Source organism: Ovis aries, chromosome 7, assembly GCF_016772045.2.
Source record: "Ovis aries strain OAR_USU_Benz2616 breed Rambouillet chromosome 7, ARS-UI_Ramb_v3.0, whole genome shotgun sequence".
NCBI lineage: Eukaryota > Metazoa > Chordata > Mammalia > Artiodactyla > Bovidae > Ovis > Ovis aries.
Window position 1 is genome coordinate 22,694,876 of NC_056060.1, and position 288,358 is coordinate 22,983,233.

At 40.7% G+C, this 288,358-nt stretch overlaps 1 protein-coding gene, 2 pseudogenes and 21 gene segments (V, D, J or C); all 24 read right to left on the reverse strand.

Annotated features, from left to right (window-relative positions):
• Positions 1 to 4,249: 4,249 nt before the first annotated feature.
• Positions 4,250 to 238,680, reverse strand: LOC121820038 (uncharacterized). The gene is made up of 4 exons (XM_060418973.1): positions 238,600 to 238,680; positions 234,715 to 238,369; positions 119,724 to 120,071; positions 4,250 to 4,560 (listed from the first exon to the last, which is right to left on the reverse strand). The coding sequence occupies exon 2, from the start codon at positions 236,220 to 236,222 to the stop codon at positions 235,254 to 235,256; it is 969 nt and encodes a 322-aa protein (XP_060274956.1). The 5' UTR covers positions 236,223 to 238,369; positions 238,600 to 238,680; the 3' UTR covers positions 4,250 to 4,560; positions 119,724 to 120,071; positions 234,715 to 235,253.
• On the reverse strand, positions 12,290 to 13,044 carry LOC114115871 (T cell receptor delta variable 1-like). The segment is given in 2 exon segments: positions 12,290 to 12,716; positions 12,935 to 13,044. Coding segments are annotated over 2 exon segments (369 nt in total).
• On the reverse strand, positions 33,949 to 37,536 carry LOC114115874 (T cell receptor alpha variable 22-like). The segment is given in 2 exon segments: positions 33,949 to 37,272; positions 37,465 to 37,536. Coding segments are annotated over 2 exon segments (582 nt in total).
• On the reverse strand, positions 44,974 to 48,904 carry LOC114115580 (T cell receptor delta variable 1-like). The segment is given in 2 exon segments: positions 44,974 to 48,590; positions 48,798 to 48,904. Coding segments are annotated over 2 exon segments (363 nt in total).
• Positions 63,116 to 64,715, reverse strand: LOC114112556 (T cell receptor alpha variable 26-1-like). The segment is given in 2 exon segments: positions 63,116 to 63,802; positions 64,578 to 64,715. Coding segments are annotated over 2 exon segments (393 nt in total).
• Positions 76,596 to 77,361, reverse strand: LOC132660110 (T cell receptor delta variable 1-like). The segment is given in 2 exon segments: positions 76,596 to 77,038; positions 77,256 to 77,361. Coding segments are annotated over 2 exon segments (492 nt in total).
• On the reverse strand, positions 95,927 to 96,901 carry LOC114115777 (T cell receptor alpha variable 22-like). The segment is given in 2 exon segments: positions 95,927 to 96,629; positions 96,831 to 96,901. Coding segments are annotated over 2 exon segments (441 nt in total).
• On the reverse strand, positions 109,508 to 112,124 carry LOC114115769 (T cell receptor delta variable 1-like). The segment is given in 2 exon segments: positions 109,508 to 111,644; positions 111,863 to 112,124. Coding segments are annotated over 2 exon segments (648 nt in total).
• On the reverse strand, positions 122,678 to 123,615 carry LOC114115770 (T cell receptor alpha variable 25-like). The segment is given in 2 exon segments: positions 122,678 to 123,204; positions 123,470 to 123,615. Coding segments are annotated over 2 exon segments (471 nt in total).
• LOC114115785 (T cell receptor delta variable 1-like) lies at positions 137,235 to 137,956 on the reverse strand. The segment is given in 2 exon segments: positions 137,235 to 137,635; positions 137,850 to 137,956. Coding segments are annotated over 2 exon segments (396 nt in total).
• LOC132660111 (T cell receptor alpha variable 23/delta variable 6-like) lies at positions 143,721 to 144,348 on the reverse strand. The segment is given in 2 exon segments: positions 143,721 to 144,109; positions 144,253 to 144,348. Coding segments are annotated over 2 exon segments (441 nt in total).
• LOC114115782 (T cell receptor alpha variable 22-like) lies at positions 150,317 to 151,452 on the reverse strand. The segment is given in 2 exon segments: positions 150,317 to 151,198; positions 151,382 to 151,452. Coding segments are annotated over 2 exon segments (411 nt in total).
• LOC114115585 (T cell receptor alpha variable 21-like) lies at positions 157,856 to 159,273 on the reverse strand. The segment is given in 2 exon segments: positions 157,856 to 158,917; positions 159,117 to 159,273. Coding segments are annotated over 2 exon segments (447 nt in total).
• On the reverse strand, positions 165,805 to 166,736 carry LOC114115784 (T cell receptor alpha variable 20-like). The segment is given in 2 exon segments: positions 165,805 to 166,446; positions 166,613 to 166,736. Coding segments are annotated over 2 exon segments (393 nt in total).
• On the reverse strand, positions 166,718 to 175,011 carry LOC132660169 (T cell receptor alpha variable 19-like). The segment is given in 3 exon segments: positions 166,718 to 166,831; positions 174,413 to 174,607; positions 174,865 to 175,011. Coding segments are annotated over 3 exon segments (330 nt in total).
• Positions 176,229 to 177,061, reverse strand: LOC132660165 (T cell receptor alpha variable 18-like; annotated as a pseudogene).
• LOC132660164 (T cell receptor alpha variable 18-like) lies at positions 186,511 to 189,608 on the reverse strand. The segment is given in 2 exon segments: positions 186,511 to 189,289; positions 189,422 to 189,608. Coding segments are annotated over 2 exon segments (534 nt in total).
• Positions 213,893 to 216,505, reverse strand: LOC121820031 (T cell receptor alpha variable 17-like). The segment is given in 2 exon segments: positions 213,893 to 216,028; positions 216,434 to 216,505. Coding segments are annotated over 2 exon segments (555 nt in total).
• On the reverse strand, positions 221,853 to 225,848 carry LOC114115698 (T cell receptor alpha variable 12-2-like). The segment is given in 2 exon segments: positions 221,853 to 225,442; positions 225,653 to 225,848. Coding segments are annotated over 2 exon segments (492 nt in total).
• Positions 238,681 to 254,134: 15,454 nt separating the features above from the next.
• LOC132660112 (T cell receptor alpha variable 14/delta variable 4-like) lies at positions 254,135 to 254,706 on the reverse strand. The segment is given in 2 exon segments: positions 254,135 to 254,454; positions 254,586 to 254,706. Coding segments are annotated over 2 exon segments (369 nt in total).
• A 2,768-nt stretch (positions 254,707 to 257,474) lies between these two features.
• On the reverse strand, positions 257,475 to 258,575 carry LOC114115819 (T cell receptor alpha variable 13-1-like). The segment is given in 2 exon segments: positions 257,475 to 258,268; positions 258,434 to 258,575. Coding segments are annotated over 2 exon segments (474 nt in total).
• A 2,142-nt stretch (positions 258,576 to 260,717) lies between these two features.
• On the reverse strand, positions 260,718 to 262,637 carry LOC114115583 (T cell receptor alpha variable 22-like; annotated as a pseudogene).
• A 2,356-nt stretch (positions 262,638 to 264,993) lies between these two features.
• On the reverse strand, positions 264,994 to 266,835 carry LOC101119800 (T cell receptor alpha variable 9-2-like). The segment is given in 2 exon segments: positions 264,994 to 266,616; positions 266,740 to 266,835. Coding segments are annotated over 2 exon segments (381 nt in total).
• A 15,237-nt stretch (positions 266,836 to 282,072) lies between these two features.
• LOC114108690 (T cell receptor alpha variable 13-1-like) lies at positions 282,073 to 282,799 on the reverse strand. The segment is given in 2 exon segments: positions 282,073 to 282,521; positions 282,687 to 282,799. Coding segments are annotated over 2 exon segments (387 nt in total).
• Positions 282,800 to 288,358: the final 5,559 nt, after the last annotated feature.

A 288,358-nucleotide genomic window follows, 5' to 3' on the forward strand; every position in this document is an offset into this window, starting at 1 on the left:
TCCCCTTCTCCTGCTGCCCCCAATCCCTCCCACCATCAAAGTCTTTTCCAATGAGTCAACGCTTCGCATGAGGTGGCCAAAGTATTGGAGTTTCAGCTTTAGCATCATTCCTTCCAAAGATATCCCAGGGTTGATCTCCTTCAGAATGGACTGGATGGATCTCCTTGCAGTCCAAGGGACTCTCAAGAGTCTTCCCCAACACCACAGTTCAAAAGCATCAATTCTTCGGTGCTCAGCTTTCTTCACAGTCCAACTCTCACATCCATACATGACCACAGGAAAAACCATAGCCTTGACTATACGGACCTTAGTTGGCAAAGTAATGTCTCTGCTTTTGAATATGCTATCTAGTTGGTCATAACTTTTCTTCCAAGGAGTAAGCGTCTTTTAATTTCATGGCTGCAGTCACCATCTGCAGTGATTTGGGAGCCCCCAAAATAAAATCTGACACTATTTCCACTGATTCCCCATCTATTTCCCATGAAGTGATGGGACCGGATGCCATGATCTTCGTTTCCCAAATGTTGGGCTTTAAGCCAACTTTTTCACTCTCCTCTTTCACTTTCATCAAGAGGCTTTTTAGTTCCTCTTCACTTTCTGCCATAAGTGTGGTGTCATCTGCATATCTGAGGTTATTGATATTTCTCCCGGCAATCTTGATTCCAGCTTGTGCTTCTTCCAGTCCAGCGTTTCTCATGAAGTTAAATAAGCAGGGTGACAATATACAGCCTTGACGTACTCCTTTTCCTATTTGGAACCAGTCTGTTGTTCCATGTCCAGTTCTAACTGTTGCTTCCTGACCTGCATACAGATTTCTCAAGAGGCAGGTTAGATGGTCTGGTATTCCCATCTCTCTCAGAATTTTCTACAGTTTATTGTGATCCATACAGTGTTAGTATACTGTATTGGTGTTTTTGTTTCTGGCTTACTTCACTCTGTATAATTGGCTCCAGTTTCATCCATCTCATTAGAACGGATTCAAATGTATTCTTTTTAATGGCTGGGTAATACTCCATTGTGTATATGTACCACAGCTTTCTTATCCATTCGTCTGCTGATGGACATCTAGGTTGCTTTCCTGTCCTGGCTGTTATAAACAGTGATGCAATCAACATTGGGGTACACGTGTCTCTTTCAATTCTGGTTTCCTCGGTGTGTATGCCCAGCAGTGGGATTGCTGGCTCATAAGGCAGTTCTAGTTCCAGTTTTTTAAGGGATCTCCACACAGTTCTCCATAGTGGCTGTACTAGTTTGCATTCCCACCAACAGTGTAAGAGGGTTCCCTTTTCTCCACACCCTCTCCAGCATTTATTGCTTATAGACTTTTGTATTGCAGCCATTCTGACTGGTGTGAAATGGTACCTCATTGTGGCATTGATTTCAATTTCTCTGATAATGAGTGATGTTGAGCATTTTTCATGTGTTTGTTAGCCATCTGTATGTCTTCTTTGGAGAAATGTCTATTTAGTTCTTTGGCCCACTTTTTGATTTGGTCGTTTATTTTTCTGGAATTGAGCTGCAGAAGTTGCTTGTATATTTTTGAGATTAGCTGTTTGTCAGTTGCTTCATTTGCTATTATTGTCTCTCATTCTGAAGACTGTCTTTTCACCTTGCTTATAGTTTCCGTTGTTGTGCAGAAGCTTTTCATTTTAATTAGACCCCATTTGTTTATTTTTGCTTTTATTTCCAGTATTCTGGAAGGTGGGTCGTAGAGGATCCTGCTGTGATTTATGTCTGAGACTGTTTTGCCTATGTTCTCCTCTAGGAGTTTTATAGTTTCTGGTCTTATGTTTAGATCTTTAATCCATTTTGAGTTTATTTTTGTGTATGGTGTTAGAAAGTGTTTTAGTTTCATTCTTTTACAAGTGGTTGACCAGTTTTCCCAGCACCACTTGTAAAAGAGATTGTCTTTAATCCATTGTATATTCTTACCTCCTTTGTCGAAGATAAGGTGTCCATAGGTGTGTGGATTTATCTCTGGGCTTTCCATTTTGTTCCATTGATCTATATTTCTGTCTTTGTGCCAGTACCATACTGTCTTGATGACTGTGGCTTTGTAGTAGAGCCTGAAGTCAGGCAGGTTGATTCCTCCAGCTCCATTCTTCTTTCTCAAGATTCCTTTGGCTATTTGAGGTTTTTTGTATTTCCATACAAATTGTGAAATTATTTGTTCTAGCTCTGAAAAAATACCGCTGGTAGCTTGATAGGGATTGCATTGAATCTGTAGATTGCTTTGGGTAGTATACTCATTTTCACTATATTGATTCTTTCAATCCATGAACACGGTATATTTCTCCATCTATTATTGTCCTCTTTGATTTCTTTCATCAGTGTTTTATAGTTTTCTATACATAGGTCTTTAGTTTCTTTAGGCAGATATGTTCCTAAGTATTTTATTCTTTTGTTGCAATGGTAAATGGAATTGTTTCCTTAATTTCTTTTTCTGCTTTCTCATTATTAGTGTATAGGAATGCAAGGGATTTCTGTGTGTTGATTTTATATCCTGAAACTTTACTACATTCATTGATAAGCTCTAGTAGTTTTCTGATGGAGTCTTTAGGGTTTTCTATGTAGAGGATCATTTCATCTGCAAACAGTGACAGTTTTACTTCTTCTTTTCCAATTTGGATTCCTTTTATTTTTTTTTTTTTCTGCTCTGATTGCTGTGGCCAAAACTTTCAGAACTATGTTGAATGGTAGTGGTGACATTGGGTACCCTTGTCTTGTTCCTGACTTTAGGGGAAATGCTTTCAATTTTTCAACATTGAGAATCATGTTTGCTGAGAGTTTGTCCTACATAGCTTTTATTTGTTGAGGTAAGTTCCTTCTATTCCTGCTTTCTGGAGAGTTTTTATCATAAATGGATGTTGAATTTTGTCAAAGGCCTTCTCTGTATCTATTGACATAATCATATGGCTTTTATTTTTCAATTTGTTAATGTGGTGAATTACATTGATTGATTTGTGGATATTGAAGAATCCTTGCATCCCTGGGAGAAAGCCCACTTGGTCATGGTGTCTGATTTTTTTAATGTGTTGTTGGATTCTGATTGCTAGAATTTTGTTAAGGATTTTTGCAACTATGTTCATCAGTGATATTGGCCTGTAGTTTTCTTTTTTTGTGGCCTCTTTGTCAGGTTTTGGTATTAGGGTGATGGTGGCCTCATAGAATGAGTTTGGAAGTTTACCTTCCTCTGCAATTTTCTGGAAGAGTTTGAGTAGGATAGGTGTTAGCTTTTCTTGAAATTTTTGGTACGATTCAGCTGTGAAGCCATCTGGACCTGGGTTTTTGTTTGCTGAAAGATTTCTGATTACAGTTTCAATTTCTGTGCTTGTGATGGGTCTGTTAAGATTTTCTTTTTCTTCCTGGTTCAGTTTTGGAAATTGTACTTTCCTAAAAATTTGTCCATTTCTTCCACGTTGTCCATATTATTGGCATATAATTGCTGATAGTAGTCTCTTATGATCCTTTGTATCTCTGTGTTGTCTGTTGTGATCTCTCCATTTTCATTTCTAATATTACTGATTTGATTTTTCTCCCTTTGTTTCTTGATGAGTCTGGCTAATGTTTTGTCAATTTTATTTATCCTTCAAAGAACCCGCTTTCAGCTTTGTTGATTTTTTTCTATGGTCTCTTTTTGCTGGGGTGCAGCCCCCACAGGATCCAGCAGAACCCTCAGGAGAAACAGCATTGGCAAATGAATGAATGAATGAATAAATGAGAGAGGAAAGAATAGAAGCTGATATTCCTTTGTTTACACAGAAAGCCAATAAAGCCCCAAGACAAGGGACTTGTTCTGTTCATGTAGGCCGCAGGTGCCCTCCCAGTCTCCCAAGGGAGTGAAGACACAGAGCACCTTCCCATTCAGGTCTTAGAAGCCCAGGCAGATAAGTGAATGCAGAGAGCCTCTATGCTCCAAGGGATTAGCCTGAAGAACAGAGTAAAAGAGAGAAAGAAAGAAAGAAAAAGAAAGACACGAGGAGACCAAGCTTCTTCGGTGAGCAAAGCCTGTAACTTTATTTTCAAAAAGAACTTTTATATCTTGACTTGTACATAGAGGGAAATGAAAGATGCAAAGTCATACAGTGTCAGCCCAAACATTACATCTGTTTTGTCTTTATTAAAACCAGGATTTTTTTCTGCATACCTTTCCCATAAACAATGTTGTGTACATTATCTTCTGGCCTTGGAAGCCTGTGAACATTTTATGACCCTCTTTCAATAAAGGCTGCTCAACCAGAAAACTTATTTTCCCTTGAAATGTTTTTTCTTTATATTTCTAATCTGTGTCAGCCTCAGAAAGTATTAAACAGAGTTACATTTCTCACAGAGCAAAGGTGCAGTAAGTTACAACAAAGAAAGAACCAATTAGCTCAAAGGTCTGATATGGTTAATTTCAAGGCTGCTTCTTGTTTTTTTTTTTTTATTCCAACTATGTTAACTAATGCACTTCCAGGTGCACAATGGATAAGAGATATGGAAACTTGGCAGCAAGCATTGACTCAACAGTGAAATCCTACACCAGCACTACTCTAATAGTTTTTAACTCTTTGAAAGGCTCTATATTTTTAGGCTTCCCATGCCTCTCACAGTTGGGAAGCTGTGAATAATCATATTCATAGCTGCAAGAGTCTGGATAAACCTGTCAGACAAGCTAGAATGCTAACAGGGGGGTTTGAATTGAAATATTCCTTTCATGTCCAAGAGACTTATTAGCTAGAGCCCTAAGTTTGATTTTCTCCAGAGAAATGTGGTCAAGGATAGCCCCCTGTTAATGTCAGAAGAGTTGGTGAAAGGCACAAAATAGTAAGACAGACAGATTCTGGTTTTTGAGGTAGATGCTCGAGCAGGTCTAGGGAGTCTCTCGAATCCTGACCTGCCTTTGCCTGTCAGGTCTTCTCCGCATGACCTGTGTCATGGGTGGGCTCTCCCGTGGTGGCTCCCGGCATCTTTTGTTTCTTTTGCATTTATTTCTGCCCTAATTTTTAAGATTTCTTTCCTTCTACTAACCCTGGGGTTCTTCATTTCTTACTTTTCTAGTTGCTTTAGGTGTAGAGTTAGGTTATTTATTTGACTTTTTTCTTGTTTCTTAAGGTATGCCTGTATTGCTATGAACTTTCCCCTTAGCACTGCTTTTACAGTGTCCCACAGGTTTTGGGTTGCTGTGTTTTCATTTTCATTCATTTCTATGCATATTTTGATTTCTTTTTTGATTTCTTCTCTGATTTGTTGGTTATTCAGAAGCGTGTTGTTCAGCCTCCATATGTTAGAATTTTTAAGTTTTTCTCCTGTAATTGAGATCTAATCTTACTGCATTGTGGTCAGAAAAGATGCCTGGAATGATTTCATTTTTTTTGACTTTACCAAGGCTAGATTTATGGCCCAGAATGTGATCTATCCTGGAAAAGGTTCCATGAGCACTTGAGAAAAAGGTGAAATTCATTGTTTTGGGGTGAAATGTCCTATGGATATCAATTAGGTCTAACTGGTCTATTGTATCATTTAAAGTTTGTGTTTCTTTGTTAATTTTCTGTTTAGTTGATCTCTCCATAGTTGTGAGTGGGGTATTAAAGTCTTCCACTATTATTGTGTTATTGTTAATTTCCCCTAGCAGTGCTTTTTGATTAAAAAGACAATTTAAAAATATGCTTTCATGCTCATTAGAAGCTTCCTTGAAAGTTTTGTTTGTTTTCTTTAAAAACTTTACAAATGCTTTCCTTTTTTCATTGCTATTGCTTGTGATGAGAAGACAAGTATTGTTCTTAATGATGTTTCCCGGAATACAACATATCAATTTCCCCTGCCTATTAACACGATTTTTTTCCACTAAAATAGACCCTTGAATTTGTCTTCAACACCTTGCAAACTTCTGCCAAAACCACAGTGGTCAACTAACAGAATTCCTTATTCATCTTTATGACTTTCCGCACAGCATTGCTCCTGAAATAGAAGCTTGTTTTATAGGAAATCAAGTACAACAGTGAGTAGAGGTTCTTGCTATGTTAAGAGGTTATGGAATGGGTAATGGATGAGGTAGTTATAAATACCAGTTACAATCTTGTGGTCATTTGCAGTAACACAACCTAGAATATTTGTGAAATTATTTTCATTGTAGATGAATATATTTATATATACATTAGCCATTTTTAGCTTCCCTCTCCTCTTTGTCTGCCTCTGGTAACAGAAAATGTGCTGCTACAAGTTAATCTTATATCTCATTGTATCTCTGTAGTAAAGATACAGGGTCAATTGGAGAGTGTGATTCAGCTAGAAGAGGAAAGATTGTCACCCTTAAATAGATAAATGAACTTGGTATTCTCTTTGAAGGAGAGAGCTTGTTTGGGCTGAAAAAGGATAATTGCATCATATTAACAGGAAGCTTAGTTTTCCTGTAGTCCTTATTCAAAGTTGTGGTGTTCAAAGAGGTAATGATGAATGCTTAGTTAACAAGGAGGGAAGTTAACTAGTTAAGCTATTATGGTGGATTTGTACTGTCTCAACTTCATCTATTTCCCAGAATTTGCTTCCCTATATTGTTCTGGGTTATGGTTGGCCATGAAAGAGATTTATGTAAGATTTGGGAGGTACGTGTGAGGAAGTAGTCATGTTTCTAGGTTCTGCAGATTGATTCAGGGCTCCAGAGACTATGGCAACTCAAAATGTTGCTGCTGGTCTGCTAGTTCAACTTATTGTTGACTCACAACTCTTCAACCTCCCACCAGATCTCTTACTCATGTTCTCTTCGTCTTTGACCAAGTATGCATGTAACATGATGGCAAACTTCTGAAGTTCACCCATTACTGTGAGCCTGAAGGAGGCAAGAGAAAGACGAGTTTTAGTGTGTCTTGTGGGTTCCATTGTCCTCATGTACATGTCACAGTCTGTCCATGCTCTTTCCAGTTTGTCCACAGTTGGTCTACAGTTTGTCCAGTTGCCACATCCAACTTTCCTTCATAAGTGGTACTTTAGTTGACTTACAGTGATCTCAAGCTCAAATCAAATACAAATATAATAGCTTTTATAGACTCTTCCACCAGCTCTAGCCCCTGCCTGTGAATAATCCTTATAACTAATCTCTTTCTATACATCACTGGTGTTTCTCCTCTGAATGGGCCCTGAAACGATGTCTAAGAAGACTGTATGATAAGTCTCTTCAGTTGTGTCTGACTCTTTGCAACCCCATGGACTGTAGCCCACCAACTTCCTCTGTCCAAAGCATTCTCCAGGCAAGAATATTGTAGTGGGTGGCCGTGCCCTCCTCCAGGGGATCTTCCCAAACTAGGGATCAAATCTGTGTCTCTAATGCCTCCTGCATTAGCAAGTGAGTTCTTTGCCCCTAGTGTCCGGGAAGCCCTAAAAGGAAAGGACTAAGGAAATTATTTTCACGATGATTTCAGATTCTAGACCCAGATTTGTGATGTCAGGATCTTTAGGTGAAACTATCATTTTATATTATTGTGGCGCAAGTTTTCAAATTTAGAAAACTTTACACATATTTTGTGTGGTTGATTTAAAGTCCAAAATTCAAGAGAAGAATGTTATCAGTAGAGAGTTACTCTGGACACCTGCTTCCATATGTTATGGAAGGAAATTTTATTTAGATTTAAATCCTCTGATGCAGACCACAGATGAAGCAACCACAGGACTACCATTTCTTGTCTAGGATCTACAGGTGTGTATCTCAGCTGTGGTCCTACAGCAGAGGGGCTCTCTCTTATTAAGCTCTGGGGCTTTTGTTCAGCTTTTTCCATTACCTCGGGCACTGTGAATTCAAAGAGAGCAGAGGAGTACTTTGCAGAATCTTCCAGTTGTAAGGTTGAAATGGTGAGGCTGGAGGATTTACATGATCTCTGAAAGTTTATAGAGTAGTGGCCATCCCTTGTAAGGAAAATCATCTCTCCACTGGGGGGTTGCTTATACCAAAAAATGTTGTAACTGCTCCAACTTGTTTCACACAGACAGTTCATGGTGACTGCCTCTCCAATCTGAGTGAATATGTCTGGTTGATCTTGAATAACTTTCTGGGCTATACCAGATCCTGTGGGAAAAATCAGAAAACAGAGATGAAACAGTGAACAAAATAGTGTAGGAACTAGACTCATTTCAGATCACCCTCCTAAAAAACACACTGAAATCATAAGATGCTTGCTTTCCCCCAATCCTCCTTTCCTCAAGTCCTTGTGAAACACCACGTGCCTGTGTACAGTCCTTTCACCCTGAACACTGGCATCCATGTTTGGAAGCATCCCTGCCAGAGAAGGTGGAGGCCAGGAACACCCAGAGCAGATTGGAGAGCAGCATGAGGCATGAATTCCCCTACACAAATGTGCTCAGTTTTGCCTCAAGCTGAGAGTCCAGTGTTTTTGTGTGCCTGGCAGCATATATGCATAATACCTCAGTTCTTGTATGACTCCTTCAAACAGGAAGTGATGTTGGTCATATTCATACATCATGTGGTCTGTGTACAGATGAGAAAAACATCTGGCTCACCACAGACTTTTACTTTGTCTATTTTTCTTTCACTGGCAGTTAAGTTAGGCTGATCCTGAAAGGGGGGAGGGTGTTGAAAAAGCAGTTAGTAATAAAGGTTTGAGCTGAGGGAATTGAGGAAGAAACTAGGTGTCATTCACTGATACATATTCAGGACAATTATTTTGCCATCCCATTTAAAACACCATTTGCTTTCTGTTTTTAAACTTTTTATTAGAGTATAGGCAAAATGTTTGTCTAAGGAGGGCTTACAAATGGCTGAGAAAAGAAGAGAAGAGAAAGGCAAAGGAGAAAAGGAGCAATATATCCATTGGAATGCAAAGCTCCAAAGAAGAGCAAAGAGAGATAAGAAAGCCCTCCTCATTGATCAATGAAAAGAAATAGAGGAAAACAGTAGAATGAGAAAGACTAGATATCTCTTCAACAAAATTAGAGTTACTAAGGGAACATTTCATGCAAAGATGGGCACGATAAAGGACAGAAATGATATAGACCTAACAGAAGCAGAAGATATTAAGAAAAGGTAGCAAGAATACACAGAGGAATTATACAGAAAAGATCTTCATGAGGCAGAAAGCCATGATGATGTGATCACTCACCTAGAGCCAGACATCCTGGAATATGAAGTCAAGTGGGCCTTAGGAAGCATCGCTACTAACAAAGCCAGTGGAGGCAATGGAATTCCAGTTGAGCTATTTCAAATCTTAAAAGATAATGCTGGGAAAGTGCTGCACTCAATATGCCAGCAAATTTGGAAAACTCAGCAGTGGCCACAGCACTGGAAAAAGTCAGTTTTCATTCCAATCCCAAAGAAAGGCAATGCTGAAGAATGTCTGAACTATTGCACAATTGCACTCATCTCACATGCTAGCAAAGTAATGCTCAGAATTCTCCAAGCCAGGCTTCAACACTATGTGAACTATGAACTTTCAGATGTTCATGCTGGATTTAGAAAAGGCAGAGGAGCCAGATCAAATTGCCAACATCAGCTGAAATATAGAAAAAGCAAGAGAGTTCAAGAAAAACATCTGCTTTATCGACTATGCCAAAGCCTTTGACTGTGTGGATCACAACAAACCATGGGAAATTCTGAAAGAGATGGGAATGCCAGACCACATAACATTCCTCCTGAGAAATCTGTATGCAGGTCAAGAAGCAACAGTGAGTATTGGACATGGAACTGGACATGGACTGGTTCAAATCGGGAAAGGAGTACATCAAGGCTGTCTATTGTCACCCTGCTTATTTAACTTCTATGCAGAGTACAGCATGTGAAATGCTGGGCTGGATGAAGCCACAGGATCAGTAATGAGGCTGGCAAAGTGCTCCTCTCCATTTATTCTGATCAAGTATCCTCAACAGAGGAAAGTTCTGCAGCCTAGGTCTGTGGAACATTCTGCTTCAGGTATGGATCTTGTTGTCCAGCCAGAGATGAGACCACATACATGTGCTAGAAATACACCATTTCTGCCCTAGAATCAAATTCCTGTGATTCAAAATGAGGACTCAAACACTGCTTTCTTGAGACCAGCTTCACAAACATTGTGGATATCTCTTATGTGCTCACAATGCAAAGAAAGCTGACAACCTTTCAGAATTGGGTTGCCTTGGGATGGACTGCTGTTATTCAACTTGAGAGAGATTGGGACTGCAAATGAAGCAGGAAGCACACTTTGGTTAGGAATCTTTTACATAAAATTTCAATAAAATTTATAAACTTTCAAATCACCAATTTATAAATGTGCACAAATGCTGTGTGTTAAATTATCTTTCTGCACAGTATTCTAATAGAAATGATATGCAATAGAGATATTATTTCCAACTTACAAACAAGAAAACTAAAGCTGAAAGAGATCGAGCAACTAACTTGAGGTCACACATATGGTAGGTAGCATAGTAAGAACCGCAATATATATCTATTTGGCTAAGTAGTCTATTCCCTGGGATTCCCTGGTTGGCTCAGACGGTAAAGAGTCTCCTTGTAATGTGGGAGACCCCGCTTCTATCCCTGGGTCAGGAAGATCCCCTGGAGAAGGAAATGGCAACCCACTCCAGTATTCTTTCCTGAAAACTCCCATGGATGGAGGAGCCTGGAGGACTACAGTCCATAGGTCATAAAGAGTCGGACACGACTGAGCGACTGAACTAACTAAGAACTAATTAACCAATTTTAACTCCCCTCTCCTATTTTCCTGCATGTAGTAACATAAGAAAGGTATGTTAACATAACTCAATCTTATATCTTATTTTATCTCAGTAGTAAAGATACAGGATTCATCGGGAGAGTGTGACTAGCTAGAAGATAAAGTAACATCACCTACAAATGGATAAATGAACTTGCTCTAATCTTTGAAGGATATGGCTAGAAAATTTTGGAATGAATGAGGAATTACTGCATCATAATTGCAAGAAGTGTGGTGCTGGAGAAGACTTTTGAGAGTCCCTTGGACTGCAAGGAGATCAAAGTAGTCAATCCCGAAGGAAATCAACTCTGAATATTCATTATAAGGACTGATGCTGAAGCTGAAACTCCAATACTTTAGCCCACTCAGTGAGAAAAGCCAACTCATTGGAAAAGACCAAGCCTGATGCTGGGAAAGATTGAAGGCAAAAGAAGAGGGCAGCAGAGGATGAGACGATTGTATGGTACCACCAAATCAATGGACTTGAATTTGAGCAAACTCTGGGAGATAGTGGAAGACAGAGAAGCCTGGTGAACTGCAGTCCATGGAGTCACAGTCAGACACGGCTTAGTGACTGAACAGCTACAACAACATGAGCAAGAAGCATAGCTTTCCAATCGTCCTTATTCAAAAGTGGTTAAAAGTGTACAGATGGATGACAAGTTACCAAATAGCAGCTTTGATCTATCTTAACTAACTGAAACATCTTTCCCAGAATGTGCTTCCCATATTGTTCTGACTTAGGGTTGGCCACCAAAGGAACTTGCCTAACATTTGGAAGATAGTTGTGATGAAGCAGCCATAGTTTTTGTGTTTGGGGGTTTGGTGCAGGGCTCCAGGGACTATGGTTACTCACACGTGTTACTGCTGATCTGATAGCTCATTTTATTGTTGACTCAGAACTCCTTCGCTTCCAACCAAATCTCCTCCTCATCTTCTCTTTGTCTTGGTCCAAATATGTATGTAAGCATGATGCCAAATGACACCTACTTCTCCTAAGGTCACCCACTACTGTGAAATGGAGGGAGGTGAGACATAGACAAGTTTTAGTGTCTTTGTGAGCTCCATTATCTTCACGGTTCTAGTATGTCATTGTGAGTCACAGTTCGTCCATGCTTCAGTCTCTATTCAATGTTCTTCTACAAACGTTACTCCAACCAACTAACACTAAATTCAGTCTCAACACCAGATACTAAGATAACCGCTTTGTATACACTCTTCTACCAGACCTAGCAATTGCCTGAATTCTAATCTTTATAACTAATTTCTTATTCAACAGATACCACTAGTGGTTCTGCTTCTCTGACTGTACCTTAAGTGACACAAATCTAAGAAGAAAGGACTAAGGAAATGATTTTCTTGATGATTCATGATAACTATACCCAGATTTGTGATGAGTGTATTTTAGTGAAACTGTCACTTTAAATTATTATGGAGCAAGTTTACAGCTTTAGACGACTTTATACATCTTCTGTATGATTGACTTAAAGTCAAGAATTCAAGAGGAGAACATATTAGTCGACAGTCAATCTGGACACCTGCTTCCAAATGAAATCAAAGATGCTTTTATTTAGAATTAAATCTTCTGATCCAGACTACAGATGAAGCAACTGCAGGACTACCATTTCTTGTCTGGGGTCTGCAGGTGTGCATTTCAGCTGGGGTCCTGCAGCAGGGTGTCTCTCTTTTATTTAGTTCTGGGGTTTTTGTTCAGCCTTTCCTATTACTTCAAGCACTGTGATGCTCTGAGAACACAGAAGTACATTGCAGAATCTTCCAGCTCTAGGGCTGAAATGGTGAGGCTGATGGACTTATGAGCTTCCTGGAAGTTTACAGAGTAGCGGCCGTCCCTTGCATTCCCACCTTCTGAATACTGACGAATAAGATAAGTCATCTGTCCACTGGAAAGCTGCTTGTACCAAAATATCCAGTAGGTGTACATGTCCCAACTTGTTTCATACCGACAGTTCAGGGTGATTGTCTTCCCCACTTCACTGATTATGACTGGCTGGTCTTGAGTAACACTCTGGGCCACACCAGATCCTGTGGAAAAAAGAAGAAAACAGAGCTGAAGTAGTGGACAAAATAATGTAGAAATTAGACCTATTTTGGACCTAAATATTTACAAACCAAACTGAAATCCTACGACGCTTGCTTTTCCCCAGTGCTCCTTTCCTCCCCAAGTCCCTGTGAAGCTCCACGTGCCTGTGTGCAGCCCTTTCACCCTGAACACACACACCCATGTTTGGAAGCATCCCTACCAGAGAAGGTGAAGGCCAGGAGCACCCAGAGCAGGCTGGAGAGCGGCATGAGGCACGGATTCTGTACATAAATGTGTTTAATTCTGCCTCAAGCTAAGAATTCTTTAAGTGCCAGACAGCACATATACACGGCACCTGGCTCCTGTGTGGCTCCTCCCCCAGACAGGAAGTGGGGTTTGTCATGTTCATAGACCAGCTTGTCTGTGCCCAGATGGGAAAAAGTCTGGCTCACTACAAACCTTTACTTTGTCCACTTGTCTTTCCCTGGTCATTAAGTTTGGCAGATCTTGAAAAGGGGCATGAAGAAAGCAATTAATGTTAAAGGTTTAAACTGAGGGAAACTGAAGGTTAAACAAGTTGACATACATTGGTATTTATTCAGTAAAATAATTTTTTCCATCTTGTTTAAGATATAACTTAGTATAGCCTCTGAAACATTCTTGTAATTGACTGATTGGTCATTCATTTAGCCTATACTTACTTTCCTCCATCCAGAATCTAGTGACTATTTTAAAACTTTCACAGATCTTAGGCCTTCTGAGTGAAAAGCAATCTTAACCAAAGTAATTAATGTCTCATCTTTTATATATATATATACTGAATTCCAGGACTCTACTTAGATTTTTCAATAAATAAAGCTACTTCAACATGAAATGATTTAAAAATCATGATTAGTTCATCTGAATTTCAGAGTCTATTCGATGGTTTATATTTAAATGAAATTATAACAAATAAAATATTATTCTTTTGAAATCTGATATTGAGTCTTATGTATTAGACTTTGAGGGAAATCAGGCTATTCAATCCTGTTGCCTCTAACTGTAGAATTGTTCTTATTAGATCATGTGTACTAGAATCATCCAAATGTCACATTTTTTATCTCATTGGTCCAGAGTATTCAGTCTAACTTCTCAGTCACTCCTTATTATTTCTCTTTGTAAAATAAAGTTAAGATAAACATGCCAGATCTTTCTCTGATGTACTGCTATAATGCACTTCTACAAAACTCAGTATCTACAGACTGCAGGCACTTAGTACCTGTCAATACCACAGAAGTTGGTGACTGAAGCTCTGTGCGCTGTTTCATGTTCATGTGGAATGTAGCTGTCCATCTTCCATTTGGTTTCAATGTTGTAATGGATGAATTAATGTAAAAGAACCAAAGGCAAATAGACAAGTAGAAAAGAAACATACAGGCAAGGTCTAAAACAGTGCCAGTTCATGGAATTTAAGATCAAAATGACTCATGAATGAGTGAAGCAGGGAGATGAGTTTGTATTTATCTGGGACATCTACTCTTCTGTCCCATTTGACTTTTGAGTGCTGGCAGGTAGCTAATGCCTGGGCTTGAAATTATTTGTAACTAAGCAGAGGAGATCATGAATGACTGCATCAGCCTGTGCAGCAGCATGATGTTATAAAATATAGATATATATTAATATAATAATCACATATTTATTAGTAAATTGATATTGATGACATTTTTATCAAAATACAGACCATAATCTTATATATCAGTTTTTATATGTGCTCTTTGGTTCTGGTATGAAGCTCTATGAAGTTTTATCACATATATAGGTTCTTGTACCACCACTAAAATCATGACACATCTCTCTAAAAAAACCCTCTTTGCATACCCTCCCTATCCCTGCAACTCTTTATAATCCCAGTAACTACTAATATCCTTTTTAGCTCTATATTTTGTCCTTTTGAGAATATTGTGTAAGCAGAACCACACCATATATATAATCATAGTAATCCAATAAGTGTAGACATACATCATGTAGCCTCTGAGACTGATTTTTCTTTCATTCAGCATAACTTCCTGAGGTCCATCCTGGCTATTGTTGTTTAGTTGCTAAGTCATGTCGTACTCTTTTTAGACCCCGTGTACTGTAGCCTGCCAGGCCCCTCTGTCCTTGGAATTTTCCAGGGAAGAATACTGGAGGGGGTTGCCATTTCCTTCTCCAGGGGATCTTCCTGACCCAGGCATCAAACCTGGGTCTTCTGCACTGCAGGCAGATTCTTTACCACTGACCCATCTAGGAATCCCCATCTAGGCTATTGCAAGTATCAACATGTTTTAATCACTACAGACTCACCAACTTACGATGTTTTGACTTCAGATTTTTAAATTTACAGTGGTAAGAAAGTGATACACATTCAGTGGTAACCGTGCTTTGAATTTTTAAATTTGATCTTTTCCCATGCTAACAAGATGTGGTGTATATTCTCTGGTGATTCTGGGCAGCAGCAGTGAACTGAGCTTCTGGCCCACCCTGAGATCATGATGGTAAACAACCCGCCCACTTGCATTCATTCTGTGCTCATACAGTCACTCTGCTTTTCACTTTCAGTGTATCTGTGCTCAGTCACTGCAGTCATGTCTGACTCTTTGCAACCCTATGGACTGAAGCCCACCGGGTTCCTCTGTCCATGAAATTCTCCAGGCAAGATTATGGGAGTGGCCTGCCATGTCCTCCTCCAGGGCATCTTCCTGATCCAGGGGTTGAACCCAAGTCTGTTACGTTACCTGCATTGGCAGGCCAGATTCTTTACCATGAGTGCCACCTGGGAGCCCCACTTTCAGTTCAGTTCAGTTCAGTCACTCAGTAATATCTGACTCTTTGCAACCCCATGCAGCACGCCAATTTTTGTACAGCACTCAAGGAATTGCATATTTTCAACACTGTTGTATAAAATAGACTTTATGTTAGATGATTTCTTCCAACTGTACACTAATGTAAATGTTGAGCACCGTTAAGTTAGGCTGGGTTAGGAATACGGATCTTTGTCAAAATATGGTATAGGACAAAGGTCTGTCTAGTCAAAGCTATGGTTTTTCCACCAGTTATGTATTGATGTGAGAGTTGGACCATAAAGAAAGCTGAGTGCTGAAGAACTGGTGCTTTTGAACTGTGGTGTTGGAGAAGATTCTTGAGAGCCCCTTAGACATCAAGGAGATCAAAACAGTCAATCCTAAAAGAAATGAACCCTGAATATTTGTTGGAAGGACTGATGATGAAGCTGAAGTTACAGTACTTTGGCCACCTGATGCAAAGAACTGATTCATTGGAAAAGACCCTGATGCTGGGAAAGACTGAAGGCAGGAGGAGAAGGGGACAACAGAGGATGAGATGGTTGGATGGCATCATCAACTTAATGGACATGAGTTTGAGCAGGCTCAGGGAGTTGGTACTGGACAGGGAAAACTGGTGTGCTGCAGTCCATGGTTGCAAAGAGACAGACGTGACTGAGCAACTGAACTGAACTGAAGGTCCATTTTGAGACTGTGCTCAAAGTTTTGTATAAGATGTGATATTTAGGCCAAGTTTCGATTATTTCCCAACAATATTCAATTGTCCCAATGTCATTTGCTCATGAGACTATGTCACTTCTATTGAGTTGTCGTTGCACTTTTTCAAAATATAAGTTTTCCCAACCTGTGTAGATCTACCTCTATACACTTACAAAGTGACAAAAACTTAATGATATTTATTCATTTCCCTTAAAACATTATAGAACCTGCAGAATAGTTTTCTTTTTTATTATTAATATTTATAATTTGTGTTTTTTTATTTTTTCCGTAGATAATTCTACCTAGGAATATATCAATGTTATTAATCTTTTTAACAAAGTTGACTTTGTATTTCATGGTTATCTCCATAGTATTCTTTGTATTTCACCAATCCAACATTTTCTTATTGACCTCTTTCAGTTGGTGATGAGTTTAATTTGCTTTTCCATCATCTTTTGCTGCAAGTCTTAATAGTTTTCAACTTTTTTTTCTTTAGTCATACAAGTATTTAAAAAGATAAATTTCCTTCCATGTATTATTTTAGCTGCACCTCATACATGTTTATATCATGTGCTCTCACAATATTTACTTTCAAAATATTTTCTAAAGTCATTGTAATTGTTTCTTTAACCCATGGTTATTTTTAAGTTAGTGCATGTATTCCAAATGTTTGGGAGTTTTTAGAGACATCTTTTAACAACTGATTTTCTGTATCAATTCCATTTTGATGAAAGAATAAATTCTGTATAATTTCATTTTCTTAAATATATTAAGACTTTTTATGCACAAATTGTGTGTGTGCACGTTTCATATGCACAGCAGGGTGTGTCTGGAGCCTCGGCTGCAGGTTTGGGTACAGGCTGCAGGTGTCTGTGGAGCACTGTGCACTTGCTGCACAGAAGTAGGTGGCTGAGTCTCCAGGCTGGGAAGTTGCAATATGCAATGAGAGCTGTTTGGCACTTTTATTGAGGAAAACTGTGAGTCTTCCATCTTCCATTTCATTTACAACTGAACGTATGGCTATCAAGAATGCAGGGGCTTTACCAGGATATTGTCGGTACCACGGGAAGTAGTTAAACAAACTGCTCTCATAACTACAGTTCAGAATGGAAATCTCTCCTTCCTGGACTGTCAGAGATCGAGGGCTCTGTTTGACCTGCTGTTGGTCACTTTTTTCCTTCTGTTGTCCATTCACCCCTGCTAAAAGAGATAAAAGCCATTAATTCCATAAAATATATTCCTTTTTTAAAGTTTCTATCTGCATGAACTTGTTTGTAATCCAATTGTCTCAGTCCCCCTAATTAACAAAGTAGCCTAGGTTTTCTCCTCCACAACTTACAGACTAGCTGAAGCCACAGGATCAAAAATGATGTTCCCAGTATCTTGTCCATTGTTTCTGGCACCAGTGCTCAGCGGCAACTCAAGTTCCTGTTCTGCTCTTCTCAGCCAGCTAGAACTTTGACTTGAAGTTCACACCTGCTTTTCTTTCAGTGGGCCTCACCCTATCACAATTGCTTTCACTTAAACCTATCTCTCTCAAAAGTACTAGTTCTCATTTGGTGCTAATTTAGAATCACCAAAAATCAAATTAATTGGGAATCAGAAATGCACACCCCCAACTTAAATGGATAAAGAGCATGTTAGAATTTCTCCCACAGTATCCCCTTCTTCCTTTCCTACACCTCCTAGAAGTTTAAATATCACATATCAGGACAACTTGATGTATTAATAGGGAATAATGTTATATTACAATGGGGAAGAGAGGGACTCTCAAGAAGTCACAAGATTACTGTATAGGGGGCTCCTCTCTCTCTCTTTTTTTTGTTTGCAAACTGCTTAAAGTCTACTGAGAATACACAAGGGACAAAATATATCATAACTAGCTAAGCTTCCCTGGTGGCTAGGATGGTAAAGAATCTGCCCGCCAAGCAGGAGACCTGGGTTTGTTCCCTAGGTCAGGAAGATCCCCTGGAGAAAGAAATGGCAATCCACCCCAGTATTCTTGCCTGGAGACTGCCACGGACAGAGGGAGCCTGGCAGGGTCACAATGTCAGAAACTACTGAGTAACTAACACTTTCACTTTCACAAGCTAAGCTTATGCATTAGAACATAAAGAATATATAGTCTTTTTGCCCTGGTGTAACTTAAATTTCAACACCATCGTTCAGATGTTTCCACACTTTACATGACCTTAAGAAGTAGAAAAAAAAAGATAATTAAATCAATTTTAATTTATATTACTTCTAAAATATAAACCAGGCAAATAAAATATTTCCAAGAATAAGCATGGAGAAAACAAATTGAGAAGCACTGGAATATTCTATTCTGAAGGATCTTTGATTTCCAAAGGATAAAATTGACTAGAAAAATTCTGCAGAATTCAGAAGATATGGGACCATGATCATTCTGTAATGAAACATTTTTGGTAGTTCTCATCCTGAGTTACATCTTAACCTCACAGGTAAAATACAAAACTGTGAAGAATCAGTTTGGCTTTTGAGGTCAACACATCAGGTTATAGAGTCAGAAATTAAGGAGTGTCTCCTCCAGCACAGCGGGTGAGAAAGACCTGAAACGGGGGCGAGCGCCTAATGAAAAGACAGACACATATATTTTGGCAAATGGGGAGTCAGGGGGCCCTCCCGCTGTCCATGGCAGGAAGACAAAATGGCTCCTTTCAGCCCACACTTTTATTGGCAGAAGACACATGAGATCATTAGTGAATAGTTATACTGGAGACTTTGATTAGCACACCATAAAGAGGGAGTAAAGTTAAGGCTCTGCTGTTGATCAGGAACATCTTGTTTTGTTTCCATGGGGACGGAGGCAGGTGTAGGCAGCAAAGCGGATCAGAGAGAAAGTCTACCCAAGAATGTCCCTTCAGCATGCTTACTAGGACAATCACAAGGGCGCAGTTTGCCGCACCCTCCAGTCATGGGGTAGCTTCTGGTCTCTGCTCCGCCAGGCTGCAACAAAGGAGCTCATATTTTTGAAGCACAGAGAATAGTTTGTGGTCTCTGCATTGATGTGATCTCAGATACTCTCAAAGAAAAACATCTTCACGGTTCAACAGGAAACAATGATAACCATTCCCAGTCCTCAATCTAATCCCATCTAGTCCAGCTCTCTAAGGAGATTTTTTATTGTTAAATTTTGGTGTGTTTTCTTTTTTATTCTTTTTTTTGTTTGTTTGTTAACACATGTCTTCAGTATATATTTACTAGCGATACTAAGTGCCAACTAAATGCTCATACTTGGGTCTCATTTAAGAAAGAGACAGAAATAACACTCTTCAGTCAGCCCACTCCCAATACTCAAGTGCATTCAGATGTTTGGGAACGCATGTAAGAATTAAAGATTTTAAAATTTAAAAAATAAAAATTAAAAAAAAAGATAAAAGCTACTAAAGAGAAACGTGTTTCTATATGATGCACTCAAGAAAATGATAATGGGCTCGCTTCCAGGCTCAGTCAGAGAGTAGTTCTGATGGAGGAGCAGCTTGAACTGGAACTTACACCATCACTAGATTTCTTAGTAAAGAATGGGGTAAGGGAATTCTGGAACTGATTAACTAAGTGTGATTGCAGTTTGGGCTGTATCTGGGTGAAAACATTATAAATTTATATTAGAGAAACTAATGTGGTCTTAATCTTAAAGGACAATATATATTATTTACAGAGACATTAACTCTCAAATTCATACTTTTCAAATTGTTAGACAAATATACACAGATACTATTTAGGAAGGTAGATGGATACATACATACATGCAAGAATGATAGATGTAAATTGAACCAAAGTTGGAGATAAAAATTTGATAGATATTTAAAGAATCCTTTCTGGCTCCTTGAAGAATCTGTGTATGTGGGACAAAAGTTAATCTTCTCTGAAGCAGCGTTGCCCCTCTGTGGCCATACAGAGATATTACTCTGAATGACTTTATCCAGCTTCTTAAAATGGGGAAAAGACAGGTTTCTTCAGGAAGTTGTGTTGACCATACTGAACGCCTACAAGGATAAGACCAAAACTAGAATATTTTCTCACAACATATGTAAATATAAACTCAAAATGCATTAAAGACTGAAATGTAAGACCTGAAACCCTAAAACTCATAAAAGAAAATATAGACAGTATGTTCATTGATGTTCCTCTTTGTAATATTTTTTTCTGTCTCAAAGGCAAGGGCAACAAAAGCAAAAATAAATAAATGGGACCTAATCAAACTAAAATCTAATGCACAGCAAAGAAACCACCAGCAAAAATAAAAGGCAAACTACTGAATGGGAGTAGATATTTGCAATAAGGGGTTAGTGTCCAAAATACATAAAGACATCATATACCTCAATATCAAAAACACAGTCTGATTAGAAAAATGGGCCTAGGACCTGAGTAGCCATTTTTTCAAAGAGTTAGCCAACAGGTACATGAACAGATACCCAAAGTCTCTTAATATTCAGAAAAAGAGCAAATCTATGTCAAAATGAGGTGTCACCTCACATCTATCAGTATGGCTATCATCAAAAGAAAAAAAAATAACAAGCGTGGCGAGGATGCAGAAGAGAGGAAACCCTAGTGCACTGCTGCTGGTTTGGAAACTGCTGCAACTACTATGGAAAACATTATGGAGATTCCTCTCAAAACACTGAAAATATAACTTCCATATAATCCAGCAATTCCACTCCTGGGTATTTATCCAAAGGAAAAAAAACTCTTCAAAACTGTATCTGCACCCAAATGTTTATAGTAGCATTATTTACAATAACCAAGATCCAGAACCAAGCTAAGTGTTCATTCAGAGATGAATGGATAGAGAAAATACCGATCTTCCATCTAACTATCTATCTATACACACACACACACACACACACACACACACACACTACAGTGGAACATTAATCAAATATATAAAAAAAAAGAATGTAATCGTGCCAAATGGAACAACATGGATAGATACGGAGTGTATTATACTTAGCGAAATAAGTCAGATAAAGAAAGATAAATACTGTGTTTTTACTTATATGCGCTATATAAAAGCAAAGCAAAACAAAGGAACAAATAGAACAAAAACAGAATCACAGCAACAAACAGCAGACTGCCAGGTATTTCCCCATAAAAGGTGATTTTATTTGAGATCACCAAAGGACTGCAGTCTGGATCAGCAACCATGAGGAGCCACATTCAAGTCCCCACTGGACAAGGAAAGGAAATGCTTTTATAGAGAAGACAAGGAAATTAGGAGGGTTACAGTAAACAGAGTGCCCTTGACTTTCCATTGACCGCGTCCTGACCAGGGAAGAAGAGGCTTCTTTCATCTTCCCTTTGCCCTCTGTGATGTCCACAGGTCAGGAGAGCTCCCCCTCTTCTGCCAGCTCTATTTAATTGAGATTTCTGTGCATTCAATTTTTATACCTTATAGGACAGAGTCAGAAAGATATTTGATTCCAGGAGATGAGGGAGCCATGGTGATGGAAGTGAGATGTTGGAGTGAATCAAGAAGGAGGCTTGAGCCATGGAATCCAAGTGGCTTCCAAGCTACAAAATGAAAGGAAACAGATTCTTCCTCAGGGAATCTGGAAGTAATCAACCCTGCCAAGACCTTGATGTAGACAGCAAAATGGATTTTAGCTTTTTTTGCCCCCAGAACTATAAGAAATATTTTATAAGTGATCAAGTTCATACTAAACACTGAGCAAATATTTTCTGTTCACTTTGCTGCACTCATAGGATGGGATGCCAGTGCGTGCAGTTGCCTGTTGGGACACATCGTGGTGAGACAGACCTGAACATGAGGCACCCAACCAAGCCGGATAATATATTTACTGGAGAAATTTCTCTCTTCTTTTAGTTGCTTTCCATGTTTACTGTTTTGGAGCCTGGCTTACTGTGGGAAATATTTCTTTTAATTCTGGCATCTTATCAGCTATTCTTTTAGTTATAATTAGAGATTATAGTGCAGAAGGAGATACAGATTGAGAAGGGAAAAAACCAAATCCCAAATCTGTAGGGCTAAAAAGTGTTTGTGGTTATAACTATACCAATGTAGGTAAGAAATACTAAGTACTGCAAATGCCTTATGGTGACCTCATGGAGGCCTCATGGTGTGACTGTGGCTGGAGGAGGGGCTGAGCCCCATGAAGGGTTTGTGTATGGGCTCCCTGCTTATTTTGCAACTTCCCATTAGTTATCTATTTTACACAAACTACATTTTAACTGTTAACTATTATTTTTTCCCTGTGCTTTGTCTCTAGTAGGTTATTTTAAAAGAAAAATAAGGGTTTTTAAAACATATGCAAGGCAAGTCTTTGCTTTTTCTCAGACTGTATGAATAATAATGGTTCTGTGTATATGGATTTTGAGGTAAAAAGAATGGAAAATAAGGACCTGTTTATTTTCACTGAGGTAAAATTGAAGTGATCTGTAGGCACGGGGATCAGATGGACAGTTCAAGATTATTGCCAATGTTTACTAAAGGAACTGTGAGAAATAGTGTATAAAAATAAAGCTGATTAAGAATTAATAATTATTATTGTGCACACAGTGGGTATTAGAGAAGTTAAATAGAAGAGAGAAAAGAGGAAAGGAGCAACCTGAGTTGGTTTCTTGGAACGTTGCCAAAGCAATGTGTTTAACCTAGAATGCCTGTTATAGGCCCCTGCTAGATAAAGAAAGCTTTTTTTTTTTTACCTTCATACCCTAATGTGTAGACATACAAGAAGAGATAAGGAAGTTCACTACAGGTAGGTATAGTTGCACCTCCACTTCAGGGGGCTTCTTAGAGCCAGTGATGTGGCTGTCAGGCAGGTCACTAACTGACCTCCAGTTCTTCCTGCAGCAACAGTGCCGATTCAGTGAGACCAGAACAGACCTGCCTATAATGAGACAGTGTCTCTATTCAGATTTCAATCAGAACTCTGTTCTATAGACCTAGGAGCATGGAATATAATGTTACTGATTCCCTATGAAGAGCATTCCCAACATGAGAAGGGTAGTGGAAAACATGGCTATGCAGGAAGGAAGTTGAGATCCATTTTGTGGAAGATCTCCCCTCAGGAGCAGGAAGGAATATGCCAGAAGGTGCTGAGTCTTTATTACAGGGAAATCTGAGATTCAAAGGATCCCAAAGTAAGCAAGTTCTAGTGACTGTCAGGAAGAAATGCATCCTTGACAATTACTGCTGCTGGTGCTGAGCTTATTCAAATGTACACCTCAGTGAGCTGTGAGATACAGAAGCTCATAGGAGTGAAATGGAGCTTTTATTAAAGGTGACATTTAAAGTTTCTGCAACACCACCGGGAGGTCAACAACTGGAACAAATCCTTTCTTGGGTATTTCCTGCTCTGTTTCCTCCCTGTTCTTACCAGGGTTGAATTTCTTCCCATTGTAATCTGATAAAAGTGTTTTCAGGGTTTCCCATATTAAATTTTTGTTGTTGTTGTTGTTGTTGCTCAGTTGCTAAGTTGTGTTCAACTCTTTGAGACCTCATGGCTGCAGCATGCCAGGCTTCCCTGTCCTTCACTATTTCCCAGAATATGCTCAAACTCATGTCTCCCAGTAGCTCAATTGGTAAAGAATCTGCCTGCAATGCAGGAGACCCCATATGGATTCCTGGGTTGGGAAGATCCACTGGAGAAGGGATAGGTTACCCACTCCAGGATTCTTGGGCTTCCCTGGAGGCTCAGCTGGTAAAGAATCCACCTGCAATGTGGGAGACCTGGCTTCAATCCCTGGGTTGGGAAGATCCCCTGGAGAAGGGAAAGGCTACTCACTTCAGTATTCTGGCCTGGAGAATTCCATGGACTGTATAGTCCATGGGTTTGCAAAGATTTGGACACAGCTGAGTGACTTTCACTCACGTGTTCATTGAGTCGATGATGCCATCCAACTGTATCATCCTCTGTCACCATCTTCTCTTGCCCTTGATTTTTCCTGGTTCAAGATCTTGATTTTTCCCAGATCTGAGGTCATTTGCAGAAATAAGAACAATAATACTAATGAAAATTTGTTTTTTAAATTTGATATAATATATTTATGTATTACATTAACCAATTTTAACTCCCTTCTCCAATTTCCCTACATGTAGTAACATAAGACATGCTAATATAAGTCAATGTTATATGTTATTATATCTCAGTAGTGAAGATACAGGATTCAATGGGAGGGTATGTCTTAAGTAGAAAAGAAAATAACATCTCCCACAAAGGGATAAATGAACTTGCTATAATCTTTGCAAGATATGTTTAGAATATTTTGGGTTGAATGAGGAATTACTGCATCATATTAGCAAGAAGTGTGGTGCTAGAGAAGACTCTTGAGAGTCCCTTGGATTGCAAAGAGATCAAGCTAGTCAATCCTAAAGGAAATCAACCCTGACTATTCATTGGAAGGACTGATACAGAAGCTGAAACTTCAATACTTTGGCCACTTGGTGAGAAAAGCCAACTCATTGGCTCAAAAGACCCTGATGCTGGGAAAGATTGAAGGCAAAAGAAGAAGACAGCAGCAGAGGTTGAGGTGGTTGGATGGTATCACCAACTCAGTCGACATGAATTTGAGCAAACTCCAAAAGACAGTGGGAGATAGAGGATCCTGCAGTCCATGGGATCACAAACAGTCAGACACAACTTAGTGACTGAACAGCTACAACAACATTAGCAAGAAGCATAGTTTTGCTATGGTCTTTATTCAAAAGCTGTTAAAGAGTTAACTGGATGCCAAGTTAACAAAGAGGATACTGTAGCAGCTTTGTACTATCTCAACTAACTGGAAATATCTTTCTATCTATCTGATAAAGCACATCTTTATCAGAATGTGCTTCCCGTATTTTTCTGGGTTAGGGTTGGCCACAAAAGAAATTTGCGTGACATTTGGAAGGTCGTTGTGATGAAGCAGCCACAGTTTTTACGTTTTGGTGGTTGGTGCAGGGCTCCAGGGACTATGGTTACTCACTCATGTTGCTGCTGATCTGATAGCTGATCTTATCATTGATTCACAACCCTTCCACTTCCCGCCAAACCTCCTCCTCATCTTCTCTTTGTCTTGGACCAAGTAGGTATGTTAGCATGATGCCAAATGACACTCACTTCTACGTTCACTCACTACTGTGAAACTGAAGGAAGTGAGACATAGACAAGTTTTAGTGTGTATATGTGGGTTCCATTACCCTCCTGGTTCTAGTATGTCCTTATGAGTCACAGTTTGTCCATGCTTTGCTCTATATCCAACTTTGTTCTACAAATACTACTCTAGCTGATTAACAGTGAATTCAGTCTCAGCACCACATACAAAGACAGCAGCTTTGTATACACTCTTCCACCAGATCTAGCAATTGCCTGAGTTCTAATCTTTGCAACCAATTTTTTATTTGACACCACTGGTAATCTGCTTCTCTGATTGTATCTTAAGTGACACAAGTGTGAGAAGAAAGGACTAAGGAAATAATTTTCATGATTCTAGATAACTAGATCCAGGTTTGGGATGTGAGTGTAGTTTAGTGAAACTGTCACTTTACATTATTATAGAGAACGTTTACAACTTTAGACAAGGTTACACATGCTCTGCATGATTGACTTAAAGTCAAGAATTCAAGAGGAGAATATTAGTAGAAAGTCACTCAGGACACCTGCTTCCAAATTACATAGAAGAAGCTTTTATTTAGAATCAAATCTTTCGATCCAGATCACAGATTAAGGAACCACAGAACTACTATTTCTTGTCTGGGGTCTGCAGCTTTACATTTCAACCTGGGTCCCACAGCAGGGAGGCTCTCTCTTATTAAGCTCTGGGGTTTTTGTTCAGCTTTTCCTATTACTTCAAGCACTGTGCGTTCCCAGAGAGCACAGAAGTATTTTCCAGAATGCTCCAGCTTTAAGGATGAAACGGTGAGGCTGATGAACTTAGGTGCTTTCTGAAAGTTTACAGCGTAGTGGCCATCCCTTTCATTCCCATCTTCTGAATACTGATGAATGAGGTAAGTCATCTCTCCACTGAGAAGCTGCTTGTACCTAAATATCCAGTAGGTGTACACGTTCCAACTTGTTTCATACCGACAGTTCAGGATGACTATGTTCGGCACTTGACTTGTTACGTCTGGCTGATACTGAGTAACTTTCTGGGCCACACTAGATCCTGTGGGGTAAAAAAAACAAATAAAACAAACAAACAAACAAAAAAAACACAAGAAAATAGAGCTGAAATAGTGAACAAAATAATGTAGAAATTCAACCAATTTTTGACCCAAATATTTACAAACCATACTGCAATCATACGATGCTTGCTTTTCCCCAATCCTCCTTTCCTCCCCAAGTCCCTGTAAAGCTCCTTGTGCCTGTGTGCAGTCCTTTCACCCTGAACGTTCGCACCCATGTTTAAAAGCATCCCTACCAAAGAAGGTGAAGGCCAGGAACACCCAGAACAGACTGGAGACAGGCATGAGGCATGGATTCCCCTGCTCAAATGTGCTCAGTTCTGCCTCAAGCTAAGATTTCAGTGCCTTTGAGTGCCTGGCAGCACGTATACATAGTAACTGGTTCCTGTGTGACTCCTCCCAAACAGGAAGTGGAGTGTCATGTTCATCGACCACGTGGTCTGTGTACAGATAAAGACTGGCTCACCACACACCTTTACTTTGTCTACTTTTCTTTCCTTGGTTATTAAGTTTGGCAGATCCTGAAAAGGGGCATGAAGAAAGCAATTAATATTAAAGGTTTGAACTGAAGGAAACTGAAGATTAAACAAGTTGACATGCATTATTTATTTATTTATTTATTTTAAATGAAGGCTAATTACTTTATAATATTGTAGTGGTTTTTGCCATACACTGACATATATCAGTCATAGAGGTACATGTGTTCCCCATCCCGAATTTCCCTTCCACCTCCCTCCCCATCCTGTCCCCCAGTGTCATCCCAGTGCACCAGCTGTGAACACCCTGTCTCATGCATCAAACCTGGACTGGCAATCTCTTTCACATATGCTAATATACATGTTTCAATACTATTCTCTCAAATCATCCCACCCTCGCCTTCTCCCACACAGTCCAAAAGATTGTTCTATACATCTGTGTTTCTTTTTCTGTCCCGCATATAGGGTCATCATTATCATTTTTCTAAATTCCATAAATATGTGTTAGTATACTGTATTAGTGTTTTTCTTTCTGACTTACTTCACTCTGTATAATAGGCTCCAGTTTCATCCACCTCATTAAAACTGATTCAAATGCATTCTTTTTAATGGCTAAGTAATATTCCATTGTGTATACATACCACAGCTTTCTTATCTATTTGCCGATGGACATCTACGTTGCTTCCATGTCCTGGTTACTGTAAACAGTGCTGCAATGAACATTGGGGTATGTGTGCCTCTTTCAATTCTGGTTTCCTGGGTGTGTATGTGCAGCAGTGGGATTGCTGGGTCATATGGCAGTTCTCTTTCCAGGTTTTTAAGGAATCTCCACACTGTTCTTCATAGTGACTGTATTAGTTTACATTTCCATCAACAGTGTAAGAGGAGTCCCTTTTCTCCACACCCTCTCCAGCATTTATTGTTTGTAGGCTTTTGGATAGCAGCCATCCAACTGGCATGAGATGGTACCTCACTGTGGTTTTGATTTGCATATCTCTGATAATGAGTGATGTTAAGCATCTTTGCATGTGTTTGTTAGCCATATGTATGTCTTCTTTGGAGAAATGTCTGTTTAGTTCTTTGGTGCATTTTTGATTGGGTCATTTATTTTTCTGGAATTGAGCTGCAGGAGCTGCTTGTTTATTTTTGAGATTAGTTGTTTGTCAGTTGCTTCATTTGCTATTATTTTCTCCCCTTCTGAAGGCTGTCTTTTCACCTTGCTTATAGTTTCCTTCATTGTGCAAAAGCTTTTACGTTTAACTAGGTCCCATTTGTTTATTTTTGCCTGTATTTCCATTACTCTGGGAGGTGGGTCATAGAGGATCCTGCTGTGATTTATGTCAGAGAGTGTTTTGCTTATGTTCTCCTCTAGGAGTTTTATAGTTTCTGGTCTTACATTTAGATCTTTAATCCATTTTGAGTTTATTTTGGTGTATGGTGTTAGAAAGTGTTCTAGTTTCTTTCTTTTGCAAGTGGTTGACCAGTTTTCCCAGCACCATTTGTTGAAGAGATTGTCTTTCTCCATTGTGTATTCTTGCCTCCTTTGTAAAAGATAAGGTGTCCATAGGTAGATTTATCTCTGGGCTTTCTATTTTGTTCCATTAATCTATATTTCTCTCTTTGTGCCAGTACCATACTGTCTTGATGACTCTAGCTTTGTCGTAGAGCCTGAAGTCAGGCAAGTTGATTCCTCCAGTTCCATTCTTCTTTCTCAAGATTTCTTTGGCTATTTGAGGTTTTTTGTATTTCTATACAAATTGTGAAATTATTTGTTCTAGTTCTCTGAAAACTACCATTAATAGCTTGATGGGGATTGCACTGAATCTATAGATTGCTTGGGTAGTATACTCATTTTCACTATATTGATTCTTTTGATCCATGAACATGGTATATTTCTCCATCTATTTGATTCATCTTTGCTGCTGCTGCTGCTAAGTCACTTCAGTCATGTCCGACTCTGTGCGACCCCATAGATGGCAGCCCACCAGGCTCCCCTGTCCCTGAGATTCTCCAGACAAGATCACTGGAGTGGGTTGCCATTTCCTTCTCCAATACATGAAAGTGAAAAGTGAAAGTGAAGTCGCTCAGCTGTGTCCGACTCTTAGCAACCCCATGGACTGCAGCCTACCAGGCTCCTCCATGCATGGGATTTTCCAGGCAAGGGTACTGGAGTGGGGTGCCATTTCCTTCTCTCTTTGTTTCTTTACGTAGATTTATTCCTAAGTATTTTATTCTTTTCATTGCAATGGTGAATGGAATTTTTTCCTTAATTTCTCTTTCTGTTTCCTCATTGTTAGTGTATAGGAATGCAAAAGATTTTTGTGTGTTAATTTTATATCCTGCAACTTTATTCATTGATTAGCTCTAGTAATTTTCTGGTGGGGTCTTTAGGGTTTTCAATGTAGAGGATCATGTCATCTGCAAACACTGAGAGTTTTACTTCCTCTTTTCCAATCTGGATTCCTTTTATTTCTTTTTCTTCTCTGATTGCTGCAGCTAAAATTTCCAAAACTATGTTGAATAGTGGTGGTGAGAGTGGGCACCCTTGTCTTGTTCCTGACTTTAGGAGAAATCCTTTCAATTTTTCACCATTGAAGATAATGTTTGTTGTGTGTTTGTCATATATGGGTTTTATTATATTGAGATATGCTCCCTCTATTCCTGCTTTCTGGAGGGTTTTTTATCATAAATGGATGTTGAATTTTGTCAAAGGTTTTTCTTCATCTATTGAGATAATCATATGGTTTTTATCATTCAATTTCTTTCTGTGGTGTATTGCATTGATTGACTTGTGGATATTAAAGAATCCTTGCATCCCTGGGATAAAGCCCCCTTGGTCATGGTGTATGATCTTTTTAATATGTTGTTGGATTCTGTTCACTAGAATTTTGTTAAGGATTTTTGCATCTATGTTCATCAGTGATATAAGCCTGTGGTTTTCTTTTTTTGTGGCATCTTTGTCTGGTTTTGGTATTAGGGTTATGGTGGCCTTATAGAATGATTTTAGAAGTTTACCTTCCCCTGCAAATATCTGGAAGAGTTTGAGTAGGATAGACGTTAGCTATTCTCTAAATTTTTAGTAGAATTCAGCTGTGAAGTCAAAGTTGACAAACATTGATTCAGTAAAATAATTTTGTCATCCTCTTTAAGATACAATTTAGTATAGCCTAAGAAATATTCTTGTAATCTACTGATTTGTCATTCATTTAGCCTATACTTACTTTTCTCTATCCAGAATCTAGTGACTATTTTAAAACATTCACAGGTCTTAGGACTTCTGGGTGAATAGCAATCTTATACAAAACAATTAATGTACCTCTCTCTTTTTTTTTAATGTTTTCCAGGGCTCCACTTAGATTTTTCAATAAGTAAAATCACTTCAACATAAAATGACTTAAAAAATTCAGCCCACCTGAATTTCAGAGTCTATTCAGTGGTGTATATTTAAATGAAATTATAATTGGAATAAAATAATATATTTTTTAAATTTTATATTGAGTCTTGTGTATTCAACTTTGAGGGCAATCAGGCTATTCAATCCTGTTACCTCTAAATGTAGAATTGTACTTGTTAGATCATCTCTCCTAGAGTCATTCTCATGTCACATAATCTGTCTCATTGGCCCAGAGTGTTCAGTCTCACTTGTCAGTTGCTCATTATTATTTCTCTTTATACAATAAAGTTAAGATAAACATGCCAGATCTTTCTCTGGTGTAATGCTATAATGCACTCCTACAAAACTTAATATTTACAGGCTGTAGACATTTAGTACCTGTCAATACCAGAGAAGTTGGTGACTGAAGTTCTCTGCACTGTTTCATGTTCATGTGGAATGTAGCTGTCAATCTTCCATTTGGTTTCATTTCTATAATAGATGAATTAATATAAAAGAATCAAAGGCAAATAGATAAGTAGAAAAAAATACAGGCAAGGTCTAAAATAGTGGCAGTTCATAGAATTTAAGATCAAAATAACTCATGAATGACTGAAGCAGGGAAGTTTGTATTTATCTGAGACATCTACTCTTCTGTCCCATTTCACTTCTGAGTGCTGACAGGCAACGAATGCCCAGACTTGGAAGAAAAGTTATGACCAACCTAGATAGCATATTCAAAAGCAGAGACGTTACTTTGCCAACTAAGTTCCGCCTAGTCAAGGCTATGGTTTTTCCAGTGGTCATGTATGGATGTGAAAGTTGGACTGTGAAGAAGGCTGAGCAATGAAGGATTGATGCTTTTGAACTGTGGTGTTGGAGAATACTCTTGAGAGTCTCTTGGACTGCAAGGAGATCCAACCAGTCCATTCTGAAGATCAGCAATGGGATTTCTTTGGAAGGACTGATGCTAAAGCTGAATCTCCAGTACTTTGGTCACCTCATGCGAAGTGCTGACTCATTGGAAAAGACTCTGATGCTGGGAGGGATTGGGGGCAGGAGGAGAAGGGGACAACAGAGAATGAGATGGCTGGATGGCATCACTGACTCTATGGACGTGAGTCTGAGTGAACTCCGGAAGATGGTGATGGACAGGGAGGCCTGGCATGCTGTGATTCATGGGGTCGCAAAGAGTCAGACACGACTGAGCGACTGAACTGAACTGAACTGAAGCAGAGGAGATCATGAATGACTACAGAAGCTTGCAAAACAACATGATATTATAAAATATAGATATATACTAATATAAAAATTACATATATCAAGAAATTGATGTTGATAAAATTTTATCAAAATACCATAAACTTATCATCAGTTTTTATATGCATTCTTTGGTTTTGATGCATTAGTCCATGAAATTTTATCACATGTTTTGGTTCTTGTACCACCACTAAAATCATGACACAGAACTGTTTTGTCTCTTAAAGAAATCCCCTGTGCATACTCTCCCCATCCCTGCAGCTCTTTCTAACCCTGACTACTGATCTCTTTTTCATCTCTAATTTTGTTCTTTGAGAATGTTGTATAAGTAGAATCACTGTATGTATACAGTCATAATAATCCAATAAGTGTAATCACACACCATGTAGCCTCTGAGATTGACTATTTCTTCATTCACCATACATCCTGAGAGCCATCGAGGCTATTGTTTTTTAGTTGCTAAGTCATTTCCCACTCTTTTGCAACCTCACTAACTGTAGACTTCCAGGTTCCTCTGTCCTTGGAATTTTCCAGGGAAGAATACTGGAGTGGGTTGCCATTTCCTTCTCCAGGGGATCTTCCCTACCCAGGGATCAAACCCCTGTCTCCTGCATTGCAGGCAGATTCTTATTACTGAGCCACTTCGGAAGCCCCATCTAAGCTATTGCAGGTATCAATAGTCTGTTTCTTTTAATCACTATAGACTGTCACCAACTTATGATGTCTTGACTTTGGATTTTTGACTTTACAGTGCTAAGAAAGTGATGCACATTCAGTAGAAACCACACTTTGCATTTTTAAATTTGATCTTTTCCCATGCTAGCAACAGTTGCTATATATTCTTTGGTGATCTGGGCAGCAGCAGTAAGCTGAGCTCCCGGCCAGCCCTGAGATCATGAGGGTAAAAAACTGACACACTTACCTTCCTTCTGTAATCATACAACTATTCTATTTTCCACTTTCAGTACAGCACTCAATTAATTACATGAGATTTTCAACATTTTAGTATAAAATAGACATTGTGTTAGATGATTTCTCCCACCTAAAGAAAAAGTAAGTAGGCTAAAGTAAGTGTTGTGAAGTGAAGTCGCTCAGTCGTGTCTGACTCTTTGCGACCCCATGGACTGTAGCCTACCAAGCTCCTCTGTCCATGGGATTTTCCAGGCAATAGTATTGGAGTGGATTGCCATTTCCTTCTACAGGGAATCTTCCCAAACCATTGAATCCTGGTCTCCCGCATTGTAGACAGACACTTTACCGTCTGAGCCACCAGGGAATTAAAAAAGTAAGTGTTGAGCACGTTTAATGTAGGCTGGGTTAGGTATATTAAATGCATTTTTGTTATTTTCAATTGAAAATGGTTTATTGAGACACAACTATACTACAAGTTGAAAAAATCTATAAATAATATGTCATTGTACAGATGTATTACAGTGGATTTATTTATCTATTCACCCAAAGAAGAACACTTGACTGGTTTCCAGCTTTTGGTCATCACAAATATAGCTGCTATGAATATTCATGTACAGATTTTTGTGTAAATATAAGTTTCCCATTCCTCAAGCATAAATACTCAGGAGTCTGATTGCAGAGTTGTAAGGTGAGTGAATATTTAAGTTTATGTGGAACTGCTGAACTTTTTACCAGAATGACCATTCACCCACCAGCAATATATGAGTGCTCCAGTTTCTCTGCATCTTTGCCAGAACTCGATATTGTCAGTATTTTTAATTTTAGTTGTTATGGTAGATGTGAAGTAGTATCTCTTTTTGCCTTAATTTGCATTTTCCTAAAGACTAATAATGTTGACCATCTTTTTTCTCTTTATTTTTTAAATTATAAAAGTGTATATTAGACTTAGAAAACACAGCACAAAATACAGTTCCACTATATATTACAACTACTTTTTAAGTAAATAAATTAAATTTTTTGGTTGGAGTTTCAATAGCAAACTCTCAAAAATTAATAGAATGAATACACAGAAAAGTAGGAGGGTACAGTAGACCTGAAAAGCACTATGAATCAACATAATTAAGACTTATGCAATTTTCACACAGTAGTAGGATGCAAACTCTATTCTAGGTCCCAGAGACTATGAACTAGGAGACATGGGCACATATCCAGGGACATAAAACAAGGTGCAAATTGTCATGGTCTAAAGATATTAAAATCCTACAGTCTGTTTTCTAATCACTGTGGAATTATGTTAGAAATCAGTATCAAAAGATATTTGAAAATAACCCACATATTTTCCAGTGCAATGTGACATTTACTAAGAGAGATATTTGATTTAGACTGACCATCTTTTTTTTTTTTAATTTTTACTTTATTTTGCTTTATAATACTGTATTGGTTTTGCCATACATTGACATGAATCAGCCATGGATGTACATGAGTTCCCCATCCTGAACCCCCCTCCCACCTCCCACCCCATATCATCTCTCTGGATCATCCCCATGCACCAGCCCCAAGCATCCTGTATCCTGTATCGAACATAGACTGGCGATTCATTTCTTACATGATAGTATATATGTTTCAATGCCATTCTCCCAAATCATCCCACCCTCTCCCTCTCCCACAGAGTCCAAAAGTCCATTCTAAACATCTGTGTCTCTTTTGTTGTCTCGCATACATGGTTATCATTACCATCTTTCTAAATTCCATATATATGTGTTAGTATACTGTATTGGTGTTTTTCTTTCCGGCTTACTTTACTCTGTATAATAGGCTCCAGTTTCATCCACCTCATTAGAACTGATTCGAATGTATTCTTTTTAATGGCTGAGTAATACTCCATTGTGTATATGTATCACAGCTTTCTTGTCCATTCATCTGCTGATGGGCATCGCAGCACTGTTTATAATAGCCAGGACATAGTCTGACCATCTTTTTATTTCTACTTTTTAAAATATAAATTTATTTATTTTAATTGGAGGTTAATTACTTTACAATATTGTATTGCTTTTTCCATACATCAACATGAATCCATCACAGGTATACATGTGTTCCCCATCTTTTTTTTTTTCCCCTGGGAGAGTTGGCATCTTTTTATATGCTTATTTCCTTACCACATAGCTCTCTGGTGAAGTATCTGTGTAAATCTATCATCCAGTTTTCAACTGCGTTGTTTTCTTCCTGCTGTCTAGAGAGTTCATTGTATTCTGAACACAATCTTTTGATGAAAATATATTTCCTGTCATTTCTGCAGTTTATCATTTTCCTTCTCTTAACAGTGTCTTTCACAGGACAAACAGTGTCTTTCAAAGAGCAAATTTTTAATTTTGATGAAATCTAAGTTTGTTTATGGATCATGCTCTTGGTGTCATGTCAAAATTCTTTTGGTCTAACCCTAGGTCATGAAAATATTCTCTTATGTTTTTCCTAAAAGATTTGGTAATTTTACATCTTACACTTGGATGTATGGTTCATTTTGAGGCTGTACCCAAATTTTTGTATAAGGTGTGATATTTGGCCAAGTTTTAATTATTTCCCAAGAATATACAATTGTCCCAACATCATTTGCTCATAATACTATGTTACCCCCATTGAATTTTCTTTGCACTTTGTCAAAAAAATAAATCTTCCCTACTTGTGTAAATCTACTTCTATACACTTACTCAATGACATAAACTTGTTAATTATATTCTTTTATTACCCTTGTAACATTATAGAACTTGTAGAATAATTTTCTTTTTAGTTACTTATCTGTATAATCTGTTTTTTCTTTTTTCCTTTGATAAGTCTACCTAGAAATATTTCAATCTTATTGACCATTTTAGCAAAATTAACTTTGTATTTCATGGCTACCCCTATAGCTTTCTTTGTATTTCACCAATGCAACATTTTATTATTTACTTCTTTCAGTTTTATGTTGGGTTTAGTTTGCTTTTCTATCATCTTTCACTGAAAACCTAGATGATAATTTTGCAAGTTAAATAAGCATTTAAATAGATAAATTTCCTTTTATGTATAATTTTAGCTGCATCTCATACATATTTATATAATGTGCTCTCACAATATTTACTTTCAAAATATTTTCTAAAGTCATAGTAATTGTTTCTTTAACCTATGGTTATTTTAAAGTTAGTGCATATATTCCAAATATTTGAGAGTTTCTAAAGACATCTCTTTTTAGTAGATATTCTGCATCATTTCCATTTTGGTTGAAGAATAAATTCTATATAATTTCAGTTTTCTTAAATATATTAAGATTTTTATGACCAAACAGATTGTGTGTGTGCGTGTGCATGTGTATTGCATCTACACAGCAGGGTGTGGCTGCAGCTCAGCTGCAGGTGCCTGGGGAGCGCCCGGCACTTGCTGCACAGATGTAGGTGGCTGAGTCTCCAGGCTGGGAAGTTGTGATGTACAATGAGAGCTGTTTGGCACTCTTATTGAGGGAAACTGTGAAACTTCCATCTTCTATTTCATTCATAGTCGAACTACGGTTATCAAGAATGCTGGGCCTTTACCCGGACATTGCCAGTACCACAAGAAGTAGTCAAATGAGCTCTTCTCATAACTACAGTTCACAATGGAAATCTCTCCTTCCTGGACTGTCAAAGATTGAGGGCTGTTTCACCTGCTCTTGGTCACTTTTTTCCTTCTGTTGTCCACTCACCCCTACTTAAAGAGATAAAAAGTCATTAATTCCACAGACACCTATTTCCTTCTTAGAGTTTCTATCTGCATGAGCTTGTTTGTAATCCAGTTTTCTCGGTCCACTTAGTTGATGAGATATCCTAGATTTTCTCCTCCACTAGTCACAGCCTAGTTGAAGCCACAGAATCAAAAATGATGCTCCCAGTATCCTGTCCATTGTTTCTGGTGTCGGTGCTCAGTGGCAGCTCAAGTTCCTCTTCTGCTCTTCTCAGCCAGCTAGAGCTCTAAGTTCATATCTGCTTTAATTGTGTCAGTAGGCCCCACCTTCTCACACACTGGGTAGTATCTTTACTGGAGTGATTTCATTTAATTCCTTTCACTTTTTAACATTTTTGAGTTCAGCATGTGTACTTAGTCACTCAGTCAGTCCAACTCTTTGAGACCCCATGTACTGGAGCCCGCCAGGCTCCTCTGCCCATGAGATTCCCCAGTGTTCCCCAAGAATACTGGAGTGGGTTACCATTTCCTCCTCCAGAGGATCTTGCCAACCCAGGGATCAAACCTATGTCTTCTGCATCTCCTTCATTGGTTGGCAAATTCTTTACCACTGAGAAGCTGTGGTTAAATATTTATTTTAATTCTATCCTCTTATCAACTACTCTGCTAGTTCCCAGATAGAAGTTTCTAGTGTAGAAGGAGATACATGTTGAGAAGGAAAGATAAAGACCAAAGTCCATAATCTGTAGGGCCAGAAAGTGTCTGTGGTTAAAACTGTCCTGATAAAGGTGAGTAACATTAAGCACTGCAAATGCCCTGTGGTGGCCTCACGGTGTGACTGTGGCTGGAGGAGGGGCTGAGCCCCGCGGAGGGTTTGTGTGGAGGCTGCAGGAGCCTGGGGAGCACTGTGCTGCGCAGCACAGAAGTAAGTGCCCGAGTCTGTGGTCTGCGAAGAGGAAATGTGCAGTGAGCTGCGGCGCTCTGTAGGGATTGTCGTGGCATTTAATCTTCCATCTCGCTTTGTCCCTGAAGGAATGTAAAACAGGTGGATGATGCGGCCCCCAGAGTTCTGAAGATACCAGTTCACACTCTGTGAGGAAGTGGAAAAATTAGACTGAAGCGTGTAGCTGGCTCCCTCCTGGAGACTCAGACTTCGGGGACTCTGCTCCACATCCACCCCTTGCACACCTGTTGAGGAAAGAGAAACAGTCACTGGTGAGGGTCACTGTAACTCCTACTAAACCCTGAAAGTGCCCTCCCCATCCCCATAGATGATGAGAAGGATAAAAAGTCTGCAGGACTTGTCAGCTCCTCTCCATCCCTCAACAATAGAGCAGCGTCTCATTCCTTCAGATCCCCTGTGGGGCAGCCCCAACTCACAGCAAACCTGGGCAAACAAAAGCCCCAGCACAGTGCCTGCTAGCCTCTTCATGATGCTTCCTTTTCTTGCTGGGACATTTTCCTGCAAGACATTTAACAAAACCCTCAGGGAGGGAGTGTCCTAAGTTGTTCCTGCTCCTGCAGCCAATCAGCTCACCCAGCAAATCCTGCTCAGGTGACACTGACAGGACGCCCCACCCCCCACCGCAACCCACTCAGAACATGCTGGCCAGGGGGAGAAAAGGAAATAGAAAGATCATTATTTATGGTGTGAGGGACATTTTCTGAGAACATTTAGGAGAAGGCAGGCCCTGATTAGGAATTTGGGAGAATTTTAGGGAAAAAAAGCAAAAATTAATTACATAGCCCCATCTTGCTCTCACATGGCATGGATGCAGTAGGTTCTTCCCTAATGAAACACTTTTTCCCAGAAGAGCTGAGGATGCAGCTTTTGCTTCTCTTATGCACTTCCTTGTGGTTCTGAAGGGTGCTCATGAATCAGCATAATCAGAAGTTGTTTCTGTTGGCTGAAACACTTTGCTGTATTAAACAGTATTATTTTTTAAATTTATTTTTTTAAATTAATTTATTTCTAATTGGAGGATAATTGCTTTACATTATTGTGTTGGCTTCTGCCATACAATGATGTGAATCACCCAGAAGTATACATACGTCCCCTCCTTTTGAGTCTTCCCCCCACTCCTCTAGGTTGTCACAGAGCTCCGTATTGAGCTCCCTGCATCATACAGCAACTTCCCACTAGCTATCTATTTTACATACGGTAAAGCATATGTTTCAATGCTACTCTCTCAATTTTTTCCACTCTCTCCCTCCCCTACTGCGTCCAAAGTCTGTTCTCTATGTCTGTGTCTTGCCCCGCAAATAGGGTCCATCCCCAGATGAACAGATAAAGAAGTTGTCATACTTATATACAATGGAATATTTCTCAGCTGTAAAAAAACCCCACATTTGAGACAGTTCTAGTGAGGTGGATGAGCCTAGAGCCTGTTAAACAGAGTGATAAAAGTCAGAAAGAGAAAAAAATGTGTATATTAATGCATACATATTTATTCTATAAAAATGGTACTGATGATTTTAAAAGTTATATACATTTATTTTAGACTCAGCCTGCATTGAGAGCAATATTAGTTAACCACCAGCTGGACATTGAAAACTGAATTGTAACAGTTTTATTTTTATTAAAGTGAAAGTGAATAAATAATTTTTTAATTTCTATTGTAAATACATTTTTAAACTGTTGATTACTGGTTTTGTATTATGCTTTTTAATTTTAGTAGGATATTTTAGAGAAAAATAAGTGCTTTTGAAACCAGATGAAGATAATTTTAGTTTGTGCTCTTATCTCAGACTCTGTAAATAATATCGATTCTCTGTCAGTAGATTTTGGGGTAAAAGGGATGGAAGATGAAGACCTGAATATTTTCACTGCAGTGAAAGTGAAGTGATCTGCAGACACTAACGTTCAGATGGACAGTTCAAGGATGATTCAGTAATAGCAGCACATAGGCCTAGTTGCTCCAAGGCATGTGGGATCTTAGTTCTCCAACCAGGGACCAAACCTGGGTCCCTTGCATTGGCAGGCAGATTCTTTACCACTGAGCCACCAGGGTAAGCCCCACATGCTGCTTGCATGCTAAGTCGCTTCAGTCATGTCCGATTCTTTGCAACTCTAAAGACTGTAGTCTGCCAGCCTCCTCTGTCCATGGGGTTCTCCAGGGAAGAATACTGGAATGGATTGCCAGGCCCTCCTCCAAGGGATCTTCCTGAACCAAGGATTGAACCCGGGTCTCTTGCAGCTCCTGCACTGCAGGTGGATTCTTTACTGCCAAGCCATGGGGGAACCCCCATGTGCTGCTTCGGGATTATCAAATTGATGAAAACTCCTTATAGAGGCAGGGTTTCCAGACCTGCCTAGAAAGAGAAAAATTATTATTCACTTAATTTTTGTTTCTCTCAAAAAACTTCATGGGAAATATGAATGTTCTAGACTAGCAACAATAACATTTCAGATCTTTCTCAGAGAGAGTAATTTGTTTCTGGTAAGTGGAAAAGCTATAACACCTCAGAGTCTAGACTTGGCCTTGGACCCAAATGAAAGAAGCCTTTGGTACAAGGAGAATTATGTGTATGTTTCCCACTTCTTATGTGGGACTAGCACACTGAAACCAACATTTTATTGACATGAGAAAGAGTTATAAAAATTATTAACACGTCTTACTTTATTGCTATGTTAAAATTATGATTCTGACATTCCTCAAAGTTCTTCTCAGATTCTTCAGTAAACTGGGTGCTTATTCCTTGCCCTCTCTTTCTTCTGTTTTTAACCATCTTCTTCCCTTTCCTTTCCCTTCATTTTCCCCATCTCTTACTGTTCTCTGACTCTCCTTCTAGAAGACTCTAAATTTGCTCTCGTGACTGCTCTCCCCACTCTGTCCCCTCATCTTCCCACCAGAGATACTGCACAGGGGCAGCCCCATCTGTCCCAGTGTGCCTCTCTCAGGATGCAATAGTACACAGCAGCGTCTCTCAGGGTGACCTGGGGCAGGACCAAGGTGCTGGACTTTCTGTCTGAAGCTATGGTCAGAGAGGCCATGCTTCTGTTCACTGTGTCTCGTAAGCCATGAATGACATACTGTGGACTATGATTGGGATTTTGCCGATACCAATGTATATAGTCATTTGCACCGATGGTAGAGTGGTTACAAGGCAGGTTTACATCCTCTCCTTCAGCACAATCCATGGAGCTGGGTTGGGTGGTCTTAGCATTAATCACAGTCCCTAAAGGGTGAAGAAAGTAAAATTATCCCCTTACAATAAATCAGTGTAATTCTATGGATCAAGAGCACAACACTCCCCAAACTGTCTGGACCTACCCCCTACTCCAGTGTTTTTATCTATGTCCTGAGAAATATTATTGATGCTTATTATATAGGGACCAAAGACAGATGGCAAGAATCTGAGACCCTATAGGCTTTATCCCAGGGTCCTTGGCTCAATAACCCCAGAGAGTTCTTCCAACCTGCTTACTGCTGAGGTCTCTTCTGGATCATGGCTATGAATTAACCTGTTATATGGAAGTTTGTGCTCCCTAGCAAATGCATAGAGCTGTTCTCGATTCCATTGCTACAATGCTGAATAAAACACAGGGAGAGGAGCAGAGAGCAAATGACCCTTTATGGTTCCTTGGCTTCAAAGTCATCCCTTGTAGACAGAGAACACTTACCCAAGGTCAGAAAAACAGTTACTCCAATCACCAGCCTCATACTTCAAGGCCAACCAAGACTGTGGGCTCAGAGTTCAGACTTGTCTCTGCTCCTGGGCTTGTTTCCAGAGAACAGAAGCAACTGCTGCTGTTAGAGACTTACAACCAGTGCAGGTGTCCGTTGCAGTGTGTGTTGCCAGGATTTGTCAGCCAATGATCAAGCAGTTCCTTGTTTAGGTTTTCCTGCCCTGTTTTAGTCAGGTCCCCCAAAGAAGGAGAGACATCCCCAACTCACAGGGTGTGTGCTGCCATCCTCTATGAAGTTTAAAGTCTGACTCTGGAAAAGGAACACCAATCACAGTTGTGTGTCTATCCAGAACCATTGTTCTATCATTTCTTCTTCAAAGACATTTTCTGATGTTCCATGAAGCTTGTGGAAAACATTGTTTAATCCCAGAAAACTGTACTGAGCTGTGCATTGTAAAAAGATAAAAATTCCCATCCATGTTCTAGCAAATGTATGTGAGATTTCAAAGTAGACTGTGATTGCTTTGAGGGACAAGAAATATTAATAACATTGGGACAGAAAGCTTAATGTCTTGAGCTTGGACATTGGAGCTCAGCGTCCTGAAAAGGTCCTTGGAATCATGGATCTGTCTCCATCTAGGAAGACATTTCTCTATGCATCGGTTCTTCATATAGTAACTGATGACACGGATGGTATTCTCCTCATCCTCCTTGAACAATGGTCCTTAATCCTTATGCCCTCTGTGCCCATGTTTGTAGGTGCTCTGCACCAAAGATGCTGAGACAGAGAGACACCAAGGATGCTGAGACAGAGAAAAGACAGAAGGGGAAGCAAACTATCTGGGGAGGACAAGGGTGGAGGTGGGTGATCCTGGCCGAAAAAGAGGAGTGAAGAGAAAAGAGCGTAAGGAATCGGGAAGGGAAGAGTTAACAGGGGTGGGAAATGGGAAAGCAGTGTTTAGGGAGGTACATGGAAGAGGTTAAGGCTATAAGGCTATGATCCCCTGAATCCTTGACCACACGCACTCAATATAGGATTATAAACTCAAGTTGTCTAAAGATGATGAAAATCTTTTTTTTTTTTTTTACTTTTCTGTGGAACATAGATGGAAAGCATAAACTTCCTTTCCTTGATAGCCAGAAAAGACCGCTGTTTCCAAATGACGCAGCCCCCTCTAGTGACTGAATAAATGAACTGCAGAGCTAAACTCCCACCGGATGCCAACCTTTTGAAATGTTTCTCAGACTGAAAGGTGAATATCCCTGGTGTTTCAGTCGGTAATGAATCCATGTGTAGTGTAGGCAATGGAGGTTCGATCCCTGGATCAAGAATATCCTACCCACTCCAGTTTTTTCGATGAACCAGTGGATGTTGGCAATTTGATCTCTGGTTCCCCTGCCTTTTCTAAAACCAGCTTGAACATCTGGAAGTTCACAGTTCACGTATTGCTGAAACCTGGCTTGGGGAATTTTGAGCATTACTTTACTAGCATGTGAGATGAGTGCAATTGTGTGGTAGTTTGAGCATTCTTTGCATTGCTTTTCTTTGAGATCAGAATAAAAACTGACATTTTCCAGTCCTGCGGCCACTACAGAGTGGCCAAATTTGCTGGCTTATTGAGTGCAGCACTTTCACAGCATCATCTTTCAGGATTTGAAACAGCTCAACTGGAATTCCATCACCTCCACTAGCTTTGTTCGTAGTGATGCTTTCTAAGGCCCACTTGACTTCACATTCCAGGATGTCTGGCTCTAGGTGAGCATGAGCGATCACATCTTCGTGATTATCCGGGTCATGAAGATCTTTTTAATACAGTTCTTCTGTGTATTCTTACCACCTCTTCTTAATATCTTCTACTTCTGTTTGGTCCATACCATTTCTGTCCTTTATTGTGCCCATCTTTGCATGAAATATTCCCTTGGTATCTCTAATTTTCTTGAAGAGATCTCTAGTCTTTCCAATTTTATTGTTTTCCTCTATTTCTTTGCACTGATCACTGAGGAAGGCTTTCTTATCTCTCCTTGCTATTCTTTGGAACTCTGCATTCAGTTGAGTATATCTTTCCTTTTTTCCTGTGCCTCTCACGTCTGTTCTTTTCACAGCTATTTGTAAGGCCTCCTCAGACAACCATTTTGTTTTTTTGCATTTTTCTTGGGGATGGTCTTGATCCCTGTCTCCTGTACAACGTAACAAACCTCCGTCCATAGTTCATCAGGCACTCTGTCTATCAGATCTAGTCCCTTAAATCTATTTCTCACTTCCATTGTATAGTCTTAAGGGATTTGATTTAGGTCATCAAAAGCAAGAGAGTTCCAGAAAAACATCCATTTCTGCTTTATTGCCTATGCCAAAGCCTTTGACTGGGTGGATCACAATAAACTGTGGAAAATTCTGAAAGAGATGGGAATACAAGACCACCTGACTTGCCTCTTGAGAAACCTGTATGCAGCTCAGGAAGCAACAGTTAGAACTGGACATGGAACAACAGACTGGTTCCAAATAGGAAAAGGAGTACGTCAAGGCTGCATATTGTCACCTAGCTTATTTAACGTATATCCAGAATACATCATAAGAAATGCTGGGCTGGAAGAAGCACAAGCTGGAATCAAGATTGCCAGGAGAAATATCAATAACCTCACATATGCAGATGACACCACCCTTATGGCAGAAAGTAAAGAAGAACGAAAGAGCCTCTTGATGAAAGTGAAAAAGGGGAGTGACAAAGTTGGCTTAAAGTTCACCGTTCAGAAAACTAAGATCATGGCATCCGGTCCCATCACTTCATGGCAAATAGATGGGGAAACAGTCGAAACAGTGGCTGACTCTATTTTTCCAGGCTCCAAAATCAGATGGTGATTGCAGCCATGAAATTAAAGGACACTTACTCCTTAGAAGGAAAATTATGACCAACCTAGACAGCATATTAAAAAGCAGAAATATTACTTTGCCAACAAAGTCCATCTAGTCAAGGCTATGGTTTTTCCAGTGGTCATGTATGGATGTGAGAGTTGGACTATAAAGAAAGCTGAGTGCCAAAGAATTGATGCTTTTGAACTGTGGTATTGGAGAAGACTCTTGAGAGTCCCTTGGACTGCAAGGAGTTCCAACCAGTCCATCCTAAAGGAAATCAGTCCTGGTTGTTCTTTGGAAGGACTGATTTTGAAGCTGAAACTCTAATACTTTGGCCACCTAATGCAAAAAGCTGACTCATTTGAAAAGACCCTGATGCTGGGAAAGATTGAGGGCAGGAGGAGAAGGGGACAACAGAGGATGAGATGGCTGGATGGCATCACCAACTCGATGGACATGGGTTTGGGTGGACTCTGGTAGTTGGTGATGGACAGGGAGGCCTGGCGTGCTGCAGTTCATGGGGTTGCAAAGAGTCGGACACGACTGAGCAACTGAACTGAGCTGAACTGAACCCACTCCAGTATCCTGCCTGGGTAAATCCATGCACAGAAGAGTCTGGTGGGCGACAGTCCGTGGTGTCCCAAGAGTTGGACACGACTGAGACACACTCATCTTAGTTGCGTGACCTCTGTATTCATCTGCGTTTTCTTAGTTCTATACAACTCCACAAACTATTTTCATCATTTCTGGCTCCTTTCTTTGTCACACACCCTCAGTTGTTGGCTTCTTTGTAGTTTTCCTTTTGTCTTTTATCTTCCCATATTTAAAGTTTATTCAGTGTTTATAAAGAGAGGTTGGTACACATAAAGCACTCAAGAGTTCTCTGTTTTCTGAATGAGTAGATGAGTTGTTATTCATGAACTTAGTGAAAGAAGTTATACTGAACAACTCTTGAAATTATTCCGAAAGCAATCTTTCAATACTATGGCAGTCAAGTTAAAAAAAAGACTCCAGCAGAATAAATAGAGGGTTATATTTGTGGACAAAATTCAAGAACAGATAACAAACATCACAAGTCTAGGATGGAGGAAAATTAAACTGATGATATGGGAATAAATATTATTATATATTTATAATTAATAAATAATATTATTATATGGGAATAAATGTTATTCCCATATAAATATTTAACAAATATTCATAAATATTCTTTGGTAGTCTGTTGTGTGGTGGATCACACACACACAAGTCAACACCTACTACTACTGAAAATATAAGAACTAAAATAAACTAATTTAAGCTATATAGGAATATATTATTTTATTATATTAGAAAAAGGTAGAAAAAACAGTTTTGTTTCTTGGTTTCTTTGACTTTATTGTTTAGAAGACTGTGCAAAACATTTCAAAGTGACATTTTAAATAATAACGAAAACCGAAAAAAAAAGGAAACCAAAATATGGAGAATCTAAAAATAAGTTTTTTAGCCTATTGGCTTTTTTCAGAATTTTTAATTTTAGAAGATTATATTTTGACCATATGAGGTGAAGTGATCTTTCTTTGCTTGATGAGAACCAAAATAATGTACTTAATTTACTTTTAAAAAATCAAGAGACTTTGATGAAAGGCTAACGTCTCTGCATGATGAATACTCCGAACAATCCAAAAATAAAAGAGAAATTCCCAAATCTAATAAAGGGTATCAGTGAAAATATCAAAGTCAATATTACTCCCTGCAGGATCACAAACAAGACTACTTCTATTCACTGTCCTAATGAAGGACCTGGGATCAAACCGGGGAAGGAAATAAGATATGTTAAATTTGAAAAGGAGAAGCAGAACTATTTTAATTTACAGAGAGTACGTTTATACATGTAGAAAATACAAAGTACCTCTAAACAAGCTGTTTAAGAGCTAGAACCTATTAGTGCATTGAAACAGTCACCAAACACAAAAGTCAATTTTATTTCTAGATTCTAGCAAAAGCATTAGAAAATGCAATTAAAATGTCATTTATCGAATGCTTGGGAACTAATTTAAGGTATGCAAGACCTTTTCTTGATTCCTCTCCAGTAACTCTAAAATAGCTGTGATTTGAGAGATAAAAATCACATAGGAGATGAGAAATGTCCTCACTTCTGAGGTCTGGGGTAACTAACATAAATCATGGCCTGGTACTCAGTGGTGACCAGTCCTTGCCGCCTACAGACACTAATGTCATGAAAGACCATATCCTAAGGCTGCTCAATGAAATAATGTTTTCTAAACCCCCAACAAGAGATTGGTACCCCCTGTTTGGCTGTTGAACTAACTCTGTTCTCATATTGACAGGTATCCTAGCTCTTTTCTGGCTATTTCAGAACAGAAATAATTTCTGGCAGAATTAATTCCCTGTATCCACATTTTTCTTAACCCCATTAGTCATAGCTCTGGATTTGATGCTGAGCATTTAGGCCAATTAAGATAAAAAAGCTTTATGAAATAAAAGATAAAATTGTTATAAGTAGCCTTGCTTTCCAGGTGGCTCAGTGGTAGTAGAGTCTGCCTGCCAACCTGGTGGACTATTTTTATTTACACATCATACGTTTGTACCTGTAGAAAATCCCCCTGCATTGGGAAGATCCCCTAGAGAAGGGAGGGCCAACCCACTCCAGTATTCTTGCCTGGGAAATCCCATGGACAGGGGAGCCTGGCGGGCTACAGTCCATGGGGTCGCAAACTGCTGGACACGACAGAGACTAAACAATAGCAGCAATGCAAGCCTCTACAACAATCTCAACATTAACAAAGGAAATCAGAGAGGACCTAGATTACTAAAAAAAAAAAATCAGAGAGGACAAATAAAGAGGCTATGGATCCAAAGACTCCATATGTTAAGATGTCAATTGTCCTAAATGAATTCATAAATTCAACACAATCCCCATCAAATTACCTCAATCTCTTGTGGTAGAAGCTATTCTATACCTTACATGGACGTGCAAAGACCTAGAATAAGCCTTGAATAAGACAAAGAAGACAAGACTTGCATTTCCAGATTTCAAAATGTGTATGAAGCCCCAGTAATTAAGATAGAATGATCTGTTGGTATGAGGATAAAATAAAGAAGTCAATAAACAGAATCAAGTCCAAAAAGAGGTCATAATACATGTGCCATCAATTTTTTTTTCTCTAAAAGTGCCTATGCAGCTCCACTAGGGGAAAGCTGGTCTTTCTAGGATAATAGCTAGAATAATTGGCTATTTTTATTTTTTGGAAGTAGCAGTGTTTTGTAGCTTTTTGTGTATAAGTTCTGTACATGTTTTCTTAGATTTATGCCTAAGGATTTAGGGTCTTTCTTGAGCCATTGTAAATAGTATTATATTTTTAATTTAGGTATCCACATGTTTACTGATAGTATATAAAAATGCATTTTATTTTGTGGGTTCACCTTATATATCCTGAGACCTTCTGAACTCACTTACTAGTTGTAGGAGTTTTGGAGGGTATATTCTTTGGGATTTTCTACATAGATAGAAAATAGTGGAAATTTGACTGCCTTTCTGGCTTAAAAGATTGTTTATATATTTATTTGCTTTACTGCACTGGCTGCAGCGTCCAGCACTGTGCTGAAGGAGAGTGATTGAAGTGGATATTCTCCCTTTGTTCCCTTCCTTAGGAACAGACAATCTGCGGGCTCCAGTTGTCCTCATAGTTCAAGTATGACTTTGTTTGTCACGGTTTGTCCATGCTTTTGTCCCCATCAGACTTTCCTTTACAAATGTTACCCTCAGTTCAGTTTTGTTCAGTTCAGTTGCTCAGTTGTGTCCGACTCTTTGCGACCCCATGGACTACAGTATGCCAGGCTTCCCTGTCCATCACCAACTCCCGGAGCTTACTCAAACTCATGTCCATTGAGTCAGTGATGCCATCCAACCATCTCATCCTCTTTCATCCCCTTCTCCTTCCACCTTCAATCTTTCCCAATTTCAGGGTTTTTTCCAAAGAGTCAGTTCTTCACACCATGTGGCCAAAGTATTGGAATTTCAGCTTCAGCATCAGTCCTTCCAATGAATATTCAGGACTGATTTCCTTTAGGATGGACTGGTTGAAGCTCCTTGCAGTCCAAGGGACTCTCAAGAGTCTCATCCAACACCATAGTTCAAAAGCATCAATGTTACTCTAAGCTGACTTAAAGTGAATTCAGGCTCAACACCAGATATGAAGATAACAACTTTGTACAGACTCGTCCACCAGCTCTAGCCATTGCCTGAGTTCTAATCCCTAGAACTAATCTCTTATTCTACATCACTCATGGTTCTGCTTTTCTGATTGTGCCCTGACACAAAGTCTAAGAGGAAACGATTAAGGAAATAGTTTGATGGTGATTCCACACAACTAGACTCAGTTTTGTGATGAAGTAAAACTGCCAGTTTAAAATATTATGGGGCAAGTTTTCAAATTTAGACAACTTTACACATGTTCTTTACAGTTTATTTAAAGTCAAAAATTCAAGAGGAGAATATATTAGTAGAAAATTACTCTGGACACCTGTTTCCAAATAACGTAGAAGGTGCCTTTAACTGGAACTAAATCTTCTGATCCAGACCACAACTTAAATAACCACAGGACTATCATTTCTTGTCTGGGGTCTGCGGGTGTGCATTTCAGCTGGGGTCCTGCAGCAGGGGGGCTCTCTCTTACTAAGCTCCGGGGTTTTTGTACAGCTTTTCCTATCACTTCAAGCACTGTGAGACAGAGAGAGCACAGAAGTACTTTGCAGAGTCTTCTAGTTGTAAGGCTAAAATGGTGAGTTTGATGGATTTATCTGCTTTCTTAAAGTTTACAGAGTAGCGCTCTTTCCTTGCGTTTGTCGCTTCTGAACTCTGACGAATAACATAAGTCATCTCTCCACTGGGAAGTTGCTTGTACCAATAAAGGTAGTAAACGCTCCAGCTTGTTTCATACCGACAACTCAGGGTGACTGACTGCCCCACTTGGCTGGATACATCTGACTGGTCTTGAGTAACTTTCTGGGCCACACCAGATCCTGTGGGAAAAAATCAGAAAACAAAGATGAAGCAATGAATAAAATAGTGTAGGAGTTAAATAGGATCGAAAGACAAAAAATTGAAATCCTAAGACACTTGCTTTTCCCCAACCCTCCTTTCCTCCCCAAGTCCCTGCGAAGCACCACGCGCCTGTGTGCAGTCCTTTCACCCTGAACACGGGCACCCATGTTTGCAAGCATCCCTACCAGAGAAGGTGAAGGCCAGGAGCACCCAGGGCAGACTGGAGAGCGGCATGAGGCACGGATCCCCCTGCACGAATGTGCTCAGTTCTGCCTCAAGCTGAGAGTTCAGTGTCTTTGAGTGCCGGGCAGCACATATACACACTACCCGCCACCCGTGTGACTCCCCGGAACAGGAAGCAGGGGCTGTCATGTTCATAGACCACGTGGTCTGTGCACACACGGGAAAAAGTCTGGCTCACCACAAGCCTTTACTCTGTCTGCTTGTCTTTCCCTAGTCATTAAGTTAGGCAGATCCTGAAAGAAGGCATGAAAAAAAGCAATCAGTGTTAAATCTGAGCAGAGAACTGAATATTAAGCAAGTTGACATACACTGATAATTATTCAGCAAAATAGTTTTGCCATCCTGTTTAAGACATAATTTACTATAGCCTATGAAACTTTCTGTAATCTACTAACAGTCGTTCATTTAGCCTATTCTTACTTTTCTCCATCCAGAATGTAATGACTGTTTAAAAATTTGCAAAAAAATAAAAATAAAAATAAAAAATAAAAAAGTTGCAGATCTTAAGCTTCTTGGTGAATGGAACTTTTATTCAAAATCATTAATATATCTCTGTCTTTGTATTGAGTTTTGTGACTCTATTTAGGTTTCTCAATAAATAAAATTACTTCACCATAAAATGACCAAAAAAAAAAAAAATCAGTCCATCTGACTTTCAGAGTCTATTCAGTTTTAAATTTTAAATGAAATTATACAGGAATAAAATATTCTTTTGAAATTTGAAATTGAGTCTTATTTGTTAGACTTTGAGGAAGGTCAGGATATTCAGTCCTGTCCCCTCCACAAGTAGAATTGCATTTATTAGACCGTGTGTCCTGGAATTCTCCTGATGTCTCATTTTCTATGTCATTAGTCCAGTGTTCAGTCTCACTTGTTAGTAGCTCATTATTTTTCTCTTTGTAAAATAAATTCAAAATAAGTATGTCAGATCTTTCTGTGACATAATGCTGTAATGTTCTCCTACAAAACTTGGTATCTACAGGTTTTAGACACTTTTTTTGTTGTTGTTCACTCACTAAGTCATGTCCAAACTTTGTGACCCCATGGACTGCAGCACCCCAGGCTACACTGTTTCAATATCTCCCAAAGTTGCTCTAATTCATGTCCATTGAGTCAGTGATGCTGTCTGTCCACCTCATCCTCTGCTGCTCCTTTCTCCTTTGGCCTTCAATCTTTCCCAGCATCAGAGTTTTTCCAAAGAGCTGGCTCTTCACACCAGGTGGCCAAAGTATTGGAGCTTCAGCTTCAGCATCAGTCCTTCCAGTGAATATTCACGGTTGATTCTATTAGGACTGACTGGTTTGTCCTCCTTACAGCCCAAGGGACTCTCAAGAGCTTTCTCCAGCCTCACAATTCAAAAGCATCAATTCTTCAGCATTCAGCCTCATTTATGGTCAAGCTCTCACACCACACATGACAACTAGAAAAACCATACCTTTGATTATACAGACCTTTGTCGGCAAAGTGATGTGTCTGCTTTTTAATATGCCATCTTAAGCTTCGTGGGAGCACAAATGTTTAAGAACCCACCTGCAAATGCAGGAGACATAAGAGATGTGGGTTCGATCCCTGGGTCAGGAAGCTCTCCTGGGGGAGGGCATTGCAACCCACTCCAGTATTCTTGCCTGGGAAATCTCATGGACAGAGGAGCCTGGAGGGCTACGGTTCATAGGGATGCAGAGCCGGACACGACTGAAGCGACTTAGCCCGCCTCCAGGTTTGTCATATCTTTTCTTCCAAGGAGCAAGCATCTTTCAGTTTCATGGCTTCAGTCACCATCCTAGGGATTTTGGAGCCCAAGAAAGTAAAATCTGTCATTGCTTCTACTTTTCCCCTTCTATTTGCCATGAAGTGATGGGACCAGATGCCATGATCTCAGATTTCTGATTGTTGAGTTTCAAGTCAGTTTTTCACTCTCCTCTTTCACACTCATCAAGAGGCCCTTTAGTTCCTCTTCACTTTCTCCCATTAGAGTGGTATCACCTGCATATCCAAGGTTTTTGAGATTTTTCCCAGCAATCTTGATTCCAGCTTATGATTCATCCAGCCCAGCATTTTGCATGTTATAAGTTAAATAAGAGGACTGGCAATACAGCCTTGACGTACTGCTTTCCCAATTTGGAACCAGTCAGTTGTTCCATGTCCGGTTCTAACTGTTGCTTTTTGACCTGCATACAGGTTTCTCAGGAAACAAGTAAGGTGGGCTGGTATTTTCATCATTAAGAATTTTCCAGTTTGTTGTTATACACACAAAGTTTTTAGTGTAGTAAATGAAACAGAAGTAGATGCTTTTCTGGAATTCCTTTGCTTTCTCCATGATCCCATGAATGTTGGCAATTTGATCTCTGGTTCCTCTGCCTCTTTGAAACCCAGTTTGTATATCTGGAATTTCTTGGTTCACGTACTGCTGAAGGCTAGCTGAAGGATTTTAAGCATAATCTTTCTAGCATGTGAAATGAGAACAATTGCATAATAATCTGAACAATCTTTGGTATTGCCCTTCTTGGGACTGGAATGAATACTGACCTTTTCCAATTCTGTTCAAACACTTAGTATATGTCAATACCACAGAACTTAATGATTGAAGCTTTGTATACTATACATGATCATGAAGTGTGTATCTCTCAATCTTCCAGTTGGTTTCATCATTTTAATAGATGAATTCATTTAAAAGAACCAAAAGCAAACAAACAAGTAGATAAAGAAGTATAGAAGTACAGTCTCCATACAGTATTGTAAAGTAAAGTAAAGTAAAATTTAAAAAATAATAAATTTAAAGAAAGAAGTACAGTCTCCAAAACAGTGACAGTTCTTAGAATTTAAGTTAAAAAGAACTCATTAATGAGTGGTACAGGGAGAAGAGTTTATATGAGGTTGAACCATCTATTCTGTCCCATTTGAACTCTGCGTTCAAATGAAGCTGATATCCTGGTTTCTAATTATTTACAAGGAAGCAGGGGAGACCACAAATGCCCAGAGCAGTCTGGGGAACAGCAAGATAATACATGTATTATAGGTATCAGCATATTATATTTATCACGTTTTATATCCACCTTGTTATGCATAGTTGTGAAATTGATCACATTTGTAAATTCTTATTACCACCACTAAAATTAAGATACAGAACCATTCCAGCACCTTCAAGAACTTGCTTTGCCAACCATTCCCACCTATGCAACCCTTGAAAACTGCTGATGCCTTGGTTTCCAATTATTTGTAACTAGGCAGAAAAGACCACAAATGCCCACAACTTGATATTCTAAAATATATAGGTTAATATAATAATTACATGTACATACCAGGAAACTTATATTGCCAAAATTTTCCTAAAATGCAGATCGCGATCTGATACCTCAGTTTTATATGCACCCTGGTTTTGATGCATGGCTCTGTGAAGCTTTATCACATGTATAGGCCTTTGTTACCACCATTAAAATCATGACATAGAATTGTTCCATCTCTCTGAAGAAACCCTCTTTGCACACTCTCCTGAGGCCTGAAATTCTTTACAATCCAGGTCACTACTGATCTCCTTTCATCTCTGTATTTTGTCCTGTTGAGACTGTTGTATAAGTAGAATCACACTATGTATACAATCATAATAATCCAGTAAGTGTAATCATACACCATGTAGCCTCTGAGATAGATTTTTTTTTACTCAGCATAACATCCTGAGATCCATCTAGACTATTGCATATATCAATAATCTTTTCCTTTTAATCACTACAGACTGTCCCCAACTTAATTTAGGATAATTCAATTTAGGATGTTTGACTTTACAGTAGTGAGAAAGTGGTATGCATTCAGTAGAAACCATACTTGGAATATTGAAACTTTATCTTTTCCTGGGCTAGCAATATGCAGTATGATATTTCCTGGTGATTCTGGGCAGCAGCAGTGAGCTGAGCTCCTGGCCAGCCTCAAAATCATGAGTGTAAACAACCAACACATTTACAGCCATTTCATATCCATTTAACCATTCTGATTTTCACTTTCAGTACAGTACTCGACACATTCATAAGATTTTCATCATTTTAGTATAAAGTAGATTGTGTGAGACATTTTTTCCCCAACTGTATGCTAATGTAAGTATTGGCCATATTTAAGGGAAGCTACTGCTTCCCTGATAGCTGAGTTGGTAAAGAATTTGCTGCAAAGCAGGAGACCCTGGTTTGATTCCTGGGTTAGGAAATTCCTCTGGAGAAGGGACAGGCTACCCACTCCAGTAATCTTGGGCTTCCCTTGTGGCTCAGCTGGTTAAGAATCCACCTGCAATGCAGGAGACCTGTGTTCAATCCCTGGATTGGGAAGATGCCTTCGAGAAGGGAAAGGCTACCCACTCCATTAGTGGAGAATTCCATAGACAGTCCATAGGGTCGCAAAGAGTTGGACACGACTGAGCGACTTTCACTTTCAAGGGAAGCTTGGTTAAATATATTTGATGGGTTATCATTTAAAATTTTTAATATAAATTTATTTATTTTAATTGGAGGTTAATTACTTTACAATATTGTATTGGTTTTGCCATACATCAACATGAATCAACCACGGGTATACACGTGTTCTCCATCCTGAACCCCCCTCCCACCTCCCTCCTTCTTTTTTTTTTTTTTTTTGAAGTATAGTTTCTTTACAATGTTAGTTTCTGCAGTGCAGCAAAGAAAATCTGTTGTACATGTATACAATTATCTCCACTCTTTTTCAGATTTCCTTCCCATACTAAATGAACTTTGGACTTACTATTGTTTCAACTTAAAATGATTTATTGCAAAATAACCCTATTGAAGTTGAGGAAGATGTATAAATAGTATTTCATTGTGTAAATGTACTACAGGATATTCATCTGTTCATTCAGTGAAGATCACTGGTTAATTTCCAGTACTAATGTACATATTTTTGTGTGAACATAAAGTTTTCCTTTCTCAAGCATAAATACCCAGCAGTGTGATTGCTGGGTTGTTCAGTAAGTGAATACTTAAGTTTATGTGAAACTCTTGGATTGTTTTCTAGAATGACTGGGCCATTCACCCACCAGCAATGCATGAGTGATCCAATTTCTCTGCTTCCTTGCCAGAACTTGTTATTGTCAGTAATTTTCATTTTAGCCCTTATGATAGATGTGAAGTGGTTTCTGTTTGTAATTTTAATTTGGATTTCCCTAATATAATTTTAGGGGTATATTCTTTGGATTTTCTACATAGATAATCATGTTACCAGCAAATAGTGGAAGCTTTACTTTTTCTTCCAACTCTATTAGATTGTTACACCTACTTTCTTTATTGCACTGGCTCCAACATCTAGCACTGTACTGAAGGAGTGACGAGAATGGACACTCTGCTTTTTTTCTCTTTATTAGAGAAAATCATAGTCTTTTACTAGTAAGAATACCATTAGCTATTGAGGAGATTCCCCCACTCTTCTTGTGTTGCTCAGAGTTTTCACATTAACTGACTACTTAATTTTTGCAAATCCTTTTTTTCTGACTAGATTAATATGATGGTATGATTTTTCTTTGCTACCTTGTTAATATGGTGAATTCCATCCATTGATTTTCAATATTAAAGAGTCTTACACCCTTGAAAGAAATTACATTTGTGCTGAGTATATTATTCATTTTATATATCAGTGAATTTTACTTGCTAATATATTTTCAGAAATTTGTGTCTGTCTTCAAGATAAAAGATATTTCCCTGTAGTTTTTGGTTCTTTATGGTCTTTGTCTGATTTGGGTCTCAGGGTAATATTAGTCTCATAAAATGAGTGAAGAATTATTTTCTTCCTATTTTCTGCAAGAAATTGTGTATAATTCAATGTTTGACAGAATTCTTCAGTGACACTGAGTTTGGGGATTTTTTTAAAATTAAAACTTCAATTTTTTCATAGACATCATGACTTCACCTATCTCTGGCCCCTGCTCTGAGGAGAGATGAGGAGAGACCGCTGGAGCCCACAGTGAGGTTTGGGGACAGACAGCAGGTGCTTCTAGAGCACTGTGCCTCTGCACAGAAGTAGGTTCCTGCATCTGAGAGCTGGGCAGCAGTGAGGTGCAGGGAGCTGTGCTGTCTGGGCTCTCCAAACCGACCTGTCCATCTCTGCTGTGTCTTCACTTCTCCACTCTTAGTTAATATCATCAAGAAGACAGGACTGCCCCCAGGCCTCTGCTTATACCACTGTAAGCTGCTTAAAAGGCTTGAGGAATTGCAATATGTGGTGAAGTTCTCTCCTTCTTGCAGAAGTAAGAATTCAGGAAAATGCTTTATCTGTTGTCCATTCATTTCTGTTCAGAAAAGCAATGAGAAGTAACACAGAAAGCCTGATTAGATGTTTATTCTCTCAGCTGTAACGGTCTCTTTCATTCTTCTTGTGTATTTTCTCCTTCTTTCCGTGTCTCCTTCCCCAGCTCCCTCTATCTCCCACATTTTAGTTTTTATGTTTTTCTCAACATCCTGCTTTCAGTCAGAAAATCCCACTCCTACAGTTGCCTGCAGATAAGATTCCTCTGTGCTGAATTTTTGGGGAGCAATCAGGGAAACCCCAAACTCACATGATATTTGTATCCATAAGATCAACACTGGTGCTAACAGTAGCATCTCCCTTTTCTTCCTCTTCAGAAAGAGTTGCTGAATCTGCCTGCTCCTAAAAGGGTTTCCCTTGTATCAGCTTCTTCCAGACCCATAGAAATGTAGTCTATACTGCCTTTTGGAAAGAAAATAGAAAAGAGTGACTACAATTCGAGACAGCCAATCAGACTTACTACCTTGTATATACCCACCCGTCTCCCCCAGGGAGTGTCTATGTTTGCAGATGCTGCCCCTCTGTGACTGGATCAAAAATTGCTGATCCAGTAATACCTGGTAAATAGTGGTTACTCAAACATTTGTTGAATGATAAATAAATATGTATGTTTGCATATGTGAGAATTTGAACCCAAATCTCCCAAAGAGCAATTTAAAAGTGCCCTTCCATGAATGTAAAGAGTCAGGAGTTGCTTGTAGCTATCTAGAAATGTTACCTTTGGAAAACTGTGTGAGCCCCAGTAGCCCTATTTCTCCCATAACAAATCATCACGAATTCGATGGCTCCAAAAAACAAGAATCGGGTCCCCTCAACCTGGAGGGCAAAAGTCTGACAAGGTGTCAGCAGGAACATACTCCTTCCAAATGTTCCAGGAGAGACTCCTTCCTTGCCTCTTCTGGTTTCTGGTGGCTCTATGTGGTCCTTTGCTTGTGACTGCATACCTCCAGCCTCCTCCTCCATCGAGAAGACCTCACAAGGACTTCCTGGTGAGGAAGGAGATGCTTCTCACCTGTGTGTCTCTTAAAAGGACACTTGTCACTGGATTGAGGCCCCACTAAGACAATCCAGTATGATTGGACTTTGATATCCTTTGCTTAATTACATTTGAAAAGGTTCTTTGTTAAATTTAAGTTCACATTCACAGTTTCCGTGGGTCAGGATGTGAATGTATCTTTCGGGGCCCGCCCTCCAACACACTATAGGGTCCTTAATGTCTCTGAAGTGTTGCCATGTAATTATATAAACAGTAGAAATCTCAAAACTTCTTTAAAGTCAAAAGTAAATCTGAATCTGAATTACTTTACATATAGAAACAGAAAGAGAAGCAGGCTTAGGATGTAACAAAAACTGAAGCTCAAAGAGTTTGGGTGATTAACTCAAGGTGAAATATCAGGTGATTGGCATAGTAAAAATTAGAACACTTATCTATCTGGTATGGAGCCTATGGTGTTTGGAATCTGTCATGCCCCTATGTTTGTGATATTCTGTAAATATTTTAAATGTCAGAATAATATATTTAAAAAATAATACGAGTTTTCTTGCTGATTTTTGTTCTTTTTTAAAAAATTTTTCTTGATGTCAATCATTTTTAACATCTTTATTGAATTTATTATAATATTACTTCTGGTTTTTTTATGTTCTTGTTTTTTGGGGACAAGGGATATGAGGTCTTAGCTCCCTGAGCAAGTATCAAACCAGCACAGCACCCACTGCATTGGATAAGCACTTTAAAGACAATAAGATACTGTATTAAGATAGAGAGTTACTCTTGGGATGAGGAAAGGCCTGTGCTCTAAGTAAGGTATGGAGGGAGGGCTCCACGCTGACACTTACTCTGCAACACCAGGCAAGGTACTGAACCTCTCTCATGTTCAGTTTCCATTTCTGTGAATAGTCAGTATCCTGCTGGGCACTGGGCTCACATTGGCATTCATCGTCGCATTCACTCCTCCTAACAACCCTTCATGGTAGATTCTATCAATATCCACACTGAAGATATGAGGGAACTGAAGCATAAAATAATTAAGTGATACTCCCAAGATCACTCAACTAATGAGTGATAGATCTAGAAACATAATCCAAGTCTTCCATCTCAAGCGCTGTTACGTTGCCTCCCTAAAGTAGCGTGGACCCAACCTTGAAGGGTGAGGATAAGAAGTGAGTGAGAGCACACCTGAAAATCGCCTCGCGCAGCACTGTCCCTAGCATAGGCACTCAGTCACAGGCAATGCACAGAACGCTGAGGATTTGGGAGCCAAACTCTCAAACTGCAAAGGAGTCTATCCACAAGATAGAGCTTAATATTTTTTGAGGTATATTTGGCAGTTTAAATGGTAGAGTTCATGTATTTTCATAAGTTTCCATGGTCTATCATGTTCTTCCTGTTCAGGGAAAATCACTTCATTAGGGTGTTATATTGAGAGATTGAGATGTTGTTGTTGGAATGAATATACCAAAGCAGTGTTTGCTATGATTCTTTACTTTTTTCCCCATTTTTGAGTCTTGCTCCCATTCTCAGAATATTTCTATACTATATTACAAGAAACGACAGAGCAGTAGAAACAATTTCACCTACCAGAAGAAGAAGGAAAAAACAAAACCAAAACAACCTTTTGTGCAATAATTCTGATCTTCCTTTCCAAGGTAGCCTATTCCTTCCCAGTCAAAATCATCATATGCAAGATGTTACAAGAAAACATGAAGATACTTTTTGGCCAAAGCAAAAATAATACCCAGCTGTGGATGTGACTGGTGACAGAAGCAAGATCCGATGTTGTAAAGAGCAATATTGCATAGGAATCTGGAATGTCAGGTCCATGAATCAAGGCAAATTGGAAGTGGTCAAACAAGAGATGGCAAGTGTGAACGTCGACATTCTAGGAATCAGTGAACTAAAATCGACTGGAATGGGTGAATTTAACTCAGATGACCATTATATCTACTACTGCGGGCAGGAATCCCTCAGAAGAAATGGAATAGCCATCATGGTCAACAGAAGAGTCCGAAATGCTGTACTTGGATGCAATCTCAAAAACGACAGAATGATCTCTGTTCATCTCCAAGGCAAACCATTCAATACAACAATTATCCAAGTCTATGCCCCAACCAGTAACGCTGAAGAAACTGAAGCTGAACGGTTTTATGAAGACCTACAAGACCTTTTAGAACTAACACCCAAAAAAAGAAGTCCTTTTCATTCTAGGGGACTGGAATGCAAAAGTAGGAAGTCAAGAAACACCTGGAGTAACAGGCAAATTTGGCCTTGGAATGCAGAATGAAGCAGGGCAAAGACTAATAGAGTTTTGCCAAGAAAATGCACTGGTCATAGCAAACACCCTCTTCCAACAACACAAGAGAAGACTCTACACATGGACATCACCAGATGGTCAACACCGAAATCAGATTGATTATATTCTTTGCAGCCAAAGATGGAGAAGCTCTATCCAGTCAACAAAAATAAGAGCAGGAGCTGACTGTGGCTCAGATCATGAACTCCTTATTACCAAATTCAGACTCAAATTGAAGAAAGTAGGGGAAACCACTAGACCATTCAGGTATGACCTCAATCAAATCCCTTATGATTATACAGTGGAAGTGAGAAATAGATTCAAGGGCCTAGATCTGATAGATAGAGTACCTGATGAACTATGGATGGAGGTTCGTGACATTGTACAGGAGACAGGGATCAAGACCATCCCCATGGAAAAGAAATGCAAAAAACAAAATGGCTGTCTGGGGAGGCCTTACAAATAGCTGTGAAAAGAAGAGAGGTGAAAAGCAAAGGAGAAAAGGAAAGATATAAGCATCTGAATGCAGAGTTCCAGAGAATAGCAAGAAGAGATAAGAAAGCGGTTTTCAGCGATCAATGCAAAGTAATAGAGGAAAACAACAGAATGGGAAAGACTAGAGATCTCTTCAAGAAAATTAGAGATACCAAGGGAACATTTCATGCAAAGATGGGCTCGATAAAGGACAGAAATCATATGGACCTAACACAAGCAAAAGATCTTAAGAAGAGGTGGCAAGAATACACGGAAGAACTGTACAAAATAGATCTTCATGAACCAGATAGTCATGATGATGTGATCACTAATCTAGAGCCAGACATCTTGGAATGTGAATTCAAGTGGGCCTTCAAAAGCATCACTATGAACAAAGCTAGTCCGAGGTGATGGAATTCCAGTTGAGCTGTTTCAAATCCTGAAAGATGGTGTTGTGAAAGTGCTGCACTCAATATGCCAGCAAATTTGGAAAACTCAGCTGTTGCCACAGGACTGGAAAAGGTCAGTTTTCATTCTAATTGTAAAGAAAGGCAACACCAAATAATGCTCAAACTACTGCACAGTTGCACTCATCTCACATGCTAGTAAAGGAATGTTCAAAATTCTCCAAGCCAGGCTTCAGCAATACGTGAACCGTGAACTCCCTGATGTTCAAGCTGGTTTTAGAAAAGGCAGAGGAACCAGAGATCAAATTGCCAACATCCGCGGGATCATGGAAAAAGCAAGAGAGTTCCAGAAAAACATCTATTTCTGCTTTATTGACTATGCCAAAGCCTTTGACGGTGTGGATCACAAGAAACTGTGGAAAATTCTGAGAGAGATGGGAATACCAGACCACCTAACCTGCCTCTTGAGAAATCTGTACTCAGGTCAGGAAACAACAGTTAGAAGTGGACATGGAACAACAGACTGGTTCCAAATAGGAAAAGGAGTATGTCAAGGCTGTATATTGTCACCCTGCTTATTTAACTTCTATGCAGAGTACATCATGAGAAACACTGGACTGGAAGAAGCACAAGCTGGAATCAAGATTGCCGAGAGAAATATCAATAACCTCAGATATGCAGATGACACCATCCTTATGGCAGAAAGTGAAGAGGAGCTAAAAAGCCTCTTGATGAAAGTGAAAGTGGAGAGCGAAAAAGTTGGCTTAAAGCTCAACATTCAGAAAAGGAAGATCATGGCAGCTGGTCCCATCACTCCTTGGGAAATTGACTGGGAAACAGTAGAAACAGTGTCAGACTTTATTTTGGGGGGCTCCAAAATCACTGCAGATGGTGACTGCAGCCATGAAATTAAAAGACGCTTACTCCTTGGAAGAAAAGTTATGACCAACCTAGATAGTATATTCAATAGCAGAGACATTACTTTGCTGACTAAGGTCTGTCTAGTCAAGGCTATGGTTTTTCCTGTGGTCACGTATGGATAGGAAAGTTGAACTGTGAAGAAGGCTGAGCACTGAAGAACTGATGCTTTTGAACTGTGGTGTTGGATAAGACTCTTGAGGGTCCCTTGGACTGCAAGGAGATCCAACCAGTCCATTCTGAAGGAGATCAGCCCTGGGATTTCTTTGGAAGGAATGATGCTAAAGCTGAAACTCCGGTACTTTGGCCACCTCATGTGAAGAGTTGACTCATTGGAAAAGACTCTGATGCTGGGAGGGATTGGGGGCAGGAGGAGAAGGGGACAACCGAGGATGAGATGGCTGGATGGCATCACTGACTCGATGGACTTGAGTCTGAGTGAACTCCAGGAGTTGGTGATGGACAGGGAGGCCTGGCATGCTGCGATTCATGGGATCGCAAAGAGTCGGACACAACTGAGTGACTGAACTGAGCTGAACTGAAATTTTGTTATTTGAAGTCAATCATTGTCACATCTGGTAGGCAAAGATTAAATACCAGCCAGTTTCCCCGAATCTTCTCTCTCCTGTGATTTCTGCATTGAGATTTTTACTGACTTTGGTTCAACAATGACAGCTCCTATTGTGACTAGCATGCATGCTTACATGCTTAGTCGCTCAGTCTTTGAAACCCTTTGGACTGTAGCCAGCCAGGCTCCTCAGTCCGTGGGGTTTTCCAGGCGCATGATACACATGACTAGGCTTCCCCGCAGAGAAGGCAATGGCACCCCACTCCAGTATTCTTGCCTGGGAAATCCCATGGACGAAGGAGCCTGGTAGGCTACAGTCCATGGAGTCGCAAAGAGTCAGACACGACTGGGTGGCCAAGTGGGGCCCGACTGAGCAACTTCACTTACACTTTTGACTTTCATGCACTGGAGAAGGAAATGGCAACCCACTGCAGCATTCTTGTCTGGAGAATCCCAGGGACAGAGGAGCCTGGCGAGCTACAGCCCATACGGTTGCTTAGAGCCGGACATGACTGAAGTGGCTTAGCACAATCTTGTGGTAGAACTAACTACAGTTCTGTTAAAAAGTGCTCATTAATTCTGCAATTTATAAAGATGATTTCAGTAGAATGTTTTAAAAGCAAGACATATTTGGTACAAAGACAGCACATGCATTTTTTTAGTTGGTGGGGATTATTTCTGAATGGGGATGAGAAACAGGAATAAGAAAAGGCTTTCTGGCAAGCACTGCCCCTCCTATGGACACAGCATTGCTGCAATATCATATGGACCTTCAACACCTTTGTTGGCTTATGGTTATGGAAAATGGATTGATTGAGAGTGACAGTTGATATTTGAATGACTTTTTCTTATGCCTTTTTCTAAAATGAGGAAAATTCCTACCTCTTTGTAGGGGAATATAGTTAAATGCAATTCTAATTTTTCAAAATATCTGGTGTCAACTACCTTATGACAAACACAAAGTATTAAGAATTTTAATGGAAAAAGAATTTTATATAGAAATAAACTGAAGATTCATGGGAAGAGCTTAGCCAAATGCTTGGGGACATATGTCACTAATAATGATAGGGAAAAAAGAGTGAGGAGAGGAGGGAAGGAAAGGAGTGTGGGAAGAAGGAAAAGAAAGGGAACTAGAAGGAAAGGAGTAATGAGTTTATGAATAAATATTTTCAAATATATCCCTGTCTTCATTATGACATTTATGTGATGTTCTTTAATTTTCTCTACTGTTTTCATAGAAGATCCAACTCACCCTTTCAATATTTTATTGCATCCCTACCAATTACTAGTTACTAGCAATTGCTAGTAACATCAGTCATGAATATTTCTTTACTCAATAAATATTTATTGAACACCTACTATATGTTGGATACTGGGCTGATTACTGAGAATATTTCAATAAACAGAAGGAATGAAAAGATATGTTTCAGGAAAAGTGAAGTGAGGATAAAGGAAGTGAGCTCAAAGGCCATGAAGAGAAGGAAATGAGTGAAAAAGTGACTGGAGGATATGCCGGCCTTTGGAATGTGGTGCAGCACCTCTCATTGCACGTCCCAAGACTGAGTACAAGTATCTATTCCCCATCTCTAACTCATGAATCAAAGCAATTTCCAAAGCATGATAAACAAAGCAATTAACATTTAGGTACATGTCCTATGCAGCAGGATAGATTTCTCAGTCTGTTTGATGATCAAAGAACATTATGTTAGTGATGTCACTCAGATCAAGGACCAGAATGGCAAAGAGTCAGACACCACTGAGCATGCACAAACTGACTTTTTACTATAGGATGATTTCCAGCACACTATTAACTGAAAGTCAAAAGGGAAGTTGGAAAAAATTCAAATAAATCCAACTTGCCTGTCAATTTGTGTCCATACGCATCTGCATGTATGTATAAACATGTATGTAATTGCATACAATTATATGCAAATATATAGATAATTGAAATAAACAGACTGGCATGCTAGCTTTAATGATCAGATTCAGTTTTCTCAGAGGAAGGTGGGAACTAGGCTGGAATGAAGATGATACAGCTGTGGGCTTTTAGTTTTGTTCTGTCTGGGTCTTTTATGATGAGATGGTTCTGTGTGTTGTGTAGAGAATATAAAAAACCATGAAAACACCATATAGAGGTAAAACTTTCAGGCAAATTAAAACTAAATTAATATTCACTTACTTTTTGTTTCTAAAACAGCTTCTTCCTGACAAATATGCATGTTTGAGACTAGTAACAAAAAACATTTGGGGTTTTTCTTAGAAAAAGTAATTTATTTATGCTAAGTGGAACAATTATAAAATTTCAGAGTCTGGACTTGCTGTGAGTCCACATGAAAGAAACCTTTGGAACAAGAACTATTTGTGTTTTTCTCACTTGTAGGTTGAGACTAACACACTGGAACCAACATTTTATTGACACGAGAAAGAACCATGAAAAATTGCTAATGCTTCTCACTTTTTTTCTAGGATTCTTAGTAGCCCCATAATTCTTCTCAGCTACATCAACTAATGAGGCACTTCTTCCTTGTCCTTTTCTTTTCTTTATGCATCTTCTCCCCTTTTCCTTCCCTTCATTTTCCTCGTCTCTTACTGCTCTCTGACTCTCCTTCGACTCTAGATTTGCTCTCGTGACTGCTCCCCCTGCTATGTCCCCCCTTCTTCCCACAAGAGAGATACTGCACAGGTGCAGCCCCGTCTGTCCCAGTGTGCCTCTCTCAGGGCGCAGTAGTACACAGCAGCGTCTCTCAGGGTGACCTGGGGCAGGACTAGGGTGCTGGACTTTCTGTCTGAAGCTATGGTCAGAGAGGCCATGCTGCTGTTCACTGTGCCTCGTAAGCCATGAATGACATACTGTGGACTCTGATTGGGATTTTGCCGATACCAATGTATATAGTCTTCTCCACTGACGGTAGAGTGGTTACAAGGCAGGTTTACATCCTCTCCTTCAGCACAATCCATGGAGTTTGGCTGGGTGGTCTTAGCATCAATCACAGTCCCTATGGGTTAAGAAATTAAATTAGCTCCAGAGCACATTTCAGTGTAATTCTATGGATTAAAGGCAGAACCCTCCTATGACTGTCTGGCCCTGGTACCTGCTCCAGTGCTTCTATTTGTGTCCTGCAAAAATATTATTGGTGTTCATTATTGGATTGCAAGGAGATCAAACCAGTCAATCCTAAAGGAAATCAAATGTGAATGTCATTGGAAGGACTGGTGCTGAGACTGAAGCTCCAATACTTTGTCCACTTGCTGAGAAGAGCTGACTCGTTGGAAAATACCCTAATTCTGGGAAAGATTGAAGGCAAAAGGAGAAGGGGGCATCAGAGGATGAGATGGTTACACAGCATCACCGTCTCAATGGACATGAATTTGAGCATACTCCAGGAGATAGTAAAGAACAGAGGAGCCTGGCAGAATGACATCCATTTGGTCGTAAAAAGTTGGATACAACTTAGTAACTGGACAACAACAAAATTATAGAGACCAAAGATACATGGCAAGAATCAGATTCCATAGGCTTTGTTCCCTGGGTCCTTGGCTTAATCAGCCCAGAGAATTCGTACAACCTGCTTACTGCTAAGGACTCTTCTGGTATCGTGCCTATGATTTAAACTGTAATGTAGAAGAAGGGCCTCTTTAGCAAACACGCAGATCGTTTCTCAGTTCCATCACGATAATGTGGAGTACAGCACAGGGAGAGGAGCAGAGGGCAAGTGACTCTCTGTGGCCCTTTGGCCTCAAAGTCACCCCTTGTAGACACGGAACACTTACCCAAGGTCAAAAACACCATTACTCCAGTCACCAGCCTCATACTTCAAAGACAAGCTAGGACCACAGGCCCAGAGCTCAGGCTTGTGTCTGATCCTTGGCTTGAGGAGGTTCCAGAGAACAGAGGCAACAGCTGTCAGTAAAAACTTGCAACCAGCACAGATACTGCTGTGTTGTTGCCGGGACCTTCTCAGCCAATGATCAAGCAGTTCCTTATCTATGTCTTCCTCCCCGGTTTTAGTCATGTCCCCCAAAGATGGTGAAACATCCCCAGCTCACAGTGAAATCATCTATGAAGTTTAATGTCTGGCTCAGGAAAAGGAACACCGATCACAATGATGTGTCTATGCACAACCATTGCTCTTTCATTTGTTTCTTAAGAAACTGGCTAGATGCTCCATGAAACTTGTGGAATGCATGGTTTAATCCCAGAAAAATGTACTGAGCTCTGTGTTGTAAAATGATGAAAAGTTCCATCCACATTCCAGAAAATTAATGAGAGATTTAAAAGTAGGCAGTGGTGTGCTCTGGGAGACAAGAAAAATTAATAACTTCGAGACTAATAGCTGCACATCCTAGAACTTGCAGCAGCTCTTGTAAGGGTTCTTGGAATCACGCATGTATTGCCAACTAGGTAGACATTTTCCAGCATTTGATCTTAATAAATGAACTGATTGACATAGATGGTGTTCACCTTCTCCTTGAACAGTGGTCCTTAATCCTCATGTTCCCTATGCCGATGCTTGTGGATGTTGTGCAGCAAGGATGCTAAGGCAGAGGAATCAACAGAAATGAAGGCAACCAAAGTGGAGGTGGGGTGGAGGTGGGTGTGAGTCATAGAAAAAGTTGGAGGAGGGAAAAAAGGGTATCAGGAATAGAAAGGGGAAGGGATAATCAGAGCAGGGAAATGGGAGAACGTGTTAGGAAGGTACTTGGAAAGGGCTTAGGCTATTGGGCTAACCTGAATCCTTGACCACACACATTCAACAAGGGATAATAAGGCACAAGTTGTCTGAAGAAGATGAAACTATGTCATTTTCCCTTTTGGGAGGCACATCAATGGAAAATAAATTTCCGTTCCCTTCGCCCAGAAACACTGTTTTCGGATGAATCAGCCCCCTCTTGTGACTGAAGAGAAGAACTGCAGATCTAAATCCAGACCAAAAGTCAGCAAGGAACTTTCTGAAAAATCCCTCAAGTTTGCAGGTAAATGGGCTTCCCAGGTGGCGCGAGTGGTAAAGAACTCACCTGCCAATGCAGGAAACTTAAGAGACCCAGGTTCAATCCCTGGATCAGGAAGATCCCCTGGAGAAGAGTCCATGGCAACCCAATATTCTGCCTGGAATATTCATGGGAAAGAGGAGCCTGGTGGGCTACAGTCCATGACTCACAGAGTCAGACGAGCCTGAAGCATCTTAACACACAGCACACACATCTTACTCGTAATACTTCTGTACTCATCTGTATTTTCTTGATCCTAAACACTCCATCAGTTCAGTTTGGTTGCTCAGTCGTGTCCGACTGTTTGTAACCCCATGAATCACAGCACGCCAGGCTTCCCTGTCCAACACCAACTCCCAGAGTTCACTCAGACTCATGTCCATCGAGTCCGCGATGCCATCCAGCCATCTCATCCTGTCGTCCCCTTCTCCTCCTGCCCCCAATCTCTCCCAGCATCAGAGTCTTTTCCAATGAGTCAACTCTTTGCATGAGGTGGCCAAAGTACTGCAGTTTCAGCTTTAGCATCTTTCCTTCCAAAGAAATCCCAGGGCTGATCTCCTTCAGAATGGACTGGTTGGATCTCCTTGCAGTCCAAGGGACTCTCAAGAGTCTTCTCCAACACCACAGTTCAAAAGCATCAATTCTTCAGCGCTCAGCCTTCTTCACAGTCCAACTCTCACATCCATACATGACCACAGGAAAAACCGTAGCCTTGACTAGATGGACCTTAGTCGGCAAAGTAATGTCTCTGCTTTTGAATATGCTATCTAGGTTGGGCATAACTTTTCTTCCAAGGAGTAAGCGTCTTTTAATATCATGGCTGCAATCCATAGCAGTGTTTTAATTATCTTTGACTGTTTTACTGCAGTCATATGATTCTCATTGGTTGATCTCTTTCAGTTTTCATTTGTCTCTAACCTTCCTATATTTATTTATTTTTTTAATGTTTATTTTTACTTTATTTTACTTTACAATACTGTATTGATTTTGCCATACATTGACATGAATCCACCACGGGTGTACATGCGATCCCAAACATGAACCCCCCCACCTCCCTCCCCACAACATCCCTCTGGGTCATTCCCATGCACCAGCCCCAAGCATGCTGTATCCTGCATCGGACATAGACTGGCGATTTGATTCTTACATGATAGTATACATGTTTCGATACCATTCTCCCAAATCATCCCACCCGCTCCCTCTCCCTCTGAGTCCAGAAGTCCGCTATACACATCTGTGTCTTTTTTGCTGTCTTGCATACAGGGTCATCATTGCCATCTTTCTAAATTCCATATATATGTGTTAATATACTCTATTGGTGTTTTTCTTTCTGGCTTACTTCACTCTGTATAATCGGCTCCAGTTTTATCCATCTCATCAGAACTGATTTAAATGTATTCTTTTTAATGGCTGAGTAATACTCCATTGTGTATATGTACCACAGCTTTCTTATCCATTCATCTGCTGATGGACATCTAGGTTGTTTCCATGTCCTGGTTATTATAAACAGTGCTGTGAAGAACATTGGGGTACATGTGTCTCTTTCCATTCTGGTTTCCTCGGTGTGTATGCCCAGCAGTGGGATTGCTGGGTCATGAGGCAGTTCTATTTGCAATTTTTTAAAGGAGGCAAGAATATACAATGGAGTAAAGACAATCTCTTTAACAAGTGGTGCTGGGAAAATGGTCAACCACTTGTAAAAGAATGAAACTAGATCACTTTCTAACACTGCACACGAAAATAAACTCAAAATGGATTAAAGATCTAAATGTAATATCAGAAACTATCAAACTCCTAGAGGAGAACATAGGCAAAACACTCTCCAACATAAATCACAGCAGGATCCTCTATGATCCACCTTCCAGAATTCTGGAAATGAAAGCAAAAATAAACAAATGGGATCTAATTAAAATTAAAAGCTTCTGCACAACAAAGGAAAATATAAGGGAGGTTAAAAGACAGCCTTCTGAATGGGAGAAAATAATAGCAAATGAAACAACTGACAAACAACTAATCTCAAAAATATACAAGCAACTTATGCAACTCAATTCCAGAAAATAAACGACCCAATCAAAACATGGGCCAAAGAACTAAACAGACATTTCTCCAAAGAAAACATATGGATGGCTAACAAACACATGAAAAGATGCTCAACATCACTCATTATCAGAGAAATGCAAATCAAAACCACAATGAGGTACCACTTCACACCAGTCAGAATGTCTGCGATCCAAAAATCTGTAACCTTCCTATATTTAAATTTTACTTCAAAGGCCATGTAATTCAATGTTTATAAAAGAACTTGGTACACAGTAGACACTCAAGAATTACTTGTATTCCGAATGAGCCGATAAATCATCATTCATGATTTAATGAGATAATTATGTTGAACAATTGTTTAAATTATTCTCAAAACAATCTTCCAATTTTATGGAATGCATGCCAAACAAAAGGCTCCAATAGTATAGACAGAGGGTTACTATTGTGAACAAAATGAACAATAAATTGTGAACAAAATGGACAATAAAAAATAAATCCAAGTCTAGGATTGAGGAAAATTCTACTGAAGACATGGGAGTAAATGTTATGGTAATCATGCTTTGATCCTTTAACAAACATTCACAAATACTCAATGGAAGTCTTATCGTTGTTCAGTCACTCAGTCGTGTCCGACTCTATATCACCCCATGGACTGCAGCACACCAGACTTTCCTATCCTTCACTATCTCCAAGAATTGCTCAAACCCATGTCCATTGCATGGATGATGCCATCCAGTCATCTCATCCTCTGTCACCTCCCTCTCCTCCTGCCCTCAATCTTTCCCAGCATCAGGGTCTTTTCAGTGAGTCAGATCTTCACATCAGGGCGTCAAAGTTTTGGAGCTTCAGCTTCAGTATCAGTATTTTTGATGAATATTCAGGGTTGATTTCCTTTAGAATTGACTGGTTTGATATCCTTGTTGTCAAAGAAACTCTCAAAGGTCTTCTGCAGCACCACAATTAGAAAGCCTCAATTCTTCGGCACTCAGCCTTCTATAGTGTCCAACTCTCACATCCATACATGACTACTGACTCTACATAGCTTTGACTCTATGGACCTTGGTTGGCAAAGTGATATCTCTGCTTTTTAATATGCTGTCTAGGTTTGTTGTAGCTTTCCTTCCAAGAAGCAAGTGTCTTTTAATATCATGGCTGCAGTCATCTTCTGCAGTGATTTTGGAGCCCAAGAAGATAAAATCTGTCACTGCTTATACTTTTTCCCCATCTATTTGCCATGAAGTGATGGCATCAGATCTTAGTGTTTTGAATGTTGAGTTTTAAGTCAATTTGTCACTGTCCTCCTTCACCCTCATCAAGAGGCTCTTTAGTTACTTTTCTCTTTCTGCTATTAGACTGGTATCATTTGCATATTTGAAGTTGTTGGTATTTCTCCTGGCAATCTTGATTCCAGCTTGTGATTCATCCAACCCAGCATTTCCCATGATGCGTGATGTACTCTACACACAATGTAAATAAGCAGAGTGACAGTATACAGCCTTGACGTACTCCTTTCCCAATTTTGAACCAGTTTGTTGTTCCATGTCCAATTCTAACTGTTGCTTCCTGACCTGCGTGCAGCTTTCACATTTGGCAGGTAAGGTGTACTAGTATCCTATCTATTTAAGAATTTTCCGGTTGGTTGTGATCCACACATTCAAAGATTTTAGTGTAGTCAGTGAAGCAGAGGTAGATGCTTTTCTGGAATTCCCTTACTTTTTCTATGATCCAGTGAATGTTGGCAATTTGATTTCTGGTTCCTCTGCCTTTTCTAAATCCAGCTTATACATTTGGAATTTCTTGGTTCACATACTGCTTAAGCCTACTTGAAGGATTTTGCGCATTGCCTTGCTAATCTATGAAAAGAGCGCAATTGTACGATAGTTTGAACATTCATTGGTATTGCCTTTCTTTAGTATTGAAATGAAAACTGACCTTTTCTACCCCTGTGACCATTGCTGAGTTTGCAAAATCTGCTGGCAGAATGAGTACAGCACTTTAACAGTATCAGCATTTAGGATTTTAAAAGGCCAGCTGGAATTCCATCATCTGCACTAGCTTTGTTTGTAATAATGCTTCCTAAGGCCCACCAGACTTCACACTCCAGGATGCCTGGCTCTAGGTGAGTGACCATCGTGGTTATCAGGGTCATTGAGACCTTTTTTGTACCGTTTTTATGTGTATTCTTGCCACCTCTTCTTAATCTCTTCTACTTCTGTTAAATTCTTGCCATTTCTGTCCTTTATTGTGCCCATCTTTGCATGAAATGTTCCCTTGGTATCTCTAATTTTCTTGAAGAGGTCTATAGTCTTTCCCATTCTATTGTTCCCTGCTATTTCTTTGCATTGTTCACTTAAGAAAGATTTCTTGTCTCTCCTTGCTATTCTCTGGAATTCTGCATTCATTTGGATATATCTTTCCCCTTCTTCTTTGTCTCTTACTTCTTTTCTCAGCTATTTGTAATCCCTTCTTTGAGAAACATTTTGCCTTCTTTCATTTCTTTGGAATGGTTTTGGTCACTGCCTTCTGTACAATGTTATGAACCTCCAACCACAGTTCTTCAGGAACTCCGTCTATGAGATCTAATCCCTGAATCTATTTGTCACCTCCACTCTATAATCATAAAGTTCTTGATTTAGGTCATGCCTAAATGGTCTAGTGGTTTTCCCTACTTTCTTCAGCTTAAGGATGAATTTTGCAATAAGGAGCTTAGCCACAGTCGGCTCCAGATTTTCACTGTGTGACCATATAGGTTTCCTCCATCTTCAGCTACAAAGGATATAATCAATCTGATTTCTGTACTGACCTTCTGGTGATATCCATGTGTAGGGTGGGCTCTCGTGTTGTTGGAAGAGGGTTTTTGCTATGACCAGTATATTTTCTTGGTAAAACTCTGTTAGCCTTTGTCCTGCTTCATTTTGTACTCCAAGGCCAAACTTGCCTGTTACTCCAGGTATCTCTTGACTTCCTATGTTTGGATTCTAATCCCCTATGATGAAAAAGACGTCTTTTCTTGGGTGTAGTTCTAAAAAGTTTGTAGATCTTGATAGAACCATTCTTCATAGATCTCTTTAGATTCCGGTTTAAACTCATATTTTCACTGGCACTGAGACATACATTCCTCCTGTTCTGGGTCAAGTCTTCCTCATATCCAAATCTTCTCCAAGGAGCCTGTAAATGGTACAACCTGGATGACAATAAAGGTTTGAGACTCTTTTCACAGCTTTGAAAGTTGTGTCTCATTTCTCAAAGATAAAAATAATTGGAACAATAAAACCTGTCCCATAGGGTTTTGATATTTAAATTAGATAATGAATAGGAAATGCATCCTACAGTGCCTGACATATAGTAAGCTCAATAAATAGCAACTCTTTTATTCTACTGGGCTTCCCTGGTGGCTCAGAGGTTAAAGTACCTGCCTCCAATGTGGGAGACCCGGGTTTGATCCCTGGGTCAGGAAGATCCCCTGGAGAAGGAAATGGTAACCCACTCCAGTATTCTTGCCTGGAAAATCCCATGGATAGAGAAGCCTGGTAGGCTACAGTCCATGGGGTCGCAAAGAGTCAGACATGACTGAGCGACTTCACTTTCACTTTATTCTACTAAAACCTTCCTTTCCTTCAGTGGCCAGGCTTGTGACCTGCTTTTTCCCTCCACATCAGTTCAGTAATGGAAGCTTCTAGGACATTTACTTAATCACTTACTTTCCTAGAGATAGTCACTATTTAGCCAGCTAGTTACACCCTTTCAGGGTGCTGAAAGGACACAGATGGATCAGGTGAGGCTTGATTTGGGTTTCCCTACCACCTCATGGGAAGAGTTGACTCATTGGAAAAGACTCAGATGCTGGGAGGGATTGGGGGCAGGAGGAGAAGGGGACGACAGAGGATGAGATGGCTGGATGGCATCACGGACTCGATGAATGTGAGTCTGAGTGGACTCCGGGAGATGGTGATGGACAGGGAGGCCTGGCCTGCTGCGATTCATGGGGTCGCAGAGTCAGACACGACTGAGCGACCGAACTGAACTGAACTGAAAAATAGTAAAATCAAGGACATATTGCCTGTTTACTAGCTACTATTGGATATAATATTTCTGAATTGGATCTCCAAGACTGCCATTATTATTAACTATTTTCACTTAATATTGGTTTATGAGCTTTTCATATATTCTGCATTTGATTCCCGTTTCAGTAATGTAGATTGCATATATAACCTTCCAGTCACATTGACTTTCCACTCTCTTAGCAGTGATATTTAACAAAAAAGACAATCTAAAAATATACTTTCATGCTCATAAGAAGCTTCCTTGACAGTTTTGTTTTCTTTAAAACCTTTGAGAATGTTTTCCTTTTGTGACTGCCATTGCTTGTGATGAGAACTCAAGCATCATTTTTAATGGTGTTTCCCAGTACACAGCATATTGATTTCTCCTATTAGCAAGACTTCCTTCCACTAAATTAGACCCTTGGAATGTCTTCAATGCCTTGCAAACTTCTGCCAAAACCACAGTGGTGAACTTTCAGAATACTTTATTCACCTTTATGACTTTTCACATAGCATTGCTCCTGAATAAGGAGCTTGCTTTATAGGAAGTCAAGTACAACAGTGAGTGGGGGTTCTTGCTATGATGTAGAGGTTATGGAATGGGTAATAGAAGAGGTAGTTGTAAATATCCAATTACAATCATGTGGTCATTTGCAGTAACAAAAGCTATAATAGTTATAAAATTATCTTCATTTTACATGAATATGTTTATGTTTACATTAACCATTTTTTAGCTTCTCTCTCCTCTTTGCCTGCCTGTGGTAAAAAGAAACATGCCGCTATAACTTAATCTTACATCTCAGTGTATCTAAGTAGTTAAGATACAGAATTCAATGAGAGAGTGTGATTCAGCTAGATGAGGAAAGAACATCACCTGTAAATGGATAAATGAACTCGGTAGTTTCTGAAGGAGAGAGCTTATTTTGCGTGAATGAAGAATTATTGTATCATATTAACAGGGAGCATGTTCAGACTTAAATTGAAAAAAGTGGAGAAGACCACTAGACCATTCAGGTATAACCTAAATCAAATCCCTTATGATTATGCAGTGGAAGTGAGAGATAGATTTAAGGGACTAGATCTGATAGACAGAGTGCCTGATGAACTATAGACAGAGGATAGTGACTTTGTACAGGAGACAGGGATCAAGAACATCCCCAAGAAAAAGAAATGCAGAAAAGCAAAATGGCTGTCTGAGGAGGCCTTACAAACAGCCGTGAAAAGAAGAGACGTGAAAAGCAAAGGAGAAAAGGAAAAATATACCCATTTGAATGCAGAGTTCCAAAGAAGAGCAAGGAGAGATAAGAAAGCCTTCCTCAGTGATCAATGCAAAGAAATAGAGGAAAACAACAGAATGGGAAAGACTAGAGATCTCTTCAATAAAATTAGAGATACCAAGGGAATATTTCACACAAAGATGGGCTCAATAAAGTACAGAAATGGTATGGACCTAACAGAAGCAGAAGATATTAAGAAGAGGTGAAAAGAATACACAGAAGAACTGTACAAAAAAGATCTTCCCGACACAGATAATCATGATGGTGTGATCACTCTCTTAGAGCCAGATATCGTCGAATGTGAAGTCAAGTGGGCCTTAGAAAGCATCACTACAAACAAAGCTAGTGGAGGTGATGAAATTCCAGTTGAGCCATTTCAAATCCTAAAAGATGGTGCTGTGAATGTGTTGCACTCAATATGTCAGCAAATTTGGAAAACTCATCAGTGACCACAAGATGGGAAAAGGTCAGTTTTATTCCAATCCTAAAGAAAGGCAATGCCAAAGAATGCTCAAACTACTGCACAGTTGCACTCATCTCACACGCTAGTAGAGTAATGATTAAAATTCTCCAAGCCAGTCTTCAACAATACGTGAGCCATGAAATTCCAGATGTTCAAGCTGGATTTAGAAAAGGCAGAGGTAGCAGAGATCAAATTGCCGACATCCACTGGATCATCAAAAAAGCAAGAGAGTTCCAGAAAAACATCTATTTCTGCTTTATTGACTATCCCAAAGCCTTTCACTGTGTATCACAATAAACTGTAGAAAATTCTGAAAGAGATGGGAATACCAGGCCACCTGACCTGCCTCTTGAGAAATCTGTATGCAGGTCGAGAAGCAACAGTTAGAACTGGATGTGGAACAGACTGGTTCCAAATAGGAAAAGGAGTACGTCAAGGCTGTATATTCTTACCCTGCTTATTTAACTTATATGCAGAATACATCATGAGAAACACTGGGCTAGATGAAGCACAAGCTGGAATCAAGATTGCTGGGAGAAATATCAATAACCTCAGATATGCAGATGACACCACCCTTATGGCAGAGAGTGAAGAAGAACTAAAGAGCCTCTGATGAAAGTGAAAGAGAGTGAAAAAATTGGCTTAAAGCTCAACATTCAGAAAACGAAGATCATGGCATCTGGTCCCATCACTTCATGGGAAATAGATGGGGAAACAGTGGAAACAGTGGCTGAATTTATTTTGGGGGGGCTCCAAAATCACTGCAAATGGTGATTGCAGCCATGAAATTAAAAGACACTTACTCTTTGGAAGGAAAGTTATGACCAACCTAGACAGCATATTGAAAAGCAGAGATATTACTTTGCCAATAAGGGTCCGTCTAGTCAAGGCTATGGTTTTTCCTGTGGTCATGTATGGGTGTGAGAGTTGGACATGAAGAAAGCTGAGCACCAAAGAATTGATGCTTTTGAACTGTGTTGTTGGAGAAGACTCTTCAGAGTCCCTTGGACTGAGAGGAGATCCAACCAGTCCATCCTAAAGGTGATCGGTTCTGGGTGTTCATTGGAAGGACTGATGTTGAAGCTGAAACTCCAATAATTTGGCCACCTGATGCAAAGAGCTAACTCATTTGAAAAGACCCTGATGCTGGGAAAGATTGAGGGCAGGAGGAGAAGGGGATGACAGAGGATGAGATGGTTGGATGGCATCATTGACTCAATTGACATGAGTTTGGGTAAACTCTGGGAGTTGGTGATGGACAGGGAGGCCTGGGGTGCTGCCATTCATGGGGTCACAAAGGGTCGGACATCACTGAGCAACTAAACTGAATAGGAATCATAATTTTCCTGTTGTCCTTATCAGAAAGTTTTGTTCTTCAAAGAGGTAATCATGAATTCTTAGTTAACAAGGAATGGAATAAACTAGTTAAGCTATTACAGTGGCTTTGTACTGTCTCAACTTAACTACCTGGAAATCTGTTTCCCAGAATTTGCTTCCCTATCTTGTTCTTGTCTATGCTTGGCCATGACAGAGCTCTGCTTAAGATCTGGAAGGTCCCTGTGATGCAGCAGCCGTGTCTCTATGCTCCACAGGTTGGCGCAGGGCTCCAGGGACCATGGCAACTCATAATGTTGCTGCTGATCAGGTGTTCAATTAATTGTTGACTCACAACTCCTTGATCTTCTTCTGGATCTCTTACTCATGTTATCTTTGTCTTTGACCAAGTATGCTTGTAGCATGAGGGCAAATGACCTTTTCCTGAAGGTCACCCACTATTTTGAGCCTAAAGGAGGTAAGAGAAAAAGACATGTTTCAGTGTATCTTGTGGGTTCCGTTGTCCTCATGCTATTTCTGTACATGTCACAGTTTGTACATGCTTTTGTCCACATCCAACTTTCTTTCACAAATGTTACTCTGGTTGCCTTTCAGTGAATTCAGACACACCACCAAAGACAAATATAACATTGTTTTAATCTGTATTTAGTGTTGGAATACAAATGGAACAGACTCTTCCACCGGCTCTAGCCCCTGCCGGTGAATAATCCTTTAATGTTCAGTCGCTCAGTGGTGTCTGACTCTTTGTGACTCCACGGACTGCAGCACACCAGGCCTCCTTGTCCATCACCAACTCCCAGAGCTTGCTCATACTCATGTCCATCAATTCGGTGATACCATCCAACCACCTCATCCTCTGTCGTCCCCTTCTCCTGTCTTCAATCTTTCTCAGTACCAGGATGTTTACCAATGAGTCAGTTCTTCACATCAGGTGGCCAAAGTATTGGAGTTTCAGCTTCAGCATCAATCCTTCCAATGAACATTCAGGACTGATTTCCTTTTAGGATTGACTGGTTTGATCTCCTTTTAGTCCAAGGGACTCTCCCCAGGTCTCCTGCATTGCAGGCGGATTCTTTACCAGCTGAGCCACAGGAGAAGCAGAATAATCCTTATAACTAACCTCTTACTCTACATCACTGGTAGTTCTCCTTCTCTGATTATGCCCTGACACGATCTAAGAGGAAAGGGCTGTATAACAAGTCACTTCAGTTATGTCCTACTCTTTGCGACCCTACGGACTGTAGCCCACTAAGCTCCTCTGTCCCAGGGATTCTCCGGGAAAGAATACTGGAGTGGGTTGCCATGCCCTCCTCCAGGGGAACTTCCCAAACCAGGGATCAAATCTGTGCCTCTTAAGTCTCCTGCATTGGCAGGCAAGTTCTTTACCCCTAGTGCCTGGGAAGCCCTAAAAGGAAAGAACTAAGAAAATTATTTTCATGACAATTTCAGATACTATATCAAGATTTGTGATGTGAGGATATTTAGGTGAAAGTGTCATTTTATATTATTATGGGGCAAGTTTTCAAATTTAGACAACTTCACACATGTTCTGTATGGTTGATTTAAAGTCAAAAATTCAAGAGGAGAATGTACCAGTAGAAAGTTACTCAACACTTGCTTCCATATGACATGAAAGAAGCTTTTATTTAGAATTAAATCTTCTAATCCAGACCACAGATGAAGCAACCACAGGACTACCATTTATTGTCTGGGATCTGCAGGTGTGTATTTCAGCTAGGGTCCTACAGCAGAGAGGCTTTCTCTTATTAAGCTTGGGGTTTTTTTGTTCAGCTTTTCCTATTACTTCAAGCACTGTGAGTTCCCAGAGAGCACAGAAGTACTTTGCAGAATCTTCCAATTGTAAGGTTGAAATGGTGAGGCTGGAGGATTTATGTACTCTGTCAAAATGTATAGAGAAGCGGCCATCCTTTGTAAGGAAAATCATCTCTCCACTGGGAAGGTGCTTGTACCAAAAAATGTAACGGCTCTGGCTTGTTTCATACCGACAATTTAGGGTAACTGATTCCCCAGTTCGATTGGATATGTCTGGCGGGTCTTGAATAACTTTCTGGGCTACGCTGGATCCTGTAGGGAAAATCAGAAAACAGAGATGAAACAGTGAATAAAATAATGTAGGAATTAGACTCATTTAGGACCACCACCCCCCAAAACAAACTGAAATCATAAGACGCTTGATTTTCTCCAGTCTTCCTTTCCTCCCCAAGTCCCCGTGAAGCACCACACGCCTGTGTGCAGGCCTTTCACCCTGAACACATGCACCCATGCTTGGGAGCATCCCTACCAGAGAAGGTGAAGGCCAGGAGCACCCAGAGCAGGCTGGAGAGAGGCATGAGGCATGGATTCCCCTGCACAAATGTGCTCAGTTTTGCCTCAAAATGAGAGTGCCTTTGTGCTCCTGGCAGCACATGTACATATAACCTCAAGTCCTGTGTGACTCCTTCAAACAGGAAGTGGGGTTTGTCGTTTCCATACGTCATGTGGTCTGTGCACAGATGGGAAAAAAATTATGGCTCACCACAAACTTTTACTTTGTCAATTTTTCTTTCACTGGTAATTAAGTTAGGCTGATCCTGAAAGGGGGCTTCACAAAAGCAATTAGTAATAAAGGTTTGAGCTGAGGGGAATTGAGGAACAAACTAGGTGACATTCACTGATAATTATTCAACACAAGAATTTTGCCATCCCATTTAAAACAGCATTTGTTTTTTTTGTTGTTGTTTTTGAACTTTTTATTAGAGTGTAGTTGATTTAACTTCTGCTGTACAGCAAAATGAAATCTCCATCAACAGAGGAGTGGATAAAGATGTGGAACATATGTACAATGAAATTGTTGCCGTTGTTGTTTAGTTGCTAAGTCATGTCCCACTGTTGTTCAACCCCATGGACTGTAGCCTTCCAGACTGCTCTGTCCATGGAATTTCCCAGGCAAGAATACTGGAGGGGGGTACCATTTCCTTCTCCAGGGGTTCTTCCTGACCCAGGGGTCAAACCCGTGTCTCCTGCTTGGCAAATGCATTCTTTACTGCCAGGCCACCAGGGAACCCATGATGAAACCATTCAGCTATAAAAAAAGAATGAAATAATGCCATTTGCTGCAACATGAACAGATCTAAAATAAAATTTAGTATAAGCTATGAATCCTTCTTGTAATCTACTTACTAGTCATCTATTTAACCTACAGTTATATTGCTCCATCCAGAATCTAAGTACTTTATTTAAAAACTCACAGATGTTTGGTCTTCTTGGTGAAATATAGTCTTATCCAAAATTTTTAATTTATGTTTTTCTGGGTTTTAGGGCTCTACTTAGTTTTTCCAATATGTAAAATTACTTTGACATCAAATGATTTAAAAAAAATCAGTCCTTTTGACTTTAAGAGTCTATTCCATTGATTGTATAATATATGAATTTATGACAGGAATAAAATAATTATACTTTTGAGTCTTATTTATTAGATTTTGAGAAGGATCAGAATATTCAGTCTCATTGCCTCCACAAGTAGAATTGTACTTATTAGATCATGTGTCTTCAAATTGTCCTCATGTCACAGTTTCTATCCCACTGGCCCAAATTGTTCAGTCTCACTAGTTAGTTGCTTATTATTTTTTCTTCTTGCAAAATACACTTTAGATAACCATGCTGGATCTTTCTGTGCCATAGGATTATAATGCATTCCAACAAAACTTAGTATCTACAAGCTGTATCTACACCATAGATGGTGATGCATGAGGTTTTGTAAACTGTTACATGTTCATTGAAGGCAGGAGGAGACGGGGATGACAGAGGATGAGACGGTTGGATGACGTTACCAACTCAATGGACGTGAGTTTGCGTAAGCTCGGGGAGTTGGTGATGGACTGGGAAACCTGGCATGCTGCAGTCCATTGGGTCACAAAGAGTCAGAAACAACCGAGCGACTGAAGTGAACTGAACTGACATGTTCATTTAGAGTATAGTTGTCAATCTTCCATTTGGTTTCATCATTTTCATGGATGAATTAACAAACAGAATCAAAGTCATAGAGATAATAGAAAAGAAAGTACAGACAGGGTCTTTAAAACAGTGTCAGTTTCTTGGTTTTAAGTTCCTTGAGTGGTGCCGTTAATGACTGATACATGGAGGAGAGTGCATTTTTAGTTGAGACATCTTCTCCCCTGTGCCATTTCACCTCTGAGTGTTATCAGGCAGCTGATGCCTTGGTTTGCTTGTATCTTAAAAGAAGAGATCATGAATGCTCACAGCAGCCTGGGCAGCAGGATGATATTGTATGTGTAGCATATATATTTATATATAACAATTATATACATTATATATACCAGAAAATTAATATTGATAAAATATTTTTAAAATATAAATGACAATCTGATATATCAGTTTTATATGCACTTCTTTATGCATAGCTCTATGAAATTTTATCACAGGTGTAAGGCTTTTGCACCATTACAAAATCATGATACAGAATTGTTCCATCTCTAGAGAAAACAATTTTCATACTATCTCCACCCCTGCAACTCGTGATAACCCCTAGAAACTACTGATCTTTTAATGTCTATATTTTGTCCTTTTGAGAATGCTGTAAAAGTAAACTCATACATTGTGTATGCAACTGTAATAATATAGTGTGTAAGCATGTACCATGTAGTCTTCTCAGATACTTTTTTCACTCACCATTTAGATCTATCTAGGCTATTGCATGAATCAATAGCATATTTCTTTTAATCACTACAGACTGTCCCCAGCTTATGATGGACCAACTTAGGATTTTTGACTTTATGGTTATGAGAAAGGCATATATACATTCACTAGAAACCATACTTTGTATTTTCAATTTTCACCTTTCCCCATGCTGGTAACATGCTGTATGACAGTCTCTAATGATGCTGAACAGCAACAGCAAGCTGAGCTCTCAGTCAGCCCTGGGATCATGAGGGTAAACAACTGATCCACTACAACCATTCTGCACTCATACAATCATCCTGTTTTTCACTTTCAGTACAACACCTTAAGGTTAGGCTAGGCTAAACTCTGATTCACAATGTTTATTATATTCATGTTCTACTTATGATATTTTTAATTTAAATTGGTTTATTGAGACTTAACCCTATTTCAAGTGGAGATAGATCTATAAGTAATATTTTGTGGTATGGGTGTACCACAGCATATTTATCTATTCACACAATGAAGAACATTTGGCTGGTTTCCAGCTTTTGGCCACCACAAACACAGCTGCCATGAATGTTGATGTACAGATTTTTGTGTGAACATGGTTTTCATTTCTCAAGTATAAATGCTTGTAAAGAAATATGACTGCTGAGCTGTAAGGTGAGTGAATATTTTAGTTTATGTGGAACTGCTAAACTGTCTTCCAGAATGACTGTACCATTTTCCCACCAGCAGTGTCTGAGCAATCCAGTTTTTCTACATCATTGCCAGGACTTGTTATCATCAGTATTTTTCATTTTAGCCATTAAGCAAGATGTGGAATGGTATCTCATTGTGGCTTTAATTTGCATTTCCCTGATGGTTAATGATGTTGAACATCTGTTTACATGCTTATTTACATGCTTATTTCCCTAATACAAAGTTCTTGCATGAAGTGTCTGGGTGAACCTTTTGTTCGTTTTTCGGTTAGGTTGCTTGTTTTCTTCCTGCTGAGTTTAGAGAGTACGTTGCATTCTGAATACCATCCTTTCATGAAAATACATTGTGAAAATATTTCCTGCCATTCTGTGCTTTGTCTTTTTCATTCTCTTAATAGTATCTTTCACAGAGCAAGCATTTTTAATTTTGATGAAGTAGTTTATTTTTTATGGATTGCGATTTAAGTGTCATGACAAAAATCATTTTGTCTAACAACTGGTCCTGAAGATTTTCTTTTTTTTCAAAAAGGTTCATAGTTTTATATTTCACACATGGAGGTATGGTCCATTTTGAGATTCTCCTTAAATTTTTGTATAAGTTGTGAGATTTAGGCCCAGTTTCAGTTACTTGGCTATGAATATATCCAGTTGTCCCCAAATCATTTGCTTGTATCATTCCTCCATTGAATTGTCACTGCACCTTTGCCAAAGAGTCAGATTTCCCAACTTTCTCCACATCCCCACCTGTGATAACTCAGTAGTGTATACTTGTTAATGGATTTTATTATCCTTTTTGTATTTTTTATTATACTTTAATTTTGTATTGGAGTATAGCCAATTAATTTCACTTTCATGCACTGGAGAAGGAAATGGCAACCCACTCCAGTGTTCTTGCCTGGAGAATCCCAGGGATGGGGAGCCTGGTGGACTGCAGTCTATGGGGTCGCACAGAGTCGGACACGACTGAAGCGACTTAGCAGCAGCAGCAGCAGCAGCCAATTAATGCTGTAACAGTTTCAGGTGGACACCAGAGGGAGTCTATCTGATTAACACTGTAGCATCTGTATTATTGCTTATTTTTCATTCCTTGTAGTTATAATTTGTGTTTTCTCTTTTTTCACCATGATAATTTTACCTAGGAATATATATTTTATTAATGATTTTAGCAGAATTGACTTGGTATCTCATAGTTATTTCTATCATTTTCTATTTTACCAATTTGACATTTTTTATTATGTTCTTGTTTCAGTTTATATTAGTTATAATTTTGGTCTTTTTTTGTTGAAAGCTTGCATAATTGTTTTCTCAGCCTTTTCTTTAGCAGTATAAGCATTTAAAGGATAAATCTCTCCTATGTAAAATATTAACTGTCTCTCATAAATATTTGTATGTATGTGTTCTCACTATATTTTCTTTCAAAATATTTTCTTATAGCCCACTAATTACTTCTTTAGTGGTTTTTTTTCCAAGTAAGTTTAATGCCTAAATTCCAAATATTTGGGAGTTTCTAGAGATATATTTTTGCTATTGATTTTCTAAGTCAATTCTAATTTGATCAAAGAATAAATTCTATATAATTTCAGTCTTCTTACATGTATTATGACTTTTATGCATAACTAATGTGTCTGTGTGTATTTCATCTGCACTGCAGGGTGTGTGGAGCCTCGGCTGCAGGTCTGGGTACAGGCTGCAGGTGTCTGGGGAGCACCATGCACTTGCTGCACAGAAGTAGGTGGCTGAGTCTCCAGGCTGGGCAGCTGTGATGTGCAATGAGAGCTGTTTGGCGCTCGTACTGAGGAACATTGTGAGTCTCCCATCTTCCTTTTTATTCATAACTGAACCTATGGCTATCAAGAATACAAGGGCCTTAACCAGGGTGTTGACTGTACCATGAGAAGTAGTCAAATGCACTCCTCTCCTACAGTTCAGAATGGAAATCTCTCCTTCCAGGACTATCAAAGATTGAGGGCTCTGTTTCACCTGCTGTTGGTCACTTTTTTCCTTCTCTTGTCCACCCACCCTTGTTTACAGAGATAAAAAGTCATTAGGTTCACAAATTAATATTTCCTTCTTAAAGTTCCTGTCTGCATGAATTTGTCCATTCCCCAATTTTCTCATTCCCCCTAATTAATGAGATATCTTAGTTTTCATCCACCACAACCCACAGTCTAATTGAAACCACAGAAGTAAAAATGATGCTCCCAGAATCTTGTCCATTTCTTGGCACCAAAGGTCAGTGACAACTCCCGTTCCTCTTCTGGTCTTCTCAACCAGCTGGAACTCTGACTTGAAGTTCACATCTGCTTTAACGCTTTCAACAGACCCCATCCTCTTACAAGTGCTTTTACTTAAACCTATCTCTCTCAAAGAAAGTATTCCCCATATTGAGGCTAGAATTGCTGTAAATTAATTTCATTGGGAATCAGAAATACTCTGCTTACACATGGGTAAAGAGCAGGTTAGAATTTCTCTCCCACTCTCCACCTCTTCCTTTTCTTAACACCTCCTAGAAAAACTCATATATCAGGATAGCATGATATGTTAATGGAGATTACATTATTTTACAAGGGGAAAGAGAGAGACTCCCATGAAGTTACAAATTAGTGTGCAGAGGGATATTTCCTTTTTTATTATAAATACTAATTAAAGTCTATTGAAGATACGCAGAAACATAATATATATCATTACAAGATAAAGTCATGGATCCAAACAGAGAATATATAGCCCTTTTGCCATGACGGAACTTCAATTTTGCCACAATCTTTCAGATGTGTCCACATTTTACATGACCCTAAAAAATGATAGAAAACCAATCAAGTTCAATTTATAGTTTTCCTAAAATATAAATTAGGCAAATGGAATATTTCCAAGGTGATCATGGATCCTAAGCTGACAGTCGGGTTGCTCAGAATACTTTTGATAAGGGTTGAAGTATAAAAAGTGAGTTTTAAATTATGAATCTGTACAGGTTTAAGACATCCATATACTCTGTCTCTTCCTTCACACACATCGGTATCAGAGATGTCCCTCAGCTTCTGATGTCATTAAGATCACATGACCATTTCTGCTGATAGAGAATAAAACAATCTGCAGAGAGAATAAAACAATCCACCACCTCTGGATGGTGAAGATGATTCTGGAAAATATAGTGGATAAGAGAAGTAATATCAAGGGTCAAAGAGTAAGAGGTCTGAAGGAAAGGTTGGGGAAGCAATGCCCAGGGTCAGGAGAGAAACATGGGTTTGTGAGTAAAAAGTGTCCTTCATCACTTGGGGAGCAGAGCAGTGTGAAGATTAAAGCGGATAGTGCTGGGGAAGACATGTATGCATGGCTAGAAAGAGATGAGGTTGGATGGATAGGCAAAGAAAGTTCAAAGACAAATGTGAACATTGGAGAATTTGACTTGAATCATAGCAAGAGCAGTGAAACCTGCAGGACTGTTCCAAGGAGTAAATGTCACAGTGGCTATATTAGACATTGCTGGCACCTTGCTCAACTTTTCTCAGGAACTTCATCTGTGCTCAGTCCCCAAGTTCTTTGTGTTTTGCTGCCAGCAGCTTAGATAACAATTGATATCTGTGACTATCCAATTCTTTTGTCTAAGTGGTACAGTATAGTCTGATATGTGCTCTAGCGCTCCCCACAAAATCAGGCAGACAGAACATCAGGAACCTCTGAAACCTTCCTCTTGTTTGGCCTTTTCCCTTTCCCTAGTCAGTGGGCTTCCCAGGTGGTGCTAGTGGTAAAGAAGCTGCCTGCCAAGGCAGGAGACCTGAGAGACTCCAGTTCACTCCTTGGGTCAGGAAGATCCCCTGGAGGAGGAAATGGCAACCCAGTCCAGTATTCTTGCCTGGAAAATCCCACGGGCAGAGAAGCCTGGTGGATCTTCCTCTTGAGGTCTAAGGCAGAGAGTATTTAAATAGTTTGTCCATTATTTTCATTCATGAAAAACTATACTACTTCTCATAATTATGCTATCTTTGATATGCTAATATTAGATATTATAAAAACCAACACTAATGATGCTTTCTGTTGAAGATACAAAACTTAGAAGATATGACTGTTAATCTTTATACTATGGATGATAGCTCTAAGTACAACTAGTGTTTCAGAAAAGATATGATACTCCTGTTTCTCAATATTAGTACTCTCAGAAAACATGATTGTGTTAATATGGAGATTCACGGCAGAATTATGTTTGAGGCAGGTTTAGGCTAAAGACAAGAAGACAGCTTTCTTTGTCAATGGAGAAAGCCAATGAATCTGAAAGAAAAGCTCAACTTTTGATTATATTCTGTCTAATCCTATTCTATTTGTGCTAATAATGTAAATAAAAGACTACTTTCCAGAATGACTTTGTGAGTTGATTTATGGATACTGTCCCCAACAAAACAGTTAAAACAGATGAAAATTATTTTTAAGAAATTAAAACCTTTGGACACAGTCTTTAGGTTATACAGCATATAAAAAGGGTAATAGAGACACATTTGTTCATAAAATCTACTAAATCTCCATGATAGCAGAAAGAATCTGTGGCAATTGTACCATGACCCACTCCCCATCCCCAGCTCAAGATGATGGAAGTTCTACTCAAGGTGGATACAACCAAGAACACATGGTCCTTCTCTCTCCAGTTCACAGTATAGGGTTATCATATCTCCTACCCCAGGTCTGTGTTACAGAAACTGTATTACAAACAACAAAAGCTGACAGGTCTATGGCCACTTCTCACCTCACTTATAGCACAGGGGTTCTACGTCAGGCATGGTAGGCTGAGAATACTGGGTCCTCTTGCTCTCATCCCAGCTCACAGAGTGATGATTTCATGCTGGCAAAGGCAAGCCAAGAAGGCAAGAGGGTACTGCTCCCTTCCATCATGCTTCTCATAACACAGTGATGTAACTCATAGACAAGCAGCCAAATGTCCCTTATTACAGGTCTAGAGCTGTGGCTCAGGTGTTATGCCCATGGAGAGAAGCAGCTGTAAAAACCAGAGGTCTCCCTTTGAGAAGACTTTATTTGAAACCATCATTGGGAAGCCCAAGTTTAAGAGCGCTGTTGAAAACAATGGAGATGCTTATGGTAAACAATTAACAGAAGGCTGCAACTCAATGAGAGCAACGAGTTAATTCATAGACAACAACTTAAAATCTTAACAGCAAGTACAGGAAAAGGGGATAACTAGGAAAAGTCCTCTCTGGTCTGGAGATCTCAAAGAAAAGTTTCAAAGGCTGGCTCTGCAAACAGGCTTGATTTAATTAGATGAGACCTGGGAACAATTTATGGCTTCATAGCATTGTTGAACGGAGAAGTCACTGATAACCCACTCCAGTACTCTTGTCTGGAAAATCCCATGGACTGAGCAGCCTGGTAGGCTGCAGCCATTGGGTTCGCTAAGAGTCAGACATGACTGAGCGACTTCAGTTTCACTTTTCACTTTCATGCATTGGAGAAGGAAATGGCAATCCATTCCAGTGTTCTTCCCTGGAGAATCCCAGAGACGGGGGAGCCTGGTGGGCTGCCGTCTATGGGGTCGCACAGAGTTGGACATGACTGAAGTGACTTAGCAGCAGCAACAGCAGCACTGTTGAAAAACATCAGCCAGCAATTAGTGGAGTCTATTGTCTAGGTGTAATACAAACAGAAGCAAATAGTCTAGCATAAAAATTAGAGAAAAAGACTGTTGAAGAGCCTTGCTAAACCACTACTGCATCAGGATGTCTGAGAATGTACCCAAGACTATATCCTTTGAGGAACAACATCATGGGCTGTAAACTGTGGGAAAAATTAACTTACCTGAAATAGTCAAGTCACTAGGCAAATAAGCAAGTGCCAGAGAGGTGGAAAATGGATAGCCAGAATTGCTGTAATAAATGTGGTAGCCTGAAAAAGGGCTCCCAAAGTTATTCAAGTCCTAGTGCCTGGAACCTAAAAATATGACTGTAAAAACAGTACATTCCTGGACACACAGCCTTCCAAGACAGAATATGAAAGAAAAGGAAAATTTGAACAGACCAATTACTAGTAATTAAATTGAACCAGTAATCAAAAATTTCCCGAGAAACAGAAGTCCAGGATCATATGCTTCAAGAAGAAATTCAACTAAATATTTAAAGAAAAATTAGTATCCACCATTTGCAAATTATTCCTAAAAATCAAAGATTAGGAAATGCTCTCACTCTCATTCTCTAAGGCCTATAATATCCTGATACCAAAATCAGACAAAGATTCTACAAAAAGAAAATTCAGAGGTCAAAAAGATGGCAGAGGAATAGGACGGGAAGACCACTTTCTCCCTCACAAATTCCTCAAAAGAACATTTCAATGCCGAGCAAAATCCACAAAACAACTTCTGTAGGCTGGCAGAGGACATCAGGCAACCAGAAAAGCAGACCATTGTCTTCAAAAACAGGTAGGAAAAATATAAAAGACGAAAAAGGAGACAAAGGAGGTGGGGAGGAGCTCCGTCCCAGGAAGGAAGCCCGTCCCAGGAAGGGAATTTTAAGAAGAGAGGTTTCCAAACACCAGGAAACACTCTCCCTGCCGAGTCTGTGGCGAGCCTTGGAAACACAGAGGGCAACATAACAGGAAGGAAAAATAGATAAATAATTAAAACCAAGAGATTACAAGCCCAACAGTAACTCCCCCAGCGGAAAAGCAGCACAGACGCCTGCATCCGCCATTGGGAAGTGGGGGCAGGGCAGGGACTCGCGGGAGGTGCGGGCTGCAGTGCTTTGTAAGAATTGGGCAGGAACGCCCCACGAGCAACCAGAACGATCTAACTTGGGCTAGCAAACCAGACTGTGGGATAGCTACCGCACGAAAAGCTCGAACATAAGACACCGCCAGGACCGAGCACAGAACAAAGGACGGAACGGAATAAGCCGGCTGCAGACCATCCCCCGCCAGGGACAGGCAGCCAGAGCCGTAAGGACTGGAAAGGGGCAATTGCAGACCCGGAGAGACTTTACTTACCTAACTGCAAGCAGGCTTCTTTGCTCAGACTTCTGGGTGTGCTGGACAGTCACAATCTGCCTCACGGGGGGCACCAGCGGTCCACCCAGAAAGCTGAGCAGCAGCGGCAGAAAAGGTGACAAGCCGCGGTGATCGCGCTCGCCAAACTCCTGAGCTACTCGGACCTGGGAAGGGCACAAAGTGCAGTCCCAGCTGAATCTGAGCCTCTGAGGGCTGCCTGAGCATTGAACCTGAGTGGCTTGGACCGGGGAAGTGCACGCAGCCTAGGGCCAGCCCCAGACAGTTCCCGGCTGAGCATCGTAGAGCCAGATCGGTTTGTGCGCTGCGAGAAGGGACAGGTCAAGCGGGGCTGAGACACTGTGTGCACACAACAGTGCTATTTGTTTGCAGCATCTCCCCTCCCCACAGTGTGACTGAACTAGTGAGCCTAAAAAACCAGCAAACAGAAGAAGTTAAACAGAGGGAACCACCTTGGAAATGATCCCACACGGCCCACAACATCAGAGAAGGGCCAGATATATTTTTGCTATATTTAAAATCATTCCTTTTTTTGTTGTTTGTTTGTTTTTTGTTTTTTGTCTTTTTTTTCTTTTCTTTCTAACTTTTTTTAATTGTTGTCTTCTATTTCTCCTCTAATTTTTATTTCTATAACCTACTATTACTATCTAAAAAAACAAAAAGACTTTTTTTTTTTTTTAAGGCAAACGCCATATATAGTCTTTGGATGGTTGTTGGTGGTTTTTTGTTTGTTTGTTTGTTTTGGTCATTGTTGTTTTTTTGTTTTGTTTTTTTTGTTTGTTTTAGTAATTCTTGTTTTTTTTTTTTCTTTCTTCCTTTTTCCTTCTGCTTCTTTTCTTTAATATTGTATTTTTGAAAATCCAACCTCTACTCTAGATTTTTAATCTTTGCTCTTAGGTTTTTGTTGCCAATTTTGTACATTTAAAAACCCAAACTTCACTACCCAAGTTTACCTGAGAGCGAGATTACTGGCTTGACCACTCTCTCCTCCTTTGGACTCTCCTTTTTCTCCACCAGGTGGCCTCTGTCTCTTTTCTCCCCCATCTCTTCTCTATCCAACTCTGTGAATCTTTGTGTGTTCCAGATGGTGGAGAACACCTAAGGAACTGGTTACTGGCAGGATTTGTCTCTCTCCTTCTCATTCCTCTCTCTAATCCTCCTGGTCACCTCTGAATACTTCCTCCCTCTCCTCTTCCCGTATAACTCTGTAAATACCTCTGAGTGGTCCAGACTATAGAGCGCACATAAGGAAGTAACTACTGGCTGGCTTGCTCACTCCTCTTTTGATCTCACCGCATCTCATTCCAGTTACCTCTAACTACCCCCTCCATCTTCTCTTCTCCTTGTAACTCAGTGAACCTCTCTGAGTGTCCCTCAATGTGGAGAAACTTTTCACCTTTAACCTAGATGTTTTATCATCGGTGCTGTGTAGATGGAGAAGTCTAGAGGCTACTGTAAAAATAAAACTGAAAACCAGAAGCAAGAGGCTTAAATCCAAAGCCTGAAAACATTAGCGAACTCTTGAATTCAGGGAACATTAAGCAATAGGAGCTCATCAAATGCCTTCATACCTACACTGAAACCAAGCTCCACCCAAGGGCCAACAAGTTCCAAAACAAGACATACCACTCAAATTCTCCAGCAACACAGGAACACTCCTCTGAGCTTCAATATACAGGCAGCTCAAACTTATTCCAAAACCTTTGATGTCTCATAACCCATTACTGGTCACTCCACTGCACTCCAGAGAGAAGAAACCCAGCTCCACCCACCAGAACTCCAACACAAGCCTCCCTAACCAGGAAACCTTGACAAGCCACTGATAGAACACCACCCACAGTGAGGAAGCTCCATAATAAAGAGAACTCCACAAATTACCAGAATATAAAAAGGCCACCCAAAACACAGCAATATAACCAAGATGAAGAGACAGAGGAATACTCAGCAGGTAAAGGAACAGGAGAGTTGCCCACCAAACCAAACAAAAGAGGAAGAAGTAGGGAATCTACCTGAGAAGGAATTCCGAATATTGATAGTGAAAATGATCCAAAATCTTGAAATCAAAATGGAATCACAGATAAATAGCCTAGAGACAAGGATTGAGAAGATGCAAGAAAGGTTTAACAAGGACCTAGAAGAAATAAAAAAGAGTCAAAATATAATGAATAATGCAATAAATGAGATCAGAAACACTCTGGAGGTAACAAATAGTAGAATAACGGAGGCAGAAGATAGGATTAGTGAAATAGAGGATAGAATGGTAGAAATAAATGAATCAGAGAGGAAACAAGAAAAACGAAGTAAAAGAAACGAGGACAATCTCAGAGACCTCCAGGACAATATGAAACGCTCCAACATTTGAATTATAGGAGCCCCAGAAGAAGAAGACAGAAAGAAAGATCATGAGAAAATCCTTGAGGAGATAATAGTTGAAAACTTCCCCAAAATGGGGAAGGAAATAATCACTCAAGTCCAAGAAACACAGAGAGTTCCAAATAGGATAAACCCAAGGCGAAACACTCCAAGACATGTATTAATCAAATTAGCAAAGATCAAACACAAAGAACAAATATTAAAAGCAGCAAGGGAAAAACAACAAATAACACACAAGGGGATTCCCATAAGGATAACAGCTGATCTTTCAATAGAAACTCTTCAGGCCAGGAGGGAATGGCAAGACATACTTAAAGTGATGAAAGAAAATAACCTACAGCCCAGATTACTGTACCCAGCAAGGATCTCATTCAAATACGATGGAGAAATCAAAAGCTTTACAGACAAGCAAAAGCTGAGAGAATTCAGCACCACCAAACCAGCTCTCCAACAAATTCTAAAGGATATTCTATAGACAGGAAACACGAAAAGGGTGTATAAACCCGAACCCAAAACAATAAAGTAAATGGTGACGGGATCATATTTATCAATAATTACCTTAAACGTAAATGGGTTGAATGCCCCAACCAAAAGGCAAAGACTGGCTGAATGGATACAAAAATAAGACCCCTCTATATGCTGCTTACAAGAGACCCACCTCAAAACAAGGGACACATGCAGACTGAAAGTGAAGGGCTGGAAAAGATATACCATGCAAATAGAGACCAAAAGAGAGCAGGAGTAGCAATACTCATATCCGATAAAATAGACTTTAAAACAAAGGCTGTGAAAAGAGACAAAGAAGGACACTACATAATGATCAAAGGATCAATCCAAGAAGAAGATATAACAATTATAAATATATATGCACCCAACATAGGAGCACCGCAATATGTAAGACAAATGCTAACAAGTATGAAAGGGGAAATCAACAATAACACAATAATAGTGGGAGACTTTAATACCCCACTCACACCTATGGACAGATCAACTAAACAGAAAATTAACAAAGAAACGCAAAATTTAAATGATACGTTAGATCAGTTAGACCAAATTGTTATCTATAGGACATTTCACCCCAAAACAATGAATTTCACCTTTTTTTCAAGTGTTCATGGAACCTTCTCCAGGATAGATCACATCCTGGGCCATAAATCTAAACTTGATAAATTCAAAAAAAATCGAAATCATTCCAAGCATCTTTTCTGACCATAATGCAGTAAGATTAGATCTCAATTACAGAAGAAAAACTATTAAAAATTCCAACATATGGAGGTTGAACAACACACTTCTGAATAACCAACAAATCACAGAAGAAATCAAAAAAGAAATCAAAATATGCATAGAAACTAATGAATATGAAAACACAACAACCCCAAGCCTGTGGGACACTATAAAAGCAGTGCTAAGAGGAAAGTTCATAGCAATACAGGCATACCTCAAGAAACAAGAAAAAAGTCAAATAAAAACCTAACTCTACAACTAAAGCAACTAGAAAAGGAAGAATTGGAGAACCCCAGAGTTAGTAGAAGGACAGAAACCTTAAAAAATTAGGGCAGAAATAAATGCAAAAGAAACAAAAGAGACCATAGCAAAAATCAACAAAGCCAAAAGCTGGTTCTTTGAAAGGATAAATAAAATTGACAAAACATTAGCCAGACTCATCAAGAAGCAAAGAGAGAAAAATCAAATCAATAAAATTAGAAATGAAAATGGAGAGATCACAACAGACAACACAGAAATACAAAGGATCATAAGAGACTACTATCAGCAGTTGTATGCCAATAAAATGGACAACGTGGAAGAAATGGACAAATTCTTAGAAAAGTACAACTTTCCAAAACTGAACCAGGAAGAAATAGAAAATCTTAACAGACCCATCACAAGCACGGAAATTGAAACTGTAATCAGAAATCTTCCAGCAAACAAAAGCCCAGGTCCAGACGACTTCACAGCTGAATTCTACCAAAAATTTTGAGTAGTATAGCTAACACCTATACTACTCAAACTCTTCCAGAAAATTGCAGAGGAAGGTAAACTTCCAAACTCATTCTATGAGGCCACCGTCACCCTAATACCAAAACCTGACAAAGATGTCACAAAAAAGAAAACTACAGGCCAATATCACTGATGAACATAGATGCAAAAATCCTCAACAAAATTCTAGCAATCAGAATCCAACAACACATTAAAAAGATCATACACCATGACCAAGTGGGCTTTATCCCTGGGATGCAAGGATTCTTCAATATCCACAAATCAATCAATGTAATTCACCACATTAACAAATTGAAAATAAAAACCATATGATTATCTCAATAGATTCAGAGAAGGCCTTTGACAAAATTCAACGTCCATTTATGATAAAAACTCTCCAGAAAGCAGGAATAGAAGGAACATACCTCAACATAATAAAAGCTATCTATGACAAACCCACAGCAAACATTATCCTCAATGGTGAAAAACTGAAAGCATTTCCCCTAAAGTCAGGAACAACACAAAGGTGCCCACTTTCACCACTACAATTCAACATAGTTCTGGAAGTTTTGGCCACAGCAGTCAGAGCAGAAAAAGAAATAAAAGGAATCCAAATTGGAAAAGAAGTAAAGCTCTCACTGTTTGCAGATGACATGATCCTCTACATGGAAAACCCTAAAGACTCCACCAGAAAATTACTAGAGCTCATCAATGAATATAGTAGAGTTGCAGGATATAAAATCAACACACAGAAATCCCTTGCATTCCTATACACGAATAATGAGAAAGTAGAAAAAGAAATTAAGGAAACAATTCCATTCACCATTGCAACGAAAAGAATAAAATACTTAGGAATATATCTACCTAAAGAAACTAAAGACCTATATATAGAAAACTATAAAACACTGATGAAAGAAATCAAAGAGGACACTAATAGATGGAGAAATATACCATGTTCATGGATCGGAAGAATCAATATAGTGAAAATGAGTATACTACCCAAAGCAATTTACAAATTCAATGCAATCCCTATCAAGCTACCAGCCATATTTTCACAGAACTAGAACAAATCATTTCAAGATTTGTATGGAAATACAAAAAAACTCGAATTGCCAAAGCAATCTTGAGAAAGAAGAATGGAACTGGAGGAATCAACTTGCCTGACTTCAGGCTCTACTACAAAGCCCCAGTCATCAAGACAGTATGGTATTGGCACAAAGACAGACATATAGATCAATGGAACGAAATAGAAAGCCCAGAGATAAATCCACACACATATGGACACCTTATCTTTGACAAAGGAGGCAAGAATATACAATGGAGTAAAGACAATCTCTTTAACAAGTGGTGCTGGGAAAAATGGTCAACCACTTGTAAAAGAATGAAACTAGATCACTTTCTAACACCACACACAAAAATAAACTCAAAATGGATTAAAGATCTAAATGTAAGACCAGAACCTATAAAACTCCTAGAGGAGAACATAGGCAAAACACTCTCCGACATAGATCACAGCAGGATCCTCTATGATCCACCTCCCAGAATTCTGGAAATAAAAGCAAAAATGAACAAATGGGATCTAATTAAAATTAAAAGCTTCTGCACAACAAAGGAAAATTTAAGCAAGGTGAAAAGACAGCCTTCTGAATGGGAGAAAATAATAGCAAATGAAGCAACTGACAAACAACTAATCTCAAAAATATACAAGCAACTTATGCAGCTCAATTCCAGAAAAATAAACTACCCAATCAAAAAATGGGCCAAAGAACTAAATAGACATTTCTCCAAAGAAGACATACGGATGGCTAACAAACACATGAAAAGATGCTCAACATCACTCATTATTAGAGAAATGCAAATCAAAACCACAATGAAGTACCACTTCACACCAGTCAGAATGGCTGCGATCCAAAAATCTGCAAGCAATAAATGCTGGAGAGGGTGTGGAGAAAAGGGAACCCTCCTACACTGTTGGTGGGAATGCAAACTAGTACAGCCGCTATGGAGAACAGTGTGGAGATTTCTTAAAAAATTGCAAATAGAACTACCTTATGACCCAGCAATCCCACTGCTGGGCATACACACCGAGGAAACCAGAATTGAAAGAGATACGTGTACCCCAATGTTCATCGCAACACTGTTTGTAATAGCCAGGACATGGAAACAACCTAGATGTCATCAGCCGATGAATGGATAAGAAAGCTGTGGTACATTTACACAATGGAGTATTACTCAGCCGTTAAAAAGAATTCATTTGAATCAGTTCTGATGAGATGGATGAAACTGGAGCCGATTATACAGAATAAAGTAAGCCAGAAAGAAAAATACCAATACAGTATACTAACACATATATATGGAATTTAGGAATATGGCAATGACGACCCTGCATGCAAGACAGCAAAAAAAACACAGATGTGTATAACGGACTTTTTGGACTCAGAGGGAGAGGGAGAGGGTGGGATGATTTGGGAGAATGGCATTCTAACATGTATACTATCATGTAAGAATTGAATCGCCAGTCTATGTCTGACGCAGGATACAGCATGCTTGGGGCTGGTGCATGGGGATGACCCACAGAGATGTTATAGGGAGGTAGGTGGGAGGGGGGTTCATGTTTGGGAACGCATGTAAGAATTAAAGATTTTAAAATTAAAAAACTAAGAAACTAAAAAATAAAATAAAATTTTAAAAAAATCTAAAAAAAAAAAAAGAAAATTCAGGCCAATATTTCTGATGAATATAGAGGCAAAAATTCTTTTTTTGTTTGTTTTTTCTTTTTTAATATAAATTTATTTATTTTAATTGGAGGTTAATTACTTTATAATATTGTATTGGTTTTGCCATACATCAACATGAATCCGCCATGGGTATACATGTGTTCCCCATCCTGAACCCCCCTCCCACCTCCCTCCCTATACCATCCCTCTGGGTCATCCCAGTGCACTAGCCCCAAGCTAGATGCAAAAATTCTTAACAAAATAGTAGCAAACTTAATTCAACAAAACTTGAAAGAATCATGCATCATGATCAAGAGATTTATTTCAGATGTGCAACGATGGTTCACTATCCACAAATCAAGCAAGATGATATACCATGTTAACAGAATAAAGGATAAAAATTACATGACTATGTCAATAGATGCAGAAAAAGATTTTGACAAGATTTAACATTCGTGATAAAAACTGTCAACGTATTTGGTATAAAGAGAGCATGCCTAGAAATAATAGACCATTTGTTACAAATCTACAGCTGACATCATACTAAATGGTAAAAAACTTAATCTCTTTCTCTAAGATCAGTACCAAGACAAGGATGCAACTCTCATCATTTCTATTTAACATAGTACTAGAAGTCCTAGTCTAAGTAATCAGGTGGGAAAAAGAAATCATTGGCATCCAAGTTGAAAAGAAAGAGGTAAACTGTCTCTAATTACAGACAGCATGATACTCTATATAGAAAATTGTAAAGAAGCCACCAACAAAACTAATAGAAACAATCAGCAAAGTTGATTACATGATAAAGTTACAGGACACAAGATTAATATACAGAAATCTGTTGCATTTCTATACACTAATGATAACTATCAGAAAGGGAATTTAAGAAAGCAATCCAATTTCTAGTTGAATCAAAAAGAATCAAAAGTACCTAGGAATAAATTTAACCAATGAGGTGAAAGACCTGTTCTCTGAAAACTGTAAGACATTGTTGAAAAGAATTTAAGACAATGTAAATTGAAAAAGGAAGCTGAGAGGGCTACAGCAAACAAGAGTTTACAGCTTTTCATTGGCTGAGTCCTTGCCAGGAAATAAGAGGCATCTCTCATCTTCCCTTTGCTCTCCACTATGTCCACAGGTCAAGAGAGTTCCCCTCGTCTCTCAACTCTGTTTAACTGAGATTTCTGTTTAATATTTTTTATACCTTATAGGACAGAGGCAGAAAGATATTTGACTCCAAAAGAGGAAGGTGAGGGAAGCAAGAAGTTCTAGTGATTCAAGGAGTCATGAACCAAAGAATTTAGTTGGCCTTCAAAAGCTACAAAAGGCAAGGAAACGGATTATCCCTTAGATCTCAAGAAGGAATCAACTCTTCCAAGACCTTGACTATAGACAGTTAAATGGGTTTAAGATTTCTTGCACCCAGAATGATTTTCTCCTAAGTTACCAAGCTCATAGTGAACACTGAGTAAGCTTTATTGCTCTTGTCCACTTTGCTGCACTTGTAGGATGGGATGATGCAATTGTCTTTGGGGACACATTCTGGTGAGGCAGATCGAGGCAGATCTGAATATTCCTGAGACATCTAACTAATCAGGATAACAACTTTATTGGAGTTATTTTTTTCTCTGAATTCTTCTCACTTTTTACCACTTTTGAGTTCAGCATACTGTTGTTGAATATTTATTTTATTTTTGTCCTCTTATCAGCTATTCTGCTAGCTCCAAGTTAGAAGTCTCTAGTGCAGAAGGAAATACAGATTGAGAAAGGAAGATAAAGACCAAGTTCATAATCTGTAGGGCGGAAAAGTGTCTGTGATTAAAACTGTACCAGTGTAGATAAGAAATAGTCAACATTGCAAATGCCCTGTGGTGGCCTCACGGTGTGACTGTGGCTGGAGGAGGGGCTGAGCCCCGCGGAGGGTTTGTGTAGAGGCTGCAGGTGCCTGGGGAGCACTGTGCTGCGCAGCACAGAAGTAAGTGCCTGAGTCTGTGGTCTGTGAAGAGGAAATGTGCAGTGAGCTGCGACGTTCTTTAGGGATTGTCGTGGCATTAAACCTTCCATCCTGTTTTGTTCCTGAAGCAATGTTAAACAGGTGGATAAGGCGGCCGCTGGGGTTCTGAAGATACCACTGTACATTGCTCACGGAGCCAGAAAAATTGCACCTCAGCATGTGGCTGGCTCCCTCCTGGAGACTCAGGGCTGGGGGACTCTGCTTCACATCCAGCCCTTGCACACCTGATGAGAAACAGAACCAGTCACAGGAGAGGGTCATTGTAACTCTGACAAAACCGTGGAAGTGACACACACACACACACAACTCCCATAGATGATGATAAGGATAGAAGGTCTGCAGGACTTGTCAGTTCCTCTCCCTCCCTTAACAATACAGCAGCTGCTCAATCCTTCAGATGTCCCTGTGGGGCAGCCCCAACTCACAGCAAACCTGGGCAAACAAAAGCCCCAGCACAGTGCCTGCTAGCCTCTTCATGCTGCTTCCTCTTCTTACTGAGACATTTTCACTGTAAGATACTTCACTAAACCCTGAGGGAGGGAGTGTCATAAGCTGTTTCGGAAATGTTCCTGCTCCTGCAGCCAGTCAGCTCACCCAACAAGTCCTGTTCATGCCCTCACTTTGTGACAGGAAGCCCCGCCCTCCCACCTCAACCAATTCAGAATGGGCTGCAGAGGAGTGGAGGAGAGTGGGAAATAGAAAGGTCATTATTTTAGGACCTGAGGGGCATTTTCTAAGAACATTGCAGTGAAGGCAGACTCTGATTTTGAATTTGTGGAGGATTTTAGGGAAGAGAAAACAAAAATTAATTATCTAGCCATAGTTTTAGTCTCAGATGGCATGGATGCAGAAGATTCTTGCATAATGAAATATTTTCTCAAGAGTTCTCAGGATCTTTTTTTTTTTTTTTTGCATCTCCTGTGTACAAACCTGTGATTCTGAAGGGTGCTCACACATCAGCACAGTATTCATAACAGTCTTGGCTGGAACACTTTGCAGTATTAAACAGTTTCATTTTTTAATTATATATATATTTATTCTAGACTGAACCTACAAAAAGAGTTATATTATTTTTAATCTCTAGATGGGCACTGAAATTAGAATTTTAAATTTTAAATTTTTATTAAAACATATAATTTTAAAATAAAAATAAATTTTAAATAAAACTTCAGGTTTAAATACATCATATTTTATTTATTTTGTTAATTTTTAAGTTAGAGGATAATTGTTTTATATTGTTATGTTAATTTCTGCCATACAACGATGAGAATCAGTCATGGTTTTATATACATATATATACCATCCCTGTTGAGCCTCCCTCTCCTTTTCCATCCCAACCCTCTAGTTCCTCACAGAGTACCAGTATGGGCTCCATCTGATATATTATTGCACCTTCCCACTATTTATTTTACACTAAATACATTTTAACTGTTGATTATAGTTATTTGTATTCTGCTTTTACCTCTAGTAGGTTATTTTAAAAGAACAATAAGTATTTTTTAAAGCATATGAAAATCAATTCTGCTTTTTCTCAAGAGTCTGTGATTAATAATGGTCCCCTGTATGTGGATTTTAGAGGTAAAGGGGATATTTGTATATTTTCACTGAAGTAAAACTGAAGTGATCTGCAGACTCTCAGGATCAGATGAACAGTTCAAGACTGTTGGAAATGTTGACTAAAGGAACTGTGAGAGACAGTGTAGAAAAATAAAAGTAATAATAATTATAATTGGCCACACAGTGGATATTAGAGAAACAGAATTAGAAGAGAGAAAAGAGGAGAGGGGCAACCAGAGTGGGTCACTTGAAACTTTGCCACAAAAATGTACTTAACCTAGAATGCCCGTTATAGGTGACCACTGGATAAACAAAGCCTTTTTTCCTTCATGTTCTGTCTGGACATACAAGAAGAGATAAGGAAGTTCACTAGAGGTAGGAATAGTTGTACCTCCACTTCAGAGGCCCCTTTAGAGCCAGTGATGTGATTGTCAGGCAGGTCACTGACTGGCCTCCAGTTCTTCCTGAAACGTTAGTGTTAAATCAATGAAACCAGGGCAAATCTGTCTATAATAAGACAATGTCTCTGTTCAGATTTCAACCAGAACTGGTTTGTTCTATAGAGGCAGGAGCATGGGATATAATGTTACTGATTCCCTATGAAGAGCATTCCCAACAGGAGAAGGGTGGTGGAAAATCTGACTATGCAAAAATTAAGATGAGAGCCATATTGCGGAAGATCTTCCCTAAGGAGCAGGAAGGAATGTGCCAGAGTGTGCTGAGTCCTATTACAGGGAAATCTGAGATTCAAAAGATCACTATATAAGCAAATTATAGTGACTGTCAGGAAGAAATGCTTCCTTGACAATGACTGCTCCTGGTGTTGAGCCTATTTAGATGTGTACCTCAGTGAGCTGCGAGATACAGAAGCTCATAGGAGTGAAATGGAACTTTTGTTGAAGGTGACATTTCCAGTTTATGCAACATCACCCCCTGGAGGACAGGAACTGGAACAAATCCCACCTTGAGGCTTTAATGCCATATTTCCTCCTCGTTCTTACCAGGGTTGAATTTTTTCCCATTCTAATTTGATGAGTGTTTTCAGGGGTTCGTTTATCCAGTGGTCACTTATAACGGGCATTCTAGGTTAAGTACATTTTTGTGGCAAAGTTCCAAGTGATCCACTCTGGTTGCCCCAGAGAAAAGAGGAGTCTCTTTTCTCTCTTCTAATTAAGTTGTTGTTGTTGTTCAGTCACTAAGTTGTGTCCAACTCTTTGAGGCCCCATGGACTGCAGGATGTTAGGCTTCCCTGTCCTTCATTATCTCCCAGAGTTTGTCAAATTCATGTTCATTGAGTCAGTGAAGCCATCCAACTATCTCATCCTCTGTCACCATCTTCTCCTCCTGCCCTCAATCTATCCCAGCATCAGGATCTTTTCAAATGAGCTGGCTCTTCGCATCACATGGCCAAAGTATTGGAGCTTCAGCAGCAGTCTTCCAAAGATTATTCAGGATTGATTTCCTTTAGAATTGACAGTTTTGATCTCCATGATGTCCAAGGACTCTCAAGAGTCTGCCCCAGCACCACAACTCAAAAGCATCAATTTTTCAATGCTCAGACTTTATGGTCAAACTCTCACATCCATACATGACTACTGCAAAACTGATAGTCTTGACTATATGGATATTTGTCAGCAAAGTGATGTCTCTGCTTTTTAATAGACTGTCTAGGTTTGTAATAGCTTTTCTTCCAAGGAGCAAGCGTGCTTTAATTTCATGGCTGCAGTCACCATGCAGTGATTTTGCATACCTAGAATATAATACCCGCCACTGCTTCCACTTTTTCCCCCACCTATTTGCCATGAAGTGATGGGACCTAATGTCATGATCTTAGTTTTTTGAATTTTCAGTTTTAATCCAGCTTTTCCACTGTCCTCTTTCATCCTCATCAAGAGGTTCTTTAGTTCCTCTTGGCTTTCTACCATAAGCATGGTGTTATCTGCATATCTGAGGTTATTGATATTTCTCCTAGCAATCTTGATTCCAGCTTGTGATTCATCCAGCCCAGGGTTTTGCATGAGGTAGTCTGCATAGAGTTAAATAAGCAGGGTGACAATATACAGCTCTGACATACTCCTTTCCCAATTTTGAGCCAGTCTGTGGTTCCATGTCTGATTCTAACTGTTGCTTCTTGACCCACATACATGTTTCTCAGGAGACAGTGGTGGACTTCCCTATAAATGCTCCTTTCAGATATCAAAAGTGAGTTTTAAAAATGCAAATAGCTTCATATGAGAAGAAGTGAAATACAAATAGCCATGCAGTGAGAAAGTTGAACTGAACCAAAATCAAACTCTCTCCAATGAGTTCATAAGGCATAATCGACTGTTCTGGTATAAAACATGCAGATTTTCTTGCCAGGTATGTGAGAAGAAGGTGTCTGTTCATGTCTCATTCATGAATATGAAGAAACACCATAGAAGGTCTAGCTCTTAGGATATAGCAACAGTGGAGTTTAAATGTTAATCTAGTTGAACCACATTATTTTGTTTGATATCTTTGAGCAATCATTTAATGCATTTTAAACCACGGGAAAAGAGGCTAGAGATCTGACTCAATGATATGGCCAATATACTGGTGTGAGTCGAGGTTAGTGATGTTCAGTACAGTCTAGTTAGTTGAGGGAACTACAGTGACTGGAATGCCTGTTAATCTATGGTTCCACTTCCCCTGATTAAACAAAACACTGTAGTTCCTTGGCTTTCCTTTTCCAACCCACACATGGCTCTTCCTCAACTCTGGTCCCAGAGCAGCAGCAGGCAAGGCTTTGGGTATGGGCTGCAGGGGACTTAGTGGCACTGTGTGGAGGCACAGAGGTATGTGGCTGAGTCTTCAGTCCTCTGATATACAGGGAGCTGTAGCCCTCCTTAGTATTCAGAGTGACTCTCACTTGTCCTTGCTCTTTTTCATCCCCACTTACACTCACTACAAACAGGTTCTTGGGGGCTTTTTGCAGGTTCCCATCTGTACCAGTGTAAAACAAAGAAAGAGCTGGAAGGGGAACTGCAGGTGAAATTGGGACTCTATCCTTCCTGAACATAGTGAAGGGAGGACGCTATTCCACAGTCAAGAGGCTGCTCACTCCTGTTCAGAAAGACAAGGTCACACATAGAAAATAATTGATCTACAGAGTATTCATTGTCTTCACATTCCCAAATATTAGAACCTGGAGGTGCCTGACTGTGCTCCCCACCTTGCCCATCACTACCCCAGACTGCTCAGAACATCTTCAGCTGCCCCTGGACTTATGACCAGGATGAAGCCACAGGAACAGTAATGAGGCTAGAAAAGTTCTCCTCTCCATTTATCCTGATCAAGTATCTTCAACATGGAAAGTTCTACAAGCCTAGATCTGTGGAACATTCTGCTTCAGGTAATAGGACTCCGCATTGGGTTGCCCAGCCAATAAGAGAGGATAACACATACATGTACTAGAAATACACCATTTCTGCCCTAGAATCAGTTTCCTGTGGTTCAAGGAGGGATCAAACTCTGCTTTCTTGAGACCAACTTCATAAACATTAAGGATATCTCTCACAAGCTCACAATGCAAAGAGAGCCGACAACCTTTCAGAACTGGGTTGCCTTAGGATGGGCTGCTATTATTCAACTTGAGAGAGATTGGAATTGCAAATGTGGAAGAAAACACACTTTGGTTAGGAATCTTTTACATAAAATTTTGATAAAATTTATAAATTTTCAAATCCCAGTTTATAAATGTGCACAAGTGTTATGCATTAAATTATTTTATGAACACCATTCTAATATAAAAGTTATGCAATAGAGATATTATTTCAAACTTACAAACAAGAAAACTAAAGCTGAAAGACCTCAAGTAACTAACTTGAGATCACACATATGGTAGGTGGCATAGTAAAAATCACATTGCATATCTACCTGGCTAAGTAGTCTATAGTGTTTGGAATCTGCCACACCACCTACATTTGTGATACTCAGTAAATGTGTAAGTGTTAGCGAAGGTATATTCTAAAAACACTGGGAACTTACTTTGTGGTTATTCTTCCTAATAGCACTAAAATGTGCAACATCTGGTGAATGGATAAACGAAATGTAATTCATTTGCCAGTGAATTGCTATTCATCAATAAATATAAGTGAAATACTAATGTATGCTACAAGATAAATAATTTTTAAAATTATGTTAAGGAATAACAGCCAGATACAAGATTGCATATTGAATGATTTCATTAATATGAAATATTCATGAAAGGAACTTATAAAATTATAAATATGGTCAGTGGTTGCTGTGGGGCCAAGTGTGGAAATAAAGAACAACTATAATTGGGGATGAAGGATAACTTACTAAAAATTATTAAACTGGAAATTCAAAATGGATGAATTTTAGGGAATGTCACTTATACCTCAATAGAGTTGCTTAAAAATAAAAAAGAATTTTGTTCTGTCTTATCTGTTACAGTCCAGGAAGAATGTTAGTTTAATTCAACATGCACATATTTATTTAAACAGTGATTTGGGGCCCACAATTTCCCTAGGACCTTTGAAAATTGCAAAAGGAACAGTATCTGTGAGCTCAATACGTAGTTGGTAAAATAAAATGCATCCAGGAAAATTTATTAGTACAAGATAGCATTAATTAAGACTGTTCAGAATCTAAATCTACTTCCTGGACTCTGGTACTGCAGATTGACTGCAAAACCTTCTTTCCAGTGAACAACCAAAATAAGCAAAGGAAACAGCATGGTTGTTGTTCAGCCGCTAAGTCGACTGTATGTGACCCCAAGCACACTAGTGTCCTCTGTCCTCCACTATGCCCCGGAGTTTGCTCATATTCGTGTCCATTGACTCAGTGATGCTATCTAACCACCTCATCTCATCTCACCTAAACAGTATGGGGTAGGTGCTAAAAATCAGAGCACTGCCTTCCACCTGTGTGCTCACTCAGTCGTGCCCGACTCTTGACCCCATGGACTGTAGCCCGCCAGGCTTCTCTGTCTGTGGGGATTCTCCAGGCAAGAATACTGGGGAGGCTTGCCATGCCCTCCTCCAGGAGATCTTCCCAACTCAGAGGTCGAACCCAGGTCTCCCACATTTCAAGTAGATTCTTCACTGTCTGAGCCACCAGGGAAGCTCATGAATACTGAAATTTAAGTCGTGTTCTAAAAGAGAAACAGGATTGGAAGGTCTCAATAGCTAACTCCTGACTTACCTTCCTAAGAAAAGAGATGCAGCTATGGGTAATAAAGGAATATCTGAAAAGTCTCATTAATGTCTCCTATTTAGAAGTACAAATGTATGTTTGGGGAGGGGATGTGAGACTAACAGTAGTGTAATATATTGTTAGTTGCTCAGTTGTGTCTGCCTCTTTGCAACCCATTGACTGAAGCCCATCAGGCTCTACTGTAATTGGGATTTTCTGGGCAAGAATACCAGGATGGGTTACCATGCTCTCCTCCATGGATCAAACCCACGTCTAAACCCTGACCCAGGCATTGAACCTCCGTCTCTTACGTCTCCTGCATTGGCAGGCCAGTTCTTTACCAACTGGCACACCTGTGAAGCCCTGACACACAGTAGTCACTACAGATCGATTTCCTTTTTCTTTTCTCCAGATCACAGCAATCAGCCCACTAAAGGAAAGGATTGTGAGGACATGACCACACCATTCAGAAAACTCATTTGCTATGGAGCTTATTTCTGATGAGACTACTAATTCCTTGATAAATTTACCCACAGATTGGAGGGTCTGTGTCCAAACCAGGAAGTGTAGGGCTCCAACAGCAGGAAGCATTCCTTCAACTAACATGGCAGAACCCTGAAATCTAAAGCTATCGTAATTATCTGAAGTAGAGGCCAAGCCAATTGACCATTAGATAAATTAAATCAATCTGAAGTGGCTTGCAAGGTAAAGATGTTGACAATTCTCAATTAACAAATCAAAATGAGTCCAATTTAATCTTTTATTTTAGAATTTGAGTAGCGTGAACTCTAGAAATACTTTTATCTTTTGCACTACACACACGCATATATTAGCTTCCCAGGTGGCTCACTGGTAAAGAATCCATCTGCAAAGCAGGAGACACGAGTTCGATCACTGGGTCAGGGAGATACTGTGGAGAATGAAATGGCAACCCACTCCAGTATTCTTGCCTAGGAAATCCTGTGGATAGCAGAGCCTGGCAAGCTACAGTCCACTGGGTCACAAAAAGTCAGACATGATTTAGCGACTAAACAACAATATATATTGCTGAACCATTCCTGGGCCTGCTTGCTCATGTGGGTTGCAGTGAAGCAAAATGCAGTGTTTACCACAGGGCACCAAGCAAGTTGTCCATGCAGCCAGGACTCAAAATCCTAGAATTCCCAGATGACTGTGGGAAAAAGTTTTAAAGATAAGGTGAGGGAAGGGAGTTGTGGGTTTCATAATCAGCTTGTAGACATTCTTCTGATTCATTGTTGGTGAGTTAATCAGGAGTCAACACAATCAACCTTTTGTTTCCAACCAGTCTGCGGTCTGGTGCTTCCATAGTGTTTGAGACAGTAAACATCCACCTGCAATTCAAGAGCCCCAGGTTTGATCCCTGGAGAAGGAAGATCCCCTGGAGAAGGAAATGGCAACCCACTCCAGTATTCTTGCCTGGAGAATTCCACAGACAGAGTACCCTGGCAGCTACAGCTCATGAGACTGCAAAGAACTGGACACGACTGAGAGACTAACACACAGTCTGAGGTCTGATGTCTAGTGCCTGTGAGCGCATACAGGTAACTTCTTCCACTTGGCAGGGGTTTCAGATTCTGCAAAACAGCTCAAAGGGCTTGGCTCAGAATGTTATGTGTAGTCCTTGAGGGGGATCTAAAGGTCCTTGACTTTGTTTAATTGCTAAACTATTGGAGAAGATTCATGACAGTCCCTTGCACTACAAGATCAAACCAGTCAATTGTAACGGAAATCAGTCCTGAAAATTCATTGGAAGGACCAATCCTGAAGCTGAAGCTCCAGTACTTTGGCTACCTGATGCGAAGAACTGACTCATTGGAAAACATTCTGATGCTGGGAAAGATTGAAGGCAGGAAGAGAAGAAGATGACAAAGGACGAGAGGGTTGCATGGCATTACCAACTCGATGGACGTGAGTTTGAGCAAGCTCTGGGAGTTGGTGATGGACAGGGAAGCCAGGCGTGCTGCAGTCCATGGGGTCTCAAAAGATCGTACAGGACTGTGCGACTGAACTAAACTGAAACTATTATTGTTTTGTCTTGCTTGATTGTTTTCTTTTCTTTCTGCATTTTCTCACTTCTCTGGTTAAATTTATAATTTGGAACTTGGGAATGTCTAGGAGTTAAAGTTTTCTACACACAAGAGGCAGAGAGGACATTGCAGGGGACAGATATAGTGGTCTGCCTCATAAGGTCCTGCTCAATTATTTATAGATAGATAGATAGATAGATAGATAGATAGATAGATAAAGTCTCCTGTGAGTGCTATGCATTGTTCAGGAATGCAAGATGCAACACTGAAGAGAATTTTTTTAAGGCCTAGAGTGCAGTAGGAGGAAAAATTGAACAGCTTTCTTTTAAAAAAATTAGACAATTTTAAATAGTGATAAGCACTTTAAGGACAATACAAAACTGTGCTAAGATAGAGAGTGACTCTTGGGATGAGAAAGAGCATCTGCTCTAAGTAAGGTATGGAGGGAGCGCTTCACTGTGACACTCTGAAACACCAGGCAAGGTATTGAAACTGTCTCATATTCAATTTTATTTCACTTAGCAGCCAGTATCTTTCTGCTGGGCACTGGGCTCAGCACTAGCATTCATTACTTCATTCGTTTCTTATAAGAACCCTGCATGGTAAATTCTATCAATAACCACAGTGCAGAGATGAGGAAATTGAAACATAAAAATTACTGTCACAATCCCCACATTACACAACTAATGAATGCCATATCTAGAAATACAACTTAAGCCTTTGGTCTTAAGCGCTTTGCTCCACTGTCTTCCTAAAGTAGGGTGGACACAACTTTGAGGGGTTCCAGTAAGAACTGTGAACACACGTGCAAATCACTTAGCGCAACACCTTCTCTGTCATAGGCTCTCAACCAACTGTGGTAATGTACAAAACCTTTGAGGCTAGGAAGCCACGGCATGAAATTCCAGAGGAGCCTATCTACAAGCCAAGGCTCAATGTTTTTCTGAGGATTGTTTAACAGTTTACAGAGGAGATTTCATGTGTTATCATAAGTATCAGCAGTCTATCATGTTTCTTACTGTTAATGGGAGATCAGTTCCCATTCAGTTCAATTCAGTTCAGTTCAGTTGCTCAGTCGTGTCCGACTCTTTGCGACCCCATGAATTGCAGCACGCCAGGCCTCCCTGTCCATCACCAACTCCCGGAGTTCACTCAAACTCTCGTCCATCGAGTCGGTGATGCCATCCAGCCATCTCATCCTCTGTCATCCCCTTCTCCTCCTGCACCCAATTCCTCCCAGCATCAGAGTCTTTTCCAATGAGTCAACTCTTCGCATGAGGTGGCCAAAGTACTGGAGTTTCAGCTTTAGCATCATTCCTTCCAAAGAACACCCAGGACTGATCTCCTTTAGAATGGACTGGTTGGATCTCCTTGCAGTCCAAGGGACTCTCAAGAGTCTTCAATTGATGTTAACTGCATTAAATATAAGGTATTATATTGATAGAATGGGTATCATAATATAACATAGAAAGAGTGTACCAACCTGTGTTTGCTACTACTGTTTATTAGTATTTTCATAATTGACTCTTGCTCCCACTTCTCAGGATATTTCTATACTACAAGAAAGGACAGAGCAGTAAATGCAATTTGATTTCATAGAGAAAAATCTATCTTGTGCAACAATACCAAACTTTCTATCCAAGGTAGCCTATAGCTCTGCAGCCATAATTATCTCTTGTGTTGTATTTGTTATTTGGAATCAACCACTTTCACATGTGGCAGGCAAAAGAAAAAACAAACAAACAGCCAGTTTTCCTGAATCCTCTCCCTCTTGATTTCTGCACTGGGAAGTTTACTGACTGGTTCAGCCTTGGCAGCTCCTATTGTGATTAGGCTTTCCCACAATTGAATTCAAGATCACAGGAGGGGAGCAGGGAAGCCAGAGAAAGCCTCACAAAATGTTTGAGCAAGGCAACAGCTGGCAGTGTATTAGCTTTCATTCTTGCTGCAGGCAGTGTGCTAGAGTCCAATTCTTAGGACGGAAAAACAGAGTTAGACAAAGGATTCACAAAGGTGTGACATTTGAGTTGAAACATGAAGGGATTCAGAGGTGCATCATGTTCATATTTGGGGGATAGCATCACGGGTTCAGTGTTAAGGAATCCAGTTTCTAGCGGATTCAATCACTGGGTCTGGAAGATCCCACAGAGAAGGAAATGGCTACCCTCTCCAGTCTTCTTGCCTGGGAAACCCCATGGACAGAGGATGAGTCAGACATGACTTAGTGACTAAACAACAGCAAACCATCACAGTCAAGAGGGAAAAACAAGGGGCACAGGTCTTGATAGGAAACAAGGTTGGGGTGTTTAAGGAATGAAATCTCACTGTAGCCCTTGTTTTTCCCAGCACACTATTACATCAGAAACTTATTAAAGCATCTGGCACTGTGCACTAGTGGATGCTTTCCTCATTTACTGATCCTGGGACAGTTGAATCTGTTTGGCATTTTCTTTCTTAGTTTCCTTTAGCGTCCAGTTTAAACCAGTAATGTCACCATCACTGAGACATCCAACCACCCAGTTCTGGGGCCAAGTGCTTCTCCATAGTCCAGACCTTGCTTCTAAGCAGCCCTCTAAAATACAACACACTGGCCAATAATAAAAGGTAGAGAAGCTTTTCACAGTTATGAAAGATAGGGCTCATTCCCAAAGTATTTTTTTTAAAGGAAACAATAAAACCTATCTCTTAGGGTTTTGATATTTGAATTAGATAATGAATCTGAAACGCAAACTACAATGCCTGACATTGAGTAAAGCTCAGTAAATGCCAACTTTCTTTTTTTCCAGGAACTCCCACCTCTCCTTCAATGTCCAGGTCTGTAATTTGTTACTGTTTGTTCTTTTCTCCAGATCGGCTCAATGATGGAACCTTCTAGAAAATTCGCTTAATCACTTAGTTTCCTGGAGACAGTCATTATTTCTCCCTGTTTCCTGGAGTCATATTCTCCTAGCCACATTGATACACTCAGAGTACTGAAAGGACCCAGATGGAACACCAAGATAAGGTATTATTTTCATTTTCCTAATTAATAATAATATTAAGGTTTCTATATATTTATTAGCTATTGGATATCTTATTTCTGAGTTGGATCTCCAAGATTTTGTCATTCTTTATTATCTATTTTCCTAATGATTTAAAGGAACTTCTAACATATTCTGCATTTGAGTCCTTTTTCAGAAATATGCATGGCAAACACCGTTTATCAGTCTGTGCATTGACTTTCAAAACTCTTAGCAGTGATTTATAGCAAACACACAATTAAAAAATATACTTAGATGTTCAAAAGATACTAGCTTGAATATTTTGCTTGTTTTCTTTAAGCTCTTTAAAAATATATTTTGGTGGCTTCTATCACTTCTAATATGAAGTTAGATATCATTTTAATGATGTTTCCCAGAAGACAATGCCTTGCAAACATCTGCCAGATCCAGAGTGGTGGACCTGCAGAATTCCTTATTCAAATTTATGACTTTCCTCATAGCATTGCTCCTGAATAAGGAGATTGCTTTATAGAAAGTGAAGTATAGCAGTGAATGGAAGTGCTTGCTATGAGCAAAGAGGTTATAGGATGGATAATGGAAGAGGTGGTTATAAATACCTGCTATAACCGTGTGGTCATTTGCAGAAATAAGAACAATAACACGAAAATTTGTTTTTCATTTTTATATAAATATATTTATGTATTATATTACCAATTTTAACTCCCCTCTCCCATTTGCTACATGTGGTAACAAGATATGCTAATATAAGTCAATCTTATATCTTTTTATATCTCAGTTGTGAAGATACAGGATTCAGTGGAAGAGTGTGGCTTAGCTAAAAGAGAAAGTAACATCACCCAAAAATGGATAAATGAACTTGCTATAATCTTTGAAGGATATGTTTAGAATGTTTTGGGTTGAATGAGGAACTATGGCATCATATTAGCAAGAATTGTAGTGTTGGAGAAGATTCTTGAGAGTCCCTTGGACTGCCAGGAGATCAACCCAGCCAATCCTAAAGGAAATCAACCCTGAATATGCATTGAAAGGGCTGATGCTGAGGCTGAAACTCCAACACTTTGGCCACTTGATGAGAAGAGCCATATCATTTGAAAAGACTCTGAAGCTGGGAAAGATTGAAGGCAAAAGGAGAAGAGGACAGCAGAGGATAAGACAGTTGGATGGTATCACCAAATCAGTGGACATGAATTTGAGCAAACTCTAGGAGACAGTGGAAGACAGAGGAGGCCTTGTGCTGCAGTCCATGGGGTCACAAAAAGTAAGACATGACCTAGTTTCTGAACAGCAACAACATTACCAAGAAGCATAGTTTTGCTATCTTCTTTATTCAAAAGCTGTTAAAAGAGTACAGATGGATGCCAAATTAACATAGAGCATATTGTAACAGTCTTGAGCTGCCTTAACTGACTGGAAATATCTTTCCCAGAACGTGCTTCCTGTATTGTTCTGGCTTAGTGTTGGCCACAAAAGAAATGTGTGTGACGTTTGGAAGGTCGTTGTGATGAAGCAGCCACAGTGTTTATGCTTTGGGGGTTGGTGCAGGGCTCCAGGGATTATGGCTACTCACACGTGTTGCTGCTGATCTGACATTTCATCTTATCGTTGACTCACAACACCTCCACTTCACATCAAATCTCCTCCTTATCTTCTCTTTGTTTGGGGCCAAGTATGTATGTAAGTTCAGGTCAGTTCAGTGCAGTCACTCAGTCATGTCCGACTCTTTGCGACCCTATGGACTGCAGCACGCCAGGCTTCCCTGTCCATCACCAATTCCCTGAGTTTACTCAAATTAATGTCCATTGCGTCAGTGATGCCATGCAACCATCTCACCCTCCGTCATCCCCTTCTCCTCCTGCATTCAATCTTTCCCAGCACCAGGGTCTTTCCCAAGGAGTCAGTTCTTCACATCGGGTGGCCGAAATATTGGAGTTTCAGTTTCAGCATCAGTCCTTCCAATGCATATTCAGGTCTGATTTCCTTTAGGATGGACTGGTCTGACCTTGCAGTCCAAGGGATTCTCAAGAGTCTTCTCTAACACCGCAGTTCAAAAGCATCAATTCTTTGGCACTCAGCTTTCTTTATAGTGCAAATCTCACTTCCATACATGATTACTGGAAAAACCATAGCTTCGACTAGACAGAGCTTAGTCGGCAAAGTAATGTCTCTGCTTTTTAATATGCTATCTAGGTTGGTCATAACTTTTCTTCCAAGGAGCAAGTGTCTTTAATTTCATGACTGTAGTCACCATCTGCAATGATTTTGGAGCCCAAAAATGAAGCCCATCACTGTTTCCATTGTTTCCGCATCTATTTGCCAAGAAGTGATGGGACCAGAGGCCATGATCTTATTTTTCTGAATGTTGAGTTTTAAGCCAATTTTAAGCGTGGTGTCAAATGACACCCACTTCTCCTAAGGTCACCCACTACTGTGAGACTGAAGGAGGTGAGACGTACACAAGTTTTAGTGTGCCTTGTGGCTTCCATTATCCTCATGATTCTAATATGTCCTTATGAGTCAGTTTGTCCACTCTTCAGTCTATTTCCAGCTTTGTTCTACAACGATTACTCTAGCTGATTAACAGTGAATTTATTCTCAACACCAGATACAAGATTACAGCTTTGTATACACTCTTCCACGAAATCTAGCAATTGCCTGAGTTCTAATCTTTATAACTAATTTCTTATTCCCTACCACTGGTGGTTCTGCTTGTCTAATTGCACCTTAAGTGACATAAGTCCAGGAAGAAAGGATTCAGGAAATTATTTCCATGATGATTCTAGATAACCAGACCCAGGTGTGTGATATGAGTGTATTTTAGTGAAACCGTCACTTTACATTATTACAGAGCTAGTTTATAACTTTAGACAAGGTTACATATGTTCTGTATGATTGATTTAAATTCAAAAATTCAAGAGGAGAATGTATTAGTAGAAAGTTATTCTGGACACCTGAATCCAAATGTCATAGAAGAAGCTTTCATTTAGAATTAATTCCTCTGATCCAGATCACAGATGAAGCAACCACAGGACTATCATTTCTTGTCTGAGGTCTGCAGGTGTGCATTTCAGCTGGGGTCCTGCAGCAGGGGGGCTCTCTCTTATTAAGCTCTGGGGTTTTTGTTCAGCTTTTCCTATTAATTCAAACACTGTGTGTACCCAGAGAGCACAGAAATACTTTGCAGAATGTTCCAGTTTTAAGAATGAAATAGTGAGGCTGATGGATTTACGTGCTTTCTGGAAGTTTACAGAGTAGCGGCCATCCCTTTCATTCCTGTCTTCTGAATACTGATGAATGAGGTAAGTCATCTCTCCACTGGGAAGCTGCTGGTACCAAAAAATCCAGTAGTCATGTACATTCCTGCTAATTTCATACTGACAGTTAAGGGTGACTATCTTCCCCACTTGACTGATTATGACTGTCTGGTTTTGAGTAACATTCTGGGCCACACCAGATCCTGTGGAAAAAATCAGAAAACAGAACTGAAATAGTGAACAAAATACTGTAGAAATTAGACAAATTTTGGACCCAAATATTTACAAACTAAACTTAAATCATAAGATGCCTGCTTTTCCCCAGTGCTCCTTTCCTCCCCAAGTTCCTGTGAAGCACCTGGTGCCTGTGTGCAGCCCTTTCACCCTGAACACGCGCACCCATGTTTGGAAGCATCCCTACCAGAGAAGGAGAAGGCCAGGAGCACCCAGAGCAGGCTGGAGAGCGGCATGAGGCGTGGATTCCCCTGCTCAAATGTGATTAATTCTGCCTCAAGCTGAGAGTTCGGTGTCTGTAAGTGCCGGGCAGCACAGATACATAGCACCTGGGTTCCTGTGTGACTCCCCCAAACAGGAAGTAGGGTGTCATGTTCATCGACCATATGGTCTGTGTACAGATGAAGTCTGGCTCACCACACATCTTTACTTTGTGTACTGCTCTTTCCCTAGTCATTAAGTTTGGCAGATCCTGAAAAAAGGCATGAAGAAAGAATTAATATCAAAGGTTTAAACTGAGGGAAACTGAAGATTAAACAAGTTGACATACATTGATTCAGTAAAATAATTTTGCCATCCTGTTTAAGATAGAATTTAGTATAGCCTATGAAACATTCTTGTAATCTACAGATTGGTCATTAATTTAGCCTATGCTTACTTTTCTCCATCCAGAATCTAGTGACTATTTAAAGCATTCACAGTTCTTAGGCTTTCTGGGTGAAAAGTAATTAATGTATCTCTGCCTTTTTTTTTTTTTTACTGATTTGCAGGGCTCTACTTAGGTTTTCCAATCAACAAAACTACTTCAACATGAAATGATTTTTAACATTCAGTCCATCTGAAAGTCAGAGGCTATTCAGTGGTTTATATTTAAATGACATCATATCAGGAATAAAATATTATTCTTTTGAAATCTGATAGTGAGTTTTATGTGTTAGACTTTGAAGGGGATCAGGATATTCAATCCTGTTGCCTCTAAATGTAGAATTGTACTTATTAGACCCACGTGTCCTAGACTCATCCTCATGTCACATTTTGTGTCTCATTGGTCCAGAGTATTCAGTCTCATTTGTCAGTTGCTCATTATTATTTATCTTTATAAAATAAAGTTAAGATAAATATGCCAGATCTTTCTGTAATATAATGCTATAACGCACTGTTACAAAACTGCAGACACTTAGTACTTGTCAACACCACAGAAGGTGGTGACTCAAATTCTGTGCACTGTTTCATGTTCATGTGGAATGTAGCTGTCAGTCTTCCATTTGGTTTCAGTGTTGTACTAGATGAATTAATATAAAAGAACCAAAGGCAAATAAACAAGTAGAAAAGAAAATACAGACAAGGTCTAAAAGAGCGCAGGTTCATGGATCAAAGTAACTCCTGAATGAGTGAAGCGGGGAGGTGAGTTTGTATTTATCTGAGACATCTCCTCTTCTGTTCCATTTCACATCTGAGTGCTGACAAACAACAAATGCCCAGGCTTGAAATTGGTTTTAATTAAGGAGAGGAGATCATGAATGACTACAGCAGCATGCAGAGCATCATATTATATAATATAGATATATATTAATATAATAATTACATATCTATCAAGAAATTTATACTAATAAAATTTCTTCAAAATACCATAACCTTATAAATCAGTTCTCATATACATTCTTAGGTTTTGATGCATCACTCTAAGAAATTTTATCACATGTATGGTTCTTGTAACACCACTAAAATCATAACACAAAATTGTTTCATCTCTAAAGAAATCCTCTTTGAATACCTTCCTCATCTCTGCAACTCTTTATAACCCTGCTAACTACTGATCTCCTTTTTATCCTTATATTTTGTCCCTTTGAGAATGTTGTTTAAGCAGAATCACACTATGTATCAGTGGTCAACTCTTTGTGACCCCATGGACTACAGCACGTCAGGCTTCTCTGTCCATCACCAACTCCCAGAGCTTGCTCAAACTCATGTCCACCGAGTTGGTGATGCCATCTCATCGTCTGTCATCTCATTCTCCTTCCAACTTCAATCTTTCCCAGCATCAGGGTCTTTTCCAAGGAGTCAGTTCTTCCCATCAGTGGCCAAATTATCGGAGTTTCAGCTTCAGCATCAGTCCTTCCAATGAATATTCAGGACTGATTTCCTTTAGGATTGAATGGTTGGATCTCCTGGTAGTCCAAGGGACTCTCAAGAGTCTTCTCCAACACCACAGTTCAAAGCATCAATTCTTTAGCATTCATTTTCTTTATAGTCCAGCAATCACATCCATAACAACTACTGGAAAAACCATAACTTTGACTAGATGGACCTTTGTTAGGAAGCATCACTACAAACAAAGCTAGTGGAGGTGATCTAATTCCAGTTGAGCTCTTTCAAATCATAAAAGATGATGCTGTGAAAGTGCTACACTCAATATGCCAGCAAATTTGGAAAACTCAGCAGTGGCCACAGGACTCGAAAAGGTCAATTTTCATTCCCATCCCAAAGAAAGACAATGCCAAAGAATTTTCAAACTACCACACGATTGCATTCTTCTCACTCACTATTAAAGGACTGCTCAGAATTCTCCAAGCCAGGATTCAACAGTATGTGAACCGTGAACTTCTAGATGTTCAAGCTGCATTCAGAAAAGGCAGATAAGCCAGAGATCAAATTGCCAACATCCGTTGGATCATAGAAAAATCAAGAAAATTCCAGAAAAACATATATTTCTGTTTTATTGACTATGCCAAAGCTGTGTGGATCACAACAAACTGTGGAAAATTCTTCAAGAGATGGGAATAACAGACCACCTGAACTGTCTCCTGAGAAATCTGTATGCAAGTCAAGAAGCAACAGTTAGAACTGGACATGGAAAACAGACTGGTTCCAAATAGGAAAAGGAGTACGTCAAGGCTGCATACTGTCACCCTGCTTATTTAACATATATGCGGTGTACATCATGTAAAATGCCAGACTGGATGAAGCACAAGCTGAAATCAAGATTGCCAGGAGAAATATCAATAACCTCAGGTATGCAGATGATAGCACGCTTATGGCAGAAAGTGAAGAGGAACTAAAGAGCCTCTTGAAGAAAGTATAAGTCGGCTTAAAACTCAACATTCAAAAAACTAAGATCACGGCATCCAGTCCCATCATTTCATGGCAAATAGATGGGGAAACAATGGAAACAGTGACATACTTTAGTTTCTTGGGCTCCAAAATCACTGTGAACGGTGACTGCAACCATGAAATTAAAAGATGCTTGCTTCTTGGAAGCAAGCAAAGCTATCACCGACTAGACAACATATTAAAAAGCAGAGACATTGCTTTGCTGACAAAGATCCATATAGTCAAAGCTATGGTTTTCCAGTAGTCATGTCTGGATGTGAGAATTGGACTATCAAGAAAACTGAGTGCCAAAGAACTGATGTTTTTCAACTGTGGTGTTGGAGAAGACTCTTGAGGGTCCGTTGGACTGCAAGGAGATCCAACCCGTCCATCCGAAAGGCAATCAGCCCTGAATATTCATTGGAAGGACTCATCCCAAAGCTGAAGCTCCAATACTTTGGCTACCTGATGTGAAGAACTGACTCATTGGAAAAGACCCTGTTGCTGGGAAAGATTGAAGGCAGGAGGAGAAGGAGATTACAGAGGATGAGATGGTTGGATGGCATCACTAACTTGATGGACATGAGTTTGAGCAAGCTCCAGGAGCTGCTGATGGACAGAGAAGCCTGGTGTGCTGCTCTTTGGGGTCACAAAGACTGAACTGACTGATTTTATGGTTAGCTCCATAGTTTTCTTTGTATTTCACTATTTGGACATTTTATTATTTGCTTCTTTCAGTTTATGTTGGGTTTAGTTTGCTTTTCTATCATCCTTTCCTGAAAGCCTTGATAGTAGTTTATCAACCTTTCTTCTTCATTAATATAAGTATTTAAAAAGATAAATTTTCTTTTATGTGTTATTTTAGCTGCATCTCATACATATTTATATAGTGTGCTCTCCCAACATTTACTTTCAAAATATCTTCTAGCATCCATTGTAATTTTTTTAACTTAAGCTTGCTTTAAAGTTATAAGATTTAAATATGTATCAAATATTTTGGAGTTTCTAAAGACATCTCTTTGCACTTGATGCATATCATTTCCATTCTGTTCAAAAAATAAATTCTGTATAATGTCAGTTTCCTTCAATATATTAGGACTTTTCATGCACAAACAAATTGTATATGTCTGCGTGTGTATTTCATCTACATAGGAGGGTGTGACTGGAGCCTCGGCTGTAGGTTTGGGTACAGGTGCTTGGGGAGAATTGTGCACTTGCTGCACAGAAGTAGGTGGCTGAGTCTGCAAGCAAGGCAGTTGTGACATCCAATGAGAGCTGTTTGACACTCTTATTTAGGAACACTTCCCTGTGAATCTTCCATCTTACATTTCATTCACAACCGAATGTATGGCTATCAAAAATGCAGGCCTTTATAAGGGTATTGCCAGTACCATAGGAAGTAGTAAAAAAAAAAAAAAAAGGAAACAAAACTATAGTCCATTCTGAACTATACAGTTCAAAATGGAAAGCTATCCTACTTGGACTGTCAAAGATTAAGGGTGCTGTTTCACCTGCTCTTGGTCACTTTTTCCTTTTGTTGGCCACTCACCCATATTTAAAGAGATAAAAAGCCATCAGTTCCAGAGACATATGTTTATTTCTTAAAGTTTCTATCTGGATGAACTTGTTTGTAACCCAATTTTCCCAGTCCCCCTAATTAATGAGATATCCTAGGTTTTCTCCTCCACAACTCACAGCCTCGTTGAAGCCACAGAAGCGAAAAGGATGCTCCCAGTATCTTGTCCATTGTTTCTGGCACCAGTGTTCAGTGGCAACTCAAGCTCCTCTTCTGCTCTTCTCAGCCAGCTAGAACTCTGACTTTAAGTTCACAGCTGCTTTTATTCTTTCAGTAGGCCCCACCCTCTCACAAGTGCTTTCTCTTAAACCTCTCTCTCAAAAGAAGTATTTCTCATTCTGTGCTAATTTAGAATCACTGAAAATTAAATTCATTGGCAATCTGAAATGCCCCTCTTACAAGGATAAAATGCAGCATAGAATTTCTCTCACACTATCCCCTTCTTCCTTTTCCTCATGACTCCTAGAAGGTTAAAAATCATGTATCAGGACAGTTTGATATTTTAATAGGATGAGAGTTATTTACAATGGAGAAGAGAGGGACTCCCATAAAGTCACAAGATTAGTATATAGGGGCATCTCTTTTTATTACAAATACTAATTAAAGTCTATTGAGAACACAACAGGCATAATATATCATTACAAGCAGAGCTTATGGAGCAGAACATAAAGATGCATAGTCCTTTTGCCCTGATGGAATTTACATTTTAACAACATCATTCAGGGTTTCCACACTTTACATGATCCTAAGAATTAATAAAATATAATTAGATCAATTTCAATTTATACTTCTAATAAAATATAAATCAGACAAATAAATGTTTCCAAGAATAAGCATGGAGAAAATAAATTGAGAAGCACTGGAATAACTTGTTCTGGAGAATCTTTCATCTCCAAATTGATAAGATTAGCTAGGCAAATTCTGCAGAATTCAGAAGATATGGAACCATGATCATTCAGTAATGAAACATTTTTGGTATTTCTCACACTGAGTTACACCTTATTCTCACAGGTAAAATACAAAAATGTGAAGAACCAATTTGGTTTTAGAGGTCAACACATCAGGGTATAGAAACAGAAATTAAGGAGCTCATTTTTTTTGTTTTTAAAGACTTTGTGGTCTCTGTATTTGAGGTCATCTCAGATACTATCAAAGGAAAACATCACAGTTCAAAAGGAGACAATAGTAACCACTCCTGCTCCTCAATCTAATCCCATCTACTCCAGTTCTCTAAGGGAATTTTTTATTTTTGTTGAATTTTTATTGTTTTTTAATTTTTTTAATTTTTTTAATTTTAGTTTTTATTTTTTAAATTTTAAAATCTTTAATTCTTACATGCATTCCCAAACATGAACCCCCCTCCCACCTCCCTCCCCATAACATCTTCATCCATGTATGTCTTCAATATATATTTACTAGTGCCTAAAATGGTCATCCTTGGGTCTCATAAAAGAAAGAAACAGAAGTAGCAATCTTCAGTCAACCCACTCCAAATACAAGTACATTCAGATACAAGCTACTAAAGAGAAATGTGCTTCTATATGATGGACCCAAGAAAATGATAATGGACTCACTTCTGGACTCAGTCAGAGAGTAGTCCTGATGGAGAGGCTGCTTGAACTGGAACTTACATCACCAGTATCTTTCTTAGTAAAGAATGGGGTAAGGGAATTCTGGCACTGATTAACTCAGTATGATTGGAGTTTGGGATGTATCTGGGTGAAAACATTATAAATTTATATTAGAGAAACTAACATGGCCTTAATGTCAAAGGATAAAACATGCTATTTAAAGAAATATTAATTTTCAAAGCCATATTTTTCAAACTGTTAGACTAAAATATACACAGATACTATTTAGGTGGATGGATGGATACCTACATACATACAAGAGTCAGAGATGTAAATGGAAGCAAAGTTGGAGATAAAAATTTAATGGATATTTAAAGAATCCTTTCTGGCTCCTTGAAGAATCTGTGTATGTGGGATAAACGTTAATTGTCTCTGAAGCAGTGTTGCCCTCTGTGACCACGTAGAGATGTTACTCTGAATGATTTTATATAGCTTATTGAAATGGGGAAAAGACAGTTTCTTCAGTAAGTGGTGTTGACCATACTGAACACCTAAAAGGAAAAGGCTAAAACTAGAACATTTTCTCACAACATATACAAATATAAGCGCAAAATGGATTAAAGACCGAAATGTAAACCTGAAACTTTTAAAACTTGAAAAAGAAAATATAGGCAGTATGCTCAAAGACATTTCTCTTTGCCATATTTTTTCTGTCTCAAAGGCAAGGGCAACAAAAGGAAAAATAAATAAACGAGACCTAGTCAAACTAACATAAATCAACATTCAGAAAACTAAGATCATGGCATCTGGTCCCATCACTTCATGCGAAATAGATGGGGAAACAGTGGAAACTGTGACAGACTGCCAGGGTCCAGCCCTGGTGGATCCAGGGAATTCGAAGTGGGGACGGCATTGGCGAGGAGAACTTATTTATTAATTAATATAGAAATATAAGATTAGATTAGGAAGAAATAGTATGGTAGGAAAATTAAGTGGAGAAAGAAGGCTGAATAACTTGGCTTATGGGGAAGGCCAATAAAGTTCCAGACAAGGAGCTTGCAACATCTACATTGGGCCACCGGCATCCACTTGAATATCGAAGGGTGCCCCACCTTAGGCTCCCTTTCGCGGGGGTCTTAAAAGCCAGGACAAGCAAGTAGACATGGCGAGCCACCCTGCTCCAGATGGGAATTCAGCCTGAAATTAGAGTAAAGAGGAGACATGCGGGAAACCAGTTCAGCGACTGGTCCCGGCCTCTATTGTCTAGAAAGGCCTTTTATACATTTTTGATTGTACATAGAGATCAATGGGTAATACAAAATTATGCAGTGTTAGCAGCCCAGACTCTTATCAAAACCAGGCTTTTCTCTCTGCATGCCTAGTGGTATACACAAGTCTTAGGTAATTTACATCATCTTCCAGCCAAAAGGGCCAATTAACATTTTACAGCCTTTTTTCTGATAAGGGTTTGTCAATGAGAAGACTTATTTGTGTTGATCTTCCCAAAGTCTAGTGCCACTCTCAGAAAGCACTAAATAAAGTTACATTCTTACATAGCAAAGATACAGCAACTTATAACAAGTAAAAGGAGTACAGTGATTTATAACAAAAGAAAAGTAATTAACTCAAAAGTCTAATGTTGCTAACATCAAAACTACTATATATCTTTTTCTACAACCCGATTACATTGATTAGCATCCTCCCAGGTGCCTTAAAGATAAAGAATATGGAGGCCTGGCAGTAATCATTGAGTCAACAGTGAAATCCTGTCACCAATATGATTTATAGCTCTTTAGAAAAGGCTCTGTAACTTTAAGATGCTTTTAAGCTTTGTGCCTCTCATGGTTGAGGGGCTGTAAGCAATTCACAAGCTATAAGAGGTCCAGGAGGAACCTGTTAGGCAAGCTAGAGAGCTATCAGAGGGGGTTTAACTGAAACATCCCTTTCAAATGCAGAAGACTAAAGCCCTGATTTGACTTTTTTCAGAGAATATCAGAAAAGTGGAAAAGCAGGCAGATTCTTATTTTTTGGGGGGTGGATGCTCAGGAAATTCCAAGGGGGAACCCCTGAAGTCTGATCACGTCCTTGTGTTTTGTCAGGCTTCCTTCCACATGACCTTGTCATGGGTGGGATTCCTCATGCTGGCCCCCGGCAAAAGACTTCATTTGAGGGGGGGGAGGCTCCCAAATCACTGCAGATGGTGACTGCAGCCATGAAATTAAAAGACGCTTACTCCTTGGAAGAAAAGTTATGACCAACCTAGATAGCATATTCAAAAGCAGAGACATTACTTTGCCGACTAAGGTCCATCTAGTCAAGGCTATGGTTTTTCCTGTGGTCATGTATGGATGTGAGAGTTGGACTGTGAAGAAGGCTGAGCGCTGAAGAATTGATGCTTTTGAACTGTGGTGTTGGAGAAGACTCTTGAGAGTCCCTTGGACTGCAAGGAGATCCAACCAGTCCATTCTAAAGGAGATCAGCCCTGGGATTTCTCTGGAAGGAATGATGCTAAAGCTGAAACTCCAGTACTTTGGCCACCTCATGCGAAGAGTTGACTCATTGGAAAAGAGTCTGATGCTGGGAGGGATTGGGGGCAGGAGGAGAAGGGGACGACAGAGGATGGGATGGCTGGATGGTATCACTGACTCGATGGATGTGAGTCTAAGTGAACTCAGGAGTTGGTGATGGACAGGGAGGCCTGGCATGCTGCGATTCATGGGGTTGCAAAGAGTCAGACATGACTGAGCAACCGAACTGAACTGAACTGTGCTCCTTCCCTCCTCCCTGAGTCACTCAGCTTTGTTCAACTCTTTGCAACCCCGTGGACTATAGTTTGCCAGGCTTCTCTGTTCATGGAATTCTCCAGGTAAGAATACTGGAGTGGGTTGTCATTCCCTTCTCCAGAGGATCTTCCAGACCCAGGATCTAACTCAAGTCTCCCACACTGCAGGCAGAACCGTCTCAGCTACCTGGGAAGCCCCCACTTTGTGCTGCTACCACACAAACTCTAGACTGTGCTCTCAGTGATATCTTATTGTGGTTTTAATTGTGTTTCTCCAATGATTTATGATGTTGAATATATTTTTATATGCTTATTTGCTATCTGTATACTTCTTTCATGAAATAGCTCTTTGCCCATGGTCTAAGTGAAATGTTTGCCTTATTTAAATACTGTTTAGCTTTGACAGTTATTTATATATTCTAGATATTACTTCCTTGTGGAATATATGGTTTCCAAATAATAGTTTTTCACAATTGGTAGCTTGTCTTTTCATGCTCTTACAGTTGCTTTGCAGGGCAAAAGATCTTAATTTTGAAGTCTAGTTTGTCTTTTTAGAAAATTTTATAGACTGTTGTTTGTTGTCAAGTCCAAAGGCTCTTGGCCCACACACATATCAAACTTTTGTCCTGTATTTTTCCTAAAACTTTTATAATTTAACGTTTTACATATAAGTCTGTGATCCATTTTAAAGAATGTATGTATGAAGTGTGAGACCTGAATCAAGGTTAATTTTTCCTGCCAATGGATTTCAACTTTCTCCAACATTATCTGTTGAAAGGGTTATCCTTCTTCTATCAAATTTATTTGGCACTTTGTCGGGAAAGGTCAGTTGGGTATATTTGTGTGCATCTATGTATGGGTTCTCTGTTCATTTCCACTGAACTGTGTGTTTATCCCTGCACCAGTACCAAATAACCTCGATGACTCTAGCCTGAAATCAGATTGACCGATTGTTCTGACTTATTTCTTCAAGATTTTAAAAAGTATTCCAGAGTCTCTCCCTGTTCATATAAATTTTAGAATAATCTTGCCTGTATTTGTTTTTTAAAATCCTGATGGATTTTAACAGGAGTTTTATAACATGTGTATATAAATCTGGATAGACATGTCATGTTTACTGCTTTGAAACTTCCAGTTTGCAAACTCATGATGTCTTGTCATCTGTCTTCTTTAATTTCTTTCTTCAGTGTTTTGTAGTTTTCAGCTTAAAATTTCTGTACATGTTTTCTGTACAAAAAAGACCACTCAGGGTCTTTTTTTTGAGTCATTGTAAATGGTATTATACTTTTAATTTCGAGGTCCACATATCCATCGCTAATATGTAGAAATACAGTTGATTACATACATTTATCTTATTTCCTATGGTGTTGCTGAACTCAATAGGTCTGAGAGTTTTGGGGGGTATGTTCTTTGAGATTTTCTATATAGATAATCATATTGCCTGGCAGTTTCACTTTTTTTCTGGTCCAAAACTCTCTTTACATCTACTTTCTTTATTGCACTGGCTCTGACATCTAGCTCTGTGCTGAAGGAGAGGGATGAGAGTGGATGTGCGTGCCTCGTTCCCAGTCTTAGGGAAACACATATGGTCTTTTGTTAGTAAGCATACTGCTAGCTATGGAGGGACTTTCCCACTATGCCTGTGTTTCTCAAAGTCTTCACCATAGTTGACTGTTGAATTTTGGCAAAAGTTTATTCTACATAGATTAATATGATGTAATTTTTCTTTTTTATCCTGTTAATATGATGAATTTCATCAACTGATTTTCAATTTGAAGTCATTTGCATCCTTGAAAAAAAAATCCATTTGTTCTTGGTATATTACTCTTTTTATATAGATGTATTTTACTTGCTAATATTTTTAAGAAACTTCATGTCTATATTCATGAAATATGTTTCTTTGCAGTTCTTTGTTATAATCTTTGTCTGATTTTAATTTCAGGGTAACACTAGCTTCATAAAATGAGTGAGGGATTCTTTTCTTCTTCTTTTTTTTTTTTCCCGGAAGAAATAGTGCATAATTCATGCTAATACTTCAAAAGATTGGTAGAATTATCTAGTAACACTGTCTGAGTCCAGGGATTTTTTTAATTAAAAATTCAATTTCTTCATAGATACCGTGACTTCAGCTTTCTCTGGCCCCTGCCCTGAGGAGAGATGAAGAGGAGCGACCCCTGGAGCCCACAGTGAGGTTTGGGGACAGACAGCAGGTGCTTCCAGAGCACTGTGCCCTGTACAGAAGTAGGTTCCTGCATCTGACAGCTGGGCAGCCGCGAGGTGCAGGGAGCCGTGCTTCATGGTCTCTCCAAGCCGACCTGTCAGTCTCTGTTCCGTCTTCACTTCTCCAGCCTTAGCTAGTATCATCAAGAGGACAGGACTTCCCCCCGGGCTCTGCTTATACCACTGTAAACTGTAAAAAGTGCTTGAGGAATTGCAGTACGTGGTGAAGTTCTTTCCTTCTTGTTGAAGCAAGAATTGAGGAATTTGACTTATCTGTTGTGCGTTCACTTCTGTTGAGAAAACGGTGAGAAGTATCAGTGAAGATCTAATCACATGTCTATCCTCTCAGCCCCAACGGTCTCTCTCATTCTTCTTGTGTATTTTTCTCCTTTCCATGTCTCCCTGCCCAACTCCCTCCGTCTTTCCACTTTTTAGTTTCTGAGTTTTTCTCAACATCCTCCTCTCTATCAGAAAATCTCACTTCTACAGTTTCCTGCAGATCATATTCCACTGTGCAGAATTCTCTGGAAGCAATCAGGGAAACCCCAAACTCACGTGGTATTTGCATCCATAAGATCAGATGCAACACTCGTGCTATGAGCAGCATTTCCCTCGTCTCCCTCGTCAGGAAGAGTTGCTGAATCTGCCTGCTCCTAAAGGGTTTCCCTTGCACAAGCTTTTCCAGCCCCACACACGTTTCTGTGGTCTACACGGCCTTTTGCAAAGAAAACAGAAAGGAGTGACTGCCCTTTGAGACAGCCAATCAGACTTACCCCTATTTTACTCACACATCTTAAAAAGCAGGGCGGGTTTGCGGATGCTGCCCCCCTGTGGCTGGATCTAAAATTGGTGCCTGGGCTTCTGCACAATTTGACCCAGGATCACTGAGGGGAGCAAGGAGGCTAGTGTAGCCCCCACAAAGTGTTTGAGTGGGACATCAGATGTCAGTGCTCCAGCTTTCATTCTTGCTGCATCCACTGTGCTGGAACCTGATTCTCTAGGAGTGAAAATAGAAACATTTAGACAAAGCATTCACCAAGGGGTGACATTCGGGTAAAGATGTAAGGGACGTTCAGAGATACACCGTGTAGGTGTTTTGGGTAATAGCGCCACAGTAGGGACGGCAAAGGCAAGGGACACAAGTCTTGATATAGAAACATGTTTAGAGTGTTTAAGTAATAATATCTCTTCTTTCTCTGTAGCCACTTATTCTTCCTAGGACACTATTGCATAAGAAACTTGCTAAAGCATTCAGCTGAATATTCATTGGAAAGACTGATTCTGAAGCTGAAGCTTTGCCGGGGTCCAGCCCTGGTGGATCCAGGAGTGATTCAGTAGTGGAGAGAGGCTGAATAACTTGGATTACGTGGAATAGCATCCATGCTCCAGATGGGAATTCAGCCAGAAAAACAGGGAGCAAGAAAGAAGCGACATGGGGGAATCAGTCTTTCCGGAAACTGATCCGATTTCTTTATTTTTAGGTTTGCTTATATACCTTTTGTTACACATAGGGATGAATACAGAGTCAAGGGGGGGGTGGTCAGCAGTCCTGACCTTTATCAAAATCAGGTGCTTCACATAAAAAGGTCTTAGGGATTTTATGATCCTTTCTTTCTGATAACCAAAAAACTTATTTTTTCCAAGGGTGTTTTTTCTTAAACCAGGCACCACCCTCCAAATAAAGTTACATTCCTATAGCGTGAGGGTGTAGTGAGTTACAATCAAGAAAGGAATTTATTTAACCCAAGGTTAACATGATTAGTCTTAAAGGTTAATACTTATTTCTCCTATATGCTTAAAGGTTAATACTTATTTCTCCTATATGTTAGTTATATGCATTATAAGGGTAGGGAACATGGAGATTTAGCAGCAAACATCAGCCCAACAAATGAAAATCCTTTCAGCAATGTTCCCCTTAAGATCTATTTGGTCTTAAGATAGTGATAAAGTTACATTTTTACATAACAAGGACACAGTGATTTATAACAAAGCACAGTGATCTATTACAAAAGAGAAAATCCATTAACTCAAAAAGTCTAGTATTGCTAACATCAAAAACTACTATATTTCCTTTTCTATATTCCAAATACATTGATTAATATATTCCCAGGTGCCTAAGGATACGGAGGCCTGGCGGCAATCATTGACTCAACAAGAAGAAAAAGCCCTGTGCTAATTAAGACTCTCAAAATACTCCAAAACTCTCTGTGCTGTTTATGGTTGAGGGGTAGTAAACAATCATGTGGTAGTGGCAGCAGTATGAATAATCCTGTCACACAAGCTAGTCTGTCAGCAGAGAGGTTTGACCTGAGACATCCTTGTCCCACCCAGAGCAGGGAATTAGCAGCAATTATTGACACAACAAATGAAAAACCCTTCACCAATATAATTCCTAACCAACCCACTATATTAATAATTGCTAACTCCCCAAAAGAATTTGCCTTTAATAAGTCTAAAACATCTCATGCCTCTCAGGTTGGGAGGCTATAAACAATCACATGTGGCCAGACGAACCTATACAGGTGGGCTAGATAATCTTCAGAGGAATCCGTAAGCTGAAAGAGTCTTGTCATGCCCAGGAATTTTTATTGCCTTGGAGCTGCACGTTTACTCCTTCTCCAAGAGAAACGGTTATGGGGAGAGCCCCCCATAAAGTCAGAGGTGTAGGTGAGAGCATAAAACAGACTCTGGTTTTGGGGTTAGATGCTCGGGAACAGGGGGTTTCCTGAGGCTTGATCACGCCTTTGCATATGCCAAGCCTCCTTCCTCATGACCTTTGCCATGGGCGGAGTTCCTCACGCTGGCTCCCGGCAAAGCTCCAGTACTTTGGCCACCTGACGCAAAGAGCCAACTCATTGAAAAAGACTCTGATGCTGGGAAAGATTGAAGACAGGAGGAGAAGGGGACAACAGAGGACGAGATGGTTGGATGGTGTTATGCACCGAGCCCATATCTCCGAACTGACCGAGAGAAAGCAATTCCTCCACAGTAATGCAAAAAGGCAGGAAGGGAGTTTATTTCTAGCGCGCTAGGGTCTGAGTCTCATCCGACACAGTGGAATCCAACAGGGACCCCGAACAAAGGGATATGGCGGTTTATATACAGTCAGTTCTTTGTCTCAGTTACAGGAGTAGCTGGCGTTACATGATTGGCTAGACAGGATGAGCGCATGTCCTGTCTCTTTCTGGTTGGTGTGTATGGGAAGTCTTCCTAATTTGGTCAAGGAATGCTGTTTTTTCTTCCCAGCTAACAGGAAACATGACTCAGGTCCCTGGTGCTATGCACCTCACTGAGCTGTCCGGCCTGCCTGACATTCCCCCCTGTTCTTAGATCATACAGAGGAATCTTCCTCTGGTTCCTGAGACACAGTCTGATATTGTTGCTGAAGCACGAACAGCTGTACTGTATTTATGCGTTCCTTTACAAAGGCTACAAGTCTATTAATAATGCATGGGCCTAAGGTGAGCATTAATAAAAGTACTAATAGGGGTCCCAGCAATGTGGAGATTAGGGTGGTCAACCAAGGGGACTGTTGAAACCAAGACTCAAACCACCCTTGTTGAGCCTCACATTCTCTTTTACATTGGGCTAATCCTTTTCTCACTTTGGCCATAGATTCCCTGACTATTCCGATGTGATCAGCATAAAAACAGCACTCTTCTCCTAGGGCTGCACAAAGTCCTCCTTGTTGCAGAAAAAGCAGATCTAAACCTCTCCTGTTTTGCAGGACCACTTCAGATAGTGAAGTTAAAGATGATTCTAAATGACTAATAGATTGTTCTATACGGGTAATGTCTTCATCTATGGCCGCTCTTAAAGAGTTAAATCCTTGACTTTGCATGGACAGAGCTGCTGTTCCAGTTCTGGCCCCGGCTATTCCCAGACCAAACATAGTTGCTATGGTTATGGCAGTAATGGGCTCTCTCTTAACTTTATAAGCTCTTTCTTATTGATTAAGAGTCAATTTGTGGGCCCAATAATCATATACAGCTTCTTCTGGTCGATACATCTTTGGTATCACAGCCACCATAACACAGAATTCTTTTTTAGGGTCAAAGATTGAGCTGTGTAAGCACGGAGTCAGCCCCGTGTGTGAACAGACCCACCATCCTCCCATCCGTGGTATTAGCCACCTGGCTATGGGCAAGTCCCGATTTCCTACATCCCACTTTCTGTACCCTGGAGTCTCTGACCCATCATTAGAAGTTATGCAGTCCCAAGATTTACAATAAGAGTCCTGTATCCCCCCACAGATCTTCCAGTTGTGCCTGGGTGCACCTGGACATGCCCAGAATGCATGATTCCGGAGGTAGCCCCTCTTCCAAGGTACATTTACCACCGGCCTAAGGTCAAAGTATAAGTCTGGCCACCAAGTATTTGGTGGATGCATTGCGGTGGTGGAGTTAAGCATCTCACGTGTTAGTCCATTTTGCAGTTTCCAGGTGATTTTGACGGGTCGGTGCAGGTTCACGCTGGCAGCTTCGGAGCAGAGTAACATGGTCATCTATAAGATGGTCCAGGCGAGTTGTCTTGGTCCTGTCGACGACGCCAGAGCTTCAGCCTCAGGGGGTTGGACGGGTGCAGAGATGCTTCCCATTCTTTTTTAGCGTCTTCCTGCTCTGCTGAAGTAGCTGTGCGTATGTGGTTGCAATGCACCCAAGGCCCGATACCGTCGACCTTTATGGCAGTTGGGGTGGTAAGAAGAACAACATAAGGACCCTTCCATTTAGGTTCTAGTGCCTTGGTGTGGTACCTTTTGACCCACACCCAATCTCCGGGGTCGATGTTATGTGAGGGGATAGTCCCCTTGTTTAGACCATCATATATTTCCCAGAGCAGTTTCCAGACACGAGAATGCACTTTGCCCAAAGCCATCAAAGCCTCCTGGAATTGTCCCAAGGTAGGAGGTGGAAATTTCTTTCCTTCAAATATTGGACATACAGGGGGAGGTTGCCCATACAGAATTTCAAATGGGGTCAGATTAAGCTGATAAGGAGTATTACGTGCGAGAAAGAGGGTGAAGGGAAGGAGAGTCACCCAGTCCCCGCCAGTCTCTATAGCCAATTTAGTTAAAGTTTCCTTTAGGGTCCAATTCATTCTTTCAACTTGCCCCAAGCTCTGTGCGCTATATTCACAATGTAATTTCCATTTGGTCCCCAGAGCTAGGGCAAGGCTCTGAACTATTTGGCTCACAAAAGCAGGTCCATTATCAGAGCCAACAGTCACCGGCAGACCAAACCTGGGAACTATTTCTTCTAAAATCTTTTTAGCCACTACCATTGCAGTTTCTCCCTTAGTAGGAAAAGCTTCTACCCACCCTGAGAAGGTATCTACCAACACTAACAAGTACCAGTAACCATACTTGCCTGGCCTTACCTCGGTGAAATCTATTTCCCAGTGCTGCCCTGGCCCTTCTCCCTGATACCTCAGTCCTGCGTGTTGCCTCTTTCCTGGCCTCATCTGTTGACATGCCTTACAAGCATGTACTATGTTCTTCACAGTTGTTTGGTGCTGGGGGAATCGCAGGCGCGCAGTTTGAAAAAGCATCAGAGTCTTTTTCTCTCCCAGATGAGTAGACGAGTGTAGATGCTCACACAGTTGCCATCCCAACTGAGCAGGGAGTATCAAGTAACCATCAGAGTCTCAGTACCATCCGTCCTCTCCTTGTTGGAGGTTGGGACGTTCCTGGACCCAGGCAAGGTCTGTGGATGAATACTCAGGGGTTGGGGGCAAAGTTCCCATACCTGGGGGTGGAAGCCCGATCGCCAACACGGGAGCGATAAAATCTTCATCAGCCACTTTTCGAGCTGCCAGATCTGCGGCACGATTTCCTCGTGCCGTGGGGCTGTCCCCTTTTTGATGTCTAGGTACATGTACTATTGACACAGCCCGAGGCAACTGCACAGCCTCCAGAAGTCGACGGATTTCTGGCAAGTTTTTAATCTGTTTTCCTTCAGCTGTCAAAAACCCCCATTCCCGATATATTGGGCCCTGGATGTGTACCATGCCAAAAGCATAGTGACTGTCAGTAAAAATAGTTATTCTTTTTCCTTTAGCTCTCTCTAATGCTTGAATCAGGGCAATTAACTCTGCTCTTTGTGCTGAGGTGTCTGGGGAAAGAGTCTCCGCCCATATCATCCATCCAGAATCATCTACCACTGCGGCTCCCGCCCGTCTCTGTCCATCTTTTACATAGCTGCTTCCATCTGTAAACCATATTAGCTCACTGTTATCCAGTGGCGTATCTGTTAAGTCCTTCCGTATTGCCATTACTCCGGCCAGTATCTCATTGCAATCGTGGAGGGGGCTATCCCCCTCCAGATTGGGCAAAAGAGTAGCTGGGTTTAGAGTGCAGGGCATTTGAAAATGAATCCGTGAGGTGTCAAGTAGCAGGGCCTGGTAGTGTGTCAAGCGGGCATTGGAAATCCATTTACCCAGGGGTTGTTTCAGAACTCTCTCTATAGCATGAGGAGTGTAGACCAAGAGTCTCTGTCCATAAGTCAGTTTATCAGTATCATGGACTAGGAGCACGGTGGCCATGATGATTCGGAGGCAAGGTGGCCACCCGGCTGCCACTGGGTCCAATTTCTTGGAAAGGTAAGCTATGGGACGCTTCCAAGGTCCCCACTTCTGTGTTAGTACCCCTTTTCCTATCCCTCGCCTTTCATCTATAAATAATTGGAAAGGCTTAGATGGGTCAGGAAGGGCAAGAGCAGGAGCTTCCAGCAAGGCACGCCTGAGCTCCTGAAAGGCCGTTTTCATTGACTCAGTCCATTTCCAGTCTTTGTTTTCTTTGGTCCCTTCATACAGGGGCCTGGCCTTTTCTGCAAACCCCAAGATCCATAATCGGCAATATCCCACAGTTCCCAGAAATTCTCTCACTTGTCTAGGGTTGGCCGGCTCAGGGATCTGGAGGATGGCTTCTTTCATAGCCTGTGTTAGCCACCTCTGGCCCTGTTTTATCTTATAACCGAGGTATGTAACCTCTTGCTTGGCAATCTGGGCCTTTTTGGCACTGGCCCTGTAACCTAAAGTCCCCAAGGTTTGGAGAAGGTCACCTGTTGCCTCTCGGCACTCTTTTTCCATAGTTGCTGCCAGCATAAGGTCATCAACATATTATAATAAAACAATGGTAGGGTGTTCAACCCGATACTCATGGAGGTCTTCATCCAAGTCTTTGTTAAACAACGTGGGTGAGTTTTTGAAACCCTGTGGTAAGCGAGTCCATGTCAGCTGCACAGGAGTCTGACCACCGTCTTCCTGCCATTCGAAGGTGAAGATCTCTTGGCTTGCAAGGGCAAGAGGCAGACTGAAAAAGGCATCTTTTAAATCTAAAACAGTATACCAAACGTAGCTTGGTGGTAAGCTGCTTAGCAATGTATAAGGGTTAGGAACTGTAGGATGAATGTCACTCACCCGTTTGTTGACTACTCGCAGGTCTTGAACCGGTCTAAAATCAGTTCCCCCAGGCTTCTTTATGGGAAGCAGGGGAGTGTTCCATGGGGACCGGCACTTTCTCAAGACCCCAGCGTCTATGAGGCGTTGTATGTGAGGAGTAATTCCTTGCTGAGCCTCTTGACTCGTGGGATACTGCCGCACTCTCACCGGTGTGGCACTGGCTTTCAGTTCCACAATAATAGGGGGCCTCTGTTTGGCCAGTCCCATTCCTGCAGTTTCAGCCCAGGCCTGAGGGTATCTCTGAACCCATGGCTGTACTTTGGGACTTATTGTCGCTGGGGCCTCTGGCAAGTACAGTCTGTATTCATCCTTTAATGCCAGAGACAAGACCTAAAGAGGATGCCCGGTTCCATCTAAAACTGACACTTGCCCGTGGTTGAAATGAATTTGGGCATTTACTTTAGATAGTAAATCTCTTCCCAGCAAGGGCGCTGGACACTCAGGCATCACCAGAAAGGAATGGGTCACTTGGTGGGCCCCCAAGTTCACATGCCGTTTTGTAGTCCATCTATATTGTTTAGTCCTGGTTGCTCCCTGCACCCAGCTACTTTTCTTAGACATGGGTCCATCCCTTTGGTTTAAGACTGAGTATTGAGCTCCCGTATCCACCATGAAGCCAACCGGTTTCCCCTCCACATTTATAGTTACCCAGGACTCGGGGAGGGGCGTCGAGCCCTGACCCCCCTAATCACTATCTTCACCCGCGTAGAGGATATGACTGTCTGGAGAGGGAGTCTCGTTCTTGGGATTTTTGGGCCCCTCTTTTAGGTTTTTCTTGGGGCATTTAACTTTCCAATGCCCAGTCTCCTTACAAAACGCACATTGGTTTTTTTCAAGCTTACACCTTGCAGGTTTTTCCTCAGTCTTTGAGTCTAGCTTTTTCCCTTTTTGGAAACTATTTTTGTTTTCAATTCCGGCGAAAAATATCTGAGCCAGCTCTTTTTGGTTCTTACGGTTTTCTTCAGCTCTAAATTCTCTTTCTTCCCTTCTAATGCAGTCCTTTCTCTCCTCTGGGGTCTCTCTATGATTGAAAACTCTCTCTGCTGGCGTCACTAGATCTTGCAGGGACTGTTCACCCAGCCTGTCTATCTTTTGTAACTTTCTCCTAATATCAGGGGCTGTCTGATTCACAAATGCTAGCATAACTGCTGCTCGAGACTCATCTGCCTGTGGGTCCATAGGAGTATACTGTCTAAAAGCTTCCATTATCCTTTCAAGGAAGGCTGCCGGGCTCTCATTTGGCTCTTGCCTCACTGAACTTACCTTGGCCAAATTAGTTGGCTTTCTGGAGGCCGCTCTAAGGCCGGCCATAAGGATCTGGCAGTACATTCGGAGACGCTCCCTACCTTCAGCGTGTTCAAGTCCCAGTTGGGTCGCACCAAGGGGAACCCCTCCTCAATGAGGTTAAGCTGTATTGTGGGCCTCCTTCTACCCCCAGCACGTTCTTCTGAGCTTACAGGATTCGCTCGCGCTCCTCTGTAGTGAAAAGCACCTGTAACAGTTGCTGACAATCATCCCAAGTGGGGTTGTGAGTAAAGAGGATAGATTCTAAAAGATCAATAAGACCCTGCGGTTTTTCAGAGAAAGAGGGAGTCTGAGTTTTCCAATTGTACAAATCACTAGTGGAAAAGGGCCAATACTGATATGTCCATTCCCGCCCTCTCTGGCTGGCCCCACCCGGACTGGAAACGTGTGAACAGTGGAGGAGGGAATTTCCGGGCCTTCTTCTTCGCTGCGCTGGCTATTTCCCTTACTCTTCCCCAAGTTCCTGGGCGGGGCCCCCTTCCCTAGGAGGAGCCAAGGGCTCCGCCCTCCTCCGGGCTTCTCCCGATGAAACTTGTGGAACCTGTGGAAGCAAGAGTGGATGTGGATCCACATACGGGGGTGGGAACAATTCGATCTCCAGATCTATCAGATTAGGATACAGAGAAGATTCCTGGAAGACTGGCTTTGGTTGATTGTTGTCCTTTTTCCTTCTTTTCTTCGGAAGCCTTCATGACTAATACCTGTGGGTTTGGCGAGGTTGGGGTTGGGGAAGAGGGACGAGGAGGTTTAGGGGGTTTAGGAGGAGCAAGAACAGAAGGTTTAAGCCATTCCGGAGGATTCCTCACTAGATCCTGCCAGACTAGGATGTAGGGAGTCTGATCAGGGTGTCCGGCAGGACTAGGAGCAAATACCTGCTCTTTAACTGCTTGGACAATCTGGGGATTGAAGGTTCCCCCTGGTGGCCATCCAACGTCAAAGGTGGGCCACTCGGTGGAACAGAGAGTCACCAATTTGCTCTTCTTCACCAGTAACGAAAGATTCTGAGCTCTAGACTTGAAATAAGAAAAATGGTCAGTCATCAGAGACAGCAGAGTAGAAGTAGATTGCCCCATGGGTACAGAGAACACTAACAGCAACAGCGAGACTCACACAGACAGACAGTGCCAGCACACTGAGACACGAAAACAACACTACAAACAGACTCCAACTCCAATATTACTTTCAGTCCTCTCTACAGCACTTGTAACCCCTTCTCTGCTTGCAAGCGTCTTACCGTCAGGACGTCCTCCGTGCCAGCTGCCCTCCCGGTATGCTACCGGGAACCAGGCCTTACGCTGGACTTGCCTCTTCACTTTACACCTAGATGCCTCCCCAGCACTGGGCCCCGGACTTAATCTAGGCCTCTGCTACGTTAGCACCGGTGCTCAGAGCTCTTACCTCCTAACGAGGTGGCCCCCTTCTACCAGGAGGTTGTTCCTCCCCAGTGGGACGGAGATCCCAGACGAGCCCCCAAATGTTATGCACCGAGCCCATATCTCCGAACCGACCGAGAGAAAGCAAGTCCTCCACAGTAATGCAAAAAGGCAGGAAGGGAGTTTATTTCTAGTGCACTAGGGTCCAAGTCTCATCCGACATAGCAGAATCCAACAGGGACCCTGAACAAAGGGATATGGCGGTTTATATACAGTCAGTTCTTTGTCTCAGTTACAAGAGTAGCTGGCGTCACATGACTGGCTAGACAGGATGAGCACATGTCCTGTCTCTTTCTGGTTGGTGTGTATGAGAAGTCTTCCTAATTTGGTCAAGGAATGCTTTTTCTTCCCAGCTAACAGGAAACATGACTCAGGTCCCTGGTGCTATGCACCTCACTGAGCCCTCCGGCCTGCCTGACAGATGGCATCACTGACTCAGTGGACATGAGTTTGAGCAAACTCCAGGAAACAGTGCAAGACAGTGAAGCCTGGCATTCTGCAGTCCATGGGGTCGCAGAGTCAGGCACGACTGAGCAACTGAACAACAACAAAGCATCCAGCACTGTTAACTGGTTAGTGGATGATGTCCTCATATACTCATCCTGGGAAACTGTATCTATGGTTTGGCATCTTCTTTCCTGGTTCCCTTTAACTTCCCGTTTTAACCGGTAATGTCACCACCATTAAGACATCCACCCGCTGAGGTCAAATGCTTCTCCATAGTCCAAGTCTTTCTCTTTAGGAGCCCTCTAAGATGTTACACACTGCCTGGCAATAAAAATTAGAGATGATTATTACAGCTGAAGAAGTTAAGCTTAAAATGGAAGCAGATGAAAGAAAAGAAGAAAAAGTAACACAAACTCTGAACTAAAATTTATTAGTAAATATATCCTTTTGTAAAGGATTTTGAAATACTATAGTTGGCAACATTAGTTGCCTTATCCATGAGATGTAATACCCTTGATCACTTTTTTCTGAGTTTGTGCTTTATTACAGTGTTACTATAAACAACTGTTCTTTATAAATTATTGTATTGTCCATACGTTTTTGAAAAATTTTATACTAGAGAGTGGTATATATGTGTTTATATGTATTGTATCTAATCTATTCCAGGCAGGTTTTACATAAGCATGATTTTAGGGGTAGTTTTTAGGGTGGTTTAGACTTTAAATATCGGAGAAGGTGATGGTACCCCACTCCAGTACTCTTGCCTGGAAAATCCCATGGACCAAGGAGCCTGGTTGGCTGCAGTCCATGGGGTCGTAAAGAGTCAGGCACAGCTGAGCGACTTCCCTTTCACTTTTCACTTTCATGCATTGGGGAAGGAAATGGCAACCCACTCCAGTGTTCTTGTCTGGAGAATCCCAGGGACGGGGGAGCCTGGTGGACTGCTGTCTATGGGGTCTCACAGAGTTGGACACGACTGAAGTGACTTAGCAGCATCACAGTTAGAAAAGTTATGTCTCATTTCTCACAGATTAAAAACTTGGGAACAATAAAATCATAGTTTTGATATTTAAATTAGATAATGAATCTGAAATGCATCCTACATTGCCTGAAATGTAGTAAGCACAATAAATATCAACTTTCTTTTTCTAGTAAAACCTACCTTTCCTTCAATGTCCAGGTCTGTAACCTTCTGCTCCTTTCCCCCCTCCATATCAGGTCAGCGATGGGAGTTTCTAGAAAGATATTTAATCACTTATTCTCCTGGAGACTCATTACTCTTCTCTATACTTTTAGGGTTATATCTACTAGCTACACTGATGCACTGATACTCTCAGGGTGCAGAAAAGACACGAAAGGAACACCCAGAGGAGGTAGGTATTATTTTGATTTCCCTAATGAATAATAAAATCAAGGTCATTTTGTATGTTTACTGGCTATTGGATATGATATTTCTAAATTGGTCTCCAAGATTTCTCCATTCTGTTTAACTATCTTCTTTTCTTTTTGATTTATGAGCTTTTCATATATCCTGCACTTGAGTTCTTTTTTAGAAATATGCATTGCAAATATGGTCTACTAGTCTGCAATTGACTTTCTATCCTCTTGGCAGTTATTTTTTTTAATAAAGACTCTTTTTTTAATTTAAATTTTTATTTTTACTTTATTTTACTTTACAATACTGTATTGGTTTTGCCGTACATTGACATGAATCCACCACAGGTGTACATGCGATCCCAAACATGAACCCCCTCCCACCTCCCTCCCACAACATCCCTCTGGGTCATCCCCGTAAAAATACATTTTCATGTTCATAAGAAGCTAGCTTGAAAGTTTTGTTTGTTTTCTTTAAGAACTGTAGAACTGCTTTCTTTTGGTGACTGCTATTGCTTCTGATAAGAAAACAGGTATCATTCAAATGGTGTTTCCCAGAATACAATGTATCACTTTTCCGTGGGTATTGACAAGATTATTTCCACTTAAATAGACCCTGGGATTCTTCTTCAATGCCTTGCAAACTTCTGCCAAAACCACCATGGCCCACTTGCAGAATTCCTTATTCATCTTTATGGCATTTCACGTAACATTGCTCCTGAATAAGGACCTTGTTGTGGAGGAAGCCAATATAGCAGTGCTTATAGGACGTGCTTCCTATAAGCAAATAGGTTATGGAATGGGTAACGGAAGTACTTATAAATACCAGCGACACTTATGTGGTCATTTTCAGTAACAAAAAAGTAAAATGCTATTAATGTTTTTCATTTTGATATGAATATATTTACACATACATTAATTATTTTTAAATCCCCTGTCTCATATTCTTGCCTGTAGTAACATACAATGTGCTAATATAAGTTAATCTTATTCTCATTGTATCTCAGTTATTAAGATACAGGTTTCAATGCAAGAGTGTGATTCAGCTAGAAGAGGAAAGAACATCACCCAAAAAATGGATAAATGAACTTGGTATAATTTTGCAGAAGGGAGTTAACTTATATTGGTTGAATGAGGAATTATTGCATTTTATCAGCAGGAAGAATAGTTTTCCTGTTGACTTTATGACAAAGCTGTGTTGTTAAAAGAGGTACTGATGGACGCCTAGTTAACAAATCAGTTAAATAGTTAAGCTACTGCAGTAACTTTGTACTGCCCCAGCCTAACTATCTAGAAATCGATTTGGAAGGCACTTGTCAGGAGGTAGCCATATTTTTATATTCTGCTGGCTGGTGCAGGGCTCCAGGCACTGTGGCAACTCACGCATGTCGCTGCTGATCCACTACGTCATCTTACTGGTGACACACAGCTCTTCCGCCTCCCACCAGATCTCCAAATCTTCTGTCGTCTTGGGCCAAGTATGCATGCAGCATAACAGCAGGTGACACTCTTCTCCTCAAGGTCACTTGTTCTTGTGAGACACTAAAGGAGCTCAGAGACAAGCTTTGGTGTGTTATGCGGGTTCCATTATCCTCAGGGTTCTAGTATGTCCTTATGAGTCACAGTTCGTCCATGCTTTTGTCTACACCCATCTTTCCCTCAAATGTTACTCTTGCTGGCTAGCAGTGAATTCAGTCTCAGCACCAGATACAAAGATAGCAGCTTTGTACAGACTCCTCCAGCTCTAGCAAATGCCTGAGTTCTAATCTCAATAACTGACCTCTTCTTCGACACCACTAGTGGTTCCGCTTTTCTGATTGTAACTTCAGTGACACAAAGTCTAAGAGGAAAGGACTAGGAAATGGTTTTCATGATGATTCCAGATAACTATAACTAGACCCATGTTTGCCATGTGAGGGTCTTTAGGTGAAGCTGCCACTTTGATGCATTGTGGGGCAAGTATTCAACTTTAGACGACGCATGTTCCATATGATTGTTTTATGGTACGGGGAGGGAGGTGGGAGGGGGTTCAGGATGGGGAACATGTGTACGCCCGTGGTGGATTCATGTTGATGTGTGGCAGAACCAATACAATATTGTAAAGTAATTAGCCTCCAATTAAAATAAATACATTTAAATTAAAAATAAAGTCAAAAATTCAAGACCGAGAATATATTAGTACAAAGTTACTCTGGACACCTGTTTCCAAATGACATGGAAGGAGTTTTGTTTAAAATTAAATCTTCTGATCCAGACCACAGATGAAGCAACCACAGGACCACCATTTCTTGTCTGAGGTCTGCAGGTGTGCATTTTAGCTGGGGTCCTGCAGCAGGGGGTCTCTCTCTTATTAAGCTCTAGGGTTTTTGTACAGCTTTTCTCATTACTTCAAGCACTGTGAGTTCCCAGACTGCACAAAAGTGCTTTGCGGAGTCTTCCAACTGTAAGGCTGAAATGGTGAGGCTGATGGTGTTCTGTGCACTCTGAAAGTTTACAGAGTAGCGGCCATTCCTTGCATTCAGGCCAGAAGATTCCTGACGAATAAGGAAAGTCATCTCTCCACTGGGAAGCTGCTTATACCAAAAAAGGTAGTGCGTGTACCCACTCCACCTTACTTCATACCGACAGTTCAGAATGACAGATTGCCCTATTTGACTGGTTATGTATGGCTGGTCTTGGGTAACTTTCTGGGCCACACCAGATCCTGTGGAAAAAATCAGGAAACCAAGCTGAAGTAGTGAACAAAATAATGTAGGCATTAGACTAATTTGAGACCCAAAGAAAACCCAAACTGAAATTATAATAGATATGCTTTCCTCTGATCCTCCTTTCCTCCCCAAGTCCCTGTGAATCACCACGCGCCTGTGTGCAGGCCTTTCACCCTGAACACTCACACCCATGTTTGCAAGCATCCCTACCAGAGAAGGTGAAGGCCAGGAGCACCCAGAGCAGACTGGAGAGTGGCATGAGGCATGGAATCCCCTGCACGAACGTGCTCAGTTCTGCCTCAAGATGAGAGTTCAGTATCTTTGAGTACCTGGCAGCCCAAATACATAGTACCCAATACCTGCGTGACTCCCCCAACAGGAAGTGGGAGGTGTCATGCTTGTAGACCACGTGGTCTGTGCACAGATGAGAAAAAGTCTGACTCACCACAGACCTTTATTTTGTCTACTTGTCTTTCTCGGGTCATAAATTACCTGATCACTAATGACCTATGCAGTATCTGAAAGGGACCTGAAAAAAGCAATTCTCATGAAAGGTTTGAGTTGAGCAGAACTGAAGAATAAACAAGTTGACATACATTGGTAATTGATCAGCAGAATAACTTTACCAGCCCATTTAGAACATAATTTAGTATATGCCATGAACCCTTCTTATACTCTATTTACTGGTCATCATTTAGCCTATGCCAACTTTCCTCCATCCAGTGTCTAATGACTCTTTTAAGAAGCTCATAGAACTTCATCTTTTTTAATGAAAGGCAATCTTATCCAAATACTTAATATATCTCTTATTTACTGGGTTCTAGAGCTCTAGTTAGGTTTTCCTATAAAAGTTACTTCAAGATCAAACAATAACAAATCAGTCCTTCTGACTTTCGGAATGTATTCCATTATCTATGTGTTATGAAATTATAACAGGAATAAAACATTTTTGTACAGCTTTCCCATTACTTCAAGCACTGTGAGTTCCCAGACTGCACAAGAGTATTTTGTGGAGTCTTCCAGCTGTAAGGCTGACGTTGAGTCTTACTTATTAGACTTTGAGAAGGATCAGGATATTCAGACCTGCTGCCTCCCAAAGTAGAATCATGCTTCTTAGACCATGTGTCCTAGAGTTGTCCTCACCTCACGTTTTCTATGTCATTGGCCCAAAGAGTTCAGTCTCACTTGTTAGTGGCTTATTATTTTTCTCTTTGTAAGATAAAGTCAATAGAAGCATGCCAGATCTTTCTGTGACACAATGCTATAATGCACTCCTGCCAAACTTGGTACCTACAGGCTGCAGACACTTAGTACCTGTCAATACCACAGAAGCTGGTGACTGAAGTTCTGTATACTGTTACCAGATCATGTAGAATGTAACCGTCAATCTTCCATCTGGTTTCATTGTTTTAATGGAAGAATTAACATAAAATAGTCAAAGGTAAATAGACAAGTAGAAAGGAAAGTACAGACAAGTTCTCTAAAACAGTGCCAGTCCTTTAACTTTAGGACAAGGTAACTAGGGATGCAGGAATAAAAGTGTACTTAGTTGAGATGTCTACTCCTCTGTCTCATTTCACCTAGGAGTGCAGACAGGCAGCCGATGCCCTGGTTTGCAATTATTTATAACTAAGTAGAAGAGATCATGGATGCCCACAGCAGCCTAGGCAGTAGCGTGATAAAATGAAATATATATATTAACAGAATAATTACAGACATAAATATAAGGAAATTGATACTGATAAATTTTATCAAAACTCAGAACTTGCTCTGATTCACCAGTTTTTACAGGCACTTTTTTGATGCATAAGTCTATGAGACTTTATCACATGTGTAGGTTCTTGTAACTGTCACAGAAATCACAATACAGAACTGTCCCATCACTCTAAAAAATGTCCCTTTGCACACGTTCTCACCCCTGCAGTCCCTGATCAACCCTGGCAGCTACTGATCTCCTTTTCATTTCTATATTTTTCCTTTTAAGAATGTCCTGTAAGTAGAATCATACCTTATGTATGGAATCATTATGGATCATAACCATACTATCCAGTTAGTGTTATACATCAAGTAGCCTTCTGAGATAGACTTTTTTCCACTCAGCATAACACTCTTGAGATCAGTCTAGCTGATTGCATGTCCCAGTAGTCTGTTCCTTTTAATCACTACAGACTTTTCTCAACTAAGGATGGTTTGACTTGTGCTTATTGACTTTATGGTGGTGAGAAAGCCATTCAGTTGAGAGCATACTTTGAATTCTGATCTTTTGCTGGGCTAGCACCATGCAGCCTGATATTCTCAGGTGATGATGGGAGTGAGCTGAGCTTCTAGTCAGCCCCAGAATCACGGAGCATAAATAACCTTTCTGCACCCACACAACCTTTCTGTTTTTCACTCTCAGCTCAGCAGTCAGTAAATTACATGAGATTTTTCTATACTTTACTGTAAAATAAACTGTGTTAGGTGATTTTTCCCAACTGTAAGTTAATGTAACTGTTGAGCATAATAAAGCTAAAATAAGATGTTCAGAGGGTTAGATGTAGTAAATGCTTTTTTCCTCCTTAATACAATATTTTCAACTTACAATGGTTTATTAGAACATAACTCCATCATAAGTTGAGGAAGATCTATAAATAATATGTCTATTTATTCATCAGTTTACCCAATGAAGATGTTTGGGCAGTTTCCAGTTTGGGGCCATCACAAATAGAGCTACCATGAACATTCATCTACAGATTTTTGTAGGAACATAAGTTTGTTTTTTTTTAATTTCTCAAGCATTAATACCACAAGTGTGATTGCTGAGTTGTAAGGAAAGTGGATATTTAAGTTTATGTGAAATTGATGTACCGTCTTCTAGAATGACTGTACCATTCACCTACCAGCAATGCATGAGTGATCCAATTTCTCTGCACCGTTGCCAGAACTTGGTATTGTCAGTAGTTTTAGTTTTAGCCTTTATGACAGTCGTGGAGTGCTATCTCATTGTGTCTCTAATTTACATTCCCTAACAGCTATTGATGTTGAACATTTGCTCATATACTTATTTATATGCTTTTATCGGAGAAGGCAATGGCAACTCACTCCAGTACTCTTGCCTGGAAAGTCCCATGGACGGAGGGTCGCTAAGAGTCGGCACGGCTGAGCGACTTCACTTTCGCTCTTCACTTTCATGCATTGGAGAAGGCAATGGCACCCCACTCCAGTATTCTTGCCTGAAGAATCCGAGAGATGGAGGAGCCTGGTGGGCTTCCGTCTATGGGGTTGCACAGAGTCAGACACGACTGAAGCAACTTAGCAGCAGCAGCATCCCTACTACATATCCTCTTTGGTAAAGTGCCTGTGTTAGTCTTTGTCCATTTTTCAACTGGATTGTTTGTTTTCTTCCTGCTGAGTTTAGGAGTCCACTGTGTTCTGAATACCACTCTTTTGATGGAAATAACGTATCCAAACATTTCCTGCCATTCAGTGGTTTGTCTTTTCATTCTCTTAATAATAACTTTCACAGAGCAATCGTTTTCATTCTAATGAAATCTAAGTTTTTTTATGGATTGTGCTTTTGGTGTCATGTCGAAAATCTTTTGCCTAACCCTACTTTATAAAGATTTTCTCTTATGGTTTCTTCTAAAATATTTATAGTTTTACATTTGAATATATGATCCATTTGAGACTGAATTCAATGTTTTATGGAAGGTGTGAGATTTAGGCCAAATTCCAATTATTTGCATATAAATATCTGATTGTCCCAGTATCATTTCCTGATAAAACTGTCCTCTATTCAATTGTCTTTGCACCTTTGTCAAAAAGTCAATTTTCCCCACTTGTATGGGTTGACTTCTATACTCTTACTCAGTGACATAAACTTACCAATGATTTTTTAATTATCCTTTTAGCATCTATAGTATGGTTTGCTTTTTCATTCCTTATATTCATAATTTATGTGTTTTCTTTTTTCCCTGATACTTCTACCTAGAAACAGATCAGTTTTATCAATCAGCTTTCTCCTGTGTGAGTCCACTTCTATAGTGTTACCCAGTGGCATAAATTTATTAATAATATTGATTTATTACCATTTTCACACTGCAGAATCTGCATATGATTTTCTCATGTGTATAATTTGTGGTTTTCTTTATTATATTGATAATTCCCTTGATAATTCTAGCTACGGATAGATCAATGATATTAATCATTTTAAGAAAATTAACTATATTTAACAGTTATTTCTATTGTTTGCTTTAGAGCTCACCAATCTGAATTTTTAATTTTATCCTTCTTTTAGATTATATTGGGTTTTATTTGTTCTTTTTCTATCTTATTTTGTTGAAGGGTTAGATAATTCTTTTCAACCTTTTTCTTTGGTAATAAGTTCGGTTCCGTTCAGTTGCTCATGTCATGTCCGACTCCTTGTGACCCCATGAAGTGCAGCATACCAGGCCTCCCTGTCAATCACCAACTCCCGGAGTTCACTCAAATCCATGTCCATCGAGTAGGTGATGCCACCCAACCATCTCATCCTCTGTTGTCCCCTTCTCCTCCTGCCCTCAATCCTTCCCAGCATCAGGGTCTTCTCAAATGAGTTAACTCTTCGCATTGGTGGCCAAAGTATTGGAGTTTCAGATTCATCGTCAGTCCTGCCAATGAATACCCAGGATTGATCTCCTTTAGGATAGACTGGTTGGATCTCCTTGCAGTCCAAGGGACTCTCAAGAGTCTTCTCCAACACCACAGTTCAAAAGCATCAATTCTTCAGTGCTCAGCTTTCTTTGTAGTCCAACTCTCACATCCATACATGACCACTGGAAAAACCATAGCCTTGACTAGACAGACCTTTGTTGGCAAAGTAATGTCTCTGCTTTTTAATATGATGTCTAGGTTGGTCATAACTTTCCTTCCAAGGAGTAAGCATATTTTTATTTCATAGCTACAATCACCATCTGCAGTGATTTTGGAGCCCAGAAAAATAAAGTCAGCCACTGTTTCCACTGTTTCCCCATCTATTTGACATGAAGTGATGGGACCGGATGCCTTGATCTTCATTTTCTCAATGTTGAGCTTTAAGCCAACTTTTTCACTCTCCTCTTGCACTTTCATCAAGAGGCTCTTTATTTCTTCTTTACTTTCTTCTATTAGGGTGGTGTCATCTGAGGTTATTGATATTTCTCCCGGCAATCTTGATTCCAGCTTGTGCTTCCTCCAGCCCAGCATTTCTCATGATGTACTCTGCATATAAGTTAAATAAGCAGGGTGACAATATACAGCCTTGACGTACTCCTTTTTCTATTTGTAACCAGTCTGTTGTTCCATGTCCAGTTCTAACTCTTGCTTCCTGACCTGCATACAGGTTTCTCAAGAGGCAGGTCAGGTGGTCCGGTATTCCCATCTCTTTCAGAATTTTCCACAGTTTATTGTGATCCACACAGTCAAAGGCTTTGGCATAGTCAATAAAGCAGAAATAGATGTTTTTCTGGAACTCTCTTGCTTTTTCGATGATCCATTGGATGGTGGTAATTTGATCTCTGGTTCCTCTGCTTTTCTGAAACCAGCTTAAACATCTGGAAGTTCACGTTTCATGTACTGCTGAAGCCTGGCTTGAAGCAGTTTGAGCATTACTTTACTAGCATGTGAGATGAGTGCAATTGTGTGGTAGTTTGAGCATTCTTTGGCATTGCCTTTCTTTGGGATTGGAATGAAAACTGACCTTTTCCAGTCCTGTGGCCACTGCTGAGCTTTCCAAATTTGCTGGCATATTGAGTGCAGCACTTTACAAAGTACTTAAAAAGATAAATTTCCTTCTATGTATTATTTTAGCTGTGCCTCATACATATGTATATATTTGTGTTCTCTTTATATTTTCTTTCAAATACTTTTAAATAGTCATTGTAATTGCTTCTTAAACACACATATGAGTTGTCTTAAATTTAGTGCCAATATTCCAAATATTTGGGAGTTTTTGGAGATATCTTTTCACAATTGATTTTCTATATCAACTCCATTTTGGTGAAAGAATAAATTCTGTATAATTTCAGTTTTCTTATATTAAGACTTATTATGCACAAACAAACTGTGTGTGTCTGTGTGTGTATTTCATCTGCACAGCAGGTGTGTCTGGAGCCTCGGCTGCAGGTCTGGGTACAGGCTGCAGGTGTCTGGGGAGCACTGTGCACTTGCTGCACAGAAGTAGGTGGCTGAGTCTCCAGGCTGGGAAGCTGTGATGTGCAATGAGAGCTGTTTGGCACTCTTATTGAGGAAAACTGTGAGGCTTCCATCCTTCATTTCATTCACAACTGAACGTATGGCTATCAAGAGTGCAGGGCCTTTTCCAGGATATTGCCGGTACCATGGGAAATAATCAAATGCACTCTTCTCATAACTACAGTTCAGAATGGAAACCTCTCCTTCCTGGACTGTCAAAGGTTGAGGGCTCTGTTTTACCTGCTCTTGATCACTTTTTTCCTTCTGTTGTCCACTCACCCCTGTTTAAAGAGATAAAAAATCATTAGGCCCACAGACTGATATTTCCTTCTTAAAGTTTCTATCTGCATGAATTTGTCCATACTCCAATTTTCTCATTCCCCTAAATTATGAGATATCCTAGGATTTCTCCATCATAACTCACAGTCTACTTGAAGACACAGAATTAAGAATGATGCTTCCAATATCTTGTCCATGTTCCTGGCACCAACGTTCAGTGACAGCTCAGGTTCTTCTTCTGGTCTCCTCAGCCAGCTAGAACTCTTAAGATTCACATCAGCTTTAGTTCTCTCAAGAGGCCCCACCTTCTCACAAGTACTTTCAACTTAAGCTATTTTTTTCAAAGCAAGCCCTTCTCTATTTTCTCTATCTTAGACTCGCTCAAAATTACTTTCATTGAAAAGCAGAAATCCCCTCCTTACACATGGAATATGATTAGTTTAGAATTTCTCTCCTTTATTCCTCATCTTCTTTTCCTTCACATTTCCAAGAGGTTAAAAATCATTTAGCACGACAACTTGATAACTTAACAGGGATTACATTATTTTACAATGGAGAAGAGAGGGACTCCCATGAAATCACAAGATGAGCATTTCTCTTTTTTTAATTACAAATACAGATTAAAGTCTATTGAAGATATCAGTTCAGTCACTCAGTCATGTCCAACTCATTGCGACCCCATGGACTGCAGCACACCAGGCCTCCCTGTCCATCACCAACTTCTGGAGTTCACTCAAACTCATGTCCATTGAATCGGTGATGCCATCCAACCACATCATCCTGTGTTGTCTCCTTCTCCTCCTGCCTTCAACCTTTCCCAGCATCAGGGTCTTTTCAAATGAGTCAGTTCTTTGCATCAGGTGGCCAAAGTATTGGAGTTTCAGCTTCAACATCAGTCCTTCCAATGAATATTCAGGACTGATTTCCTTTAGAATGGACTGGTTGAATCTCCTTGAAGTACAAAGGACTCTCAAGGGTTTTCACCAACACCACAGTTCAAAAGCATCAATTCTTGGGCACTCAGCTTTCTTTATAGTTCAACTCTCACATCCATACATAACTACCAGGGAAACCATAACCTTGGCTAGACGGACCTTTGTTGGCAAAGTAATGTCTCTGCTTTTAAAATTCTGTCTAGGTTGGTCATAACTTTTCTTCCAAGGAGTAAGCATCTTTTAACTTCATGGCTGCAGTCACCATCTGCAGTGATTTGGGAGCCCCCAAATATAAAGTCTGCCACTATTTCCACTGTTTCCCCATCTATTTGTAAAGTTAAAGTAAATAAAGAGCACATGTTTTTGAAGCCAAGAATTTTCTCTCTGTAGTTGATGTCATCTCAAATTCAATCAAAGAAAACATCATTACAGTCCAACAGGAGAAATAATAAAAGTTCTCATTCCTTAGTCTAATCCCATCTACCCCATCATTCTAAGGGGAACTTTTATTGTTTGTTAGACATCTGATATGTTTTCTTTTCATTTATTCATTCATGAATGCATCTCAATATATATTTAATGAGTGCTGCTAAGTGACTACTTAATATTCAATACTTGGATCTCAAGAAGGAAAGAGACATTCCCATCTTCAGTCAACTGGGGCCCAATAGTCAAGTACAATCAGATAAAAAGCTACTAAGGAGAAATGTGTATCTCTATGATATGACAAAGAAAAAGTAATAAACTCTGCTTCTCAACTCAGCCAGGTAACAGTTTTCATGGAAGCGATACTTGAACTGGAACTTACACCACTACTGCATTTCCCATAAAGGTGGAGGACATGAACTCTAGGCACAGATTAACTAAGTGGGGTATACATTTATGTTAGAGAAGCTACATGTGGTCATATCCTTGAGGACAACATGCATCATTAAGAGGAGTGTTGATTTTCAAAGCCATATTTTCAAACTATTAGACTACAATATACATAGATACTACCTAGGTAGATGGATAAATAGATAGAAACATACATACTTTCATACATGATTGATAGATGCAAATGGAACCATAATAGGAGATACTAATTTAGTAGATTTTTAAGAGATCCTTTATGGCTACTTGAAGAATATGTGTTTATGGAACAAGCGTTACAATAATCTCCAAAGCAGCATTGCCCCTTTGTGGCCATAGAAAGAAGTTATCCAGAAAACATGTATATAGCTTCTTAAAAATTAATGTTCATCACCTATGAACATCAATCAGAGCACTGAAATAAGTAACCAAGTCTTTATCTTGAACCAGTGATTTCTTGAGACAGGAGAAGATTTTGCCTTGTTGAAATATTGACCCTCAGACTGAGTCAGTGTAAGGAGCTGTCTTTCTTCCCGTAACGGCAACATCAAATCAAGAAGAGCCCTTTATACTGAAGAGACCATGTCTTTAAATAGATTCTAAATTAATACTGCTTAATACACACTTAATACTGCTGTCTTTTTATTTTTGTCTGCACACTGTTGACATGAGTTTAGCTTGGTTTTGTTTTTGCATTATTTATTGAATCTATTATTGAAACAGCAACTGCACAGCAATATTTAAGACCCCAACAGAATGAAACAATAAGCAAGGGAACTAGAACTATTCTAAGAAGACCCTTTGTAATCCTACACCATGATCATCTAGGATTTATTCCAGGTATGCAAGGCTGATTCAGTATCCTCAGATCAATCAATGTGATATACTGCAACAACAGAATGAAAGATAAAAACCACATAATTACTTCAGTAGATGCAGAAAAGCATTTGACAAAATCCAATATCCACTCATGATAAAAGATCTCAATAAAGTTGATATGGGGAAAATGTACTTCAAAACAATGAAGGTTATTTATGACAAACCAACAGCTAACAACACAATCAAGTGTTTTAAAAATGAAAGCTTTTTCTCTAAGACCTTAAACAGACAAGTCTGCAAATCTCACCACTTCTATTTAACATAGTACTGGGAGTCCTAGCCATAGCAATCAGATATGAAAAAGAAAGAAAAGGCATCCAAGTGTGAAGAAAGAAACTGCCACTATTTGCAAATGACATGATGCTGTGTATAGAAAATTGTAAGGTACCATCAAAAAGCTATTAGGAAAGATAAATGAAAGTAAAGTTGCAGAGTATGAAATTAATATGTAGAAATCTTCTGCATTTCTATATACTAATAATGAATTATAAGAAAAAGAATTTAAGAAAACATCCAATTTACAATTGAATCTAAGAGAATAAAATAATTAGCAATAATTTCAACAAAGGAATTGAAAGACCTGTACTTTGAGAACTGTAAGAATTGATAAAAATGATTTAAGACAATACAAATAAATAGAAAGATATCTCGTGTTTATGGACTGGAAGAGTTGATATTGCTAAAATATCCATACACCCAAAACAATCTACAGATTCAATGCAATCTTCATCAAATTACTCATGGCATTTTTCATAGAAATAGAAAAAATAATCCTAAAATTTGTATGGAACCATAGAAGACCTCAACAGCCAAAGCAATTTTCAGAAAAAAGAGCAAAGTTGAAAATACTACACTCTCTGATGTGAAAATATGCTACACAGTGATAGTAATTGAAAAGTGTATGGTACCGGCACAAAAACAGACATAGATAAATGGGACAAAATAGAACCAAAATAAACCCATGCACCTATGATCAATCAATCTATGATAAACAAGGCAAGAATATACAGTGGGGGCAAAGACAGATTCTTCAATAAGTAGGTTTTGAGCAAACTGAACAGCTACATGTAAAAGAATGAAACTAGAAATTTTTCTCACAGCATGAATAAAAATAACTCAAAATGTTTTAAAGACTAAAATGTAACAGCTGAAATCACAAAAACTCCTAAAAGAAAATATAGACAGTATGTTCTGTGACATTCATCTTTATTATATTTTTTTATAATCAAACTAAACTCTTGCACAGAGAAGAAAACCATTAACACAAAGAAAAGGAAATCTGAAAAAGGAAAAGATATCTGCAAACAACATGTCGACAAGGATTTAATATCCAAAATATATAAAGAACTTATACATTTAATCAAAAACATAATCTTATTTTAAATTAAGCAGAGGACCTGTTTTACCAAAAAAGGTATACAGATGGCCAACACACAGATGAAAAGATTCTCAACATTTTTAGTCATCAGTAAAATGCAAATCAGAAAAGTAAATGAGCAAATCACCTTACTAGGGCTGTCATCAAAAAGACAAGAAATAACAAGGGTTGGTGAGGATGTGGAGAACAGGAAATCTTTGTGCACTGTTGGTAGTAATATAAATTGGTGCAGCCTCTGTGGAAAGCAGTATGGAGATTCTCCCCACTCTGCCCTCCCCAGATTAAAAGTGGAATGATGCCTGTGACCTGGAGTCTTATCCTTCCTCAGTTGCTCAGAAAGGAGGCAGCACTTTGGTGGGGAGAGATAGAGACTGGGATCCTATCTGGTTTTGGTGGCTGTGGTAGGAAAGATAACAGCAAACTGACTGACAATTTAAAAAATAAAAATAGAATTACTACATGATCCAGAACTTCCACTCCTGGGTGTTTATCCAAAGAGAAAAAAAGAGCTAGTTCAAAAATATAGAATTGCCCCAGTGCTCACAGAAACATTATTTACGATAGTGAAGATACTGAAGACATCTCTGTGCTCATTCGTATCGTAGATGAATGGATAAGGAAGATCTAGATGATAGATAGATAGATAGATCAGTATAGATATAAATAGTGAAATATTACCATAAAAAAGCAAAGTCTTGCCATTTGGGACAACATGGATAGACCCAGAGGGTATTGTACTTATTGAAATAAGTCAGAGTGAGACAAATAAACTGTTTGTTTTAATACATATCTGTGGAATCTGAAAAAATATACATATAACAAACAGAAACAGACTCAGAGACACAATGAAACAACTAGTGGTCACTGGATGGGAGAGGAGTGAGTGTGGGAGTGAACCAGGGAAGGAATTAAGAGGCACACATCTCAGTCAGAAAATAAATTGTAAGTTTGTAATGTATACCAAAGGAAATATGATCAAATTTTATAATAATTTTGTATGTTATGTAATTTATCAAAAATATCAAATGACTATGCCGTACATCTGAAACTAATATAGTATTGTAAGTCAACTACGTTTCCATTGTTAAAGTTTTAATTAGATAAAAATGTGGCCAAGTAGACTTTGGGTGTGGGATTAGTTGAAGGATCTTGATATGAATTATTCTGGATTATCTGGGTAGGTCCTATACATAACCATGCATCCTTTGCTAACATGAAAAAAAAAAAAGACTGTCAGATATTTCTCTAGAAAAATGAGTTTATTTGGGATCAGCAAAGGATTTATTTGGGGTCTGCAACCATGGCAAGCCTCATGCAAGTCCCCACAGAACAAGAGAAGAAGGATCTTATAGAGAAGAAAAGGAAGTTGAGAGGGGTACTGTAAACAGACGTTTACATTTGTTTACATTGGGATGTCCCTGGTGGTCCAGTGCTTAAGAATCTGCCCTCCAATGCAGGGGTTGTGGTTCAATCCCTCGTAGGGACCCACAGGCCACCAGGCAACTAAGCCCGTGTACCATAACTAGAGAGCCCATGTGTGCAACTACTGAGCCCACGCACTCTAGAGACAGAGCTCGCAACAAGAGGAGCCCCTGCACACACACACACAAAGTGAACAGAGACCATGGATTTTCACTGGCCCAGTGTTTGCCTGGAAAGAAGAGGCATCTTTCTTCTGCCCTTTAATCCTGTTATCTTCACAGGGTATGAGAGCTCCCCCTGTCTCTCAACTCTATTTAAATGAGTTTCTGTTTATTTACTTATTTCCTACACCTTAGAAGCAGAAGAATATTTGTCTCCGGAAGAGAAGGGAGCTGACGTGGTAGAAGTAAGAGGTTGCAGTGATTCAAGGAAGGGCTATGACCCAAGGAATCCAAGTGACTTCCAGAAGCTTGAAAAATGCAAGGAAATGGATTCTTCCTTAAAGCCTCTAGAAGGAACCAACCAGCCAAGATCATGACTGTAACCAGCAAAATTAATTTCATGCTTCTTCAACCCAGAATTATAAGAGAATTCATTTGTTTTAACTTATCAAGTTCACATTAAACATTGAGCAAACGTTTTTTGTTTGCTTTCCACAGTAGTAGGAGTACATGTAAATATTTGCAGTTGTCTGTTGGAACACTTCATGGTGAGGCAGACTTGAACATTCTGGAGAAGGCAACTAAGCTGGATAATATCTTTATTGGAGTGATTTCACTTAATTCCTTTCAATTTTAACATTTTTGAGTTTAGCAAGCATGCTCTGTCACTCAGTCATGTCCAACTCTTTGAGACCCCATGGACTGTTGGGCTGCCAGGCTCTTCTGTCCATGAGATTTCCCGGTATTTCCCAAGAATACTGGAATGGGTTACCATTTCCTCCTCCAGAGGATCTTCCCCACCCAGGGATCAAACCCATGTCTCCTGCATCTCCTGCATTGGTAAGCAGATTCTTTACCACTGAGCCACCTGGGAAGAAGTGGTTAAATATTTATTTTAATTCTATCCTCTTATCGACTACTCTGCTGGTTCCCAGATAGAAGTTTCTAGTGCAGAAGGAGACACAGATTGAGAAGGGAAGATAAAGACTAAAGTCCTAATCTAAAGACTAAAGGCCCTAATCTGTAGGGCCCAAAAGTATCTGTGGTTAAAACTGTACTGATGTGGGTGAGTAACATTAAACATTGCAAACGCCCTGTAGTGGCCTCAGGGTGTGACTGGCTGGAGGAGGGGCTGAGCCCTGCGGAGGGTTAGTGTGGAGGCTGCAGGTGCTTGGGAAGCACTGTGCTGCGCAGCACAGAAGTAAGTGCCTGAGTCTGTGGTCTGCAAAGAGGAAATGTGCAGTGAGCTGCGGCGTTCTGTAGGGACTGTCGTGGCATTTAATCTTCCTTCCTGCTTTGTTCCTGAAGGAATGTAAATGAGGTGGATGAGGCGGCCCCTGGAGTTCTGAAGATACCACCGCACATCGTCTGCGAAGGTGGAGAAATTACACCGCAGAGTAGAGCTGGCTCCTTCCTGGAGACTCAGGGCTGGGGGACTCTGAGCCACATCCATCCCTCTCACACCTGATGAGGAGAGAAACAGTCATAGGTGAGGGTCATAGAGCTCCTGCAAAACCCGGAAAGTACACCCCCAGCCCCATAAATGATGATAGAAAGTCTGCAAGACTTGTCAGCTCCTCTCCCTCCTTCAACAAAAGAGAAGCCACTCATTCCTTCAGATTCCCCTGTCGGGCAGCCCCAACTCACAGCAAACCTGGGCAAACAAAAGCCCCAGCACAGTGTCCACTAGCCTTTTCATGACTCTTTGCCTTGTTTCTGGAAAATATTCACAAGATACATAGCAAACCCTGGGTGGTGAGTGTCATGACTTGTCTGGATGGTTCAGCTCCTGCAACCAATCAGCTCAGCCAACAAACCCTGCTCAGCTGACACTCTGTGAGAGGAAGCCCCACCCTTTGGTCTCAACTGAGCTAAAAACAGGTTAAAGAGGGGTGAGTGGAGGAAAAAGGTGACATTCAATGCGTTATACATAATTTTGAACTTGCGAAATGAACTTTGAAATGAACTTGTGAAATGAATTCAAAATGAACTTTTGAACTTCATATTTTCTCCTGATATATAGTAATAAATAAATCTTAGGCAATAAAAGTGGAAAAAAGTCAGAAAAAGCTGGTATCTATACTTCGAAATTTTCCATCTAACCTTTTGTTTATGACTCCCTGTTTGATCCAGGGGACTTTCCTGAGAGCTATGGATAAAGATAACGACATAGATAAAGATAATAACAATCAATACAAATATAGGTATTTTGCATTATGGTCATAAATGTCTAGTGCTTGAATTAAGGAATAAGGCACAGCTATTATTGAAAGGGATAGTCATTAAAAAGCATGCTTCTTATATGCCGATAATGATTTAGCTTTTCTTCACACAAAATTATTCTCCTCTATTATTACTAATCCCCATTTGAAAGAGTTTTTCAGGGGATGGAGCAGTAAAGAATATACTTGCCAATGCAGGGGACAAAAGAGATGGGGGTTTGATCCCTGGGTCAGGAAGATCCCCTGGAGAAGGAAATGGCAACCAGCTCCAGTATTCTTGCTTGGAAAATCCCATGGCCAGGGGAGCCTGGTGAGCTACAGTCCACAGGATGGCAAAGAGTAAGACCCGACTGAGCACTGGAAACCTCAGGATGAGTTTCAGAGGCAGGAGGTAGATGGGCCCCTGGGCTAGACAGCTGGCATGTGTCAAGCAGAGTAAAATTCAAGCTTTGTTTTCCCTACACACTCCAAGCACTGAGGGAAGGACCAATTCTACCTGTTGGAATTGTTCCTTTGACTTGCTTTTCATTGCTTTTGTTATTGTAATCATGCATAATGGGCTGCCTCAGAGAATCAGCCCTCTGCCTGACTGCTCAAGTGCTTTTGTTCATGACCTGTCCACCTGTGGATGGTAGGAAAGAAGAAATTGATACATCCCCTGCCTGAGGCTTGCCATTCTAGGAGATGTTTACAAGATTAATTTTGCCTTTAATTAATTTTGCCTTAATTTAATTTCCTCACCTTCCCCTTCCCTCTTCTGTAAAAGAACCTGGCATCCAGACCCAGACAGGATGACTATTTTGAGACATTAGTCTGCCATCTTCTTGGTCAGCCAGCTTTCCGAATAAAGCCCTTGCCCCAACACCTCGGCTCTCAGATTCATTAACCTGTCATGCTAATTAGCCTGTCAAAGGGAGCTCAGCCTCAGTACCTAAGACAATTAACAGCAGGAGCTGAGCTCTGCTAGAGTAAAAAAGTGACCACTTCTGAGGTCAAAAGGTCAAGGAAAACTGCACAGGCACAGAAAGACTCCTTGGAGCTCAAAAAGGAGGTGGCACCACCTCACAACAGACGATGCCAAGCAGCCCACACAGCTCTGTGCTGGAGTCCATCCTGGTGAAGAGATGCACATTCATTGCTCAGGAGTGCCCTAAAACAGGTCTCCTGTGGGAAAAGGAGAGAGATATCAGGCCAAAGATAAACACAGGCCCAGAAGAACTGCCCCGTAAAGATGATTTAACCACCTCTTCACTGCACTCCTCATCTTCCTCCTTGTTAAGGAGGATGCTCCTGTGTCTCCTGCATTGGCAGGCAGATTCTTTACCACTGCACCACCTGGGAAGCCTATTATTGGGGACTGATGAATAAAAGAAGGCTTCTTTTGTTTCACACTATATTGTCTTTGGAAAGGTCACCCATATACATCCTTAAGTGCCAGCAGTGATTAGCTGCACCAGTCCCAAATGCTTTAGTCAAAGAGTTGAAGTCCTTTAAGGAAAGAAAACGCTTAGGATACTAGCAAAATAGTCTGAAGATAATACAGTTGGAAATAAGCCATTGTCCTGGGTTTTTTGTTTGCTTGAGAGATGAGATTAATATTGTAAAGCAAATTCTCTGACTTGTGTTATATCAAGTCACATGGCCAACTTCAAGCTATTATATCTCAGCCCATCACTATTCCAAATGACACAGGAGTAAGGAACTTTCTCCAGCTTGTTGAAAATTCTATGGCCTCATTTTCTCTAGAGTTCTGATTCTAGAGGACAAAAACACCAAATTTCAGAAAACAGGAGTCTTTCCTTTGTAAAATGATAAATAAAAATGAATAGAAAAGACAAGACAAAATGAAGAAAAGAAAAATCTAAGATGCCCGTGGGAACCAAACACTTCCAGGATTCTGCATTGCCTGTACTGTTTGCCTTCACAGAGCATGCCAACTTCCTAAACATAACAAAGATTGAGCTATGTTGTCCCGGGAGGTTTGTGTTCAGCTCCTCCTGCAGTCCCAGGCACTGTGTCACTCAGCGCACAGAAGCACTTGGCCGAGTCTTTCCAATGAGCTGGTATTTTCCTCAGGTGGAAGGACTCCTCACTCCTCCTAAATTCAGCCTCAAAACCTTTGATGCCTGAAACAAGACTGTCTCCAGACTCGTACTTCAGGAGAAGCTGGAGTCCTTGGTTGGGGTACTGCACGTACCAGAAGAGGTATGGTGAAACAGAAGATGAGTAGTTGCACTTCAGCTCCAGACGGGCTCCTTCAGAGACAGTGATGTGGTCATCAGGCTGGGTCACTGACTGGGCTCCAGCTCCTGCTGAAACATCAATGCTGAATCAGTGAACTCAGCTAAAACAAAAAGTCTCTCTTCAACACGGAGCACTATTCCATGTGTGGACAAAGGAGTAAAATGGAGCAGTACTCACTCAGAAACAGGAGCATCTCAAGCATCAAGGTGAACACCAGGGTCATAGTGGGGCAGTGAAGCGGCAGTGAGCTCCCTTCTAACAGGTTCCCCACAAATAAGCCCGAAGACTGGCTGACTTGAACCCAGGTTTCTCTGAATAAGAATGACAAAGGATTTACATTTCTTCTGATGGAGGTTGTAGGGAGGTTGTTAGGAAGAGACGCTGTCTTAACAAAACGCGTACCTCTGGTGTCTGAGATGCTTTACATCTCACTGTGTAAAAAATGGTCAGAATATCTCTTTAAACCATAGGGGTTTTCTGAGGTTCTTCTGATCTTTTACAGAAAATCAATTTCCAGTTTAAGCAGCAGTGCCCTCCAGAGGCCAAATAGAGAACTACGGAGAAGTTCACTGTTCTCATTAACATGCCCCACCCTTTTGCTGCCCTTCTGTGGCTGAATTTCTAAGCATTATGATTATGTACAGAAGAGGATTTATATGTTGTCAGCCTTGAACTGTATTAAATTTGGCTTTTTAAAAAAACACAGAATTGTAATTTAAAAATTCCCTGTGTTACTGAATAGCACAGGGAACTATACTCAATATCCAGGGGTAAACCATAATGGAAAAGAAAATAAAAAAGAAAGTCTATATATGTATAACTCAGTCACTTTACTCTACAGAAGAAATTAGCATAATATTGTCAGTCAGCTATCCTTCAACTTTTAAGTGTTGGATGCAAAATAATTTTTAGAATGAAACATGAAATCACAATGTTACAATTTTTTTAGTTTCCAGATTTAACTATGAGCCAGAAGGAAATAATCCAATATATTTCAACTGCAGAAAGAGAAGGGCCATAATCCAGAAGCCTTCACTAATAAAGGCGAAATTGAGACATTCTCAGATGAAGAAAACTAAGAAAAGTGGTCACCAGGAGACCTATCCTAATAATGTCTAAAGGAAGCTCTATAAACAGAAATAAAATTATAAGGGAAGGAGTCTTGAAACAACAAGAAGGAATAAAGAATACAATAAGCAAAAGTATGGATGAATACAGTAGACTTTTCCTCTTGGATTTCCTCAATTATATGTGGTGGAAATATAGCATATTATATATGTTATATAATAACATACATATAATAATATAATATAATTATATATCTGGAAAAAATTATAACACTGTCTAATGAGGCTCTAAGCACACATGGAGGAAATACTAAAGAAAATTATTTTATGAATGGGCAGAATAAATAGGTGTAAAGGGAGGCAATATTTATATACTTCATTCAAATAGGTAAAATAATATTACCAATAGACTGTGTTATGTATAGTGCAATAACTGGAGCAACCATATAAAAACAGCTATACAATAAGACATGTCTAAACACTATAGGAGCTTCCCTTGTGACTCAGACCGTAAAAGAATCTTCCTACAATGCAGGAGACCCGGGTTCAGTCCCTGGGTTGACAAGATGCCCTGGAGAAGAGAATGGCTACCCACTCCAGTATTCTTGCTTGGAGAATTCTATGGTAGGCTACATCCATGAGGTCACAAAGAGTCAGACACAACTGAGCAACTAACACACACACACACACACACACACACACACACACACAGAGCACTGCAAATAAATTGAAGTATAACCCTAGAAAATGGTGACTAACTCACAGGAGATTAGAGGGAAAAACATAGGGAACAAAAAGGAGCACAAACAAAAAATCAAATAAAATGGAAGGCTAAGCCCTAAAATATCAAGACAGTGAAAGCAAGTAATCTACACAAAAAAACTAAGACACAGAAGTTGATCTGAACACACCAGTGACAAAACAGTTCAGACAAAAAGTGGATTAAGAAACATGACCCAACTATAACTGTCTGAAAGAAATCCATTTCAAATAATACATAGTCAAAGTAAAAGAATGGAAAAAGATGTATTATGCAAACATTAATCAAAGGAAAGTATAATGGCTATATTAATATCAGATGAAATAGACAGACTCCTGAACAAAGAAAATTACCAGAGACAGAGAAACATTATCTGCTGATGAAGAGGATGATTAACGAGAAGACATAGCAATCCTAAATGTATGTGTACCAACTAACAGAGCTGAAAAATAGGTGGAACAAAATTCAGAGCTAAAAAGAAGAGACAAATCTAGAAATATAAGTAAATACTTCAATATTCCTCTCTCAACAACTGGTAGAATAACTTGCCAGAAAATCAGCAGATATATAAAAGAATTCAATAACACCATTAACCAGTAGGATTTAATAGTCACCTATACAACACTCCACCCAACCAGAGCAGAATATACTTCTTTTCAAGTGTCCATGGAATATATACCAGGTAAGTCCAAATCTTGGGACCTAAAAAAATGCAGCATCTAATGTAAAAGAACTGAAATATAAAGAGTATGTTCTCCAACCATAATGAAATAATAGTATAAATAAATAACAGAAAGATACAGGAAAATTCCCAAACATTTGGCAACCAAACAACACACTTCTTAATAATTTATGGGTCATAGAGAATGTCTTAAGGGAAATCACTGAATTTCCCATGAATTGAGTAAAAATGAAAATACAACATACCAAAATTGGGGAGACACAGCCAAAGAAGTATTGAGAGTGAAGTTTTAGCACTACATGCAAATATTAAAAAAGAATAAAATCTCAGATAGGTTATCTAAGCTTCTATCTGAAGAACCTAGATAAGGAAAGGATAAATTAACCCAAAACAAGCATAAGAAAACAATAATGATAAAAGGAGAAATCAATGAAATTTAAAAGAGATAAACAATAGAGAAAATCAGTGAAACAAAGAGTTGGTTCTTTAAGAGGATCAGTAAAACTGACAAACTTCTAGCAAAACAGATGGGTGGAGGGGGGTGGGAAGAACAGGGACAATGTCAGCAGGCTAATTAGCAGTATGACATCCTATGTGATTGGGTAAGGATGAACATTTGCCTTTCTCCAGTTACTCCTGGGCTTCCCTCATAGCTCAGTTGGTAAAGAATGCACCTGCAATGCAGGAGACCCCAGTTCGATTCCTGGGTAGGGAAGATCCACTGGAGAAGGAATAGGCTACCCAGTAGTCTTGGGCTTCCCTTGTGGCTCAGCTGGTAAAGAATCCGCCTGCAATACGGGAGACCTGGGTTTGATCCCTGGGTTGGAAAGATCCCCTGGAGAATTGAAAGGCTACCCACTCCAGGATTCTGGCCTGGAGTATTCCATGGACTGTATAGTCCATGGGGTCACAAAGAGTTGGACACAACTGAGAGACTTTCACTAACTAACACTAACAGTTGGCCCTGAGTTGAATGAACTCCCGAAGTTTTATGCTAAATAAAATAAACAATGCAAGAATGCCATGTGTTGTATGATTCCATTTGCATGGAATACATAAAATAAGTAAATCCATGGTCAGAAAGCAGGTGGGTGGCTTCCAGGGACATGTGCGTGGGGAGCATGGGGAGTGACTGCTTCATGGGTGTGTGGTTTCCTCTTGGGGTGACGACAAGGTTTCAAATCTAGGTAGAGGGAGTGACTGTGCCGTGTTGTGAGTATACCAGATGCACACTTAGTTGTTAGTTTAAAAGAGTGAGCTGTGTGAAATGTTACTTAATCTCAACAAAACGACTATTTTTTAACTTTTTATTTTACATCAGAGAATAGCTGACTAACAATGCTGTGTTAGTTTCAGGTGTACATCACAGCGATTCTGTTACACATATATATGTATCTATTCTTTTCAAATTCTTTCCCATTTAGATTGTAAAACTACCATTAAAATTGAAGCTGATGAAAATCTAATGATCAAACAATTCACAATATAATTTTAAATCATTTCATCAGATTTTTAAAACTTATTTATTTTAATTGGAGGATAATTACTTTGCAATATTGTGATGGTCTTTGCCATACATCAACATGAATCGGCCACAGGTATACCTGAGTCCCCACCATCCTGAAAACCCCTCCCACCTCCCCTGCCGCCCTATCCCTCCGGGTTGTCCCAGAGCATGGGCTTTGGGTGCCCTGCTGCATGCATGGAGCTTGCACTGCTCATCTGTGTCACCTATGGGAATGCACATGTTTCAGTGCTATTCTCAAGTCATCCTAGCCTTGCTAATTGCCTCTATCTGGAAAGAAAGTCAATACAGGAACCCCTTAATGGAAAAAGTTTCCTTAACGCCAAGACAGGACGTGGTTGGAGCCCCATCTGCAGTTTGAGTACTGGGAACAGGTTCCCTGGGTGCACTGTGCCTCACAGCACAGAGGTAGGTGGTCGAGTCACTGCGCTGAGAAGTTGCAATGTATAAAGCACTGTGTCTTGATGATTTATCCAACGAGACTGTAATTCTTCCACTTGTTTGCTCTTTCTGATTTGCCTGAATTGACAGCAGAGATATGAGCCCTTTCCCAGGATCCTGCCTGAACCACTGAAGGAAGTACAGAGCGCTGTCGGTGTAACTGCAGTTGAGAACCAAGCTGTCTCCCTCTCTCACGCTCAGAGCTTCAGGACTCTGACTCACGTCCTGTTTACTGCTCGCCCCTGTTCAGAAAGAGAAAACAGAGACAGGCTGGTTAGCGGCTGATTATTCTTTGGAAACTAAGTTTAAGTTTACTTTTTCGCTCTCCACAGGAACTCCCGGAGACCACGCAGGTACAGCTCCCTGACTTTCTCTCTTCCCTGGAGAGGAATATCCGGGAATTGCCCCTTCTTTGCCTGTTTCCAAATCCCTCTAACTCACAGTCTAGTTGTAACCAAAGGATGAGCAGGCTCAGGGATGTGTCCATTCCTCTGTCACGTAGACTCCCTGAAAACTGAATTCTTGTGTCTGTGAAATGTTCAAGGACTCACAGGATAAAAGATCTGCTTTGCTGCCTCTTGGGTTCAAAACTTTCTACAGGAAACAGCGTCAGCCCAGCCAATCAGAGCAAGTCACGCAAGCAGGGAGGAGGACGGCGCCAGAAGCCCAGCTGCCAAGAGTGGGAGGTTGCCATGGAAACACCATCCTCTCAGGACCAAGCCCAGCCTTGCCAGAGAAATGCTTATCTCTTTCCCTCCTCCTGGGGAAAACAATTTTTAACACATCAGATTTGTAGCATGTGGCTAAGTATGTACTTAGAGGGGTTTCTCTGATGGCTCAAACAGTGAAGAATCTGCCTGCAATGCAGGAGACCCAGGTTTGATCCCTGGGTGGGGAAGATCCCCTGGAGATAGGAATGACAATCCACTCTAGTATTCTTGCCTGGAAAATTCCATGGACAGAGGAGCCTGCTGGGCTACAGTCCATGGGGTGGCAAAGACTCAGACACTACTGAGTAACCAATACACACAGGAACCTAGAGAGAAATGTAAGCGTAAATGCTTATGCTAGAAAAGAAGAAATCGTAAGTTTTACTGCGCAGCTGCAGCTGAACCTCTTCAGATTTCTGTAACTGCTCCTTCCTCTTGCCACTTCAGTTCTTAAGAATTGTTTTCTTTAATTCACACTTTCTTGAAAATCCCTTTTTATCATTTCTCAGCCATCAGGTTGCAAAAAGAGTTAAGAATCATAATATTCACATTCAATGTGTGTGATAAATCAGGAAATGGGCACTTTCACATCCTATAACTGAAGTATAAGCTAAATAAGATTCATAAGTGCTATTTACATATCATTGGCCAGAAATGCCACTTGTCTGAGAATTTTTTAAGAAATAGCCTTATAAATACATTATAAAATTGCATATTGTATGCAGCAAGGATATTTAAATATCCTTCAATACAAATATTCAATATGTTATGATAGATCTGTATTATAATACTATACAGTTGTCAACGGAGAAGGCAATGGCACCCCACTCCAGTACTCTTGCCTGGAAAATCCCATAGATGGAGGAGCCTGGTAGGCTGCACTCCATGGGGTCGCGAAGAGTCGGACACGACTGAGCGCTTCCCTTTCACTTTTTACTTTTATGCATTGGAGAAGGAAATGGCAACCCACTCCAGTGTTCTTGCCTGGAGAATCCCAGGGATGGGGGAGCCTGATGGGCTGCCGTCTATGGGGTCACACAGAGTCGGACACGACTGAAGTGACTTAGCAGTAGCAGCATACAGTTGTCTAAAGAGTAAGTAGACTTATTTCTTTGGACTTATTCAAACTGTTATTTACATTTTAAATTAATTCTTGTTGAAGTATAACTGACTTACAATGTTATGTTACTTTCTGCTGTACAGCAGAAATATTTTTGAACTGTTTAACTCTGGAGATTTTATTTTTTAATTCTCATTTTATGTTGCCTGCAGCATTTATCTTAGAAATCCCTTCATCTTTAAACATGTTTAAGGCTCAATTGCACTCATCTCACACACTAGTAAAGTAATTCTCCAAGCCAGGCTTCAGCAATATGTGAACTGTGAACTTCCAGATGTTCAAGCTGGTTTTAGAAAAGGCAGAGGAACCAGAGATCAAATTGCCAACATCTGCTGGATCATCAAAAAAGCAAGAGAGTTCCAGAAAAACATCTATTTCTGCTTTTTTAACTATGCCAAAGCCTTTGACTGTGTAGATCACAATAAACTGGAAAAATCTTCAACAGATGGGAATACCAGACCACCTGACCTGCCTCTTGAGAAACCTATATGCAGGTCAGGAGGAAACAGTTAGAACTGGACATCGAACAACAGACTGGTTCCAAATAGGAAAAGGAGTACGTCAAGGCTGTATATTGTCACCCTGCTTATTTAACTTATGTGCAGAGTACATCATGAGAAACGCTGGGCTGGAAGAAGCACAAGCTGGAATCAAGATTGCTGGGAGAAATATCAATAACATCAGATATGCAGATGACACCACCCTTATGGCAGAAAGTGAAGAGGAACTAAAAAGCCTCTTGATGAAAGTCAAAGAGGAAAGAGAAAAAGTTGGCTTAAAGCTCAACATTCAGAAACCTAAGATCATGGCATCTGGTCCCATCACTTCGTGGGAAATAGATGGGAAACAGTGGAAACAGTGTCAGACTTTATTTTTGGGGGCTCCAAAATTGCTGCAGATGGTGACTGCAGCCATGAAATTAAAAGACACTTACTCCTGGGAAGGAAAGTTATGACCAACCTAGATAGTATATTGAAAAGCAGAGACATTACTTTGCCAACAAAGGTCCGTCTGGTGAAGGCTATGGTTTTTCCTGTGGTCATGTATGGATGTGAGAGTTGGGCTGTGAAGAAGGCTGAGCGTCGAAGAATTGATGCTTTTGAACTGTGGTGCTGCAAGGAGATCCAACCAGTCCATCTAAAGGAGATCGGTCCTGGGTGTTCTTTGGAAGGATTGATGCTAAAGCTGAAACTCCAATACTTTGGTCAACTCATGCAAAGAGCTGACTCATTGGAAAAGACTCTGATGCTGGGAGGGATTGGGGGCAGGAGGAGAAGGGGATGACACAGGATGAGATGGCTGGATGGCATCACCGACTTGATGGACATGAGTTTTGGTGGACTCCAGGAGTTGGTAATGGACAGGGAGGCCTAGTGTGCTGCAGTTCATGTGGTCGCAAAGAGTCGGACACGACTGAGCGACTGAACTGAACTGAACTGAACTGAAGGCTGTTTCCTTACCTGAGGATAGATTAATATTAGTTTGTGTGTTTTAGATTATAAAATGAGTATCTAAAGTGCTGAGTAATGGACTTGGCATATGGCAGTGGTTCAATAAATGATAATAAACATTCTGATGTTGAAGATGAAAATGACAAAAAGACAGCAGGTAGAAATAAGAATCTCATGATGATTCTCTGATCTATTCCACTGAAGACACTGAGCAGACTATAAAGCTATAAAAACAAAAGATTAAAACTGAACAAAACTGGATGGTATGGATAAGAGTACCTTGTCTCTCTCCTTGAATCAGGAAGCTTCCACTTCTTCCCTTCTTTGTAAACCTCCCCTCTTCTACCCACAAAGGAGGAGTAAGGAGGGCTGATTCTGTCATTCAGAGCCCATTTATGAGGAGGAGATTGAAAAAAAAGTGAAAATGCTAGTCGCTCATTCATGTCAACTCTGCGACCCCATGGCTGGCATCCTGCCAGGTTCCTCTGTCCATGGAATTCTCCAAGAAAACATACTAGAGTGAGTAGCCAATCCCTTCTCCAGGGAATCTTCTTGACCCAGGGATTGAACCCGTGTCTCCTGCACTGCAGGCGGATTCTTTACCATCTGAGCCACCAGAGAAGCCCAGGAGATCAGTTCTCGTCTAACTTAAAACAGCACTGCAGAGTCCACTTATTCTGCCTACAGCTCCTGCATTTTGAAGTCTTTGCCTACCTGCGATAATGCATTTCTATAGAGGGCTAATTTAGTGCCCTGGGAATGGCTGCCTCTTCTTTCTCTTTCAGCCCAAATGCCTGAAAAGTAAATCAACTCTTGGCCAATTTGAGGTGTGTCCTATCTTTCCATCTCATCCTTATAGGAATTCTGAGCTTGCTATTCTGGATTCAGAAGGAAGTAGGAAACTCTACTTAGGCGTGAACCTCAAACCCACCTTTCCTAGAGGTAATCAGAGGACCAGTGATATTAGGTCCTGGAGGAAATTAGGTCCAGGTGTCAGCTAAAAATCCTTCTTCACTTTCTGTTTCTATTAAGCTAATATATACAGCATCTTCAGGAATGTTCCCAGTAGTGAGCAGGGCTGGATTTGGCCATTCTTAGGTCCCTGACAATATCACCATAGGATATTAAATCCCTATTTCAAATGGAAATATTTTAGTTGAATAAAATGAATATATGATACAACAAAACATGTAAGATACAGCAAAAGCAGTACAGAAAGTCCCTGACTTACGGTTTTCCAGCTTTACAATGGTGCAAAAATAATATGGATTCAGTAGAAACTGCACTTCTAATTTTGAAGTTTGATCTTTTCATGGGCTAGTATGATATTGTCTTTTAATGCTGAACATCAGCAGCGACTTGCAGCTCCCAGTCAGTGAGTCGTTGCAAAGGTAAACAACCAACACACAACCATCCTGAACCTAGACAGCCACTCAGTTTTTCATCTTCAGTACAGCGCCAAAAAATTTATACAGGGTAGTCAGCATAAAATTATAAGGTAGGCTTTCTATTAGATAATTTTGCCCAACTGTTGGCTAATGTAAGTGTTCTGAACATGTATAAGGTAGGCTAGGCTGAGTGATGATGTTCAGAGTTCAGGTGTATCAAATGAACTTTTGACTAAAGATATTATCAGCTTATGATCAGTTTTTGGGCACATAACATGATTGTAAGTCAAGGAATATTTGTAATTAGAGACAAATTTATGAATTTAAATTATATTTGTCAGGAAAGAAGAAATGTTGAGAATTAATAGGCAAAGTTGCACCTCAAAGAACTAGAAAAATATCAAGTTAAAATAAAAGAAAGTAAAGGTAGCAAATAAGAAAACATGAGCAGAAAAAAAAAAACAATTTATCAACCATCATAAGAGGAAAATAAATATATAAAGAACCCTTTACCTGTTAAACTAACTGAATCCATAATTTAAGGATTATTATGTTTCTCCCATAAGGCTATGCTTACATGGCCTCACTATAGTGAACTTTCTGAATATTATTTCTAAATTATTAAAAAGCCTACACAAATTCTTCTATAGGTAGAAAAGAAGCCATAAATTGCAAGTTACCTAATGAACCATTACAATCTTGATACCAAAATCTGACATTAACATGGAAAAGAAAAAGTTGAATACTAGTATCATTCAGGAAAATGGGGGGAAAGTGTGCAATAAACTAATAGCAAATCAATGTTTCATTATGTAAAAAGGACAAAACAACATTCCTAAGAGCACTTAACTCTAGAAATGAAAGTTGGTTTCACATTTAAAAATAAATTTAAATAAATAAAGAATATTTATCAAAAACACTATAATTAATAATCACAGTGAAATATTGAATGCTTTACCTCTGAGTTTGGGAATAAGAAAAATTCTATTCAACATTTTATAGGTGATCTTAGCCAGTTAAGTAGGACTTACTATATCATTTGTGGGGTGCAGTTAAAATGAAAATGCAGAACTGGGGAGTCACCTGGTAGGACCACTGCCCAGACCCCGGACCTACTGAAGAGCTTTCAGTCGGTGAACACACAGAGGTGCTGGGCGAGTGGTCCCTGGAGAGGACGCGGAAGCTCTACACTTCCCCTCACAAACCTGACCCTACACGCCTCTGCCATCTGGATAGTCACCTGTATCCTTTATCATAGCCTTTTATAATAAACAGGTAAAAATAAGTGAAATATTTCTCCTAGTTCTGTGAGTCACTCTAGCGAATTAATTGAGCCCAGGGTTTGGTTTTGTTTTATCTTGTTTGGGGAACTTTCTATCTACAGTCTTTTGCTCAGAAGCACTGCTGATCACTTGGGCTTGTGACTGTCATGCTTTTTTCAAGTAGAAAGTGTCAGAACTGACAAGAATGATAGGATACTCAGGTGGGATTGCCGAGAATTGGTTGGTATGGGAAAAAAACACATTTGCTGACCAGAAATGCTTTGTGCGAGTAGTAAAGGAGACTCACAGGAAAGAAGGACATAATAGGGCAGAGCTGGGTTTTTCCCTACACAAGAAGGAAAAAAAATCTGGTGTTTTTTTTTTTTTTTTTTCCCCTCACACATAGCTCTTTTCACAATAGCACAAAACAGTAATCAATCCAAACAACCCAAATATCTACTTCTGGGAGGATGGATAACTAAATTGTTAGATATTCATATAGAAGAACTCTACACATCAGTTAAAAAAAGAACAAATAAGAGATAAGCAAAGTGACACCAATGAATTGCAAAGATATTATTTTGAGTGAAGAAAACCAGATATAATATATATACTATGCATGTAGATATTAACCAGGGTGAAACTTCATTGAGTTCTAAGCTTCAGTTCTATACACTTCATTATATGTGTTGTACCTCAGTTACAGAGAGAGAGAGAAGAGGAAGCCAAGGATCGTTTTGAATGTTGAGATAAATGTCAGTGTCATCACCTGAGAATAAAGAGTGGTTCCTCTGGGGAGGCAAAAATAGCCTATGTGGAAGAGAGAGAAGAAAAAGAGAGTGCTATTTGATTATGTAAATAAATGAGAGTACTATTTTGATTTTAAAAAAAGAAATTTTATTTTTAAAAAGGATGAGAAAATGAGAATCTCAGATGAGACAAGGTTAAAAAATAATCATTGGCTTTATCACCACCAAAGCCACTGGTTTAAGTGAGAACATCTCTCAGAGTAATGCTCACAGAAGTCAGGTTCAAGGAGGGGAGGACTGGACTTGAAGAAATGGAGACAGTAAGTCTATACAGTCAACTAACTGATTATTAAGGAGAAGAGAAATGTAGTAATAGGGCTGGTGGAGATATGACCTTCAAGAATGTATTAAAATGGGAAAGATTCTCTTACAGACATGTGGCCAGATTATTACAAGAGAATGTGAAAAAATTTATTTCAGGGAAGAAGGTAGATTCCTGTGGTGTCTTTTCAAGGGGCCAAGACTCCATACCACCCCTATCCCTTTCGAATCTACACGAGGGGAGCTCTGGGCTGTTTGAAAGAGCAGACTGACCCATGGGCACAGGGGGGGTACTGTCTAGGATCCTGGACAGAATGCCCAGTAATCCTTGCTGTCTGGCTGCGTCACAAGAGTTCGTTCTCCATGGGACCGCTTGGGAAGAGGCTCTGGGTGCTCAGGAGGAAGGAAAACAGCAAAGACACCTTTATTCTAGAGACCCAGCTTCAGGGTTTGGGTACAGTCTGCAGGTGCCTGGGGACATTGTGTCTCCACAGCGCAGAGGTACGTGGCTGAGTCTTCGGGTTTGGGGGCTTCGAAGTGCAGAGAACTTCCCTTCTTTAACAAGGTGGCTCTCAGTCTTTCTTCCTGCTTTTCATCCCCAACTGAGTAAAGAAGGAAGAGGAGTTCGGGGCCTTTCCCGGGATCTCGTCTATACCACTGTAGCGCTCTAAAATTGCTGACAGTGTAGCTGCAGTTGAGACTGATACTAACCCCCTCCTGGATTCTCAGGGTCTGAGGACTCTGCTCCACTCGGTCTTCACCTCTCAACCCTGTTCAGGAAAACAAAATCAGAAACAACACAAAGCTTTCAGTTCAGCAGTACTTCAAAGTTCCAACACAAAGCCTGGGATGAGCAGTGTCTAAACTCCTCTCTCTCTCCTCCCCGTCTTTGGGAAAATGTGCCCGTAGGGTCCCATCTCTTAACCTGCAACTTACATCCAAGCTGCAGCCACAAGACTACGAACGCACATTCCAGCATGTTCTCCATCCTGCCGTCTCACTCTTGATGCAATCTTAATGATTCCAAATCTTCTCCCCTGAGGAGCTGCTCCTGTGTCTTAGTTCTTCTCTAATGTACAGGAGAGCCTTTCTGTTCTGGGCTCAGCCAATCATGAGCAAATCCTCTAGTAGCTGTCATGCTTTTCTTTTCAGGCACTGGAAAAATGAAAGGAATGGAATCACTGCCACCTGGTGGTCACAGACACAAACATCTCACAGGACCAATTATGCCACCTACAAAGACAAATATTGAGGGAGGGACATCTTTTATGTTGGTGGCCACAGTACATAGGAGGTCTAACTCAGTAATCAGAAAAGCCTTCTCTGCCTGCAATTTTAATCATGTCATTGTTTCTTGAGTGTACTTTAAAGCTAAACTGCTACCAAGGGTTATAGGAGTTGAGCCCAAGCATCAGTGTAATGGGGCTTACCAGGTGGCACTACTGGTAAAGAACCCATCTGCCAGTGCAAGAGCTGCAAGAGACACGGGTTCAATCCCTGGGTCGGGAAGGTCCCTGGAGGAGGACATGGCAGCCGACTCCCATATTCTTGCCTGGAGAATCCCATGGACAGAGGAGCTTGGCAGGCTACAGTCCGTGGGGTCACACAGAGTCAGACACGACTGAAGGGACTTAGTAGCAGTGGCATAGGTGTGATGGATTGCGTCTCCCTCTACGGTACACAAGAATCTCACAGTGAGACCGTAAAGAGACTAGAGTGCTGAGGGAAGCAGAGGGAGAGAACAGCTGTGCATCTGACTGGAAACCTGTTTGGCAGAGAATTGGGAATATAAGTTAAGAAATCCATTTCTTCAAATAACTTTATGCCTGGCTTCAGGCACCAAGCATAACTAAAACTCAGGGTCAAGAACTTGATAGATCTTGGGAGAACAGAAGGGGCGATCATGGCAGAGGGAAAGAAGAGCTCTCCGATATAGACATCAGACAGGTCAGAAAGTCGCAGGGCAGAGCAGGTCGCAGAAGACAAGTACAGCAAAACTAGCGTTGCTTACTGTGCTTGGGTCTATGACACCCACTGGATTTTGTCATTGAACGTGTGTCTGTGTTGTGGACTTGACCACCGTTTATAGGAGCTCTCTTAAGACTTGTCTGAACAGCACACTCTGCCCCAACCCCATCAGCTTCAATGCGGAAAAAGAGCATCAGCTCTCACCCGCACTGCTCTGATGTCACTTGACCCTTTACCCACTCAGCGACAAGAAAGAAGAAGCAGCACAGACGTTCTTACAGTAACAGTGTTTGGAGTTTGTTGTTCTTAGACTTTTTATTTGAAAATTTGGTAATTTCTCAGTGATTTAAAAGTCGTTGAACTAAATTATATCCATTTAGCATCCTGTGATTTAATTCATTTTAACCACACTTGGCAAGCTCTCTTACAATCATATTTAGAAGGCAGATTTTCTTTGTTTCTGAATGTGTATCTCAGAAAGAAGATGAGAAAGATAACTGCAAGATAAATGCAGGAGCTCTTTGTAGAACAGACACTTACTGAATCCAGGAGCTGGATGAGGGATGTGTAACGAAGCTCAAGAGGTGATTTACAGTTGTGAACATTATGGAAACTGCATGTCGTTTTAAAATACTTTTGATTATGAATCACATGACTGAGTGACTGAACTGAATAGATTCATGGAAGTTTCCAAAATGTACAAGGAGGCTCTGGGTACTCTTTATCCGGTCTCCTCCATGGTATCTAAACCAGGAAATTAACATTAGTAAAATCCACAGGTTTCAGTTATTGGATTTCCCCAGTTTTGCATACAGTCATTTGTGCGCGTGTGTGTGTAGCTCTATTCAATTTTACACACGTACAGATTCACATATTCGTGTATATCTCATGTATAGGTTACACAAGTACAGATTCACGTATTCATGGATATCACATGTAGGTTCATCACCACAATCAAGATGCACGACTGTTTCATCATAACAAGGCTTCCGAGGCCATGCACACCTTTGCAGCCACACTGACCCCTTTCCCTAATCAATAACCCCACACAATCACTAGTCTGTTCTTCATCCATACAATTTTCTTGTTTAGCAATGTCATAGAGTGGCTTCCCTGGTGGCTCAATGGTAAAAGAATCTGCCTGCCAAGGCGGGAAATGCAGGCTTACTCCTTGGGTCAGGAAGAGCCTCTGGAGAAGGAAATGGCAGCCCACTCCAGTATTCTTGCCTGGGAGATCTCATGGAGAGAGGAGCCTGGCGGGAGTCCATGGGGTTGCAAAAAGTCAGGCATGACTTATCCACTAAACAACAACAATGCCCTAGAAATGGAATTACATAGAAGTAACCTATGAGATTTTTTTCACTTAGCATAAGTACTAAAATCATGAGATCTATCCAAGTCACTGTATGTGTCCAGCGTGTTGGTCTTTTTATTTCTGAATAGCATTCCATGGTATAGATGTGCCATAGTTTGCTTAGCCAGTAACCCCTGAGGGACACTGGGTTGTTTCCATATTTCGGCTGCTGTGAATAAAGCTGTTATGAATATTCAGGTACAAGTTTTTATGTGAATAAAATATTTTATTTATTTAGAATAAGTATCCAAATGTGTGATTCCATGTTTAGCTTTATGAGAAACTGCCAAGCTATTTTCCATAATGCCCGTATCATTTCATATCTTCATCAGCAATTTGTGAGTGATTGAGTTTTTCCCACGTTTGCCAGAATTTTGTGTTATCACCATTTTTTATTTTAGCCCCACTGAGATTTGTGTAGTGATATTTCATTGTGGCTTCAATTTGCATTTCTCTGATGGTTAATATTGAACATCTTTTCAGGTGCTGATTTGCAGTCTGTATATCCCCTCTTTGGTGAAATACCTGTTCGAATCCAAGGCTCCTTTTCTTCCGTCATAGCTCAGTTGATAAAGAATCCACCTGCAATGCGGGAGACCGAGGTTCGATCCCTGGGTTGGGAAGATCCACTGGAGAAGGGAAAGGCTACCCACTCCAGTATTCTGGCCTGGAGAATTCCATGGACTATAGAGTCCAAGGGGTCGCAAAGAGTTGGATTGAGCAACTTTCACTTTCACCCCCAGTTCTGTAACTTATCTTTTCGTATTTTAACAGGGTCTTTTACAGAGGAAAGGTTTTTAATTTTGATTCAGTTTGGTGTGTGCATGTGTGTGTGAGTGTATCATGCTTTCAGTGTCAGATCTAAGATTTACTGAGCTGCAAGCCTGAAGTTTTTCTCTTATGTTTTTTTTAGAGTTGCATAGTTTTATATTTTACATTTAAGTCCACAATCCATTTTGAGTTAACCTTTATAATGTATATATTTTTAAATAATTTTTAAAGGGGCTGTGTCATCATCTTTGTTTCAGCCTTTACCTATTTGCTGTTATCAAGTAACTAGTTCAAAGCAACATAACCAAAATGTGGATTGAAGACTTCTCATAGGGGAGTGAGAAAAAATTTGTTCTTTGAACCTGTGGCTTTCCCTTTTTATACTTACTGTGATTTCTCTACCTAAAGAGTAAAGTTAAAATTGTAATGAAAAGCCAAGCCCTTCTCAATTCATCGCCTCTGAAATCCTCTACCGTATATTATAGGGCATGCTTTCTAGTATAGATTCAGATAATGGTTACATCTGTCTTATGATTGAAGATAACTGTAATCTCTTCCAACATTCACATTTCTTTAACTTTAAAGTTAAAATGCCTGTCAATCTTTAAGTCATCAAACTGACTAAAAGTCAGAATCTCCTTTCTTGTCTATAACTTCTTTCCTATAATTGAGCATGAGTTTCTTGAAGAAGAGAATATTCTTCACAAATATCCCAAGAATGAAAATTCCCTCTTTCTGTTATTACTTTTTGAGAAAATTACAGGCTTCCATGGACCTTGTTTTCACAGACTGCATTCCAAGGTCGAACAGCTCATTTCTCCAAGGATGTAGTGATTCTTCTTTCTACTGTCCCAGGGGCAGAGTCTTTTAAAAGCCAGTTTTTTAAATACAAATACTACAATTGAGGATAACACTTTCTAAAATTTTTCTTAAGGGTTGTGAATCCAGGAGCTTAAAATTGTTCTTGATCAAAATAAGTCAGGCCTTGAAAACAGAAACTAGAAAAACAGACAAGGCATTTTTCCTGTCTTAGGCTAGGACTCCCAGTGGTAGGAGTGTTTATCCCTAAACTAGGTCTTTAGATTTGAAAGAGAAAATATGCAAAGAAGCAGCACAAGTCCTGGTAATGGTAAAGGTAAATAGAGACGGATAGTGTGACACCATGCAGTTGTACTCATGGGCAGTATCTAGTGTGTGGAGAATACCTGTTACACAAAGTCATTTCCTTTGAACCCTGGAAATTACGATGGAAAGGGAAAGTACTGGGACTCAAAGAGAACTAAGGTAACTATGACTTCCTTTCATTCTGGACCACTGCTCCCTCCTTGCCCACTACCATCCTTAGCTTAATAGGATTCATATCTTTAGCCACAGCAAGTAAATATTTGAGGCTAAAATTTGAAGATTAAAAAGTCTAGAGATGAAAGCAGAAAGAGATAATACAGGGGTGCATTAACATTGGCTGAAACCTAGAAGAATCACTGATAAGAGGGACTTCCAAGTTTAGAAGAGAACAAGTCTATATACCTTACTATAGACTCACTCAGGTGATTAAGATGGCTCTGTCTATGCCAACAGGAGGGAAACCATTTAATTTAATTGCAAGCCTGAAAATAGTACCATATGAAGAAAATCTGTTCAAACAGAAAGGGAACTTAGGACACATATAAACAGAAGTATTCTTATGCTGATGAGAAATGAACTGCAAGAAATAATAGATCTGCAATTACCTAACAGCATCCAAAAGTGAGAAGCTCTATATCTGTTGATTTTATGAATTAATTAATTATGAATTAATTAATTATGAATTATAATTAATTATGAATTAATTATTCTTTCTCAGTCAACCAATATTTGCTGTGTAACCACTATGTACTGTGTAATGTACAATGCATTCAGGTTTCCTGACCCTGTGGTGCTCACAGTTATAGTCATAACAGAGACATTACTTTGCCAACAAAGGTCCATATAGTCACAACTATGATTTTTCCAGTAGTCATGTATGGATGTGAGAGTTGGACCATTAAGAAGGCTGAGTGCCAAAGGATTGATGCTTTTGAAGTGTGGTGTTGGAGAAGACTCTTGAGAGTACCTTGGACTGCGAAGAGATCAAACCAGTCAATCCTGAAGGAAATCAGTCCTGAATATTCATTGGAAGGATTGATGCTGAAGCTGAAGCTCCAATACTTTGGTCACCTGATGCGAAGAACCGACTCATTGGAAAGACCCTGATGCTGGGAAAGATTGAAGGAGAAGGGGATGACAGAGGATGATGGTTGGATGGCATCACTGACTCAATGGACATGAGTCTGAGCAAGCTCTGGGAGATAGTGAAGGACAGGGAAGCCTGGTGTTCTGCAGTCTATTGGATCACAAAGAGTCGGACATGACTGAGCAACTGAAAAATACAATACATAATTATAGATATAGATGTAGATACACAAAAGCATATTAATTGCAACATCCCTTTTGTCTTGGGCTTTGAAGACAGCCTGCAGTACATGAGAATACATGGAGAGAGACCTCAATACAAGCTTGAAGATACTTGCAAAACATATATAAGCCACTCTAACTTTCCTTAGCCTATTCTGCACAATAATGATACATGAGAAAACTGATAATCCACTAAAGAGTTAGAATAAATAGGGACTATTTAGCCACAGGTGGTACAGTGGCTAAGAATCTTCCTCAAGTTAGAGGAGATTCAAAGGATTGTCTCAGAGAGTTTGACATATTCCCCTGGAGTCTGGAGGACTTTGAAGCTCACGTTAGGTTGCAATGACAACTTCTCTCACTTTACTGTGGTAACGAATCTGACTGCCAATGCAGGAGATGCGAGTTCAATCCCTGGGTCGGGAAGATTCCCTGGAGAAGGAAATGGCAACCCACTCCAGTATTCTTGCCTGGGAAATCCCATGGACAGGGGAGCCTGACGGGCTACGGTCCATGGGATTGCAAAGAGTCAATTCTAAGATACATTTTTTTTTCTTTCACGTGTTTGATTTATTCCTTGAAACTGCTTACATCTATTTTCTTCATTTAAAGTTGGTCTCTAGATGACTTTACTTTCTTCTTTCCAATACGTTTTACAAAATTCAACTCTTCTAACTGTTAATCGCTTGATGACTTGGCTATTAAGTCTATTGTCTCTCTCTCATCTCTCTCTCCTTCACACACATGTGCGTTGCACACACACACACACACTTTCTTTTCTGGAAAGTTGCTCTTTATTGAGATTATTGTTATTTGTACAATAGGGATAGAAAATCCTTACACAAGGAAGAGTATCTTCCTTTTTGGAATTCCAGATGAAAGCAAATCTACTAGGTTAATTCCCACCTAGTATCACCAAGGAACAGTGCAGAGACTCAACTCTTTTAGATGTTATATGCCAGCTACTCTGCACATACGCAGTGCAGAATCATCCAAAATTGAAGCCATCTGGAGTTAATTGGGACTAAAGTATAAAGCAAAGCCTTAGTATAAAAGAATTTTGTGAGACAAGGAAAATATGACTGTTTAGTAATTGCAGAGTGAAAATGCTCTGTTCTCCGGGGTCACAGAAATGAGCAGGGAGCCACATCAGAAAGATTCAATGGTAAACTCCTATTAAACTCCTAGGAGTTGTCAAGAAAACCACCAAATACCTTTGTGTTTATTCCAGTATTGTTTACTACAGTGAGTAAAACAATCTAAAAAGCTAGTAAAATGAATTAGCACAAAAGTATGATAAAATCACACATTGGAATATTGCCATTAGAATGTGTGATGTTGACCTGTAAATATGTTGTGAAATAATTATTTCACAATATACTGTCAGGTAAAAATTCAGACTAGAAATATCCTATAAGGTATGAATCTCTAATAGAGTTTTTTTTTTTTTACTAGTAAAATTGGTGAGTTATTTTGTCTTTAGCATTTCTTCTTTGCATATTCTTTTTTCTACCTTACACATACATAACTTTGTAATCACACATAGGGAATGTGACCAGGTGATGAGGTTAGTTCTGAGCAAACTGTAGGGTTTCATTTCTCTTTCAGGTGAAGATTTGTGGTAACAGTTACTCTATGCACATCATTCCAAGTCATTCATGGCACAGGTGAGGCAGGGCACAGGGAGGGTCCAAGAAGTGTCCTTTCAGAGATATTTCAGATCCACAATGATGGCCAGACTTAGCAATGCATAAATATTTGTGCAGTGAACCTAAAACTCTGACAACTCAGATGCAGATTTCGTCAAATTCTATTGAATTTTTTAAAGTCAAATTTCATACTTTAATAAAGTCACTATTTTAAAATTTAAAAAAAAATTTGGCAAACAATCTTCTGCAAGATAAAGAATTTAAGATAAAGGTATTTTTGATGAATGACACTTTGAGATATGCTCTCTGAGCCAAAGATAGCATTTTCCTTACAGTGAGGTTTTCACTTCTAACCCCTCTACCTTCTCCTGTCCTTACCGAGAATCTCACTAAGCTGTTCATAGCTGGGGGACTCCACATGTTAACATCTGAGGTTTCTGTGGGGCTCCCTCAGGCAGTGGCATCACTGTGGTCTCTCAGAGCACAGAAATACACGGCGGAGTCCTCGAGCTGGAAGTCTGAGATGGTGCGTTGCTTTCTGGAAGTTCAAAAAATACTGACCTTTTGTTGTATTCAGCTCATTGTAAGACTCCTGATGAATAAGGAAAATCATTTCCCTACTTGGTGGTTGCTTGTACCAGAATAAATAATAAGTATAGCTATTAGCTTCATATGCACAGTTCAAGGTTACATCCTCCTTCTCCAGCACAGAAATTTCTGACCGATTCTGAGTTACTTTCTGGGCCATGATGGATCCTAGAAAGAAGAAAAAAAAATACATATATATATGTATGTATATATATATATGAGAGAGAACGAGAGACAGAAAGGAAGAGGCTGATTCTCCTGGTGGAACTCAGAGGGTTTCAAGGAACAGACGATTAAGAGTTCTCATTCCTCTGCCAGTTAACCAACTCTCCTAAACCCCAACAGACAATAATAACCATCCCTACCTCTACACATGGGAGCTGAGCAGAGCTGAGTCTGTTTGCGGTCGTCCTTACCAGCCTTACCAAGGCAGACAGAAGCTATGACAGCTCTGAGCAGGCCAGGGAGCCCCATGCTGGACGCTCTTCCTCTGAGTGAGATGCTCTGTGTTCCCTCTCAAATCCGGATGGAGGTGCCTGACCTGTGCCTGCCTGGCACACGCACAGAGACTCAGCTGTGAGGTGCTTCTGCACCAGAGCAGGAAGCGTGACTGGCTGACGTCAGCTTGCCTGTGTCATGACGTGGCTCGTTGATGTGCTTGGTGACTGTAACCTGCCCATTTAGACTTGAAAGTCACTCGGTCATATCTGACTCTTTGTGACTCCATGGACTGTAGCCCACCAGGCTCCTCTGTCCATGGGATTCTCCAGGTAAGAATATTGGAGTGGGTTGCCATGCTGTAATTAAATTAACAACAATTACATCAGGGCTGCAGGCATATTCATGCATCTAGGATAGACATACGTTTTGTGACAAAAACAATTTATTATGATTATAGTGACCTCTGAGAACAAATAGTCATCCATTTTTGTATAGCTATTTTTTGGGGGGAGGGATCTGCAGCCCAAATCTACAGTGAAATAAGCTGGCAAGTTTTTCTTTCATACAGGAAGATAAAACTGTTTACTCTCAATCATCATCACTTTTCTTCCTACCCTCCAAGGCATGGGTTTCTGGGGAAATTTGCGCTGGATAAAGTTCCTTGTCTGTTTAACACAATCGTAGCAAGTTTCCTGGTGGACAACATTTGTCCAGCTGTATGTGTCGAACAGTCATCAATAATGCGTGCTAAGATAATCTTGCTTTTAAATATCCACCCTGTAGTCAAAATGAGTACGAGTTCACCAGACCATGTATTATTTCCTCCTATCAGAAATGTAGCCCTAGAGGCTGCGCGCCGCACCTACTGAGCCCTCACGCCGCCTCTGCTGGAGCCCGTGCCCCTGGAGCCTGTGCTCTGCAGTGAGAAGCCATGGCGCTGAGACGCCCCCGCGCTGCAATGAGGAGTGACCTCCACTCACTGCAGCTGGAGGAGCCCGAGTTCAGCAACAAAGACCCAGATGAACCAAAACTAAATAAACAGATGAATAATACAAGAAACACAGCCACTCAAAAGTCACAAACGCTTTTTCATCCCACGGCTGCAGCAGCTCCAGTTCAAAGGCTTCCACTGGAAACAGCACCTCAACAGCGTTACGTCTCAGCCACGTGCAGACTGGTGTGTGATTTGCTTGGTACCTCTGTGTTGGTTTATGATTATGATTCAGCTGATGCAGCTTTTAATCATCTATTTCTTTTCTCTAAATGAATTATTAATTTGGTGGCATCTAATATCCATCTTACTTTATGAGAAAAATAGATTTTTTTTAAAAAGTCAGTCTAGAGAAGAGAGGAATCTTTCCGGCTGAACAGGGGTGCTTCTGGGGATTGGAGCTTGGGTCTTCTATAAGACTGACATCCACACTTTTATCCCTGTAGAGTAATTTCCAACCTACTGAGTTTCTAGGATTAGACTGAGCTTGATTGGTTTTCCTGAAAAACTCTAAATGTAAGCTAAATTCTGATCAAGGAGAGAATATACCTCTTCCTGACTTCAGCCTCCTGCTCCCCTTGGGTTTGTGCTCAGCTCCCCCTGCAGCCCTGTGTCACTGTGTCACTCAGAGCACAGTAGTACACAGCCGAGTCTGATGCTTGCACTGCCCGTTTCTGCAGGTGGAAGGAGCTGTCACTCTGAACAAGAGTGGCCTGAAAACCTTCATGCTCTGGCCTCCGGTTTGTCATTGAGCCCTTCAGGAGGAATTGAGGAGCTTTGTTGAGATGCTGGACATACCAAAAAAGATAAAAATCTGAATACGTGGTCTGGTAAGTGCAGTTCAGGGTCATGAGAGCCCCCTCTGAGACAGTCACTGGGCCTTCTGTCTGGTTCACGGAGTCACCATTGGTCCCTCCTACAAGAGAATCACTTTGTTACAGTAGAAATGTACAGGAGGAGTTTTCAGCCAGAGAAGAAAAATACAACTTACCTGTTATCACAGGAAAGTGAAAAACCATTTTACGATAAAATGCTGCTTACCAAGTATTAAGAAGATGAAAAGAACTGAGTGAGTGGCAGAAAACATTCTGGCAACAGTCCTCGTTCCCTGGAAACATCAAATCTAACAAAGTTAGTCTCCGGCTGGATGTTACAGAAGCTCCTCACTCAGAAACTGGGAACCCCTTTCTGCACAGCAGCAGTCATCTGTCTTGCGGGTACAGAGTAGGCAAGTCAAATCAGCGCCTGAATACAAAAAGGAATCGCATCTGAAAGAAGCCCCGCCCTCTGGTGGTGATCTTAAAGATTACACCACAGTCATACCTGACCTCAGTTCAGTTCAGTCACTCAGTCGTGTCCAACTCTTTGCGACCCCATGGAGAGCAGCAGGCCAGGCTTCCTTGTCCAACACCAGCTCCTGGAGCTTGCTCAAAGCCATATCCATTGAGTCGGTGATGCCATCCAACCATCTCATCCTATGTCATCCCCTTCTCCTCCTGCCTTCAATCTTTCCCAGCATCGGAGTCTTTTCCAATGAGTCGGCTCTTCGCATCAGGGGTCCAAAGTATTGGAGCTTCAACTTCAGCATCAGTCCTTCCAGTGAATATTCAGAACTGATTTCTTTTAGGACTGACTGATTTGATCTCCTTGCATTCCAAGGGGCTCTCAAGAGCTAAGGGGCTCTCTTTTGAACACCACAATTCAAAAGCATCAATTCTTCAGCGCTCAGCTTTCTTTTTGGTCCAAGTCTCACATCCAGACATGACTACAGGAAAAACCATAGGTTTGACTATATGGACCTTGTCAGCAAAGTAATGTCTCTGCTTTTTAATATGCTGTCTAATTTGGTCATAGCTTTTCTTCCAAGGAGTAAGTGTCTTTTAATTTCATGTCTGCAGTCACCATTCGCAGTGATTTTGAGCCCTAGAAAATAAATTCTGTCACTGTTGCCATTGTTTCCCCATCTATTTGCCATGGGGTGATGGGACTGGATGCCATGATCTTAGTTTTTGAATGCTTAGTTTAAAGCCAGCTTTTTCACTGTCCTCATCCTGACCTACTCCTGGCCTAGTTCTCCTGATGATAGTTGTGGGGTGCACACAGGAGGATGGGACAGGACTCTAAGAGGAGAGCCCTAAACACAAACACGCTTTGGGAAACGTTCCATTGTTACATCCATGATTTTCTGTGTGGTATGGTATCTCTAGCTTTGCAAATAATGCCAGTTAACAATCTGTAGGAGGAATAGTCAGAGGGTTTCTTCCTTACAAATGTGTCCATGATTCTCATGGGTCAGGGAAGGACCACTCTGCATGGAAAGCGCTCCCTCCTGTCCCCAAGACCTTCACCTGATTAGCTCTGTTCATCCCCTAGACACAGCTCAGTTGCTGCTGGAATGCTGGAATGCTGCATAATGTAGGAATCATTGTCTCAGATAGGTCTCAAATAACGTGCGGCTGAGTGACCAGTAACTGCCCCTGCGCCCTGTGCTCTGCTCAGCTGCTCAGTTGTGTCTGACGCTGTGGCCCTAGAGACTATAGCCTGCCAGGCCCCTCTGTCCATGGGATTTCCAGGCAAGAATACTAGAGTCGCTTGCCATGCCCTCCTCCAGGGGATCTTCCCAACACGGGGACTGAGCCAGAGTCTCCTGCATCTCCTGTATTGCAGGTGGACTCTTTGCACATCTGAGCCACCAGATCCCTTAAGGCAGATCTCATCTAATGTGTGGTTGAATGAGCAGGGTATTACCCCTATCCACCATAAAATGTCATATTTGTAAAATTAAAAAGTAAATTGCTGTTACTTCTTTTTATTGATAAAGGTAGAGGTGACCTTCCAACTAGAAAACTGGACAAAATATGTGAAACAAGTTGTGGATCCTGGACATCAGGTGGCACAGAGATGAGGAAAACAGGTGAGATGAGCCAGGACATCGCCCAGCCTTCTTCACGGAGGCAGCTTCTAGGCACCAGTGCATGAGGCATTTACCAAAAATGGCCCAACTGTCTCACTGTGAGATGGACTAATATTTTGGGGATCCTGAGGAACCTAGAAATTTGTGGACCAGTGTACCAGAGAGGAGGGATGTGGGTGAAAGAGAGAGAGGGAGAGAGATGAGGGCAAAGAGGTGGGGGGAGGCGTCACTGTGAATCTTGGACTGAGTACTGATCTGTAAGTAAAGAGAGAAGACTCAATGAGTTTGGTAAACCTCCCTGAAGGGGCCTCCTTTGGGGCCCTGGACCCTGGATGACAAGCCACCTTACACCTTTAGCTTCATGAGAGACAGGTGGCCTTACTTAGGTAACCTGGTTCTTGAAGCATCTTTTTACCTCTTGTCACATTCTTGCTTTAATTCAACTAAGTATTTTTTTTAGAATGTCAAGTTTAGATGCTTAATATATTAGCCAGCCACTCTTCATTCCTGAGGCATGTGTGTGGTATTTATCTGTCTCCTGTTTGTTTGTTTGTTTTATTACGGATTCAGGAATCTCACTGGAAAGCACTGTTTGCTCAGTGTCTGTCAGCCTGTTTGTCTAGTTTCTTGTGCAATTATTTGTGCTAGTGAAGTGAACCCAGCAGAAGATTTAATGGGGTCATTTCATAGCTTGTTCTTTTCTCTAGGATTGGTTTTACTTTGTGCAAAGTCTAACTATAATATGGTAAGAAGTCAAAACATTGTTCTTTGCTGACATAAACCATTCTAAGGCTTGGGAGCGTGTGGCTGCAGACAGCTGGGAGGTTGCCTTACACAGGCTCTCAGGGCCGCATTGTCAATCCAGTAACAATGGCTGTGACTCAGTCAGATGAACCAAGAACAGTCAGATGTGCCTTTTTCACCTACAGAGATTTTCTCACCTGTTAAAATGAATTTTGTTAGTTCTTACCAAAACTGGGTCCATTTTTAATGCACATCTGTTTGCTGAGCTCTTCTTTTCTTTGTTTTTTGTCTGTGCCAGGTCTTATTTTAGGCGGGTGGGATCTAGTTCCCTGACCAGGGATCGAACCTGGGCCTCCTGCAATGTGAGTGCAGAGTCCTACTCACTGAACCAACCCTCCACCTAAATTAGCATCTTGAGTTGAAGTTATCATGCTGGCAGGACTCTCTGGCTCTGCAGATCACCTAGATTCTCTTAAACTCTTGTGCATTTTCAGGAATCCCTAGCTTCCAGCATTCATTCTGGAAATTTACAGGGATGTCTACAATGTGGAAACAAAAATCAGACACAATTCCTACCTCAAATTTCTTTTAGTTGATTGACGAGCAGGTAAGCAAAAACAAGAAAAAATCCTATGCCCTGTCTGTACTCCCACTAGCCTGGAACCCAGTACATGAAATGAGGGATCAGACCAAAAGCAGAGAACTGACGAGTTACCACCAGGGAAATAAAACCTGCTAGAATACTTGTATTTCCCCACCGTTAAGATTTATTTTTGTTCTTTCACCCCCCTCTCCATTTCTAGATCTGTTTATTAAGATGTGAACCCCCAGTGCACAGGTGGCCAGCACCCAGTGTGCAGGACTCCAGGATGTCAGGGCGGAAGGCAGTGCTTACCTTCAGGTGGGTGTCCAGATTCTCCCTAAGTGATGACGGTGAGTACATCTGCCAAGACCATAAAACTACTATAACTACTAAACTCTGCATTTAAGTAGTTGTGCCAATAAATTTGGCTTCCCAGGTGCTAAGTGATAAAGAATCTGCCTACCAATTGAGGAGATGAGGTTTCAATCCCTGTGGCAGAAAGAACCCCTGGAGAAGGGAATAGCAACCCACTCCAATGTTCTTGCCTGGAAAATTCCATGGACAGAGGAGCCTGTTGGGCTACAGCCAACGGGGTCACAAAGAGTCAGAAACCACTGAGCAACTCACGCATGCCTATAAATTATGAAATGACAATGATTAGTATCCTGGCCACATCTCACAGACTGCCCAGCAGTAAAACATACATCTCTTCCCACCTGCTGTGCCCACCACTGTCCTTCCAGAAAGGCTGCTCCCAGAAGGTGCAGACAGGAGTTCAGCCTGCAGAGATGTAGAGGGACTCTCTGTGCACTGGGCAATATTGTATCAGAGACGCAGAGCAGTGACCCAAGCGGCTCCGCATTCCTGACTGTGAGCAGAGGAGTGGGGAGATGCTCCCGCTTCGGGAGAGGGTGACACTTTCTCTAGTTTCTTGAACAGGTGAAAGAGCTCACTCTGCTGCCAAGATAACTGATTGTAAGAGTACATAAAGACTTTTTCCACGTGTCTGAAATATGACTGATTGATGAATTTATTTTCCGTGTTTTTGTTGCTGTTCAGTCCCTAGATCATGTCTGACTCTTTACAACCCCAGGAACTGCAGCATGCCAGGAGCTTTCTTCTCTCTTTCCTTGACTTTTCTATCCCTTCTGGTTGCTCCAGAAATGCTGCTGCCTAAGTCAGTTCCAAGAGGACACCTTCCTGACAAGATATTCCTTCTGAAGGGCCCCGTGGATCAGAGCCGCTCACTCTGTAAATATTGCAGGGTTGTGTGTCCTTCCCTGTCCTTTACTATCAACCAGAGTTTGCTAAACTCACGTCCATTGAATCAGTGATGCCATCCAACCATCTTATCCTCTGTCACCTCCTTATCCTCTTTCCCTCAATCTTTCCCAGCATCAGGGTCTTCTCCAGTGAATCTGTTCTTCACATCAAGTGGCCAAAATATTGGAACTTCAGCTTCAACATAAGTCCTTCCAATGAATATTCAGGGTTGATATCCTTTAGGATTGACTTGTTTGCTCTCCTTGCAGTCCAAGGGACTCTCAAGAGTCTTCTCCAACACCACAGCTAGAAAGCATCAATTCTTTGGCACTCAGCCTTCTTTATGGTTCAACTTACACATCCATACATGATTACTGGGAATCATAGCTCTGACTATATGGACCTTTGTGGGGAAAGTAATGTCTCTGCTTTTTAATATGCTGTCTAGTTTGGTCATAACTTTTCTTCTGAGGAGCAAGCATCTTTTAATTTCATGGCTGCAGTCACCATTTGCAGTGATTTTGAAACCGAAGATAATTAAATCTGTCACTGTTTCCTCATTTTCCCCATCTATATTCCATAACGTGATGAGACCAGGTGATATAATCTTAGTTTTTTAATGCTGAGTTTTAATCCAGCTTTTTCACTCTCCTCTTTCACCTGCATCAAGAGGTTCTTTAGTTTCTTCTCACTCTCTGCCATCAGAGTGGAATCATCTGCATACCATTGAGATTCTTGATATTTCTCCTGGCAATCTTGATTCCAGCTTATGAGTCATCAAGCCCTGCATTTCACATGATGTAGTCCACGTATAAGTTAAATAATCAGGGTGACAATATATAGTCTTGACGTATTCCTTTCCCAATTTTGAACCATTCCATTGTTCCATGTCCAGTACTAACTGTTACTTCTTGTCCTGCATACAGGCTTCTTCGGTATCCCATCTCTTTAAGAATTTTCCACAGTTTATTGTGATCCACAGTCAAAGGCTTTAATGTAGTCAATGAAGCAGAAGTAGATTTTTTAATCCCCTTGCTCTTCTGTGATCCAGCAGATATTGGGTCTGCTCTGGTTCCTCTGCCTTTTCTAACCCAGCTTCTACAACAGAAATTCTTGGTTCATGTACTGCTGAAGCCTAGCTTGAAGGATTTTGAGCATCATCTTGCTAGCATGTGAAATGAGTGAAACTGTATGGTAATTGGAACATTCTTTGGCATTCACTTCCCTGAGATGAGGTTATTAGCAAAGAGAATATCCTGTACCTAGTTTGAATACAAACAATACACACAACGCCTGCGATATTTACAGAGTGGGCTGCTGTCATCCGCAGGGCCCTTGACAGCAGGAATATCTTCTCAGAAACTCTCCTCCTGGAACTTACTTAGGCAGCAGCATTTATAGAGCAACCAGAAGGGATGGAAAAGTCAAGGAAAGAGAGAATAAAGCTCCAGTCCCTGAAGATGGAGTGTCTGCAGGTGAAACTCAGCAGGATACAAAATCTTGGCCTGAATTTTAAAAACCAGAGACTAGCTTCCAGGTCACATAGTCATCCATCAACAATGTGCCCTGGAATTTTCCTTAACACACTGTGAAATATTTCAGCATATGTAATCTGAATTGTCATTGAAGAGTTAATTTCACTTTAAGGGATTCTATCTGAGGGGATGTCGATGGGCTGAAAACAGGCATTTCTGGAGAAAAGCTCTTAGGTTCCTTTCTGCACTGTCCCGCTCCAGATTCCTCTCTGTAGGGCAACCCAAGAATTCATAGGTCCTTGGCTCTGAGGAGCAGACCTGGAAGTGCTTTGACAATACCTCTAGCAGAGCACACTGGAGAGAGAAACAACACCCCCTCGCAGGGCTGCCCACAGCCAGAGCCCCATCTGCACTCTGGGTTTGTGCTCGGCTCCCCCGCAGCCCTGTGTCACTGTGTCACTCAGAGCACAGTAGTACACAGCCGAGTCTGATGCTTGCACTGCCCGTTTCTGCAGGTGGAAGGACCTGTCACTCTGAACAAGAGTGGCCTGAAAACCTTCATGCTCTACCTTCTTGTCTGCTGTTAAGCCCTTCAGGAGGACTTGAGGAGCTTTGTTGAGATGCTGGACGTACCAGAAAAGATAGACAGTCGAATATGTGGCCTGATAAGTGCAGTTCAGGGTCATGCGAGCCCCCTCTGAGACAGTCACTGGGCCTTCTGTCTGGTTCACTGAGTCACCATTGGTCCCTCCTACAAGAAAATCACTTTGTTACAGTAGAAATGTACAGGATGAGAGTTTTCAACCCGAAAAGAAAAATACAACTTACCTATAATTATAAAAAAGTGAAAAATCATTAACATTTGGAATAAAATATTACTTACTGAATATTAAGATGATCAGAAGAACTGAGTGAGTGACAGGATGCATGTTCGCAAAAGAAAACGATCCTTGTTCCCTGCAATACACCAGTCTAACAAATCTAGTCTCCATCTGGATGTTACAGAAGCTCCTCACTCAGAAACTGAGAGCCCTTTCTGTACTGCAGCAATATTCTGTCTTGCAGCTATAAAGCAGGCAAGTGAAACCAGCTCCTGAATGCAGTGAGGAACCGCATCTGAAGGAAGCTCCGCCCTCTGGTGGTGATCATGAAAATTGCACCGCAGTCGAGTCTGACCTGTTCCTCCTGATAATAGTTTGTGGGATTACATACAGGAGAATGGGACAGGACCCTAAGAAGAGAGTCCTAAACATAAGCGTGCTTGGGGAATATTCTATTATTACTTCCATAATTTTTTGCATGGTAGAGGTATCTCTAGCTTTACAAGAAACCCCAGTCACAATTTCTAGATGGAATAGTCAGAGGCTCCTTCCTTGTGTCTGTGATTCCCATGGGTCAGAGAAGGATCCCTCTGTATGAAAAGTGTTTCCTCCTCAACCCAAGTCATTTCTCTGAAGTAGTGATATTCATGTTGACTCTGTCAACATGCCATGGAGAAAATGTTATCTAAGGCAGGTGTCAAATAATGTGTAGTTAAGTGATAAGGTTATTATCCTGATTTATCATGGAATGACAGATTTGTAAAACACAATAAAAATATAATATGTGACTTCTTTTTCACTGATAATGGCAGAGTTGATCTTCCATTGGAAAACTATTTTTGCACCTTGAACATCAGGGAGCACAGAGATAAGGAAAACAGATGAGATGAGCATTAACATTGCCCAACTTCCTTCATGGAGGCAGCTTCCAGGCACCAGTGCATGAGGGGTTTACCAAAAATAGTGCAGCTGTCTCATTGTGGGATTGAGACAGAATAGGAAAACGGAGATCCTGAAATACCTAAAAATTGTGGACCTCTGTACAGGAGAGGAGGAATGTTGACAAAAAAGGAGAGAGAGAGAGATAAGCACAAGGCAGGTGTTGGGGGGGAGAGTAGGCGGGGAGTTGGACCATCCTTGGAGGAGAGAAACCTTACCCCTTTAGCCTCATGAGGAACAGGTGACCTTACTTAGGTAACCTGGTTCTTGAAGCATCTTTTTACCTCTTGTCACATTCTTGCTTTAATTCAACTAAGCATTTTTTTAAGAATGTCAAGTTTAGATGCTTCATATATTAGCCAGGCACTCTTCATTCCTGAGGCATGTGTGTGGTATTTATCTGTCTTCTGTTTGTTTGTTTGTTTTATTAGGGATTCAGGAATCTCAGTGGAAAGAACTGTTTGCTCAGTGCCTGTCAGCCTCTTTGTCTAGTTTATTGTGCAATTATTTGTGCTAGTGAAGTGAACCCAGCAGAAGATTTAATGGGGTCATTTCATAGCTTGTTATTTTCTCTAGGATAGGGTTTATTTTATGCAAAGTCTGACTATATTATGGTAAGAATTGTTGCCATTGTTCTTTGCTGACATACACCATTCTAAGGCTTGGGAGCGTGTGGCTGCAGACAGCTGGAAGGCTGCCTTACATGGGCTCTCAGGGCCATGTTGTCAATCCAGTAACAATGGCTTGTGACTCAGTCAGATGAATCAAGAACACTCAAATGTGCCTTTTTCACCTACAGATATTTTCTCACCAGTTAAAATGAATTTTGTTAATTCTTACCAAAACTGGGATCTTTTTTAATGCGCATCTGTTTGCTGAGCTGTTCTTTTTGTTTGTTTTTTGTCTGTGCCAGGTCTTATTTTAGGCGTGTGGGATCTAGTTCCCTGACCAGGGATCGAACCTGGGCCTCCTGCAATGTGAGTGCAGAGTCCTACTCACTGAACCAACCCTCCACCTAAAATTAGCATCTTGAGTTGAAGTTATCATGCTGGCAGGACTCTCTGGCTCCGCAGATCACCTAGATTCTCATAAAACTTGTGCATTTTCAGGAATCCCTAGCCTCAGCATTCATTCTGGAAAGTTACAGGGTTTTCTACAATGTGGAAACCAAAATCAGACACAATTCCTACCTCAATTTGCTTTCAGTTGATTGAGGAGTAGGTAAGCAAAAAAAGAAAAAAAAAATCCTATGCCCTGTCTGTACTCCCACTAGCCTGGACCGCAGTACGTGAAATGAGGGATCAGACCGAAAGCAGAGAACTGATGAGTTACCACCAGGGAAATAAAACCTGCTAGAATACTTGTGATTCCCCACCGTTAAGATTTGTTTGTGTTCTTTCATCCCCCTCTCCATTTCTAGGTCTGTTTACTAAGATGTTGAACCCCCAGTGCACAGGTGGCCAGCACCCAGTGTGCAGGACTCCAGGATGTCAGGGAGGAAGGCAGTGCTTACCTTCAGGTGGGTGTCCAGATTCTCCCTAAGTGATGATGGTGAGTACATCTGCCAAGACTGTAAAACTACTATAACTATTAAACTCTGCATTTAAGTAGTTGTGCCAACAAATTGGGCTTCCCAGGTGCTAAGTGATAAAGAATCTGCCTACCAATTGAGGAGACGAGGGTTCAGTCCCTGGGTCAGAAAGATCCCCTGGAGAAGGGAATAGCATCCCACTCAGTATCTTGCCTGGAAAATTCCATGGACAGAGGAGTCTGTTGGGCTACAGTCCACGGAGTCACAAAGAGTCCGACACCACTTAGCAACTCACGCACGCCTATAAATTATGAAATGACAATGATTAGTATCCTGGCCACATCTCACAGACTGCCCAGCAGTAAAACATACATCTCTTCCCACCTGCTGTGCCCACCACTGTCCTTCCAGAAAGTCTGCTCCCGGAAGGTGCAGACAGGAGTTCAGCCTGCAGAGATGCAGAGGGACTCTCTGTGCACTGGGCATGATTGTATCAGAGACGCAGAGCAGTGACCCAAGCGGCTCCGCATTCCTGCTCCTGAGCAGAGGAGTGGGGAGATGCTCCCGCTTCGGGAGGGGGTGACACTTTCTCTAGTTTCTTGAGCAGGTGAAAGAGCTCACTCTGCTGCCAAGATAACTGATTGTAAGAGTACATAAACACTTTTTCCATGTGTCTGAAATATGACTGATTGATGAATTAATTCTCTGTGTTTTTGTTGCTGTTCAGTCCCTAGGTCATGTCTGACTCTTTACAACCCCAGGAACTGCAGCACGCCAGGAGCTTTGTTCTCTCTTTCCTTGACTTTTCTATCCCTTCTGGTTGCTCCAGAAATGCTGCTGCCTAAGTAAGTTCCAAGAAGAGAGCTTCCTGACAAGATAGTCCTTCTGAAGGGCCCTGTGGATCAGAGCAGCTCACTCTGTAAATATTGCAGGTGTTGTGTGTCCTTCCCTGTCCTTTACTGTCAACCGGAGTTTGCTAAACTCACGTCCATTGAGTCAGTGATGCCATCCAACCATCTTATCCTCTGCCACCTCCTTATCCTCTTGCCCTCAATCTTCCCCAGCATCAGAGTCTTCACCAGTGAATCGGTTCTTCACACCAGGTGGCCAAAATATTGGAACTTCAGCTTCAACATAAGTCCTTCCAATGAATATTCAGGGTTGATATCCTTTAGGATTGACTGGTTTGCTCTCCTTGCAGTCCAAGGGACTCTCAAGAGTCTTCTCCAACACCACAGCTAGAAAGCATCAATTCTTTGGCACTCAGCCTTCTTTCTGGTTCAACTTTCACATCCATACATGATTACTGGGGACCATAGCTCTGACTATATGGACCTTTGTGGGGAAAGTAATGTCTCTGCTTTTTAATATGCTGTCTAGTTTGGTTATAACTTTTCTTCCAAAGAGCAAGCATCTTTTAATTTCATGGCTACAGTCACCATTTGCAGTGATTTTGAAGCCCAAGATAATTAAATCTGTCACTGTTTCCTCATTTTCCCCATCTATATGCCATAAAGTGATGAGACCAGATGATGTAATCTTAGTTTTTTAATGCTGAGTTTTAATCCAGCTTTTGCAATCTCCTCTTTCACCTGCATCAAGAGGTTCTTTAGTTTCTTCTCACTCTCTGCCATCAGAGTGGAATCATCCACATACCACTGTGGTTGTTGATATTTCTCCTGGCAATCTTGATGCCAGCTTATGAGTCATCCAGCCCTGCATTTCACATGATGTACTCCACATATAAGTTAAATAAGCAGGGTGACAATATATAGCCTTAACGTACTCCTTTCCCAATTTTGAACCAGTCCATTGTTCCATGTCCAGCACTAACTGTTGCTTCTTGTCCTGCATACAGGTTTCTTGGCTATCCCATCTCTTTAAGAATTTCCCACAGTTTATTGTGATCCACACAGTCAAAGGCTTTAATGTAGTGAATGAAGCAGAAGTAGATTTTTTAAATCCCGTTACTTTTTCTGTGATCCAGCAGAAATTGGATATGCTCTGGTTCCTCTGCCTTTTCTAAACCCAGCTTCTACAACAGAAATTCTTGGTTCATGTACTGCTGAAGCTTAGCTTGAATGATTTTGAGCATAATCTTGCTAACAGGTGAAATGAGTGCAGCTGTATGGTAATTTGAACATTCTTTGGCATTCATTTCCCTGAGATGAGGTTACTAAGAAAGAGAATATCCTGTACCTAGTTTGAATACAAACAATACACACACCACCTGCGATATTTAGAGTGGGTGCTCTCATCCACAGGGCCCTTGACAGAAGGAATATCTTCTCAGAAACTCTCCTCCTGGAACTTACTTAGGCAGCAGCATTTCTAGAGCAACCAGAAGCTATGGAAAAGTCAAGGAAAGAGAGAATAAATCTCCAGTCACTGAAGATGGAGTGTCTGCACTGAAACTCAGCTGAATACACAATCATGGCCTGAATTTTAAAAACCAGAGACTAGCCTCCAGATCACACAGTCATCCATTAACAATGTGCCCTGGAATTTTCCTTAACACATTATGAGATAGTTCAGCATATATAATCTGAATTGTCATTGAAGAGTTAATGTCACTTTAAGAGATTCTATGCCATCTGGGGAAATGTGGATGGGCTGAAACCAGGCCTTTTGGGAGAAAAGCGCTTAGGTTCCTCTTTACACTGTCCTGCCCCAGATTTCTCTGTAGGGCAGTCCAAGAATTCCAATGTCCTCACTTCTGAGTATCAGAGCTGGAAGTGCTTTGACAGTACCTCTGGAGAGAGAAACAACACCCCTCGCAGGGCTGCCCACAGCCAGAGCCCCATCTGCACTCTGGGTTTGTGCTCAGCTCCCCCGCAGCCCTGTGTCACTGTGTCACTCAGAGCACAGTAGTACACAGCCGAGTCTGATGCTTGCACTGCCCGTTTCTGCAGGTGGAAGGACCTGTCACTCTGAACAAGAGTGGCCTGAAAACCTTCATGCTCTACCTTCTTGTCTGCTGTTAAGCCCTTCAGGAGGAGTTGAGGAGCTTTGTTGAAACGCTGGACATACCAGAAAAGATAGGGAGAAAAACCAGCAGTCTGGTAAGTGCAGTTCAGGGTCATGAGAGCCCCCTCTGAGACAGTCACTGGGGCTTCTGTCTGGTTCACTGAGTCACCATTGGTCCCTCCTATAAGAAAATCACTTTGTTATCACAGAAATGTACAGGAGGAGAGTTTTCAGTCAGAGAAGAAAAACAAAACTTACCCATAATTATAAGAAAGTGAAAAATCATTAACATTTAGAATAAAATGTTACTTACCTAATACTAAGATGATCAGAAGAACTGAGTGAGTGACAGGATGCATGTTCGCAAAAGAAAACGATCCTTGTTCCCTGGAATACATCAGTCTAACAAATCTAGTCTCCATCTGGATGTTACAGAAGCTCCTCACTCAGAATTTGAAAGCCGCTTTCTGTACTGCAGCAATATTCTGTCTTGTGGCTACAAAGTAGGCAAGGGGAACCAGCTCCTGAATACAGTGAGGAACCGCATCTGAAGGAAGCCCCGCCCTCTGGTGGTGATCGTGAAAATTGCACTAAAGTCTAGTCTGGCCTGTTCCTCCTGATAAAAGTTTGTGGGATTACATACAGGAGAATGGGACAGGACCCTAAGAAGAGAGTCCTAAACATCAGCGTGCTTGGGGAATATTCTCTTATTACTTCCATAATTTTTTGCACGGTACCGGTATCTCTAGCTTCTCAAGAAACCCCAGTTACAATTTCTAGATGGAATAGTCAGAGGTTCCTTTCTTGCAGGTGTCTCAATTCCCATGGGTCAGAGAAGGATCCCTCTGTATGGAAAATGCTCCCTCCTCTCCCTAGGTCATCTCTCTGAAGTAGTGATATTCATGTTGACTGTCAACATGCTGTGGAGAAAATTTTTATCTGAGGTAGGTGTCAAATAATCTGTAGTTAAATGCCAAGGTTATTATCCTGATTTATCATGGAATGACAGATTTATAAAACACAATAAAAGTAAAATACGTGACTTCTTTTTCACTGATAATGGTAGAGTTGATCTCCCAATTGGAAAACTATTTTTGGGCCTTGAACATCAGGGAGCACAGAGATAAGGAAAACAGATGAGATGAGAACTAACATTGCCCAGCTAACTTGATGGAGGCAGCTTCCAGGCACCAGTGCATGAGGGATTTACCAAAAATAGTGCAGCTGTCTCATTGTGGAATTGAGACAGAATAGGAAAACGGAGATCCTGAAATATCTAAAAGTTAGGGACCTCTGTACAGGAGAGGAGGAATGTTGACAAAAGAGAGAGAGTGATGCAAAGCAGGGATTGGGGGGGCAGAGTGGAGGGGAGTTGGGCCATCCTTGGATGACAGCAACCTTACACCTTTAGCCTCATGAGGGACAGGTGGCCTTACTTAGGTACCTTGGTTCTTAAAACACAATCACCATAGTTTTACTTCATGTCACATAGTTGTTTTAACTCAACTAAGTATTTTTTAGAATGTCAAGTTTAGGTGCTTAATATGTTAGCCAGGCACTCTTCATTCCAGCGGCATGTCTACGTGGTGTTCTTCTGTCTTCTGTTTATTTGCTTTATTAAGGACTCAGGAATCTCTATGGAAAGAACTGTTTGCTCAGTGTCTGTCAGCCCATTTGTCTGGTTTCTGTACAATTATCTGGGCTAGTGAAGTGAAGCCAGCAGAAGATTTAATGTGGTCATTTCATAGCTTGTTTTCTCTAGGGTTGGGTTTACCTTATGCAAAGTAAGACTGTATTATGGTAAGAAGTCAAAGCATTGCTCTTTGCTGACATACACCATTCTAAGGCGTGGGAACACTGCGGCTGCAGACAGCTGGGAGGTTGCCTTACTCGGGCTCTCAGGGCAGTGCTGTCAGCCCAGGATCAATGCTGTGACCTTAGTTCAATTAAGTCCGATTTGTTTATTTTTGTTTTTATTTCCTATACTCTAGGAGGTGGGTCAAAGGGGATTGTGCTGTGAGGTATGTCAAAGAGTGTACTGCCTATGTTTTCCTCAAAGAGTTTGATGGATTCTGGCCTTCATTTAAGTCATTAATCCATTTTGAGTTATTTTGTGTATCAAGTTGGGAAGGGTTCTAGTGTCATCCTTTTACCTGTGGCTTTCCAATTATCTTCCAATTAAAAATAAATGTTTCTAAATGGCAATGACCAAGTCAGTTAAACACAAGAGCAATCTTCTTCAAACGATACCTACTAATGGACATAGAATTTCTCAACAGTCAAATGACCTGTTTTTCAAAATTAAGGTATTTTTAAAATGCACGCTGCTTGCTGAGTTGTTCTGTTTTGTTTTTGGCTGTGCCGGGTCTTAATTTCGGCATCTGAGATCCAGTTCCCTGACCAAGGATCAAACCCAGGCCCCCGGCATTGGGAGCGCAGAGTCCTAGGCCCTGGACCAAAGTTCCCCCTACAATTAGGGTCTTGAGTCAAGTTCTCATGCTGGCAGGACTCTGGCTCAGCGGATCCCCGAGGTTCTCTTAAACTCTTGTGCATGTTCAGGAATCCCTGGGCTCCAGCATTCATTCTGGAAACTTAGAGAGTTGTCTACAACATGAAAACCAAAACAGACATGGTTCCTGTCTCAAACTGCTTTCAGTTGACTGAGGAGCGGGTGAAAAAGAAATAAAAATTCTCAGCCCTGTCTGTAGTCCCACCAGCCTGGACCCAGAGATGTAGAAAGAGGGGTCAGACAGGAAGTAGAGAGCTGACACAGTTACCACCAGGGCAATAAAACCTGCTTGGATACTTTCCTTTTGCTGTTCAGATTTCGTCTGGTTTTTCATCTCCCTCTCCCTTCCTAGGCCCTGTTGATCAAGATGTTGAAGCCCCAGTGCTCAGGTGTCCAACACCCAGTGTGCAAGACTCTAGGTTGTTTGGAGGAAATATGTGTTTACCTTCTGGTGGGTGTTCAGACATCCCCCCTGTTAAATAAGGATGGGGACTACATCCTCCAGGAATATTAAAACCATTATAACTATTAAATACTGCATTTTTATAGTTGTGCTTATAAATTTTTAAATGATTCAGTGTTTATGCCACATCTCCTAGACTGCCCAGAAATAAAACATATACCTCTTCTCTCCTTCTGTGTCCCCCACTGTCCTTAAAGAAAGTCTGGTCCCGAAGTTGCAGACAGGAGTTCAGCTTGCAGAGATGCGCAGGGTAAACTCTGTGCAGTGGGCCCAGTTGTAGCAGAGATGCAGAGTTCTGACCCAAGGGGCTCCACATTCCTGCGCATGAGCAGAGGAGTGGGGAGAGGTTCCTGCCTTGGGAGGTGTGATCCTTTCTCCTAGTTTCTTGGAGCACGTGAAAAACTCACCCCACTCCAACAGCAGTCTGCCTTCAAACTGGGTACAGGACGAGAATATCCTCTTTGCCAGTGATCATATCATCTCAGGGAAAACTAATTCATCAGTCAATCAAGTTTCAGATATATTGAAAAAGTGTTTATATAGTCTTAAAATAAAAACAGAAAAAATCTCTCCTTAACTTATAGAGATATTGTGTCTCACAAGTTATCCAATAGCAGTATTTTTTTTTTTCAGGTGAAAAAATGCCATTTCTTCATTATCTTTTATCTTGACATGTGGAACTTTGCTGAATGTTTACTAATTGTGTGCAAGGCTGAAAGCAAATCAGTTTGAAGGCTGCAGTGAATAGTGATCATGTCTTAGAGCATTTTTCCATTGATCTGTCAACAAATATGGGAAAATACACCTTCAGTTATATAGTTGGAGGAATTAAAGTGGCCCTGCCTGGCGCTGAGAAGGGCACTTTTATGTTGAGCATAAGTCACCTACTCTTCTCTGTCAGGACCGGGGGCTTGTCTGGAGGGGCTGCTGAGATGGGAATATTGACCACAGGGCTACCAGACCCTGTAGGCGACATTCCTAGCAGCACCAACACGGCCCTGGCTTTTCACTGAGCTTCCGTTCCTTTCCTGAAAAATAAGGAGAAACTTTGTGTAATAAAAATAATGTCATGAATGAAAATCTGATGTAGGTACTGGAACAAACTCTGCCTTTTATATTAATAATGGTCATCAGTGAGTGATCCCTCCTGTATCAAGATGCCGTAATATGTACCTGTGCTTAAAATTTTATTTCTATAAAACACACAGGCAGGTGTGTTTATATATAATCTAATTTTATAATGATTTTAAACAGATAGAGATATAGAGATGATTTTGATTCTTAAGTCCATGAAGTAGGTTCTATTATTGCCATTTTACATATTAAGAAACTCATGCACAGAGAGGCTAAGGAGTGCCTCAAAAGTCATGCTGTGATGCAGATGACAGGGTTTGAATCCAGCTAATTTCAATTCATCCTTTTATTAAGGATGATATCAAATGTATACAAAAGTGTTTGGGATGGTAGAACAAAGTCTGGGCCTGTCCTCCCCTCCTGCCTGCATGCCTGTCCCTTTTCCTCTGCCCTCTCCCTCCAGGGAGGCAGAACAGTGCTCCTGATGTGTTAAAGGCAGGTGGCTTCCCTCGTCACCCTACTCTCTTCCTGTGCCCGTGGCTTCTTATTACACTGGGAAGCGATGTGAGCAGCGCCTTGATAACTTCTACATCACACCCGTGGTGGATTCATGTCAATGTATGGCAGAACTGATACAGTATTGTAAAGTAAAATAAAGTAAAAATAAAAATTTAAAATAATTATAATAATAATAATAGTCCTTGCTTAAGTCAGGGAGGGTGTTAGGAACTCAAAAAGGAGAGTGAACTAAGTGGTCCTGTGAGGTGAGTAAAATTTTGGAAAGGACTTCCCTGGTGGCTGAGATGGAAAAAATATCTGTCTGCAATACAGGAGACCTAGGTTCAGTCCCTGGGTCAGGAAGATCCCCTGGAGGAAAATATGGCAACCCACTCGAGTCATCCTGCCTGGGGAATGCCACGGACAGAGGAGCCTGGCAGCCTGCAGTCCACAGGGTCCCAAAAGAGTTGCACACGACTGCGCGACTCACACTAACTCAACAGCAGCTTCATGACTAACCTTCACACTTTACAGATGAGGAAGCAGAAAGTCAGAGCGAACGACCTGCTTAAGGTCACACAGTCTGTGCTGTGAGGTCCTTTCTGCCTCCTATCCTGTACTGGAGACCATATAGCCCCCTGGAACATGAGCTCCATCAAAGCAGACATCACATCTTTCTTGCCAACTGATGTTTCCCCAATGCTGACCAGAAAACTAAGAATTAATGAATAAACTATACTGAAATTTCTCACACAGGGATCCATGCTGTGATGATAAAATTCACAGGACAAAAAACAGGTATGTTTCCATGAGATGTTAATTCAGATTTGTTTGCTTTGTGGATGAGCTTCTACATTATGACTAACAATTTAAAATTTAATTTTGGGGCTCTTCATGTTGTGAATGGTAAATCTGCATAGATTTTAAAGATAAAATGAGTCTATATCAAAGGCATTATGCAATCAAACACGACTTTTGACCTCTACCCCAGAGGATGTTGTGCTTTTAGATATTTTTATAGAGAAGCTAGAAATCCAGTTTTCAATGTGATGTCTGATTTTTAAATAATAGCCATAACTACTAACTTCATACACACAGTCCAAGGTTGCAGCCTCCTTCTCCACCACAGAAATTGCAGACTGGACTTGAGTTACCTTCTGGGTCATGCTGGATCCTGCAGGAAAGAGCCTTTACTTACACCCATGATGGTATAGGGGATGAAGTGGCTTAGGACCTAATGCCCCGATTGCACTGCCCCTTATCTCTGCCTTTCAAGATGCATCAGGTAACAATGCTCTGCCCTCCCCACAACCTTGGCACTGAGAGAGGGCATGAGTCCTGTGTGTGGCCACCCTCACCAAGACAGACAGAGGTTCTGCCCGCCCTCGGTGCACTGGCAACCAGCATATGGGCAGCTCCTCCCTGCAGTGATGCGTCCTCTGCTCCATTTCAGATCCAGATCTGAATTCTGCACCCTGTGCTTAAGAGGTTCAGGCAGAGCTCCTGGGCTGTGAGACGCTTCTGCCCCACGCAGGAAGCTGAGTCAGCAGCTGGAGGGCAGTGTGTCTGTGTCGGGTCACACGCTTCCTTTCTAGGAGGGAAATGCTAGACTTCTGCACATCAGTTTGTCGAATTAGGACACTATCAGACCAGAAATAAACAGTGGTAAAACAGAATCATGTTCAGTTCATTCTCCTTCGGATCAGAGAATCAAAAGGAACAATGGGGTTTGTATTTTAACAGAAAGGCTGATTTTTTTGCTTCAATCTTTGTCTCTGCCTCCTATGGAATCTGGTAAAAGTTACCTGCGAAATATTTTGTTGTCTATGAACAATTTCATATCTTGCCTCTGCGTCACAAATCTGTCAAGTGTGTGCCATGTTAAACAGCAGCAGGGGGAGAAATACATGTGTATGTGATCACAATTTACATGTGTGTATGTGTGTAAACAAAAGTAAATTCAGAAAATTTTAGTCAGTGCCTAAATATAAGAACCTCTGTTAAAACTCAATACATGTATTTCTGAATCACCGGCAACTCTTCCAAACCACACCCATTAATTGTGGTGCAAATTAGGATAGGGAAAACCCTGAAATTACACAAATCCAGAGCCAAGCATTATCAAAGGCAATAGCAATCCTGTTAGAAATGCCAGCAGAGTTCAATCTCCACTGACATCTGTTGCTTGCATCATAGTCTAAAACTCTTTGACATCGTAAATATTGGGAGTTGTGTCTCACTGCTCTCACATAGGTCCATGAGAACATGTAAGACCAAGCTCATCAAAACTTTAAATGTTATTGCTCTTCATAAGGGCTTTGCCTGGTGGCTCAGCTGGTAAAGAATCCGCCTGCAGTGTGGAAGACCTGGGTTTGATCCCTGGGTTGGGAAGGTCCCCTGGAGAAGGGCATGACTACCCACTCCAGTATTCTGACCTGGAGAATTCTTGATAAATCAATTTGCTTAATGCCAGAGATGAAGATGGACCAGCACTCTTTTTACCCTCCCTCTCAGCTTTATCAGGTAGCTTTCACTTTAAAACCCTCGAAATTCTTGAAGTCACTAAAGCAAACACTAGATTTTAGGCCTTTTGATTGAGAGAAAGTTGCCTTCGAAAGTTTCTGTTTTGGCACAAATTACTGATGTTTTAGAAAAGGCAAAGAAGCTTCCTCATCACGCCCGTGTTGTTGCTGTTTAGTCGCTAAGTTGTGCCCGACCCTTTGCAGCCCCATGAACTGTTGCCCACCAGGCTCCTCTGTCCATGGGATTTCCAAGACCAGAATACTGGGGTGGGTTGCTGTATCCTTCTCCAGGGGATCTGCTCGACCCAGGGTTTGAACTCATCCTGAAGAAGATCTTCTGCATAGGCAGGCGGATTCTGTACCACTGAGCCCCCGGGGAAGCCCAGACCCATATTTACTAATTGTCTAAAGAAAGGATTTGCTTTAATAAGATATACACTGTAGCAGAACAGAAAATGCTGTGTCTTACAGTCCCAATGAGGAGACATATTTGTCACATGAAGGGTGTTTTTTTATTTGAAAAATATAGTCCTCATTGCCATGGCAAAGACCTGTAATGTATGCCCCTTTCATATGGCTACTGAGGCTCAGCTATTAGCCCTGAAATAAGCAGGTTATTCAATCACAGAGAATCTGAGCAACTTTATGTTCAAAGTCATAAAAGATGATGACTACAATTTTTTGGCCTCAGTGTTCAGGAATATATACAGACTCCTGTGAGTGCCCATTGAGTAAAAGTACAGTTTTCATTACTGCATTAACTTATTTTTCATCAAATGAAAATTTCAAAAATTATAAAATTCTAAGAAGGCAGTAGTATTTAACAACAACAACAACAAAAAAAAACAGATTTCATGATGGTTCTATCAACTAGCTTTTAAGAATAAAAGTCATGCATCAGAATGATTGACATCCTACCCAAGCTCTGCTCCTAACTGGTTATGTAACCTTGATTAAGTTACTAAACATCTCTACACCTCAAATTTTAACATTTTTAAATTGGAAGTTTCCTAGTATCCACCTGAAGAGGTGGAGAGGGATTTAAAATGCTTAGCCCATTGCCCATAAAACTGCCAATGTCACATACTGGAGACAAACAGAGCTCAGTGAGTGAATAAAATGATTTGTGAAAGATACATTATTTTAAGACACGTGTGGTGTCTTAAAGCAATACAATCCTGAAGCAGGAGACTTGGTCATGTCTACTATATTCTCAACACTTATTCATATGACTGACACACATGAGTATGTGCTCAAAAAGTTTTTCTGAATGAATGCAGGTATAACTTGGAATGATTATATCTCATGTAAGCATTAAAGCATAATTTTAAAGAGCATTTTCTCTTGTACTTACTCATTTTACATCCTAAGGAAATGTTGGTACCAAATAAAGCAAAATGAAATGAAACAAATATGAAAACACAAAAAGTCGAACCTCTAACTGAAACTACATTTACTTAGAGCAATAGAGCTCCTGCACATGAGTGCTCATACCAGCATTATTTATAAGAGCTAAAAGTGGAAATAACCAAAATGTTTCCGAAACAATCACTCTTCAAGTGAAGAATGGATAAGGAGAATAGGTGGTATCACAGAGCAGCCTATTAAGTGACCATAAGGAATAGTGGAGAGCTGATATGGAGACACGCCATGGAGAGACTCCGCGAGGCGAAAGAAGACAGGTACAAACAGTCATATGCGAGCTGATCCTATCTCTAGGAAACGCCCAGAACCGTCACATCCACAGAGACAGAGAGCAGAGGAGTGGATGCCACTGTCTGGGGGAAACGGGGAACAGGAGTGACTGCTAATGGGTACAAAGTTTCTTCCTGGGGTGGTGTTATAGTACTGATGACTACACAACTCTGTGAACATGCTAAAAACCACTCAATTGTACAGTTAAAAGTGTGAAGGTGGTGATATGTGAATTATCTTTATAAAGCTGTTATTTAAAAAGTGATAGAGCTGAAAATATTCATATTAATTACAGATCAAGTGCTGGGACAGAAAACGTCCTGGGGGGTTCTAATCTGCCAATATCAGGACAAAATAAGATGGTTATAATGCTTTGATCGTAAAGAGGAGAGTGAAATTTATGAAGAGTGTTTACCATGAAGAAAATTCAGCTTGTATTTCAGGATCCCTTATTGTCCTGGGCCCAAGAAACTTGACTCTGCAATTTCATTTTCTTTTTCTTAAGAAGAGCGTCTGAAATCAAAGAAAGATCAGGCTCTGCAAAACCTTCATCTTTACTTTTCAGTCCCACAGAATCATACAAGAGGGATAAAGGACGAGTGAGGTTCAGAGACCTCCAGAATGCCAGGACGAATTTCTCTTGGTGAGTTTCATTCATTGCAAGTTACAGTGAGAGCCACACATTTCTGTTTTCTGCTCCTCTGCTGTGGGAACATTGTGAATATGTCAAGAATTTAGAATCCCAGTCAACAGAAGTCCATGCGCCCTCTTTTCACTAACAGACTGAGTGTTTGCTTGGTCACTGAATTTGACATATTTCAAAAGGATCAGAGGCCTCAATTCACCGATAAAGATAATGTCAGGTTCCGTGGTCATGCTCATGTCCAGAATTTCTCACAGCACAGATCCTCAAGACCAGAATCGGGATCATGACCCAGCATTCTGTAAACAGCTGCCATGATGACAAGATGCGGGTGGAGCTGTGTCACCAACATATAAGCAAGACACCTCATGCACAAAAGGTTCACTGACTAGACTGCTCTGGCCCACAGGGCCCTTGACAGAAGGAATATCTTCTCAGGAAACCATCTTCATGGGACTCACAGCAGCAGCATTTCTTGAGCAACCATAACAGCTGGAAAAGTCAGGGGAAGAGAGTGTAAAGGCCCCAGTCACTAAAGACGGAGTGTCTGCAGGTGAAACTCAGCAAGACACAAGATTCTGGTCTGAATTATAACACTCAGACAGCAGCTTCAAGGTCATACATTCATCCATGAACAAGGTGCCCGGGAAGTTTTCATCAACAGGTTGTGACATATTTCAGCATATATCAACTGAACTGTGATTGAACAGAGTTATTGTCACTTCCAGGAATTCCAAACCATCTGGAGAAATGTGACTGGGCTAAAAACAAGCATTTCTGGAGAAGGCTGTTGAGATTCCTCTTTTCACTATCCCTCCCAGATTCCTCTCTGTAGACCAATCCAAGAATTGCAGGGTTCTTGGCACTGAGCTTCAGAGCTGGAAGTACTTTGACGATGCCTCTGGCATAAAACGGGCTCTCAGGTGGCCTAGTGGTAAAGAGTCTGCCTGATAAACAGGAGACATGGGTACCATTCCTGGGTTGGGATAATTCCCAGGGAAAGAAATGGCAACCCACTCCTGTCTTCTTGCCTGCGAAATCCCATGGACAGAAGAGCCCACTACAGTCACAGGGTCGCAAAAGAGTCGGACATGACTTAGCACATAAACAACAGCACAGCTAGCATAAACACCTAAGACAGAAAGAGCCACCCCCTTGCAGGGCTGCCCACAGACAGAGCCCCATCTGCACTCTGGGTTTGTGCTCGGCTCCCCCGCAGCCCTGTGTCACTGTGTCACTCAGAGCACAGTAGTACACAGCCGAGTCTGATGCTTGCACTGCCTGTTTCTGCAGGTGGAAGGACCTGTCACTCTGAACAAGAGTGGCCTGAAAACCTTCACTCTTTGGCTTCGGGTCTGACATCGAGCCCTTCAGGAGGAGTCGAGGAGCTTTGTTGAGATGCTGGACGTACCAGAAAAGATAGACAGTCGAATATGTGGCTTGGTAAGTGCAGTTCAGGGTCATGAGAGCCCCCTCTGAGACAGTCACTGGGCCTTCTGTCTGGTTCACTGAGTCACCATTGGTCCCTCCTGGAAGAGAATCACTTTGTTATAGTGGAAATGTACTGGAGGAGAGTTTTCAGCCACAGAAGAAAAATAAAACTTACCTGTAATCATAGAAAAATGAAAAAATCATTAACATGTAGGATAAAATGTTACTTACTGAATATTAAGATGATCAGAAGAACTGAGTGAGTGGCAGAATGCATGTTCGCAAAAGAAAACGATCCTTGTTGCCTGGAATACATCAGTCTAACAAATCTAGTCTCCATCTGGATGTTACAGAAGCTCCTCCCTCAGAAACCGAGAGCCCCTCTCTGTACTGCAGCAATATTCTGTCTTGTGGCTTCAAAGCAGGCAAGTGAAACCAGCTCCTGAATACAGTGAGGAACTGCATCTGAAGGAAGCCCCGCCCTCTTGTGGTGATCGTGAAAATTGCACCACAGTCTGGTCTGACCTATTTCTCCTGATAATAGCTTGTGGGGTACATACAGGAGAATGGGACAGGACCCGAAGAAGAGAGTCCTAAACATAGCGTGCTAAGGGAGATATTCTATTATTACTTCCATAATTTTTTGCGTTGTACAGGTATCTCTAGCTTCGCAGTTACAATTTCTAGATGGAATAGTCAGATTTCTTCCTTCCATGTGTCTCCAAGATTCCCATGAGTCAGAGAAGGATCCTCCTGAATGGAAAGTGCTCCCTCCTCTCAAGTTCTTTACCTGAACTAGCTCTGTTCATCCCCAAGACTCAGTCAACATGCCATGGAGGAAACCTTATCTATGGCAGGTCTCAAATAATGTGTTAATGATAAGGTTATTATTACATACCCTACCATCATAAAATGACACATTTGTAAAAATACCAAGAAATAAATAAATAAATTACCATTACTGTTTTTCACAGGTAAAGGTAAAGTTGACCTTACAACTAGAAAACTGGATAAAATATATGAAACAAATTTTGGATCTTGCACATCAGGGAGCACAGAGATAAGGAAGACAGATGAGATGAGCACTTACATTGCCCAGCTTACTTCATAGAGGCAGCTTCCAGGCGCCAGTGCAGGAGGGATTTACCAAAACTGTCTCGCTGTGGGGTTGAGATGGAACCTAGAAATTTGCGGACCACTGTACAAGAGACGAGGGATGTGGGCAAAAGAGAGAAAGGGAGAGACAAGGGCAAGGCAGTAGCATGAGGAGGGAGGAGATCCAAGGTGAATCTTGGGCTGAGTGATAATCTGTAATAAAAGAGAGAAACCTCAGTGAGTTTGGTAAACCTCCCTGAAAAGATCTCCTTTGGGGCCCCTGGACCATACTTGGATGATAGCACTTGTCATATTCTTGTTTTAATTCAAGTAAGTATTTTTTTGAGAAAGTCAAGTTCAGATGCTTAATATATTAACCAGGCTTGCTTCATTTCAAAGGCATGTGTGTGGTGTTTATCAGGCTCCTGTTTATTTATTTTATTAGAGATTCAGGAATCTCAGTGGAAAGAACTCTCTGCTCAGTGTCTATCAGCCTGTTTGTCTAGGTTCCTGTGCAATTATTTGTGCAAGTGAACCCAGCAGAAGATATAACAAAGTCATTTCATAGATGCTGCTTTTTCTAGGATTTACTTTATGGAAAGCATGGTTGTATTATGGTAAGAAGTCAAAACATTGTTCTTTGCTGACATAAACCATTTTAAGGCATGGAGACTTTGTGGCTGCAGTCAGGTGTGAGGTTGCCTTACGCGGGTTTTCAGGGCAGTGCTGTCAATCCAGTAACAATGGCTATGACTTAGTTGAACTGATTAAGAGCAATTTCAAGAACAATCTTCTTGAAATGTACCTTTCCACCTACAGAGATTTTCTCACCAGTTAAAATGAACTCCTACTAAAATTAGAGTTATTTTTTTTTAATGCACAGCTGTTTGCTGAGTTGTTGCTTGTTTTGTTTATGGCTGCCCTGGGTCTTAGCTTCAGCTTGTGAGATTTAGTTCTCTAACCAGGGACTGAACTTGGGACACCCGCATTGGGAGTGCAGAGTCCTATCCCCTGGACCAAAACTCCCCCTAAAATTAGAGTCTTGAGTCAAGTTATCATGCCGCTAGGACCCTCTGGCTCAGCAGATCACCGAGGTGCTCCTAAACTGTGGTGCATGTTCAGGAATCCCTAGGCTCCAGCATTCACTCTGGAAATTTAAAGAGTTCTCTACAACGTGGAAACTGAAAACCAGACATGATTCCTATCTCAAATTGCCTTCAGTTGACTGAGGAGCAGGTAAGCAAAAAATTAAAAAAAAAAAATCCTCTGCCCTGTTTGTAGTCCCACTAGCCTGGACCCAGAGATGTGGAATGAGAGATCACAGCAGAAGTAGAGAGCTGATTCAGTTACCACCAGGGAAATAAACCCTGCTTGAATACTTTTTTTCCACTGTAAGATTTATTTTTGTTTTTTTTTCATCTCCCTCTCCCTTTCTCTGGCCTGTTTATCAAGATGTTGAAGCCCGAGTGCTCAGGTGGCCAACACCCAGTGTGCAGCACTCTAGGATGTTAGGGAGGATGTCTGCACTGAACTTCAGGTGGGTGTCCAGACATCCACTCTGTTAAATGAGAATGGGGACTACCTCCTCCATGACCATTAAAACTATTCTAACTATTAAACTCTGTATTTTTATTGCTGTGTTTATAAATTATGAGATGACAAATAATCAGTGTCTAGGCCACATCTCCCTGACTGCCTGGCAGTAAAACATATCTCTTTTCACACCTTCTGTGTCCCCCACTGTCCTTCCAGAAAGGCTGGTCCTCAAAGGCATGGACAGGAGTTCAACCTTCAGAGATGCAGAGGGGATGCTCTGTGCACTGGGCATGATTGTTGCAGGGCACTGACCCAAGGGGCTCCACATTCCTGCTCATGAGCAGAGGAGTGGGGAGATGCTCCTGCCTTGGGAGTGGGTGATACTTTCTTCTAGTTTCTTGGAGCAGGTGAGAAGCTCATTCCACTCCAAAGATAGCTTATTGTAAGAGTACATAAACACTTTTTCCATATATCAGAAATATGATTGATGAATAGATTTCCCCTGAGGTGACATTATTATTGGCAAAGAGAATATCCTGTATCCTGTTTGAAGACCAACATGCCTGCAATATTTACCAACTGGACTGCTCTGACCCACAGGGCCATTGACAGAAGGATTATCTTGTGAGAAAACTCTCCCTCTGGAGCTTACTTAGGTAGCAGCATTGCTGTAGCAGCCATAGGGATGGAAAAGTCAAGGGAAGAGAGAATAAAGCTCTTACTCACTGAAGATGGAGTGTCTGCAGGTGTATCTCAGCAAACCATACAATCCTAGTCTGAATTATTAAAATCAGAGACTACCTTCCAGATCACACAGTCATCCATTAAAAATGTTCCTGGGAGTTTTCATTAACAGGTTGTGAAATGTTTCAGCATATATCAACTGAATTGTCACCGAAGAGTTAATGACACTTTAAGAGATTCTGTGCCTTTAAGGGGAATGTGAATGGGCTGAAAACAGGCATTTCTGGAGAAAAGCGCTTAGGTTCCTCTTTACACTGTCACGCCCCAGATTCTACTCTGTAGGGCAATCCAAGAATTCCAAGGTTCTTAACTCTGAGCCTCTAGAATAAAACTCTGTAGAGGTGCCCACAGCCTGACCGCATCTGTGCCCTTGGGTTTGTGTTCAGCTCCCCCTGTAGCCTCTCTCACTGAGTCACTCAGAGCACAGTAGTACACAGCTGAGTCTGATGTTTTCACGGAGGATTTCTGCAGGTGGAAGGAGCTGTCACTCGAGATATGAGTGGCTTCAAAGCCTCTGCTGGTCACCTTCTGGTCACCTAATGAGCTTTTCAGGAGCAACTCAAGTTCTTTGTTTTTGTACTGGACATACCAAAAAAGAATATCTGAATAGCTGGACTGGTAAGTACACTTCAGAGTCAGAGATGCCTTCTCGGGGAGGATAACAACGCCTTCTGTCTGGGTCACCGAGTCTCCACTGGTCCCTCCTTTAAAAGAAAAAAGAAACAAACAAACACAAACACACAGTAAAGACTTTGTTAAGTTGAATAAGGAAGAGGAACCATCTCTCGCATGATAGAGATTACATGACATCCTAAAACCAAGGAATATAACATCTTAGAAATTTTAAATGTTACTCAAGCATTATCAACAAGGTCACAAGTCCTAAGCACAAAGCAGAGAGCATAGTTGGCTCAGAAGCAGTGGGAGGCTGAGTTTGGGGATACACGAAAGTTGAAAAAACTATTCCTCTAGTTTCTTCTTTGTTGAAATCTTCAAGAAAATCTTGGTTCAAGTGTCATGCAAGACAAACTCCCCTACAAGACCATGCTGTAGGCTGAGCAAGAGAGAAAAGTTCTCAGAAATGAAAGATGAATTTATATCAAACCACCAACGAAAGGGAGCAGCGCCCTCTGTCGTTCTCTCTCTGTTCCTGCAGTCTGCTGTGCATCTTTTGGTATTTAGCCTGAAAAGGAGCTCAGTTCAGTTCAGTCGCTCAGTCGTGTCCGACTCTTTGCGACCCCATGAATCACAGCACGCCAGGCCTCTCTGTCCATCACCAACTCCCAGAGTTCACCCAAAACCATGTCCATCGAGTCGGTCATGCCATCCAGCCATCTCATCCTCTGTCTTCCCCTTTTCCTCCTGCCCTCAATCCCTCCCAGCATAAGAGACTTTTCCAATGAGTCAACTCTTCGCATGAGGTGGCCAAAGTACTGGAGTTTCAGCTTTAACATCATTCCTTTCAAAGAACACCCAGGACCGATCTCCTTTAGAATGGACTGGTTGGATCTCCTTGCAGTTACACTCTCAAGAGTCTTCTCCAACACCACAGTTCAAAAGCATCAATTCTTTGGTACTCATCTTTCTTCACAGTCCAACTCTCACATCCATACATGACCACTGGAAAAACCATAGCCTTGACTAGACGGAACTTTGTTGGCAAAGTAATGTCTCTGCTTTTGAATATGCTATCTAGGTTGGTCATAACTTTTCTTCCAAGGAGTAAGCGTCTTTTAATTTCATGTCTGCAGTCACCATCTGCAGTGATTTTGGAGCCCAGAAAAATAAAGTCTGACACTGTTTCCACTGTTTCCCCATCTATTTCCCATGAAGTGATGGGACCAGATGCCATGATCTTAGTTTTCTGAATGTTGAGCTTTAAGTCAACTTTTTCGCTCTCCTCTTGCACTTTCCTCAAGAGGCCTTTTAGTTCCTCTTCACTTTCTGCCATAAGGGTGGTGTCATCTGCATATCTGAACTTATTGATATTTCTCCCGGCAATCTTGATTCCAGCTTGTGCTTCTTCCAGCCCAGCATTTCTCATGATGTACTCTGCATAGAAGTTCAATAAGCAGGGTCATAATATACAGGCTTGACATACTCCTTTTCCTATTTGGAACCAGTCTGTTGTTCCATGTCCAGTTGTAACTGTTGCTTCCTGACCTGCATATAGGTTTCTCAAGAGGCAGGTCAGGTGGTCTGTATTCCCATCTCTTTCAGAATTTACCACAGTTTATTGTGATCCACACAGTCAAAGGCTTTGGCATAGTCAATAAAGCAGAAATGGATGTTTTTCTGGAACTCTTTGCTTTTTCAATGATCCAGTGGATGTTGGCAATTTGATCTCTGGTTCCTCTGCCTTTTCTAAAACCAGCTTGAACATCAAGCTGTAGGTGTAGAAGGGAAATAGGTATCAGGGGTGAGCACATGGCTCAAGGAAGGAAGCACTAAATAATTTCTGCAGACTTCTCAACGGTTCCCAAGGCAGAGACAGTTAGTAATTCCTCTGTCTTTAAGATGCAGAGAAATACAGTTCCCTTAAGGCTTTCCAGGCCCACCATCTATTGTCTGATCACACTGAGCAATAAGCTCATTTAGGCAACTTAAGTTACAGTGTGAGTGTGAAGAAAGACTGAACTGAGATAGATCTCTTGTCATTTCCCTCACTGGTCCCCTAGAACCAGGGGATGAGCTATCTCTGCTTAGAATGTTCTTCCTTTCTGCCTAGAATCTTTGCCTAGGCAACTTTTTATTCCTTCTTTAAGAACCAATTTACATGCCAACTCCTTATGAAAGTACTGATCCAGTCCTTCAGGCTGAATTAGGACCCACCTCTCTTCCCACCATACCTTGCATGCACATATATCACTGTCATTTCTGCACCATATTGGAATCCTTTGTGTATTGTTTTTCAAACTAGGTTTGATGCACCTGAGATCAGGAACTTGATCTTATTCATCTCAGTGGCCAACTTCTCAAAACACACAGAACACTAGTTCAGAGCAAATGGCTTAAACATATTTGAATAACGAATGAATAAGTGAATGAGTGGACATGTCCGGGTGTACAATGATCTGTTCATGAGGTACAGTCTCTACGGGAAATAGTTCTCAGGCCCACAATATGATGAGCTTCTTCCAGCAGCATGTCTAGGGTCTGAACACAGGGGCATTAGGTATTTCCCAAAACTAAGGCACAGTTCTTCATATAAGAGACCACTCTCATCCTGACTATTTTAAAAATATTATAGCACCTTTATACATACAAGACTTAGGTTGAGTATAAACGTCTTCGGTTCACAGTTCTTAATCACCAAAGTGAAAGTCGCTTAGTCATGTCCGATTCTTTGCAACCCCATGAACTGTATGGGGCTCTCTAGGCCAGAATACTGGAGTGGGTAGCCTTTCCTTTCTCCAGGGATTTTCCCAACCCAGGGGTCAAACCCAGATCTCCCGCATTACAGATGGATTCTTTATCAGTTGAGCCACAAAAGCAAAGCTCTAGAATATGGAGTGGTAACCTATCCCTTCTCCAGCAGATCTTCCCAATCTAGAAATCAAATCAGGGTCTCCTGCATTGCAGGTGGATTCTTTACCAACTGAGCTATCAGGGAAGCCCATGCACATAAAATACAAAATTAATAAAATTCATATTAAAACGTTAATGTAGAAGGGATATTTTACTGAAACTAAAGAGGTGGTGAAATCTCATTAGAAGAAAGCTGTAGATTGTGTCATTCAGTAATTCACCTGATTAAGATGATTTGGAGTTTAATGCACTATTGTCTGCTGCTGCTGCCGCTGCTAGGTCGCTTCATGTCCGACTCTGTGTGACCCTCTAGAAGGCAGCCCACCAGGCTCCACCCTCCACCCCACCCCCCACCCCACATCCCTGGGATTCTCCAGGCAAGAACACTGGAGTGGTTTGCCATTTCCTACTCCAATGCATGAAAGTGAAAAGTGAAAGTGAAGACGCTCAGTCATGTCCGACTCTTAGCAACACCATGGGCCGCACTCTACCAGGCTCCTCCATCCATGGGATTATCCAGGCAAGAGTACTGGAGTGGAGTGACATTGCCTTCTCTGCACTATTGTCTCAATTACTGTGATTAGTGATTTCCAGGATTTTTACTTCTATTCAAAAATATCTATTTAAGTCAGCATTATATAACTCTATTATTGAACAAAGCATCAAAAAGTCAGCACTGAAAAAAATACTCTGCATGTACTGCTACTCTTTTTTCTACTGAATTGCATGTTGATACATTCAAACTTTTAAAATGTTTAAAAAATATTTTTAAAACTTTTATCCATTTAAAGACCTATGATGCTTTTATTTGTAAAGTGTCATTATTCCATTTGTCTTTAATTAGATTTGAAAAATGACACAACACAAAAGCTTCAGAAAGATGAGGAGTATTCTAAATTGGCCCAACAGATGGTTAGAAATATTAGAAATATGATAGAAATTATTTAGTTTGTTGTCATCAAACAAAAAAATCCAAATCAAAAAATTCTAATGTAATTCCTACACCCTGTAGGTTGGCAGACTTTTTTTGTCCATAAAGGGTCAAATAGTAAAGAGTTTAGGTTTTGAAGTCGTACAGTCTCTGCTACAAGTATGCTGGTATAGCACAAAGCATCCATAGTCAATGCATAAATAAATGAGCATGGCTACCTTCCAATAAAACTTCGTTTATAAACATAAGTATCAAGCTACTTTGCCCTGTGGCTATCCTTTGCCAATTTCCGCTATACTCCAAAAATTTATTCATAAACCTCTAAAGATTACTTTTTTTCCACTAAATATTATCATAGCTTTTTGAGGAGGCTTAAAATAAAAAACACATTAATGGATAGAAAATAAGAAGGAAATTGATTGACGCTAATGCCAAAGATCCTTCCTGGGTGGCTCAGCGGTAAATCCACCTGCCAATGTGGGAGATGTGGATTCGATCCCTGGGTCAGGAAGATCCCCTGGAGGAGGAAATGGCAACCCACTCCAGTATTCTCACCTGGAATTCCAGTGGAGAGAGGAGTCTTGCAGGCTACAGTCCATGAGGTCACAAAGAGTTGTAACATGACTTAGCAACTAAACAACAACAACAAATGCCTAAGATACATTGATGCTGAGTTTTCAAGAATGAAAAACACAGATACGGACACTATAGTTAAGGAGATCACAGAGTAGGATTGAAAATAGACCTTAAACAAATAATGAGAGAAACAAAAATAAATTACAAACCTGACAATGCAGAGGTCTATAATTCTAAAACTATCCACTAAGCTTTCCTTAGCTGCTGACTCTTGGACAAGTATACAAGAATGAGTAGGCATTTACTATTTTTTTTTTAACTCTTTTGAAGCAAGGAAAAGAATTTTAGGAAAAGAAAAAATAAGAAAATCACCTAAAATATCTATGAATGGGTTATATAAGAGGAAAATAGTGCCTTTGACAAACTTAGTATTGTTGAAGAGGGAGGGAGAGACAGAGAGAGATTAGGGACACATAATGAAATGAAGTTGGAGAGGTAGCTTCTCTTTGTCCTGAGAGCAAATGGGTGACTGACATGCTAACATCTGCACTCTGGCAAAATCGCTCCCGCTCTGGAAAAGGGACTACATGGAAGAGCGATGGGGTGTGCCAAGTGTTGAGCGGGAGACTGAGATGGATTTTTAATGAGGACTGTGGAGGTGATTGGGCTGCGGGGATTGTGGCATCTTCCAGAAGATTTCCAGGAAGCAAAGTCCACAGAACTGGGAATTAGACTGAATACAGTATCTCAAAAATGAATATCACTAAACAAACAAACAAAAAACTACATGAGTCTTAATATAGCCTAAACTGAGAGTACAGCAGAAACTATTTGCCTATAGAATGCTTATTTTCTACCACCTCTAATAGAACTAATTTTTATTTTATATTGGAGTGTAGTTGATTGGCAGTGTTATGTTAGTTTCAAGTGTACAGCAAAGTGATTCAATCATACATAAACATGTATCTATTCTTTTTCAAATCTTTTCCCACTTAGGTTATTACAGAATACTGAGCAGTTTTCCCTGTGCGCTACAGTGGGTCTTAGTTGAATGTATACTTTATTTTTTTTATTTTTAACTGGAGCATAATTACTTTATACTCTAGCGATGGTTTCTGCCATACATCAACATGAATCAGCCACAGGCATACACACGTCCCCTCCCTCTGAAACCTCACTCCCACCCCCTCCCCATTCCACCCCCTAGGGTGTTACAGAGCACCGGCCTGGAGTTCCCTGCATCTTACAGCAAATTCCCACTGGCTGTCTATTTTACACATGGTAATGTATATGTTTCAGTACTGCTCTCTCCAGTCTTCCCACCCTCTCCCTTCCTCACTGTGAGCAAAAGTCTGTTCTTTAAGTCTGCATCTCCTTTGCTGCCCTGCAAATAGGTTCATCATCACCATCTTTCTAGATTCCATATTGATGCACTAATACATGATATTTGTCTTCCTCATTCTGGCTTGCTTCATCCTGTGCAATAGGTTTTAAGTTCATCCACCTCATTAGAACTGACTCAAATGTGTTCCTTTTTATAGAGGAGCTACCCCACATCCGAGGCCAGGGACGGCGGCCAAGAAGAGCTACCCCACCTCCGAGGTCAGGGGTGGTGGCTGAGAGTGCCAGGCTGCAACTGCGCAGGAACGGCTGAGAGGAGCTACCCCATGCTTGAGGTCAGGGGCAGTGGCTGAGTGGAGCAACCCCATGTCCAAGGAGCGGTGGCTGTGCAGGTGCAGGAGGGCCGAGAGGAGCTATTCCACCTTCAAGGTTGGGAGGGGCGGCGGTAAGAAGATACCCTTCCTCCAAGGTAAGGAGCAGTGGATGCACTTTGTTGGAGCAGCCATGAAGAGATACCCCATGTCCAAGGTAAGAGAAACCCAAGTAAGACGGTAGGGCATCAGAAGACAGACACACTGAAACCATAATCACAGAAAACTAGTCAATCTACAGACCACAGCCTTGTCTAACTCAATGAAACTAAGCCATGCCGTGTGGGGCGACCCAAGATGGAGGGGTCATGGTGGAGAGGTTTGACAGAATGGTGTCCACTGGAGAAGGGAATGGCAACCCACTTCAGTGTTCTTGCCTTCAGAACCCCATGAACAGTATGAAAAGGCAAACTGATAGGATACTGAAAGAGGAACTCCCCAGGTCAGTAGGTGCCCAATATGCTACAGCAGATCAGTGGAGAAATAACTTCAGAAAGAATGAATGGATGGAGCCAAAACAAAAACAGTACCCAGTCGTCGATATAACTGGTGATAGAAGCAAGGTCCAATGCTGTAAAGAGCAATATTGCATAGGAACCTGGAATGTTAGGTCCATGAATCAAGGCAAATTGGAAGTGGTCAAATAGGAGATGGCAAGAGTGAACATCGACATGCTAGGAATCAGCTAACTAAAATGGACTGGAATGGGTGAATTTAACTCAGATGACCATTATACCTATTACTGCAGGCAGGAATCCCTCAGAAGAAATGAAGTAGCCATCATGGTCAACAAAAGAGTCCGAAATGCAGTACTTGGATGCAATCTCAAAAATGACAGAATGATCTCTGTTCATTGCCAAGGCAAACTATTCAATATCACAGTAATCCAAGTCTATGCCCCAACCAGTAACGCTGAAGAAGCTGAAGTTGAATGGTTCTATGAAGACCTACAAGACCTTTTAGAACTAACACCCCAAAAAGATGTTCTTTTCATTATAGGGAACTGGAATGCAAAAGTAGGAAGTCAAGAAACACCTGTAGTAACAGGCAAATTTGGCCTTGGAATATGGAATGAAGCAGGGCAAAGGCTAATAGAGTTTTGCCAGGAGAATGCACTGATCATAGCAAACACCCTCTTCCAACAACACAAGAGAAGACTCTACACATGGACATCACCAGATGGTCAACATCAAAATCAGATTGATTATATTTTTTGCAGCCAAAGATGGAGAAGCTCTATACAGCCAGCAAAAACAAGACCAGGAGCTGACTGTGGCTCAGATCATGAGATCCTTATTGGCACATTCAGACTTAAATTGAAGAAAGTAGGGAAAACCACTAGACCATTCAGGTATGACCTAAATAAAGTCCCTTATTATTATACAGTGGAAGTGAGGAACAAATTTAAGTGTCTAGATCTCATAGATAGAGTGCCTGATGAACTATGGATGGAGGTTTGTGACATTGTACAGGAGACAGGAATCAAGACATTTCCCATGGAAAAGAAATGCAGAAAAGCAAAATGGCTGTCTGGGGAGGTTTTACAAATAGCTGTGAAAAGAAGAGAGGTGAAAAGCAAAGGAAAAAAGGAAAGATATAAGCATCTGAATGCAGAGTTCCAAAGAATAGCAAGAAGAGATAAGAAAGCCTTCTTCAGTGATCAATGCAAAGAAATAGAGGAAAACAACAGAATGGGAAAGACTAGAGATCTCTTCAAGAAAATTAGAGATACCAAGGGAATATTTCATGCAAAGATGGGCTGGATAAAGGACAGAAATGGCATGGACCTAACAGAAGCAGAAGATATTAAGAAGAGATGGCAAGAATACACAGAAGAACTGTACAAAAAGGATCTTCACGATCCAGATAATCACGATGGTGTGATCACTAACCTAGAGCCAGACATCCTGGAATGTGAAGTCAAGTGGGCCTTAGAAAACATCACTACGAACAAAGCTAGTGGAGGTGATGGAATTCCAGTTGAGCTGTTTCAAATCCTGAAAGATGATGCTGTGAAAGTGCTGCACTCAATATCCCAGCAAATTTGGAAAACTCAGCAGTGGCCACAGGATTGGAAAAGGTCAGTTTTCATTCCAATCCCAAAGAAAGGCAATGCCAAAGAATGCTCAAACTACCACACAATTGCACTCATCTCACACGCTAGTAAAGTAATGCTCAAAATTCTCCAAGCCAGGCTTCAGCAATACATGAACAGTGAACTTCCAGATGTTCAAGCTGCTTTTAGAAAAGGCAGAGGAACCAGAGATCAAATTGCCAACATCCACTGGATCATCAAAAAAGCAAGAGAGTTCCAGAAAAACATCTATTTTGCTTTATTGACTATGCCAAAGCCTTTGACTGTGTGGATCACAATAAACTTGGAAAATTCTGAAAGAGATGGGAACACTAGACCACCTGACTTGCCTCTTGAGAGACCTATATGCAGGTCAGGAAGCAACAGTTAGAACTGGGCATGGAACAACAGACTCTTTCCAAATAGGAAAAGGAGTACATCAAGGCTGTATATAGTCACCCTGCTTATTTAAGTTATGTGAAGAGTACATCATGAGAAATGCTGGGCTGGAAGATGCACAAGCTGGAATCAAGACTGTCGGGAGAAATATCAATAACCTCAGATATGGAGATGACACCACCCTTATGGCAGAAAGTGAAGAGGAGCTAAAAAGCCTCTTGATTAAAGTGAAAGAGGAGAGTGAAAAAGTTGGCTTAAAGCTCAACATTCAGAAAACGAAGATCATGGCATCTGATCCCATCACTTCATGGGAAATAGATGGGGAAACAGTGGAAACAGTGTCAGACTTTATTTTTCTGGGCTCCAAAATCACTGCAGATGTTGATTGCAGCCATGAAATTAAAAGATGCTTACTTCTTGGAAGGAAAGTTATGACCAACCTAGATAGCATATTGAAACCCAGAGACATTACTTTGCCAACAAAGGTCTGTCAAGGCTATGGTTTTTCCTGTGGTCATGTATGGATGTGAGAGTTGGACTGTGAAGAAAGCTGATCACTGAAGAATTGATGCTTTTGAACTGTGGTGTTGGAGAAGACTCTTGAGAGTCCCTTGGTTTTCAAGGAGATCCAACCAGTCATTCTAAAGGAGATCAGTCCTGGGTGTTCATTGGAAGGACTGATGCTAAAGCTGAAACTCCAGTAGTTTGGCCACCTCATGCGAAGAGTTGACTCATTGGAAAAGACTCTGATGCTGGGAGGTATTGAGGGCAGGAGGAGAAGGGGATGACAGAGGATGACATGGCTGGATGGCATCACTGACTCGATGGACGTGAGTTTGGGTGAACTCTGGGAGTTGGTGATGGACAGGGAGGCCTGGCGTGCTGCAATTCATGGGGTCACAAAGAGTCGGACACAACTGAGCAACTGAACTGAACTGAATACTCCATGTGCATATCTACCACAACTTCTTTATCCATTCATCTGTCAATGGACATCTAGGTTGCTTCCTTGTCCTAGCTATTGTAAATAGTGCTTCAATAAACTGAGGTACACGTGTCTTTTTCAATTATGGTAGAACCACAATTTTCTTGTGAGTGACAACATGCTGAGATTGAAAAGATCCTGATATCGCAACCTAGACAGCATATTAAAAAGAAGAGACATATCTTTTCCAATAAGATCTTTATAGTCAAACCTATGATTTTTCCAGTAGTCATGTATGGATGTGAGAGTTGAACCTTGAAGAATGCTGAGCACCGAAAAATTGATGCTTTTAAACTGTGGTGTTGGAGAAGACTCTTGAGAGTCTCTTGGACACCAAGGAGATCAAACCAGTCAATCCTGAAGGAAATCAGTCTTGAATATTTATTGGAAGTTTGATGCTGAAACTGAAGCTCCAATACTTTGGCCACCCGATGTGAAGAACTGATTCATTGGAAAAGACCCTGATGCTGGGGAAGATTAAAGGTGGAAGGAGAAGGGGATGACAGAGGATGAGATGGTTGGATGGCATCACCGACTCAAAGGACATCAATTTGATCAAGTTTTGGGAATTGGTGACGGACAAAGAAGCCTGGCATTCTGCTGTCCACGGGATCACAAAGAGTCATACACAACTGAGTGACTGAACTGAACTGAACTGAGAATAATTTTGTTGTGAGTGACAACATGCTGAGGCTGAAAAAATCCTGATATCCCAGGCTCCTTTGAAGAAATGTGGGGACATGGACTAACACTCTGGTAAATGAAATGCAAGTAGAAGGTGCTGGGGGAAGCTTCTGAAAATGATTGACTTGGCCAGCATGTACTCATTTGCCTCTTGACATTCTTCCTGGAAGGTGTATAAAGTGGATGGATTTCTTGCTGTTTCTGCAAAGTATATAAACAAAAGTGACAATTTAAGGACAAGAAACAGCTAGAAAGAAGACCCTTGATTCCTCACAAGATTATGGAGCTGGTATACCAGCCCTGGACTGCACAGGGTACCTGCGATAGAGCTTCTTTATATGAGAGGGAAGTAAACTCCAGCTTGTTAAAAACATTATCTGAGTGTTTTGTGATGTGAAGCTGAACCAATATCTGATATAAATGATGTTCATTAAAAATACAACCCATCACTGCATCAGTCTGATTGAGTAAACTCCTAATAACCCAGGTCTTCAAAGGTGTTCTAGCTGATTCTGACACAGATGATGTGGTGGTTTAAGGTCTGGAATGTGGGAACCACAGTCCTACCAACCTTTCCCCTGCCCTCTCCTACCTTTTTCACTAAGTGTCACATAAATACAAATGCCCTTTGCCCACAAACACATTTTCAGTAGCATCAAAACTGTATCAAGAAAACTATTCTTACCAGGAAGAAGAATACAATGGATGGAAAACTGTTATATATGTGATAATAAACAGAAGTATCCACTTTCAATAAACAATATTTTAGGGGCTGATAGCAGAAAACATGTATCTCTCACTTGTAACGGGAAAAAATCTGACTTTTGGATAAATTTCCATCTCTTTAATGGAGAAATTGATGGCTAGAAACCATGCAAATCATAAATGGCAGAATCAGATTCACATCTTTGTCTCTTTTACTCCCAATACTGAGATCTTTGTGTCTATTATTACATAATGTTTTCACTCCTCGGTTTTAAAGTGAAAAGTTTCATGGGAACAGTCCTAGATCCTTTTTATTTCTAATGTCTGGCGAATCTACTGTTTCCTATACAGGAATTAGAGAAATACTAAAATCATCTCATGTGTCTTAAAGCTCCACCTAGGTCTTGAGGGGGCTGCACATATAATAGACGAGCCCTTCTAATACTGAGAAGTCCTTCTTCATCCTTCAGAGGTGACCTGGTAAAATTAGAACTTGAAGGGTCTTTAGGCTCATCAGCCTAAATCCTTTGTTTAAACTGAGGACACTGAAGGTTGCTACACCAATGATATGGCTAAAGACACAGCCAGGATGGGCAGGGCTGAATTTGGCATTTCAGCTTCCCATTCTAAATCCCATGCCCTTTACTATAGTCTGACATGCTACCAAAAACCCAGGAATTTGAGAGGAGCTCCCTTTCATGTTTCTAGCCATTTGCAGACTCTCCTTTGTGGGAAGACAAAACCACCAACTCTGCACACTGTCGCTGCTTCTAAGAGACAGCTCCGGCAGGTTTGCGCTGGGGCTGCAGGTGCCAGCTGAGCACTGTGTGTCTGTTGCACAGAGGTAAGTAGCAGTGTCCTCAGCCTGGGAAGCCATGATGGACATGGAGCTGCTTTGGATGGAGCTGTCCAGCGTGAAGAGTAGTCTTCCACTGTGTTTCTGTCTCTCATTTGAACGCATTAAAATCAGATGAACAAAGCCTCGCCTTGAATCCTGTCTGTACCACTGTAAGGCAGTTATAGTAATACTTTTATAGCTGCAGTTCATGGTGATATTTTCACCCTCCTGGATGCTCAGGGTCTGCAGATTCTGTTCTCCTTGCTGGCTATTCACCTCTAGGCAGAAACACAAGGACAGAGGCCAGGAGTCAGTCACTGCATTTTCACTCACTAGTGTCTGCATTTCCTTCCATAATTTGAGGGTACATTTCCCAATTAACAGGCTTTCCTGGGGGCACAGTGGTACAGAATCTGCCTGCAATGCAGGAGATGTGGCTTTGATCCCTGGGTCAGGAAGATCTCCTGGATAAGGGAATGGCAACTCACTCCAGTATTCTAGCCTGGAAAATTCCATGGACTGAGGAGCCTGGCGGGCTACAGTCCATTAGGTCACAAAGAGTTAGACAGGACTGAGCGACTAACACTTTCACTTTTCCCAATTAAAGAGAAGATTTTGCCCCTCAGTCTTGTGATCTCTGAACTTTGGTCACCCTCTTCCCATCACCAAGAGCCCAAACTCACTGGCCAGCTGAAGCCACAGAATCACCAAAGACAGGGCCAGAAGCTTCTCCATTCTTCTTCTTTAGGAGGATCACAGAAGATGCAGCTCTTGCCCTGAAATAAAGCCAGGCTCCTCAGTCTAGCTCATTTTTTTTTTTTTTCAGTATACTCATCCAGTCCCTCTGAGACCCAGAGAGAGTCTCAGGTTTCTTACCCAGCCAATCAAAGGAAGCTTAATCTTTTTGCTTTCAATACAAACATATTGATTTCAAACAAAGGGAGTCTGAGAGAGGCACGGCCCTCTTGTGGGGGCAACATCATCCTACTAAGAGAACCACCTGAGGAAGATGAAGTGTGTTAGGGCTGGTTCAGAGGAAATTGCAAAGCTGTTCTATTCTCTGCCTTTATTGAACTCCAGTTCCAGCCTACAGTGAGAACAGATACAGATACAATTTTATGCACTAAAAACTCAATGAAGAAAGAACACTGATGCCCAGTATTTACAGAGTACCTCTGAGGAGCACGGTTAGACTTCTTACAGTCACTTCTGATACCCTGTCCTTTTTTCCTAATTTGCCTCACACTGGAATCAGATTATATATGAGTCAGGGTTCTTACTTACGAGTAACAGAAACTGACTCTGGCTGAATTAAAGAGAAAATGAATAAGTTAATTAATATTGGGTTTGCCTCAGAATCTCCAATATGGTCAGAGAACTGGACTCCAAAGTCATAGAGTCAGTCTACCAAACATTTAAGGAAGAGTTAACACTGATCCTTCTCAAACTACTCTCAGAAGTTGCAGAGATTGCATGCAGAGGAAGGAACATCTCAGTGCAACCTGCTTCATCACTTTGGCCTCATGATCTCATGATCTGGCCTTGCTAGCAGTGCTGGAAGTTATGCATGAGCTCAAAAACACTGCTTTCCCCTTACCAAGTTTGTCCCCGCTGATGCTATTGCTCAGTGCCTAATCTGTCCATGACACAGACAAATACTGAGTTCCTGATATGGTGTCATTCCCCAGAGAGACTTCCCGGATGCCTGATGACAGCTGGATTACATTCAGTTAAGTTCAGTCGTGCCTGACTCTTTGCAATCCCATGAATTGCAGCATGCCAGGCCTCCCTGTCCATCACCAACTCCCGGAGTTCACTCAAACTCACATCCATTGAGTCGGTCATGCCATATAGCCATCTCATCCTAGGTCATTCCTTTCTCCTCCTGCCCCAATCCCTCCCGGCATCAGAGTCTTTTCCAATGAGTCAACTCTTCGCATGAGGTGGCCAAAGTACTGGAGTTTCAGCTTTAGCATCAGTCCTTCCAATGAACACCCAGGACTGGTCTCCTTTAGGATGGACTGGTTGGATCTCCTTGCAGTCCAAGGAACTCTCAAGAGTCTTCTCCAACACCACACTTCTAAAGCATCAATTCTTCAGCACTCAGCTTTCTTCACAGTCCAACTCTCACATTCATATATGACCACTGGAAAAACTATAGCCTTGACTAGATGGACCTTTGTTGGCAAAGTAATGTCTCTGCTTTTGAATATGCTATCTAGGTTGGTCATAACTTTCCTTCCAAGGAGTATGTGTCTTTTAATTTCATGACTGCAATCACCATCTGCAGTGATTTTGGAGCCCCCAAAAATAAAGTCTGACACTGTTTCCTCATCTATTTCCCATGGAGGGATGGGACCGGATGCCATGATCTTCGTTTTCTGAATGTTGAGCTTTAAGCCAACTTTTTCACTCTCTTCTTCCACTTTCATCAAGAGGCTTTTGAGTTCCTCTTCACTTTCTGCCATAAGGGTGGTGTCATCTCCATATCTGAGGTTATTGATATTTCTCCCGACAATCTTGATTCCAGCTTGTGCATCTTCCAGCCCAGCATTTCTCATGATGTACTCTTCACATAACTTAAATAAGCAGGGTGACTATATACAGCCTTGATGTACTCCTCTTCCTATTTGGAACCAGTCTGTTGTTCCATGTCCAGTTCTAACTGTTTCTTCCTGACCTGGAAATAGGTTTCTCAAGAGGCAGGTCAGGTGGTCTGGTATTCCGATCTCTTTCAGAATTTTCCACAGTTTCTTGTGACCCACACAGTCAAAGGCTTTGGCATAGTCAATAAAGCAGAAATAGATGTTTTTCCTGGAACTCTCTTTTATTTTTGATGATCCAGCAGATGTTGGCAATTTGATATCTGGTTCCTCTGCCTTTTCTAAAACCAGCTTGAACATCTGGGAGTTCACGGTTTATGTATTGCTGAAGCCTGGCTTGGAGAATTTTGAGCATTACTTTACTAGCATGTGAGATGAGTGCAATTGTGTGGTAGTTTGAGCATTCTTTGGCATTGCCTTTCTTTGGGATTGGAATGAAAACTGACCTTTTCCAATCCTGTGGCCACTGCTGAGTTTTCCAAATTTGCTGGGATATTGAGTGCAGCACTTTCACAGCATCATCTTTCAGGATTTGAAACAGCTCAACTGGAATTCCATCACCTCCACTAGCTTTGTTCGTAGGGATGCTTTCTAAGGCCCACTTGACTTCACATTCCAGGATGTCTGGCTCTAGGTGCGTGATCAGACCATTGTGATTAGATATCTCCTATGATGGAGATGGCTGAGATTTTTCCTCACTGGAGAACACTTATACCTGCATACGGATTTGTCTTCTTTGCTTAATATACTTGTCCAGCCTTATCTTCATAAACTGACAGAGTGCCTAATTTCAGCAAGATATTCCCCACAGCATTTCTTCTGAGGAAGAAACTATTTTCACAGCAAAAGGTTACAGCCATGGGCACACACCCACAGAATTATTTATCTTACCATATACCCTGTCATCCAGAAATGGCTGACCTGATTAAATTTAGAATGGTTTATTGGTTCTATGGGTTTCCCAGGTGACACAGTGGTAAAGGATCCATCTGCCAATACAGGAGATGCAAGAAACACAGGTTTGAGCCCTGGGTCAGTAAGATCCCCTGGGGTAGGAAATACAACCCACTCCAGTATTCTTGCTTGAAAAATTCCAGGGACAGAGGAGCCTGGCGGACTGTAGTTCATGGGGCCACAAAGGGGACTGCATGACTGAGCACTCACACACACACTGATTGTATAATAGCACCGGTTGAAAAACAGCTCTGAAAATATGGCATTCTGTCTCTTCAGATGCAATGCAGAGATAAGTAATGGTGTTGTCTCCCCATAGGCAGAATGCATGATTCCAGAAATCAAGGAGGCGGCACTGGGAGTGGACCCCTCACTGTTATCTTCAGTAACTCACTAGCAAGATCTTTGCATGTAATGTTTGTAACTTTGAGTTGTATTAGTTCTTATTCTCTAAAAGAAATAATGCTTTCACCAGGGAACACAGCAATGGTTTCACTGAACTGGAAGATAAGACTTCCATGTGGCTATTTGGGTTATATATGTCTCACAACCAATGAATAGAAAATGAGTTTACTCTACTAACTACAGTGGTTGATTCCAATTACCAAGGAGGAATGGGTTGTTGCTGCATATCAAATATAAAAAGGACTATGTCTGGAACCCAAGAGATTTCCTAGGGGAGCCTCTTGGCACTTCCATGACCAATACTAAAGGTTAATGTTAAATTACAACAACCAATAAAAAGACAAGATTTTTGAGTACTCAGATCCTTTGAGAATGAAGAATTGGATCACACCACTAGGAAAGTAACCCAATTCACGGGGTAATGGCTCTGAGCAGGGAAAATATAAAATGTGTAATAAGAAAAAATGTCATCTACATCAATTGCCGCATAACCACCAAATCAGGAACCAAAGAATGTAGGAGTTTTCTACAGTTTCTTCTTGTTCTTTACTTTCATGTGTTCCTCTGCGTACACTGCTATTTCCTGCTTCCTTCTCCTCACATTATTCTATATACCACTTGAGAGAGATTAACTTTAGAATTTAGTCTGCATATAACAGAATTTTCAGTGGAATTCCCTCTGAATTTTAGAAGTAATTAATACAGCCAGTGATCCGTAGTGACTGCTGGGACCACAGGTCTCCTCCTTTGAGAGAAAGGATGAGAATTTCTTCACTTGTTCAAAGGACAGACTTAGCTTGTGAGATGGAAACAGAGTCATTTCACCCTTGCTTGAAAGTTCAACTGTGTGTGGAGGAGTGTGTATGAAAGATGTGCCAGTTATCAGCTTATCGCCTTTGAACTACAAATTCTCCCTTCGTAGATTCAGAGGGTAATTCTGGACATGCGCCTCTTGCCAGCTGGCGTGATGTTAACCTTTGTCGGTAGAGAGGATGGAAAGGAGCCGGCAGGAAGAGGCAGCTTCTCTTCCGGGTCCTGGGATGTGCTCCGCTCTTCTTGTTCCGGGGTGCTTGGCTGTCCTGTGGGGCACCTGTGACGCTCACGTCCAGCAACGTTTAGTGACAGTCCCCGGGTGCTTTCGTGGCAAGTTTCACAGGCACCCGAGCAAGTTCAGCAGTGCTCCTTTGCCAGCTTCCTACAAACTGTGCTAGAACCCTGGGAGCTGTTCTTCTGCTTGTTAGTCGTGTTCTCTGGCACCTCGGCAAACTTCCCCATTCAGCAGGCTACAGTCACACACTCCCCAGTGAAGCCTGAGTCACCACTGTGATAGGAGAAGAGAGTACATATTATAATGTGTTACTTTCTGTGAAACTCTGGCATAGTCCTAAAGATAACAGTGTCTCCCTACAGATGCTATTCTTATGTTCTTTAGAGTTCTTTCTAGAGTTCTTTAGAGTTCATAGTAAATAATGCTCTGCTATTTGTTAATAATTCTTTATATTAAACTTTCCTTTTTCAACTTGCCACGATTTTTCGCCTGATGGCCCCTATTTGGATGGTATGAGTTCATCAAGTGCATGAGAAGAAAGGCATCAGCTGCAGAAAGATCAGCAACCACATGTCAGGAAGCACCATTCTACTTTTAAGGAATTTCAGCCTGTGGTGGTGATACTCGTGGGTGCGGATGAGGTGGCAGCAGAGTCGGAGAAATGGGACTGTACCACTTAAACCTGGGGAGCCCATCTGGGCCAAGAAGAGAATTTTCACGCTGTTACATAGTTTTATTTCAGAAGTATTTTTCCAGGTACTAATATCTAAAATAAATACATTTACTATTTAAAAATTAACTTATACAGAATAGCTAATGAGAATTCCCTTAAAAAAAAATTCTACAGCTAGTTGACAACAGACGCTTTCCCTTCTGAGCTACCAGGGAAGTAACAGAGCTAAGCCACCTTCAAACTGATATTAGGTGGATAGGAGAGGAAGAAACAAGTTAATAAGCAGTTCTCTGCTCATTCATCCTAAAAACAAGCCTGCCAAGTAACATGGTAAGTCCACATGGCCAGACTACTGGCCAAGAAACCCATTCAGGAAGAAACTTTGTGGAGAACAGGGACACAATGACATAAGAAGTCCATCCCACTGCCCAGTTCTTCATTCTTAAATATAAACCAAGAACAAAGAAACACTAGTCATTAATAAGTACAGATGGTGTCTCTTTCCATATCTTGAAGCACCAAGTCATCAACTGTGAATATGAGAGTCATATACCTGGAACCAAAGTTGTGGCAGAATGTCATGCTTAATGGTCTCGTATGCACACTTGGAGAATGACCAAAGGATCTAAGAGAATAATATAATGGTTCCTTGGTAACTACTCTCAAAAAATCTGGAGTCTTAGCTTTGAATAATAATTCTTTATATATTTTTTAAAATTTTCTCTCTTAAGTACTTCACCATACATTGTTTTAATTTTTCCAGATTGGTAAGAAATAGAAAGGGCTTCCTGGTGGCTCAGATGGTAAAGAATCCATCTGCAATTTGGGAGACTTGGGTTCAATCCCTGCAGTTTAGGAGGCCTTGGGAAGATCCCCTGGAAAAAGGAATGGTTACCCACTCCAGTACTCTGACCTGGAGAATTCCATGGACAGAGGAGCCTGGAAGACTACAGTTCATGGTGTCATAAAGAGTCAGACACAACTGAGCAGCTAACACTTTGACTTTTCACTTTTCCCAATTAACAAGAAGACTGTATAGTTCATGACGTCACAAAGAATTGGACTTGACTGAGTGACTCACTTTCACCTTCAAGAAATAGAGAAGGAAATTAACTTTTTAAATACAATAATTTTCAAGTCTACCATTTATTGAATGCACTCATATGACATGAGAGTTCCATGCTAGTAGCAGACACTGCTGGTGCTCAACCTAGACCCCCTTTTCCAGGCCAGTGGGCCCAATTCCCAGCTGCTGCAAATGTTGGCTATGCTTGGCTCATGGCTGCCCTCTTTCCCAGAAAACTGATCTACACCAATAAACATCACCATTCTCCAGTAGAGTGTACCCATGCTCCAATGAGCGTCTTATTCTAAGATCCGCTGTATGGCCCCCTTGACTCAAGGTGGGAGGGATCAATTCTGTGGGGCATTTCATGCTCCAGAGACCCCCATGGAGTCAGGCTGGATCAAGAGTTCAGCTCAGACACATTCATGTTTACCCTCTTCCCCTCCCCACTTAACTTGCTTGTCTCAAAATAAGATGGGTGTCAGAAATCCCAACTTTGGCTTTGTTAAGGAAGTCAACCTAAGACAATATGCTACCTCACTTAATCCTAAACCTATCCTGAAATAAATATGAGCATAGCCTGAAATCAAGTCACTCATTAGCAACAAAAGATAATCAGACCAGCACCACAAACCAGGTTCTTTCCAGTGGCACCAGAAGACACACAAGTGGAAAGAGAATTCGAGTATCTTGAGCTCAATACATTTCATGCTCTTTCTCATTGCCTTTCAAGTGCTTTTTCCATGATTTGGAAATATTTCTGAGTCGTAAATTTCCAGACTGAGAATTTGAAGCAAATTCCGATTAGATTACATCCTTCTTTGCATGCTAAGTTGCTTCAGTTGTGTCTGATTCTGTGCGACCCCATGGGCTGTAGCCTTTTATACTTTTACATCCTTTTAGTCAGTGACTATGTGAACAAAACTGAGTAAAAATCTTAATTAGTCATTTCCAGCTTTTCCCGCTTTTTGGACTAAATAAACAATGTCATGTCTAACAGACCACTACTTCAGCTTCATGATGACTGTGACGTCTAATTTTTTTCCCTGGATTTATTTGTTGTTGTTCAGTCACTCAGTCATATCTGACTCTTTGTGACCCCATGGACTGTAGCATGCCAGGCTTCCCTGTCCCTCACCATCTCCTAAGTCTTGCACAAACTCATGTCTATTGAGTCATCAAACCGTCTCTTCTTCTGTCATCCCTTTCTCCCTGCCTTCAATCTTTCCCAGCATCAGGGTCTTCCAGTGAGTCAGCTCTTTGCATCAGGTGACCAGGGTTAATTTCCTTTAGGATTGACTGGTTTAATCTCCTTGCAGTCCAAGGGACTCTCAAGAGTCTTCAACACCACAGTTCGAAAGCATCAATTGATTTCCATCAGATCACAAACATTTTTCCTGGACTTTGGCATAAGTTATAGGACAATTCCACAGTGCCAATGAGTCAGGAGAGGGTGGATATTCATATCCCTGCTGGTATTCCCAGCTCTCTCACCAACATTTTCTAAAACATCCTCAATAGCATATGGTCTTTGATAACTGATCCATGTAGGTCTTTAATCACCATAACATTGGTTACTCAGAGATCCTTCTCAGGAAACCTGTACCCCTACACCCTGCTGTGGGTGTGGGATATCCTATGGCTGTAGCTAATTCTCTCTACCATCCCCAGCCTCACTCACGCACATAGGAATCAGTGCGCTCTCCCACAAGGCTCACACCTGGAACTTTGAGTTCTACTCAGCCTTCACTCAAAAATGGCGACATGAACCTCTGATCTGAGTTCCTGCAACTGTCTAGGCTTTTTGTTTCAGCCAGTTCTCACCTTCTGATGCTAGTCCTTCCATCCACCCATCAAATGTATCCTTATCTAATCCACCAATGGGGCTGCAGTTGAAGATGAAGATGGGTGAAGATGAGGTGGCAGATCTATGACTAGAACAATTCATGACTCACAGCTTTCTCAGAATAGCTGCTTAAGACTCCTTTCTGGGACTTCCCTGGAGGTCCAGTGGTTAACACTTGGCCTTCCAATGCAGGGGGACTTTCCATTCTCTTTCCACTTGTGTGCCTTCCAATCCCTGGTCTGGGCACTAAGATCCCACATGCTTCACAGCCAAAAAGCGAGAAACATAAAATAGAAACAATATTGTAACAAATTCAATAAAGGCTTTAAAAATGGTCCACGTTAAAAAAAAAAAAAGACTTCTGCATTTATGTTTTTCCATTATTTCCTAAAGCAATGAGTATCAAACATCTTGAATAACTACATGAGGAAAGAGCAAAATGTACCAGGAACTATGAGGGAGTATCCCAGTTATCATATTAAAATATTGTCATATATAAAAGCATCATAATTCCAATTCCAGTGAGTAAAGTTATGGTACAAAACTAGAGTACAATGAGAAGATTGAAAAATATTTCAGTCATTCAGACCAAACTGTCTGTTTAATTTCCCTTCAGAATCAACTGTTCCAGAATTATGAAAATATTTCCCTAATCAATCAAACCTTCTCCACGGTTACTCTTAATCCACATTCACATCTAGAGAGGCGACAGAATGTCTGTGCCCTGCAGCCTAAGCTCTCCAAGAGGCGCTGCCGGGGCCCCAGCAGGTTTGGGCACAGGCGGCAGGTGCCTGGGGAGCACTGTGTGCTCACTGCACAGAGGTAGGTGGCTGAGTCGCTGGGCTCGGAGTCTCTGATACGCAGGGAGACATGCTTCTTGGTTTTATTGGACTGCGCTTTAAATTTTCCTTCCTCTTTGTCTTTGTCAGGATACACGTTCAGCAGAAACTCAGGTCTTTTCCCAGGGTACTGTCTGTACCATGCGAGGTACTGAGAAGCACTGTCAGAATAAATGCAGCCAAGAGAGGAGATGGCTCCCTCTGGGACAGGCAGAGATGCAGGACTCTGCTCCACGGTGTTCTGCTGGCTGCTCACCGCTGTGCAAAAAGACAGTGAACGCTCAGTCAAAGAAGGTGGGTTAGGTAGTGGATGCCTCCTCTCCAGAATTGAAGTTACCTTTTCACAGGCCTCCCACCTCTACCATCCCTTATTTAAGGGAAATAGTGTTCATGTTTCTCCGTAAGTCTAGAAGGGACAATGACTCCAAATAGTTATTTTATGGTCCCATAGAAATGCCCCAAACTTACAGATTAAGTGAAGCCACAGGATCACTAATAAAACTCTTGAGGATTTCATCATTCTTTCCCCCTCTGGTTCACTGAGGATTCAAATTTTAAGCCCTAAAATTAAAAAAAAAAAAGAGTTGAGCTCAGACATTTCAATTCTTCTGCTTTAGAAATCATAAAAAGAGCCTGTTCTATCAAAGACAAAAGAGACTTTTTCATTACCCGTGCAACACACCACCGAGCTCCTCCTCTCTCCTCCCACTTTCTCCCTCCCTCTCTCTCTCTCTCTCTCTCTCTCTCTCTCTCTCTCTCTCTCTCTCTCACACACACACACACACACACACACACACACACACACACAGAGGAAGGAATACATGAGCAGGGTCCCTGAGAAGACACTGCCATCTTGTGGACTCAAGACCCTGATCAAATAAATATTTGAAACATAGATCCTTACTATGGGAACTGATGAAAATAAAAATTTGCCACTTTAGTTAAATTAAAAATTTGAGAAGCGTATGGTCCAAGTCAATGTGTGTGGGGATAGAGTGATGTCTACATGTGTGTTTTACATCAAATGGCAACACTTGTCTGATTAGAAGCAGCTTTATCAAATGGCCACTCTCTCACACTGAAAAACCAGTCCTAAGGTATTCTAGTGATAGAAGTCTGGGTGAGGCTCTCATGATTCAGGGGATCTGTGTAGCTTTTCTTCATTTCAGGCCAACACTTCCTATCTTATTTCCCCACTTCTATTTTTAAAAAATCTAATCTAACTCAAAAGAATCCTCTTAAGACACAATGACCTAAAATCTAACTGAACAAACATGCTTCCAGCTCACAACTTGGGCAGATTTTTAACAAAGTCAAGGACTTAATTCTTAATTCCATTTTGTACCAGTGGCATATCTGTGTGGAAACATTGCTTAATTGGGCTGATGGTAGTAGTAGATGGACCAGCCTTCAGTACCTAGAGTGTAAATAACACCCAAAGGACATGTTCATGAGTCTAATCCCCCTTCTTGAACAAAGCCCTGGCATCTCAGGATTAATCTCCAAAGTTATGGGTCTGGTATCAGTCTCTCTAACAAGCTTCCCTGGTGGCTCAGTGGTAAAGTATCTGCCTGCCAGTGCAAGAGACATGAGTTCAATCCCTGGGTCGAGAATATTCCCCTGGAGAAGGAAATGGCAAGCGACTCCAGTATTCTTGCCTGGAAAATCCCATGGACAGAGGAGCCTGGCAAGGCTATAGTCCATGGGGCTGCAAAAGAGTCAGACATGACTTAGCAACTAGACAAGAGCAACAATCACTCTCTGCCTTTCTATTGTACCCTAACCACAAATCAGGTTTATCAGAGGGCTGCCTATGCAAGAAGCTTAACTGAGTCTAACGGAAAAAGAAGCGCAGACAAGTTCTGTTCCTTCCCATCTCACCTCCTGCCTCATGCCCTTGTAGAAGCTAGTGGTTAGAGACCAGCAATGCAGCAGGTCCCTTTCTGCTCAAGAACTAGGTAAACAGTATCCATCAAAGATGGACGGGTCAGGTCCTCCCTATTCCCACCGACGACTATGTAGGAAGTAGGATGAGGGAGAAGATGCTATCAGTGGGATCCTTTTCTTTAACAGAACATCGCTTTTGACAAAACCCACACAGCTATTTCTCACTCTTCTCCTCTCCTGGGAATCCTATACTTATGTCAGAAAATTTGACAGTGTCCCACAGGTCCTTTAGTCTCAGCTCATTTCTCTTCATTCTTTTTTCTTTCTGCTCTCTGACTGGACAATTTCAGTTAACCTACCTTCAAGTTCTTTCTCCTGCCTATTCAAATCTACTGTTGAATTTTTCTTAGAAAATGTTCTCTTTGTAACAATTTCTCTGCCCTGAGAGAGTGCTGAGTTTGTGACATGTAGACAAGCCCTTTGCGTTAGTCCTTGAGGGAACCACAAGACAGGTTAAAACAGTGAAGCTCTGCTCTTTCATGACAAAGAGCTCTTCCCCCTCCACCACCCGGAACTCACACTGGGGATGCAGGCAGCTATCTAAAAACTGTCATGGATCCAGTGATGGAAAGACGGAACAAAGGTTAGTAAAAACACCACAGGGCTTTCCTACCAGGCGTTTCCTTTTACTTATATGTTTGCTCGGTTGCTGCACAACTTTCCATGGTATTTGCCTCTATGAACAGATAAATGTGCTAAAGTTTCCTGTCTTGCTAAGCTGTCCTATTTCCTGGACCTTTGGCTGCAGAAAGAAGACTTTTCATGGCCTTTTTTGTCTACATCTGTTGGCATTTTCAGGTTCCTGGCTTCCCCAGGACTCACTTGGGTTACATGAGGCAAAAGAAAGCTCAGGGAACTCACTCTGCTCTATCTTTCCTAAAGCCCCAAGTTCTTAAGCTAGTCTGATTTCTTCTCTCCAAATTCTTATGTTTTTCTTTTACATGTGGTCCAGGGTTTCTAACTGTCCTTAACAGGTTGAGTATTAAAAAAAAAAAAATACACCTACTACAGCTTGTCAGAAGTGGAAAGAAAGCATGATGCTTCCTTCTTTCCCTGAAGAATGAACCTCTGACCAGCTTGGCTAGTCCACCTCCTTGGCAGTAGGCCAGTCCAAATGGTATTAAAATTATGTAATTCTTGTTCAGCCACCTAGATTCTCCTGTTGAATAAATACAGTCCTAGGTTGTGAAGATAACTGTGGTTTACTTGAGTACACTGCTCTAAGAATTCCCTTAAATGGCCCAGTAGGCCCAAGGTGGTGAATATAAATGATCTCTGTAAATGGCATGAAAATCCCCTTATTCCTCTTGCTCCTTATCATTCTATATAAAAGTTTTGAGTGTGATCAGGAAATGACTAGAAAAAATGGCAAAGTTATATACCACGCCAATTTTGTGGTAGTGGAAAAGGAGCAACAACCCTGGTACTCGGGAAGGGGAAACGTTAGACCCTGGAAAGTTTGTGTTTGTTGGAAGGGAAGATTGTTCATGCTCTCTTTGTATGCTATACCCAGCACTGCAGCCTAAGCAGAACAACCATATGGTCTGTGAAAACAGAAAGATTGAAATGATTGTGGCTCGTCCTGGACTGTTCTTCTGCACCTGACGTCACGAGCAGAATCTGCTCAACACGGATTCCCAACCCCCTATGTGTACAAACCTGTAAATCAGCGCAACTTGGCTTCAGTATGGCGGGTTCAAATGTATATGCTTCTGGTGTCTGCCCATCTTGAATTATGCCTCATGAATGACGCTGCTCATGTAACTTAATAAGTGATGTAATGATGAATCTAATCAAGCTTAACAATAAATTTAAAACTGGACCAATCTGTCTCCCTTGGAGTTATATGTTTGTGTTTGGGAAGAAAGAACATCTCTCCATTGGGAAGGATGGTTGATCTTTGGTCCCTTTTTAGAAACTAAACCAAAGACCAGTGTGTCCAATTCCCTTGTATGGGTCATAATGAATATTATACTACGTCCAAGCTGTTTATATCCTGGAACTTATTCACAGTTGACTGAATCTGGGATCCTAGGAGACATGACTGAGCTTGATCGTGCAGACTGGTCTCATCCTGCTATATAAATTTCTGCTCACAGTTGCTGTTTATTCGCTAAGCTGTGTTCAGCTCTTTTATGACCCCATGGACTGTAGCCTGCCAGGCTCCTCTGTCCATGAGATTTTCCAGGTGAGAATACTGGAATGGGTCGCCATTTTCTGCTCCACAGTATCTTCCCTACCCAAGAATCGAACCAGTGTTTCCTGTGTCTTCTGGATTGCAGGCAGATTCTTTACCACTGAGCCACAAGGGAAGCCCTGCTAATAGTGGATTTAATTAAATGTTGTTAGAGAAAAATCAAATAGATTTAATCTCAGTCTTCATCACTCAGAGAAACAAGAACAGTGGAAGGAGCGGCAAACTCTCAAGAAAAATTTCTAGAAGCGAATACAATTTAGAACCATGAAGCGAATGTTGTTGAAAGGCAGTTCGCTGTGAGTCTCTTATACGTCTACATGATGTTCTGGGTTTACCAACAACGTAAGGTCATTACCACTCAACCTGAACCATTTCTCAGAGTTGTGCTTGCAGATGTAACCTTGATGGATGGGGTAATGTCTTCTCTGAGACAAAAAATGAGCTTGCTTACTGCTTGGTGAAAATAGCAATGAATTCCCCAAGCTCACTATTCATCAGCTGTGACACAATCCCATCACATGCATAGCATCCGTTTACCCCTCTTAAATCACCATGAGAGACTTATGGACAAAGGCAACGGAAGCGAATGTGCTAGTGTTCATGCTGCTTGCTGTGTCCTAAGTAATAACATCCTTCATCTCTGACACAGGATTTGTGACTTTACTGATAGCACCAAAGACACAACAAGCTATTCGCCTGTAAGAGAGTAAGATCAAGACCTGACAAAGCCCTCTCTGCCACCCTTAGAGACACTATAATAAATACTAGAATTACTTTTGAGAAAAATGTTTCCCCAAGCTGGTCTAAAATGGATCTTTTCTGAAGGATATTCTTTATAGCCTCACATGGGACTTAACTATTATTTCTAATGAAATGAGGAAATCTCTGACATACTGTAATGAAATAGACTCCTGGGAAATTCGTGTTACACCCTGAAATGACTATTAATTCTGTGAGGAACCTAATACCAGTACATGATCAAAAGTAGAATAAATATGAACCAGCCGTCTGACCATAATTATGATCTCTAATCAAAGCTTTTAAAAAAACTTATCTCCTATAAAATGTTCCTAACAAAGCTAATTATTTGAATATGTTTCCTGAGACTTTTTCCTGCAGTAATTTGAAATTAGATTTTGATGTGTGCTCATAATTATTTGACTTGAAATTCCTTTTATATTTTCCAAAGTCTTTTGGACATGTCTTTTTTTCTCTCTCTCTTTTACATATTTCACTGCAGGGTTTCTAGCTTTCAAGTTGACCTGATTCATTGAGATTACACCTGACAAAGTGAAGTCAGCTGACTGAGGACAGACTGAGACCCTGCGTGGATCTAATCATTTACCAGAGCCTCCTGAGCAGAGGAAGGCTGGAACCTGAGTCTTCAAGTAAGAGCCAGAGGTAACTGAACTAGAGCACAGAAGAAGCAGTGAGAACATGTATGAAGTTAAGAGTTTCAAGGGGGGAAATGACAAGAATGAAAAGGAAAGCAAAGAGGGAGAAGGCCCACACAACATTTATTTAGTAGATAGTTATCAACTGACTGCTATGGGCCAGTCACTGTTCTAGATGCTAAGAGTAGAGCCCATGAGCAGAACACACAACAATACTGGCCTCACAGAACTTACAATCTAACTGGAGTTGTTAGCAATGAATACATTGACATGTCAATCAAAAATATGCCTGCTTATTATGGTTATTACCATTGGGAAATGACCAGGGTGTTTGATACAGAGTTAAGAAAAGGTTTATGGATGGTTACATTAGTCAGGAAGTTCAGCAAAAATCAGATTTTCTCTACAGTAGTGCTATTTGGAGAAGAAAATAGAAACCCACTCTAGTATTCTTGCTTGGAAAATCCCATGGACAGAGGAGCCTGCTGAACTAGAGTCCCTGGGGTCACAAAAGAGTTGGGCACAATTTAGTGACCAAACATAAACAAGTGATATTTGAGCTGAGACCTGAAGGATGAAAATAAGTCAGCCTCATCAAGATCTGGGGGAGGAAAACTGCAGACAAATGAAAGAATAAGACCCAACGTGGGACAAGACGAGACAAGTTTAGAAAACTGAAAGGTCAGCATTGTGACTGCACAGAGAGTCAGGGAAGAGTGTTATGAACTTAGATTGAAGGGTCAAGTGGGATTCACATTGTGCAGAATCTTGTATACCATAGCCAAGAGTTTGTATTTTATTCTAGAGGCAATAGAAATCCACTGAAGCATTCAGGCAGGTAGCAACAACTTTAAAAAAACCACTGTTGCTACCAGTCAGATTAGTGCTTCTTAAATTTCAAAGTGGTAGAATCACCTGAGGATTTGTTAAAATGAATATTCAAATTCAGTAGAGTAGAAGTCAATCCTGGGATTCTGCACAAATTCTAATATCGCTGGTCTATATTTTGAGTATCAAAACTCTGGGTAATAGAGAGAAAAGAGACAAGTTAGAAGGTAACCTGGATCAGAACAGTGCTTTCCAAATTTTGTTTAATACATCTTATTTTATGAAAAGTTAAGTTCAATTCAGCCACTCAGTCATGCCCAACTCTTTGCAACCCCATGGACTGCAGCACACCAGGTTTCCCTGTCCATCACCAAATTCCAAAACTTGCTCAAACTCATGTCTATAGAATCAGTGATGCCATCCAATCATCTCATCCTCTGTCATCATCCCCTTCTCCTCCTGCCTTCAATTTTTTCAGCATCAGGATCTTTTCCAATGAGTCAGTTCTTCCTATCAGGTGGCCAAAGTATTGGAGCTTCAATTCCATCATCAACCTTCCAGTGAATATTCAGGACCGATTTCCTTCAGGATGGACTGGTCTGATCTCCTTGCTGTCCAAGGGGCTCTCAAGAGGCTTCTCCAACACCACAGTTCAAAAGCATCAATTCTTTGGCACTCAGCTTTCTTTATAGTTCAACTCTCACATCCATACATACATGACTACTGGAAGAACCATAGTTTTGACTAAGTGGACCTTTGTCAGTAAAGTAATGTCTCTGCTTTTAAATATGCTGTCTAGGTTTGTGATAGCTTTTCTTCCAAAGAACAAGCATCTTTTAATTTCATGGCTGCAGTCACCGTCTGCAGTGATTTTGGAGCCCAAGAAGATAAAATCTATCACTGTTTCCACTGTTTCCCCGTCTATTTTCCATCTGCCATGAAGACCAGATGCCATGATCTTAGTTTTTTGAACGTTGGGTTTTAAGCCAGCTTTTTCACTTTTATGAAAAGATATTAGTTCTTATTCTCTGTGAGGTACTCTGATGTTTTCTAATCTTATTTTTTATTACAAAATGTGTAATTACAGAAACCTTACTGATTAAAATAAAAGAAAATTAAAACTGAAGTTTTTCTTTTAATAAAATGAAAACTAATTTAGAGTAGTAATATCCTGACTTGGTATAGTATTGGAAAGTCAGCAGCTTCATGGATTGCTTTTGAAGCTATAGCTTGGTGAAAATTTCTTCATGGAAACCAAACATTTAGTGTCATGTTTTTTCCCTTATCCAAGCAATTTCATTTCCATTGAAACTACAACTTAAATGATGCTCATAGAAATATTGTCTATAATACTGTATAATTGGAAAAATACCAAATAGTGATTAGTTTTTAAAATACATCTAAATAGTGGAAATTAGCCAATCATTTAAAATTATGCCTTTAATATACGTTTTCTGACATGGAAATATCAACAGTGTTAAGAAAAACAAATATGTTAATAAATTCCAGGTATATTATAGTCCCCTCTCATAGAAAAATATAGCTGTATAATACATCACCAAAAATTCTGAAAACTGGTGATAGTCATAACTTTTATGTCATGAAATCATAAGAGTGTTCTCTTTGTAAAAGTGTTTATATCTTCTAATTTATTTAAAATTAATATATATAATTAAGTAACAAAATTTTAGCTTAATTTAAATTTAAAATACTAGACTCCTTCCTTCAAACTCTGGATCCATTTTTTTATCTTTAGTGGAAGAAGCAATTGACAAAAGGTCAGAGTGTCTGAGTTCTGTTCCCAGCTTCCATTTTGCTATAAGTCATGCCTTACGTGGCCATTCAAATCTGCTACAGATAAGGTATTATTTTAATTTGTAATAGAAAAAATATAACCTGCTCATAAATATATGGTTTCATATATAACATCCATTAAAACAAGGATAACTTTTTGCACAGTCATTTGTAAAGTCTATTTAATGTAAAAGTAAATTTAATATTAAATTAGTAAATAATTGTATAAATGGCACACAGATATAAAAATATCATGAAGACTATGAACCAATGAATATGACGCTACTGGTGAGGGTACAGCATGGTGAAAACTTGCTTTCTGAACTGGAGCCTGAGCACAAAGGGGCCTACCCTCTCACCTGAAGGGTAGACGGTGAAAAGAAATCTCGGCAGGAGGAGTTCACTTTGCACTGAGGAATGAACTTTCAATAGTAACAAAAGGAAATGTAATTCAACATAAATTCAGATTCATCACATGAGGGAGGGATAGATTATCCTTATTTTCTGTTTGGAGACAGAGATTTTAAGAAAACTCCCTCGGTGGATAAAGGAAACACCTTCCTTCCCACCGAAAGGCTGGACCCCTGTCAAGAGGCCCAGCTGGGAGTTGTGGGACAGGCTGCAGGTGCTTGGAGAGCACTGTGATGCAAAGCACAGAAGTAGGTAGCTGAGTCTCCAAGGTGGGAGGCTGACATACGCAAAACACTATAAAACTTCTCTTTTACCAGGAGTTCTTTAAAATTTTTGTCTGCCTGCTCTTTCTGGCTTGATTGAATTAAAGACAAAGATACAAGTCCTTTCCCAGGCTCCTGCTTGAACCAAAGGAAGTTGTAAAATGTTTTCTTTTGAAAAGTACAACTAAGATCGGCATGTGTTCTCTCCTGGATACTCAGGAATGAAGGATTCTGGTCCAATGTATACTGGCTGCTCACCCCTGTTTGCACAGAGAACCACAGACAAAGGAGATATATTCAATTCAGTTCAGTTCAGTTCAGTCGCTCAGTCGTATCCGACTCTTTGCGACCCCATGAATCGCAGGACGCCAGGCCTCCCTGTCCATCACATCTCCCAGAATTCACTCAGACTCACGTCCATCGAGTCCGTGATGCCATCCCTTCTCCTCCTGCCCCCAATCCCGCCCAGCATCAGAGTCTTTTCCAATGAGTCAACTCTTCTCATGAGGTGGCCAAAGTACTGGAGTTTCAGCTTTAGCATCAGTCCTTCCAAAGAAATCCCAGGGTTGATCTCCTTCAGAATGGACTGGTTGGATCTCCTTGCAGTCCAAGGGACTCTCAAGAGTCTTCCCAAACACCACAATTCAAAAGCATCTATTCTTCGGCGCTCAGCTTTCTTCACAGTCCAACTCTCACATCCATACATGACCACAGGAAAAACCATAGCCTTGCTAGATCAACCTTAGTTGGCAAAGTAATGTCTCTGCTTTTGAATATACTATCTAGGTTGGTCATAACTTTTCTTCCAAGGAGTAAGTGTCTTTTAATTTCATGGCTGCAGTCACCATCTGCAGTGATTTTGGAGCCCAAAAAAAATAAAGTCTGATACTTTTTCCACTGTTTCCCCATCTATTTCCCATGAAGTGATGGGATCAGATGCCATGATCTTCGTTTTCTGAATGTTGAGCTTTAGGCCAGTTTTTTCGCTCTCCTCTTTCACTTCCACCAAGAGGCTTTTTAGCTCCTATTCACTTTCTGCCATAAGGGTGGTGTCATCTGCATATCTGAGGTTATTGATATTCCTCCCAGCAATCTTGATGCCAGCTTGTGTTTCTTCCAATCCAGCATTTCTCATGATGTACTCTGCATATAAGTTAAATAAGCAGGGTGACAATATACAGCCTTGACTCATTCCTTTTCCTGTTTGGAACCAGTCTGTTGTTCCATGTCCAGTTCTAACTGTTGCTTCCTGACCTGCATACAGATTTATCAAGAGGCAGGTTAGGTGGTCTGGTATTCCCATCTCTTTCAGAATTTTCCAGTTTATTGTGATCCACACAGTCAAAGGTTTTGGCATAGTCAATAAAGCAGAAATAGATGTTTTTCTGGAACTCTCTTGCTTTTTCCATGATCCAGAAGATGTTGGCAATTTGATCTCTGGTTGCTCTGCCTTTTCTAAAACCAGCTTGAACATCAGGGTGTTCATGGTTCACGTATTGCTGAAGCCTGGCTTGGAGAATTTGGAGCATTACTTTACTAGCATGTGAGATGAGTGCAATTGTGTGGTAGTTTGAGCATTCTTTGGCATTGCATTTCTTTGGGATTGGAATGAAAACTGACCTTTTCCCATCCTGTGGCCACTGCTGAGTTTTCCAAATGTGCTGGCATATTGAGTGCAGCACTTTGACAGCATCATCTTTCAGGATTTGAAACAGCTCAACTGGAATTCCATCACCTCCACTAGCTTTGTTTGTAGTGATGCTTTCTAAGGCCCACTTGACTTCACATTCCAAGATGTCTGGCTCTAGATGAGTGATCACATCATCATGATTATCTGGGTCGTGAAGATCTTTTTTGTACAGTTCTTCCATGTATTCTTGCCACCTCTTCTTAAGATCTTCTGCTTCTGTTAGGTCCATACCATTTCTGTCCTTTATCCAGCCCATCTTTGCATGAAATGTTCCCTTGGTATCTCTAATTTTCTTGAAGAGATCTCTAGTCTTTCCCATTCTGTTGTTTTCCTCTATTTCTTTGCATTGATCGCTGAAGAAGGCTTTCTTATCTCTTCTTACTATTCTCTGGAACTCTGCATTTAGATGCCTACATCTTTCCTTTTCTCCTTTGCTTTTCGCCTCTCTTCTTTTTACAGCTATTTGTAAGGCCTCCGCAGACAGCCATTTTGCTCTTTTGCATTTCTTTTCCATGGGGATGGTCTTGATCCCTGTCTCCTGTACAATGTCACGAACCTCATTCCATTGTTCTTCAGGCACTCTATCTATCAGATCTAGGCCCTTAAATCTATTTCTGACTTCCACTGTATAATCATAAGGGATTTGATTTAGGTCATACCTGAATGGTCTAGTGGTTTTCCCTACTTTCTTCAATTTAAGTCTGAATTTTGCAATAAGGAGTTCAAGATCTGAGCCACAGTCAGCTCCCGGTCTTGTTTTTGCTGACTGTATAGAGCTTCTCCATCTTTGGCTGCATAGAATGTAATCAATCTGATTTTAGTGTTGACCATCTGGTGATGTCCATGTGTAGTCTTCTCTTGTGTTGTTGGAAGAGGGTGTTTGCTATGAGCAGTGCATTTTCTTGGCAAAACTCTATTAGTCTTTGCCCTGCTTCATTCTGCATTCCCAGCCCAAATTTGCTGGTTACTCCAGGTGTTTCTTGACTTCCTACTTTAGCATTCCAGTCCCCTAGAATGAAAAGGACATCTTTCCTGGGTGTTAGTTCTAAAAGGTCTTGTAGGTCTTCATAAAACCATTCAACTTCAGCTTCTTCAGTGTTATTGGTTGGGGCATAGACTTGGATAACTCTGACATTGAATGGTTTGCCTTGGAGACGAACAGAGATCATTCTGTCATTTTTGAGATTGCATCCAAGTACTGCATTTCAGACTCTTTTGTTGACCATGATGGCTACTCCATTTCTTCCGAGGGATTCCTGCCAGCAGTAGTAGATATAATGGTCATCTGAGTTAAATTCACCCATTCCAGTCCATTTTAGTTCGCTGATTCCTAGAATGTCGATGTTCACCCTTGCCATCTCCTGTTTGACCACTTCCAATTTGCCTTGATTCGTGGACCTGACATTCCAGGTTCCTATGCAATATTGCTCTTTACAGCATCGGATCTTGCTTCTATCACCAGTCACATCCAGACCTGGGTATTGTTTTTGCTTTGGCTCCATCCCTTCGTTCTTTCTGTAGTATTTCTCCACTGATCTCCAGTAGCATATTGGGCACCTATTGACCTGGGGAGTTCCTCTTTGGTATCCTATCATATTGCCTTTTCATACTGTTCATGGGGTTCTCAAGGCAAGAATACTGAAGTGGCTTGCCATTCCCTTCTCCAGGGGACCACAGACCTCTCCACCATGACCCGCCCGTCTTGGGTTGCCCCGCAGGCATGGCTTGGTTTCATTGAGTTAGACAAGGCTGTGGTCCTAGTGTGATTAGATTGACTAGTTTTCTGTGAGTATGGTTTCAGTGTGTCTGCCCTCTGATGCCCTCTTGCAACACCTACCATCTTACTTGGGTTTCTCTTACCTTGGGTGTGGGGTATCTCTTCACGGCTGCTCCAGCAAAGCACAGCCGCTGCTCCTTACCTTGGACGAGGGGTATCTCCTTACTGCCACCGTTCCTGACCTTCAACGTGGGATAGCTCCTCTAGGCCCTCCTGTGCCTGTGCAGCAACCGCTCCTCTTGTTGCTCCTCCAGGCTGCGGGCCCTGGCCTCATGTGTGAGTGGCTCCTTCCAGCTGCTGCCGCTAGCTTCAGGCTCGGGGTGGCTCCTCAGGGTCACCGCCCCTGGCCTCAGGGTAGTAATGCAATATGATGGTCTTAACCTTGGGAATAACCAGGTGAGCAGTTAACTTCCTGTGTTGAGTGAGGATAACTCTATGTTAGAAGATACCTAGACTCAAGTTCAGATTCAGCCATGTCTGAAAGAGAATCACTAGCTTACTTTGAAGTTACATACAACATTTTAAAAAATGCTCCTTGACAACATCCAGGTGCAGGTTTGGGTACAGAGTGCGAGTGCCTGGGGAGCATAGTGCACCCACCACACAGATGTAGAAGGCTAGATCGCTGAGCTGGGCCGCTGTGAGGTGCAGGAAGCTGTGCTTGGCAGTTGCATCCATAGTCGCTGTGTACCGTCCATTTGACTTTTTGTTGTCACTGTAAGTCATGGTTATCAGGGAAACAAGACCTCTCCCAGTGTCCTGTGTGTACCACCTTAGGGTGTTAAAGGGGCTCACTGTATAATTGCATTGAAATGTGCAATTCTCTCCCTCCAGGACTGCCAGGGATGGAGGACTCTGTTCCACTTGGTTTTTGCCACTCACGCCTGTTCAAAAAGCAAAGAGAGATCTGAGAGATAGCTCACCCATTTTTATTGCTTTCTAATTTGCATCTCTTACTCCTCTCCAGAATGAATCCCAGCTGAACCATAACCTGGCCCCAAATTCTTCTCTCCTTCTACCCCAAAGCAATACATGCAATACTCCTTTTTGAAAACCTTTAAAATATTCCCTGGACTTACTGTGTCAACCTGGCTAAAACTCTTCATTAACTTACAACAAAAATGAAGCCACAAAACCACCAGGGAGGATCTCACATGCATCTCCATTCTTCTGCACTGGGCTCTCCCCCAAAACTGACTTGTCTATTCAATACCTTTTATTTTTTTTACATTAACAAATGATTCTCAGGGTTTATGCTTAGCCAATCAGAGACTACAACCCTATTGAGCCAAAGACCAGATTTTGCTACTTCAAACTCAATCATACCCACAGGCAAGGCCAATGCCAATACTGCCATCTTGGGGTCAGAGCTATGGTTGCTCAGAACCTTGGGTTAGGCTTCTTGCTAGGTTTCCTTCTCACTATTTTGAACATAATACTGAATATAAGCCCCTATAAGTCTCTGTAAACAGAGTAGGTTAGTACATAAAACATATGCTTAAAAACCCTGGTATGAATTCTGACTTATTGGATAGGAGAGTTAAGCCTCAGTTTTCTTATCTGAAAATATATATGGTAACACTTTCCTGACATTTTTGAAAGATTTAAAAGACATGATGTGGACTATCAGCATAATGGCAAAGGAGGAAGCCCTGTCTCTCTTTCCTCCACAGACATGGACTTCACAGTGATGTTAGCAACAGTATACCTTGAAGGACAGTGCCAAACCCAGCTAAAAGTAAACATACTTGTGGAAGAACAAGCTGAGGGCAGTCACATTTACAGGGGAGAGAAGAGCAACTTCACTTCACCCACATCAGTCGCTCAGCCAGATGGGCTCAGCTCAGTACCAAGGAGGTAGCCTGTGCCCATCATGCCCCCATGGGGGAGGGGAGAGAGGAGCTTGCACCCGACCTTCAGTCCTCTCAGGGGGCACCCTCTGTGGGGTGGTTTTCTATCTTACCTCATGCCCAGTATGACAGGCAGAGAGCAACCCCTCGGGACAGTGAGAAACAAAGGAAAATGCAGGCCATCTCCTTTGTTGCCAGTCCTGCTTTGTGAGCCTGGAAGAGCCAAACTGAGGTTCTTCCTCCGCAGGGGAAAAGAGAGCTAATGGGGGTAGGAGAAGGAGCTGGCCTTCCTCCTAGCATTTCAGAGTAGGAATGGTCTCTATCTCCCCCTGTTCAGGCAGGAGCAGAACCTGGTCCTTTGGGATAGTAAGGAACAAGGAAAGGGAGAGTGTCTTTCCACACCTAGCACTGCCCCGCAAGACTGGGAATCAGCACAGAACTGGTTTTAACCCCACACAGAGTGAAGGGGGCCTTACGCCAGATAATTCAAAGCACCCTCCATGGAGCCAGTTTCTACTTGCTTCAGGTCATACTTAGCACTGAATGACTGACAGCACTTGGTCACTGGAAGAGCTAGCAGCAAAGGAAAGAGAATGGTGTGGTATTACAGCTAGTATTGATCTGCAAGGTGGAGAAAGGCTAGAACTGAGGTGTTTCCTCCAAATGAAAGGACAGGAAACCAACAGGTCCTTGTCCAAATTTCCTCAGGAGTACACTCCCAAAGGGTCTGGTCTCTATCTTGCCTCATATTTAGCACTGCTGACTGAGGAAGGTCTCTTCTAGTCAAGACGAGACCATAAATACTGGGAGAGGTATCTGCTGCTTCAAAAGCTCACACGACAAAGCAAATCTGTAAGATGCATAAAGAATTGAGAAAACATGGTACAATCAAAGGCAGGAAATAAATTTCCAGTAACCAACTGAAAGAAATGGAAATCTGTGAATTACCTTTAAAGGTGTTAAGTGTAGAAGCTTGTGAAATTTTTCTTATTTCTTCTATTTTCTCAGTGAAATAGGAGGCCAGTGAACATGAGAGTGTGGGTATCTGAGGATTTATTCCAAATTTGAAATACAATATGCAAAGATTTTGAAAGCAAAAGAATGGCAAAGATATATCACATAAAAACTTACCTTAAAAAAGCTAACATATCATCCCCTTGCATAACAAACTAGGCCTTCAGAATAGGATTATTAGAGATGAAGACACACGCACATTAATTAATCCTATTGGTTCTGTTTCTCTGGGGAACCCGAATATAGAGAACTTTTAAAATTCATAAAGAAATTTCATAAGCAAAAACCATAGCCTCAAATTTGTATGTACCTAAATAATATATATTGTGAGTTTTACATACTTTTGTGAACATTTGTTATATGTCACAATAAAATTATTTCTAAATATTGATGGCTCAAAGAAATGGTTAATTAGAAACACTTACTTCAGAGAAGGATGAAAACAGAATCGGTCCAGGAAAATCAAGAGCAGAAAAGCTGAGAGAAGACAAGAGAGGAGAGAGGCAACGGGAGCAGGAGAGGAAAAGGAGAGAAAGAAAGAGCCTAGACCACGGAGCTGCCCGTCCCTGCTCTGCCTAACTTAGGGGCAAGAGGTGTGAAATACAGTAATCAATTTTCAACAACACCCTCCACAGAAGCAAGGATAGTTACTAAAGTAGATTTTTACAAACTTCATCAAAAATTAATGTGGCAACAGAAAAAAAATTCAAAAATGTCCTACAAAGCAATGACAGATTTCAAAACACTGAGGCAGCTGCAGATTTCAAGGCATTTCAAGTAGATGTGATTCCTCGAAACTCCAAATTCCAGTCCTCATTATTTAAATCTTCTTCAAGAAGACAGATGACACAAAATTGTTCTTGTTCTCCAGTGTTGATTGTCCACCTCCCATCCTTGTGTGGACTAACTGTGAACATGTTTTTAGGGACTTTGCCCGGGTCCCCGACTGACAGAGCTGGGAACACAGGCAGATAGTTTCCACTGCCTGAGATGATACTTCATCCACATCTTGTGATGTGATGGGGTGGATTCATCTCTCCCTCCTCCAATGGCAGCTCTCCCAACCACATTGTTTTCTCTATATTTCTAGCACAGGCTTGAAGTTGACTGGACATGTATTCCTTATGTATCCAGTAAGCAACTAACTGGCAAAAAGCACTGCTAATATTTAAATATAAATATTGAACAGAAAAGAATGCCTAGGTTGAAAATCTTAATAAGGAAAAATGGAAGAGATAGGAAAAAGACAAATATAACATTTAAAAATCAGAAGAAAAACGAGCCATTCAAGATGTTGAGCCTGGATAACTGCCTCAAAATAAGCAAAAATTGAGAAAAACAGATAGCACCTCAATCTCAACTAACATACACACACACACACACACACACACACACACACTCACCCACACACACATGCAAATTTAAAGACAAAACTAATCTGAGAGAAATTAAAGGAAATATGAGATAAAAATTTATAATTTAAGGTGCTACAGATTGTGAAGAATGAAATATATAACTCAGAATCCATAAAAGAAAATTTTCATAAATTTACTACATATTATTTTTAAAATTCTGCATAGCAAACAGGAACAAAGTCAAAAAGATTGTATTAAACTTTTAAAAGACATATATATGACAGTTTTATGATGACTTTCTTAACACAGAATGCTCTTTCAAATCTATATTTAAATGACTCTAACATGGGTATTGTTTTACTTGCTAAGTCACATCCGACTCTCATGCACCCCATGGACTACAGCCACCCAGGATCCTCTGTCCAGGGGGGTTTCCCAGGCAGGAATATTGGAGTGCATTGCCATTTCCTTCTGCAGGGGCTCTTCTGGACTCAGAGATTGAACCCTCATTTCCTTCCCACTGAACCATCTGGGAAGCCCCATAACACAGTAGGGAATGGTAAAATACATGAATAGAAAATTTGCACAAAAACATATGAATGACTTTTAAATGAAATGAAGTTCCGTCGCATTCATAAACTTTAATATTAAAATTTAAAGCTTAACTGATAAGCGAAAGCCCAAAGCCTCAGTAATACACAAAGTTTAAGGAAAAATTGGTGGTAAAACTTATCTAGAAAAAAATTTAGTTGAATCATAAAGACTATGGGTATGTTACTTTCTTAAATAATATTTTATTTCCCTAAAGTGAATACTTATTATATTTTAAATTTTTAATTATTTTGGCTTTCTTACTTACTTGTGCCACTGCTCAATTCATCATTGGCTAACTTCCAATTTTCTGCTGGGTTTGGGAAGTGATCACTGCTTATTATACAGGCACTGGTAGAGAACAAAGGTAGTCTCTGCTTATATATTTTTGGTCCTCCTATTTTCAACCTTCACTCCCTGAATGACCTCGGAACACACAAACACACACAACATGTCATCCACCCTAATTATTCAAATGTAATTGATGTTTCTGGTCTCTAAATTTTTCCACAAGGGTACAGCAGCATCCCAATGCTTCTTGTTTCTTTTTCAATGGCCCCAAGTATCGCTATTTACATGACTTTACCCTGAAATTCAAAATTCTCCAAGCCAGGCTTCAGCAATATGTGAACTGTGAACTTCCAGATGTTCAAGCTGGTTTTAGAAAAGGGAGAGGAACCAGAGATCAAATTGCCAACATCCGCTGGATCATGGATAAAGCAAGAGAGTTCCAGAAAAACATCTATTTCTGCCTTATTGACTATGCCAAAGCCTTTGACTGTGTGGATCGCAAGAAACTGTGGAAAATTCTGAAAGAGATGGGAATACCAGACCACCTGACCTGCTTCTTGAGAAACCTATATGCAGGTCAGGAAGCAACAGTTAGAACTGGACATGGAACAACAGACTGGTTCCAAATAGGAAAAGGAGTATGTCACGGCTGTATATTGTCACCCTGCTTATTGAACTTCTATGCAGAGTATATCATGAGAAATGCTGGGCTGGAAGAAGCACAAGCTAGAATTAAGATTGCCGGGAGAAATATCAATAACCTCAGATATTCAGATGACAGCACCCTTATGACAGAAAGTGAAGAGGAACTCAAAAGCCTCTTGATGAAAGTGAAAGAGGAGAGTGAAAAAGTTGGCTTGAAGCGCAACATTCAGAAAACAAAGATCATGGCATCCGGTCCCATCACTTCATGGCAAATAGATGGGGAAACAGTGGAAACAGTGTCAGACTTTATTTTTGGGGCTCCCAAATCACTGCAGATGGTGACTGCAGCCATGAAATTAAAAGACGCTTACTCCTTGGAGGAAAAGTTATGACCAACCTAGATAGCATATTGAAAAGCAGAGACATTATTTTGCCAACAAAGGTCCATCTAGTCAAGGCTATGGTTTTTCCAGTGGTCATGTATGGATGTGAGAGTTGGACTGTGAAGAAAGCTGAGCGCTGAAGAATTGATGCTTTTGAACTGTGATGTTGAAGAAGACTCTTGAGAGTCCCTTGGACTGCAAGGAGATCCAACCAGTCCATCCTAAAGGAGATCAACCCTGGGATTTCTTTGGAAGGAATGATGCTGAAGCTGAAACTGCAGTACTTTGGCCACCTCATGCGAAGAGTTGACTCATTGGAAAAAGACTCTGATGCTGGGAGGGATTGGAGGCAGGAGGAGAAAGGGATGACAGAGGATGAGATGGCTGGATAACATCACCGACTTGATGGACATGAGTCTAAGTGAACTCCGGGAGTTGGTGATAGACAGGGAGGCCTGGTGTGCGGCGATTCATGGGGTAGCAAAGAGTCGGACACAACTGGACTGACTGCTCCTGAAATTACTTTAATCCTGGACAAGGAACTATTGGTGTCATACTGTTTTGCTAAACTCACTAAGGAGAGTTGGGTATGGGGAATATTCACTTCTTGTTCTCATGCCCTAGTCATTTGTGCCAGGAGCCAGCATGAGGAACTCCGCCCATGGCAAAGGTCATGAGGAAGGAGGCTTCAGCATTCACAAAGGCGGGATCGAGCCTCAGGATCGAACCCCTGTTCCCGAGCATCTACCTCCAAAACCACAGTCTCTCCACTTTACTGTTTTATGCTCTCACCTACACCTCTCACTTTATGGGGGCTCTCCCCATCACCTCTCTCAGAGAAGGAGTTAACCTACAGCTCCAGTTAATAAAAATTCCTGGGCGTGACAAGAGTGTTTCAACTAATGAACTCCTCTGAAGGTTATCTAGCCTGCCTGTACAGGTTCATCCAGCCACATGTGATTGTTTACAGCCTCCCAACCATGAGAGGCACAAGATGTTTTAAGCTTACTACAGGCAGATTCTTTTAGGAAGTTAGAAATTATTAGTATAGTGGGTTGATAGGGAATTATATTGGTGAAGGTTTTTTCACTTATTGGGCCAATGTTTGCTGCTAAATCCCCTGCCCTTATACATGTTAATGAATATATAACTAGCATATAGGAGAAATAAGTATTAACCTTTAAGATTAGTCATGTTAAACCTTAGGCTAAGTAAATTCCTTTCTTAATTGTAACCCCTACACCCTCACCCTATAGGAATGCAACTTTATCTGGTACCTTCAGAGGGTGATGCCTGGTTTAAGAAAAATTACCCCTGGAAAATAAGTTTCTGGTTGACTGACCGTTATCAGAAAAGAAAGGATCATAAAATGTCAGCAGGCCTCATGGCCAGAAGACGATGTAAAACCCCTAAGACCTTTTTGTATACATTTATATGAAGCACCTGATTTTGATAAAGGTCAGGACTGCTGACCCCCGTGTGACTTTAAAATTTCCATTTGTCTCTATGTGTAACAAAAGGTATATAAGCAAACCTGAAAATAAAGAAAACGGATCAGTTTCTGGGAAGACTGATTCCCCCATGTCGTTCTTTCTTGTTCTCCATTTTTCTGGCTGAATTCCCATCTGGAGCATGGGTGCTCTCCAAGCCTGCTAATTTTGCCCTGGCTTTTAAGTTCCACATGAGAGGGAGCCCAAGGCAGGGCACCCTCCAATATTCAAGTGGGCGCTGGTGGCCTATGTAGGTGGTGCAAGCTTCTTGTCTCAAAGCTTTATTGGTATCCCACATAAACCAAGTTATTCAGCCTCTTTTTCTCCACTAATTTTCCTACTACACTATTTCTTTCTAATCTCCCTCTATGTCTTTAAGCAATTAATTCCTAGGATGCTGACTCCATCCCCACTTTGAATTACCCTGGATCCACTGGGGCTGGACCCCGGCACATTTGTATGAGTTTTGTAACAACCAGAGACTGAGAGACAAAACCCCATAGACTCAGCCACAGAGTGGATCAGATAGTCAGACGCTCGGCACCCAGGCCCCCGTTGCTGCTCAGAGTGTGCTCGGCTCCCCCTGCAGCTCCCTTCCCTGTGTCACTCAGAGCACAGTAGTACACAACTGGGTGACTCTTGGACTGAGGCTTTCCTCAGGTGGGAGGATTTTGATTTTCTGTGGTACGTGGCTTCAAACTCTTTGCTGATTCCTTTCTCCTTGTCCTTCGTGGCTTTCAGGAGGAGCTGTGGACCTCCTCTTGAATACTGAACATACCAAAAAAGAGTGGGTGCCCAGTGGCTAAATAAATGCAATTGATGGTCACAGCAGCTTTTTCTGGAAGAGTCACTTGGTTGCTTAACTGGGTCACTGAGTCTCCACCGGTTTGTCCTGGGAGAATAAAAGAGTTCTGTGTGATCTTAGGCGTAAAGCTCTGGGATAAAATTATGATTAAAGGTTTTGTTGACATAACAGAAGAAAAAATCCAAATTTTTAGAGGCATTTTGCTTATCCAGCAGGAAGAGTATTACAGTCACTAAGCCTGAGGAAGAGCTCATCTGTTGAGTATCTCCTGAATAACTTTCTTGACTCTGAAGATGAAGAAATGTTGACGTCACAGTGAAATTTAGTTTCACACAGAAAATGTGTCTGTGTTAGAAATCTGCACCCTCTGGTATTATGGGACAGAAAAGTGATGCATGTATCCTGGTCTCCTCTGCAAATCAGAAAAATGTTATCCTTGACTTTATCCATGAGGCACATGTCAGTCTTCAGGTGGGGCTTGGAAATCTGATCAACTGCTGTCAACACCTCTCACGTCTGTTTTGTTTTTAAGATATTACCTGACATGGAAGTTCTTTAACAAAACATCCCAGGTATTTCTGTAGCTAAGAACATATCAGTTTTCTCAATCACTTTAATATAGTGCTTTATAGTCTTATGCATCCACAGGGGCCAACCTATAATCCACTGACTGTCAGAAAAGGATTTTGTGGCTGATTACAGAGGAAGTAATAAGAAGTCAAGTCAGTATTGAATGAATCTCTATTTCTCAGCATTGTACCCCAATTTATAGAACAGTGACTTACATTTATTTCATGCTCACTAAGTATTTGCTATACCAAACAAAAATAATGAATAAAGGGTCTTTTATTGAGGAATCACTACTACTTGACATTTGTAAGAAATGCTAGCTTTCTAATAAAATATTTTCAAGGGGAAAAATTCACACTATCCTATCAATAGTCAAATAACCTTAAATTTCAAAACCATTAAAATATGAAAACAAAAGAACTATCATAACTGAACTTATCAAATCCTTATAGAATGATCTGACATCAATATCTTATTCTATTTCTCTGATTTCAAGATAAGATGGCTAATCTATCTGAATCAGCCAAGACTAACCCCATACTCTTAACGAAAACCTAGCTTCAGGATTGAGTCTCTTAGCACCCATCTGCCACATTTTGTTGCCAAACTTTAATCAAATAATTTTCCTCCACTGGGTTGGGAACCCTAAAAATGTGGATTTCTGTCAAAAGCCTGGAGCACAAGTTAGGACTCTCTTCTTTCCCAGCTTTTCAAATTATTAAAGACATAGCTAATAGTCATACAACAGCTGATAATAGAATCAATGTGTGACTGATTTAAAATAACAGATTCAGGAATCCCAACTATGACTTCATGAATTATACGTTTCAGGATTTAGACCAAAAATGTGTAATTTTTCCTTGACCCCACTGCACAGCTTATAAGATCTTAGTTCCCTGCCCAGGGATGGAACCATTTCCCTCAGCAGTGAAAGAACAAACTCCTAACCACTGGACCACCAGGGAATTCCCAGAAGTTCATAACTTTTCAAACTCCCAGATGGTTCTGTTGCAGCCAGTTCGATACTGGTTTTAAGATTTCTTTTGTAATCAGTGTCCTAGAGCAAGATGGTCTTCAATGATCAGGGAGAAATAAATTTTTTTTTAAACTGGTCTTTTATTATGAAGTAGCAGCAGCAAAAACAAGCACTTCTTTAGCTTACTTTTTATGAATATTCATTTTTGAAAAAATAAAATAAAAAATACTCCAGGCTATCAGAATGAAGTTCTGGAGAGGAAGACACCTTCTGTAAAACCCTGTAACCATGCATCCCTAGACACACATGCATGGGTGCTCAGTGGCTTCAGTCGTGTCCAACTGTTTACAGTCCCATGGACTGCAGCCTGCCAGGCTCCTCTGTCCATGGTATTCTCCAGGCAATAAAACTGGAGTGGGTTGTAATGCCCTCCTCCAGGGAATCTTCCTGACCCAGCAATTGAACCCACAACTCCTGCATCTCCTGCATTGCAGGGAGATTCTTTACCGCTAAACCACAGGGGAAGCCCCACACTAGACACAAAGATGGAAGCTTAGCTCAGCCTGATTCCTGGAGTTCACTCTCCACAGATTTGTATCAGGCATCTTCATTAGTCCAAAGTTAACATACAAATAGTTTCCCTGATCCAGATTTAAGTAATAAATCAGGCTCAGATTCTCTTTTGGGTTCACAACTCCATTGTCAAAAATGGCCTCAAAACTATGCTAGGAAGGAATTCTGAAAAAAGTTGACACATTAAACAGAAAGCATAAAATAAGTTTGGATGATGCTGGGTTGCAAATAAATGTATAACACATGGACACAGAAAGTTGCTATCCACACCTCTAAAAAAAACCATAGGACAATGAGAACACAGAGGAGAAATATTTGTAACTGGGGTCACATTAGAAGACTCATGCAAAATTGAAGAAAGACATTCGCTAAACTTGGATTTTTGATTGTTTTATAAATATGCAACATTCACAAAACTATACTGCACTTATTTTAAATAAACAAATTATTATGATTTGACATGTGTACACGTTTGTGAAGCTATTATTCCAGTTAAGATAGTGAACAATGCATCACCCAAAAAAAGTTTCCTCACATCTCTTTACAATCTTCCCTCAATTCTCTCCCCACCTTCTACTCCAATTTTCAGGCAGCACTTCTGTCATGAATTAGTTTGCATATTTTATACGATATAAATAGAATCATGTGGACTGTTTTTTCTAGCTTCTTTCTCTCAGCATAATTAAGATTCTTTCATGGTTGTAGCAATGGTTCATTCCTTTGTATTGATGAAAAGTTCCATTACATAGATATAAAACAATTTATTAATCTATTCACCTGTTAACAAACATTTCTGTTAGTTCTTGTTGGAGGCTCTACAAACAAAGTTGCTTTGAGCATCTGTGTGTCACATTTTTAATAGACATGTGCTTTCATTTTTCTCTTGAGTGAATATCTGGGAGTGGAATTCCTGGAGCATATGGTAGGTGTTTATTTGACTTTAATTTTCTTATTTTTTCTAGCGGTTTTTTTGTAGATTCCCTTGGATTTTATACTCAGATAATTATGCTGTCTGTGACTAAAGATAGGTTCGTGTCTTCCTTTTCAAATTGTGTTCTTTTGTTTCTTTCTCTTGCCTTTTTACACTGACTAGAATCCCTAGTAAAACACTAAATACAAACAGTGAGAGCCAAAATTCTCCCCCTAGTGCTGAAATTAGGGAGGAAGCATTTATTCTTTCACCATCAAGTATGATGTTTGATGTAGTTTTTGTAGAGGTGTTTTATTAAGTTGAGGAAATTCCTTAGGTCCTAATTTGCTAGAACTTTTTAAACAGGAATGGATGCTGAATATTCTCAAATACTTTTTCTGCATCTATTGAGGTTACTCTCATTTATTAATCAACTGCTACTTGTCAGCCCCTGTGACTACACTATTGATAACTTACCACAATAAAATGTCAAAAAATATATCACTCTCCCATTTTATATAATAAGACAAAGCTCACAAGCATCTAGAAAGTTCATGGCAGAGCTAATAATTTTGGATAGAAATCTCTCTGGTAACAAAACCTGATTCCCTGTTTTCAGGGGCTTCCCTGGTGGCCCAGTGGTAAAGAAATCACCTGGATCCCCCAGAGGAGGAAATGGCAACCCACTCCAGTATTTTTGCCAGGATAATCCCATGGACAGAGGAGTCCACGGGGTCACAAAGAGCTGGACATGACTGAAGCAACAAAGCACACGCGCACACAATACAGTCTGCTAACTACTTTCTTCTTTATTTCTGCACATTGAACTAATAAAAAGGGACTAAATAATCACAGATTTGACCCTTTCACCAAAAGAGGACAGCAACACATTAGAAAGAATATCCAAGCTGCGGCTCAGGAGCTGATCACCAGGTAATGCCTTGGCCATTCCTTTCAGATCAATTGTTAGGCACCTGAGGAGCAATGCACTATGGCAAAGATGAGAAATTTTTCTGGGTTTAGGTGAACCACCACAGTCCCAAAACTTCACTCACAGCTCCTGATCACTCACTTTCTCTAGTCTTTGAAACTGGCTTGTGATAAAGTAGTCTAGAGGATAGCTGTTCCAATTAACTAGGGTAAATATTTCTCAAAAATTTAAAAACAAATGTGTCATATGATTCAGGAATTCCACTTCTAATTATGTCCAAAAATTGATATTTTGGTATATACCGAAAATACTGAGATATTTAAATATCTATGTTTCTGCAAAATGTGGAAGCAACCCAAATATCAACAAATGAATGGACAGATGAAATGTGCTCTATACTTACCCTCGAATATTAACCTTAAAAAGGTTAGAAATATTCAGCCTTAAAAAGGAAAGAAATTCTAAAACATGCTACAACATAGATGAAACTTGAGTACATCATGATAAATGAAATAAGACACAAAATGACCTGTGTTGCATGATTCCGCTTATACAGGATGTCTAAGGCGGTCAGACTCAGAGAGAGCAGAATAGTAGTGGTCAGGAGCTGGAGGAACAAGGGAATGGGGAGTTACCTTTTAATGAGTACAAATTTTCAGTTTTCCAACATGAAAAGAGTTCTAGAGATGAATAATGTTGCTGTTTAATAATAATGTAAATGTATTTAATATCACTGTATTATATACTTAAAATTATGAATATGGTAAAAAATGTCTGTTAGGATGGTAAGGTTTTTTGAGTTAAACAAATTTAAGACTTTTTAAAGTTAATTTTTACTGGAGTATAGTTGATTTACAATGTCAGTTTCCACTGTACAGCAAAGTGAATCCGTTGCACATATACAGCATATCCACCCTTTTTAGAATTATATTCCCATGTAGGTCATTACAAAGTATTGAGTGGAGTTCCCTGTGCTCTACAGTAGGTTTCTTGTTAGTTTTCTATTATATTATATATATATACTAGTGTGTATATGACAATCCCAACCTCCTAATTTATCCCTCCCCTGCTTTCCCCCTGGTAACCATAAATTTGTTTCCTATATCTGTGACTCTACTTCCGTTTTGGAAATTGGTTCATTTGTACCATTTTTTTAAGATTCCACATATAGGTAATATAAGATATTTGTCTTTGTTTGACTTGACTCAGTATTACAATCTCTAGGTCCATCCATGTTGCTGCCAATGGCATTATTTCATTGTTTTCATGGCTGAGTAATGTTGCATTGTCTATGTGTACCACATCTTCTTTATCCATTATTTCCATAGACATATAGGTTGCTTCCATGTCCCTGGTATTGTAAATAGTGCTGCAGTGAACATTAGGGTACATGTATTTTTTCAAATTATGATTTTCTCCAGATTTATGCCCAGGAGTGGAATTGCTGGGTCATATGGTAGCACTCTTTTTAGTTTTTTAAGGAACTTCCATACTGTTCTCCATACTGGCTATACCAATTTATATTTCCACCAACAGTGTAAGAGGGTTCCCTTTTCTTCTTTTCTCCACACCTTCTCCAGCATTTATTGCTTGTAGATTCTTTGATGATGGACATTCTGATCAGTGTGAGTAAAAGTGAAAGTCACTCAGTCATGTGCAACTCTTTGTGACCCCATGGACTCTACAGTCCATGGAATTCTCCAGTCCAGAATACTGGAGTGGGTAGCCTTTCCCTTCTCCAGGGGATCTTCCCAACCCAGGGATCAAACCCAGGTTTCCCACTTTGCAAGCAGATTTTTAACCAGCTGAGCCACCAGGGAAGCCCAAGATTTTTTACCAACTGAGCTACCAGGGAAGCCCAAAGATCAGTGTGAAGTGATATCTCATTGTAGTTTTGATTTGCATTTGTCTAATAATTAGTGGCATTGAGCATCTTTTCTTTTTTTAAATTGAAATTTATTTATTTTAATTAGAGGTTGATTACCTTACAATATTGTGCTGGTTTTGCCATACATCAACATGAATCTGCCACGTGTGTACACATGTTCCCAATCCTGAACCCCCCTCCCTCCTCCCTCCCCCCTCCCTATACCATCCCTCTGGGTCATCCCAGTGCACCAGCCCCAAGAATCCTGTATCCTGCATCGACACTGGACTGGCGATTCATTTCTTATATGATATTGTACATATTTCAATGCCATTCTCCCAAATCATCCCCCTGCTCCCTCTCCCACAGAGTCCAAAAAATTCTTCCAAACATCTGTGTCTCTTTTGCTGTCTTACATACATTTCATGTGCCTTTTGGTCACCTGTACATGTTCTTTGGAGAAATGTCTATTGGATCATCCCCTCATTTTTAATTTGAGTTGTTTGGTGTATATATATATATATATATATATATGTATATGGAGCTGCATGAGCTATTTGTATATTTTGGAGACTAATCCTTTGTCAATTCGGTTGCAAATATTTTCTCTCATTCTGTGGATTTTCTTTCTGTTTTGTTTATGATTTCCTTTGCTATGCAAAAGCTTTTAAGTTTAGTTAGGTTCCGCTTGTTTATTTTTGTTTTTATTTTCATTACTCTAGGAGGTAGACCAAGAAAATATTCTATTGTGATTTACGTCAAAAAGATTCTATTGTGATTTATGTCAAAGAGTGTTCTGCCTAGGTTATCCTCTAAGAATTTTTATAGCATCCAGTCTTACATTTAGGCTTTTAATCCATTTTGAGTTTATTTTTGTGTATGATGTTAGAGAGTGTTCTGATTTCATTCTTCTACATTTAGCTGTCCAGTTTTTCCAGCCTCACTTATTGTAAAGAATGCAAGACATTTCTCTTAAGATTTCTACTCTACACAATTGTTTTCCAAATACAAATATAAGAGGTAGCTACTATACAAGATCACTTAGCAATCACCCATTACCATTCAACTTTTAAAACACTGAGAAAAATGGGAATCAAGGTAGAAGGAAGAAATTGGAGAGAAGGAATATTTGGGATTGTGTAACAGTGATTGAAAGAGAGGGCCTAGAGGGGTGCAAAATCAGCCACATGATGGCAAAAATGGTTTTGGAGGCGTGTGCAGTGAAAGGCAAGACCAGAGACAGAACATAATTCATACAGTACTTCACAAAATGTCCTTCTAAGAGCCACTCAGTATTGATCTGTTTGTGGATGAGACTGAAGAGAGGCAGGAAAAACTTATATTATGGAAACTGAGCCATTCAGTGATAGAGGTGTTAATAAGCAATGAGTATTAGCACAAAGTAGGCAGCTTAGAATGTAAATAAGGGTGCAATTAACTCAGCCCAAAACTAAAATGAATGAATTTATTAAATGGTGTAAAACAAGATGATATTCAAAAGAAGGAAACTCACACAGATTTCACGACAAAACAACGCCTGTAATATAACATATAGTCAATTAATATTTAATGAATTGCTAGGAAAATTAAATAAACAGTCTTGTTTAGGCTTCAGAGACAAAGCAGAACAAGCCTCTGACCTTGCTTCTAACCTGCTTGGACACTGCCCTGACTGTGAGTTGACTGAGTAACTGCCTACTCTGAGTGCAAGACTTCTAGCACCATGGATAAGATGGGGAAGGAATCTTGAGATTGTTGAGCTCCTAAAGGGATCCCCAGCCTTAGCAACACTCCAAGTTTTACATGACAAAACGAACAGCATTAACATGAAACCAGAGCTGCAATTTCGTCACAGATTGAGGAGGATATCAGTTTGCAACTGCCCTGGGATTGTAAGTGGGAGCCCTGAACTGCAATCTTTGAAGTCTCACCCATGGAGAGGACTCTTTTCATAATTGGGACTCCAGATATGTTGTGACTTCGGACTTCCCAGTGCTGAAAACTCTCAAGTCTGGATGTTGACCTCCATCCAAGTCTGGATGTTGGTCAAAACCCAATTTGGTGATGTATAATCTGCTCTTTCTATTTCTATTTTCTTTTAATGTTAGTGTGTTTAATGCTTATATATTGAAAGTAAGTTAGATAACTCTCCAATAAACATCTATATTATTTATTTGTATATAACAATTGGCTTATTTTGTTAACAAATCCTTTGAACCCGAGACAAAAGTGAAAACTTTTGGTAAACATGAATAAATTGAAATGAAAATCCAACAATTCACACATATTTTTACTGATTTGTAATTCAGACATTTCTGAATTTCCTTAGTCAATTCTTCTAGCTCAATGGTCCCCACAGCAGGTGGAGCAGGGCCCTGGGTTTTGGTGCAGGCCCCTCCTACACACGTCTCACTGTGGGCTCACTCAATGCACAGAAATACACTGCAGAGTCCTCCAGCTGTGGAGCTGAGATGACAAGTGTGATAGATTTGCTTGCTTTCTGGAAATTCAATGAGTAGCGACCTTCTGTGGCATTTTGCTGGTTATAAGAATCCTGACGAATAAGGAGAATCATCCCCCCGCTGCTGGGCTGCTTGTACCAGAGTAAGCTATAACGTGAATCACTGGTGTCATACTTGCAGTCCAGGGTCACAGCTTCCTTCTCCTGCACTAATACTTGTGGTTGGTCTTGAGTTACCTTCTGGGCAATAATGGATCCTAAAGAGAAAAAATAGAATCAGAACCTTAGGAATAAGTGGTACAGAATAAAGAAATCCTATTTTAGAAACTACTACCCCTTCTTGCCTTAGGTCACAGAGGAGGCACAGTTCCACTGGGGCCATCCTTACCCAAAAACAGTGAAGCCACGACCACCTTCAGAAGGCTGGAGAGAAGCATGTTTTAGCTCTTCCACTAGACGGAAGATATCTTCTTCTTCAATGTCAAGGCTTTGCAAGGTGAGGTGAGCCTGACAGGGTGAGGGAAGGATTGCTGGGTGTGTGCTGCTGCCGCCCCACAACAGGAAACAGGAGTTTCCTGGAGCAGCAAGTTGATGTGGCTCATGTCAACTTCTCTATGGACCAGGTGAGAGTCTCACTCACCCCAAACTTCCTTTTGCATTAACCAGCTCTTCAGTTTGGAGAAGGCAATGGCAACCCACTCCAGTGTTCTTGCCTGAAGAATCCCAGGGACAGGGGTGCTTGGTGAGCGAGTCGGACATGACTGAAGCGACTTAGCAGCAGCAGCAGCTCTTCAGTTCAGTTCAGATCAGTTGCTCAGTGGTGTCCAACTCTTTGCAACCCCATAAACCACAGCACGCCAGGCCTCCCTGTCCATCACCAACTCCTGGAGTCCACCCAAACCCATTTTCAGTTGATATCAATTGTATCTGAAAATAAACACAAGTCAAATTTGATATTGAAAGGAAGAGCAATAATTTGACAAACTACTGTGTTCAGCTGTTGCATCTATGATGGAACTTGTTTTGAAATACTGCATGTAATGGATTATGGAAACAACATAAGATGTAATGATCATTTATCCTCATACCTACATATGCTTTCTTTCACTTAAGTTAGAAATAATTGCTTTATGAAAAGAAAAATGTTTGTGCTAATTACTGCAGGTTTCTCAACCTGCATATCAATGTAGCTATCACTATAATTCTTCACCACAACATCTGTTCAGTTACCTAACTTGGGACCTAATAGTAGGAGAAAAGATAATCTCCCTTTGCAGAAGGCTAGAATGGATCTCGCAGACATGGAGTCCTGACACAGTGGTCCCTTTCTCTTCTCTGTTTGTCCTGACAGCCCAGGTCTGTTGAGAGAGGCCAAATAGATGCTAGATTTTGGTCATCGGGTTACCAAGCCTTTGAATTTATATTGTTCCCATTAATTCAGTTGGAACCCTCTTAGTCAGGTCTGAGTCTTTGCGACCCCAGACCTGCCAGGCTCCTCTGTCCATGGCATTCTCCAGGCAAGAATACTGCACTGGGTAGCCATTCCCTTCTCCAGTGGATCTTTCCAACCCCAGGATTGAACCCAGGTCTCCTGCATTGTAGGCAGATTCTTGACCATCTGAGCCACCAGGGAAGCCAAAAGAGCCTCAGAAAGCCTCTATATTCTGTGCACCTAGTTCTAAGGGAATATACCACAAGAGACCTCCATAAGATAGCTGATCATAAGACCACTACTGATTATGATATTTGTGTAAGAATGTGAAAGGAAAGCCATGCCTAAGGATATTACTAAGCAACATGGTGTCAACTACAAACTGGCACTTGCCAAGAGTGTTTGCCAGCCACTGAACAACAGCGAGGGCATCTGTCTTCTGCCTCTACAGACACTGAGCTCTGTGCTGCTGCAGCTGCTGACCTTCAACACCCGCTGAGGGGAGCGCAGGGTGGAGAGTGAGGCACTCTGTGCTCCAGGGAAACTGGGGAAACAGGTCTTTACATGGCTAGATACTTTCAGGAACCGATTTCATGATCCCAATCCTTGCATCTCTTCATATCTAGAAAAGCGCTAAACCCCTTCATGGTGACATCAGCTCCTTGTGACTAGCAGAAAATCTGTTGTAAAGTAAGCACTTGATTGCATTGAATTCTCCCTTCACCAAAATCTTGTATGTTGACTTTCCCCCACTGCCTCTTTGGAGCAGTCTCTCAGAGCTATCTGAGATTCAGTCTCCCCAGCTGCAGTCCTCATTGCCCCAAGTAAAACTTAATTCACAACTCTCACATTGTGCATCTTTTTAGTTGACAATGGCAAACAGCAAAGAGCTGTTACCTACAATGGCCTACCCCTTAAAGTTGAACAGAACTTATCTTCTTATCTCAAAGTAATCGCAGCCTCAGCTGAACTGGTTGAAGTTTTTTCAGATCCTGCCCTGAATCTCCATTAAATCTGATGGTACCACACATAGCACAAACTGTTCTCCAACCTAAAAACCCCAACCTTTTTCTACCATTCAGTTGACTAATACAAAATATTACTCAGGTTATTCAACTTTGTTACCCTTTTCAGTGAAAGGTTCTCCTGATAGTACCTCTGCTATTCAAAACACCTTCATGTCCAGGACAGATATTTTTAACACTCTCCTACCAAATGTGAATTAATGTGTTTTAAAATAATCTTATCTTAAATATTAAAAAGAGACAACACCAGACTGTCTGTGCAATAACTATTCTAAACTCCTTTTTAAACCAATCATTAGCAAAAATGAAATTAACTAAGTAGCTGAACTTGTGGATCTATCTTGGATTCATTAAATTGGGAAAAGTATACATACAGTGGTAGTTATAGGTTTTTAACACAGTTCACATATCATGTATGCCTGTTAAAGTGAAAGTGAAAGTCGCTCATCATGTCTGACTCTTTGTGACCCCATGGACTATACAGCCCATGGCATTCTCCAGGCCACAACAGGCCACAATACTGGAGTGGGTAGCCTTTCCCTTCTCCAGGGCATCTTCTCAACCCAGGGGTTGAACCCAGCTCTCCCACATTGCAGGCAGATTCTTTACCAGCTGAGCCACAAGCAAAGCCCAAGAATACTGGAGTAGGCAGCCTACCCCTTCTCCAGCAGGTCTTCCCAACCCAGGAATTGAACCAGCATCTCCTGCATGACAGGAGTCATCCTTTCTTATTTCTTTAACAAACATCTACTGATAATCAACTATGTGAATGGCAAATGCTCAATTCAACATATAATAGTAAATGAAAAACATTATAAGCCTATTGTAATGATAATTTATTAAAAAGGTAAGCTGAATATTCACAATACTATGTGATTGCAGAATTATCAATATCATATTTATTGGATACCACACATTTCCCTATAATTGGCATGCAATATATAACCAGAAAAATAATAAATGCTGTTTTCAAAACACAATATTTTTTAAAAAACCCATTCATAATAAGGATTCTGAATTGCTCCCAAGAGGTTATTTATAGAAAAGGAGTCTGAGTGGCAAATGTAAAGTCAATCTTACAATTTTGAAACAAAACAATGCTAACTCCCTTCAAGAATTCAGTAAGCAGCAAGTATGCATAAAACGTGTCACACTTTCTGGGTCATCTTGAGCCTAACCTTCTATTCTGTGCTTGTCTAACACATCAGTTTCCACTTGCAGACAAACAGTATGACACATGCTGCTTTGAAGGTTGCACCAAAGGAAGGGGGCTGCCCCAGGCACAAGTGTGAGTGCAGGGGGCGGGCGCCTGGGGAGCATGTGTCCTTGCTGCACAGACGTAGATAGCCGAGTCTCCAGGCTGGATGGTTGCGATGTGCAGGGAGAGATGGTTGGCGGTCTTATTCAGTAAAACAGTCAGTCTCTGGTCTTTTTTTTCACCCATATTTGAATGAATAGCTACAAGGAGCTGGGGACCTTTCCCAAGTTCTTGCTTATACCAAGGGAAGTAGGCTGAAGCTGTGTCTGTATAAGTGCAGGTGATAACAGAGCTGTTTCCCTCCTGGACACTCAGGGTAGAAGGACTCTGCTCCACCTTGTTCCCAAGGCTGACACCTATGGAGAAAGTAGAAGTCAGAGAAAGGACAAGGGTTGTCAGATTAAGTTCCACAATTTACTTTCCCTTTTCTACAATAACTAGAAGAAACCTGAATAAAGTCAGTCTCGGGGTCTAAAGAATATCTACTAATCCACTCTGTTTCCCTTAAACCCTCAACTCACAGTCCAGCTGCAGCCATAAGAACATGATTAAAGCTCCAATGGGTGTCTTCATTGTTTTTCCCATTTAGGATCAGTTGTGGACCTGCAGTCTCCAACCAGGAGACCTGCTTCTGTTACCAAGTGTTCCCTTCTTTTCTCTAGTGGTTTCTTTCATTGTCTACCCAGCCAATAAGAAAAGGGTCTGCTTCTGCCCTAAGCCTCTTCATTCAGAATCCACTCAAATGAACCCTCCACATGTTCTGATCAGCAGAGGTGCACCGCCATCTGGTGGTCACATCTCTAACTACTGAACTCTGGTTAAATATCCTTTTCATGGCTGTGCCTATGAGGGACATGCATAAAAACAGCAAAGGTCAAACAAATTATGTCTCAGATTGATGTAATCTCAATTCAGTTCACTTCAGTCACTAAGTCATGTCCAACTGTTTGTGACCCCATGAACCGCAGTATGCCAGGCCTCCCTCTCCATCACCAACTGCCAGAGTCCACCCAAACCCACGTCCATCGAGTTGGTGATGCCATCCAACTATCTCATCCTCTGTCGTCCCCTTCTCCTCCCCCCCTCAATCTTTTCCAGCATCAGGGTCTTTTCAAATGAGTCAGCTCTTTGCGTCAGGTGGCCAAACTATTGGAGTTTCAGGTTCAACATAAGTCCTTCCAATGAACACCCAGGACTGATCTCCTTTAGGATGGACTGGTTGGATCGCCTTTAGGATGGACTGGTTGGATCTCCTTGCAGTCCAAGTGACTCTCAAGAGTCTTCTCCAAAACATCAATTCTTCAGCACTCATGCACAGTAAGAATGTAGAGATAGAGAATTTGACTGTTTATAAGCTGAAAAGAGGTAGATGCTGTTGCTCTTTATTCAATGATGGGTCTGATATATAGTTTTTAAATTATAAAAACACCATGATTCACTCTCCTAAACAAACAAACCAAATTATATATATATATATATATATATATATATATATATATATACACACATATATATGAAACTATCAAGTTTAGCCAATATACCATTCTCATTTGCCTGTTATGGAGGAAAACTCTCTCTAAAAGGAACTTATAAGCCAAAGATGAGAGTAACAGAGAGAAGATCATTTGATATTTCAACTACCTGTTATCTCAGACTGTCTGCTCTAAGCTGGTTTTTAGTGGCCCCTTGCTTTCTCAGAGAATTGACAGTAGAATCAGTTGAAATGTATCCTAAAATGCAATTACTAAACGGCAGAGATCTAAGTGTTGCAGTTTGCATTAGACAGCTTTTCTCTGCTCAGCAACTAGGGTCTGGAAGAAGGAGATAGGAACAGAATAAGGGGGAGGTGAGAGTATCCAGTTTATCCTCTACTTTCTACTGCTAGCTCATTTGATCTATTTTTAAATTATATAATTTTTTATTCTGTCTTTTGGATGTAGTTCCTGTTTTGTAAAATGAAGTTGAACTAAACCCTGTCTAAGGGCTCATCTGGCTCTAAATTCTTTTATACTATTTAGCAGAACAAATCTTTATTGAGGTCTACTTATATACAATATAAAGTGATGAGAGAGAGTGGGGAGAACCCCCTTGCCCTCTGGAACTCCCAACACTATTTTCACATCCCATGCAGTCTTTGGGGGCTGCAGTGGCCACTAATTAACCCTAGGGCCTTCCTTGGAATGAATCCCTATCTGTGATTTCATTTCTCCTATAAAATCAAGGAGAATATAAATCCATAGTAAAATGGCATAAAATGGGACGTGGCTCACTGAATATAAGCATCATGACAGACAGTGAGGTCAAAGGGGCTTTGTGACTGAATTGGCAAGAATATGTTCTTCTGGTGACTCATTCTATGAGTCTTATTTCATCCTGTAGGAACAAAAGAAAAAACATCGGCATGACTGGAGGACCTGGAGGAAGTAGATGAGTTGCCTGCAGGTAAAGCAAGAGGCTCTTTCTAAAGCAACCAAATTGCTTTCTGGCTTCTGCCTTTCTCCTTGCAAGTGTAGGTGGGGATCACCTATATCATTTTTAGAACCAGTGCAAAATGAAAATTTGAGATTTTCTTTACAAGAAGCTGAGTAAAGTTTCATTAGGTAATGTTTCTAGAGGGCTTCCCTGGTGGCTCAAATGGTAAAGAATTTGCCTGCCATGCAGGAGACCTGAGTTCGATCCCTGGGCCCATCCCTGGGTCTGATCCCTGGGTTAGGAAGATCCCTTGGAGTAGGAAATGGCAACCCACTCCAGTATTCTTGCCTGGGGAATTCCGTGGGAGGAGGAGCCTGGCAGGCTACAGTCCATGGGGTCACAGAGTAGGACAGGATGGAGCGACTAACACTTTCACTTTCAACGTTTCTAGTGGCACCATTTTTCTAAAATGCTTTAACTCTTCATACAAATTAGTTTCATGTATCTGAATCTAACTTTTTGAGACTTTTGATCATTTTAGATTCACAGAAAAATTCAAGAGAAGATGCAGAGGTTTCCAATATACCTCCCACTCCCACACTTGCATAACCTCTCTTCTTATCAACTGCCACATGAGACTGGTCTATTTCTCACAACTGACGAGCCCATATTAACACATTATAATCACCCAAAGTCTATAGTCTACCAGGATTCACTCTTGGTGTTGTACATTCTTTGGGTTTACACAAATGTATAGTGGCATGTGTTCATGATTACAGTATCACAGAGAGTAGTTTCACTCCTGAAAATCTTTTGTGCTCTGCCCATTCATCCTTCCGCTCCCCTCGATCCTTGCAATCACTGGTGTTCACTCCCTTTGCAATTTCGCCTTTCCCAGAGGGTCCCATGGTTGGAATCATATAGCAGGCAGCCTTTTAGATTGACTTCTTTCACTTAGCTTCATGCATTTAAGTTTCCTCTGAATTTTTATGGCTTGACAACCTATTTCTCTTTAACACTGAGTAATATTCCATTGTTTGGATGTACCACAATTTACTTATCCACCCTCTTGTTGAAGGACATCTTGGTTAGTCCCAGATTTGGTAATTATGAATGAAGTGCTCTAAACTCCCGTGCTTTCTCTTAGCTTGTGGCAGCTGCCATCAGTGTGTGGTGTTCCTTGGCTTTCAGACACATCACTCCAGTCTCTGCCTTGTCTTCACATAAAAAATTATTTTTCTCATATTTGTTATTACCAGGACTCAAAAATCTGAATACAAACTTTAAAAACATTACACACATTTAATTCCCTTTTCACTCTGAAGGAATACACAAGTGCAATTAACCAAAAAATTGAGTCATCTCTTTCTATTTGTCGATCACCGTAAATTTTTCCAAGCATTTTCCATCAGAGAAATTTATATATAGCTTACATTTTATCTGTCAGGAGCACTAGATTGGTTTAACAGGACATTGAATATTGGCATCTACATGGCTCCATATTAGAGCTTTGTATCCATGAGAGATTTCTGGGAAGAAGAAGGGCAAAAAAAAAAAAAAAAAGTTAAATGACAGTCCTAAAGGATCTGATCTTCAGAGGAAAAAGTGCTGAATTATGAATCTGGAAACCCACAGAGGTAACAAGGGTACTTGGATGGTGTAGTAGTGTGGAGGGCTGGGGCTGAGGCAGCTGCAGTTTGGATACAGGCTGCAGGCCACCTGGGAGCACTGTGCCTCCACCGCACAGAGGTAGGTGGCTGCGTCTTCCAGCTGGGAGGCTGTGATGTGTAGGGTACTATACCGCTCCTTAGAATTCACTGTGGAACTCAGCCTTTCATTCTGCTTCGTCCCTGAAGCTATGACAAACAGCCTGGTGAGGCTGCCTCCGGGATTCTGCTGGAACCACTGCACAGTGCTCACTGTGTCAGAAAAATTGCACCACAGAGTAGAGTTGGCTCCCTCCTGGAGGCTCAAGATTGAAGGACTCTGCTCCACCTTCAGTCCCCTCACCCCTGCTTGGAAAGAGAGAGAAGCAAACACGAATGATGTCACTGAGGAGTCATGGATGGGGTTTCCAGACCAGGAAACTATCTCAGGAAATACCTGAGGATGTAGGACCATCTAGGAGCTCCAGGTCAGCTTTCCTCCCCTCCCTCCCACTGACAGCTGTGGACACTCCCCAGTTCCCTATCTGGGATGACCCCAACTCACAGCAAGTCTGGATCCACAGAAACCCTAGCAAGGTTCCCCATCTTCTCTTCATGATCCCTTGCCCAGTTACTGAGGTGCCTTCGCCCCTGCTCTGAAGAATATAGAGTCTTGGGCTGGAGAAATTTTGTTCTTACTGTCAGTACGTTCCGCCAGAATCACTGAGTACCAATCACATCTGAGGTGAGTCAACTCACTTAACAGGAAACTCCACCCACAGTGGCCTAGTGAGACTGCAGTAAGGTCAGCAGTTTCTCCAAAATTGAGGTTTGGGGAGACAGTGCAGAGAGGTAAAAGCAATATTTCTGATATGTGAAGTCGTAAAGAATTTTTTTTCTTAAAAGACTATATGTAAGAGAAGATTGTGGGATAGTGTGTGAGGAAAGGTAGATGATATTTCTAGAAGACTTGTGTCATGATGGATTATGTAGAACTTTGAGGAATTATAGGGAAGGATGACCCATTTTTCAAATTGCATAGTTTGGCAGAGATTTTGATAATTCAGTTATGTGAAAATTCTGATCAAGGAAAACTATCTGATACATGCATTGTTTATTGCAGAAGTAACTACAATTTCTTGAAATCATTTAGAAACCAAGATATATAGTCGGCCTCTGCACAGAAATGATTCCGGTAAGAATTTGGTTGTTGAAAAACAGGACATGCATATAATGTTCACTCTGCCTTAATTTCCACCTCTCCCTTCCTGCTGTCCAACTCTTGGACGTCCTGTTGACCCACAGCTAATTCTGATCTGGCCACACTTTTTTGCCCAAATTCAATATTGTCTTTCTCCTTTCCCTCTATTTTTGTTCCTTATTTTTTCCTCTTTTTATTCTTGTGCTTTCTACTCTTGAGGAAATATATGAAAAGGTAGGAGGTCTGAGGTACTGGAATAATTTCTGGGTCAGTGGGTTTGGGGAATTTGGTCATAACAATTTTAAAAATGAATACAGGTAACACAGATGTTTTCTGTTGAGTTTCCATGCTCTCAGAGCTCGGTAGTATCCCTATTTCTCTACCTCTACTCAGAGAATCATCCTCACCGTGGATTTACAGAGGTAAGGGCTGCTGCTGCTAAGTCACTTCAGTCGTGTCCAACTCTGTGTGACCCCATAGACAGCAGCCCACCAGGCTCCCCCAGTCCTGGGATTCTCCAGGCAAGAATACTGGAGTGGGTTGCCATTTCCTTCTCCAATGCATGAAAGTGAAAAGTCAAAGTGAAGTCTCTGAGTCGTGTCCGACTCTTAGCGACCTCATGGACTGGCCTACCAGGCTCCTCCGTTCATGGGATTTTCCAGGCAAGAGTACTAGAGTGGGGTGCCAATGCCTTCTCTGGAGGTAAGGGCTACAGCTTTCCAAACCTTATATAGAATGAAAAAATTGAAATCTGAGATAAACTCTACACAAACACTGTTCCCCTCTCCCCACCTTTGCTGCCTATATAATTTGACTGTTCTCCATGCTCTCTGGGCTCCTCTCTTAACTGTTTCTGTCTCTGGTCTCTGGAATCATTAGAAAAGGTCTTCATGTCTTGTAAAGCCTACAGTGCCCCCTAGTGGACTGAAATCCTCAACAAAGACCCCTTCAGACTGCAGCATCACAAATCCCCAGTCCCCAGTCCCGTTCACTGCATGCTTCCTGATGAAGAAAGTAGTCAGAAAAAAAAAAAAAATCACTGCCTAGATTGAATGGAGACTAAAAATAAACTCTTACTCTTAAAATGTCACTTCATGGAAATTTATGCCTTAAAATTTTAATAAATTTCATCTTTTGCTTTTTTTCATTTCTTTAGTTCAAAATAAATCCTTATTTATAGAAGTTGTGCTGTAAATATGGTAATTTATTTAAAAGAATGAAATTTTGTCATTTGCAGCAACAGGGATGGATTTGGAGGGCATTTGCTAAGTGAAATATGTCAGAGAAAGACAAATGCTGTATGATATTTGTGTATAGCATCTAACAAACACAATAAACTCGTGAATATAACAATAAAAGCAGACTCACAGAGAACAATGGTTATTAGTGGGGGCAGGGCCAGCAGAGGGCTGTGGGTGTGGGAGATGCAAGCAATTGGGTATAAGGTCGGCTTAAGGATGTACTGTTACAACACGGAGAATATAGCCAACATTTTGTAATAACTGTAAATGGAAACTAACCTTTAAAACTGTTACACAGCCATTGTTTGGCTACAGTCCACAGGGTCACAGAGAACCAGACAGGCCTGAAGCGCCCGAGCACACACACACACGAGTGAGAGAAGCCAGTCTGAGAAAGCTGCACCATCTGATTCCACCAACATGACGTTCTGGATGGAGCAGAGCTACGGAGACAGTAGCAAGACCAGTGTCTGCAGGGCTTATAGGGAAGAAGGGAAAAATTTTACAGACACTTTTAAGAAAAGAAAGCCCAACCAATGAGTAAAAGTCAAAAAGTTTAATAGTAAAGTTTAACACACTTGGGTAGGTCAGCTGGTAAAGAATCCGCCTGCAATGCAGGAAACCCCAGTTTGATTCCTCAGTCAGGAAGTTCCCCTCGAGAAGGGACAGGCTACCCGCTCCAGTATTATTGGTCTTCCCTGGTGGCTCATACAGTAAAGAATCTACCTGACCTGGGTTCGAGTCCTGGGTTGGGAAGGTCCCCTGGAGAAGGAAATGGCAACCCCCTCCAGGATTCCTGCCTGGAGAATCCCATGGACAGAGGAGCCACGGACAGAGGAGTCCATGGGGTTGCGAAGAGTTGGGCACAGCTGAAGGGACCAAGCACAGCATGGCACATACAAAGTTTGGGGGAATTCTTTGTGTTGTTCTCAGTTCATTAAAGACTAACTTCCACTTTTATGCTGAGTTTAGAAAGTCATCATTGCTTGTCATAAAGAACTGTGGAGAGCACAGCTATTCTCTGTTCACAGTGACCTCCTGTTTTAGTGCTCCCCAAGACCCTCAGCACTCACACGTGTGCACTCATGGGGCAACACCGTCTTTCTCAGTTACTCAGAGATGATCGGTGCCTTGTCTTCTCAGCCTTTGCACAGGTGTTCAGCGCACATTGTGATGCGTCTCACACGAGGTCGAGGTTCCTTCTTCAACTATTCTACAAGTCTCCGTTCTTCCTTACACTTCCCATCCTCTGAAATTGTTGACAGCACTCTGCGCTGCCAACTCCTTTTCTGTCCTCTGTATTTTCAGGGGTATACCCATTCTAATTTATTTGCTATCTTTTAAATAGAGTCTCAGGGGGATAAAGAGATGAGTGTGCATAAAATCCTTTCCTCTCTTTCCACTGTTCCATCATGTATGAGATTCTGTTCCTCTTCCTTCATCCCTTCTTTCTCTATTAAGAATGATAACTTGTGGGGGCTGTGGCTCTCCTGTCACCTCTCATGCCATGCTCTGTCGGGAAGACACTGTGCAGACCACACCTCATCTGGCGCACTTTGGTTCTGTGAAAGTACAGTGAGGCCTAGTAACAGCCACCCGGGTGACCTGGAACAGCTTGTGGAAGCAGCAGAACATGCAAAACACCACTTTGCTGCTTATGTGTTTACCTTGAAACTACTTTGACCCTGGAAAAGGAACTACTGGTGTCAGAGAGTTTTCGGTTTCACTGATGAAGAGTTGAGTGTGGGGAATATTCACTTCTTATTCTTATGCTTTAGCCATTTGTATGTTTTTTGTATGAACCAGAGACTAAGAGACAAACAACCATAGGCTCTGCTGGAACCACATGGATCCAGGCCCCGTTGCTGCTCAGAGTTTGTGCTCAGCTCCCCCTGCAGTTTCCCTCACTGTGTCACTCAGAGCACAGTGGTACACAGCCGAGTCTGACTCTTGGACTGAGGCTTTCTCCAAGTGGAAGGAGGTGGTTTTTGCATCGTATGTGGCTTCAAAACCTTCGTTGGTTCCCTTGTCGTTGGCCTTCGTGGCTTTCAGGAGGAGCTGTGGACCTTCTCCAGGATACTGGACATACCAGAAAAGAGTGGGGTACCCGATGGCTGAATAAGTACAGTTCACAGTCAAGGTAGCCCCTTCCAAAAGGGTCACTTGGCCGTCCATCTGGCTCACTGAGTCTCCACGGGTTTGTCCTAGGGGAAAATAAGAGAGTTCTCTGTGATCTTGGGCATAAAACTCTGGGATAAAATTACGCTTGAAGGTTTTGTTGACATAACAGAAGAAAGGATCCAAATGTTTAGAGGCGTTTTTCTTACCCAGCAGGAAGAGTATCACGGTCACTAAGCCTGGAGAAGAGCTCATCTCCAGAGTGTCTCCTGAATAACGTTCTTGACTCTCCACGTGAAGAAATGAAGTCACAGTGAGGTTTAGTTTCAGTGAAGACTAGGCACACAGGAAATGTGTCTGTTAGGAAACTGCACCCTCTGGTGGACAGGTTCAGAAATGCGATGCATGTATAGTGGAAAGAAAGTGAAGTCGCTAAGTCGGGTCCGACTCTTTGAGACCCCATGGACTGTAACCTGCCAGGCTCCTCCATCCATGGGATTTTCCAGGCAAGAGTACCGGAGTGTGTGGCCATTTCCTTCTCCAGGGGATCTTCCCGACCCAGAGATAGAACTTGGCTCTCCCACACTTCAGGCAGACTCTTTACCAACTGAGCACCAGGGAAGCCCCTGTATCCTGGTCTCCTCCCTAAATTAGAAAAATGTTTTCCTTGACTTTATCCATGAGGCACATATCAGTCTTCAGGTGGAGCTTGGAAATCTGATCAACAGCTGTCAACACTTCTCAGGTCTGTTTTGTTCCTAGGATACTACCTGACATGGAAGTTCTTTAACAAGCATTCCAGGTATTTTTGTAGCTGAGAAGATACTGATTTTCTTAAGAACTTTAGTATAGTATTTTATATTCTCATGGATCCATTGTGGGCCAACCTATAATCCACTGACTGTCAGAAGAGTCTGTGGCTGATTAGAGAGGAAGAAATAAGAAGCTAGGTCATTACTGAGTGAATCTCTGTTTTTCAGCATTGTACCCCAAGTTATGGAAGAGTGACTGACAATTATTTGTTGTTTAGTCACTGAATCAGTCATGTCTAATCCTTTTGCAACCCTAAAGACTGTAGCCCACTAGGCTCCTTTGTCCGTGGGATTTCCCACTCAAGAATACTGCTGCTGCTGCTAAGTCACTTCAGTTGTGTCCGACTCTGTGCGACCCCAGAGACAGCAGCCCATCAGGCTCCCCCATCCCTGGGATTCTCCAGGCAAGAACACTGGAGTGGGTTGCCATTTCCTTCTCCAATGCATGAAAGTGAAAAGTGAAAGTGAAGTCGCTCAGCTGTGTCCGACTCTTAGCGACCCCATGGACTGAAGCCCACCAGGCTCCTCCATTCATGAGATTTTCCAGGCAAGAGTACTGGAGTGGGGTGCCATTTGGAGTTGCCATTTTCTTCCCCAGGGGATCTTCTCAACCCAGGGATCGAACCTGAGTCTCCTGCATTGGCAGGCAGATTCTTTACCACTGAGTCCCCAGGGAAGCCCTGGCTGATGTTTATTACATGCTCACTAAATATTAGCTATACCAAAAAAATTGATGAATAAAGGGTCTTTGATCATGGAATCACTACTACTTGAAATAAAATATTTTCTCAGTCCTAAAATAATATCATTTGTAAGAAATGTTATCTTTCTAATAAAAATTTTAAGGGAAAAAGTCACACTGTCTTATCAATAGTCAAATAATCCTGAATTTCAGAATCATTAAAATGTGAAAACAAAAGAGATATCATAATTGAAATGATCAAATCCTTGTAGAATTATCTAAGATTGATATCTTATTCCCCTTCTTCTTCCTTGACTCTAAGATAAGAGGGTTGGCCTATGTAAATCAGACAAGTACTAATCCTATTATACATTCTTAGTTGACATCTAGCCTCAAAGATACTTTCTATTCCATCTGCCACATTTTGTTGCCAAACTTGAACCAAATAATTTTCCCCCAGTGTTTGAAACCCTGAAGATGTAGATTTGTGTCAAAAGCTCAGAGCATGAGTTAGGATGCTCTTCTTTCCCAGCTTTTCAAATTGTTAAAGACCTCTCAGCCAATATTCACATGACAGCTGAAAGTAGCATTAATGAGTGAATGACTTAAAATTACACGTTCTGGGCCCACCAATAACTTCATGAATCACATTATCCAGAGTTGAGACCCATGAATCTGTAATTTTTAGAGCTCCCCAAGAAGTAGGGTTGCAGCCAGTCCGATGTTGGTTCACAAGTTTTCATTTGGGGCAGATGTCCTAGATCGAGGTAGCTGTCAAAGATCAGGGGCAACAGGATGTTCCCAGGATTACAAACATACTCAAAACTTCTCTTTCTGAGTACCAGCAGCAAAAACAAGCACTTCTTTAGCTCCCTTTTTATGATCATTCATTTTATAAAACAAAACCTCTGAGGAGTATCAGGATGAAGTTCTAAGAGGCAGTCATCTTCTGTAAAGCCCTGTAACCACAGATTCCTAAACACACAGATGGACGCTTAGACATCTGTTTCTGGGAGTTCACTCTTCTCAGATTCACATCAAGGAATTTCATGAGTCCAGAGTCAGAACATGAATCATTTCCCAAACCCAGATTTAAATTTTAAAAACCAGGCTTGATACTGCTTGGATTCACATATCCCTTCCTTTCTTCTCTACCTTCCAAATCACATAGTGAGAAACTGCCTCAAAACTATGCCAGAAAAAAATTCTGGAAAATCAATTACAAACTTCTGTTCTGGTAGGTGGGTTTCCCTGGTTGCTCAGATGGTAAAGAATCCACTGGCAATTCTGGTATATAGAAAGAACACAAACTAGGTTGTAATGATGTAGGACTGAAAATAAATGGATGCACATGGATGCAAATAGTTATTACCTCTACTTTTAAAAAAATAGTTTAAGGCCAATGAGTACATATAGGAGAAATATTTTTGCATTTCGGGGTCATAAAATAAGACTTCTATAACACTGAAGAAAGATATTTGCTATATTTGGATTTTAATGGCTTTATTAATACACAGTTCTCTTTAAAATAAATTGTACCTCCTTAACTTAAGACTGACACATGTTTATACTTGTGAAACCATCACCACAATCAAGATAATGAACAACACGTCACCCCAAAATTTCCTCGTCTCTTTTTAGTCCTCTCGGCCCTCTCTTCACATCCTATTCCCATTTTCAAGCAACATTTCTCTCATAAAATAGTTTGCATATTCAGTAATTTCAAATAAATGGTATGATGTGTGCCTTTGATAGCTTCTTTCATTCAGCATAAGTATTTTAGGATTCTCCCACGGTTATTACAATCATGTTTCATTCCTTTGTATTGCTGAGTAGTATTCCATTATATGGATATGATTTATCTGTAGGTACGTTTATCTATTCACCTATTGATGGACATTTAGGTTAGTCCTTGTTTGCGGCTGTTACAAATAAAACTGATATGAACATGTGTGAATAAGATTTTTTATAGTCATACTCTCATTTCTCTTGGGTCAATATCTGGGAGTGGAGTGACTGGAGCCTATGTTAGGGATATATTTGACTTTGTTTAATTTTCGTTTTTTTCTAGTAACATTTTTGCAAATTCCCTTGGATTTGACGCTCAGATAATTACTCTGTCTTTGACTAATGGTAGATTCACTTCTTTTCCAAACTGTATGACTTTTGTTTCTTTCTCTTGCCTTATTGCACTGGCTAGGACCCTTAGTACAATATTCAGTACAAGTGGTGAGAGTCAAGAGTCTTCCCTTATTCCTGAAATTTGAAGGAAAGCATTCAGTCTTTTGCCATCCAGTGTATTTGATGTGGATTTTTTGTAGAGAACCTTTATTAAGTTAATGAATTCTCTTAAGTCCTAGTTTGCTGGGAGTTTTTAATCAAGAATAGATACTGAGTTTTGTCCAGTGGTTTTTCTGTACCTATAGAGATTACTGTCATTAATCAATCATCTGTGACTTGTTAATCTCTGTGGATACATTACTGATAAATTGTCACAACAAAATACTAAAGAAGATATCACTCTATCATCTTACAAATAGTAAAACAAAGCTATCTAGAAACTTAATTTTAGAGTTAATAGTTTTGAACGCAGACCTATCTAGTCGCAAAAATCTGTTCCCTTTTTTCCCCTATAGATTCTTTTCAGAGAACTTTTGAGAGAGAGAGGGCAGCAAAATTACTTCTCAAATCTTTGAAATATTTTAAGACAGTCTTTTAATAGGTTCTTTACTTATGCATATTGAGCTAATTAAATAATTATAGATTTGGCCCTTTCGCCAAAAGAGGAAAGAAACATAAAGAATACTCATGAACTTGTTTACAAAACAAAAACAGACTCATAAAGAATGAACTTATGGTTGCCAAAGAGGAAGGATGGGGGTGGGGAGACAGTTAGGGAGTTTGGGATGGACATGTACACACTGCTATGTTTAAAATGGATAATCAACAAGGACCTAATGCATAGCATAGGAAACTCTGCCTAATGTTACGTGTTACGTGGCAGCTTGAATGGGATGGGAGCTTAGGGGAAAATGGATACATGTATCTGTATGGCTGAATTCCTTTGCTGTCCACCTGAAACTATCACAACATCGTTAATCCATATATACTCCAAAATAATATAAAGTTTAAAAAAGAAAATATCCAAGCTTCGATTCAGAAGATGACCACAAGGTAGTGCCTTGACCATTCCTTTCAGACTACTACTTACGAGGCACCTGAGGAGCAATACACCATCCCCAGGGTGACAAACCACCACAATTCTGCAACTTCATTCATGACTACTGATCACTCTATTTCTCTTTCCCTTGAAACTGGCATGTGATAAAGTAGTCTAGAGCATAGTTTTTCAGACTAACCAGGATAAATGTTTCTCAAAAATTTAAAAATTGTACTGCCATGTGATCGACCAATTCTACTTCTGATTATATTATATTCAAAACCCTTGAAAGAATTTGGATATATACTCCAAATACTGAGATATTCATATATCCATGTTTCTACCAAAAGATGGAAGGAACCCGAATGTTCATCAACAGATGAATGAGTAGACAAAAAGTAGTGTATATGTACAATGGAATATTATTCAACCTTAGAAAGGTATTTAAAAAAATCTACAACATGGATGAAATTTGAGGACACTATAATAAAAGAAATGTCACAAAATGACCAATATTTTATAATTTGATTTATATGAATTATCTAAAGTAGTCAAACTCATAGAGAGAGCAGAGCAGTAGTGGCCATGGGTTGGAGGGACAAGGGAATGAGGAGTTAGTCTTTTTTTTTTTTTTTTTCAATTTACGTTTTTGGCTGCACATTGAGGCATGGGGAACATCAGTTCCCTGACCAGGAATCAGACCTGTGTTCCCTGCATTGTAAGCATGGAGTCTTCCTACTGGACTGCCAGGGAACTCCTGAGGACTTAGTCTTTAATGAGTACAAATTTTCAATTTTCAAGATGCAAAGAGTAGTATAGATGGATGGTGCTTGCTGAACAGCAATGTAAATGTACTTAGTATCACTGGATTGAACACTTAAAATAGTTAAAATTGTAAAAATGAATGTCAAAATGATAAAAACTTAATTTAAAAAAATTTAAGAGAGTATTTTAAGAATTCTACTTTACACATCTGCTTCCAAATGCAAATATAAAAGGGAGTTATAATACAAAACCACTTATCAATCATCCATTACCATTCAGATTTTAAGCAGCTGAGAAAATGAGGTTAGAGGTAGGAGGTAATTGGAGACAAGGAATATTTTGGACTTTGTTACCACTGTGTTAACAGTGTTTGGACTTTTTCAACACTGTTGAAAAAGAGGGCCTAGAGGGATGCAAAATCAGTCACATGATGGTAAAAATGCTTTATGAAGAGTGGTACAGCAAAGGGCAAGTGCAGAGAAAGAAGACAATTCATACTCTTCTCCTTCACAATGTCCTTCTAAGAGCAGTTAACTATTAATCATTTGTGAATAAGATCAATGGGAGGCAGTTAAACTATATTCTAGAAATTGAGCTATTTCACGCTAGAGGTGTTAATATTGCAGAATGAGTATTAGCACAAAATTTGTGACATATTAAACATTTTAGAAAGTAAATGAGAGTGCATTAATTCCACTAATAAATCTAAAATAAACTTATTCATTAAATGGTATAAAACTGCATTCAAACAGATATTCAAAAAGAGGACTACCACAGAGAGATTTTACCACCTTCCTCATTCCAAGTAATGTCGGTAATACAATATACCTACAATAAATATTTATTGATCAAATTGATCTGTGGAAAATTCTTAAAAAGATGGGAATACAGACCACCTGACCTGCCTCTTGAGAAATCTTTAGGCAGGTCAGGAAGCAACAGTTAGAACTGGGCATGGAACAACAGACTGGTTCCAAATCAGGAAAGGAGTACGTCAAGGCTGTATATTGTCACCCTGCTTATTTAACTTCTATACAGAGTACATCATGAGAAACGCTGGGCTGGAAGAAGCACAAGCTGGAATCAAGATCACCAGGAGAAATATCAATAACCTCAGATATGCAAAGGACAGCACCCTTATGGCAGAAAGCAAAGAGGAACTAAAGAGCCTCTTGATGAAAGTGAAAGAGGAGAGAGAAAAAGTTGGCTCAAAGCTCAACATTCAGAAAACAAAGATCATGGCATCTGGTCCCATCACTTCATGACAAACAGATAGGGAAACAGCGGAAACAGTGACAGACTTTATTTGGGGGCGGGGTGGGGGGGGGCTCCAAAATCACTGCAATTGGTGACTGCAGCCATGAAGTTAAAGGACACTTACTCCTTGGAAGGAAACTTATGACTAGCCTAGATAGCATATTAAAAAGCAGAGACATTACTCTGCCAACAAAGGTCTGTCAAGGCAAGGCTATAGTTTTTCCAGTGGTCATGTATGGATGTGAGAGTTGGACTATAAAGAAAGCTGAGTGCCGAAGAACTGATGCTTTTGAACTGTGGTGTTGGAGAAGACTCTTGAGAGTCCCTTGGACTGCAAGGAGATCCAACCAGTCCATCCTAAAGGAAATCAGTCCTGAATATTCATTGGAAGGACTGATGTTGAAGCTGAAACTCTAATACTTTAGCTGCCTGATGTGAAGAACTAACTCATTGGAAAAGACCCTGATCTGGGAAAGACTGAAGGTGGGAGAAGAAGGGGATGACAGAGGGTGAGATGGTTGGATGGCATCACCGACTCAATGGACATGAGTTTGAGTAGACTCCAGGAGTTGGTGTTAGGCGGGGAGGCCTGGTGTGCTGCGGTCCATGCAGTCACAAAGAGTCAGATACAGGTGAGTGACTGAACTGAACAGAACTTATCTAAAAGACTAATAATTCACACATATTTTAAACTGATTTTTAATTCAGAAATTTCTGAATTTCCTTAGTCAATTCTTCTAGTTTAATCTAATCCCCAAATGATAAAGATTTTGGTGGTTATATTTGTGTTTGATAAGAAATTTAAATCCAAATTTTCAGGGATAAGAATGTTTTTGATGAGTGATAGCTCTAGACATGGTCTATGAACCTAGAGAAATACTTTCTTAGAATGAGAGTTTCCGCTCTAAACCTACACCTGTGCTGCCACAGTGCTAACCACTTCCTGTCTGTGAAGGCGATTCCCTACCCTGGTCCCGACAGCAGGTGGATGTATCAATTAGAACTCTGGGTTTTGGTGCAGGTCCCTCCTACATGCCTCTCACTGTGGGCTCACTCAGTGCACAGAAATACACTGCAGAGTCCTCCAGTTGTGAAGCTGAGATCGTAAATGTGATGAATTTGCTTGCCTTCTGGAAATTCAATGAGTAGCGACCTTCTGTGGCATTTGGCTTGTTAGAAGAGTCCTGGCGAATGAGGAAGGTCATCACCCCACTGCTGGGTTGCTTGTACCAGAATAGACTATAGGTTGTAATACTGGTGTCATATGTGCAATCCAGGGTCACAGTTTCTTTCTCCTGCACTGACATGGGTGGTTGGTCTTGAGTTACTTTCTGGGCAATACTGGATCCTAGAGGAAAAAAAATAGAAGTAGACTGTAGCCATGAAATTAAAAACACTTGCTCCTTGGAAGGAAAGCTATGGAAAAGCTAGACAGTGTATTAAAAGCAGAGACATTACTTTGCCAACAAAGATCTGTATAGTCAAAGCTATGGGTTTTCCAGTAGTCATGTATGGATGTCAGAGTTGGACCAGAAAGAAGGCCGAATGCTGAAGAATTGATGCTTTCAAATTGTGGTGCTGGAGAAGACTGTTTAGAGTCCCTTGGACTGCAAGGAGCTCAAACTAGTACATCCTAAAGGAAATCAACCCTGAATATTCATTGAAAGGACTGATGCTGAAGCTGAAGCTCCAATACTTTGGCCACCTGAGGCAAAGAGCAGACACATTGGAAAAGACCCTGATTCTGGGAAAGACTGAAGACAAAGAAGGGTGCAGCAGAAGATGAGATGATTAGATAGTATCACTGCCTCAATGGACGTGAATTTGAGCAAACTCCAGGAGATAGCATGGAACAGGGGAGCCTGGTGTTCTGCAGTCCATGAAGTTATAAAGAGCCAGACAAAGCTTAGCTACTGAACAAAAACAATAGAGATTTAGGAATAAGTGATGTAGAATAAAGAAATTCTACTTTACACTCAGCTAGGCTACCTTCCCAGGGTACCCTTAAGACTTCCTGTTCCTTTGGTCCTTCGGTCACAGACGAGGCACAATCCCATCAGGACCATCCTTACCTAAACACAGTGAAGCCACGACCACCCTCAGAAGGCTGGAGAGAAGCATGTTGCAGCTCTTCCACTAGATGGAAAATATCTTCTTCTCCAATGTCAAGGCTTTGCAAGGTGAGGTGAGCCTGACAGGGTGAGGGAAGAATTGCTGGGTGTGCGCTGCTGCTGCCCCACCACAGGAAACAGGGGTGAGTTGATGTAGCGAGTTGATGTAGTTAGTTGAGTAGCAAGTTGATGTGGGTTACATCAACTTCTCTATGAACCAGATGATAGTCCTACTCACTTAACTTCCTTTTGTGTTAACCAGTTCTTCAACTGTTAGCAATTACACCTTAAAATAAACACGAGTTAATTTGATATTGCAAAAAGACCCCTGACACACACACATGCACACAATATGTTGGGTCATTGCTTCTGTGAAAGAAATGAGTGAGTAGCTCTTATTTTAAAATATTGTCTGTAATGTATTATGGAAATAATATAAGTCATACTAACCATGCATCCTCACTTCTGTGTTCAGTTCTTCCAAGGTAGAAATCAATCACTTTATGGTAAGAAGGCAAAGCACTTTAGCTCTTCTATTCTATTGTTACAATAATGCTTCTCCTCACTATCAGTATTTTCAGTTGCCCATCTTGGGGCCAAAGCAGGAAAATCTAATCACCCTTTACTAAGGAGTTTGGGCTGAGATTGCAGAGATTGACTCTTGTCACAGAAATCCCCTTTTATTCTCTACTAATTTTGACAGTCCAGCTCTGTTCATGAAAGCCATATTAGATATCTTAGTTTTTTTACTTGTTTGTTTGTTTGTTTTGGTTTGTTGGCTTTATTTATTTTTATTTTTTTACTTTACAGGATATAGATATCTTAGTTTTGTCATTAGGTTACAAGACTTTGAATTTATATTCATCCCATTAACTCAACTGGGACCATAAACGAGCCGTATCAAAGTGTTATATATTCTGTATGCCCAGCTCTAAAGGAAATACATAGCAGGTGATATCATACACCTCCATAAGACAGCTAACCCTAAGATCACCACTGATTCCACCTCCAACCCTACACCTGTGCTACCACAGCCTTAACCACTTCCTGTCTGTAATAAATCTTTGTTTGTGTATGAATATAACAGGAAATCCATGCCTAGAGATATGACTCAACACCATGGCAAACAACAAAGACCCACTGCCTCTCACAGCCTGTTCCTTGATACATTAGCCAAAACTTATCTTCCCCTGATAACTCAGTTGGTAAAGAATCCACCTGCAATGCAGGAGACCCTGGTTTGATTCCTGAGTCAGGAAGTTCCACTGGAGAAGGGATAGGCTGCCCACTCCAGTATTCTTGGGTTTCCACTGTGGCTTCGCTGGTAAAGAATTTGCCTGCAATGCGGGAGATCTGGGTTCAATCCCCAAGTTGGGAAGATCCCCTGGAGAAGGGAAAGGTTATCCATTCCAGTATTCTGGCCTGGAGAAATCCATGGACAGTATAGTCCATGGGGTCACAAAGAGTCAGACATGACTGAGTGACTTTCACCTCACTGTTTACTTCACATCTTCCTGACTCAGTAATGACAGCCTCAGCGAAATTGTTTGAAGCATCTTGCAGTGGAATGTCTATTAAGTTTAATGGGACCACATACAGTAGGAATTGATACTGGATGCTTGTGGCTGGTGCACTGGGACGGCCAGAGGGATGGTACGGGGAGAGAGGAGGTGGGGGGTGGTTCAGGACGGGGAACACCTGTATACCTGTGGCAGATTCATGTTGATGTATGGCAAAACCAATACAATATTGTAAAGTAATTAACCTCCAATTAAAATAAATAAATTTATATTAAAAAAGGAATTGTTCTCTAATATAAAAACACCCAACTTTTTTCTAACAACTGGTTGACTAAATATGAAATATCATTAATTTCTCTTCATATTATTTAAGTCTTTTAAACTTCTTAACTAAAGGATCCCATGATTGTATTCTGTTACTCAAAATACATCCATACCCAGAGAAATTCTTTGGACAGTCTCATATCAAACTCTGAATTTATATTTTCTTTAATTTTTGAAATGAGTTAGGTATGGGCGGGGGGGGGGGGGTACTTCCCTGGTAGCTCAGCTGGTAAAGAATCCGCCTGCAATGCAGGAGATCCCAGTTCAATTCCTGGGTTGGGAAGGTGCCTTGGAGAAGGGATAGGCTACCCACTCCAGTATTCATGGGCTTCCCTGGTAGTTCAGTTAATAAAGAATCTGCCTGCAGTGAGGGAAATCTGAGTTTGAGCCCTAGGTTGGAAAGATCCCCTTTAGGAGGGCATGAAAACCCATTCCAATATTCTTGCCTAGAGAATCCTCATGGACAGAGGATCGTGGGCGGGCTACAGTCCGTGGAGTTGAGAAGAGTCGGACACAACTGAGTGACTAAGCACAGCACAACACTGGAAAAGGGGAGTTTGTCATTACAAAAGGAGAATGCAGGGGAGTTTTGGGGGGCAGTGAAACTGTTCCATGTCTGCTGGGAGCCAGCGTGAGGAATCCCACCCATGACAAGGTCATGCGGAGAGGCCTGATGAGCAAGGCGAGTCAGGCCTCAGGGTTTCCCCCTGGTATTTCCTGAGCATGTACCCCCAAAACCAGAATCTGCCTGCCTTATTGTACTCTGCTTTTCAACTCTTCTGACATTCTCTGAAAAAAAGTTAACTCAGGGCTTCAGTCTTCTGCATTTGAAAGGAATGTTTCAGCTCAAACCCTCTGATAACTCTCTAGCTTGCCTAACAGGTTCCCCTGGACTTTTTACATCTTGTGAATTGCTTACAGCCCCCCCAACTGCGAGAGGCACAAAGCTTAAAGCATCTTAAAGATACAGAGCCTTTTCTAAAGAGCTATAAATCATATTGGTGACAGGTTTTCACTGTTGACTCAATGATTGCTGCCAGGCCTCCATATTCTTTATCTTTTAGGCACCTGGGAGGATATTAATCAATGCAATTGGGATATGGAAAAAGGTATATAGTAGTTTTGATGTTAGCAACACTAGACTTCCCAGTTAATTCCTTTTCTTTTGTTATAAATCACTGTACTCCTTTTACTTGTTATAAATTGCTGTATCTTTGCTATGTAAGAATGTAACTTCATTTAGTGTTTTCTGAGAGTGGCACCAGACTTTAGGAAGATCAAAACAAATAAGTCTTCTGGTTGACTTTATCAGAAAAAGGGCTGTAAAATGTTAATTGGCCCTCTGGCTGGAAGATGATGTAAATCACCTAAGACTTGTGTATACAACCAGGTATGCAGAGAGAAAAGCCTGGTTTTGGTAAGAGTCTGGGCTGCTAACACTGCATAATTTTGTATTACCCATTGATCTCTATGTACAATCAAATAGATATAAAAGGCCTTTCTAGACAATAGAGGCTGGACCAGTCACTGGACTGGTTTCCCTCGTGTCTTCCCTTTACTCTAATTTCTGGCTGAATTCCCATCTGGGGCGTGGAGGCTCGCCATGTCTACTTACTTGCCCCAGCTTTTAAGATCCACGTGAGGGGGAGCCCAAGGTGGGGCACCCTCCGATATTCAAACAGGCACTGGTGGCCCAACGTAGATGGTGCAAATCTCTTGTTCTGAGATTTTATTGGCTTTCCTCATAAACCAAGTTATTCAGCCTCTTTTCTCTACTAAATTTTCCTACTTTACTATTTCTTCCTAATCTCTTTTAATATTTCTATATAAATAAGCTTTTCCTCACCTACGCCATTCACTCTTCGAATTACCCTGGATCCACTGGGGCTGGACCCCGGCACGTGTCGTTATCTTGTGATGGCTACATGATCTCTATAATGGATTATAATTCAAAATAAGCAGAAATATAAATTAAAAAATAGTCAATTTTTCTATGCAATTACTTAGGAATTAAGATTTAAAATACTGAACTAAAAATAGCAAAATAGGAATCTTCTACCATGTTTTCACCTACCAAAAACACCAATTTTCAAAGTCATACTCCAAGAGAGTTTTGAGAAGTCCAGAAATCCAGCAGAGAAATTCCAGCACACCGTCTGACATCAGACACACTGAAGAGGGTTCAGTTCAGTTCAGTTCAGTTGCTCAGTTGTGTCCGACTCTTTGCGACCTCATGAATTGCAGCACGCCAGGCCTTGCTGTCCATCACCAACTCCCGGAGTTCACTTAAACTCATGTCCATCAAGTCAGTGATGCCATCCAGCCATCTCATCCTCTGTCATCCCCCTTTTCCTCCTGCCCCCAATCCCTCACAGCATCAAGGTCTTTGCCAATGTGTCAACTCTTCGCATGAGGTGGCCAATGTCCTGGAGTTTCAGCTTTAGCATCATTCCTTCCAAAGAAATCCCAGGGCTGATCTCCTTTAGAATGGACTGGTTGGATCTCCTTGCAGTCCAAGAGACTCTCAAGAGTCTTCTCCAACACCGCAATTCAAAAGCATCAATTCTTCGGCACTCAGTCTTCTTCACAGTCCAACCCTCACATCCATACATTATCACTGGAAAAACCATAGCCTTGACTAGACAGCCCTTAGTCAGCAAAGTAACTGTCTCTGCTTTTGAATATGCTATCTAGTTTGGTCATAACTGTTCTTCCAAGGAGTAAGCGTCTTTTAATTTCATGGCTGCAGTCACCATCTGCAGTGATTTTGGAGCTCCAAAAAATAAAGTCTGACACAGTTTCCACTGTTTCCCCATCTATTTGCCATGAAGTGATGGGACCGAATGCCATGATCTTCGTTTTCTGAATGTTGAACTTTAAGCCAACTTTTTCACTCTCCACTTTCACTTTCATCAAGAGGCTTTTAGCTCCTCTTCACTTTCTGCCATAAGGGTGGGATCATCTGCATATCTGAGGTTATTGATATTTCTCCTGGCAATCGGGAAACAATTTCACATTACCTTCATCACTCCTCCCCTCAAAGCACACAGCTGGACTCCAGGAGAAACATTCTTGACCTGCGATTTCTCCAGAGGAAAGTGGGGGCCTGTGAGTGAGCATCCGCTCTCCAGCTTTGGGAGAACCTGCAGAAAAGACTCGCTCCTTTCTCACCTCACCCAGAATACTTAGGTGTACAGCTCAGCTGGGGAGTGGGGAGTGACTGGGAACAGCAGCCAGGTCCCCAGGAGGGCATTAAATAATGGGCAAGTTTCCTCCTACAGGGCACTGGCTCCATCAGGACTGCCCACCAGTCACTGGGGATGCCTTGCCTGCCAATCATCAAAAGTGGCCCAGGGATGCCAGCCATCACACAACGTCTGACTCAAACACTACCCCACCCTGTCACTGCTCCCAGGGCACAAAGAATAGCCAGAGTGAGGCTTTGCAGATGCCTAGTGAGCATGTGAGGAGAAGGCAATGGCACCCCACTCCAGTATTCTTGCCTGGAAAATCCTATGGACAGAGGAGCCTGGTAGGCTGCAGTCCATGGGGTCGCTAAGAGTCGGACATGACTGAGCGACTTCACTTTCACTTTTCACTTTCATGCATTGGAGAAGGAAATGGCAACCCACTCCAGTGTTCTTGCCTGGAGAATCCCAGGGACGGGGGAGCCTGGTGGGCTGCTGTCTATGGGGTCGCACAGAGTCAGACACGACTGAAGCGACTCAGCAGCAGCAGCAGCAGCAGCAGCAGCAGTGAGCGTGTACAGAAGGCGGCCCCACTCTGCTGGCCTGGAAGAAACAAGACAGATGTAAGCAGCCAGCATCCCCCTAGGGAAAGGAAGAAAAATGGAGGCTATCAACACCCAGACTGGCCTCCTAGGATCAAGAGAAGGCCATGAAGTTTGTAGTAAATTGTCCAGAGACAGGAGAAAGCAAATACACCATTTGATTTGCAATCATTTGAACATGACATTTTCAAATCACTTTCTATCTTACTTTTCCTCAAATACACAAAAAATATATACTATTACTGGGCACTAAAGGAAAACACATGTCACGTTTTCTCAATAAGAAATTGGTCAATGTGCATAAAAGGGATTTCAAACAATGTAAAATTGTAATTTATTAATATTTCTCATAGAGCTATTTCAAAGCTGATGTTTGGGAACAAGACAATGAAATGGGGAATGCTCAGTTCAATATTTAATATTAAGTGGAAAAAGATACTAATTAAGATAGGAATTTATAGAAAGAGTAAACTGAATATTAGCATTATCATGTGATCATAGAATTGTCAATATCGTATTAATTATATAAAGGATTTTCTTATATTTGGCATGTAATTAGTATAATCAGAAAAGTATGCTATTGTCAAAGCAGAATATTTTTAAAATCCATTCATAATAAGGATTGTGATATGGATAACAGGGGAGTATTTATAGAAGAGGAGTCTGAATGTAAAAATGTAAAGTTGGTCTTACAATTTAAAAATAAATCAGTAAATTACCAACTCTCTTCAAGAATTCACTAAGCAACAGGTATCCAACAACATGTTCTAACCCTTTCTAGCCACCCTTGAGCCTAATATTGTTATCCAGTGCTTTTTATGGCTTCCCTGATAACTCAGGTGGTAAAGAATCGCCTGCAATGCTGGAGACCACAGTTCGATTCCTGGGTCTGGAAGATCCCCTGGAGAAGGGATAGGCTACCCATTCCAGTATTATTGGGCTTCCCCTGTGGCTCAGCTGGTAAAGAATCTGCCTGCAGTGCAGAAGACCTGGGTTTGATCCCTGCATTGGAAAGATCCCCTGGAGAAGGGAAACGCTACCTATTCCAGTATTCTGGCTTGGAGAATTCCATGGACTGTATAGTCCACAGTGCAGCAAAGAATTGGGCACGACTGAGTGACTTTCACTTTCTTTTACATGTTTTTTATGACTAGCACATCAGTTTCCACCTGCAGACAAACAATATAACATTTGTAATATTTGAAGTTTGCACCAAAGGAAAGGGGCTGCCCCAGTCACAGGTTTGAGTACAGACAGAAGATGCCTGGGAAGCACTGTGTTCTTGCTGCACAGAAGTAGACAGCCGAGTCTCCAGCTTCAGTGGCTGCGATGTGCAGGGAGAGACGTTTGGCTGTCTCGTTCAATAAAACAGTCAGTCTCTGGTCTTCCTCTTTGTCCTTATTTGAACGAATAGCTATAAGGAGCTGGGGACCTTTCCCAGGTTCTTGCTTATACCAAGGGAAATACTCTGAGTTACCATCTGTATAAGTGCAGGTGATAACAGAGCTGTTGCCTTCCTGGACATTCAGGGTAGAAGGACTCTGCACCACCTTGTTCCCAAGGCTGACACCTATGGAGAAAGCAGAAGTCAGAGAAAGAAGGGTTGTCAGATTATTTAGCTCTGGAGTTTACTTTCCCTTTTCTACAACAACTAGAAGAAACCTGAATAAAGCCAATCTTGGCATCTAAAGAATATCTACTAATATACTCTGTTTCCCTTTAACCCTCAACTCACAGTCCAGCTGCAGCCACAAGAACGCGATTAAAGCTCCAATGGGTGTCTTCATTATTTTTTCCCATTTAAGATCAATTGTGGACCTGCAGTCTCCAGCCAGGAGAGCTGGTTCTGTTATCAAGTGATCCCTTCTTTTCTCTAGTGGTTTCTTTCATTGTCTACCCAGCCAATAAGAAAAAGGCTCTGCTTCTGCCCCAAGCCTGCCTATCCATTCAGAACCCACTCACATGAACCCTCCACATGTTCTGATCAGCAGAGGTGCACCACCATCTGGTGGTCACATCTCTAACTACTGAACTCGCTGGTTAAATGTCTTTCTCGCACCTGTGCCTATGAGGGACTCTGATGCATAAAAACAGCAAAGATCAAACAAATTATGTCTTAGATTGAAAATTTAAATGCACAGAAATAACGTAGAGATCAAGGTTTTCACCTCTGCACACAACTGAGTCATTTTTAGTAAGTTAGAAAGAGGTAGATGCTGTTGCTCTTCATCCAAAGATGGGCCTGATATTAGTTTTGAAATTAGAAAAGCACCATGAGTCACTCTTAAACATAAAAATATAAAACTTTCCTTTTCAGCCTGTATACCATGCTCTTTTGTCTACTATGGGGAGAAAATCTTTCTAAAAGGGACATGTAAGCCAAAGAAGCCTATAAGAGAAAAAGATCATTTGATATACCAAATGCCTGTTATCTTAGATTGTGTTCCTCTAAGCCAGTCTTGCCTGTCAACTGTGACTGTAGTTAACAACGCTGTACTTTTCGTTTGAGAGTTGCTCGGAGTACAGACCTTAAATAACTCACCATAATAACAAGAAGACAAAAACCCTGGTGATTATGTGCAGTGAAAGATGTGTTCACTAACCTTTTCAGTGTTATCACTTCAAAATATATACATATATCAAATCATCATAGACACCTTAAACTCACACGTATCTTAAAAGCAGTGAATTCCGCCTTAGCGGAATTTCCTCCAGAGTATGAATATGAGTCAGTTCTACTGGCATGCTTCTGCTGCCTGGGCCATCACTGGCTCAGAGTCTGTATTCTATTATTTTTCTTCCAAACTCCACTACAGTGTTGTTTCCCAAGTCACTGACATTGACATTTCCCCAATAAAATGTTCTTTCCCCAATACATTTCCCCTTAATTTCTGTGAGTTTCCAGAATTATCTTCCACTTTGATTACTTAGAATTTTCTGGTTACCGCTGTGAGAATAACAAGAAAGCCTCAGTATTGCCTGTATCTTCTAGAGAAATAGTGTGTATAGAAGACTGGCCCTAAAGAACCTGTCATAAGAAACGGTCCCTGGGCAACCAAGACTACCTCATTTCCAGAGGTAGAAGCCCCTCTCCTGTGATTTGGGTTCTCTGGCCCTGTGGATTACAAAGAATAAGTTTAACCTCTGTTGCATATCTCATACCTTAAAAAATTTGCACAGCTATGGTGAAGAATATCTACTCAATATATAAATATGTATATTTATTAAAATGTGGGGGTTTTATGTGTGTTAAACTTCTTGCATTGCAGGCAGATTATTTACCATCTGAGCCACCAGGGAAGCCCAGATAGTACACAAAGTTTGGAACAATTTTTTATGTGATGTTCTTAATTCATCAAAGACTAACTTCCACTTTTCTTCTGGATTTAGAAAGCAGTTATTGCTTGTCATAAATTCCCTGGTGGCTCAAACAGTAAAGAATCTGCCTGCAATGCAGCAGACCCAGGTTTGATCCTTGGGTCAGAAAGATCTCCTGGAGAAGGGAATGGCAACCCACTCCAGTATTCTTGTCTGGAAAAATCCCATGGACAGAGGAGCCTGGCAGGCTACAGTCCATGGGGTCGCAGAGTCAGACATGACCGATCGACTAACACTACTATAAAGGATTATGGAGAGCACTGGTGTTCTTTACTTGTAAGTAATCTCACTCAGGCCTCCTATTTTAGTGCCCGACACACACCTTCAACCCACACATACACAGGCACTCACAAGAGCAACACCATCTTTCTCAACTATTCAAAGACAACTGGTCCTTTTTTTAAAAACCCTTCCACAGCACACATTGTGACACCTCTTGCACTAAACCTAGGTTTCTTCTTCGTCTAGTCTGTAACACAAGCTTTAATTCTTCCTTACACTTCTCACCTTCGGAAATTTTGCTGACATCACTATGTGCTGTGATCTCCTTATCTATTCTTTTTGTGTTTGCAGGTTTATACCCTTTCTGATTTCTTTACTATCTTAGAAATAAATGAGTATTATTAATCTACTGTGTTCATACAAATTTCAGACAAAACATTTTATTGCACAACATTTTGTATTATTTAAAGTATACTTTGACATACATTTTACTTATAAAATTTTTAAAATAAAATTTACATTTAAACCAGTCTAATGAAACATTAACTAGATTTAAACCAACAGTACATAACAAAAATATATTAATGTTATGACCATAGCTCATTCATAAAGCCTACAAATACAGCCTTTGAAAAAAGTAGAAGAAAATTTCATGAAGGTGGAAGACTGAAGTAAAGAAAAATATTTTAGAAGCAGCAAGCATTTCAAGGTCAATAACATTTTTAATCATTCTTACCATAATAGCCACTGCAGAACCAGAAAACATATGTTGTTTACTTCTGCGCTTAAAACTTTCTTCCAAACAACAAAAGTACTCCTAGTGTGCCAATAAGCAGATGTCAATTAAATAGGATTGCACCAGTATTTGCAAAGACCAGCAGTATATTTGCAGTGTAATACAGAGGTTGATTGCTCTATTATTCTTTTCAATATACCATCTTCTCTCACTTCCTTATCTCTCACAATTTCAAGATTATTACAAAATACTCAATATTTTGCAAAACTCTGTAAGGGAAAATCTGAAAAAGAATACATATGCTATGTGTATAATGTATTATAATCATGTACATAACAATTACTTTGCTGTACACCTGACACTAACGCAACATTGTATATCAACTATACTTCAATTTAAAAATAAAAGTTTTTTAAAAGTCATGGTTTTTGGAGGCTGCAGCTCTGCTATTACTTCGCCTGCATGCTCTGTCAGGAAGACACTCTGCAAATGACACCTTCTCTGGTGCATTCTGGCTCAGTATATTGTGTACTGTATACAGTATAAAGAATACTGTATACTAAAAGTGTAATAAAACTCGGTAAAGCGAAACCCATCTAGTTGGCCTGGAACAACCTGCGGGGCATGGATTTTGGCTGCAAGGATGAGCAAGGGACTATTACATTGTTTATGTGGTTTAACCTTGAAATTACTTTGGTCTTTGATGAGGAACCATTGGTGTCAGACAGTTTTTAGCTTCACTAATAAGAGGTTGGGTAAAGGGAAGGTTTCCCAGTGATGCAATGGTAAAGAATCCGCCTGCAGTGCAGCAGACCCAGGTTAGATCTCCGGGTCAGGAAGATGCCCTGGAGGAGGGCATGGCAACCCACTCCAGTACTCTTGCCTGAAGAATTCCATGGACAGAGGAGCCTGGCAGGCTACAGTCCATGGGGTCCCAAAGAGTCGGACATGACTGAAGTGGCTGAGCACTCACACAGGGGAATGTTTACTTCTTGTCCTTCTGCTGCTCTAGACACTGGTATGATTTTTGTATCAACCAGAGACTGAGTGACAAGCCACCATAAACTCTGCTGGGACCAGAGGGGATCAGAGACTCAGCATCCAGGCCCCATTGCTGCTCAGAGTTTGTGCTCAGCTCCCCCTGCAGTTTCCGTCACTGTGTCACTCAGAGCACAGTAGTACACAGCCGAGTCTGACTCTTGCACTGAGGCTTTCTCCAAGTGGAAGGAGGTAGTTTCTGTATTATATGTGGCTTCAAAACCTTTGTTGGTTCCCTTGTCGTTGGCCTTCATGGCTTTCAGGAGGAGCTGTGGACCTTCTCCAGGATACTGGACATACCAGAAAAGAGCAGGGTACCCAGAGGCTGAATAAGTGCAGTTTATAGTCACAGAAGTCCCTTCTGAACGACTCACTTGGCCATCCATCTGGGTCACTGAGTTTCCATGGGTTTGTCCTGGGCAAATTATAAAAAAAAAAATTCTGTGTCACCTTGGGCATATTTTTCTAGGATAAAATTATGGTTAAAGATTTTGCTGACATAATAGAAGGAAGAATCCACGTTTTAAGAGGCATTTTACTTACGAAGCATTAAGAGTATCACGGTCACTAAGCCTGGCGAAGAGCTCATCTCTGGAGTGTCACCTGAATAAAGCTCTTGACTTTTAAGAGGAAGAAAGGTTGAAATCACAGTGAAGTGACAAATCGAAGCCTGCATTTCACACAGGAAATGTGCTGGCATCAGGAAGCTGCACCCTCTGGTGGACAGAGAGAGGAATAGGATGTGTGTAACCTAGTCTCCCAAACCTGTTCTCATCCCCAGCTTTATTTTTTGAGACATATACCAGTCTTCAGGGCTTTCCTTGTAGCTCAGTCAGTAAAAATCCGCCTGCAGTGCAGGAGATCAGGGTTCGATCCCTGGGTTGGGAAGATCCCTTGGAGAAGGAAATGGCAACCCATTCCAGTATCCTTGCCTGGAAAATCTCACGGACAGAGGAGCCTGGTGGGCTGCAGCCCATTGGGTCGCAAAGAGTCGGGCACGACTGAGCGACTAACACTAACACGATACCAGTCTTCAGATGGCGCTTGGAAATCTGAACAAGTTGCTCTAACCTCTTAGGTCTATTTTGTTGCTAGGCCTCTACCTACCTGACAGAAGTCCTTTAACAGAACATCCCTAGGGTATGTCTGTAACTGAAAAGATACCAATCTCTTTGAGCATGTTAAAACAGTCCTTTACATCGTCATGTATTCCATGTGAGCTAGTCATAATTCATCGAATACCAGAAAAGCGTTTGGGGTTGAACTTAGAAGTAATAAAAAACCAAGTCATTACTGAGTGATTCTTTACTTTTCAACACTGTACCCTAATATGTAGAGTAGTCAACTGAGATTAATTACATCACAAAATATCTGTCCAATTAAACAAAAACGATGAATAAACAATCTTTGAGGAATCACTACTTTTTGAAATGCACTGTTTCCTTGGTTGGTTGGTTTAGTCGCTAAGTCTTGTCCAACTCTTGCAACCACATGGACTGTAGCCTGCAAGGCTCCTCTGCCCATGGGACTCTCCAGGCAAGAATACTGGAGTGGTTCGCCATTTCCTTCTCCAGGGGATCTTCCTGACCTAGGAATCAAACCCAGATCTCCTGCTTTATAGGCAGATTCTTTACCAACTGAGCTATGAGGGACTAGTCCTAAATTATATCAATTGTAAGGAATCCTGTCTTTTAATGAAAGCTTTTAAGGAGGAAATGTCACATATCTTACTAATAGTCATGTATTCCTGAATATAAAAATCATTTGAAAATGAAAATGTGAATCCTAGTCAGAAAGAAACACCATAACCTGAATTTATGAAATTCTACTTTATGTTCTGATATGAATATCTTATTCTCTCACAGTTTCAAGCTGGTTAAGTATTAGTCATTTAGTCCTGTCTCATTCTTTGTGACCCCATTGACTGTAGCCTGCCAGGCTCCTCTGTCCATGGAATTCTCCAGGTGAGAATCCCAGAGTGGGTTGCCATTCCCTTCTGCAGGGGATCTTTCTAACCCAGGGATCGAACCTGT

Excerpts from the sequence above, each read along its gene's own strand:
- LOC121820038 (XM_060418973.1), bottom strand. The coding sequence starts at position 236,222 with ATGGAAAAGAAATGCAAAAGAGCAAAATGGCTGTCTGCGGAGGCCTTA.